The sequence below is a fragment of the Notamacropus eugenii genome, chromosome 3, assembly GCF_028372415.1.
Source record: "Notamacropus eugenii isolate mMacEug1 chromosome 3, mMacEug1.pri_v2, whole genome shotgun sequence".
Lineage (NCBI taxonomy): Eukaryota > Metazoa > Chordata > Mammalia > Diprotodontia > Macropodidae > Notamacropus > Notamacropus eugenii.
Genome location: NC_092874.1, coordinates 394,929,887 through 395,153,082, shown reverse-complemented (window position 1 = coordinate 395,153,082; position 223,196 = coordinate 394,929,887). Strand labels below are relative to the sequence as shown.

At 37.9% G+C, this 223,196-nt stretch overlaps 2 protein-coding genes across 2 annotated transcripts; one reads left to right on the top strand and one right to left on the bottom strand.

Moving 5' to 3' along the window:
• The first annotated feature begins 37,128 nt into the window (after positions 1 to 37,128).
• Positions 37,129 to 71,301, top strand: BRI3 (brain protein I3). The gene is made up of 3 exons (XM_072597820.1): positions 37,129 to 37,701; positions 40,258 to 40,357; positions 70,811 to 71,301. Exons 1-3 carry the CDS (start codon positions 37,506 to 37,508, stop codon positions 70,941 to 70,943), a joined length of 429 nt encoding a protein of 142 aa, XP_072453921.1. The 5' UTR covers positions 37,129 to 37,505; the 3' UTR covers positions 70,944 to 71,301.
• Positions 71,302 to 71,880: 579 nt separating this feature from the next.
• BAIAP2L1 (BAR/IMD domain containing adaptor protein 2 like 1) lies at positions 71,881 to 209,907 on the bottom strand. Its single transcript, XM_072597819.1, has 14 exons — positions 209,200 to 209,907; positions 176,222 to 176,297; positions 161,254 to 161,340; positions 114,232 to 114,293; positions 114,052 to 114,123; positions 110,653 to 110,790; positions 110,007 to 110,159; positions 108,691 to 108,858; positions 106,980 to 107,127; positions 104,784 to 104,991; positions 102,304 to 102,378; positions 101,341 to 101,521; positions 76,556 to 76,596; positions 71,881 to 74,377 (listed from the first exon to the last, which is right to left on the bottom strand). Exons 1-14 carry the CDS (start codon positions 209,248 to 209,250, stop codon positions 74,302 to 74,304), a joined length of 1,536 nt encoding a protein of 511 aa, XP_072453920.1. The 5' UTR covers positions 209,251 to 209,907; the 3' UTR covers positions 71,881 to 74,301.
• Positions 209,908 to 223,196: the final 13,289 nt, after the last annotated feature.

Sequence of the window (223,196 nt, the reverse complement as noted above, 5' to 3'; positions counted from 1 at the left end):
TGAGGAAGCGGGACCGAGCACAGGAGGAGGGGGAGGGGGAGGGGGAGGGGGAGGGGGGAGGAGGGGGAGGGGGAGGAGGGGGAGGAGGAGGGGGAGACTAGAGCTTGGAAAAGCGGAGACGAGGGAGAGGAGGAGAGCTGGGAAAGGAGTGTGAGGGCAAGAAAAGGTGAATCCATCCCAGTCCATTCTCTGATGATTTCACCAGATTTAGTATTGCTTTCTTTTTAAAAAATTTATTTTTTTTCAATTTACAAGCATTTATTTTCCCTCTGTTCCAGTTCCTCCAATGAGAAGAAAAAACATGAAAAAAGAAACCCTGGTAATCAAACAAATACGCATTGCCAAACAAAACAAAATCCGCGTTCACCAAGTGTAAAAAAATAAAAATAAAAACAGAAAACCACTCTGTCTGTTGAGTCCATCACCTCTCTGTGGGGAGACTTGGTAAAAGTGCTGCTTTCTTAATCCAACGTCCCCCTCTTTGCACTGAGGAGAGGTGGTCCTGCCTCACTCAGAACAATGCATTCAGGAAAAGGGAGGGAGGAGGGAAATAACCACATTCAGAAACTGCAGAGCCTGGAAGCATCATGGGGTCCACTGACAAGTAAAACTCCTGGATGTAGCACTTAGGATGGCCATCAGAGGATCCCAGACTCCTTAACTGGAAAAGACCTCAATCATCCAAGTTAGGGAATTCTTAGCCTTTTGTGTGTCATGGACCTCTTGGGCAGTCTGGTGAAACCTGTGAAGCCCTTACCAAAGTAATGTTTTTTAATACATAAACTATGTAGGATTGCAAAGAAAAATAATCATTGAAATATAGAGATCAAAATATTTAAAAATATACTTACGTATCCCAGGTTAAGAACCCCTGATCTAATATGATTCCCCTCATTTTATAAGGAAGAAAGAAACAAGCGTTTATGTGCCAGCCACTGTACTAAGTATTATCTCATTTCATCCTCACAACAACCCTGGAATGTGGGTGCTATTATTATCCCCATTTTACAGTTGAGGGAACTGAGGAGGACATTCATTTGCCCACAGTCGTGCTGCTAGTATATGTCTCAAGCTAGATTTTGAACTTAGGTTTTCCTGACTCCAGACCCAGAATTCTATCTGCTGTGCCACCTAGCTTCATAAGGCAAGAAGAGGAAACTGAGTCTTGATGCTAGACTTTTCTGTAGTGTCATGTTGTAACCCTCTTGTTCTGGGTCTGAGGTTTCTTTAGAGCTCTAGAATTAACTGGCTCCTTTTTCGTTTAAGGAGACACCTTCTCTCCTGAAATATCCCAGAGGTGAGAAGGAATGGAGAGCTGGATGCTGGTCTGCGTGCCTGTTATCTCTCTTTTTAATTTTTTTTCTGTTTTTGCAGATTTGCTCTTTGTTTTTTACTATCTTTTTTTCTGAAGGCACAGACATTTTGTTAGCTGAGAGAGTCTTGGGAAAGTTGGACTATTGCTAGAATCCCAGATTCCCAAAACAGAAATAGACTTTTGTCCATCCTTTTTGTTTTTATCTCATAAACTGTCATTGGCTAATGTGAGTCGTGAGTCAAAGAGTTCTCTGGGAATGTAAAATGCCTGCTCCTTAAGGACCTCTGATGGATGCTCTCAGATGTTTAAAGAAATTAGTATGTGCAGAAGTTGTCTGTGTTCTTTGCAAATAAAGAGGCTCTATAAACTCAGGGAAAGAAAAGGGGTTAATCCAAAGGATGTGGAAGAAGCAGGATTTGTATAGTTTTGAAAGAGAGAAGGGAAAAGAGGGGAGAGGGAAGAATTTTTTCAAAAAACAACAACTAAATAACTTAAAAATTGTGAGCCCAGGGGAATAGAAGAATTATAGCACCAGGGGAAGGTCCACAATATTTTTTAGATTGGGCAGGAATTCAATTCAGTTCTATTTTCAACATAGATATATATCAGAGTCACAAACTGAGATGGAAACATAGACATCATCTATTGCTTTATGCTCTTAAAAATAAATTAGGACCTCCTCCCCCAAAGAGCTTTTATTTTGTTGATAAATGTTTAACAACTTGTTTCCCCCCCAAAAAAGAACATACACTCCAACACACTTTAAGTTTAATCTGCTGATAAATATTTAACAACCTGCTTCCCCCAAAAAAAGAATGTATGCTCAACATACTTTAGATTTGAATCTTAATTTTCTTTATAACTTTCTTACTTCTAAACATTCAACAAAACAATAAAGAAGCCCCAATTTGTAGCGTTTGCCAATTTCCAAAGTGTAAATGCTAGCACTGAAAATTTAACAATCAACTCCAGTTCAAACTGATTCCAGCACACCCTTGATTATAGCTCTTAATACATTATAGCATTTAACACTTTCGAAATTAAAATATCTTAGTATTATTGTGAAAACAGTTTTGGACTAAAGGACCCTCTGAAAGAGTATTGAGGTCTATCTGTTCTCAGATCACACTGACAACCAGTGTACTAACTGACCTCCAAAGTCTGTTCCAGCTTTATAACTGTGATCTTAGGTCAATCCCTTTATTTTGTAAATGAGAAAACGTCCCTTGCTTGAAATCGGGTGTCTGTAATCCCAGTCTCATCTTTTTTCACCCCATTCTCTGCTTCTTTGACACATGTTAAGTTTTAAATTACTTTTATGGTTGTAGAGACATAGTGAGAGACCAGACCTGCATGTGTAGATTTTAGGGAAGAACAGTTTTTAAAAAGTCAGTTCAGCTTTTGACAGCTTATCTAATAAGGTAAATCATCAGTTTTATTAGAGCATCCATTTAGTTTTTGAATGGGCCCATCTTTGACTTTTATTTTGACCTTCTTGTATATAAGTTCCACTGGTTACAAAGATGACTAGGTGAAAGGAAGTTGCTATATCAGCACAGTTCATCAGTGGGAGGAAAAAGCTTCATCTTGTTTAAAATAGAAAGTACATTATTTTTGTATTAAATAACTCCGCCTAACAGGGTTATTGTTGTTGTATCTAATGTCTCTCCACACTATATTTAGCTAGCCCTGGGTCATGTTTCACATTCCATTTAGCCATCCATCAGGAAACCAGGGCCTACCCAATGTGGGCTTGCTGTCTATCCTACTTCTGTTCCACTTCTCCACTCACCAGAAACTGGTACCCTCCAGAGCCGTCCAAGACCTACTAAACTGAGGAATTCATCCACTCAGCTTTAGTATTCAAATCTTGAGGCTGAGCTCTCTTGATTGGTAGGGTAAGTGAGTGAAAACTGACTTAATCCTCTGTATTTAGCTGGCTTCAGGCTATGCTTCACATCCCATCCAGCAGTTCTCCAGCAAAGCAGAGCTTACTCCATTCCTGCATTTTAACAATTTTCCTTTCTTCCCCTCTCTCACCTCTAACCCCTTTCCACTTCTGGCTTTTACTCTGGAAATAAAAGAAAGAGTGTAACACTTGATTCACAATCCCTGTGATTTCTCAGATCAAAATTCTTTTTACATGCGCACACATATCATAGTATCCATATCACCTCATAAATGTATATATTTGGTATACATATCATTATATGTAAGCGTATATGTATATGTATATAATACGTGTGTGTATACATATATATGTCACCTCCATTCAAAGGTAAATTTCCTTTTTGGCAAGAACTGTCTCACTTTTTTTGGTATTTGTATTTGTATCTCTAGCACTTAATACAGTACCTGGCATATAGTAGGTGTTTAATAAATGCTTATCCATTGACTCTTAAGAGTTGTTAAAAAATCCATCATATTACCCTGTTCAAAGAAAAAGGTGAACAGTTTAGTAACCTGATCTGAAGATGGGGTCAGCTTACCATGGGGTTACTCCTACCCTTAACAGGAAACCATAAATACAAGATGAATCATTTAAAATTAGAAATTAAAAACTCATTTCTAAATTTTTATTCAAGAATTGCTATATGAAAGTTGAGCTAGGTAAGTGGAGTTAACATAATGAACTTCTCTTGGCAACCAAAGTACTGCACTTCTTTCCCTTTGCAGAAGCTGGAAAAACAGTTGAGTATCTCATTAACTTTATCAAGAAGATTAAAAATTTTGTCCAAAAAGCTCTTCAGAAAGGGAAAAGTTCATATTAAAAAAAAACAACAACAAACAAGTCTCAAGAACATTCTAAAATTCTGAAAAAAATTAGAAGCTCTCTGAGGAAAGATAGCTCAAGAATCTACCTGACTGGTCTAGCTGAAGTGGGACATTGTCGAAGACTGATCCAATGAAACTTTCTATGATTTACTCAATCGTAATTTCCAACCACAATTTCCTTACCTAGGCGGTGACCTCTTTGAGGGCATAGACCTCATATAGATTCCTTTGTGTTTTCCCTCAGTGAATACCACAAGGGTTGATGTTCCTCCCTCACCCCTGCCTTACTCCCATATCTAATTCTGTGTTGTATTATTTAATCTACCTCTATATTCTTCACATGCTTCTTCTCTCCTAGAAACAAGGCCTTCATTACTTCTCACCTGGACTACTGGAATTGTTCTGCCTTCTCCCTCTGCATCAAATCTAACCTACACACAATGAACAAAGTAATATCCAGTCCTAAAGCATGTCTATCATTCCACTGATCAATAAACTCCAGTGGTTCCCTCTTACTTCCAGGATTAAATACAAACTCCTCTGTTTGGAATTTTAAATCATTTACAACCTGGTTTCACTAGCCCAGTTATATAGAATGTCCCAAAAGTCTTGATGCAATTTTAAGCTTTAATAGCTTAATAACCACTCCAGTGTCTTGGCCAAGAAAACCCCATGGACATGACTAACATGATACATGAGATAACATCAGAACATGACCCCTTCAGATCAGAAGGTATTCAATACACTATTGGGGAAGAATGGAGGACAACTACAGGTAGCTCCAGTACTAATGGTAGGGACTTAACAGAAGCAGAAGAGATTGAGAAAAAGTGGGAGGAATACACGAAATACACATACATGGTGTGGTTACTGGTCTAAAGTCAGACATCCTGGAGAATGAAATTAAGTGGCTTTTAGGAAGCATTGCTAATGATAAGGGTAATGGAGGTATTGGAATTCCAATTGAGTTATTTAAAATACTAAAAGATAATGCTATTAGTATTGCACTCATGCCAACAAATTTGAAAAATTCAATAGTGACTATTGAATTGGAAAAGATGTCTACATCCTGTGAAAAATATGTTCACCTTAAACTAAAAACAATACTTGAGAAATCAATAAAGCTTCTATTAATTTTTACATTCATTTACCCCTCTGAATGAAAGGGGAGCTCCCAAGTAAGGTTACAGGAAGACTACAATTTTTTCAGAGCAATGCAAGCCCTTTTATACTGTTCTAGGTTTGACCTTCCCACCACACCATCTATTGGCCAGGTGACTTCATTCTCTCTGATAGGCTTTCCCTCAGACAACTCATCAAGCCTTCGAACAAGTTTCTGACCTTTTACCTGAACATGCTAGGTCACAATTCTGATTAACTGCTATCACTTAAAGCTGAAAGGAGTTTTAACCCTGTGGAAACAGACCTCCTTCATTTCCCACAATCCCAATCCTAAGGAAGGGCAATGGCAAGGAATGTTCAAATTGTGCTTATTTCATTCACCAGCAAGGTTATGCTTAAGATTCTGCAAGGTAGGTTACAGCAATATGTGAACCAAGGATTATTAGAAGAGCAGGCTGGTTATCAAAGACATAGAGGACCTACAGACAAAATTGCCAATGTTCACTGGATTATGGAGAAGCAAGAGAGTTCCAGAAACTCATCTACTTCTGCTTCATTGACTACATTAAAGCTTTTGATTGTGTGCATCACAACAAAATGTGGCAAATCTTAAAGAGATAGGAGTCCTGGATCATCTTACTTGTCTCCTGAAGAACTTGTATATGGGTCAAGAAGCAACTGATGAGGAATAGACTCTGGGCACTCCTTTGAACTCTCCTTCCCACTAGATCTGGTGTTTGCCTGAGGTCATAAGCCTTTCATTATTGCTTTGTCCAAATGCCTGCTTAAGGGGGCTGCTTCCCCTCCTTAACCTAGCCTAGCCCTCTGTTACTTCCTCAAGGCTTTCAGCTGCTTCCCACCCTTGATCATATCAGAATCCCATTCTCTTGGTTCTGTCCTCTAGTCACCCCAGTCCCTTTAAGATCCTCCTTACACTTCTCCTTAAGACTCTCCCTAAACACCCCTCTCATAACCCCAGACTACATGGCCACCCCTAGATCCCTCCCACAGTCCTTCTGTATTTAAATTCCATCTTACCTCCATGAAGGTGCTCAGCTTCTATCTGGAGGTGCTTTTCATGCCTGACCTCTCAGGTCCCATTAATTCAGACAGCTAGGAGGCCTGTTTTCCCCTGATGCTCTCAGGTTCTCAGACCAATGGTTATTTTTGACACCATGGACCTGGGCACATTTTCTGAAGCATGAAGGACAGGGACAGATGCCCTATTCAGAAGTGTATGCTTCTTTCAATTCTTTCAGTGTTAGGGAATTGGGAAAATTTCAGGTACCTTTTTGTGTTGTTGTTTGTTTGTTTTTTGTCTAGTCTTGTTTTGTTTTGTTTGTTTTTCAAGGCTTACTCCCAGATCCTCCTTTATGGAGGAAGGGACTTCCAATCCCCAAGCCTATAATGGGTCAATCCTTTTTATTTCCCAGAAATTCACCTTTGGGTTATTTTTTACAAAATTGGGAAGGAGAGTTCAAGAGGGTTCCTAGAACCTATAACTCATCGCAATAGTTAGAACTGAACATAGAACAACTGATTGGTTTAAGTTTGGGAAAGTAGGACAAGGCTGTATAATTGTCATCTTATTTGTTTTACTCATATGCAGAATATGTCATGTGAAATGCCAGGCTGGATGAATCAAAAACTGAAATTAAGGTTAGGTGATACCACTCTGATTGCAGAAAATGAAGAGGAAGTAAGACTCTTGATGAGGGTAAAAGAAGCAAATGTCCAGCTTGAAGCTTAACATTAAAAAAAAAAAAAAACAACCTAAGTTTTTTGAAACTGGTCCCATTATTTCCAGGCACATAGAGGGAGAAGAAATGGAAGCAGTGTCAGATTTTATATTCTTGAACTTTAAGATCACTGCAGATGGCAACTGTAACCATGAATATAAAAGACACTCGATCCTTGGAGAGGAAAGCTATGACAAATCTGGACAGCATACTTAAAAGCAGAGACGTCACCTTGCTGACAAAAGTGCCTATAGTCAAAGCTATGGTTTTTTCCCAGTAGCAATGTATGACTGTGAGAGTTGGGCTATAAAGAAAGCTGAGTGCAGCACAGTCCATGCTTTCAAATTGTGGTACTAGAGAAGACATTTGAGAGGCCTTTGGACATCAAGGAGATCCAATCACTTAATATTGAAAGAAATTAATTCAGGTTATTCATAGGAAGGTCAAATACTGAAGCTGAAGCTTAAATACTTTGGCCACATAATGAGAAGATGGAACTCATTGGAAAAGACCCTAATGTTGGGAAAGATTGAAAGGCAAAAGGAAAAGGGAATGGCAGAGGATGAGATGGTTAGTTAGTGTCATGGAAACAAAGACATGGTAGAGAATAGAAGGACCTCACATCTCATGGTTCATGGGGTCATGAAGAGTTGAACCTGACTGAATGACTAAACAACAACAAAGACAACGATGAGACACCCTGTATTTTACTCCAGTTCAGAATTTGTATGTTCCAGACAATCTGATCTGGCCTTCTTGCCTTTCCTTATACCATCTCCTGTCTCCATGCCTTTGCAAAGGTTGCCTTCCAATGCCATTGAGTGGGATAGACTTAGTGAAGACTCCTCAGATTGTAATTTTTCTCCCAGGGGTGAGGTAAGGCCTAAAGGCTCAAGGTTACAATATTTTTAGAATAGAATAGTTCCATATAAGAATATAAAACTGTGTAGTGTATTAGGGTCTCAATGATTGGACAAAACTTACATAATTCCTCGATGTCTTCATTTCAAAAGGGATTGGTTAGATTTCGTGTCTAGAATGTAAGACCATATTCTCAGCTAATGAGGATAATGGTCAGTGGGGGGAGGAGGGACTTGCTTTAGGGTCTATATAAATCACTGTCCTGTTCTTTGGCTTTGGCTTTCCTACTCCTACAGGTAAGCCCCGCTTCTCAAGAATTGAATAAATCACTTTTCTGTCATCACTTTGAGAGGCCTCTGAGTAATTGATTTACGTAGGGACCTGAGCCATCCCACACACCTGCAATGCATTCCTTCATCAAAGGAAGGAAAGGAGGAAGTGAGAAAATGAGCATGTATTAAGTCCATCCTATGTGTGAAACATTGTGCTAAGTGCTTAAGATATAAGCAAAAAGAAAAATAGTTCCTGCTCTCAAGGAGAGCGTACATGAGACTTTTCCTGATTCCCCCAGCTACTAGTTCACTCCACCAAAAAACACCTTGTATTTATTAGGTACATATTTATACAGAGTGTCCCAAAGCAGTACAGTTTTCTGTTACTAAAAGCTTAAAACACTGACTTTGGAGACATTCTATATGTGTACATGTTTCACTTCAATAGGTCTTTGAAAACAGGAACTATTTCATTTTAGTCTTTATATCCCTGACTCAATAAAGTGGCTTATACATAGTAAGTAGTTAATAAATGCTTGTTGGTTGATTGATTATACCTCTACCTTATGATTGGTAAATATGATTATGAATAGTTTAAAAGAAGCCATAGACATATCATTCCAGAATATAAAATTCAGCAATTCAGGTGATTCATTCCCTAGAGTAATGACACAAATCCACCCAGGGCTATAGACCAAGTCTTCATGGGTATAATCTACAACATGGTCCTTTATATGTAAGGACAGCATCAGTAGAATGTACCATTTGAATTTTTCCATTTGTGGTCACAGATTTTCACTGACCTCTCTCAGTATCTGTAAATAGATGCCTTTTCACATCCATTAACTGATTTAATCTTCACAACAAACCTTTGAGTTAAATCAATACCATCCCCATTCTGCAAGGTAGTGAGAAAAAGTGAGGGTCAGAGACTTTAGCCATTTCCTATGGGTAATACAACCAGGAAGTGGAGAAACTAACATTATAACCCAGGTCTCCTGATGCTGTCAAGCACGTACATTGAACGCTGAGTTCACCTAGAGTAAACTAGGTGAGATGTGGTCTGTGGTCATGAAACAGAGTATTCAGCCCTAACCTCAGGAAATAACTTAATCAGCCAATGAAAAGGATCAGATCATTAGTCTTTTAAACAACCAGCAGACTAACAAATATGTCTATTCAGCTGTTGATTCAGTGAACAGATATTTATTGAGATATCTGCGAGGCGATTAAGAGATACCCAGAATAACAAGACATACTTCCTAGCCACTGAGACATCTTGTTGAGGAAACATAACCTATGCATGTGAAAATAATATAAAATAACAATGTACGATGTGTCCAATATATTCAAATAAACACAGAGAAGATTTTTCAGCTGAATAAAGAGGGCTCTGGCAATTTTCTTTCCTGGATAACAGAACATTGGATGAGGAGTTGGGAGGTTGAAGCCAATTTCAGGACTGCCATTAATTCACTTTGAGTTGCCCTGAGAGGTTTTAACTCTTAAACTCAGGGCTTCCTTATCTGGAAAACAGGATTAAACTACTATTACCTCTAAAGTCCCTCCCAAATTTAAAGTTCTATAAATCTAAATATTAAATATGTATGAGACTTTTAGAGAGGGTAGTTAGCTAACTGCTACTCATGCTGTTAAGAGTTTAAAATGCACCAATAAGACTAGCTAGTTAGCATTTAACTAGCACCTGCTATGTGCCGGGGACTGTGCTAGTCATGCTTTACAAATATCCATTTTGATTCTCACAACAGCCCTGTGATGTAGGTGTTCTTATTAACTCCATGTTACAGTTGAGAAAACTGAGGAAAACAGAGGTTAAATGACTCGCCACGATGAACCCCAAATGGAGTCACAAAAAGTCAGACATGACCAAGCCACAAGAAAACACTTATAAATGTAAACTTACTTTTTTCTTATTCTCTCCACGCAGGCACTCAGGCACACAATCCCTTTCCAGCAGGGCTAATGGCTGCCTGTAGGGCCCCTGACAGATAATACAAGATTAGAATGTTATTTCCTAGCTAATCTGCCATGACAGGAACATGTATCATTATATAATGTCCTGACTTCCTTTATGCTTTTTGCCAGTGTTTGAATGGAAGGTGAACTATGGTGATGGTTTACAAGGGAGGAGGAAAAAAGGATAACTGGCATACATATATGTGATAGTACAACATTTTTAATTATTCTGTGCCATCAGTGAATTAACCAGATTTTTCATGTAACTGAAATTTAACACTTTACCAGCCCTTTCCATTTTTAACTTTTTTGGGAGAAAAAAATCAGACTAAAATATATTCCCTTCTATCTTCTTAAGCTGTACATATTGACCATAATTCAACTTTTTGTTGATGACTCAGGGTCATTTTGAGCATCAATTTTAATAATTTTCATTTGGAAAGCATTATTAAATTTTTGTCTGACATTTAGGAAACAATAAAAACACATATAAGCAAAAAAAAATGAGATTATATGTAAAGCTATGTTTCAGTTTAGTTTATTTACAAAACGTCTATATTCAGTTTTGCTAAATAACAAAATGTATCCATGTGGCTTTTTTGTTATTCTTTAGGTATAGTCTATGTTCTGATTCTTTCTTAATCTGTATTGCTTCACATAAGTCATTAATATTTATTTTTTCCTTCATATTTGTCATTTCCTTTAATGCAATGATATTTCTTAATGTGAATTTTTCAGAATTTATTCAGCTGTTTTCCACCTTTTGAACATGTAGGTTGTTTTTAGATTTTTACTATTACAAATAAATCTGCTTTTGTTCACAAAGCTCTCTTATTTTGCTTTTTTTATAACAATCTTAGGGAATATCTTGACTAGAACAGGACTTCTTGACCTTTTTTTGCATCACAAATTCCTTGGGCAGTGCTGGAACCTATGGACCACTTATATAAAGAATGCTTTTAAGTGCATAAAATAAAATACATAGGATTACAAAGGAAGCCAATTAAGTTGAAATACAGTTACTAAAATACATATATATTTAAAAAGTCTGTGGATTCCATATTAAGAACCTCTGCACTAGAGGGATTAGAGTGGTCTAAGGATGGGGGGAGGGAACTTTCCGCCTCAAGGCCACATGTGACTTCAGGTGTGGTCTTTTGACTGAGTCCAAGTTTTATAGAACAAATTCTTTTATTAAGGGGATTTGTTCAGTGACATTTAGATTTAGTCAAAGGGCTGCACTTGAGGATAGGGCCATATGTAATCTCAAGGCCGCTGGTTTCCCACTCCTGGTCTAAGGGATCAGTTTTATAATTCTTAATATTTATTAAAATAAGAGATTGTAATAATTCATAATTCCAGCAGCAATGTAATAGTATGTCTATTTCTCTATAGTCCCATTAACTTTGAATTTTATGCTTTTCAACTACCTTGCCAATTAAACTGGTGGACCAAATTTGCATCTCTGATTATTGAGTGAATAGTATTCAAGGTAATTATTGACAATTTGTGTTTCCTCATATCTTTATCCTTTAGGGAATGGAATTTATCTTAATAAACTTGTTTAAATTTCTTATAGATTTTGGATGTCAGATCTTTGTTAAATATATTTGTTACAAAGTCTTTTTCTGTTTCTTTACTGGGCTATGAAGGTAATCCTAGGTTAGAGCTGTGACTAGAATTGTTTTCAGCTGGAGTGAAAACAGTAAAGGGCCAGAGTGCTCAAAGCAGCTCAGAGAACAGTTCTCTGAGAAGTGTAGTCACATCAGAAGAGGGGAACAATCTGGTTCTCACCCTTGTGGAGTTCAGGTTTTGAAGGTGAACCAGAGAGAGCAATGCTACCGTGTCAAGATCCTGGAAGAACCCTATGATTGTCATGACAGCAAAGACTAGTGGAGAATTATCTGGGACAGTAGTCAGCATTGGAAAGAAGGGCACCTCCTGAGGAGAGAGTGTCACCCTCTCATCCCCCTTAACAACAAAAGGGGTATAATCCCAGTAGCCTTAAGTAATGGTTTTACCCTGAGTTTTCAAAGGAAGTGCCTATGGAGTATAAGCTGTCTTATGTCCTTCTTAGCTGGAAAATTCTGAATACAAATCCAAGGACTGGCTATACATCTCTTTAGACAGTCAATGTCAATCCATACTCTAGAGTCCCTTTCGTGCTATTATGAAGCACGGTAATATAATGTTCTTCCCATAAATCACAGAGAAGTTATTGTTGTTCAGTTTTTTTCAGTTGTTTCCAACTCTTTGTGATTCCATTTGGGGTTTTCTTGGCAAAGATACTGGAGTGGTTTGCCATTTTCTTCTCCAGTTCAGTTTTACAGATGAGGAAACTGAGGCAAACAGTACTAAGTGACTTGCCCAGGCTCATTGGTTGTGTGGTTTGTCCTTCATTCTTGAAGAGGACAATGACATCAGGAAGATTCTGCCATGACTTGCAAATGAACTGCATTACAGTGAGGGAGGGCTGTGCAAAGTCACCAGTCTCACTTTCTCCTCTAGAGTCGTCTGGGTCCAGTGGCACAATATAGAGCAGGACGACTAGAGATGACCCAGGATGCAGTAGGAAAGTTTAGCCTTTTTTAACTAAGGTCTTTTCAAGTTCTCACTTTGACTGGGAAATGCCTATTTGGTGATAAGGGCTGTTTAAGAAGTGAGCCAAGAAATGGCTCCTTTAATAAAAAAAAAAAATCAAACTGGGAGGGGTACACCCTCAGGATTGTTTCTGGCCAAAAGAAAGACAATTATTATGTTGGTAAGCATCCAAGACCTGATTTGAACTCAGGAAGAGTCCTCCTGACTCCAGGCCTGGAACTCTGTCCAGTGCACCACCTAGCTGCCTCAGAGAGGTTATAGCTTTCATCTTCTCCACTGTGCCTCCCATCTAAGCTCAGCCCCCCTCCTCCCTTTTTTGCTACTGTTTCCTTCTTTCCTCATTTTTTTCTTACTCCTCTTCTCTTTGCTTGTCACTGTCTCCCATCCTTCCTTTCCATGCACAGTAGATTAAGTTTTGCAACCTTAACTGGTCAGCGAGAGTATTTCTTGTTCTGATGGCTGTTGTGTACTGACCTGTAGGACATTCCCCTTCTTTCCTCAATGAATTCCATGCCAGGTTCACTCACACTCTTTCTGTCCTCCCCAACTACTGCCCTCATACTAGGAGGCTTCAGTCAGTCAGCCAGTAAACATTTGTTAAGCACCTCCTATGTGCCAGGCACTGTACTATGTACTAATATGGACATTCCCTCAAACGCCCTAACCTCACAGTTCCTCAACTAATTCATTTCACATGACCTATTCTTCCATCCAACCTCAACCACACACAAAGATGTTCACACTCTTGATCTTGCCATCACCCACAAATCCACCACTTCCACATTCATGAATTTCCTGTGTCTTATCGCAGTATGTTGTCTTTCTACCTCTGTTTCTGCCTTGTGATCTCAAACTTTGTTCTTTGTCCACACTGGGACACTGTGTCCCTTAACCCTTCCTTCTTTCCCAGGCCAACACTCCTGCACTAGTTAACACTATCCTCCTTTCCCCATCTTGACTCTTTGGTAAGCCAGTTCAACTCTACACTGTCCTCTTCTTCTTTGCCCTCATCATTGTTGCTGATTTTGCCCTGTAAAGTCTCAGCTTGGATCATTCTCACCATCTGCTGCCTTTGCCATTACACACATGTTGCTGAATGGATCTGGAGAAAGTTACAGTCAGGCTGACTAGGCCCATTACAAATTTATGTTACATAACCTAAATTGGACCCTCACTATATTGTAAATCAATTCTTTCACATCTCTTTAACTACTATGGACAAACCTTTTCATCCCTCCTCCGACTTATTTTATGTTTCCCCCCTCCCATTCTCTCCCTAAGAACCTTGCCTCATGTTTTACTTAAAAAAAACCAAACAAACAGGCTATTTGCCATGAACTCTCTCTTCTCCCCTCCTTCTCATCTCATATCACCAAGATGCCTCCTGCTAACGGCTCTTCTTTTAGTCCTGTCTCACACGAAGAGGTGGCCCTGTAGTCTTTACAAAGACAGGTATAACTATAGTTATATAAGGGCAGCTAGGTGGTACAGGGGATAGAGTGCCAGACCCAACATCAGATGACCCATCTCTCTGAGTTCAAATCGGTCTCACACACTTACTAGCTATGTAACTCTGGGTAAGGCACTTAACCCTGTTTGTCTCATTTTTCTCATCTGTAAAATGAGCTAGAGAAGGAAATGGCAAATCACTCCAGTATCTTTGCCAAGAAAACTCCAAATGGACACGTGAAGAGTTGGACATACCTGAAACAACTGAGCAATAATAGTAGATAAATAGATTTATATGTTATGTATATGTATATCTATATCCGTGTGTATAATGTAGGTATGTGTATGTGTGTCAATATGCATATACATATACGTGTGTGAGTGTGTGTACATATATACACATACAGAGTCAGATGCTCAACCTCAGCATAGGTTAAGTCCCAGCAATGTCAGTGCCTGGCACAGAGACAGTATAAACCCCTGTGGTAGCCATGTTCATGCACAGGGTATGCGACTCAGACACCAGAGGCAGCAGAATGGTTCCTTATAGCTGTGGCTGCAGGTGGAGATGCAGATACCAGTAAGAGCGGGCATTGGCATAGCACTTTACTTATTAGAATCTGGAACTGATGGGTATCTCCATATTACTACCAGTGGCCATTGGATATCTCACTAAGGATACTTAAAGGAACATTAGGTTGGTATTTCTAGGTCATAGATTACTTTCCAGTAACAGAAGGGAGGGGAAATGATCTACTCAGCCTGTGTAGAAAAAAGGGGCATTGTCTTAGCAGGGGCCTCTAAAGGATCAAGGATTTGATATTAAGGTACTAGCTGGTGGACTAGGGAACACTAAATGAGTGGTCATAGAAAGTGATAACTGGAACAAGCCTCATACAAGTGGATAATGATTTTTCAGCTACCATACTACAGATGACTTTCATTCATGATGATGAGTGGTGACTTTGCATAAGTGTCATCATGTGAGCTATATTTTTGATATAGTAGCTTTGCTTCTGCTCATCATTTCTTTACATTGAGAAACTCACTGTTAATTGCAAAGTTTGACACTAGTCACACCACGGCCAGATTGTTAAGATTCAAGACTCTAGCCTTTCAAAAGAGGGAGGTTAAGCCTGGGATCTCTGGTCTTTATTCCTCTATTTTTGGTCATTCCCTCTTCAAAGGCTTATGATTTGTTTTGGTTATTAGTCTATTTTAGCTCTTCTTTTCCTTCTTCAGTGCTGCCTATGTTAGGTTTCTTGCATTTCCAAGGTCAAATTTGTCCAGTAACACCTTTAGAGCTATTTATGTGGTAGAACATCCTCTAGAAGACGTTTAAGACCTTCCCACCTAGGAGTGGGATGTGATGGGAACAATATACTATGGCCCCACTCCACGCAGATTAGTCTAGTTTTTCCTTAAAAGATACTGAAACTGTCCTCAAGATTTAATTGGCTCCAGGGACTAAAACTCAGGCTGGTGATGTACCTTCCGGGTCATCTGAGTACAAAAACATCTAGGAGGGGCTGGAGCTCCTCCCTTAGGGTTCTAACCACATACCATCAGAATGACCAGTAACTCCAGAACTAGATGGATCAAGGCTATATTCTTAGTGACTATCCTTCCCTGTTCTGCAAGTCTTTCCTCTGCTAAGGCTAAGTAAACCTTCTTTTGTTAATTGTTGAATGACTTAGGAGCATCTCATTTCATTCCAGTTTTGGAATTGAACCACCAGACTTGCCTGGATAGCTCTGGCTTATTATATTTCTCACTGTTTATTAAGGCATTTTAAAGCATAACTTTCCATCTGGTCAAATTTTTTTTTCATTTACCATTTTGAAAATTTTTTCCACTTTTTGTTTTTTTTTCTGTGTGAATTATTTAAACCCAGATTGGTTATCATGTCATTGCCCTGGGAGCAAACACATGCTGATAAATGATTCATGACATTTTCATTTTCATATTCCTTATGGTTACCACCCTCCTGATAAGTTACAAAGAGTACTGTGTAATACTAAGGAGCCTTTTCTATGTGCCAAGGCTGAACCTAGTAGCTTGTAACATGATTATGTTATGATTCTGGGCTTGTAACATGATTATTTACACTATTTCTTATCACCCTTCTACTTTCCCCCAACTAGCCTCCATACTATGTGCCCAGGAGCACTTAACACATACACAACTCTGTAATGTACACTCATTGCCCATTATGCAGTGTTGACTAATTCAGTCAAACAATTTCACTTTTTTTTTCTAGTATAGTACCTCAAATGCTGATTCAAATGACTGAAAAAAGTTTTCCTACAGGGAAGAAAAAAATACTTGCTCAGTGTAGAAACTTGCAAATCACTCAAGGATTGAAAAGTCTACATAGCTCTTGTATCAGGATTCATATATTTCAATACAGCTAATAGTTCGATGCAAGAAAATAATTCACTTTGTTTCTAAGGAAGAAAAATGAAGTCACAAACCTCAATATTGTGTTTATATTTAACAAATTCTGAGCTAGACCTGGAAGTTAAGACCAGAAATACATGTATGGAAAGATTCCAGGTGTTTAAGCCTGGGATCCAGGCACCAAAATTCTATCAACAAAAGGATTTATGCTGGGTATCTGGCAAAATGAGACTCCATTCATTCATTTATTCATTCAAAATGTTTGTAAGTACCTACACAGTGATAGGCACTTTGTGTGTGTGTGTGTGTGTGTGTGTGTGTGTGTGTGTGTGCATGCGCTGGTAGGGGAATTACAAAGAAGAATGATATTACCTGCCCTCAAAAAGCTTATGATCAGTTTAATGCAGGGGTCAGGAGATGGAGAGACGTAGAAATAGCTATAAGATAAGGCAAGAAGGGATATGAATGATGTGAATAAGGAATATTAACCAACAGTTAACCACATAAAACAATGATATCAATCAGAAAGTGTTTTGAGGAGAGGGTCAAAGTCCATGCAAATGTGTCCCTTATATTTCCCTATAAAATTCCCCTTATGTCAATACTTGCGCATAACGTGAGCATACTTTAATTCGCACATTTATTATTTGTAGACTTATAGGCATGCTGAGATAGTCTTTATGTTCCACATACATTAGTGTTAGCTAAAACAGTGAGCTTCTGGCTAGAGAGTATAGTGTCGATTTTATCTGTTTCATGTATTGTCTGGCACAACTCTATGTAACTATGCTTTCTTAATAAATGTTTTTTGAAGCTTGTTATGTTAAGAACATTCAGAAAGCATTCCAAGTCCTGCTTGACCTTTGAGTATTGTGTTGAATAGATAATGTCATTGGTTATTTCTTAGGCATAGTTACAGAGATTCAGTTTGTCAGAGAAACAAATTGTAGCAATAACACCTCACGTGATGTATTGGCATACATCATTTTGGGCACATCATTTAAGGGTTTGTATATGTCAGTTGTATTCAATATTCAATAACATTATCCTACTGCAGAAGAGTATACCATCTCTTTTCTTGAAGAAACTCTATGTAGGCAACAATAATGATGAGGATACAGATGCACACTAAGAAGCTGGTCTTCTACATTTGCAAGAATTAGAAGTGACCAAGAAGTGTTAATAAGTTCTGTAGCAATGGAATATTTACATGAAAGAGTATAGAGAACTGACCTAGTCAGGAAGATCTAGCTTCAAGATCTGTTCCTCACACATATTTTGTGACCATAGTCAAGTCACTCAACTTCCAAGAGGTCCAGGTAACTACTGTTAAGACTATTGACTTCTAGTTGTTGTTGAACTGTATTGGAGGAGGGAGTTTCTATGTCTGAGTTCCATCTCCACCTCTGACCCTGAACTCAAGTTCCCACCCCATGAAATTCCAGACTTCTGATTGGTGAGCATCCACTTTTTCTTGTTGGGATCTAGTCCCACAACACTACTTCTGGGCTATTTTCTATGCCATGGTTGTGTATGTAGCACACTTCTCACTCCTGCTTTAATCAGAACATCTCTGTGGTGTAACGAATAGAGCACTAGGACGGGGTCCAGAAGGCATGAACTGAAATCTTGCCTCAGATACTAACTAGTGACCCTGGACAAGTCACTTAATGTCTTTCTGCCTTAGTTTCCTCAAAGGGTTGTTGTGAGGGTCAAAAGAGAAAATCTGAGCATTAATAGCAAAGCTAAGACTTTTTGGGACACCCTGTATATCAGAGCTTTGCAAACTTTAAAGTGATGCACACACACACACACACACACACACACACACACACACGGTATTATTTATTGAATCAAAAATGCTATTTCCCTAAAAGGACCCATCAATCAGTTGTCTTATGACTCTACTCACCATTTTCTCTAACTTTTTTACCCAAAATACTCTTTAGGGGACAATTCTACCCTATAGGCACTATCTTTACCTACTAGAATGTAAGCTCCTTGAATTCAGGGACTTTATTGCTTGCTTGTATTTATATTCCCACTGTGTCTTTCTCAGTGACTGGCACATAGTACACGCTTAATAAATACATTTTCATTCTCTCATTAATTGAACAAGTCCAATGTTGTAGATGAATGACTCTTTAGAGAGCAATCTCTATGGTCTAATGACTCATTAATTTTTTGATTGTTATTTGTATAACTTGTTGAAGTTTTAAAAAATCTTCACCATTAGCCCTTAAGTATTGAGGGCAGCCACATTAGATGCCTTCTTTTCCTTTTTACTCTCATGATGCTGTATTTCAAGAAGAAATGAAAGGGACCATTTAAAAATTACTTGTTATTTTTATTATAATTACTAAAAATAATATTTCAATAGATCAGCGATCTTATTCATGTTGGTATTTTCTTCACTTATAAAAATTACAACCCATACATATCTTTTTATCCTGAGCTATGATTGTATATATCTTCCCATATATGTTCCATATGATAACTTCACAGTATGCTACAGATCTTCCTCTATAATGTGCATTGTATGTTACATGTCTCTCAGTGTAGCCCCTGGGGCAATTTTTCAAAACGTCATCAAGGCACTTACTTGAGAGAGTAGCTACATTTGGTTAGGTTCTCCCACACTTAGGCATCTCTTTGTTGCCAACCTATTAAGAATGTCTACTATAAGTTCTCTACCCAACAAATCAAAGAAGGAGGAAAAGGTTCTGATGGGTGAGCATCCACTTTTTCTTATTTGAACCTTATTTGTACAAAAAACGTATAGTAGCTCTTTTTGTGGTAGCTAAAAATGGAAATCAGAGGGGCTCATCTACCTGTTGAGTAATGACTAAACAAATTACAGAACATAATGGAATAATGTCACACAATAAGAAATTATGAAATGTACAATTTCAGAGGAAACTGGGAAAACCTTTATGAATTGATGCTGAGCAAAGTGAACAATTTATACAATGATTATATTATAGAGAAAGGGCAGTTATATGGCACAGTGGAAAGAGTACCGGGTCTAGAATCAAGAAGACTCATCTTTCTGAATTCAAATCTGGCCCCAGACGCTTACTAGCTATGTGACCCTGAGCAAGTCACTTAACCCTGTTTGCCTCATCTATAGAATGAAGTGGAGAAACAAATGGTAAATCACTACAGTATCTTTACCAAGAAAACCCAAATGGGATCACAACTAAACAACAACACCATGTTATAGAGAAAAAATTTTGAAAGACTTTTATAGTCTGAGTAATGTGATGATAAACCACTAGTCAAAAAAATGAGGATGAAACAGGAAATTGACCTTCTACTAGAGAGGAGATGAACTTAAAATGCAGAGACAGGCATACATTTTTGAACTTTGCTAAATGTGGGAATTTGTTTTGCCAGTGCATATGTAATGAGGTATTTGTTTTTTAGTGTGAGTGCTTTTTTTCCCTTAATGGGTAAAGTGGGAGGAGATAAATTAATAAAAAAAACTTATCACTTGAAAAATAAAAATAATAAACTATTATTTTTGAAAAAAAATGCCTAATGTAGAAACTGTGAGTCTGAGTTTCATTACAAGCCAGCACTTACATAAGAACATAGGAAATGACACACTGTGTCAAGCCCTTGGTCCCTCCATCCCAGTATTTCTTTGTCGGTGATACCAAGGATTGCTTTATGGGAAAGCAAAAGGATTGTCTTACACAATCAAAAAATATCAGAGGGGAAAAAAATCTTTCTGATGTTCCTTCTCCCTTTAAGTTGTTTATTCTTGTGCTAAGATAAGAGGAGATAATACAAACAACAGTAGTTTCCACACCCCTCGATTTGTTAGTGAAGCTAATGTCTTATTACACAGAAACCACTTCCTTTGGTTACCTGATCCTTCTTTCTGCTTAACCCCTTGAGGCTCTAAGGCTAAACACCTAGATTTACGGAGGTTACCTCAAGTGAATATAAAACAGAAAAGCAGTTGTGGAAAAAATATCAGGTGGTTGAAATTATGGCCAAAGTATAGCAGCTGTGTATCTTGACTTCATTTCAGTTCACACAGAGAGCCTTTCTCATGCTCCTAAATATGGACAAATATATTTACTTGTATTTAGGGGTGAAGTAGTCCAAGAAATGCCTCCAATTCCCAATTTATGCTGTGAATTTATTGTCACTGCCATTTTTCTCTAGATAGCAAAAGTTAGTAAATACAAAGATGGGCTTTAGAAATGTGAACATAATGCCAGTGACATTCACCACACTCAGCTGGCTTTTACGTAGTGAATACAATAAATATTTGTAGAAAGAGTAACTATTGAATGTATAATCAATTAATTATTAACTTATGAAATTATGAAATGGGGGCAGGTACTCCCAGTTCTTTGGATACTTGTTGGGAAAGACCACAACTGGCAGTGGGAAACAGGGTAACAAGCAGTTAAACAGGAAATATGAAGCCAAAAACCTCATAAAGACAGAGACAAGCAACAAATGGTGGTATAGAGGTGGACAGCAACATGGGGACTGGATAGTGAAGGAAGGCAAGCAGCATAGGGAAAGAGAAGCAGAGCATATTGCTCATAGTTACCATGGATTAGAGTTGAGAGTACTTGTAATAGAGCTATTGGAGATGTATTAGTGCTAGAGAGCAGGAGTTTGAAGTCACAGTTTTTATAGGGTTGGTTTTTTTTGGTGGGGGAACAAGCCAACTTCTATCTGTGCACACCTTGGGGTTATTTCAAATGTACATCCAAACCATCTCTCAAATTTATCAGTAAAACTTTGTCATCCCCAAATTATCATCACCTTTTGGATGTTCTGCTGGTCTGGAACTGTGAGGTCTGGATTACATATCACAGGACCAGAACCTTGACAAGCAGCACCTAGGTAGTTTACTCCGATTCAGCACATATTGTGAATTTTAGTTAATATATGATACAATTTATAAATTATGTTGCTTTGATCTTTGGAACAGTTTGTATATGATGTCAAGTTTCCAATCTTATTTCTAGCTATTACCCCTTTATGCCAGCTACTTATAAACTTTTTATATTGACTAGAAGGGGAGAGGGTGGCAAGGAGGACCAGAAAAGATGTAATTTTAACACAATTATCCATGGGATTGGGGACAAGGACGAAGAAAAAAAGTCATCTGTTTAGAGCAGAGAGCAACAAACTATGCTCTGCAGGCCAAATCTGCTTTGGTACTACCTGATCCTGGGTTTAGAGAAAATAGGGAAGGAGGGAGAGAAAGAGAGAGAGGGAGGCAGATAGACAGACACAGACACAGAAACACAGAGAGACATAGAGAGAGAGATGATTGGATCCAGAGTGGGAATTGCTGTCAGGCACAGTTAGAAAGGAATACATTACCTGACCAAAGACAAGTTCATTTAGGGAAAAGCTGAAGACTGGGAGCAGGTGCCTAGTGGAATTTTTGAAGAGATGTTCCAGGGTGAGAAGGCAGCTGAGTCATGGTGGTATAGTCCAGAGTCAGAAACACTCTCAAAAGCATCTACGAAGGAACGCATACTTATAACTTACCTACATGTACATTTGTTTCCTGTGACATTTCCTTATATTGTAGGAATGTCATTTTGTTCTTTATATGAACTGTTGTTTGTCCTTCATTTTCAAAAACCAATGACATCATGAGGGTGATGTTGTCTTGACTTTTGGGTGAACTGAATTTAAGTAATCTGGAGGAGAGAATAAGGCTGAAAACTTTGCGAAACATGAGCTGTAGCACCACTATGGAGGAGGGCTGCTGGAGAAAAGGAGAAGAGGAAGGCTTTGATTTTAGGATGTGGTCTAAAAAGAAAGGTGGCCTTTGATCACATGAATGGTGTTGAGTTAAAAGTTACCATGACCAGAACTGTCTATGACCAAAATTATGAGGGGGAAGAAATGTGTCTTTGGTGACCCTGGGTTCCTGTTTCTGTGCACTCACAGCATTTCATGATTTCCCTTCCCCTTCTTCAGCTGTCCAATACTGTTAGCACTATTATTTTCCTTCTTCCAACCCAACAGCCAGTCAAAAGCTGTTTTCAATAAATGAGAATCAGTCCCACCTTCATGTGAACTATTGTTATTTTTATAGTACCTTATATTTATAAAACACTTTTATGAAAGCATTTTATAAAGCAGGTAGTACAAGTATCATTAGGCAGCAGGCTTAGGGACTAGAGTGACAGACTTTGAATCAGGCAAGTTCTAAGTTCAAATATTCCCTCAGACACTAGCTGTGTGACTCTGGGCAAGTCATTTAACTTATCTGCCTGTTTCCTTACCTGCGACATAGGACTAATGGCAGCATCTACCTAACAGGGTAGTTGTGAGGATCAAAGGACATCACATAAGCACAGCCCAGCATTTTGCAAACTTTAAAAGTGATATACACGCTACTGTTATTGTTATTATCATTATTAATATTAATATTACAGTGTTACAGGTGAGCCTCCACTGAAATTTTTCTCTGATAGAATGTTGTGGTGTGGAGATGACTTTGCCTTCTCAATGCTGGTGGAACTCCAGTCTCTGGCAGGTCCTAACAAACTGCAAAGACTTTGAATATATATATCTGGGATGGATTTCATTCACCCTGTCATTCTCAGTCCAGCTTATGTTCAGAGATTTGGCTACCAGGGGATAAATATTTTTTGGCCACAATAACTCATGAAGATCTCTACAAAGGCATAAAACAGGTTTCAGTCTTCACTGGTGGAGAAAGTATTCATACAAATAAAAGCCTTGAATAATTGATATGAGTTTGATGTAAAGAAACTGGTTGAAGTCAAAATACCAACTTTCCTAACAGTATTTGCATTGTTAAGCCTTGCCTCAATTTTACTCTCTGTAAAGTAGTAGCTCTTAACCTTTGCTTTAATGTCATAGGTCCTTTTGGCAGTTTGGGTAAGCCTATGGACTCAGAATAATATTTTTAAATGTACAAAACACATGGGACTACAGAGGAAACTGGAGGTTAGTGAAAATAAAGATGTAATTGTTATTATTATTTACTATCCAAGTTCATTGTCACCCTGAAATGGACTACATCTTAAGACCACCTACTTCGAAGGAATTTTAGGTATCTTCAGTTGAGGTATGGGAAATATTTTTTAAGGGGTTAGGGAACATTGTAGTTACACCTGAAATCATATTATGTGGTGGTCATATTACATGGGTGGTCAACTACTCTGTGCGTAAAAGTTAGCCCTGTTTGGGGACCCTCTAATTTGGGGGTGCCCTGGATTTTTTGACTCATATTCTGCCCTTTTAAACCTTATCCTTCTATTGCCAAACTATAGAGAGGAAGAAATGTCATTGATTGGTGCCCTCTTCTTGTGTTCCTCTGATGCTCTATGTCCCCTAGCTCTCTTTTGTCCTTCTCATCCTCTGGGAATGCCCAGGTGTCCTAGTTCTCTTCTCTCCTCCTTTGTGGAATGGAACAGGCTTATCTTCACTTGGGTTTATCTTCACTTGACTTTTCCTAGTCCCTTGGAGATTACAGATGTTCTATAGTAGTTCATTATTATTTGACCTAAAATGTTTCCTAGTCTGTTTCATTATTCTTTGTATACATATGTATGAAACAGGGAAAACAACATTTTATTGGCCCCAACCGCCCCTTTGCCTCAACAATCATGAAATTCATAAATTAATAATTGTGGCATATGGTTGACAAAAGTCCTAATTATAGGTTATGTTCTAGCATCAGGGATCACAGTACAAAGCCCTAGAGCTTCCCAAGAATAATCTATTTTCAGTTAAGCACAATTTCTAGGAACTACTCATTCAACAAATATTTATTGAACATCCACTATGAGCAAGATACTGTGTCAGGTGTCGCTTCAGGGGATAGAAAGAAATCCAAGACAATCTCTAACTCCAGGACCTTATAATCTAGTTGGGAGATAAGACAAGTACACAGTGACCTGGACAGGGTGGTAAATAAGTGTCACATGAGTGGTACAGATAATAAGTACTGTAAGAGTTCAGAGAAAGTAGATTGTTTCTAACTGAGAAAAGAAAGGTTTCTTTGAGTAGGAGAAGAGGGAAGGAAAAGGAATAAGCATATACACAGACAAACATATATTATAAAATCTCATTTGAAGGAAATAAGTATACATATGTGTGTGTATAAAACATCATACATTGATATAGTATATCAAATGAAATTATATATGTATACACAGATATATTATTTCATTTGATATAACAAACCTGTTGATAGCAAGATAGGTGCTATTATTACCCCCATTTTACAGTTGAGGAAACTGAGACAAGCAGAGGGTAAGTGACTTCCCCAGGGTCACACAGCTGGTAAGTATCTGAGGCCAGAATTGACTTCAGGTCTTCCTGATTCTAGGCCCAGCCCTTTATCCACTATGCCACCTAGGGAGACAGTAAAGGGCCCCTGACTATGTTTGAGCATGGTAATGACAGGACTAGATTTAGGCATGAGAAGTATAGCTCTAGTAGCAGGATGGAGGATAAGTTTTAGAGAAGCAAAGAGTAGAATTTGGATACCTTGTTAGCAATACATTGCAGTGGGGTGGGGGTGAGGGCAGGCGATGGCTCAATGAAGGCCTAAAGATGGATGGTATTAGTGGGAATTGAGAGAAGGGGGAGAATTTAGAAAATGTTACAGAAATTAAAACAGCAGTTTGGGATACTGGCTGGACATCCAGGTGGTAATGTCCTGTAGGCAGTTGAATATTAGGATCTGGATCTTAGGACGAAGATGAAGACAGAAGTCATCTGCCCGGAGTTGGCATTTGAGGCATGGGAATGAAAAGGGCTCTCAAGACAGAAAGTGTGGAAAAATAGCAGGCCAAGGACAGATCCTTGGTAAGTACTCACTTTTTTGATGGTGGAAAGAAGATGAGAAAAGTCAGTGAAAGAAGAAACACACAAGATGTTGAGGTAGTACAGCTTAGACTAAACCAAGCAGCATCCTTTACAAGGAAAAGCTGAGGGAAATGTTTAGAAGTGTTGCAGTCTGGAATGAATTTATTGGTTGGTTGACTACATGCTCCATAGTGAATCTGAAGTTTACAATTAAAGGAGATCCACATAATGGAAAGACCTCTGGATTTGGCATCAGAAAAGATGGATCCAAACTCTAAGTGATCTTATTTAAGGTGGTTTCATCTCTTCTTGCCTCAGTTTCCTCTACTATATAAAATGAGGGAATTGGATTAGATGATCTTTGAAGTCCTGTCCAGCTCTAAACATTCTTAAGTTATGAGATATAAACAGGTGAAGTTTTGACAAATTTAAGGCTCTCTAAAACATTTTTTCTCTATCATGACAATTTCAATTTCTTGAAATTTTGGCTTCACAGTTTCAAAATAGCAGGTCTGAAAAGTTGTCTCATTCATTTTTAGGGAGAAAATCTAGTAACTTCCCGGGGATGAGGAGAACAGTGAAGATTTGTCTGAATTTCAGAATACACTTGAAAAGATTCAATGTTCTGAACTGATTTGTGAGAACTTTTGTGGTATACTCTCTACTTTTTTTTAAATATAAAATAGTCTGCTGGAGAGAGTATAAATAAGTAGGAATGAGTCAGATGGAGTCAAAAGGGCAGTTGCCTAAGAAGAAGCAGAAATATGCAAGAGGGGAAGGGAAATTAATTGATGGGCCTTCATGCCTATCTTGACTGATCTCTAAGGATCATTTCCTAGGGAACCATGAAGTACTGATAAGTCAGTTACACTCAACAGCTGATTGTTGTTATTCAGTCCTGTCTGACTCTTTGTGACCCTATTTGGGATTTTCTTGGCAAACATATTGGAGGGGTTTGTTATTTCCTTCTCCAGCTCATTTGAGAGATGAGGAAACTGAGGCAAACAAGACTAAATGACATAGTTAGTGAGTGTCTGAGACTGAATTTGAATTCAGGTCTTCCTGGCTCCAGGCCTGGTGATCTATCAACTGTGCCACCTACCTGCTCACACTGATGATAATAGATGAAGGAGGAGGAGGAGGAAAAGAATGAAGGGAAGGAGTAGGAGAAGAAGAATCAGAGGAATAAAAGATGTTAGTAGAACAGGGTGCAGAGGGAGTAATTTTGATGGTGTTGTCTGCTTGTGTTTGTGAGCATTTATATACACTGGTGAAGTCCAAAGTCCTACTATGCTTCTCTTAGGTAATAGTTATTATCCTTTATCCTACTCATTTGCCAAAAACACTCTATCCTCAAGAGGCAAAAACCATGTACATGTGAATATTTCTTCATATGAGTCAGTGGTTGGACTGAGGAGGTAATCCCTATATATGTCCAAGTTCACCCAGGTTATTTTCAGAATAGGGACTTTTAGCTTTCTCTATTTTACTGCTAGTTCCCAAGAATCCTCAGGTTGACAACAAAGAATTTTCAGGTTCCATTAGATTATGAGGTAGCATTCTATGCACTGTAGTCCTTGCTGGCCCCTCTCCTTAGTTCCTCATCTATCATGGGCTCATTAGTCCTCTAATTTATTGCTTTCTCCTCTGATCTTCATATATGTCACAGCCTGCTTTCTGATGAATCTGGAGGAAGCTTTCCCCAGTAGCATCCTTTTTGCTGCTTTCCACAGTGGATGAGAGTCATGTCTGAAGTTACAAATGTCCACAGTTCAAGCAGCAGGTAAACTGGGAAAGAGAGAAGAGAAGGAGAGAAGGGGATTGAGGGTCAAAAAAAGTTGTTATTGTTATTGTTTTTGATTTACTACTGTATTTATTGGGAAAGGTTCAAACAATATACAAACATTTATTTTTCTTTTTTTTCATTTTTAAATTAAATTATTTTGTTTTCAGTGTTCTACAATCATTTCCATATATTTTAGATTTTTATTTCTTCTCTCCCTCTCCTTCCCCCTCACTCCCCACCCTCTCCCTGAGATGGCATGCAATCTTATATGGGTTCTCCACATACATTCTTATTAAATACATTTTCACCTCAGTCATGTTGCATAGAAGAATTAAAATGAATGGGAGAAATCATAAAACAAAACAGAACAAAACATAATACAAAAGAAAATGGTCTGCTTCATTCTGCGATCAAATTCCATAGTTATTTCTCTGGATGTGGAACAAAAAATGTTTTTAAGGAACTTGGAATAGGAGAAAGGAATTAGGAAAGGAGAAAATTAGAGCTGATGATGACCATTCTGGGAGGGTAGAGCAGTATAGACAAGAGTCAATTTGGAGATTTCTGGTGTCCTACTTATTTAATTCTCTAGTCCTTTCAATCCCTTGCTTTCTATGTTCTCCTGTTTCCCTTCTTTTTTCAGGTTATTTTCCCTGAAGGCTCTCTCCACATTTCTACTCCAACCCTAATTCCAAGTTTTTTGAACTCTTTGTAAAATAAAGGTGTGATAAGATCATATGGTTGTTCATTTTTCAATGTTGGGGGGTCAAAGTACAGTGTTCCACTGTGGTTGAGCAGTCCAAAATGAGCTAGGAAGACTCTAATAGGCCGGGCACAAATAGTCTGTTTGAACATTTGGGATGGAGATGTCTCTAGATTTGCACATCTCACTTTTCCTTTGTGTTACAGCAATTCTGCTTTGCCCAGAGAGCACTGAGCCTTCTTTGATGTTAGCATGCCATTCTGGGTGGTGCTGTGTTATCGTCCCATGTCTTACAATCAACATTAAAGTTCTTCATCGAGACTTTGAGAGTGTCTTTGTACTTCTTCTGCTCTCGTGTGAGTTTTTGCCTTGTGCAAGTTCTCCTAAAGTAGTCTTGTAGTTAAATGTACATTTGGCATTCCAGGTTCATGGCCAGTCCATTGGAGTTGTGCTCTCTCTGCAGTACAGTATGAATGCTTTGCAATTCAGCTCAAGAGGACCTCAGTGTCTAGTATCTTATCTTGCCAGGTGATCTTCAGAATCTTCCTAAGACAATTCAAATGAAAGCAGTTCCGTTTTCTGGTGTGGCACTGGTAGGGTGTCCAGGTTTCACAGGCATATAACAATAAAGTTGGGCATGACCAGGAGCTAGCTGGTAGAAAATCTCTATTTTCTTGGTGTTAATGGTCTGGCCAAAATTAGCACAAGTGGCAGAACATTGATCCATATTCTATTATACCTCAGCCTCTGTGGCTTTATTGAGTGAATGTTTGAATAAAAAGCTGCACACCAGTTCTCCTTCCACTTTAGTCTTGGCATGTAGCCTTTTTCAAGTTAAATAATTTACCATCAGTGCAGTAGCTGACTTTGATGTCATTTTCATCCTCATTGAAGGCATAGAACAACACTGCAAAAAACATTGTTCTAAAAAGCATGGGAGTAAGCACATAGCTCTGCTTCACTCCACTGGTGACTGGAAAAGCACGACAGCATCATCCATTATCCAGAACTCATGCAAGCATGTCATTATGGAGCTGGCATATAATACTTATGAACTACTCTGTGCAACCAAATTTTGCCATAATCTTTCACAAGCTCTCAGGGTTGACAGTATCAAAGGCTTTAGTCATGTCCACAAAAGCTATATATACAGACCTCTGTTCTGCTTCTGGTGCTTCTCCTGGAGTTGTGAAACAGCAAACATCATGTTGACATGTTCCATGAAGTCACACTGGCTCTCTTGTAGATGACCCTCTTCCAGTTGAAGGATCAACCTATTAAGGAGGACTCTAGCCAGAATCTTACCAGCAATAAGTAAGAGAGAGGCCCCCATCTCCTGTTTCCTTTATAGAAATAGACAATGGAGGCATTCTTGATAACCTCCTTTTGCTTTATAACCTGTAGTGAACCATCTGCCTGGTAGATCTCACTTGGGATGGAATCAGTTCCAGTTCATAGATAAAGAGCTAGAAAGGACCTTTGAGATCATCTAATCCACCCTTCCCATTTTTTTTTAACCTATAAGAAAACTAAGGCCCAAAGTAAGATGCCTAAGAAAAGCCTCCATGAAATAATTTAATCCAAAAAGCTCAGTTTCTGTTGTCTCACATTGCTACATGAAATGCTTGAGGGAAGGCAAGCATTTACTGTTACAAATGAACACCCTGAAAAGAAAGGAAATAAGAAGGATGGGATACAAAAGGGCACGTTGCATTGTTTAACAAAATTACAAAAGTGCTTTATTAAACCAAAGGGAGTGAAGTCTCTTTCCTTTTGGCATTTTACTTTGGTCTGGCTCTCCCTGAAAATTCCAAGCTTTGGAAGCTCACTCATTTTGATGCTACTGGAAAGTAAGGTACATGTCAGTTTTGATTTGTGCTTAGCCTGCCCATTTTGGGACAGGTGGAGACTGATAAAAGGTTTTAAATTAATGTATCTTCTGCAATTTTAAATAAATCTCAATGAAATTCCATCCATGGGTAGGGTTTACAGAGCTATAAGAGGTATTAATGATGCCTTTAGTTCATACACCCATTAGGTGAATCTGTGGACCTTCCTTCCCAAGTACAGAGATTTAGCTTTCCTTTCAATTTTACATAAAGCCTTAGACACATACATAGATTATATTGATTTCATCAGGAGTTTTTTTTCCTCCTCTGATAGTTTAGGGGTATTTTAAACCCAAAGACAGAAGTATATATTATGTGATCACTTTAAGTTCCAATTCCATGAGTCTTTGATTCTAGGACTGGGTGGTGGATGAGGGGATAAAGGGAGAGAGAAGGGATGTGTTGTCTCCAAAAGAAAAGTTATTTTAGAGTTTCCTGTCCATTTCCATTTCCTTCTTTATAATTTTCTGAATCTAGAGAATATATACTCTTATGATGGGAGGTCCTTCTGAGATAACAAGACCAAGGTATTTAGAAATGAGAAGCATAGATAAGATGCATTATTTTAATTCTAATCACAATTACCACAAAGCCCACTTATTCCCCTGGTTCACCTTACTGAGTTGAGGGAAATTGGTACATCTATACTATCACTGGAGTAAGCTTTTTAAGATGGAGACAGTGCAGCTGCTTGAAAGTATATTTGGTCAGAAACTTAGTATTCAAAGATTTTATTCTTTTGATAATTGCTGTGTATTGGAAAATGTTGGCTGGTTGTCCTGTAGTATAGGTAAATACTTCGTAGCTTAATGAGCAGAAGTCGTTGGGTTCATGTTATGGATATTGACAATGTGGCATTTTGGATGATAAGGATAAAAAAAGAAAGCTATAAAGCAAAGCACAAGACATGATTGATAAGGTTTATCATGTATCTATTTCACTTGGCATACAAATTTTTCCTTTGTATGTATACGAATAATTCACAAAATTTCTCCGTAACAGATGCCTAATAAATACATTGTTCAGTCATTTCAGTTATGTCCAACTCTTCATGACCCCATTTGGGGTTTTCTTGGAAAAGATGCTAGGTTTGCCATTTCCTTCTCCAGATCATTTTACAGATGATGAAACTGAGGCAAACAGGGTTGTGACTTGCCCAGGATCACATAGCTTGTAAATGTCTGAGGTCATATTTGAACTTACAAAGATGTCTTCCTGACATCAGATCCTGGTACTCTATCCATTGGGTTAGTACAGAAGTCAGTAGTATAAAAAATGAACAAAAACTAGATTACGCTTGATATGTGCAAAGCAGAGTCTGAGGGAGCTCTTGTGTCCTTTGGAATGATGCAAATACCTCTATCTCATAAACCAAAAGTGCCTTGTGTAATAATCATAATTTAGTCATAGCCCTAGATTTTGATACAGTGGAAATAGCACTGATTTGACAGTCAGAGGACTTGAGTTCAAATTCAATTTCTGTTATTATTTTGTGTGAGCTGAGACAAATCATTTACCTTCTCTGGGCTTCAGTTTTCTCATCTATAAAAGGAGGGAGGTTAGACCATACATGACCTCCAAACTCTAGATCCTGTGATCCTAGATTGCATTTCCCCTGTAGGAAATACAATCACAATCATGTGATGTTAACTTCTTGATTTGTGCCCAAGAAACTCACATGATGGATCACCAGCAATTCACAGAAGTAGGTAAAAGAAGAAATGATCCATTTTACTTTCCCCTAGCTGAACCTGAGAAGATTCAAAACCAGTTAATACTGTCTGGGGCTTGAGAATAATGTTAAACCATTTCCCCATAGTTTTCATAGCTTGAATGCACATTGGTTAAATTTGACCAATATCAAAAGTCACTTAATACTTTTATCAGCCTCTCTATTGCTGGGACTTATGTATAAGTGGTTTTTACACTCCTTCCTCTCCTCTCTACCCCTTGAAGCTCATACTTATGGTTTTGAGAGCCAGCTAAAGTATTAGGACAACAATGTAGATAAAGAAATGCTAGTTTTCTAAAAAGGGAACATTTAGTAAGAAATACAAAGTCTGCAAAACTTAGAATGGTGATAGATCTATGATTAAAAATATTTGGGTATCACAGGAAAGTAGGAAAAAAAAGAGCTTCTCAAAGTGGGAGAAGATAAGATGTGTTGTATTTTGTCAGAGAATGATGACATGACTTGCAGTTGACTTGGATTTGAGAGAGGGAGGGTTGTACAAGGTCACTGGCCTGCCTTTCTTCTCCAGAGTCATCTGGGTCCAGTGGCCTGATAAATTCATCAGGATGACTGGAGATGGCCCAGGATGCAATGGGAGACCATAGCCCTTTTAGGGCGAAGTATTTCCAAGTTTTCACTTTGAATGAGGTAATACTCATTCTGTGAATGAAGTGAGTCAAGGGATGGTCCCTTTAATTAAAAGGAAAAAAAAATCAAACTGGAAGGGGAAGACATTCAGGGTTGCTGGCCAAAACAGAAAGTTACTACTCTGTGTTAGCAGGGCAGGGACCTATTGTCCAATCTGTGAGCTCCAGAATGAATTGGGTTTAAGGCTTGGTCTTTGAGAAAGAAATCTAGGCATTAGACCCCAAGTTAATGAGGCAGCTTTCAGCCAACAAAATGTATCATCTTTTGGCAGAGCATCCTCTGGTAAAGGGAGACAAGATAGATCTTTGGCCCTAACTTCTTAGCTCATCAGTGAAGTGGAACTCTGAACAGTGTGTCCCACTCTGTTATCCCACCCTTTGAATTCTTACATTGTTAGTTCACGATATTACATAGATTTAGACCTAGAAGGGACCTTAGAGTTCATCTAGTTTAACTCATTCATTTTACAAATGAGAAAATGAAGCCCAGAGAAGTTCAGTAAATTGCCTTAAAAGAGTAAGTTGTAGACCTGGAATTGGAAGGAGGAAGTGTATGTGCACTGAGTTCAAATGCCACATTCTTTCCATTATACCATCCACCAATGATCAAGTGTCAATCATTTATCACCTAGTAGGTGCCAGACACTGTGCTAGGTGCTGGAGATAGAAAGATTCAAATGAAATAGTTCAGACTCAAAAAACTTCTGCTAACAGAGAAGACAATATATACATATATGTGTGTATGTATGTGTATATGTATGTGTGTGTGTGTGTATAATATGTGGTGGTGGTGAGGATGGCACTAAAACTTGGGGAAGAACAGGAATTGCACTCTAGCAGAGTTTAGAAGGAATAATAATATGCTTAGAGGGAGAAGAGAGGTGGGAATGCAAGCATGGCCAATGTAAAATGCGAGCAATAGGAAGAAGGCTGGTTTAGTTGGACTATACAGTTTGAGAAGAAGAATGATGAATAATGAAATTGGAAAGGTATGTTGGAGTGAGGTGGTGGAGGGCTTTATAAGCCAAAACAGAGAAATTGATATTTGATTCTAGAGGCAATTTAATGAGCAGAGGAGAAAGTCAAATTTGTACTTTAGGAAAACCATTGGCAGATTTCTGTAGACTGGATTGGAGAGGGGAGGGACCTGAGGCAGAGAGACTGATTAAGAGCTTGTTGCAATGGTTCAGACAGGTGTGGGGAATCTGTGATCTCAGTCACATGTGGCCTTCTAGGTCCTTGGGTATCCTTCTAGGTCCTTGGGTGTGGCCTTTTGACTGAGTCCAAGTTTTACAGAATAAATCCTTTTATTGAGGGGATTTGTTCAGTGAAGTTTGGATTCAGTCAACTGTTCTTTTTGACAACTGCTGAGATATGTAAAGGAGAGGGAAGAGTCAAGGATAATGCTAAGGTCATGAACCTAGGTTTAGAGGGATGGTAGTGCTCTTTTATACTAAAGTCCTTAGTGTCCCAGGTTTTAGCTCTGGCTCTTCCATCCATAATTCTGGGCATTTTGTAAAAGGCCTCAAAATGCCAGGGAAGAAACTTTGGTACAGCAGAAATTACACTAGCTCTGGATTCAGAAAAACTGAGTTCCAGTCATTCCTCTTGATACTATTTGTGTGACCCTGGGCAAGTCACTTAACTTCTTTGAGTCTTACTCCTCTCATCTGTAAAATGAAGGAGTTAGACTCTATAACCTTAGCAAAAATCAACATGCAACAAAAGGGAAGGTGGCTGGCATAGGAGCTGAGATTTAGTGCCAGAGGGAACACTACAGTTCATCCAGTCTAGCTTCCTCATTTTATAGAGAAGTAAATAGGAGAGGTTAAATTACAATTTCCCATTTAGGGTTGGAAATGCTAGGTGACAGACAACTGCCTTGCAAAGGGACAGACCCGTCTCCATGAGAAAGACGATGAATTTTCTTTATAGCTTACATCTGTTTCCCTCACATCAGCCTAAGACTCTTTTGGGGGACAGCTTCAGAATCAAGTTCCTTCCATACCCAGCAGTAAGTCATTGTTCAATCATTTTAGTGGTGTTTGAATCTTTGTAACCCCATTTGAGATTTTCTTGGCAGATACTGGAGTGGCTTGTCTTTCTCCAGCTTATTCTACAGATAAGGAACTGAAGCAAACCTGGTTAAGTGACTTGACCAAAGTCACATAGCAGGTAACTGTGGGAGGCCACATTGGAACTCAGGTCTTCCTGACACCAGGCCTGACACTCTATCCATTGTACCACCTAACAGCCCAGTGTCACTGGAGCTACTGGTGCACAAATCAATCAATCAGTAAGCATTTATTAGGTACCCCCACTATGTGCTTAATAAATGTGCTAGGTCTTGGGCAGATCAATAACAAAAAAAAAAAAGTCTCTCTTCTCCAGCAGATTATGTTCTAACTGGGATGTCAACAAGGACATATATAAGCATATACAGAATAAATAGAGACTAAATACAAAATAGTTAAACGCAAAGTCCTTTGGGAGAGAGAGCACTCGAATTTGGGAGGGATCTGGGAAGGCTTCCAGTAGAAAGTAGTGTTCAAGCTGCCTCTTGTGAGAAACACCGAACAGGACAGTTTGGAGTGAGGGACAGTGCGTAGGATTCAGCAATGTTCCAAAGATAGGCTGGGGCCAGGTTATGAAAGGCTTGAAAAACTAAACAGAAGATAAGCCCTGAGGGCAGGACAGGGTGGGGGTGGAGGGAAAGAGGGGGACTGGAGGGAAGGAAACTCACTTAGTGTCCAGCATCAGCAACTTTTCACCCAGCTGCTTGTCTCCCTGTTTAGGGCCTCAGTACAGGGAGAGTATGCCAATTCTTGAAGGTGGGGGAAGAGTGCTGCCCCCACCTCCAATCTGGAAACTAGAGACCTCCCTTCCCTCCTCTCAGCTAGAGTTTAACTTTGCTTTCGGACTAGGAGGGGTTGTTTCTTGCAAAGCCTTGGAGCCCTGGGGCTCACAGTCAGTGGGTCCAGTTCTTTCAGGTTTATTGCCACCATCTACAAAGAGCTGTCCTCATCTATTTATCCCTATCCCAGGGATGAGGACGATTGTGTGTTCATGTTTGAGTTTGAATGGAAGAGTGGAGACCCTAAGAAATCTTGACCCAGTCTATGGGGTGGGATGTGTGCTTCAGTATGGATGCATGGGTATTGAATTGTGTGTACCTGTTTACATGTGGCCCTGGGTATTATTGTTCATGGAGTGTGTGTGTGTGTGTGTGTGTGTGTGTGTGTGTGTGTGTGTGTGTGTGTGTGTGTGTGTGTGTGTGGGATACTTAGTTTTGTATGAATCATAGATTTAGAGTTGGAAGAGATCTCAGCACCCATCTCATGCAGCTCCTTCATTTTTACAGATTATGCACTTAAGGTCCCAGACAGGTGAAATTATTTGCCCAAAGTCACACATTTAAGGGTATCTAGGGGGATCTGAACCAAGATCCTTTGAGTAGAGCTACACTGTATAAGATGTGAGATGGAGTATCCTAGAGAAGGTAGACTTGATGCAAGTCTAGGTTGGTGGCTAGGTTGGGGTGTGGGGTGTACAGGAACGGAGACCCTGAGGAGTCAGCCTCACCACAAATCAGGGGCTGTGATGTTTGTTGGGTGTGTATTATGTGTGTGTGAGTTTCTCTGGAAGCCAGCCTCCCCACTGGGTGGGTTTGTGGGTGCAGCCAGAATGGAGACCCTTTGAAAGGTAGCCACCACAGGAGTTGTGTATGGGTTTAGGTTTCAAGCTTGCCACATTTCTGGGGTGGTGTGTGTGGGTGTGGTATTGCAATGCGTGTGTACGGTGTTAGGGGTGGAATTCTATAGGAATGAGAGGCAGAAGGTGTGTTTTGAAGTATATGTACCTGGGAAGGAGGACCTTCTAGGAGTCAGCCTCAACACTGCCCTATTTGTGCTAGCACATGTGTGGGGTGAACGAAAATGTGAAACTCCAGAGGCTTTGGGCACATTATGTGTGGGGTGGATGGGGATGGAGATTGGGGGAGAGGTGGCCCTAAAGTTTAATTGTGGGGGTAATGTGGAGACACAGGGGAGGCAATGGTGTTTGGGAGTCAGCCACCAACCGGTTTGGTTTTTTGCGTGTGCACTTGTAAGGTGTAAGGAGGAGGGCTCTATTGAAGGCTGTAGGGTCTGTGGGGGACCTTCGGGAAGCTTCACCCGGGTGTAGGACTGTGGTTGTACTTGGGGAGGGAGTGGAAGCCCACCTGGCGCCGGCCACCACGTGGGATGTTTGCACGTGCTATGTGCATGGGGGAGGAGTGGGGGCTCCTCAGCCTCTGCATTGGCCCGGGAATGTGACTCTGGGTGTGTGTCCAGGTCGGGTGGGGTGCGTGGATGGGGCCCCCCGAGGGAGGTCTGGGGATGTCATTGTGTAGGTGTGGGGGGAGATCAGAATGGAGCCCCTCTCGGGGGTGGGGCTCCACGTGGGAGGTGTGGGGACCAGAATGGGGAGACTGCCCCTCCTGGGGGTGTCCCGGGCCCTGCGCAGTGCTTGATACCGGTATAGACACCCCCCAGCCCACCCCAGACCAAGGATCACTCAAGAAGGAAAAGGGGGTACGGGTCGGTAATCTGGGGTTTGAACTCTGGGTTCCGCGAGAGAAGGTTTGGGTCAGGAGGGAAGGGTAGGGAGAAGACCATCCCTACCCCCGCCCCTCCCCCGCCATCCCAGGCCGACCCAACAGGTGCAGAGAAGGAAGAGCCAAGGGGCTGGCCGAGGGCGCGGCTCCTTTAAGGCTCTTCTCCTTTGCTCCCGCCCCCTTTCCCCCTCCCCCCGCTCGGGCGGGCTAGCCTCCGCGTCGGGGAGCAGCGCCACGTGACCCCCAGTCTTGTGACCCGCCTGGGAAGCGGGAGCTGTAGAGGCGGCCCGGGCACTTGGGCTCGGGGGTGGGAGGGGTGGGAGCCAGCACCTCGCGCGCGCTCCAGCTCTGCCCAGCCCCGCCCGCGGGAGGGAGAGCACGCGCTCGCTCGCGCCACTCCCCCTCCTCTCCTCCCCCCTCCCCCCGCTTCTGGAGTCCGGAGGGCTCGGGTCCTCGCGGGCCGCCCCTCCCGGCCCCCGGCCCCCGCGCCACGCCTGCCCTTGCGCGCGTGCCTGCCTGGCCGCCCCCTTCGCCTCCGGCTGCGCCGCTTCGCCGCGGGGAGGGCGACTGAGGAGCGGGAGGAGGGAATCCCCCTCCTGGCCCGGGGGCAGGGGGCGGGGTGGTGGCGTCCGGGCTTTCCCTGGGCTGCCGCCTCCGGCCGCCGCGAAGTTGGGAGGTTCGAAGCCGGGAGGAGGAAGAGGAGGCGGAGGCAGCGGCGGCGCCGGAGGGGCTCGCTCTCGGCTCCGGCACTTTCTGGGCTCCCACCCCCTCTTCGCTCTCCTTCCGCACCCCCTCCCCTTGCACCGCCATGGATAACAAGCCTCTGCTGCAGGAGCGACCACCTGCCTACAACCTGGAGGCCGGCCAGGGCGACTACGCTTACGGGCGGCACAACTACGGGGCCATCCCGGTGGCCCCAGCCCAGCCCGGGCTCCAGCCGGGCTACCAGCCGGGCTTCCAGCCCGGCTTCCAGCCCCCGCCGCCCTACCCTTACGGCGTTGCAGGTGGGTCCCAGCCCCGGGCTCTGGGGGCGGGGCAGCGAAGTTTGCGATCCACGAAGCCCCTCCCTGCCCCCACTTCTCTGGAGTGGGTGGGGTCCCCCGTGGGGTGTCGGGGAGGAGTGCGGAGGGGGCCTTGGGAGAACGATGTGGCTTATTTTACCCCGGGGTTGGGAGGCGTCCGCCGAGACCCGCGAGGAAGCAGGAAAAGTCGGAAATTGGGTGTTTTGTTTTCAGGCTAACTTCAGCCTCTCCCTCCTTCCTTCGGAGGTACTCAGGCTTCCGAGTTTCCTCTCGTGATGCCCCTGGAGTGGCTAGTCCTCTCCGTCTCCGGGCTGCATTTATCCCTTCTGGTGCCTGAGGCCACAACTCCTTGACTGGAAGCTTTCCAGCACGCCTGGGGGACAGGCTGTTGAGGGAAGAAACTTTGAAAGCTTTTGGGGATGGTCCTAACCCTTGGAATTCTGACCTTTATTACTGGGTAGTCAGCTGCTGCCCAGTCGCCAGTGCCTAGAATGCACTCCAGTCTCACCAGAGCTATCGTATTTTTGGTTTGTAGCGTGTCCGCTCCTTTATTACGAGGTGGCAAGACAGTTTAAGTTGATCAAAGATTGCAGACCTCATTCTGGGATAGTAACAAGATTTCTGGGTTGCTGAAGTCACTTGTTTCAAGTGGTAATTATTTATTAGGAAGTGTGAATAACACTACTGGCTTGTACTATCTGCTTCTGTTGCCAGTAAAGGAATTATTCATAACCGTTCTAAAGAAATATTGAGAAACCAATCTGGGTCCTTGGGCCTAGGGTGAGGTGTTTCACTTTTGAAACATTTGGAGTAAGATTAGAGTTAATATGTATCTCCTTAGTGTGGCTTTGGCCTGCCTGTGCCTTCTGTTTTCCTTCCCTCTTTGTCTCGGGGACTGGGAGCTAATATTCTTCGGAGCTCTTGGAAGAAAGAACTCCTTTAAGGGATAGATCCAGGTTGTGGTTTATTCCTATTTGTTCTCGCTGCTACCAATTTACTCCCATTTTACTCCTTGGAAAAGGAAAGCCTCAGTTATTTCTTTGCAACTCAACTTCCTTTCCTTTTCTGTTCGGTGGAGAGGAGGATGAAATTGTTTGGATTCAGTTTTACTGGCTTCTGTGGATTTTAGTTAGTATTTTGTATTGTTTTTGACTTGGGTGGTTCACTGAGAGCTGGCATTCGTCAAGTACAAGGATCCCTAATATTTTTCGTGTGGGTACTTGCTCCATTAACAGCAGATTTCATCCTTATCCCCTCTTATAGTTGATAGCCTTTATGAGTTGCTGTGGCTGGAAAAAAAGATTCACCTGGTGGCCAACCTTCTGGTGACAAGTCTTTCCAAACTTAGCTGGGCTGTTCCTTCGAGGACAGCCTGTTAACCCAGCCTTTCCAGCTTGGAAGGACCTGCCAGACAGAACTTGTGCTCTCCTGGCAGCCTTAGAAAACCCAAGGTCACTACCCATGCCACACTCAGAGTAGGGCTTTAGCAGAAGCTTTGCTTTATATGGTAACTATATTAAAAGATTAGGAAGCATGCTATCCTTACTTGAGTACTGGGTTTGTAATTTCAACCTAGTTGTATCATTGAATCCAGGGTTTCTAAATTTTGGTTCTGTCTCTTTGTTTGGTGATGGGGAAATAAATACTTCTGCTTTTCTGGCATATACTGTCTATAAGAATATTTAACTTTCTATCTCTCTTTACTCTGCCAGGAGATTTTAGTTGTATTTTTGGTTCCCTTTCAAGTCCTCTAAGGATCGAGCTAGATAGTGAAATTATTAGTGTTGTCTCAACCCATGATTTGAAAGAGTACTCTCTTCAAGGTGGCTGTCTTCCTCTTTCTTCACCTTGTTTTTACTACTCAGGTTACTGTTTAACTAGAAAAGTGAACCTGAAGTCAGACTGGTAAGCTCTACTGACACATCCTGTCACCATTTGAATGCAAATGTAAGATAAACATTAGGCTACTGGTTAAAATTGTGATAAATGGTCTTTGAATTTAGCTAAAGTGAACCTTTTAAAAGTAGTTCCTAGGGAATCTGTTGTGCTGCTGCCTAACGTGGATACACTTTAAAAAGTGAGTTAGCCAGCTCAAATGAAGTCTGTTACTGGCTGGCACCTGAAACTTAGGTAATACTTTTTAAAAATTTTTGTGCCATCTCCCCAGAATTGTGAGGAAAACTGCTTTGTATATCTTAAAGTAAGTAAATGATTACCATCATATTTTAAGTGCTTCACCTTGAAATTAAATGTTGATTTTCACAGACTTAAACTTATCTATCTTTAGGCATTGTGATCAATATTATACAAAACTAAGTGATTTCCTCCTATTGTTTTATTTTTTGTTATTAATGGGATACTGTACAATATGCATATTGTGAGACATCTTTAGAAACTACCATTTTTACTTTTTTCCCCCCCTCAAATAAGGGTGAGTGGATTTATGGTTTTGGTCCTTTACGATTGAGTTTTATGAAATATTCATTTTTCTTTCCTTTCCTCTTCCGTTTCCTTGGATGTGATACTTGTTCCGGACAGAACGGTCTCCATATGTACCTGGATCCTACAGTATTCCATCACAAGCTGTGTTCCATCCCTCCAGTGCCATAGTAGTTGTTGGAGGTTGTCCAGCCTGCAGGTATGGTAGTTCCATCTACACTGATTGTTATTATTTTTTAAGAGAGTGACTTCTTATTTTACATAAATCTGACCCCTTCCTACCATTCCAGTTTTCTTACTTCTGTCTATGTACTCTAGTGATCCAGTGACATTGGTTGCCTTCTTATTTGAAAATGATGCCCCATCTCCAGATTCTAGGGTGTCTTCCATGCCTAAAATGCTTTTTCTGCTTACCTCCACCTCTCTGTTTCTTTCAGAACCCACCTTCTTCAGGAGACATATGCCACTGTTGTTTTCCCACTTTTCCTCCATCCTCTCAAGTGCCTTTTCTCTGAAATTTCCTACCGTATATGCTATATGTATCTTCATTTAGTGTGTTTGTTTTATCTTTCCTTCCACCTGCTCCAATTGTGAGCTCCCTGAGGGCAAAGACCATGATTTTGCCTTTATATTCTCAGTGTTTGGTATAGTGCCTGGCAGATAGTTAACAGTTAATAAATGTTTATTAATTGACTGTTGACTAAAATCAAAACACATTCACACAAAACCTAACAGACTAAATTATTTGGAGCATAGGGAGACAAAGGTATAACTGCAAACAGATATGTCTTAATTTTTTGGGAAATTATTAGTAGGAGAGGTTGATACAAGTGATTTGTAGTAAAATAGGAATAGTTGACAGAGTTAGTTTCCTCCACACCTAGCCCTATTCTCTTAATTTCAGTCGATGGATGATTTGGCTTCCTGTTTTGAGAAGATGCAGAAAATCTGATATGAGCTCCTTCAACTTCTTTCTCTTCATTTCAACATTACATTTTCTCTGGGGCAGCTAGGTGGTACAGTGCATAGAGCACCAGTGCAGGTGTCAGGAGGACCTGAGTTCAAATCTCACCTCAGATACTTCACACTCACTAGCTGTGTAATCTTGGGCAAGTCACTTAACCCCAATTACCTCATCCTGGGTCATCTCCAGTCATCCTGATGAATATCTGGTTGCTGGAGGAGAAGTGAGGCTGGTGACCTGCACAGCCCTCCCTTACTCAAAACAAAGTCAAGTGCAAGTCATGTCATTATTTCTCTTATGGCATGGTCTTCGCAGTGAAGGACAAACACACACATTTTCTCCACCTGTCTTCTTAGTGTTACTCTACCTTTGCAAGGTTTACTTTATCTGCATGTGGTTGTAAATCTGTCTTTTCCCCTCTCCTATGGAACTTCAGTACATTAATTTATCTCTCATCTTTCTTGCAAAATAACTCTCTCACTGACTTCTCTGCCTAAATAATCTTTATTTTCTTCCTTCTCCAAACCTTCTTCTTGACTCTCATTTATTGCTTAGCTTATGTACACTTCCTGCTCTTGTGTCCTCAGCACCCACTCCTTCCACTATTCCTATTCTTTCTTCTGCCTTCATCAAATCTACTGGAATAGTTCTTTCAGAAATAGCCATGACTATCCCTATCATCAAAGCTAATGGGACTTTCTCAGGCTTCATTCTTTTTGATTTCCTTGCAACGTGTGATATTTAATACCCCTTTGAATTTTCATCCCTTGACTTCCGTGACACACGTTGGATTTTTCTCCTTTTGCTTTTCTGACAATTACTTTAGGTCTTTCTTCCAGGATTCCTCTTGCACTCCCTTTATTTCTGTCCTTGACCTTTTTGTCTCATTACTTAATCCTCCCAGACAAATTCATCTCCTCAGCTATTGATTATAGACTTGACTCTTACATTGATAGCTCTAAGTATTAATCCTTCATCTTGATGTTCACATTTGCATTTCTGATGGTTAGTAAAACAACTTGGTAGAAATAGCCAGGGGGCATCTCCGTATTATTCAAAGGGAGATTATCTTCTTTCCTTGCTTCTTTAAAGCTGTCCTGAATTCCTCCATTTGTTAATGGCACCACCACTTTTCCATCTCATTTTGCCAATGAAATATCTTTCCTTCTTTCCATTCTCATTGCTGTCTTAATTGAGTCTTATGCTAATTTGTTGTAATTGTATCATTATCTTAACTGGTCTTTACCCCATAATCTATCCTACTTGGTAACTTTTTAAAGCATGATTCCGATTATGTTATTCCTTTGGTCAAAAACTTTCACTTACTTCCCTTCCTTATAGAATCAAGTCCAAACTCTTTAAGGTATTGCATTCTAGGCTCTCTACCAGCCTTCTCTTGTTCACATTGACAGCTTTATCTTCCATTATTTTCTTAAACACATATAACTTGTATGCTAGTCAAATGATGCTTACTCTTTCTTGAACACATTTTCATTGTTCTGTGTTTATTCATTTATGTGTGCTTTTGCGTCTGTCTGAATTGTCTTTTTTCCTCTACTCTGATGTTGTCTCAACCAAGTATCTATCTGCCTTTTTAGTTTGGATACTACTTCCTCAATAAAGCCTTTTATGCACTAGCTGGAGATTAAGCCATGCCTTCTCTCAACACTTTTTTTTCTCTTTTAAAATGTTTTTCAGTTAATAAAGCATTTATTTTTTCAATTCTCTCATCCCCACCTCCGACAGGGGAAAAAAAGAAAACAAAATCCTTATAGCAAATATTCATATTTAAGCAAAACAAATTCTCATATTGGCCACAAATAAAAATAGATGTTTCTGCATCTAAGAGTCCCGTTTCCTCTCTCTCAGGAGATGGAAAAGAGGTATTACCTATCATTAGTTCATTGGACCAATATTGGGTCATTGCATTCATCAGAATTATTGAGTTTTTAAAAGTGGTTTGTCTTCGCCATGTTGTTTTTATATAAATTGTTTATTTGGTTTTGCTTTACTCTGCATCAATTTATACAGGTCTTTTCCAGTTTTCTCTGAGACTCTTTCATGATTTCTTATGCTTCAATAGTATTTGATTATAGTCTTATATCATAATTTGTTCAGCCATTTCCCAAATGATAGACAACCTATTAGTTTTCAATTCTTTGCTACTATAGCCTGGAGTCAGGAAGACCTGAGTTCAAATTCAGCTTGACACTTATTAGCTTGTTACCCTAGGCAAGTTACTTAAACCTCAGTTTCCTCAGGCTCACAACCTAGGTGTTCTCAACTCCCTATCTCCCTCCCACCCTCCAATAGTCAATCTGTTGCTAAAGTCTGTTAATTTCACCTTTGCAACATCTCTCCTATTGTCCCCCGTATCCCCCACACTGATACCATTCTGGTATAGGCCCTTGTCACTTCATAGCCGGGCTGTCACAGTACTCTGCAGGTGGGTCTGCTTGCCTCAAGTCTTTCCCCACTCCACTCCCATCCTTCATTCAGCCACCAGAGTGATTTTCCTAAAATGTAAGTGCAACCATGTTGTCTATCCTACTAAATAAACTTCATTGGCTTCCTTTCAACTCCAGGATCAAATATAAAATCTTCTGTATGGCTTTTAAAACCTTTCATAACCTCCATACCTTTCCAGTCTTATGCTCTCTTATACCCTCCATTTCCCCCCAATATTTTCTTCAGAGCTGTGACTCTGACCTCCTTGCCATGAACGAGACCTTTATGTCTCTCAGTTCTGGACATTTTCTCTGGCTGTCTGACATTCTTATAATGCTCCTTATTTTTGCTTACTGGCTTCCTTTATTTATTGTTCAGTTGTTTCAGTTGTGTCTGACTCTTCTCATTTGGGGTTTTCTTGGCAAAAATACTGGGGTGGTTTGTCATTGTCCTTCAGCTCATTTGACAGATGAGGAAACTGAGGCAAACAGGGTTAAATGACTTGTCCAGGGTCACACAGCTAGTGAGTGTCTGAGGCCAGATTTGAACTCAGGAAGATGAGTCTTCCTGACTCCAGGTCTGGTGCTCTATCCACTTAAGTCTCAGTTAAAATCACATCTTTTATAGGAAGTCTTTCCAACCCTTCTTAATTCTATTGCATTCCTCTTCTTAATTATTTCCTGTTTTTCTTTTAGTTTGTATATGCAGTATTTATCTGTTTGTTGTCTCCTCCATTAGACTGTGGAGGGCAGGGACTGACATTTGCCTCTATATTGTATCCCTCGCACTTAGCATTCTGCCTAGTACATAGTAGGCATATAATAAATATTAATTGACTGATAGCTATTCTCAGGGTTGTGAGGATCAGATGAGATGCTTAAAACAGTGCCTGGCACATAGTTTAACAGTAATTTAACAAAATAATTAATAATAATGGTTTAATAAATGATTGTTCCTTTTCTCATATAATTCTTTCAGAAAGGACCTGCCTAATGCTCTAGAAATCATTCTCTAGGATTTTTAATATGTGGAGGCCAGTGTAGCAGTCAGTCTGTCCACCTGTTCACTACAAGATTGTGCTACCTCCTTTTCTAAACCTACATTTCTAGTATTATATCTCATATGAGTGAGTATAATTGGGAACTATACCTTTACGTTATCTAGTTACAAGTTAGTTCTGATGGTTCTTCTATTGAGACTTTAGAAAAGTTTGAAATTAATGTCAACGGGAAGAGAAATTCCCAGGTGAATGGATAGTAACTGGGGAAATGGCATCTCTTGTTGTGGGAAGCTTTCTGGGCAATGTTACTGAATGCTTTTAGGACATATAACCTTGAATGAATTGAGGGTTTATGTTGAAGACCTAGCATTTTCCCTAAGGAGGAGTACATTCTAATATAAAGTACGATAAAGTTGATTGATGTACAGTGAGTATGCATATGTGTGATTACATAGTGATAATCAGATAGTGGAGGCAGTCTGAGATGAGGATAATTTGAAATTGCATAATCCAATTAAATTCTTGTTTGGCTTTGAAATACAGTTAGAGACCTTCAAGGACTCACCCATTTTTTAATTTAGACATTGCCTGAGGTTAGTGCTGGTGAGGAGTCTAGGGATAGCTGAGATGGGGGGTTGGTGATAACCTTCCTTTGTAAGTTTGGAAAGTTAAGAAGAGAGGATGGGGAACATAATGAATTGTTTTGGATACATTGAATTTGAGATATCTATGGTACATTCAGTTCAAGAGATCTACTAGGCAGTTAGTTATATGAGATTGTAGCTCAGGGAGAGAACCTAAGGCTGGAGGTATAGATCTGGGAATCATCTGCAAGAGATGATAATTGAATCCAAGGGAGCTGATGAGGTAACCAAGTGTCATAGTGTAAGGTGAAAGGAGAATTGGGCCCAGGATGGAGTTGGGGAGGGGAGCGGGATAGGGGAACCACTGTTAACGGGACTGATCTAGATGAAGAACTGGGGGAGGAGGCTTGCTAGAGAACTCAGGAAGAACTGGGGTCAAATTCAGCTTTGACATACACTGCTTTTGTAATCCTGGGCAAGTCGCTTTTGTGGAAACTAAAATTAAAACTCTTTTATGTGCTTGAACAAAAGCACGTTTTATTTATATAAATTTATTTTATATATTTATAAAAATATTTATACATAAATTTATTAATTTATGTAAAAATATATTTATATAAATAAATATTTCTCTGTCCTAAAGTCCTTTACTGATTTTTCCCTTTAGAAGGAAGTAAATCAGAGGTCAAGAGCCAAAGCTGAGGTCTCTGAATAACCAGTTGCTTGCTTAGTTAAGAACATGAGAATTCTGACTCGCCTAAGCTTGTATAGTCACTAACTAAACCTTTTTTCCTCATTCTGTAGGAATTAGTGTATTGATCACTGGGAAGTCTGACTTTTACTCCTGAAACTTGTTGGGAATGTGGTCTGAGAAGGAATTCTTAGTGCTTTAAGAGATTTTCTATTAAGAGTTGAACGTCAACCCAGAACTTTATTTTTAATTTATTTTGACCTTTTCCTTGTTTAAGATTCCTGGAGTTAAAACTGTTGCTTTCAAAGTTGCCCTGCTTGTCTCTGTTTCTTTCTGGCCCTCCTGTTCTCTTTTCTTCATGAAAAAAAAAAAGATGCCTTAATTGCCCCCCCCCCACCCTCTTTTTGTATCCTCATCTTCTTACCCTCTTCCCTCATTAGAGAGAAAAGAAAAGGAACACCCTTGAAACAGATATGTCCAGCCTACCAGAACAGATCCCCACATTGGCTGTGACCAAAAGTGTATCTTGTTCTGCATCTTGAGTCTGTTACGTAGCTCTCTGTCTAGAGGTGACATAGCGTGTTTCTTCTTTAGCCCTCTGGTGTAGGTGGTCATTTCAGTGACCAGAGTTCTGAAGTCTTTCAAAGTTGTCTTTCTTTATACTGTTCTTATTGTACAAAGTATTTTCTTGGTTCTGCTCACTCTGCATCAGTTCATATGTCTTCCCATGTTTCTTTGAAATGGTCCCTTTCTTATGATGCTGTTATATTGCATTATGTTCATATACCACGATTAGTTTAGCCGTTTGTCAGTTGATGGACACCCCTCTTAGCTTCCCAGTCTTTGCTAATATGAGAAGAGCTGCTGTAAATGTTTTTGTACATATGGGTTCTTTTCCTCTTTGATCTCTTTTGGGACACAAACCTAATAATGGTATAGCTGGGTTAAAGGTTATGCATAGCTTAGTAACTTTTGGGGCTTAGTTCCAAATTGCTTTTAGAATGACTGGAGCATTTTACAACTTCACCAATGGTGGTTTAGTGTTCCTGTTTTCCCAAAACCTATCTAAAAGTTCTGATTTTCCTGTTTTGATCAGCTCTGCCAATCTGATGTGTGTGAAGTGGAATCTCAGTTCCTGTAATTTGCATTTCTCTAATTGTTAGTGATTTGGAGCACTTTTTAAAGATATGATTGATGGAATGGATCTGAAACTGTCCGTTTATATCCTTTTCCTATGTATTCCTGGAGAATGATTCATATTCTTATAAATTTTATTCATTTCCTTCCTTGGATATGAGAATGTTATGAAAGAAATTTGTTGCAAATATATATATAAAATTTACCTCTGTTACCTGTTTTTCCCTTCAAATTTTAACTGCTCTAATTTGAATAGCTTCTTAAAGAATTTTGAAAGCTTTGGTGGGAGGTTTGTATTGGTTAGGTCCTATATTGTTGGAGAAGGAAGGCACTTCTTGTACTTTTCCTCCAGATGCATGAGATTATGTAATTTTAGAATATGAGGATTTATTAAGGACCTAGTTTTACTTGATGAGTGTATAAGTTCAGTAGTTCTGTAGATTTTGAGGCAAGGCAGAATCCATGCATGCACTTTAGGATGATATCTTCTAAGGAGGTATCTTGAATTCTTATACAGGTCTTATACAACTCATGGGATGTATGCTCTTTTTTTAAAAAATTACTGTATTTGTTTTCAGTGTTCGACAATCACTTCCATACATCTTAGATTTTTTCCCCTGCCTCTCTCTCATTCCCCCCTCCCTCTCTGCTCCCTCCATGAGATGGTGTACAATCTCATGTAGGTTGTACACGTACATTCCTATTAAATATGTTGCATAGAAGAATTAAAATGAATGGGAGAAACCATGAAACAAAGCAAAGCAAAATATAATACAAAAGAAAATGGTCTGTTTCTATCTGTAATCCAGTTCCATAGTTCTTTGGATGTGGAAGGCATTTTGCCTCAAGAATCCACTGGAAATTTTTTAAGTCCATGCATTTCAATGAAGTACTAAGTCTACCAGAAAAATTCCTCACACACTGTGGTTGTTGCTGTGTACAAAGTTCTCCTAGTTCTGTTCCTTTCACCCAGCATCAATTCGTATAAGTCCTTCCAGGCCTCTCTTGATGAATCTTCCTGACTTCAGGCCCAGTAGTGTATACCTTGTGTCGTCTAGCTGCCCTAATAGTATTTTATATGGGGCTTTACTATAAAACTATAAAAACATCTGTTTTTGGACTTCCTGTCACTTGGAAAGTTTGCTTGGGGGAGGGGAGGGTCTGTGAGAGCAATGTTGGATTCTAACCTAATAATAAGCAGTATTAATTTTGGTTCATGTCCAGCCACAAGTTTCCTCAGAGCTCTCCTGGCTGAACATTTTTTTAATCACCAGCTGCTATTCAGCCTTTTTTCTTCTGACAGAATGCATAGAGAGGATAATTGGGTGTTGCCAACCCTGCCTTGCCAACTTCTGAAACTAGCAGGACCAGTAGAATCTTTGCAGTTGAGAGGCATTACAGGGACAAGTTGCTCATTCTAGAACTCTGAATCTGTAAGTTAGATCTGGCATTGCTTTCAGCTCTGCTTTCTCTCTCTCTCTAGGTTGTAGCCTGGAAACAAAGCACTTGGGTCCCTTTTGGGGTCATAGCACCATTGACTCTTAAAATGTCAGCTGGCCTAGTATTTGTGTGAACCTGGGCTGTAGGTCTTTTATTTGGGTTGGGTATGGTATACACATAAATTAATACTGAATTATTTGTGTTTGAGGTTTGAGGCCATCCCCTGTACTTGACTGCTCTTAATCTAGTTGTTCTGTCTGAGCCTACTTCTTCTATTACTTTGCTGGAATTCAATGCATTCTCTTTGGGACCACACCTTGACTGTTACATCCTAAGCAAGACCTTGTTTCTATCCCTCTGAGCCTTGTTTTTATTAAGGTATTGCTATACTAAAAAGAGCTTATTGATTTAAGTCCAAATGATTTGATTTGTACACAGATTCATATAGTGTTTTGTTTTGTTTTTTTAAGTAAAAATTTTGAAATAAATAGCATAATCCAGCATCTTTTTTATTTGTTAAGGGAAATATGTATGTATATGTACATATAGATGTATGTATATATGAGTATGTATAGAAAATATACATATATACACATATATGATGCATAGGTATTAAGAAGTATTTCTTCATGAACTTCATTTTACTTTAGTGCTTTTTAGCACACATATCTGAACTGTGTACTTTATAATGTTTTTAAGTTATAAAGTGCTTTATAAACTAAGGTTTTAATATAATTAAAACATTTCACTAATTTGGACATTATTTCTACTTTTACCCTTTCCAAACTGAGTGATGGCTTTTAATGTAACTTTAGTTGTAGGTTCTTTCTGACATTCACGAAAACAGAATGGTACTGTGTTATGAATAGCATAGAATTCTTATCTTTGTGTATAGGATATAGACTTTATAACTTCAGGTGTTGGTGGACAGGAAAGATTTCAAATTTTTTTTCTTCAGATATTTTATTTTATCTTTAACCCAGTTTGCATAAAAGAGATTTTTTTCCTCTGGTTTTGTTAAATAAAACAAGTAAAGAACGTAATATGCAATAAGGTAATACATTTAGTGCTGGAAGGTAACTCAGAGGTCATCTAGTTAGTCTGCCTCTCTTCTCCATTTTACAGTTGAGAAAATTAAGATCCAAAGATTAAGTTAAGATTAAGATTAAGGTCTAAGTTACTTTTGCCTATGTTTTGACCCAGCTAGTAAATGCCAAATGGGGGATTCCAACCCATTTTTAATGACTCCCAAGTCAGTCTGTGTTCACTACATTGTGTAGTTTTCCAATTTGTATTTGACCACTTGTTAACAGAAAGGAGGGAAGTATATTTTAGCTTTAATTATTTGATTTCAGTGTTGTTGGAATACTGAAATCAAACTTAAATACTGAACAAAAATATATGTATAAGCCCTTTTCTCAGGTTTGAGATTTTATTAGTACATAGATGTATTTGTTTGGTAATTAAGTTAGTTTCCTTTTTAAGGCTCATAGGAAGTAGCAGAATAAGCCCTCAGTCCTTATCACTACCCTAGGAAGTAGGTACATTGGTGAGAAGTCTCAGAGACTCTTCTCTCTTCCATATCTCTTTCTTTCTGCTCTCTTTCTCACCTCCCTTCTCCTTTCCCTATTCCCTTTCCTTCTTCCCTCCCCCTTAACTGAGTAAAAGTACCTTGGTTTTCACTTGTGGTTTTGAGGGTATTTGATGATATCCTCAAAAGGTATACTTAGAGCAAACCTTTTGGGATCAGTTTGTACTGTTCAAGTCTCAAGCAAACATTGGTCTTTTCTTTTGCCAGATGTTTTTGAGTTTGGGATACTTGGAGATTGTACCTGTATCTACACACCTTGGTAGCCTTCATATCTCTTTGGGGGTAAACAAAGGATATTTTACTGGGGCTTAACCATCATCTAAGCCACTGGATTTGTGAAAATGTAGCTCTTGTGGCTACAATATAATGTCTTTAACCTAAACAGCCTTACTTGCAAACTCATTGTATTGTAGTTATATATCATCAATATATGTATCTATTTTACTTTCTCTTTGCAGTGATTCATTTGTAAATGTGTCTGCAGATGGCTCTGTCTGTTCTGCCCCAAAGTGGGAGAAAAAGCTTCTTACTTGAATATATTTTCTGCAGATAGATAGAGCAGACCTACCTGTAGGTCAACTCACTGCTGTTGTCTCCCTCTGACCCATTCAACTCAAGTCCAGGTTAAAAAGTTTTATACTCTGCTAATAAATTAGCCCATTTCTTATTTTTTCCACATACCATTATCACAAGTTCATTTGACTGCTGCTGTGCATTGAGAAAGTGAGAAGCAGAAATTTGTCTTGTTCTTTAATAAGATTCTGATATTTGAAGTCTCTTAGGGATGTTTTAGTTCTAAGGTTTAAATTATATTTTATTTTATGTTCATGGAAGATCTACCTTCTTACCCTCCATCTCCCTTCCCTCCCTTCTCACTTTCCTAATCTGTAAAATGCGGATAATAATAGCACCTACCTAACAAGCTTGTTCTGAGGATCAGATGAGATATTTGTAATGTGTTTAGCAGAGAATCTGGCATATGGAGTTGCTTAAATCCTTCCTTCCTTCCTTCCTTCCTTCCTTCCTTCCTTCCTTCCTTCCTTCCTTCCTTCCTTCCTTCCTCCCTTCCTTCCTTCCTTCCTCTCTTCCTCCCTCCCTCCCCCTCCCTTCCTCTCCCATTCCTACACCTTTCTTTCCCCTCCCCCAGAAGCCTTTTCTCTAGTGGTTGTTCTTGGACCTCATTTTATATATCCTAAAAGAAGAATTTTTGGGGTATTGGTTGTGGTGATGAAATAGATCTCTGACTCTACCAGTTTTAAAATTTTAAGATTTGTGATTTATCATTTGGATGTACTGTGTGCACATGTGTTTCCCTGAGAAGTATAGATAAAAAATGATTTCTCCTCTGAGAACAAGCTTTGAACTTGGAAAACTTAGACCTAATAGAGGTGTAGTCCATCACTGGAACAGCTGTCAAATTATTGTCTTGAGTCATACCACAACTTTCCCTTTATTTCAGAGACCACCTTAAAAATGATCCAACCTATTACTTGAAGGAAAACAAACTTTTTGAAACTAATTTAATAACACAAACACTCTTACATTGTCCTTTTCATTCAGTGACTCCCTAGTTTGAAATGACAAAATAACAAAAATACCACATTCCAAAAAAGCAAAATTTAATAAGTTGAAAAGGAATCCTTTTTTTCTGTAGCTCCTGCTTCAATATGTTCATGATAAAACTGCTGATTGGAAGACCAGTGAACAGTTTGCTTTTCGCAGGTCTGTCATAGCTGTTTCAAAATAGGCATGCCCCCAAATATGATCAAAATAATGGTTTTCAATTCTGGGGTAGCTTGTGGGTCCATTTGCTCACTGGACATTTCTTTCTAAATAGATAGTGGAGTAAAGGGGAAGGAAAAAGAGTTTATGTTTGTGAATAATAACTTCCCCAGACTTTTATGGCCCTAATGGATCCCCCTTTTCTTCAGTCCTCTTGACAAATACTCTCTCAAGTTCAAGCATGGTTTGATGGGGTAGCTTGCTCTGTTACCTAATCAGTTGGACTCTCAACCTCCTCCTCTTCCTAACAAGGCCATAGACTGAAAACCAAAGCAAAAAATGGAATCCTTCACTGTTGGCTATGGCAAACTTGGCCCTTTGCCTCCTAGGATTTAAGGAGGTCAGAGACTTGAAGGACTTTGAAAGGGAGATTAGAGAGAGGAGAAGGATGATGGAGACATTTTGTCCTTGATAGTTGCTTACATAATTGTCCACTTGTGACTAATAATGGGGGGGCAAGGGGCCAATGGTGCCTGTGGCTTTCCTCAGGAACAAAAACCTCAGACTGATTCTCAAAAAACTTGGCCCCATAAAGGCCCTAAAGACAGTTACTGCTTTGTGGAGATACAAAGTTTGGCCCATCCATCTTCCAGATATGTTCTGTTCCTGAAGATGGTAGATAAGCCTTTCGTTATGAAGTAGTTCTTACCTTTGGCTGCTTGGCTACTCTTTTGAAAGCTGCCTTGACTGCTCTACCTGTTAATTCCAGGCAGAGTAAAAGACTTACTATAATATTAAGGATAGGGCTAGACTGGTGATTTCATTGCCCTAGGGGACTCCTGGGAAACTCTCCTCTCTACCAATGTGCCTAGAACTCTACAAGTCTTTGAGAATTGACTATAATAACATAATGTATTTCAAAGATCTATAAAAAAGAATATCAAAATTCAGATGACTGCAAGAATGAAGTATTTCAGAATGGTTGGCTTTAGGATTATAGACTAAAATTTCTAAATTTGATCTTGGAGTGAGGAAAGCATTGATTTATATTAAACCAATAGAGGCTGCACTCTTGTTAATGAAGAACAACCAGTAATGTATCTCTGGAGTGGGGGGTGAGTTCCTTTGTAGTGTGACACCATTTGTCAAATACCTGTCTCCCCTCAGCCTGTGCTCTATTTACTTTCAGAATGAATGTAAACCCTGCCCTCCTGCTGTGTCCTGCCTCCTGGCACATAAATCATTCCTGGTATTCTTTCTAGGGAAGTTCAGCCAAGAAACTCAATAGGAAAATAAAAATTTCTGAGTAGATCCAAGCAGACAATTGTATTCTAAAATGACTCCTGGGGAATGAAGGGATGATTTTTGTATTTGGTCATCCCATGAACCTTTCTGCTACTTAATATTTTTACATTATTTTAGCTGTTGCCCACAGTCTCCCACTAAAGTTTGGGTTGAGGGTCTTAGACAGAATCACAAGCTTAGGTTAGGGAGAAAGTAGCTTTTGACTCCTACCTACCTGCCTGCCTCTGTGAGTTGGTTGACCACAGTGAAAATGTCCTGATATGTGATACTTTGTGTTGGTGCTGGATCTAGGAAGAAAAGAACCCTAGAAATGAGCCTGGCTCTCAATAAACTTTTAAGTTAGATTTGGAAGGAGATAGATCCAAGTCAGTTAGGTTTCAGTAGCAAAGCCTATCGATTTTAAAGCTTTGCCAGGGGAATCCTGTGATTAATTGGTTGAATTCAGAAGAATTGGGTAATGAACTTAGAACTGTAATATTTTTTGGAAAAAATTGACTAAATTACTAATTGGGCATATATGTTTATATGAAAATAGCTATGTTTGTTTGGAAGAAATTGATAGTGCAAAAGGCAAAGTGTTTTGGAGGGAAGGGGAAAAAATGTAATGCTTTTGTATAGCTGGGTGCTCCATAAACATTACAAAAAGAACTATATCTTATGGGAAATAGAATTTTATTTTTAATGTGAGATGTGATTTATTTTGATGTTTGGGGTGAGGGAATGACCCAAACTCAAATAGAAGCTGCTTCACCAGGGCCAAGTATTGACTTAGAAGAACAAATGAACATTATTTATATTACGTTATATTTTTATTTATTTTGTTAAACATTTCCCAGCTTCATTTTAATCTGGTGGTGGGGAATCTGTACAATTTGACACCTCTGACCTAAAGGACTTGAGCCTTTCCTAGGCCCTTATGGCCCCTTAGCATGAGACCTGGGTGTGTTTTTACTTAAGTGCTTCTAGTGGGCTCTAAAATCAGGTGATTCTTAACATTTTTTACATCTTGGACTCTTGGCAGTCTGGTGAAGTCCACAAATCCCTTCTCAGAAGAATGTTTTAAATGTACAAAATAAAAAATTACAAAGGAAGCCAATTATATTGAAATCCAGTTGTTAAAATATTGAGGGCGGAGAACCAAGTTCATAGATTCCAGATTAAGAACCTTTGCTCCAAGGAAAAGTTAACAGTTAATGTGATAATTCTTCCTTTTGTGTTCTGACTCAGGGAAAGAGAGGGGTAGACTAGGGATGTGTTCTTTGTGTGGGAGAACCCTATTTTTAGCATTTCTCTTGGGGAATAGTAGCAGCAGCATAGACTTGGTGGGAAGACTGTAAAGTAATAGCAATGCTGTCTTATTCTCAAAATGTTTACAGAGTATTGGGTAAGACAGGACAGACCCAGATTGAGGAAGCTCACTATAGCGGAAAGAACGCTTTCTTCCTTTCTGCCTGTTGAAATTCTCTCCAGTGCAAAATTCAAAAGTCAACTTTATGAAGCTTTCTGTGATCCAGTTAGAAGTTGTGTACTTCCTGTAATCTCTTTACATGTGCTATTTTAATATCTGAACTCATTCATTTCTTAATTGTGTGTATTCTATTGATTTCCCTAGATGCCACTTCCATTTTAAAAAATTTGGATTAGTCAGTATTTTGTTAGTTTCATTTGAATTTTTTCTCCCTGTTATTATAAGCATTAAACAAACTGGAATATTTCATGAAAAGGCATGGACATTTCATTTTTTTTTTATTAATTTTTTTATTTTTTTAATGTTTAACAATCACTGCCATACAATTGCGATTTTATCCCTCCCCACCCACCCCCCACTACCTCCCTCCCTCCCCACGACTGCATACAATTCTGTATAGATTCTACATATACTTTCCTATTGAGTATATTTTCACTATAGTCATGCTATGTAGTCTGACTAAGATAAATGAAAGAATCCGTATAACAAATCAGAACATGATACACAAACAGATACACATACACAAACATGATCTGCTACATTATGTGAGTGACTTCCATATTTCTCTCTCTGAGTGTGGAAGGCATTTTGCCTTGAGATGGACATTTCATTTTACAAAAGAGGATTGTCTATAAAATAAGTTTTGTTACGTACAGTTCCTGAGAATCTCTTGGGTTTCCCCAGGAGGCTTTTTTTTCCATCCTCAGTCTGTAGCACATTATTAGTTTATTAAAAAGAAAAAAGTGCATGTTAAAATTGACACGTTAGTAACAACATGGGCAGCTAGGTGGTGCAGTGGATAGAGTGCCGGGCCTCAAGTCAGGAAGACTCATCTTCCTGAGTTCAAATGTGACCTCAGACACTTAGTATCCCTGTTTGCCTCTGTTTTCTTATCTGCAAAATGAGCTGGAGAAGGAAATGGCAAACCACTCCGGATCTTTCCCAAGAAAATCCCAAATGGGATCATAAAGAGTTGGACATGACTAAAAACACTAAACAGCAGCAGTAACAATGTTGCTCTGCATCACTTTATCTTCCCCTGAACTTTCTTTTACCTTTTTTGTTGTATTTTTAATGTTTCATTGTTGTTCTTCTCTCTTTTTTTTTTGGCATCACTGTTATTTCCTACTAACTAGATAGAAGCCCTCCTTAGTAACAAATAAAAATCAACCCATTAGCTATAAATGTTTCCTTCTGGTTTATCATCTCTGCCAAGAGGAGGGGGCCATGCTTCATCATCAGCCTTCTGAAGTCATGGTGGATCACTGCGTTCATCAGTTTTAAAATCTTTCACTAGGTTCTCTTTAGAGTGGCCATTTTATAAATTGTTCTCGTACTTGCTTCCTGTACTTTGTATCATCAGTTTGTACGTACCCTCCCCCCCAGGTTTCTTTGATTCTGTTTACATTGAATAATTTCTTACAGTATGATAATAATATATTTGTGTACTATGACTTGTGTGCAACCCTTCCCCAATTTTAGTTCCCACTTTCCATGGCAACCACTTTGTTGTTCTTTGTTATAATAAAAGTTCTGTTATATTTTTGTACATCCAAATCCTTTCTTTCTATCTTTGACATCTTTGGATAGATGGACATCTTTATGAATATCACTTGGGTCAAGGGGGCAGGTAGGTGGGACTTATATATATATGTATATATAAAAATATAACTTTATATATATGTGTGTGTGTGTATATATATATATATAACTTTGGATCTAGAGTCAGTAATGCATGAGTTTAAATCCTGTCTCAGACATTTAATATCAATGTGACTTCAGGCAAGCCTCTGTTTGCCTCAGTTTTCTCATCTGTAAAATGGGGATAATAATAGCACCTATTTCCTAAGATTGTTGTGCGAATCAACTGAGGAAATATTTTTAAAGCTCTTTGCAAACCTTAAAGCTATATACAAATACTAGCTCATCTTCATCAAGGAGTATTATAACAGTTGAGTGAATTTTTGGATAATTTTTGACTGTTTAGTCTCAAGCCACATGATCATGCCTAACTTTTCTCTGAACTTTTCGAAATTAGAATTTCCTAAAGTCTCAGGTAGACTAAGACATTGGATCAGAAATGTCCTCCTTACTTATCAAAAACCCTAGTATGATATTGCCATTTTCCCCTAAGATTCTGTGTGACTTAAATTCTACCAACGGGCTCTTCCTTATTGACTGGAATCCGATCCAAAGGAGCACTTCCCCTGATCACTTCCTTTTCTTTCTGAGAGTTAAATATGTCAGATTTTCCACTTGTAGCAGAATGAGACTTGTAGCAGTTGTTCCTCATCATTTATATATTTTGCTGCTTTCAATTTTTGATCTCTGAGCTATTTTCTCCACTAGGGCAGGTAATTTGTAATACATTCTCACACTGTATCAGTTTGGTTTCTTTCTTAGAATCTCATCCAGAAGGTCTCCACATACATTTTCTTCTCAAGTTCATGAATTTTCACCCAGGTATATATAACTCCTTAGTTTTTTTTATTATGAATGAGAAAATTATCAGCAAACATGGAATTGCCATACATAGAAAGGTCAGAAAATGGAGATTGCACATGAAACTGTGAGTCAGCTATATACAATTTAGTCCTTTTAGTATACATTAACATGATTGGTACAGATATCATCTTGCTTCATGACCCTTTCTGAATCCCATTGTGGTTTCCTTTGTATTTTAAAGATATTTCATTGATGCTCTTTGCTTTCTTAATTTGGCGTCACTATCACCACCTCTTCCACTCTTCCCTCAGTTTCTCCTTTTTACCTTCCTGACTCCCCCAAGCTTTCCATTGTAATGAAAGTTTAGTCAAGCAGAACATTTGGGTTGTGATTCTGTGAGGGAATGTATGTCTTACTCTGCACCTGCACCCCATCACTTCTAGACCACGAAGTGGGAGGGATGTTTCATCATCAGCCTTCTGCAGCTGTGATTACTTGTTTTCCTTTACATTGTTAATGTAAAAAAAAATAGTTCTCCTGGTTCTGGTCATTTTACTCAGCATCAGTGCATTCATATCTTTGAATTTGTTCATTTTGTCATTTATATATCTCCTTGATATAGACTTACAGAATGTTAGTGTTGGTCAAGTATAATCCCTGTATTTTACAGATGAGGAAATTAAAGTGTTTTTTCCTTTTATCAGCTCAGTTTCTTTTGTAATTAAAAAAACTTTTTTTTAAAAAAGTTTTTTGTTTTTGATTTTTGGACTGGATCTGTGATTTAACTGGTTTTTGTTTGTTTTGTTTTTTGTATTGGACCTTGATTTCACTGGTATAAGGAGTTCCTTGTGAAAAAAATAACCATCTCTGCAGATGAGTACCTATTCTAATTTATAGCCTCCATTGGATCACTGAGAGATTTTGACTTGCTGTGAGTCACAAATACTGTGGGGGTTGAGATGAGATTAGATCAAACAGGACTTTGGATACTACTAGTAGTAGCTTTATGGAAAAGGTGGAACTGGAGAAGGGGAGATTTTAACGTGGGAAAAAAGGTGCTGTAGTAGTAGATAGCCTTAGAAAAGTTTTAATGTTTAAAACTTAAAACACTACGTGTACATGAGTATGGTGTGTATGGACATTGAGATGACCTCCTATAGCAAAAAGATTTTTGTTGGAGAGTCAATTTAGATAGTTTGGAATTGAATTGTAAAGCTAACAATAAGGCCCCTGGCATGCTTTCGTCTACGATGGTCTATTATGCGGTGATGGTATTATTCTAGTCAAGTTTTTGGAATAGTCTTATTGGAATGTTGGTCGTTGTTTTAAGATAGTTGGACAGCATCCTGGAGGGAGTGGGGAAGGGGTTAGTTCTTTGAGGAAAGCCTTCCTAATTGCATATTCTTGTTGACTGCAAGTGCATAGTGTGTTATGCCCTGCTTTTCATCCTGCTGAATCTTACAAGTTCATAATCATGAGTCTTTAGTTCAGAGAATTAATTTGACTAAATTTTATTTGTGAAGCAGCTAATATTTGTAGGGGGTTAGCCAGTCCTTTGGCTCATCTTCCAGGGCAGATTTATTTGTGCACCTCTTTTAGCTGACTGTGCAATAGACCCTCAAATGTTTATTGAATGTATGCTGGTCATGTCATTGCTGACAAGTAGGGACAGATGGTGAAATTAAAGTGACATTTGGGTGTCCTATTGTCTTCACTTAACCCTAACTATTTTGCCCCTTTAGAAGTAGTTTATGCTCTAATTGAACCTTCACCTTTTACTCACATCTATATCAAGCATGTGAAATACTTGCCAAACATTTTTAGTTAATAAGTATCAATTCCTTGTTATTTATTGAAAGTACTTTATTAAATAAAGTATACAAAAATTAGTTAATATCTTCACTTCCCTTTCCCCCTCAACACACCTTTGACTTTGGGGAAAAAATTTTTAAGAAAAGGGAAAAAGTACAGAGCAGATTCTTAAGAAAGCTTTTAAAAGAAAAACTGCATGTTAAGAATGTCTTCTTAGTCAAGGGATAAATAGCTAGAACTTGCCCTGTCTTGACTTAGACCTTGTCTCCTTGCATTTGTGGGGGACAAAGAAGTAAGGCATGTAAGAACAGGTTGAGATTGAGCTGAGTAGTTGCTTCTTCAGGGCAAAGGGATTCTTCATGCCCTGATACTTTTGAATCCATGCTCCTGTGGTTTATAGTTAAAGAGTTGGTAATAATAGAAGGGGATGGACTAAATTGTTTCCAAGTTCCATTCCAGCTTTAAAATTCTGATTATCTAGAGAGAGCACTATTCAAAATTCAAATTTATTTGAGTGAGGGCAAAGGGATTCTGTTCTTTGCTTTCAAAAGAATTTTGTTGTCTAGATGCTGAATGGCAAAATTCATATTCTTTTAGTTGTCTACTTTTCCACTTGTTTACTAGTACCATTATAGAATTTGTTTTAATTTATAATAGTATCGGACCTGAGAGCTCAAAACACTTAACTTTTTGCTTTAGGACTTACATATCTTGGGCACATTTGTTCCCATCTTTCTCTTTGGTTTCTGAAGTTATGTTGTTGAGTCATTTCAGTCCATGACCCCACTTGGGGTTTTCTTGGCAAATGTACAGGATTGGTTTGCCATTTTTCCAGCTCATTTTACAGATGATGAAACTGAAGCAAACAGGGTGAAGTGATTTGCCCAGGTTCACACAGCTAGTGCCTGAGGTCACATTTGAACTCAGGTCCTCCTGACTCCACCAGGGCTGGTATTGTGTCCTCTACACCATCTAGCAGCCTTTTCTGAAGTTATGGGGGATTAGGAAATTTTTTTTTTCGAAGATGGTCTCTCAGGTTTATTTCAACTTTAAAATTCTGTGATGCTATTATCAGTCCTCAAGTTAAAAAAATGTTGATGTTATAGGGGATTATTAATTTTTTTGACTTGAGGATTGATAATAGCATCATAGAATTTAAAAGTTGAAATGAACCTGAGAGATCATCTGATTCAACCTCTTTTAATATTTAATGAGCTAAGGCCAGGAGGGCTCAAGTGACTTGTGCACGGTGGTAGAAGAACCTGGAACTCTGAGTAGAACTCAGTGTCTTTTGACCTCTCAGTCCATTGCACTTTTTGTAACAGATTTGGCTTTTAACAAAACCGGTTAAATTTTTCCCTGAATACAGCTTCCATACTCTTAGAAATATCATTTCAGAATGATTTGTGTGATTAGTGATGCATCTCACTAAAAGTGGGAAAATGATGTTAAGATCCATTTCACAGATTTAGAGCTAGAAGGGACCTTAGAGGCTGTCTAACCCTCCCATTGTACAGATGAGGAAGGTGAGGCCCAAGGAGTTTATATGATTTATCCCCACAAGTAGTGACAAGGGCAGATTTGAACCCAGGTCCTATGAATCCAAATCTCTTTTTGATGTCCTGTACTGCTTTCAGTTCTAGCATTGTGTTTGGTGCTAGGGATACACAGAAGAAAAAAAAAGAGAGTCCTTTCCTTCCAGGAACTCACATTCTGTGGTAAAGACTGCAGAGGAAATGCTTGAGTCAGTGTTACGTGTTTTCAGATGTTGTCAGAGAAATCCTGCTGGATTACATGGCTAGTGTCCCAATCAACCTGTGGAAAACCCCAAATCTGAGTTTGTGTGGGTGGTATAACGACTTGCTTCTTTGGGGAATTTTAGGTATATGGGGCACGGTGGACAGGATGCTGGGCCTGGAGTCAGGTAGACTCATCTTCCTGAGCTCAAATCTGGCCTCAGACACTTTCTAGTTGTGTGACCCTGGGCAAGTCACTTAATCCTATTCGCCTCAGTTTCTTCATTTGTAAAATGAACTGAAGATGAAATGGCAAACCACTCTAGTATCTTTGCCAAAAAAACTCCGAATGGTCTCATGACCAGACATGATTGAAAAATGACTGAAGAAGTAGTATATGTGCCAGTTAGTAGTAAGACTAGTAAGTAGTAAGTTTAGGTGTAGTTTGAGTTTTATGTGTGATTACTTCAAATAATCCCAAAACATGTTGGGAAAACAAAAGTAGGCCATCTAATTTATAAGCCTGTTTTTGGGTTAGGATTGGACCACGGTGTTGGTTGGTTTTTTTTCCCCCATAAATGTGGGTTAATTTTTAAAAATGCAAGTTATAAACCTACTTCAGGGAGAACTTAAAACAAAGGAGCCAGATTTAGCATCCTCCCATCCTTTTTTTGGTTAGTTTGTGCCCTGATTTTTGGTGGCCTCTTTTAGGTAAAGAACTGGAATGGCTGACATTAATTGAAATTAGTCATGATGGACTCCTAAGTTTGTGGGGAAGTATCCTTGTAGTTTTAACTTGAAGTGATTAGTCTTAAGCAGTTTTTTTTTTTTTAAAGACAACCTGGGGTATTTTCCAGGGAGGCCTTTGTGAATCATTGTATCTTAGCTAAGACAGTTTGCATAATCACACTTCTTCATTAAACTGAGACTTTTTGCTGGAGGAGGCTTGGGAAAAGGCAGCTTCTCTCAATGGGAACAACATAGAGAGGGATTATACTCTTCTGGTGGAATTTTTATTTTTGTATTTCTAGTGCCTTGAACAGTGCATTGCAGACAGTGGGTACTTGATAAATGTTTGCTGTGGAAAAAAGCTTATATTTCTGTAGGTAGAGCTCATTATTTTATTTGATCCTCACAACAGTTTTACAAAATATGTGCTGCTGTTATCCCCACTTTACAAATGGAGAAATTGAGGCTCATAGGTTAAATGATTTGCCCAGGTTTGCACAGCTATTAAGTATCTGAGGAAAGATTCAGCTCCCCGTTCTATGGATTGCCCCACATAGCTTCTATCTAGTGAGGAGAGAATCCTGATTTAGAGTCAGGAGGTATAGGCTTGGAATTCCGGCTTTTATCCTTAGGAGCTTTGTAACTGTAGAAGTGACTTAACATTAGTCTTACATCTCCCCATCTGTAAAATTGGGCTATTACTTGGCCATTTGTATTATTGTAAACCTTAAAACGATAGAAAAGTGAGTCTCCTCTATCCCAGCAGGTTTCATCCTCCATCTCATATTGGCTAGTTATAAATATTGTCATTTTGTTAAAACTTGCTCGTAGGGCAAGGGCAAGGAGTACTTAATGCAGAGGATGCCTTTCCTGGATTGAGTGTTGAAGGGAGGGAGGGTGGACCTTTTGGTTTGCTTGGATCTTTGCTAAATAAATATGTACTTTGAACTTCTGTTCTGAAGAGGTACTGCATTGATGTGAATTGATGATGTTGAAATTTAACATCATTAAACCAGAATGTAATTCCTGTGTCTGTTAGCGTAAAACTGATTTTTTTTTTTTAAATAAGCTATTGTAATTTGAGACCCAACTCATGATACTAAGTTTTTAAGGCTCTTGTCAGGTCATGGCTGAATTTGTTTTCATAATGTTGAATAATCACAGGATGAGTCAATTAGTAAGTGTTATTGAGTGTTTACCATATGCCAGGCCCTGTGCTAAGTGCTGAGGATACAAAAAGAGGCAAAAGACAGTCTCTGTTATCAAGGAGCTCATGATGTGATGGTTTGTTACATAGATTGTATTGTAGGGGATATTACTGAGTCATCATTTGTAGAATGTGCTCTTTGCATTATTTTCCCTGATGGGATGGTGAGAGGGGGCTAGATTTGTACTGTCACATTCTTCTCAAAAGCACCCCTTACATCTCTTCCCCCAAACCATGGGCCATTTGAAAGATGTCTTTTGCTCTGAGACAGATTCTAAAGATGATTGACCTCTTTGAGGATCGAGCCCATAAAACCTTCGTTGGCCTTATCAATTTAGTGCTTGGACCAGTAGGTCTGTTACTGGACAGTCAGATGTATAGCTTCCTTTATGAAATCTGTAGAATAGTACATAGAGAAAATCTGAGTCACTAACCTTGTTGTCATGTGGTTTTCATAATAGTTCTGAAGAGGAAGATTACACATCCTTCTCTTCCCTATTACCCAGCTGAATGACTGGTTTTTGTAGGCAATGGTAGACGGTCAGAGATTGTACTTAGGCAATATTTCACAACTGAAATTAGGGAGTTGTCAGAAGTGCTTTTTTGCTCTTGGGCTTATCTAACCAAACTCTCCCTCCCCACCCAAGGAAGAGTTTGACCTTTGAAGTTGCCTTATTGCACTGTTTTACTTGAAACCCAGCGTTGATACTCTTGAGTTTTCATTTGTAAGTTATTCCTTTCAAAGTCTTAAATCACAGTAACTTGGGGAAAAGTTGAATGGAGGTGTTAAATGCAAACATTGTACTTTGGATCAGCAGGCATGGGTTGAGTTTTGCTTCTGCCACAAACTATATTTTCTTAGGCTAGTTGTTTGGCCTCACAGATAGGGAAACTGAGACTAGTAGTGTTAGTGACTTGCTTATGACTTCATAGCTGGTTAGTGTGATAGCCAAAACTAGAACACAGATTTCCACCAACAGAGTCTAATCCATGCATACTTTAATATGCATGGTAAACTATCATATATGTAATCCCTAGGTAGACCGACTCTGTGAATTGTAGCAGACAAAAAAATAAAACAAATTGCCATCTAGATCAGGGACTTTTCACCTGGGATCCACAGACTTCTAAGTGTTCTGTGGATAGATTTTTTTTGGGAGGGCATCTGTGAACTTGCATGGGAAAAAACATTTATTTCAATATAATTGATTTCTTCTGAAATCTTGGTATTGTAATTTTATGCGGCATTGTTCTGGGAAGGTCTTTTGGCTTCACCAGACCAACCAAGAAGGGACCCACAATACACAGAAGATTAGGAACCTCTGATTTTGAACCACCTTTGGAGGGTAAGACTTGAGCATAACCTCTAATGGCAGACCTGAAGCTTTTTCAGCTAGGAAGGGACCTGCCCATACTCAATTCTAGAATGGGACATCAGAATATCACTCCCCCCTTCTCTTTTTTGGAGAAGAAACTGAGGTTTAGCATATAAAAGAACTTGTTAGTGGTCACTTGAAATCCAGTGTTCTTTTCCTTTTCGCTGTTGATAATTAAAAATCCATTTGGAACAGTCAAGTCAATCTTCTGTACAGGAAAAATGTTTGAAAAGAAATCCAAGGCTCTCAGCTCTTCTCCCAAGTTTGGTGCCAGCATCCACTGCTGCAGTCAAATCCCTGAGACAAGATGGTGAAAGTTGGCGTCAATGGACTAGGCTGTATTGTGTGCCTGGCGATCAGGTGAAGACATTGTGGCCATTCGTGACCCCTTTATTGACCTTAATCTCAAGTATAATGGTTCATATGGTCCATTATGATTCCACCCATAGCAAGTTTTAAGTTCAAGCACTGTCAAGGCTTAGAATGGAAGGCTTGGTGATCAATGGAAAAGCCATTACCATCTTCTAGGAACAGAATTCCACCAGTATTAAATGGGGAGATGTTGGAACTGAGTATGTTGTAGAGTCCACTGGTGTCTTTATCACCATGGAAAAAACCAGGGCTCATTTGAAGGGTGGAGCCAAGAGGGCCATCATCTCTGCTCATTATGTTGATGCCCCATGTAAGTGATGGGAGTGAACCATGAGAAATAAGATAATTTCCTTAAGATTGGCAGTAATGCATTCTGTACTACCCACTACTTGGCTTCTTTGACCAACTTTGGCATTGTGGAAAGATTCATGCATGACCACAGTCCATGCCATTATTGCTACCCAGAAGACAGTAGATGGCCCCTCTGGAAAGCTGTGGTGTAGGCATGATACTTCCAAAACATCATTCTTGCTTCCACTGGTGCTGCTAAGGCAAGGTCATACCAAAGCTGAATGGGAAGCTCACAGGTATGACTGTGTTCTCTCTCCGTATCTGCTGTGGATCTGTTCTGATGCCTGGAGAAACCTGCCATATATGATGGTAGTAACAAGAAAGTGAAGAAGCAAACATCAGAAGGACTCTTGAAGAGCATCTTGGGCTACACAGAAGACCAGGTTGTTTCCTATGACTTTAAAATTCTTCTGCCTTTGATGCTGGCCTTGGTATTGCTCTCAACGACCATTTTATCAAGCTCCTTTCCTGGTATATCAATGAGTATGGTGATAGCATTCATGTAGTAGACCTCATAGTCTACATGGTATTCAAGGAGTAAAGTGGAAAGCCTTGGATCATCATTCCCAGACAGAAAAGGAATTCCACTACTGGGAAGCCCATATCTCTAAATCTCTCTATGATGGGGATCCCATACTCCATTCGCATCCTTGCCCCAAATCAACCTTGTAGTAGGGAAGAGAAGCCTAGAGTCCCATATTGGACACCATCAAAATCACCATATTCAAATAGTGCAAAAAAAAAAAAAGACAGAAAGCAAAAAACTATCAACATGAATGTAAAACCATCCATTCTGTCTTTCTGTCACTCTCCCTTTTTCTTCTTTACACAGTCTTAAGTATTAAGGAACTTTAAAATAATCCAAAAGGGAGGTGGGGAGGGGGAAAACAGCAAGGAGATGATGTAAAAGGCTTATATAATTGATAATAAATTGGTACTCTAAATCTTTGTTCCCTAGAGGACCTTGATCAAAAAGATTTCTAAAGGATTGGAAATCCATCTTTAGTATAGGTGTTCAAAACATTAACTGTTAAATAGCTATCTAGTAGTAGATAAATGTGTGGGACTTTGCCTAAAACCATTCACTTTCTCAATCACATGAAAATCTTAAGAGCGGAATGAACAGTTTTCCCACACCTCTTTTAGAGAGGACAATGTGGAGGTAGCATATTTGTCTTCAAGTAGATAGTGACATGTTGAGTTTTTAACATGGACTTTTGAGGTAAAATAAGGAAGTCTGGCTTCCTAGCCCCTTAAATTATGTATGTGCTTAACCATAAAGATTTTGTAAAGACTACTTCAGGTGTGACTAGACCCTGGATTTTACCTTCAGTTTCTTCTGGTTTCTCAGACCTCTCTTTTAAATTATCTGGGTCATGTATACATATAACACAATGGAATTTTAGAGTTTATCTTGTCATTTTACAGATGAGAAGACTGAGACCCAGTGACTTTTCCATATTGATCATCTCAGAGAAATGCTCTGAGATGTGTGTGTAGTGAAGGAGGCAGGAAAGCAGGTTCCAACCCTGCCTCTCATTAACTAGCCTAAAGGTTTGGTTCTCTATAAAATGAAGAGTTTGAACTAGATGCTTTCTAAGATTTCTTTCCAGCTGTTTTGTTTTGATTCTTTTTTTTGATGGTGACTTTCATGTTGCTTTTATAGCTGTTAATGTTTCAAAAAATGAATGAGTTGGAAGTTTCCAGATTGAGGTATTACTGTTAGGAGAGGTTTATGGTAGAAAGATGTAAGTGAATATCATCCTCAGTAGTTCACTATCCTCCAGGGCTTGAGAAAACACTAGTAATTATCCTTATCAAGTTGGCAGGCTACTCAGCTTGGCATTATTGTAGGCTGGATCACTAATTAAATCCAGTAGGAAAGCTCCTTGAGGGCAGGAACAGTTCATTTTTTGTATTCCCTGCACCATAGGCATTATGCCTTGTACATAATTTGGGTTAAATAAATAAATGCTTGTTGAATGAAATCCAAATTGAGTTTTACTATTGGGTGTGAAGGTAGAAGCTATGAAGCTATTTATGGACAAACTTGGCTGGTTTGAGCACTTTAAATCACTAGAGAATTAGAATGACATTTTATATTCTCTTCAGTATTACAAATTATTTTTTCTTTATCCACTAGACATATGACCATGGAAGAGAACTGGCTTTATAGTAATTGTCCCTCAGATATGCATAGCATTTTTTTCTTCACTCTGTCATTCCTTTTTATTTTATTGGAATGTTTAATCCATTATTAAAGTTTTCAAAGCTAGGTTTATATTTTGCTCAATCTCTTTTTCTCAACTTTGTTTTTTTAACATTCTAAGTTCCAAATTCTCTCCCTTCTTCTCCCTTCTACCCTCTTTGAGAAGATAAGCAATTAAAAAAATGAATGTTTTTCTTTTTCATATTTTATTTTTTCCAGTGACATGTAAAAACAATTTTTAACATTTGTTTTTAAAGGAAGGATTGAAGAAGGCTTCCTGTAGAAGCTGGGAAGTCAGGAGACAGAGATATTTGTGGTGGGGGGCAGGTGTATGGAGGGGGAAAAAAGCATTCTGTGTGTGAGAGACAGCCAATGAAAATACCCTTAGGCAAGAGATTCAGGTGCTTGTCTCCCTGGGTGGAAGAGTCCTAGAAAGGTTGGGGCTAGGGGGCCAGGCAGTGAAGCTAGCTTAGGAAAGGGTTTTATATTTGACCCTGGATTCACTGAAAATTATTGAGTTAGGGGTGTGTTTGTGAGTGACATGGTCAGAACTTTAGGAAGATCATTTTGACAGATGAGTGAGGATAGATTGGAGTGAGGAGAGACTTGGGGGCAATGAGAACTAACCAGAAGGCTGCTGTATTGGTTCAGGTGTGAGGTAATCAGGGCTTGCACCAGGGTGGTGGCAGTTTCACAGTAGACGAGGGATGTTAGAAAAGTAAAGTAGTATTTTGCAACATATAATATATGATAGATTGAGAGTTAGGAGTTAAGGATGACATCCAGGTTTCAAGCGTGGGTGACTGGGAGGATGATGGTGTTCCCAGTGGTAACAGAGAAGTTTGGAAAGGGAGAGGGTTTGGAGGGAAAGATTATGAATTCCATTTTGGACATGCTGAATTTAAGATACATATAGGACATTCAGTTTGAAATGTCTAATAGGCAGTTGGAGATGTGAGACCAGAGGTCTGCAGAGAGATTAGGTCTGGATAAGTAGATTTGAGAATTAGCAGAGAGATAATTAAATCCTTGGAGGCTGATGAGCTCATCTAGTGAAATAGTATAGAGGGAAAAGAGGAGGCCCTAGGACAGAACCTTATTGAACATGAATACCCACGATTAGTGATGAAAAAGCAATAAAGCTGCCCCTCAGCTCCAACATTCTAACTTCCTTATGGGCCTCACTGAACAGCAGGCGTGTCCTGATTTAACCAATCTACTTTAAGCACACCTTAGGCCCCAGACAGTACAGCCACCGCCTCTAGATCCAATTCACATATTTGAACAGGTGTGTCCTTGTATTCAACCACAATCACATCATCCGTTTTAGCCCAAGGCAGGACCACAGTCCTAACTATCCATCTTGATCAAACAGGACCACATAGCTAGCCAATCAGAAAGCAGCACAACCAGGATATTTGACCACCAAAGCATAGAAGGGACCCCTCCCCTATTACCTAATCCCTTAACAAACTCCTCCTACCTCTTTAATATTCATAATTTCTTTTCTCGGCATCATTACATTATAAATTTGCCTATGTTGTCTTACTAAGTTGCTGGTTCCTCTTAGAACCTTGCCAGCTCCTGAGGGGCGTCAGTCCTCAATAAACACCTATACTTGGATTAGAGGTGGTCTGACTCTAAATTCTTTGAGATGACCCCACAATACACCATGAAACTGCAACAGTTAGCAGGCATGATCTGGATGAAGAATCTGGAGAAGGAGACTGAGGAGAGGTCAGATAAGTAAGAGAACTAGGATAGAGAATAGGGCCCTAAAAACCTGGAGAGAAGAGATATCAAGGAGAGAGTGATCAACAGTGTCAAAGACTGCAAAGAAGGATGAGGATAGAGAAGGAGCCATCAGAGATTGAGATCATTGGTAACTTTTGAGAGAGCAATTTCAGTTGAATTATGAGGTTGGAAACCAGATGGTAGAGCATTATGAAGAGAGTGAAAGTAGAGGAAGTGACGGCACCTACAAGGAATTTAGCCATAAAAGGGAGGAGAGATATGTAACTCTAGATGGGGATGGATGGATGGATGAATTGAGGGTTTTTTGAGGAAGGGGAGAGCTAGGCACATTTGACATTTAAGTTAGAACAGAAGTAATCTGGGGAATGTAGAAATCGACAGCAGCATACATTATTCTTACTAAGTGCTCAAAAAAAATTACACCTGTTCCTTCTGGGATAAAAAGGCTTAAAAAAAAAATTTTTTTTAAAAAAAATTTTCCTTTAAGAGAAAGGCTGCATATACTGCTGAACAAAAGGGAGAGGAGACCAAGGCTAAATGACATGTTTCTGAAAGCCTGTGATGTGCATATGATCTGTTTCTCTGGCTCAAGGACAAGATTTATTATACCCAAGAATCAGGGGAATATAATAATGCATTTTTTAAACTCTTGTAAGGTTCCATCCAGGCTAAGTGGATTAGAATGAGGTTGCTTTTCTGCCCTTTCTGAGTGGGGTCCCTGCAATAGCCCTTGAAGCTGTCACCATTATCTTGTTTTGACCCAGATTAGGGAGATTTCTTTTGCAAAATTATGGCATTTTAACACTGGAAGGGCCACTATCATGAAGATAGTCAAGGTCTGACCTGGGACAAGAACCCTGGTTTCCTGACTCCGTCAGGAATTTCAGATAAACTGGGGACCAGGTAAAGATGTGAGTAATAATAGTTTTAAATTAGGAAAGGGCAGGGGAAAGATGAACATGAAGTAAAATTGTAGTCAAAGCATTTATTTATTCAGAGATTTAATGTTGATTTTTATTTACAGTTTTTTGCTTTCTTGTTTATTAATTCACAACTAATTCTTCCTCTTGCAGCAGATTCTCATAGTAAAAGTCATAGTGGTTTGTTCAGGGACTGAGGATGTCAGTTAATTTTGTTTTCTTCTTAGCTCCTTGTCTTGTTGGAGGGAGAAAACCTTGTCTACCTTTTGTGTTGCCTCGTCCAGAAAGTCTGGTTGGCCACTACTGGATAGTAATTAACTTGGAACTCACTTAAACAATTGTTTTTAAGCTTGACTCTGTCCAGAAGCTGTTTGGAGAACAGCTGCAATGTTAGTGGCATTCACCTACTCATCCTACAGGAAGATGTGACTCTTTTGAGTATATAACTCCGTCACTTCACAAGCAGTTGCTCATTATGTAGATGAAACTCTTGCAGGAAGTTTCAGGGTACCACGTTCATTAAAAACGGAGGTAAGCATTCTTGTGAAGCTGGCCTTCCAGATGTAGTGATTGCAGCCTTAACATTTGACTATGGGAAACAGTAAAATTCTTCACAAGAAACCACATGGCTTACAGTTATAGATGACTCAGCACTGCATCTTTGTTTTGAAGGAAAGATTCTTTTAAAAGTCTCTTCACTTTCCCTTCCCAGGAAGATTGTTTTTGTATGTAGAACTTGGGGGTGATCTATGTGGAATACTGAGTGTGTTTCATTTTGATTTTAATGGGTAGTCCGTAGGTTTTGCAAAAGGGTCAGCTTTATTTTAGTACTGAATACTTTAGTACTGAAGTACATAGAATATAGTAACTGATCCTTATGTCCAAGTTCTTGCCTTTTCCCTATTCTTATGGGTCTTGGTTTATGCAGAGCAATGAGATGAATTTTATGGCCAGTGAATAAGAACATTTGTGGGTCCTCACCCTAAACCCACCTCCCTCCATTATGAAGTCACTGTTACCTTTTCAGGTGGTTTTCCTTTTGATTGAAACATAGCTATTATGTAGATATTGTTTTTATGGTCTATGGTATGGTTACAGTAACATGAAATTCTGTCTTAGGACTAAATGAACTATCCTTATGGATAAAGACTCCTTTAGTTAAATGTTTTTTACTTCGCTTCTTTTGAATATGTGGTAGCTATTACATTGTAAACCATATGTCCACTTACTGTGACAGATAAGAGAAGTAGATGAAGTAGTCAAACCTGAGCCTTAGTTTCTCCATCTGTAAAATGATTTTTATCTAGGAAGAAGTTATAGCAAGTTCCCAATGATACTCTTAAATCGAACTGTCTTACAATGTCTTACAACTTTTTTTTTCTCTCAACAGAGTTGGTGTTTTGGAAGAATCCTTCACCTGCCTAGGCATCCTCTTGGCCATTCTCTTGTTTCCCATTGGATTTATCTGCTGTTTTGCTTTGAGAAGGCAAAAATGTCCTAACTGTGGAGTAGTTTATTTTTAAATGGAACAACCAAACCCAGCTTTCCTATCCCCACTTTTCTTTTTCTAATGTAAATGTCTTGTATAATAGCTTTATTTGATCAAGTATCAGAACTGTTTTGTAAAGTGTGATGGGATAGCCAATGTTTCATGGGCTTGTGATTTGAAGAATATGGAGAAAAAGCAAACTTGCTTTCACGGTTAATGAAAACTCTGATTTAAGACATGGGCTTCTTTTTTTGCAGTTTTCACTTTGTGCAAATTGAGAAATGCTGTTTTTATAAATGAGGTTCATACTGTTTTAACTGGTTCTGCTTAATTTGATGTTTGCACATTGTCACTTCTGTATATTTTTTAAAAATAAAGTTAACTCACCTCAACTCTTTGACTTCAATCATTGTTGTGAAATCAGGCGCGGTACTCTATGGTAAAACTGAATATAGCCTGAATGCTGGACATGTTTTGTTATGAAAAGTGAATTTCAATTCCTTTATCTTTGAAATACGTGTAACATATATAAAAGTACAAGAGAAGTACTTTGGTTACTTAGCTTGGTTTTCTAAAGACAAAAACTATCTTTCAGTAAGTTATTCCAGTTATCTAAAACAGCCTACTGGCTTAATAGTATTTAATAACACAGGTGTATCTTCTGGAACACATTGATTACATTGTACAATGTGCATTGGTTTTAAAAATATATGTAACTGGCTAGACATTTTATTTCACAGACTATATCATTGATGTAGAACAAGAAGAAACCTTAAAAGTCATATATAGTTCACTCTCACTGTGCAGATGAGAAAATTGAAGCTCAGAGAGGTGGTTTCTATTAGTGTGACACTGGGCAAGTAAATGGCAGACAGGATTTGAACCCATTCCCAATTTCCAAGCACAGCTTCTATAACATGCATTCAGAATTGTTTTTTAAAGTAACTCAGAAAATCAGCTGAACAAAAATGAATGTTTGAATTGGGTTTTTTATTAAATTGAAGTATCTTGAAATTTATGTGGCATATAACCTCACACAGAACATAATTTTTACAGATTTTTAAAATCCAGAACGAGCAAATTCCTCACAACATCCTTGTGAGGTAGGTAAAAGGTGACAGGCAGGCATAGGTATTCCTCTAAACTATATAGCAAAGATAGGAGACTGGGAAGCAGTAAGTTCACTACCTCATTATGCTATACTTTTAAGATTGATTGTAGGCATAGGGGAGAAACAAAATGATCCATGTTGTTATTCCATCCTATCTCCTCCCCCCAACTTTTCAGTTCTCTTTTGTGTACGTGCTTGGCAGGTCAACTTCTAGATATTTTTACAGGTAGATCTGCTTCTTTAAATGCACTTGGATTTCCTTCCATCTTGTACAGAATGGATGTCTTCCAGAGACTTGGAAGCCATGAAGCCCCAATCCACGGTATCACTTATTCATGTGACAGTTAACTGCTCAGCTAAGAACCAAAGCTTCCATTCCAGGGTAACAGAAGTCCTAAGGCTATGTCTTAACTTAAATGTGAAGTTCTTCTGTTTGGATTCGGCAGTACCAGGGGAGCTGTTCTTTGAGAAGAGCTATGGGCTTAACTGTCCAGAAGCTGCTTTTATGTATATAAGCTTTTCTGTAGTTAGCCAGGTTGCCAGAGCTACAGGATCTTAACAGCTGTTGAGAGGAGGATGACTTTTCATAAACACATATAAGACATGGGATAGCTGATCTACAGACTGAAATTTTTTACGTATATTTGACCTCTAATAATTGAACTTATGAAAAGGAAGGTTACATTGTGTTTTCTAAATTTGTGTTTCTGCAACCTGGAAAAAATAAGAACAGGGACACAGCTTGGCTTAAATGTGAGTAGCAATACATGCAGGCAGTAGGTTAGGTTTAAATAGTTTTACTCCTGATGCTGACTGGCTGTCTGTGTCTCCCTTCCTCTATTTCCCCCCTCTCCCTACTCACTCATAAGGGGAGACTGTCATTCCACAATAGTACCCAGAGACTTGGTTGGCTTTGGGAAACTAGGGAAGAAAAAAATGGACTTTGGCTACTTACATTAGTTCTGTCGAATCCAAATGGTAATGAGTATAATAGTAATTAAACCCATACGTGTCCTGTACATAAGGATCCCTATGGACCATGATGACATACTGACTTATTTTTATTTACTTTGTTAAATATTTCCCAATTAAATTTTAATCTGGTTTGGACCATACCCAGGAGTGTTGTGGGCTGCATGGGGGGGGGGGGGGGGGATACCTGTTTATCTTTTTGAGTTTCAGATGAAACTAACTGAAGGTACAGAATTCTGAAGGTTCTAATGATTATCTCAGATGAAACATAGTAATACCCAACACAAGATAATCTCATTATTGAAGACTGACTAAAGCAGTAATCTATTCTTAATAAAAGTTATCTGGGGCAAACATATTCCTCCCTTTTAAAATGTTCAAACCTCTGAGTATATTCATGGTGGGAGACCCGGTCGAATAGATAGATTAATGAATGTCTCTATGTAGAAGTCTTAAACTTTGGGAGGTTTTGTTTTTGGTTTTTTTTTTGGTGCACCATTGTAGGTTTATTTGACATGGTATAGTACAAGAATCCCAACATGCTTTCTACATTGTATTTTGAAATTTTATTTGTGAATCTGGAGTACAACCCAATATTCAATAGTTTTTACAAGTCATTTTTTAGGAAGAATGGTTCAAAAAATTATGTGTGACAAAGATGATTTCTCCCAAGATTGAGTGTGACTATTAGGGAAGGGAGGTGAATTCCCCTTTATAGGGTATTTAGGGTTTGTATGCTTTGATTTTAAAAAATAAAAATTTAAATTAAAAAAACCTAACACACTTTACAATTTGAAATGGTATCTTAATCTAAGTCAGCACAAATAACTTATCTTTGCATGATGCAAATCCATGAAATAGTACAGTGCTATTGTTCATATAGCACTTGTTTATTAACCTTAAAGTAAAAGAACAATTTCTGCACCTGAATGCAGAGATAGCATGAAAGCAGACAATTGTTTATTTCTATAAAATTATGCATTTAAAAAACAGAATGCTACAACCCCCAAAGAGAATCAATGGAACAGTCTATTGGTTGGCCAAACAAATGAACAAGACAATATTTAAGTTATTAATTGTGGTGGTTATTACAATATATTATGTTCACTTAAAGACAGAAGTGAGCTCACTCTCGAATCTTAAGAGCAATTATGATTTCCTTAATTTAACAGATTCATTGAAAACTGGAAAAACTTGTTATATTCCATTCCTATACAATGAAAGCAAATGTTAAACAAGATAATCATAATATTGAACATGTAGTTACACGAGAAATAGTGATGGGCATTAACTTCCTTGACGAATTCGTTCATCGAATTATTGGGGCTGACCTGTCATTTGTCACTGTTGGTCGGAGTTTCACGGTAGCAAAAGGATTTTCTCCACTGTGGATCAAGAAAAAAAACCAGACAACCAGTTACCAAAGAAAAGTTACAGAGATGTTTGATTGTTAGCTCTGCCAATTGGAACTAATATTTCACTTTTAAGAAATAACATTTCTAACTCTTGCACTTAAATGTGAATTCTGCATGTATAGTAATGGAAACTGAAATGGTACATCTTATCACATCTAGTGATGCACTTAAGTTTAACCTTCCCAAAGAAACCACAGTTTACATCAATATTAAGATTAAATTATTTTGAGACAAATGAAACAAAAGTATATCTTGCTCTTTTTCTGTGGGTTTCCCATGAAGATGCCATCTTGGAGGATACTTGGGATAGATTCACTAAGTGGCAAATTGTGGTAGAGCAAGACCAGGAAAGCTCTCATAAACAGTGATAGAGAGTGGTGGGTATCAAAGTCTATCTTAGTACAAGGAATAACAAAGAAATAGCTAGTTAATTTTAGCTCACCCTCAGATTTTTTTTGGTGTGTGAGGCAATTGGGGTTAAGTGACTTGCCTAGGATCACACAGCTAGTGTCAAGTGTCTTGAGGCTGGATTTGAACTCTGGTCCTCCTGACTCTAGGGCCAGTGCTCTATCCACTGCACCACCCAGCTGTCTCTTCTTTGTTTCTTTCTTACATAAGAATCTTCTATTGTATGCTGCTGTGCCAGCAGTGTAATGAAACTATACACATACTTTCAGCCATGATGAAAATAGCTGCCAGTATTGTATATAGCACTTTACTAGGATTTATAAAGCACATTTAATGGCACTTTAATTTTTTTAAAGCAAAAAGTATCTCTCCCATCTCTTTCCATTAAAAACAAAACCAAAGCTTTGTAACATGTATAGTCAAGCAAAATCCCTTCATTGGCTATGTCCAAAAGATAAGTCTCCTTCTGTACTTTGAGTCCATTAATTATGAGAAACTTAAAAAAATACTCATTCCTGATCTGTGATGTAATAATTCTATAAAATTATATGTGGAAACTCCAAACACCAATATAAATCAGTAACTGTAAATAAGGGGTTCTTAACTTTTTTTGTGTTATGGACCCCTTTCTCAGAATGTTTTTAAATACCTAAAATAAAATACATAGGAATAAAAAGGGCAACAATTCTACTGAAATTCAGTTATCAGTATTTTAAAAATAAGTTCATAGACAATAGGTTAAGAACTTCTGCTGCAAATTAACAACTGCAATGAGATTAAGCCCAAAGTTAATCAGCAGATGTCAGAGGCAAGACTTGAATCTGAGTCTTCATAACTCCAAAGTCAACCCTACCATTATACCATGCTGCTTTGGGATAGGCACAGCAGTATGATTTGCCTGAAGTCTCTAGCAGTAAAATCTATACTATAGATATTTTGATAATAAAATAGATTTAGTAAAGTTAAATTACTTCTTTACAGTTAAATATCAAAGTGTCCAAGGTGGGACTGGAAATTATATTTTTCCTGACTCTAAATCCAGAACTGTCCATTGTATTCTTAGAATTCAGAGTACCTTCATTTAACATTAACCCTGGACCATTCCTAGGTTCCTACCATATAGGTAGAATTTCCCTATAACAATCCTTTTAGTAGCCCTGCTTTGAAGAGGTTGTAAGATGCAATTTCATACGAAATTCTCTCTAGAAAATATTATTGATGTTGTTTGTTCTTCATTTTCAAAGAAGACCAATGGTATCACAGGGTGATGTCTTGACTTGGATTAGAAGTGAGGCAGAGTTGCATAACGTCCTCAGCCCCACTCTCTCTTCCTGAGTCATTGTAGTCCAGTGGTAGGCCAAAAGTCAAGATGACTGATGGTGGTAAGATACCATTGTCCTTTGATGTTACACCAGTTAGAAAACATTTGTAGTGTATTACCATGTGAAGTACAAAAGCAAAACAATTCCTGTGTTGAAGGAGTTTTCATTCATCCTACTGGGGGATGCAACACAACACTGATAGTGGGATAAAGCTACTAATTCACTGGTATGGCATGAATGGCTTTAGAGTTTTTCCAGTAGCAAGGATAGCTTTGGATTGAACCATCCATACGCTTATGTATGTCTCCTGGTAAGTAATAATTGCAGGGCTAGGGGTATAAGTTTGTAACCACTAAATAAAGCACCTGTGTGCACAGTGGAAAATAGCAGACTAGAGTGTTGAGATGACATTAAATACCTTAGGAAAGGAGGCTTGGCTATTCCATTTGTATCTGGCTTCTGCAAAGAAAGAAGATGAAAGTTATTAATATAACAATTAAAAATTTATTCTGAATTTCACACACAACATTCTCATATATAAAATAGAACAGAAAATGGATTACATATGGAACCATGAATCTCTAGAATATGTAGTTTGCTTTAAAAAAATTTAGCACATTAGTTTCGGAACTGTTTGAAACTTGTCCTTGAATTTCCTTCTGTTCTGTTCTATGCATTTTTAAAGATGTTTCAGTGACACCCCTTTTGGTGGCCACTATCACTAATACCTCTCATTCCCCCAATAAAAAGGGAAAATATGATCCTTCTAACAAGTATAGTTCAGCAAAACAAACCTACACATTTGCCATGCCTAAAAAATGTTTGTCTCATTCAAGCATAACAATTTTAAGAGTTGAAAAAAGAGAAATATTGTAATTATTTTCCTTAAATGCAAATAAACATATACATTTTAGAAGCTTTAGATGTTTTAAAACATATCCCTTTCTACTGAGGTGCAAACATTCAGAGCAAGATATATTTGCAATTTTTAAATTAAGATAATAATTGACATACAAAACTTGAGAGTTGGCAAGGTGATTTATATACAGTATTTTATTTGAGCCTCAAAACAAACCTTTAAGCAAGTACTAGAGGTACTAGTCCCATTTCTGACTAGTTTACATAGTGTCAGAGGTGGAATCTGAGCTCAAGTCTCTCTGACTTGAAATTCCTCTGGCCACTCAAATCAGTTAAATAGCATTTTTTTCCAATAGGGTGATGAGGCGTGGGGTCTCAATTGTAGAAAAGCCATAAAATAAAGTAATTAAGTGAAAAACCATAAGAAACTTAAAAGGTGGAAGGTTGGACATGGTGACCTGTTACTAAACTGTAACTTAGACACTGATTCATAACTGAAGATGCTATGATCTATGAAAGCCAAAATAAGAATATTGTGATCGATATGTGACTGGGATGTGATCAATACACAAACTTGTGTTTGGGTATAACACTGGCTGAACTCCCAAGCTCTTTACTAAGCAGAAAACCAAAACCAAAAATATCCACCAATCAGTAGGGGTACACTCTCTAGCTCCTCCTGCCTTTGTTTTCTATAAATACCATTGAATTTTTGGGGTTCTTTGCAGGAATCCACTAAACTGTCTGACCACAGCTCCAGACTGAAGACTGCTGTGTTTATAATGACTAATTAAAGGTAGGTGGTTCAGTGGATAGAGCACCAGTGCAGGAGGACCTGAGTTCAATTCTCACCTCAGACAAGTCACTTAACCCCAATTGCCTCATCCTGGGTCATCTCCAGTCATCCTGAGGAGTATCAGGTCACTGGATTCAGATGGCTCTGGAGGAGAAGTGAGGCTGGTGACCTGCACAGCCCTCCCTCACCCAAAACAAAGTCAAGTGCAAGTCATGTCATCATTTCTCTGATGGCATGGTCTTCTTTGGCAACGAAGGATGAACACACACACTAAAAAAACCTATAATCAATATGGAGATACTTGGCTTCTTCCTTTGATATCAAAAGAACACCTCATAGTCATGGGTAGGTACAGGGTTCCCCAGCCAGGGGAATGCCAGACCTTCATGAGGTGGTTTTCCTTCCTTCCATAGATTCTGATGAACATTTTATTCTATATGGGCCATAGAATTTGGGGACAACTGATCTATTTTCTTCATGGACTCTTCCGGTGCAGAAAAGATTCAGTGATTGCAGATGTACGTTGAAATTCTGTGGCCTAAAAAAGATCCTTATCAAAGTAAAAAGCTAACAAAAATGGTGACTTTTCAAGAACTTGCAGCAGCAGTTGGAATGACTGAGGTTCAGGAATAGTTTGATAAGATGTTAGGAAGGTAGAAAAAAAAACTAAATTTCCTGTTTTGAAAAGACATCAACAGAGTGGAAAGGATTTGTGTTAATTCCACAGCAGGTGGGTCCTGGGTACATTTTCAAGTCTTAGCTAATTGGCCTTATGCAATTTTCTTCATTTCTCTGGACCTGAATTTTCTTATCTACAAAATAAGGGGATTATATATGAATCTAGTGGAATATTATGGAAGTGATGCAAGAAATCAGAGAAAAACAAGATTGACATGAAATGATACAAGGTGAATATTGCAAAACCAAGAGAATGTAAAGAATGACTACAAAAATAACTGAAAGCATCCCTAAAAAGCATCTGAATGCAGATAAACTGCAATGAATAATCTGAGCATGTAACACACATTCCTAGTTTTCAGTCTCTTTCTCTCTGGCTGTGCCATTTTGGGGACACCTGCTCCCTAAATCTGGGGCTCTTTGTCAGTTTTTGGTCTCTCCAGATCTACAAACTTTTTTAAGGTTTACATCCTTGCATTTACTTATTACACCTTGTAAAAGGTAAAGAGGGGGGGAAATAGTGCCCTAGGCCTTAAGAGTTTTGGCTTGTTTATCTTCATGATCTAATGTGGCAGAAGGGCAGAAAGGGAGGGGATGCAGCCAGTCGCTGGTGCCCAAGTTGGACATGACTTCCTGGAAATTTCTCAGCCCTTCTCATCACCTAGGCCTTTTTTCTTTCCCAGGATTAGCCTTTGCAATCTGCATAAACTTTCCCTGAGTGTGGGGAAAGATGGAGTGAAAAACCTAGAGGAGAAAATCTTGTTTAGCTGCAAGTCTTAGACCAGGGGCTATAGTTCTGAATTCCAGAAAACAGAAATGAGAGATAAGAAGGTTTTCTTGAATGTAATATGCAAAGAAACAGAAGAAAACAGCAGAATGGGAAAGACAAGAGGACTCTTAAAAAATTAGAGATAATTAAGGAAAATTTCATGCAAAAATGGGCATGATAAAAGACAAAAATTGGTAGGGACAGAAACAAGAGTAAGAAGAGGTGGCGGTAATACACAAAAGAGTTATAGAAGAAAGAACTTAACATCTCTGATAATCAAGAGGTTGTGGTTACTGATCTAGAGCCAGATATCCTAGAAGTCAAATGGGCCTTAGGAAGCACTGCTAACAATAAGGCGCATGATGGAATTCCAGCTGAACTATTTAAAATCCTGAACGATGATGTTGTTAAAGTGCTACATGCAATATGCCAGGAAACTTGGAAAACTCAACAGTGGCCACTGGGTTGGAAAGACCAGTTTATGTCCCAATCTTAAAGAAGGACAAAGCCAAGGAATGTTCAAATTACTGAACAACTGCACTCATTTCACACGTCAGCAAGATTATGCTTAAGATTCTGCAAGCTAGGCTTCAGCAACATACGAACGGAGAATGTCCAGAAGAGCAGGTTGGTTTTCAAAGATGCAGAGGAACTAGAGGTGAAATTGACCACATTAGAACTAGAGATGAAATTGACTACATTGGAACTAGAGGTGAAATTGACCACATTAGAACTAGAGATGACATTGACCACATTGGAACTAGAGATGAAACTGACCACATTCACTGGATTATGGAGAAAGCAAAGAAGTTCCAGGAAAACATCTACTTCTGCTTCACTGACTACACTAAAGCCTTTAATTATATGGATCACAACTAAATATGGCAAATTCTTGAAGAGATGGGAGTATCAGATCATATTACTTGTTTCCTGAGGAACCTGTATGCAGACCAAGAAGCAACAGGTAAAACCAAACATGAAACAATTGATTGGTTTAAGATTGGAAAAGAAGTCATATACTGTCACCTTATTTATTTAACTTATATGTAGATTACATCATGTGAAACGCCAGGCTGGATGAATCAAAAGCCACAATTAAGGTTGCCAGGAGAAATATCAAAACTCTCAGGTATGCAGATGATACTACTCTGATGGCAGAAAGTGAAAAGGAATTAAGATGCTTCTAAATGAGGGTGAAAAAAGAGTATAAAAGCTGGCTTAAAGGTTAACATCAAAAACACTAAGCTCTTATCAACTGGTCCATCACCACCCAGCAAATAGAGTGGAAAGAAATGGAAGCAGCATCAGATCTTATACTCTTGGGCCCAAAGATCATTGTAGACAACGACTACAGCCATGAAATTAAAAGACACTTGCTCCTTGGAAGAAAAGCTATGGCAAATCTGGATAGCGTACTAAAAAGCAGAGACATCACCTTGCTGACAAAGGTACCTATGGTTTTTTTTTAGTAGCAAAATATAGCTGAGAGTTGGACTATAAGAAAAGCTGGAGTACAATGCAAACCACCTTGAGGAAATAGATTTCTTTGGAAAATATCACAAGTCTGGAATTAAAGAGTATTGATAGGGGGAAGGGGGCAGAGCCTTCAATTATCCAAGAACTGTTCAGAGTTCTCTCTCTGCTAAAAGCAAAATGGCTTATAATGCTTTGCCTTGATGAGAGGAAAGTCAGTTCTGGATTTGCTTGCCACTAAAAGGGAAGAACTGATTATTGGGGTTGAAATGATGTGGAGGAAGTGGTCACGCTCTTCATGCTTGTGATAGAGGGAAAGAAATCTGAGCATACTGAACCTGCAACCTTGACATTGGGAAATCAGATTTTTTGACCCAACTAAATACTAATAGGCCTATACTCAAAAGAGGGAAAAAGTCTTTTATGTAAAAAAATATAGTAGCTTTTTGTGGCTGCAAAAGGATGTCCAACAATTGAGGAGTGGCTAAATAAATTGTGGCTATATGAATGTGGAGTACTATTGTGCTACAAGAAATGATGAAATAGATGATGTCAGAAAGACTTACATGAATTGATGCAGAGTGAAGGAGAAACAAGAATAATTTAGAACACGTGACAGAAAAGAACAATTTTGAGGACTTTTATGAACGAATGAATAATGAAATTAGAGGAACCAAGAGGACAACATATATAATAATAATACTAAAAACAAACAACTTTCAGAACTTTAAGAACTATGGCCAGTACAATGATTCTAGAAATAACTTCATGATTCTAGAAAATTGATATGCTATCTGTTAGAGAGAGGTAATGGATTTAGGGTTTGGAATGAGACATATTTTTACGTACACCTGTTGGGGGAAACTGTTTTGCTTGACCATGCGTATTTGTTACAAGAAATCTACTTTTTCTCCCTTTTCGTCTCCTCTCCCCCATGGGGTGGAAGATAGGAGGAAAATAGTTTTCTGTTAATTTTTAAAAAATTGGTGAGGGGGAGGAGCAGTAAGTATGAAATGTTGCTTTAACCTTTTAGATAAATCATTGTTTTATCAATCTTACTTAACTGTTTTGCTTTATTACACTAGATTGGTCATGAAGCAGGAATAATCTGTATATATTTGTAACATAACTGACAGAGAGGACCAAGTTCTGGCCCTGGGGGTGGCAGTACAGCAGATGCTTCTGAAGTTCTTGGCCCACAGATGGTGAGGGGATTGAGTGGCTGATCACAGTGGGGATTGAAGGGACCTCCTTGCTGGTGCTGAGGCAGGACTCTTTTGCTTTGCCTGTGCTTGGATCTGTTTTGCAGTCCTGGGGCCAAGAGGAACACTGGAGTGAGGGATCTTTTGGCAGTGATGGAGAGGGAATCCTCCTCACAGTTTCAAGGCAAAAAAGAGGGCTTGTGATCAAGCACAGGCCAGAAGAGGAGTAAACACCTCTACTTTGATCATACCACCTTGGAAAAACTGAAAATTTACAGGACCCTGGAAATATCTCTGAAAACAGCTGCACATAACCCTGAAAGCTTGGGACAGTACACCTTCCACACTGGAAGCAGAGTCCAACTTTAACAAAGACTTAAAAGGGCAAGTATTGGCTGGGAAAATGAACAAACAATGGGGAAAATATCACACTATAGATTCTTACTTTGGTGACAAAGAAGATAAAAAAATGTACAACCCAGAAGTAAATAATAAAATCAAAGCTCCTACACCCAGAGTCTCCAAGAAAAATATGAGTTGGTCACAGGCCATGGTAGAACTCAAAAAGGATTTTGAAAATCAAGTAAGTCAATAGCCTGCTAAAGGAGACCACAAAAATACTGAAGAAAATAACACCTTAAAAGTAGACTAACCAAAATGGCAAAAGAGATCCAAAAAGCCAATGAGGAGAATTCCTTAAAAAGAAGAATTGACCAGATGGAAAAGGAGGTCCAAAATTAGGCTTCAAACCAAGGCTTCAAAATTAGAATGGAGCAAATAGAAGCTAATGACTTTTTGAGAAATCAAGAAATTATAAAACAGAACCTAAAGAATGGAACAAATGGAAGACAATGTAAAATATCTCACTGGAAAAAACCACTGTCCTGGAAAATAGATCCAGGAGAGATAATTTTAAAATTATTGAAGTAACTGAAAGCCGTGATAAAAGAAAAGAGCCTGGACATCATCTTTCCAGAAATTATTGATATTCTAGAACCAGAGGGTAAAATAGAAATGGAAAGAGTCTACCAATCATCTTCTGAAAGAGATCCCAAAAGGAAAACTCCTTGTAATACTGTAGCCAAATTCCAGAGTTCCAAGATCAAGGAGAAAATATTGGAAGCAGCCAGAAAGAAACAGTTCAAGTACTGTGGGAGCATAATCAGGATAACATAAGATTTAGCAGCTTCTACATTAAGGGATCAGAGGGCTTGGAATATGATATTCCAGAGAGCAGAGGAGCTAGGATTAAAACCAAGAATCACCTACCCAGCAAAACTGAGTATAATCCTTCAGAGGAAAAAAATTAATATTCAATGAAATAGAGGACTTTCAAGTCAAAAGACCAAAACTGAATAGAAAATTTGACTTTCAAATATAAGACTCAAGAAAAGCATGAAAAAGGTCAACAGGAAAGAGAAATCATAAGGGATTTATTAAAGTTGAACTGTTTACATTCCTACATGGAAAGATGATACTCATAACTTGAGACCTTTCTCAATATTAGGGTAGCTGGAGCAAATATATATATATGGCACAAGGTAAATTGAATATGAAAGGATGATATCTAAAAAATAAAAATAAGGGGAGAGAGAGAGAGGAATGTACTGGGAGAAAGAGAAATGGAGAGGTAGAATGTACAGAGAAGAGGCAAGAAAAGGCTTTTGTAGTGGAGGGGAAGAAGGGGGAGGTGAGAGGTGAGTGAACCTTACTCTCACTGGATTTGGCTTAAGGAGGGAATAACATACACACTCAATTGGGTATGGAAATCCATCTTTTACCCTACAGGAAAGTAGGGGGTAAGGGAATAAGAGAAGGGGGGAATGATAGAAGGAAGGGCAAATGGGAGGAGGGGTGACTCAGAAACAAACACTTTTGAGGAGGGACAGGGTCAAAGGAGAAAACAAAGTAGATGTGGGGGTGGGATAAGATGGAGGGAAATACAGTTAGTCGTTCACAACATGACTATTATGGAAATGTTTTGCCTGACTACACATGTATCAATATATCAAATTGCTTGCATTCTCAACAAGGGTGGATGGGAGGGAGGAGGGGAGAGAATATGGGACTCAAAGTTTTAAAAACCAATGTTAAAAATTGCTTTTACGTGTAACTGGGAAATAAGCTATCTAGGCAATGGGGTATAGAAATCTTGCCCTATAGGAAAAGAGAAGGGAAAGGGGATTGGGGGAAGGGGAATAGAAAGGAGGACAAATTGGGGGAAGGGGTAATCAGAAAGCACATAATCTTGGGGTGGGGAGAGAGATAGGAAGACAATTTGGAACTCAAAATCTTATGGAAATGAATGTTGGAAAAATTAAGTAAGGAGATTGTTAAGAAAACACTTCCTCCTTGCTCTTAATGAATTCAAGTTGTTATATCATCTGGAATCAACTGGCAGATGAGCCACTGCTGGTCACATATGAAAGATTATGGAACATGAGACAGGTATCACAAGATTGGGAAGAACAAACGTCCTGCTTTTCAAAGAAGGGAAGAGAACATTTGGCAAAGTAGAGGCCAGTGAGCTTGACTTAGATCCCTGGAAAAAATTTTTTTAAACAGATTATTAAAAAGATGGTGAATACCTAGAAAACAAGCAGTGATTACAGAGACATAGCATGGCTTTCATCAAGAACAGATCATGCCAGAATAACCTCATTTTCTTTTTTGGTGGGATTATTGAATCTGCTGATGAAGGAAATGCCATGGATGCAGTTGACCTAGATTTTTAGCAAGGCTTTTAATAAAATATCCCATATATTCTTGTGGAACAGATTGAGAGATGTGGATTTGATGATAGTACAATTAGATGGACACAGAAAGGATTGGATAGCTGGGCTCACAGAGAAGTCAATGATGGAGCATTCCAGGGAACTCTGCTTGATCTTGTGCTGCTTAACATTTTTGTTAATGACCTGGATACAAATAGAAGCAGTGATATAGAGTGGGTGGAAAGTTGGCCTTAGAGCCTGGAAGACCTGGGTTCAAGTTTTGCTTCTGATACATACTGACTGTGTGATAATCCAGTTAATGATAAGGTAACAATAAAGATAATTTTAAAATATCATAATTGACAATAGAGGTAATATAATATAATATTTTGCAAGTCACTTAACCTCTCAGTGCTTTAGAGGGAATTTCCTTATCTGGTAATGACTTGGATAAAGATATAGATATTAGTTCATGAATTTTTTTAGATGACACTGCTGGGAGGGACAGCCAAGTCAGGATCTCTAAAGTTCTTGAAAGCCTGAAAGTTGAATTATTACTTGCTGGCCATATTACAGAGGAGAGTCCTTCTGAGTATGGGTTGGACTAAATAGCTGTGGAAATCCATTCTAACTCAAACTCTCTCTCTCTTTTACACACACACACACACACACACACACACACACACACACATACACACTAAGCTTTTTTTTTTAATTACTTGTGGTGGGGAGTATAAGTTTAGCTTATGCTCAAGCTCCATAGAGGCCAAATTTCTGTGAAGAGACAGCTAGATGGATTATTTTAATGGCTTGCTCTGGTATCTTGGTCTTTTCTTCCCCAATCCATCCCTTACACACTGCCAAAATAATCATCCCAAGGTATAAATTTACCCTATTGGTATTTCCCTATTCCAGATTATTACATGAAAAAAGGTAATATGAATACCAAAAGTATACAGCTTTAGTTCCTAAGTCACAAATCATTCTCTGACTTAAAAATCTTTGGTAGCTCCCTATTGTCTTTATGATAAAATAGAACCTTCTCATAAAAAGAGAAGCTAATATTTAAAGTTCTTCACAATTTATTCTTTATAACTAAGTGCCAAGCTAAAGTTGTCTTAAACAGAAAGCTACCAAATGATGTGTGTGTGTGAGAAAGAGTGGTTTCTCCAGCTGTAACCTTAGCCTTAGTACTATGCTGGTATCTCTGTTTCCCTCTCTAGGATGATGTTGGGGTTTCATCTACATCCCACTTTCAACTAAAGGTTCTTTCTATGTCAGTTTCTATGTCAGGTATAAAATTCCTAGTTATAACCCTGCTGTAATATTAAAAAAAAAACCAACCCCAAAACCAAACACCAAGAGACATCATTTTAAAAAAAAGGTACTAAACAAGATGAGTGATTTAGCTTTGATGATCTTTTAAATTCTAATTATGTATCTATGCTAACACACAATATTTTTTAAAAAATCAATTTTAATTTGCTTTCCAAATTCTTTCCCTTCTACCACCCAAGAAAGCTAGATAGCCAAAGCCCATTACCAATGTATTATCAAGCAAAACAAATTTCTGCATTTTATGTATACACACATATGTATGTATGTGTGTGTTTGTATATGTAGTAAATATCACATTTTTTGTCCGATTTTTTTTCTTTTTCCTAAACATTTACTCAGGATTCTTCATGCTATTTAGATAACTGTCCAAAAGATGGCAGTGTTGCACTGTGACACAGGAACTCTCAGACTATATTTGTGGACAGGTTATACTTTTAAGGAACCAGAAAGTGACTCTAACACCACGTAAATCACTTAACTTGGAGGTTCCTATGACTTTGTACAGTATAATTAACCAAAGAAATAATCACTTCTTTAGACTTTAGAATAGCAGGTTACTGTGGCAGGACTCAATTAAGAAATTTCCCTTCTCTTTCTTTATTTTGAAACCAGTAAAATGAAAGCAAGTTTAAATGAATCCAAACACTAACCCTTCCATTATAAGCATATGCTACTTTGATGAGCAAAACATGAAAATTGTGAGATCAGTAACCTTCAGACACTGAACCCAGGGACATTAACTGTCTTACCCAAAAAGGGACTGGGACTGGGCATGCAGAGCAGTTTCACAACCAGGGACTTGGATTATTCCTTTTTACCAAATTTTTACCAAATTTACCATATTTTGAATATAGTAACCTAAAGAGAGTTGGGCAATGTTTTAACCAAAGACCCAATGCATCTGTTTATTCATTCAAAAATTTATTGCATACTTTTGTCTCTTTTCCTCTAAGATAGCCATTCCCCTGGTTTAGGCTCTGATCTCTCACTCAGACTATTGTAATAACTTCCTATTTGGTGTCTTGATGGCTAGGTTCTTTCCTCTCCAATCCATCCTTTACATCGTTGCCAAAATAATCATCCAAAGGAATAAATTTATCCTATTGTTATTCCCTATTCATAATTTTTGCATGAAAAGTATAAATGAATACTAAAAAGTACACAGATTTAATTCCTAAGGCACCCATCATTCTCCTATTAAAAATCTGTAGTGGATCCCTATTGTCTTTGATAAAATACAGACCTCTCATAGAAACTAAAGCTTAAAGCTCTTCACAAGTTAGCTACAATACATAGTCCAGATATTTCATATTACTTCTCATGTAATAACTAAATAGTAATTGTTTCTCTTTTGCCCAGGAACCCTGAGGGTCTTCCCCTCCCAGTTTGATTTTTTTTTTTTTTTGATTAAAGAGGCCATCCCTTGAGTAACTACTTAAAGAAGCTTATTCATTGAATGGGTGTTATCTCACTTAAAGTAAGATTGTGATTAAGACCTAAGTCTGAAAGGGCCAGGGTCTCACATTGCCTCCTGGGCCATTTCCAGTCATCCTGATGAATATCAGGCCACTGGACCCAGATGGCTCAAGAGGAGAAAGTGAGGTTGGTGACCTTGCACAGCCTCCCTCACTCAAATCAAAGTCACCTGCAAGTCATGTCATCATCTTGATGTCATAGTCCTCTCTGAGAATGAAGGACAAACACAGTTACTTCTCATGTACCCTATATATTCCAGCCAAATAGGCCTATTGGTTGTCCCCCAAAATTGACATTCTATTTTTCACCTTTGTTTCTGCACAGCTGTCACCCCACCCCAGTATCTGAAATATACTTCCTTTTCACCTCAGTATCTTATATGTCAACAAGTCTTTACTAAGTGCACATAATAATGCACCAGGCAATGTGCTAAGGGCTAGAAAGGCAAAGAAAGGCAAAAATGGTCCTTGCCCTCAAGAAGCTCACAATCGAACAGGAGAGAAAACATGTACCAAAAATTACAAACAAACAAGACATATGCAGGATGAACTGGAGGTAACCTCAGAGGGAAGGATCTAGCATTAAGGAGAATGTTTCTGCAGGGTTTAGCTCAAGGGATGCCTCCTAGAGAAGCCTTTCCTTATGCTCCTATTTGTTAATTCTCTCTGTATTCCTCCTCAAATTATTGTATACTTAGTTATTCTTTGACACTTTGACCCTTAAAAGTAGTGAGACCTTAGGCATCTAACCCTTTGGAGCCTCAGTTTCCTCATGGATAAAAGGGAAATATTATTGAGCATGTACTCACTCATAGGATTGTTGTGAGGATTAAACGAGAACCCATGGAAGGCATTTTAATGATCTTCAAAGTACTATACAAATTTTAGCAATCATTATTATGCTTACTATATGCTGCATCTTGATTACATGGGCCATTTTCTTTTTGTCTTCAGCACCTTGAGCAAAGCACGTGGTTAAATGTTTGCTGAGCTAAGGCAGGTGAGAAAAGCTAAGGACAACAAAGAGTTTTTTATATTTAAAAGTTACATTTGGGCCAAGATGGCGGAGTAAAAGCTTGAGATCTCCAAAAGCCTCCAAATACCTGTAAAAATGAGTCTAAACAAATTCTAGAGCAGCAGAACCCACAAAAGAACAGAATGAAACAAATGTCCAGCCCGGGACAACTTGAAAGGTCAACAGGAATGGTCTGTTGCACAGGGCTGGGAGAGGAGTGTAGTTCCATGTAGGCTGCATTAGCACAGACTGGGCCCTAGCAAACCTGGAGCAGGGGCCTGAATCATTGGCAGACTTCTCAACCCACAAACACCAAAGACAACTTAGACGATCAGTAGGAAAGGTCTGTCAGAACCGGCTGAGAGAGGAGCGAGTTCTGGCCCTGGTGGGGTGGTGGTGCAGCAGCTGCAGACGGAAATTACTGATATTACTTTTAGTGGTGGAGATCAGAGAAGGCAAGAGGGCACAATTTTAGCTGGGTTTTGACTAACTGGTAAATTAGTTCATTTTCACAAATGAAATGTGGGCAAAAGTTCAAAGATGGGGGAAGTTTAGGACATTTCTACTATACTCAGAACTATTTTACTTTGGTTAAGGTCTAAAGTATGGAGTATGAGACAAAGCTGCAGAGTGTAGCTAGATATGGGGGGTGGAACTCCAGGTCCTTAAGTGCAACCCTTTGCCTGAATCCAATCTTTCATAGATCAAATTCCCTTAAAAGAATTTGTTCTATAAAACTTGGACTCAGTCAAAAAGCCCCACCCAAGGACCTAGAAGGCCACATGAAGCCTTAAGCCTTAAGGCTGCAGGTTTCTCACTGCTGGCCCTGGAATAACAATGATAAGATTACATTTTATTGGGTTGGAAGTAGAAAACCACCTGAAATTAAAGAGGACCTGACTAGGGTGGTTGTGATAGAGGGGATGAATGTAAGACATACTGATGATGAGTAATAAAGAGATAAAGACCTGGGTTATAGACAGTGTGGGAATTCGCCCTTCACCAACACAAATCGTAACCAACTTACATAAATGCTAAGTAGTTGTCTCAGGAACAGGAAGATTAAATGACTTATAGGATCCCATGGTTATTAAATATTGCAAGTGGCATCTGAACTCAGGTTTTCCTAATAAGTCCAGCACTCAGTTCAGTTCAGCTGTTAATACTTTCAGGGGTTCCTATATTTTTTAATTCATCCCTCTCAAAGTAGGGAGAGGAGAGGAAAAGTACTTCACTCACTTAACTGAATAAAATTTAGATAACCAATAAAGCAAATGAAGGAAGGCTGAAGGCCCACAACAGATCATATTTTCTGTGAGTCACCTTATAGTTAAATTCCTTAAGAAACTTCCTTCATTTCAGTCCCTCAGATCAGTAGGAAGTTTGCTATTGTACCCCAAGGTCTGAAAAAGTATACTCTGGGCCAAGTTAAACTTTTAAAGAGCAAAGAGATTTCAAGAAGGTATGTGGTTCAGGTCATGGCATATTTTACATCATGCCCAGTCCTTCAAATAAATAATGCATTTATTTCTGTTTGCTCTACTTTTTATGAGGAATCAAATTCATTTGTTTTTGGAAGCCATTCAACTTAAAAAAATTTGTTAGGCACTATTTCTATCCCCACGTATTTACCTCGAGTTTAAAGAAAGCTCTTGCCCAGGCTAGAAGTGCAAGGGACATTTGTGCGCCTTATCTCAGATGCTGATAGGCACTGAGGTTTTACTGAACCATCTCCATTTTTGTGACATGGGCTGGTCTTGTTTCACTTTAGGCAGCTTGGTAAGGGGCTAATCATGATACTGCTGGGCTTACTGTAGACACGTGATTAAGGTTATTCCTTCCCTAGCTCAGAACTCCAGAGCGCAACAAATCAATCAATCAATCTCAGCCCTCTTCCTTATCGAAAACATCATTTATCAAGAAGATAGCTGAAAAGTAGGAGGGGAAAAAAGCAAAAAGGGCCTCCAAGTAGCCAAACACATATTGTATAAGATCCAGAGTTCTCTGTGCCCTCACTTGGAGTCAGTTTACTCAGTCCGTGGCTTATAAAAGTAACAAGTTTGAAGAGGTGGAGTATATGTTAAGAAATACTTGAAGGCAGGGAGAAATGAAGACTGCAAGTGGCCCTTGACTAAAAATTTGTAAATTTATAAAGCACAGCAGGATGGGGCCACTTATTGAGTACAAGGGCAAATATACCTTGACAGTCACATGTCAAAAACATCATTACAGATGGCACAGTGGATAGAGCACCAGTCCTGGAGTCGGGAGGACCTGAATTCAAATCCTACCTCAGACACTAGACACTAGCTGTGTGACAATGGGCAAGTCACTTAATCCCAATTGCTTTGAAAAAAGGAACAACAAAAAACCTCAAAACATGGTTACAGCACAGTAAACTAATAATACTTATCATGATATATGTGGTTCAACTATATAACTGAAGTCTATAATGAGCACATTTAAAGAATTATTTTGTATACAAATGGCTTAAAATAAAAAAAATTTCTGTGTTTAAGAAGATAGACTTCAGTTATCTGGAAAATCTTATTTCCTATATCAGGTACTACAGTACAATCTCTCCTACACATCATTCTCTTACATTCTACAATAGATTTTTATCACAGAACTTGAGAATTGGAAGGGGCTTCAGTGGCCATCTTCAGAGGTAGCTAGGTGGCATAGTGGGTAGCCTGAAGTCAGGACGATCTGAATTCAAATCCTAATACTTACTAGCCATCATTTAACCTCTGCCTCAGTTTCCTCAAGTGTAAAATGGAAATAATAATAGCACCTATAATATAATATATATTATGTTATATTATATATCATATAATATATATGATAATAATAGCATCTCACAAGGTTGTGAGGATCAAATGAGATAATTTTTGTAAAGTGCTAAGTGCAGTACCTGGCATGTAGGAAGGCATTTGATAAATGTTTATTCCATTTCCTGTCTAGTCCAACCTATACATGAAAAAACCCCCCACTATAAGTTTTTATCCAGCCTCTGCTCGAAGACCTCCAAGGGGGTGGGGGTGGAAGCACCCCCTCTTACAGCTGCCCCTTCCACTTTAGGACAGATCTGATTCCACCTGCTGCTCCTCATTTGGCCCTCTGAAGCCAAACTGAACAAATCTAAAATCCCTCCTCTCACAGAGAGCCCTTCAAATACTTGTAGAGAGCTATCACCTTCTCTCTGCAGCTCCAAAGTCTTCTTTTCTTTGGACCAAGCACCTTCAGTTTCTCCAACAAAACCCCATAATACATGGGCTTAAGGTCCATTACCACCTTGGTACCCTCCTCTGGGCATTCTCCAGATGATCAATATCCTTCTTAAACTGTGGCACCCAAAACTGAACACAGTACTCCAGATGAGGTCTGATGGGCAGTCTACAATGGAATATCATCAGCAGAGGTCTTCCCTCAATGAAGCTTCATCTCTCTCCCCCCATTCAGCTCCCCTTTGCTTCTAATCTTCCCTTCTTAAAAGGTAATCTCCTGCCCCCTTTTTTTTTTGCTTGCATTTGTATTCTCAGCATTTAGCTCAGTGCCTGGTACTTAGTAAGCACTTAATAAATGCTTGTTTCCTGCCTTTCTTCCATCACCTATCCCATGCTACATCACCAGACCTCCTTAAACTAATAATTAATAATAACAGTTTGCATTTATGGAGTGTCTTTCATCTGGGCAGTCTCAAAGTACTTCACACACATTCTCACCAAATCACCATCGGAAGGTTATCATTATGTCTAAGTCTCTGAGGCAAGCCTACAAGAAGACTTGGTGATTTGCCCACATCTGCCTAGTCAGTCCCTGGAAACCATTTCTGTGCTTCATGCCAGTCGCTTGCCCTTTCTGTTCTGAAGTTACTAGTACGTCATCCTGGGCCATCTCCAGTCATCCTGATGAATATCAGGCCACCGGACCCAGCTGGCTCAGGAGGAGAAAGTGAGGCTGCTGACCTGCACAGCCCTCCCTCACTCAAAACAAAGTCAAGTGCAAGTCATGTCATCATTTCTCTGATGCCATGGTCTTTGAAAATGAAGGACAAACACAACAACAGTACTAGCATGTATAAAAAACCTTGTGTTGAGCTCCAAAAGGAGCTCAATAGTAAAAAAAAAAACAAAACGTCCTATGTACCAAAATATTTCTAGCAGTGCTTTTTCTAGTAGCAAAGAACAAAGCAAGTGCCTGTAACTGATTGGAGAATGATGAAAAAATATGGTACATGAATGCTATAAAGAAAGACAATATCATGCTATAAAGAAAAATAAATACGAAGAATATGGTGAAGCATGGGAACAATTATATGAATTGATGAAAATGAAATAAGCAGAACCAGGAAAACAATACACACTATAACTACAACAATGTGAATGGGAAAGAAAACACCAACAAAACAAGTGCAACGCAAAGCCATGACCCCAAAGAATAGATAAAAGAAAGCACTTCCCCTTTTCTATCTTCACGTAGGTGGGGACCATGGGTGTGGATCCCTGCATATAATGCTGGACTTGGATGATATGTGTTTTAGTTTTCTTGAACAATTCCCCCTAGGCTCCCTTTTTACTTTAAATGATAGGGATGGCTTTCTGGGAAGGAGAGGAATAGATTAAGATATGTAGGTGATGTAAAAACAATAATTTTTTAAAAGTCTTATGCTTGCCTCCATACTTCATAAAAGTGCTATTTTGAGGCAGTATTTGCTAGGGCCATAAAAACTGGGTGACTCAAACAAGTACTGTTTTTCATGGCATTAAGTTGTGAACATGGACTAACTGCCATGTGCTGGCTATGTGTATGGCGCCAACTGATACTTAAAAAAAAAACCCCAAAGTCATTCACAGTCAAAGCAAACATGTCCTTTGAAATACTGACCTTTCCTAGGAGTGGTGTCAGGATAGTTTTTTAAAGGGGAAAAAAACCCCACAAGGGGTACTAAGATGGTTGTGTAGGACCTATATAAAGAGTACTAACTACAGAGGCAGAAGACCTGGGTTCTGATGACATTGGACAAGTCACTTAAACTTCCCTGGGTTGTTTCCTTATCTGTAAAACAAGGGAGTCAGAACGGAGGGTTCCTGGAGTCTCTTGTTGCTCTAGAGTTATGATCTTATGAACAAGTTTTTTTTTTTGTTTTTTTGTTGCAATTACTAGGGAAAAAACAGTTACCTGCCTACTTCCTCACCTCCGTTCTACTTCCTTGATTGATCTGGATGTCGCTAGTTTCATTCCTTATACTCAATTAAAAAAGAGAGAATTTCTTCTCAGAATTTCTAAGACTGAGTGAGATGTTAGCCTTGGCATCCCAACTACCCTTAGGGCAGGTGACAATATTTTCCAGGTGAGCAGGTTCAAGAACAAACACTCTAACAGATGCAGTGGAAAGAATGCTAGATTGGAGCTGGAAGACACTGGCCCTGCCACTTTTTAACTGTGTGACCTTGGGTAGGTCTCTTAATCTTTCTGGGTCTCAGTTTCCTCAACTATAACACAAGGGGGTTGGGCTAAATGCCTTCTAAGGCGCCTTCCAGTTCTATACTGGTAATAGAGACTTCTAATTCACTGAGGATTTGTTTTTGTGATTCCTTCCATATTGTAGCATTTTCTCTGAATTTAAGAATTTGGATTGTTGCCTGTGTATGCTGGGAGAAGTAAATTTGATAGATTTTTGGAGGATACAAGGCTTTGGAAGTTTTCTAGAGAATGGTAAACTAACTGTATGCTCCAATGCTCAGGCTGAGTTCTGACCTATCTTTCCAACATCCTCAGTTGATCCACAGGCTATGGCATAGGAAGGGGGAGATCATTATCTTCTGGGTAAATAAATGTTAGAAGAACTTTTTTTTTTTTAAATTATTTTGGCATTTCCCTGCTCCCCACCTCCACAAAGCTGGACATTTCCTCTCTCCAACTCTACTGGCTTTGGAGAGTGTTTCCCAGGTAATTTATGTTTTGTCTTTAGCTGTAATGTGTTCTTTGACCATTAAATTCTGTATCAAACATTTGAATGGCTCATTGTTCTACTTTGTATGATCTGTACTTTCCCTGCTTTCATTTCTTTAAGCACATCCCATTCTTCCCCAGGCTTCCAGAGGCAAAGATAGTTAGATCATGGGCCTCCTGTTGTCTTTGCCAGAGGCTGATTATTATAAATAGGAGCAATTTTCCCTGTTAGAGTTATTTCCTTTGGAGCAACTCTTGTTTTCTCTCTGTCCTCACTGCTGATGACCTATTTGTTGTTGACAACTACATCCTTAGAATATATCATTTGACTGGAGAGCAGTGAAATGCTGTATTAAGATTTACTTCCTGCATGAATTTAACAAATGAATAAGTAACAAACGTATTCTGATTCATAGCTGGTTGCATTTCACAAATTTTTTTTTTCCAATGGATGGGTTTGGTTTTCTTTTCAGGACAAGAAAGATCTAAAACTTTGCATCAGATGTACAGATCACTTTCTGCCTTAGCGATGGAAGTTAGCTCCAAGTAATTTTTAAAACAGAAGGAATACTTTAATCACAATGGCAAAATACTTTCAGTTTTATACAGTTGTTTTCCATTTTTAAACACAAATATTACTCTCCCCACCTCAGCGACAGACTAGTTATTTTCATTCTTCTGTAGAAGGAGAACAAGAGCATAGAAAAAAAGGTGAGATCATATACTAAGCAGCACGTAAGAAACAGGTGTCAGCATTCAGACATCATGAAGTCTTGGAATACTTCCTTGGTCCTTCTGGGAAGAAAAGGGACTGATTGGCCATAGGCATCTAGAAAGCAAAGAAAGGCAGGAGGAGCACAAAGAGGTTCACCCTTTAATATTAAGATTTAAAAATTGTACATATTTTAAATGGCCCAAATTCTACTTTCTACGCTACATTTATGTTTTTGTGAAAAAAATGGTGACTCAGATTTATAGATAGCTTTAAGGTTTGCTAAGGGCTTTACAGTTTTTCTCTTATTTGAGGCTCAGAATAACTCTGCAAGGTGGATACTTATTTTACAGATGAAGAAAGTGAGGCTCAAAGATTTAAGTCACTTGGCCGGGATCAACAGTTAATAAGTTAACTGAGGTGAGATTTGGCCCCAGGTCTTTCTGACTTTCAAGTCCAGTGTTCTATCCACCAGGCCATTTTGCCTTATACTTCCTTATATTACAGTGAAGGCCCAATTTTCAAGCTTGCTAAAGACACACAAATGCCTTGTCCTGTCTCTGTTTCTATGTCTCTAGGTTATATCTCTAGCCTGAAGGACCCCATGTTTAGTCACTTGGAACATGAAGTATTTCCTTCCTCTCCATTAACTTCCAGATCAGAAAAACAATAATTTTCCAATTTATGAATATGTACAAAAATAGCACATTTTCTGCCTGTCACTAGAAGAGCTAAATGAGTTTCATTAAAATATAAAAAAATTAAAATGAAATAATGTCTCTATAATAGACAGTATTTTGACTTTATGCAACTTATTAACTGTGTTGCATAACCCATGGCATTTATTTTGATTCATACAGGTACAGAAATAGCACATCAATTATATGTTAAAAATTTAAGCCTCTTAAAGATGCTACTGAAATTTTTTCCGAATGATGGATGTGCTATATAAATTTCAGGAGAGATACTTCTTTTTACTGGTATGATAAAAAGAGTTTGCATTTATTCTGAAATATCAAGAAATGTTTTTAAAAACAAGGGGTCAAACGCAATACTAAAATTAACACAAAAATAACAAAAAAAAAAGTAACATAAAACCAATACTTCTAATATTCAGCACAATCCAGTAAACATCTACCAAGCAGCCAGTGCCAAGGGTGAGAGTGAACATGAAATGGAACTCAGTTCTCAAGAAGAATACTTTCCTTGGGAGACATAAATACAAAAAAATTTGAGGAGGAGAAGATGTCTGACAGAAGAGGAGATCCATGTTGACCCTTAAAGGAAATCTAGGGACTTGAAGAGGCAGAGATGAGGACAGTGTGCATTCTAGGCACAATAAACAGGCCAGTGTGGCTGGAATACATCACACCTATGGGGGAGCAAAGTGAAATAAATTTGGAAATGTAGGCTAAAGCCAAAGTGTGAAAGGTTTTAAAGGTCAAACTGAGGAGTTTGTATTTTTATTCTAGAGTAAAGAGGGAGCCACTGAAGATTCTTGAAGGTCAGGTTTTCACTTGAGAAAGATGATTTTGTTTGGTTTTGTGGAGGATGGATAGAAGATGATAATGGAAACTGGGATTCCAGCAAAGAGAATGTTACAATAGTACAAGTGAAAGGTGATAGACAAGGGCCTCAACTAGTGTGGCTGCTATGTGAGTGGTGAGAAAGGAATAAGTGTAACTGCTGTTGTGGAGGTAGAATTCATCAGATTTGACAACTCATTAGATAGACTCCCTCATCTGAGGGAGAGGGAAGAGTCAAGGTCGACTCTGGGCTTGGGAATTCATATGGCCCACTGGCCAGACTTTAAGCCAAATTTCCATTAATGATGGCAATAATAATAGTTAACATTTGTGTAATACCTATTTATTATGTGCCAGAAAATGTGCTAAGCACTGCAAATATTATCTCATCTGGTCCTCAATACAACCCTGTAAGATAGGTACAACATTCTCTCTCTTTTACAGATGAGGAAACTGAAGCAGAAAGAGGGTAGGACTTTGCCCAGGGTCACACAGCTACTAAGTGTCTGAGGCTGGATTGGAACCCAAGCAACAGCTTGAAATCTCAATGAAATATCAGGACTAGGAAAGTAAGTTTGGGATTCATCTCTTCAAAGATGATAGCTGGAGCTGTGAGAAAAGGGATGAGCTCACTAAGGGAGTCCATGCAGGGAGACAAAAGAAAATCAGAGAGCTCACGATTAGGAGGTGAGAGAAGGTGGGAGAAGAAAACACACCTTAACTTTTCCCTTCCCTTCCCTTTCACCTACACACCCTTCTTGGTGAACCTTGCGCTAAAGTACACATTTCTTTTCCTTGTTAGAACTTCTCCATTCAAAATACTCAGACACAAGGAAGTACAGAGGAAAAAAAAGGAGACTGATTTTTTTACAGGTCTCAGTTCACTGGCTTGGTATGTAATCTTAGCACCTTTCATGGTATCTTCCTTATCTACATGGACTCTCAGAAATTAAGGTACAAATTTAGATCTCAGATACTAAATGATGAATTTGCAATCCTTGATATATACATATCTACACGTGTATGTGAATACATCTATATATGTGTGTGCGCTCATTTGTATGTATATACAGGGAGGTGGTATAACACATCCCAAACATTTATTAGTTATGTGTCCCTGGGAAAGCCACTTAGCCTCTCTCAGTTTCGTTTTCCTCAGATAATAACATCTACCTCATAGGGCTGTTGTGAGGAAGAATGAGACAATATAGTAAACTTCAAAGTGTTATAGAAATGCTGGCTATCATTATGTATTTTTCAATTGATCAAACTCACTGAGATAAAAGAATTACACAAGAGATTTTCTTAACCATCATTTTAAACAAGAAGTAAAAATATAAGAAGGAATAAAAATTCTTGATTTTAAAACTTGACACCAGCTTCTCTTTTAGCAGGATAGTCAAGTGTTGCCTGGAATATTCTCCCATTTCATGGAGTCCCTTGCTCCTTTCAAGGATCAGCTCACTGTCCTCCACCTATTGAAGACCTCTTTCTGGTCCTCCCAGTTGCCAGTGCACCTCCTCCCCTATTGGAAATTTCTTTGTGTTTTGTATTTGTAGAAAGTTTATGTTTACTCATCTGAGTACAGATTTCTTCTCAACAGAATGTAAGCGGAAGTGTCCAATCATAATCCAGATCGATCTGAAACCATCTTATTCTAGGATTCATGAGAGGTTGTGTGGTAGAGTTGTTGAAGGGTTAGGCAGAAAGTCAGGAAAAACTAGGTTCACACAGCATCTCTAACACTTACTGGCTGTGTGGCTATGGGTACGTTAGTTTATTTTACCTCTCTGGACTGTAGTTTCCTCCTCTTTGAAATGAGAGGTCTGCACTAAGAGGACCTCTAAGGTTTGGTCCAACTTTAGATCTGCAATCCTTGAAGGCAGAGACTGTGTTTGTTTTTTTGTATCCCCAGTGTCTACAGCAGGTGCTTAAAAATGCTTGTTGAATGAATGTTTACCTTCTTGTTGAGATTTTTTTTTTACTTTAAAAGGCACTGTTAGATTGGCTAGCTTTTCCTGAAAAGGAATATGCCTTTTCTAACCCTACCTTGAGTAGGAAAACTATAACTGAACTATAACTAAAATAAAATAAAGAGAAGTTCTTTCATCATTTGAAAAAGTATTTTTGTGCCCCAGGAAATACGTTGAGATTAGTCTCAAATTTGACACCTGGTTACTTAATAGGACTAAAATAATTTCCTTTTTCACCCCTCTTCCCCAGTCCAGAGGAATGATAATTCTGTTTACAGCAATGGAATCTGAATTACAACTTAGATTCTTGATGGAATAAATGTATGACTAAAATAATTTCAATTTGTTGAAAACCACATTCATACATACATACACCATACATACATGTATGATGTATGCACACACCATACATACATGTATGTATGATGTATGTATAGAAAAATAATCGGTATATGCCCATATGTCAGGCCTTATCAGGAAGACCTGAGTTCAAATCTGGTTTCAGACACTTGCTAGTTGTGTGACCCTGGGCAAGTTACTTAACCCTGTTTGCCTCAATTTCCTCATCTATAAAAATAAATTGGAGAAGGAAATAGCTAACTACTCCAGTATCTCTGTCAAGAAAACCCCAAATGGGATCAAGAAAAGTCAGACATGACTGGAAATGACTAAACAACAAATATACCTTTAACTTTTCCCCCCTAACAAATAACTTTTTAGTATACTGCCATATGCATAGGAAATGGGAAAGTCCTCCTTTTTATCTTTTAAAGGTCTACTTTCAATACTGCATTAAGTTCTTATTGGAGAGTTGCTTTTAAAATTAGCTTTATACAGCGTAGGTATCCAAAATGTCTAGTCATCCAAAGAAAAATATGTAAGAGAAATATGTTCCTCAATGTGAATCTAAGAGCTTAAAAACATATAGGGAATGAAATATGCTACAGTATGGCTTGGTGCTTAGGCAGTCTACTTGTTTTGCCAACACTCCTCACTGCTAACTCTAAATGAAAGACAACCTATTTAGGATCAGGAGATTTAAAACTGGGAAGGGCTCCAGAGATCATTTAAGTAGAACCTCATCATTTTTACAGATGAAGAAAATGAGGTCTGGTCAGGCTCCAGTTTGTACAAGTAGTAAGTATGAGACTGAGCTTCAAATTTAGGTCTTTGGACTGTGAGAATCTGTTGTTCTTTCCATCACATCAGTTACTTCCTCCATTTGGGCAGCTAGGTGGTGCAGTGGATAGAGCACCAGTGCAGGAGTCAGGAGGACCTGAGTTCAAATCTCCCCTCAGACACTTTACACTCACTAGCTGTGTAACCTTGGGCAAGCCACTTAACCCCAATTGTGCCTCATCCTGGGTCATCTCCAGTCATCTTAATGAATATCTGGTCACTGGATTCAGATGGCTCTGGAGGAGAAGTGAGGCTGGTGACTTGCACAGCCCTCCCTCACTCAAAACAAAGTCAGGTGCAAGTCATGTCATTATTTCTCTGATGGGTGGTCTTCTTGGGCAAGGAAGGATGAACACACCTTCCCCATTTAACATAATTAACAGAATCAGCCTCCTAAAAAGAGAAAAGGCTGCAAGCAGCAGCAGAGTAGACTTGTGAAGAGATCTACTCTTTCACCCAAAAACGCCTAACCAGCACAGAGATTTCTCATGTCCCCAGGACAGGAAGGAATCAATAGGTAGTACTCATTCTTTTGAAAATTTTGTTGCTTTTTAGTCAAATAAGGATAATAAAGATGCTTTAAAGGGCATGAAGAACAATAAAAATGACTTGTATGTATAAGTAACAAGGGCAGTTAGATGGTGCAGTGAAGACAGCACCTGGCCTAGAATCAAGATCTTTGTGGATTCAAATCTGGCCTCAGGACACATACTAGCTGTGTGACCCTGGGCAAGTCACTTAACCCTCCTTGCCTCAACTACCTCATCTGTAAAATGGGCTGGAGAAGGAAATGGTAAACCACTCCAGCGTCTTTGCCAAGAAAACCCCAAATGGGGGTAACGGAGATTCAGCTATTACTAAAAATGACTAAACAAGTGATATAGGTAACCTAAATTTTAACAAGATGTACAAATAAAGTAGCTCTACAGAAAAACAAAATTGGTAAATTAATAAAAGTCAAAGAAAGCTAACTAGACAAAGGATTAGTGTTCATGCATGGCTTAAACTGAGAAGAGAAGAGTTTGATATGCTGATGTGTATATATCTTGATGATATATATCTGAAGAAAAATCTGGCAAGCAGGAGAGTATTGGTGTGTAAACAATTGAAAGATAACACAAGAACAAAACAATTATTTAAGTTAAGAAGGACCTGACACTGAAACACTATTTAAAGTTCTTCAATAGAATAAATGTCCGGGTAGGAATGACTTCAGGTTAGCTAGATGACACAGTGGATGGAGTGCTGGGGCTGAAGTTAGGAAGATCTGAGATCAAATCCTCCCTTAGGCACTTACTAGCTTTGTGACCTTGAGTAAGTCACTTAACCCTGTCTGGCTCAGTTTTCTCATCTGTAAAATAAGCTGGAGAAGAAAATGGTAAACCACTCCAGTATCTCTGCCAAGTCACAAAGAGTCAGACCCAACTGAAATAACTGAAGAACAACAGTGAATGACCTCATTGTGTCAAGAGGTGAGATATTTCTGCTTTAGGGAATAAGATTTTGCTGTTCAAGTTGACTATCAGTTGGTTTTACTCACAGGAGTTGTGATTTCTGGTTTGGGTGCAGGTGGCTTAAATGTAGAACTTTTCAAAGAAGCATCTATTCTTCTGTCTGCAGCAGCAACTCCAGACAAACATTCTAGATAATCAGGAGGCGGGATGACAACATTACTTTTTTCTGCTAAGTTCACTGTACTGATGCTTCTAACAGGTGCAGGGCTATAAAAACCAAAAAATGAAGGGATGGGGGGAGAAATGTATTAGATCAAATCTCACAGTCTAAACAAAACTTTCTGACATCTAGTGATCAGAATCTGCACTAAATTTATACGCAATGTAAAAAGAAAAGGCTATATACTGAGAGAACTTATAACAAGACATTTGAGAAATCCTGAAAAAGGATTACAAATGAGGGAGAAAAATTTATCACATCTGTGGGATTTCTAGATACACTGAACTTTAAAGCAGCTGACAAATAATTAATGTCAGCTGTGTTCAGTACTGCTGGTATCAAACTGCCCTAATTTGTTTGTTTTTAAACCAGTACACTGTCCCTTGTAGTCTAGTAGTTCTATTATGCCTGTTATTCTTCTCATTTGTTTTTTATGAGCATCTCAGAACACATTAGGTACTGAAGAAATATGTGAAGGTCAATAATTAAGATGAATTTTTAAATTTTTCATAGGTATTATGCATTACCATGTACCTTCCTCTTCATCTCTCAATCTGTTATTGACTTCCTCTCCTATTTAGGGAATCTGGGCTTAAAATACTATTTTCATGTTGTGGAAGATTTAAGGAAAAGAATTATGTAAATACAGGGTAAACAAAAATGCAGAATACTAATAACAACTTAGAAGGTGCTTTTTATTATTATTCAACATGCAATGAGTCTCTAGTATGTTAATGAATAATGAATATACCTGGAGAAGTGGAGAATAAAGCTTTCAGGCAAAGAGTGTATTTGCATAGAGAAATACAATTCACAACTCAGATATTACCTGGGAGTTGGCACATTTAGTGTTTCTTCATTTTCTTCTAGTGACTTTGTATATGATAATGGAAACCAGCCCCTTCTATAGTGAAGAAAAAAAAACAACTTATTTTCATTTGAATTTTATTTTACCTATAATGAAATAATTTACCATAAGCCTTGACTAGTAAGAAAAAACAAAACCAAACCTGAAGGTCTGAAGTGAAAAATAATGGATACCATTTCTCTTTGGTACGTAAGTACAACAGTAACAGATTTTTATGTAGCTTTAAGGTTTGCAAAGCACTTTACATACGTTATCTTGTTTCGTCCTTATAATATCTGTATGAATCAAGTATTATAGTTGCTTAACCCCTTTTACAGATGAGGAAAACTGAGCTTGAGAGAGGCAATCTGAGGTAGAATTTGAACATTTCTTCCTAAATTCAAGTCTAACGTTGTAGTAAAATTTTTATCTCAAAAGATGAGCACGGTACTGTAGCTCTTGTTGAAATGCTAGTCATCTGTTAGACAGATACATATATCTGATCATGCTCTACTCAAAAACTGGGCTGCTTACCTAATGAAATCCAAATTTCTCAGTTTGGCATTGAAGAGCTTCCACAGAACGGCCCAATTAATTCTTTCAATTTTTATCTGTCACTGCTTCCCTGGTCTCATCTATTTTCTGGGACAACTTCAACTGTACTCAATATGCACCGTCTTCTCCTACCATTTTGCCTCTTCCTGTGAAGTTTCTTTGTTTGTTTGCAATGCCTTCCTCCTGCATCCCTATCAGAAATCTATCTGCGTGTCTTTCAAGGCACATTTGAAATGTCACTTCCTCCATGAAACTCTTTTTGATTCCCCTAACAGTGTGCTAATTCTCCCTTTTCTTAACCCTCATAATATCTTGTGTTACTTTTTCTGGAACTTAACATATTTTTGCCTTGTACTATACTTAGAAGGTAAAATTAAACATGTAATTTTATCTATGTATGTACACATGCATGTATCTATGTATAAAATGCTTTGTTAACCTTAAAGTGGTAATCTATGTCAGCTATTATTATTTTCCATCATTGTAAACTTTCAGTGGATAGAGTGCCCAGCCTGGAGTAAGGAAGACTCCATCTTCTTGAGTTCAATCCCCACCTCAGACACTGTATGACCCTGGGCAAGTCACTTAACTCTCTTTGCCTCAGTTTCTCATTTGTAAAATGAGCTGGAGAAGGAAATGGCAAACCACTCCAGTATGCTTGCCAAGTAAATCCCAAATGGGGTCACAAAGAGTCAGACACGACCGAAATGACTGAACCACAAATTTGTCTTACTCCAAAAATAGATTGTGAACTTTTCAAAGAAAGGCACTGTCTCTTTCTCATTAATGTTGTGCTTATCCTGGTGTCCTGAACATAGTAGGCCTCAATAAGTATAATCAATATCAATTAAGTTCAGGTAGTACTTTGCATACTGAACAAGGCAAAAAATACATTGATTTCATAATAAGATACTGAGAGAAGCATGAAAGACAGAGTAAGAAGAACTGGGAGTATCAGTTGCACATATTCAAATTCCTTTATTTTACGGATGATGTCTGGCCTAGAGAGGTTAAGTGATTTGCCCAAGATCACAAAGGCAGTAAATAACAAAGCGGGCATTTGAATTCAGGACTCTCAGACTCCCAAACCAGCATACTTCCCATTGACCACACAGACTCCTAACCTGAATGTGAGTTCATTCATTTGTAAAATGAGGATGATAATATTACCACCACCTAGGAGGATCACGTCCCTGACCTGACGTGATGACTCTCATGAACAAAGCTATTAAACTGCCACTGTTGGCTATAAATGCTGTCTTTGTTACACCAGGGCTTCAGATGACACAATGACATTAGGATAAATAATTGTTGGTATGGTTGTATTCTCATGAAGAAAAAAGAAAGCACTTCAGAATTTAGAGTCGTCTCAAAGCAACTGCTTTTTTTTTTTTTTAAACTCTTTAGCTTCTTAGATTAAAATTGGGGGACTGCTTCTGGAGTTTACAGGGAACTGTTTACCTTGCTATGATTAGAACCACTTCTTGAACCATATGGCTTCTTAGTCAGTCAGTAAGTATTTATTAAGTGCTTATTAGGTGGACAGCTAGGTGGTAAAGTGGATAGAGTGCTGGGCCTGGAATTAGGAAAACTCATCTTCCTGAATTCAAATCTAGTCTCAAATACTGGCTATATGACCTTGTTTTGCCTTAGTTTTCTCCTCTGTAAAAATGAACTGGAGAAGGAAATGCCAAACCACTCCAGCACCTTGGAGAGGATCCCAAATGGCATCATGAAGGGTTGGACACAACTAAAATGACTCAACAGCAACACATTTTACTTTTGATCACTAAATTTTTTTTTTTTTAGCAATAATCTAATAGGACTTTTTCAAACCCCACAATTACTTTGGGTTACATTCATTCTAATTCCTGTGTAACCACAGTGCACACAACTCATTGACTTACGCTTTGGTTTGGTCATGTTCTCCATAGAGCCAGCCATCTTTTTCCTCTGGAATGAGCAATGTGATGATGTCTCCCTGTGCAAAGCTAAGCAATGTCTTGTTATTTCCAGCGGTATGTGGGAAGATTGTTTTTACTTTCTGCCTTTTAATCATGTTTAATCCTGTTGCCACAGAAATAGATCGCTGTAAACTGGGATCATCTGAATTGTCTGTTAAAATGAATGCAACATTGATGGCTAATCAATACAATAAAACATTAAATTGTTTTAAACAAAATACAAGCCAGGTTCAAATCAGTAGAATCCCCAAGTTACTGACTGGCTTTTCACAATAGTTCTGATCAATATCAGAATAAGGACATGGGGAAAAGAAAGAAATATGGCCAGAGGAATGTTATTTCCAAACCACAAACATTTTCCCCCAGATCATTAAAGCAAACCAAAACCTTCTTGTTCAGTTTGCCAATCTGATTCTGTTCATGGTCATTCTTTTTGTAACTGTAAAACTACTTTATTCCCAGATGGCAAGAAAGTATTTTCCCATCCCATGTTCTCTACATTTTAATCATATTCAAAGGACATACATGCCAAATTTTAAAACTACAATACCAATCCCAGTGACAGATTGTACTGTTCTCCTCTCCCTCCAAAAAAAAAAAAAAATTGAGGGGAGGGGGAAATTTTTGATCAAAGAATCTTGCCTTCCTTAGTCTGGATGGAAAAATCTACAAGTATGAAAGTTTCCCCAACTTCATCCAATGAGCTTACCCCCAAAACAAGAATATGGAAACAGGAATAAAGAAAATACTAGAAACATTCCATTGAAGATACATTATACCACTTTGAAAAGCAAATATGAAGAGATGGAGAAATTTGCTTCTTTCCAGACATAGAGTTGTTATTCCAACTTTTAAATCTGAGATGCATATTGGTATATTTCTTTTTTTTTTAAATGTTGTTTTTGTTCCGAGTATTTGTATATTTGGTAATACTCAAATTTTTAAACAAAGCAATCTTTCCAAACTCTAATTAACTAGGTAGTATTGAAACAACTAGAAGTTTTCATTGAGCTTTCCAGTGATACTTGCCAAAACCACAAAATCAAAATCACATGAATGTGAATCCTATATACAATTTTTTAATAATACCTTTTAAACTACTACTGTTTGTAGCATTTCCCAAAGGCAAAAGACTACAGAATATTCTTGCCATATAGATATCTGTTAATCAAAAGTCATTCTAAAGATTTCCTATGCTCATCTTTGTTTCAACTACTTCAAAGACCAAATCTATTTTTTACACACAGTTGATTCTTGTCAGTTTTATCTGAAGTGGGACTCAAAACGTGGACTGAGGGCAGAGGAAAGGAATCATGACCTCCTAGAGAGTTTAGTAATCTTCATGCAATAATTAATCCTTCTATGCTCAGGCGGAAAAAGCAAGTTTACATTTTGGTTTTTAATTTTCATAACTGTTTATTAGTCTTGGCTGCATGAAGAATTTAATCATTTAGGAAAGTCACCCAATATTATCGATTCTACCCCTAAAGCACACATAATTCTTTGCTAGAAAAGATGAAAAATGCTTATTTGGATTCTGAGCCTATTGGCAAGGAGGAGTTAGAGTCTAGAATCTATAATCTGAAATATGTCTTAGAATGTTTCACTGAAAACACAATTTCATGATAATGGCTATAGCTTCTATCCCCAGGATGTGAGCCCCTCCAGTAAAATGTAAGTTCCTTGAGAGCAGGGACCTGTTTTGTCTTTGCTTTTGTCTTCCCAGACTGTATCATAGTGCTCTGCACGTGGTAGCTGCTTCATGAATGTTTGTTCAATGAAGATTTTGAAAATATGGTTATTGAATACAAGAGATACAGGGTGGAACATCGTACAGCACGCTATGGTGCTTGGCACATAAGTATTTATTAAAATGCTTGTTTCTTCCTTCCCAGGCATCTCTCAGGGCATAAATTCAGCATGTATCACAAAACAACCAGCATGTCACTAATCAGGATGGTCTTCTAAGAGTACTGGACCTTTGTTTTGAAGGATTAATTTCTTTAAATCTAATTTTCACTGTTGGCACTAGATATATTTCTATTTTTCACTGCAACTGCTACGTTTTATTGAAAGTATTCAAAGTATAATTACAAATTAAGTATTGGTTAAAAAAAAAACTACAATCAGATTCCTTACCAGAGTGATTATTTAACCTTTCTGGAGTTTTTGGGATGGTTGCTGGGTTATTAAACATATCAGCCAGAGGACTGGCATATGCTCTGGCTGAAGAAACTGGGGGCATCTTCGGCGAATACTTAGGAAGAGTGTCATAATCTTTCCCAACCTGTGAATAATAATTAATTATTACATTAACAAGAGTAATGATATTGAATTAATTGCCTTAAATTATAGCCTGCATGCCACTTCTGTGTTATCATTAAAATTCTATCAAATTTAGACATCACCAAGCTACTTAAGGGGTGATCAGGTGTCACAGTGGAGACGGTGCCAGGTGTGGAAGCAGGAAGACTCATCTTCTGAGTTCCAATCTGTCCTTAGACACTTACTAGCTGTGTGATTCTGGGCAAGTCACATCACTCTTTTTGCTCCAGATTCCTTATCTGTAAAATGAGCAGGAGAAGGAAATGGCAAACCACCCCAGTATCTTTGCCAAGAAAACACCAAATGGGGCCATGAAGAGTCACACATGACTGAAACGACTGAACAAAAAACAATAAAGCTGCTCAAGGTGAAGCTGCAATACTCCTACAGGGAATCCCCAAACCTAGGACATGACCCATATCTCCTGACTCTCAATGTTCTTATTCTAGGTGAGGATGTTACTGTGTGAGCCATACATTCAAATTACTGCCAGAATCATAAATCCTTGGGAGTGTAACACAAGTAACTTGACAGTGTAAATAATAGCACGAATAGTGACTGTTTCTTTCTTTGTATCTTCAGCACCTGGCGTACAGCAGAGATTTAATACATGCTTGTTGATGGATTAAATACTTTAAGGTCTTTATTGCAAAGCCCAGCCTGAACCCAGAGCATTATTATTACTATTTTGATTTGGATTAGACAATTGTGATTTCACTGGTACAGGAAATTCAGTGAGGAAGCTCCCTTTATCAAGGAAGAGACTGGCAATTTATAACCCTAGCACATTACTCAAAAGCCTGGGATGTTAACAGACTTGCCCTGGGTCCCACAGTGTGTGTAAGAGGCAGGACCTGAACCTATGGGTTGCAGATAGGAAGGATGGATCTCTACCCACTATACCTCACCGACTATTAGTATTACTCATTTTTTTTTAATGATCTTTGCATCATAATGTTGTACACACTCATTATCCTAAGAGATGTTAGAAGCATGTAACATAATTTTTCACATCTCTAGTTCCAGATACTTGCAAATTCCCAATGGGAATAAATGTTTCAACCTTGGAATCTCTAAAGAATTAGAAACAGAAATAAAATTGTCTACAGTACCCAGAATGTTGTTTAAGGGTGATGCTGCAAACCTCCCACAGGTAATTTCAAAATCTAGGTTGGGGGAAGGGTAGAAGAAAGAAATGAAAGGATCTTTTCAGAAAGAGTGGCTTCTTCTTGAAAGTCTGCTGCATCTCCACCACCCGGCAGAGAAGAAGATTTAGAGTTGGAAAGGACTTGAGATGCCATCAAGTTCAACCCCCTCATCTTACAGGTGAGGAAACTGAGGTTAAGTGACTGCCCAGCATTGCAGAGCTAGTGTGTATCAGAAGCAGAATCTGAACCCAGGTCTTTCTGATTCCAAGCTCAGTGCTCTATTCATTATACTAGGACACCTCTTGGGTTAGACTGGCTTCTTGAAAAAGCTGTGCCTAAACACACAGTAATATAGAAATGGAAAGAAAAGTACTCACCATATTGCTTCTTTCTATCATTGGTGAAGGTTGAGGAGTGCCTGATACTGGGGTGGAACTCGGGGTCTTTATTTCTTCTATCATATTCATGATCTTCTCTGGCACTTTGGTGGCATCACCACAAGTTTCTTGCCATTTAGGTAGTTTAGAATTGAGTAATTCTGCAGACTGCAAAACCAAAAGAAAGAAAGAATTTAAGAGGAACTTGGTGAAACATAAGACATCTCCTACAATGAGCTATAGAGCTGGAAGGGACTTTGGAAACTGTTCAGTCCAAACCTCTCATTTTATAGACAGAGACACTGAAGTTCAGGGAAGGAGATTTGACCATCATTGCGCAGCTAGTCTTGACAGACTAAATGCCAGCCTTCTAGCTTCTGGCTCAGTATTCTTCCCCTCTCCACCCTGCCACCCCATGCCCAGATGATGCCTTTGTCACACGTGACAATACCATGACAATACAATTACTCAAGAAGACATAGGCTTTGAATTCAATTCAATTCAACAATATTTGAAGTGGATAGAATGCTGGGCTTGGACTCAGGAAGACCTGAGTTCAAATCTAACCTCAGACTCTTACTAGTTGTGTGATTCTAGGCAAGTCACTTAACTACGTTTGCCTCAGTTTTCTTGTCTGTAAAATGAGCTGGAGAAGGAAATGGTAGACCAATGTAGATCTTTGCCAACAAAACCTCAGATGGAGTCATGAAGAGTCAGATACAAGACACAACTAAAATGACTGAACAACAAATCTACTGTGTGCTCAGTGCTGTACCATAGGAAATATAAAAAGAAAAATATCTTCGAAAATTGTGTAAGTTACCAAAATACATATTAAGGGGAAAAAAAGGCCAAACCAGTTTCATACCGTGTGTGTATATGTACACATACACACATACATGGTAAGCAAAATATATATATATATTATATATCTCTTATGAACATATATACCACATACACTACTATATCACCACATTGCCCTCTGCAAAAACATATGCATATAGTTTACATACTATACGAGTATATGCAGAACACAACGTGTTGATAGAGTAGAAAGAGCACTGGTTCTTGAGTTGGACGACCGAGTTCAAATTCTACTTCTGCTGTCTGTTTCCTGCATGACCCTTGATAAAGTCACTCAGCCTCCCTAGGTCTTATTTCCTTAATCATAAAAAGAAGAGTTGGATTAGGTGGTCTGGCTTCTGAGGTCCCTTCCAACTCTGAATCTATGATGTTATAATCCTATGTAAGTGAGAATTACATTTGGAAGGAAATTGGAAACAAGACCGCTAGGACCCTTATGGCTTTATCCTTACCTGTAAGTGATAGTAATTTATGTGGTTAGCAAAAGAGCAGTGTTTGTCAACCAGAAAGCAGAACCGTCTTTTCTCTTCAAGGAGAGCTTCTTTGCAGCCATCTGCGATAAATTTTTGGATGTCGCTCTGACGAGAGGTGACAGTTTCCACATACTAAGGAAAAAAATGGTAATTATATAAGTGTAACAATGTTAATAATCAAGATATCCAGATCATAGAATTGAAGTCCACAGAACAAGCTCAACATTGACACAGTTTGACATTGGGTAATGTTGGCTCATTTTTTTTTAAAGTTTGAAAATAGTGAATAGTAAGCATATTTTAAGATGATTCATTGTCAAACTGGGCAATTGGGTGTCATAGATCTTCAGTTTGACTCAGGAGAGAAATGCTAATGTTTTTAGGGTTTATTTATGAACTGTCCTAAACTATAGAAAACCTAACAGCCTGTAGGCTTTTGGTTACTAACTGCTTTAAATTATGTCAAATTAGAACATCCTTCATCTTATCAGGTAGAATATTAATAGATAAAGATTAAGATGGGCAAGCCTAATATTTATTAGGAATCTTTTACAGGCAAAAAAACCCAAATCAAATCAACCCTTAAAAATGAAATTGGAAAATAAGATAGAAAGCTTCTATTTACCTCAATTTCTTTGTGTTCATACTTCAGGGCATTTCTTCCACCTTGACTTTTCCTTCTAATCTTTTTCAACTCGGCCTGAGATTTCTCCAAAGAATCTAATTTACTTCTGTGTTCTGTTTGGTATCTCTTTAGAGTAGCCTGTAATTAAAACATTATGCCAAAAACACCATATAAATGGTTATCCAATTATCACTCTCAATTAGCATGTAATGAAGGGTCAGGTCCTCTACTCTGCATCTCTGAAGCACCTTATAATTATACTGCAGAGGTAAAGAGTTGCCTGTTGGATTGGAAAAACTCTGCTTTGAGGAGACTTGGGCTCTGGCTCCACCACCTGTTAGATGACCATGAGCAAGTTAATTAACCCTTGTAAACCTCAACCTTCTCATACATAAAAAAGGTTGGGAAAAATATCTGTATACTCCCCTGCAGAATTGTTGGGAGAATACATTCTGTATATTATAAAGTGCTACATAAATATTGTATGTAAGTAACTAAAGAATTATGTTTGTATATTTTAAAACCCCAGCTAGATAGGAAACTTTTATGAAAGTAAAAATATCATCTTTTTCATTTTTAATACCACCCTTAACACACAGACACAGACAGTTTTAACACAAAAAGAGGATTGCATGTGAAATGGTAAATCTCCGTTTTACACTGCTTTACTTTTTTTAAAAAGTATGCAATATGTTCCACATATTATTTTCAAAATTGTCTTGTTTGTGGTTGCTTCTTTCTATTCTCTAATGTACTTTTTTTTAAAAAAAGTTTCAAATAGCCCTCTTTTTTTTGGGGGGGGGGGGCATCTATAGCTAACTGTTCTCTCTATTTTACCCCCAATTAAAAACCAAGAAAAAGAATTGAGTTTATATTTTTAAGAAACAACAGGACCTAGTTATAATTCTGACTTTATGTGTAGATTTAGGTATGTGTTTCGTATTTGTGTACATCCTTGGTTTAATGGAGCTGATGGAAGGTAATAGTTTTCAATACTGAGTAGCTCTACCATTATTTTGAATGGGAAGGGAAAGTGACTTTCACAGTTTTCTTTACAGAAAAAAAATTAAAAGATTCCTTAAATACATAAGAGGGAAATGTCAAGTCAAGACAAGTTAAATAGACAGTTGTGTATCAATCACATATACATTCCAGGTACTAAGCTAGGTGCTGGAAATAAGTAAAAAAGAAAAAAGAAAAGTAAAAAAGCAAGTAAGTGAGCACAGAAAACCCCTGCCCTCAAAGAGCTTACTTGCATTTTAATGTAATGATATTAATATAATGAGACAATATGTAAACAATCTAGATAGATATAAGGAATATGTAGAGGAGATGGGAAGCACTGTATGAGGGGAAGGCATTAGCAGGTAGGGGAAATGGGAATGGACTGGAGTAGGGGGGATTTGAGCTGAATCTTGAAGAGAGTTAGGGAAATTACGAGCATGAGTTGAGGAGTGAGAACATTCCAGTTAATTCAAAGGCACAGAGATGGGAGATAGGGTATTATGTTTGAGAAACTGTAAATAGGTCAATGTTGCTGAAACATAGAGTGTATGGAGGAGAGTAAGATATAAAAAGCCTGGAAATGTAGGAAGGAGTCAATTTAAGAACAGTTTTATATGCCAAAGACATTTATATTAGATCCTGAAGTTAACAAGAAACCACTAGAGCCCAATGAGCAGGGGGTAACAATGGTCAGATGTACATTTTAGAAAAATCACCTGAGTGGAAGATGGATTGGAGTCAGGAGAGACATAAGGCAAGGAGACCAATTAGAACTGAAGAATGGAGGGAACAAAGGTCACAGTGAACAGAAAGAATAGCCGTCAAAGCAATAAGGCACAGAGAAAGATGGAATGATAAAAGATGTAATCAGATAAAAGAATTTCAGAGTTTATAAACATGGAAGTGGAACACTTGTGGATGAGAACCAAGGGTATGACCGTGTGTGTAACTGATGTGGAGTGGAGGAACAAGTCATGGGAAGTAAATAGATGGGGGAAACATCATTATAGAGGTTGAGGTCTTCTAGTATGAGTACAGGTTGGAGGAGGGGGGGAGATAGAGTGAGAGATAGAGACAGAGAGAAACCAAAACTGGAAAGGGTGGTGAAGGAAGGGACATTAGGAGGGACTCAGGTTTCAGTATGGACCAGAAGATGGAAGTAAGAAAGCAACAGATTCAGTGAAAGTAATTTAGAAAACAAAAGGACTGCAAAAGATCTTGAGCAAGATAATTGAATTGGATTAAAAAAGCCTGGTCGGTAGATTAGGTGGCTACTGGGAAAGGGAATGTAAGGGCAATGCTAGGAAGAGCTCTGATAAGGTGATTGGGAGGAAAATGGTAGTAGCTAACTATTGGGAGCTTTGCTTGGCTGTAATTGTATAATTATAGGAACATAAAGCACAGAGGTAGGGATGGAATGGAAATTCTAGGAATACTGAAGAAAACTCTTATTGAAAGGATGGACATGTGACCAAAGATAAAAGGTTAAATATGTTTATTTAGATTGGTAAAAGAGAAGGGGAAAAAAGAAGGGAATAAGTATCTATAAAATATCTAAGGGATTAACACAGTGTTAAGCATTTAAAAAAATACCAAACAAATATCTCATTTGATCCTAACAATAATATTACTCTCTATTTTATAGTTGAGGAAAGTGAAGCAAACATAAGTTGAGTGATTTGCCCAGGGCCATGAAACCAGATGGTGAACCCTGATCTTTCTGATTTCAGGTTTTTATCATTATCATTATTTATTTATCCTCATGACACCCTGTGAGATAGGTACTATTATCCCCATGTTTTAGATGAGGAAATTGAGGCAAACAGATTAATTGACTTGCCCAGAATCACCTGGCTAGGGAGTGCTGACCAGGTCTGCCTCATTCCAGGTCCAGCACTCTACCCATGGTGTCAGCTGCCTAAACTGAATATTTAAATAAATCAAATTAATTGATTAAATGAGATAACATCTATAAAAAGTGCTTAGCACAGTGCTTAGTGGGCCCTGTATAAATGTTAGCTATTAAATTTTCAAAAAGCTTTAATGATTTCTTACAATATTTCTTCTATCCATTTTAAGTAAGGAGCTGAGTATCCTTTAAAAACAAACCCAGAAGAAAGGAAGGAGAGAAGGAAGGGAGGGAGGAAGATAGGAAGAAAGATGACAGGGTAAGAAAGTCAGAATGCAAGAAAAAATGAAAGGAAGAAACCCCATCCAAGCTTTAGGGCTGGGGAAACTGGGAAGCTACTAGTGAACTAGCAACAGGACTCAGGTTTCAGGCTAAGTTGAAAAACTGACCCAGGACTGAAAGCAGTCAGGAAGGTTACTTCCTTGGTGGCATTCACCAGTAGAAATCTGGGGCTTCTTATGACTGAAATAAACCAGTATACTCACATTCATGTATTTGACGTCAAGTTCTGTTTTCTTCTCTAGTTCATGTATAATTTCTTTGTGGAATTTTTTGAACTACCGGGAGGAAAAATAACACACAGTATATTTAAAAATAGTTGTTGAAAATTCTAAAACAAAGTTGAATGAATTTCAAAAAGGTGAATATGAAAAAAGTTCACTTACATTTTCATCAAGACTGTCATTGAGTTTCTTGTGCGTATTTGAAATCTCTATAAGGACATGTCCTGCAAATAAAATAAAATATATTGAAGAAAGCAAGCATCTCCATCTCAGAATCTGATATAAAACTGCCATAATTATATATCAAAACTTTACTGTCATTGTAAAAGACTCCCTTTGGGGATCTTCATAGCTAATCTCCCCAGGATGGTAGTGGGGGGCACTTTCAAACCAACTCTTGCTTTACCAAACGTAGCAGAATTGAGACATTACAAGGACATGTAACATAAAGTGACTTCTTCAAATGTACATTGTCCTTTATCTTTTAACACAACCTCACTATACTGTGCTCCAGATGTTGTGACTGATAATTACCTGGATTATTACAATAACTAATTATAGGAGCAGATTATGGTTTTTTTTAAAAGTATAATCCTTAAAGATAATCTGATTATTTGTCAGGGTTAAAGGAAGAGATTACTTCCTGTAACATTTGCAACTTCCTCATCTCAGAACAAAGTAGGGTTGCTGTTGTTAGAAGCACGAACACTATTACAATGTACATTTCATAGGACTAAGGGTAACTAACCATTGTACTGAAACACCTGCAAAAATTGTCAGGGGCCATTCACACAGAAAGAAGAGAATGTTTACAAACCAAGCACAGGGAGGTCCAGATAAGTATAACTAATGAATCCCATGAAGTGTATTTGAATTAGAACTATTTGAAGGTGTGAGTACCTAAAATATTGATTCTAGTCCACAGAATAGAAACATGCAGCACAAATTCAAACAATGTGCCCATTTCTCAGGATTCATTATTTTCACTGTTTGGGGAATGTTGAAGCTGCAAGGAACTATAGATATTTTGCTGTTATCCTTTCTCCAAAGACCTGGCTATAAGTTTCTGACATTATATTAAAGATATTTTGGTTTGCCTGGCTCATATATATCTATTCTGTCACTGGTATGTATATCTTTTTTGCTGTGCTATTCTAGCCTGGGTAAATATGACCAACTTTCCATGAAATGTCTTCAGCAGAAGACAGTGATGTGATGTTAGAAAAATATAATAGGAGATTAAAAAAAAAAGCCAAAAGTAATTGAACTTACAGAATACAAAAGCAAACATATATGCATGACATATAACTGAAATAAAATAGAGGAGACAATAGAGGTTTCATTGATTTCCAACTACCCTTAACAGAATGTTGACCTAGTTCATTTAGCAAATGAGCAGAATCAAGAGAACACTGTATGACAGTAACAGCAAAATTGTTTTAAGAATGACTTCAAGTGAATAAGTCGTTTTGACTATTATAAATACATGAATTAAAAATAAAGGACATATGAAGAAAAATGTTCTCTGCATCCAGAGAAAGAACTGATAAATAGAAGAATGTACAGAATAATTTTACATATTATATATATATGTATATATGTCTGTGTGTGTACCAATTTGTGTCTAATGGTAGCCATCTCTAGGGCAGGAGGTAGGTAAGGAAGAAAAGGAAAAAACTGAACTTTACACAACAACTTTATTATATATTTAAAAGGAATAGCGAGTTAGTCACAATAGATCTGCAGTTTCATGTGCAATCATCTTTTTTTAAAAAATTGTACTATGTTATGGAAATGCTTGTTTTATCCCACAGATTAAAAATAAAACAAATTTTTAAAAAAGGGAAGCAAGAAAAGAGTGATAAAAGAACAAAGAGGAAAAATGACAAACCTAAGGATAAAAAAAAAAGGTAGTAAGTGGCAGAGTCTAGATATAGACCCATGTCCCTTGATTTTTGAGCCAGTACGTTCCTCATTGATTGCAATCACAGTGAACATGCAGCCTAGATGTTTACTAGGTGCTCTCAGAAAGTTTCTAGCTCCATGCTTGTGATGTGATCCCAGAAGCTGAGAGTTAGAAAGGACCTCAGTGACCATCTCGTCCAAACCATACACCAAAGGAACCCTCTCTATTACAAAGCCAAGAAATGGTTGCCCAGATTAGGAATCCAATCTTGAGACAGCCTATTGCACTTTCTGATAATCCTAACTGCTAGGAAGTTTTTCCCCTTCACATTAAGCCTAAATTTACCACCTTGAAATTTCTACTCATTGTTCCTGGCATCTCTGGAGTCCCACAGAACAAGTCTAATAGTTCCTACACATGATAGATCTTCAACTACTTTGAAGACAGCAGTCAGTATTCCTAGGTGTTCTCTTTTCCAAACCAAAATGCCCAGTTTCTTTAACTGATTCTCATGATGTAGACTCAAGACCCTTCATGATACTGGCTAGACTGATATCACAAAAAATTTAAAGTATAAAAAAAGGTTGAAGGCATGTCACATACAGATGAAAAGTCACAAGTCATTAAAATTTCAGTAAATTTTTACTAAAGTAGTAATTTAACTTTGAAGTATGGCATAGATCATATGGCACTGGATTTGGAGTGAGAAAGACCCAGGTCCAAAATCTGCCTCAGACACTTATTAGCTGTGTAACCCTAGGCAAGTCCTTAAGATGTCTGCGCTTGCTTCAGGTTTCCTCATCTGGAAAATAAAGAAGTATGTGTTTAACTATTAGAGAGAGCATGACATAATGGGAAAAGAGCTAGACAGATGGAAATAGGTTGAAATCTTATTTCTGACAGATGTGACAAAGGATAAGTCACATAACCTCTCTGAAACTGCAAGTTCCTAAGATGCATCAAAAATCTATCTGCTAAGTTACAGAAGGGTTGTTATGTGCATTGGTGCCAAAATCACAGATCCTTGATGTATGCCAGATACAGTGTATATATGTATGTATGTTATATGCAGAACGGATATGCTATACATAGTTCTGGGACCATTTGATGTGTGGGATCCTTGAAATATGCTAAATATAGCAGATGCTTGTTATATTCGGAATGTATGTGCTATACAAAGTCGGGAATATTCCTTAGACCATTTGGAGGGTTTTCCTTCAACTAAGTCTGGATTAGAAAAGAATAACAGTCATAAAAGCATAACATCTTAAAAGGATTATTTTGTAGCTCATATTTTGATTCTTAATGTTGTTCAAGATCTTATATCTCCATCAGAAAATGTCTTTGCATTTTCACAATTATATGAATTTTCACACCAAGGAACCAAACGTTAAAATTTTTTTCCAGTCCTGTGATTTTCCAAAATTTTTTTAATTCATGCCTTTTTTTTTCACTTTAAAATATAACTTCACTGATGACTTCTGTTTTTTTACATTCTCATAGTTATTCTCAGTATCCCTCCCCCTCTTCTTCCCAGAGAACCATTCTATATGACAAATAGTAATTTTTAAAGACAAAAACAAAAAGCAGAAGAAAAGTCAGCACAGTTTATGAATAAATTGAAAAAGTCTAAAAACATGTGCAATGTGTAATTTGTAGCTCCCATCTCTATGAAGGGGTAGGTTAGAGGTGTCTTCTCATATCTCTTCATTTGAGTTATCACATTTATTTTTGAATATATTTCTTTCCCCTTTCTACCCAGAGAGCTAGTCCTAGTAGCAAAGAATAAAAAGAGAAAAGAAAAAGAAGAAAAAAACAGCAGTTCAGCAAAACTAACCAAATATATCAACTGCAGGTGCCACAATTAAAGAATCCGATCTAGAACTAGGATCTGTGATCAAGGCAAATGGCATGAAATCATCAGATATATAAACAGAAGCACTATGTCATAGTCTGCTCATGGTATCTATTGGTTCTTTAGCCTTAGCCACAACACACAAACACACACACACACACACGCACACGTCCGTCCATCCATCCATCCATCCATCCATCCATCCATCCATCCATCCATCCACTTATAGGTGCAAAATGGTACCTACCAGAATCTTTTGATTCATTCAACTGATTCCAAACAGCAGTAGCTTATTTACATAATGGTTATGTACATATGTACATAAGTATATATTACGTACTCATTTACATAATGGTTAGCAGTGGAAAGAGGATTTAAACAAGCTGTTTTCATACTGAGCTCGCTAGGTGATTTGGGAGGCAGCTAAGAGGCACTGTGGATGGAGCCCTGGACTTGGATTCAGGAAGATCTGAATTCAAAATCTGGCCTCAAGACACTCACTGTGTGACTCCGGGCAAGTCACTTTAACTCTATGACCTTCTTGTTATTTAGTCGTTTCAGTTGTGTCCAATTCTTTGTGACCCCATTTGGGGTTTTCTTGGCAGAGATACTAGAGTGGTTTGCCATTTCCTTTTCCAGCTCATTTTACAGATAAAGAAGTCGAATGAAGCAAACAGGATTAAGAGATTTATTTAGGATCACACAGCTAGTTTCTGAGGCTGGATTTGAACTCAGGAAGATGAGTCTTCCTGATTCCAGGCCTAACACTCTATCCCCGGTGGCACCTAGCTGCCCATTTATTATCTGCAAATGTCTATTTCTTCTTCTCACACTTTGAACTACAATCTTTGGCAAAAATAGTCAGAACACCTAGACTATCAAAACCTTTGATAAAATTTTCTTCATTATAGATGAAGTTTCTTCTACAGAAACAGGTTTCTTACCTAATGGTTGACAGAACTTAGAAAGCATTTAATACACCCTATCCTTTAACAGAAGCTCTTCCACAACATTCTACATGGTGCAACGGAAACCACATTGGCTGGGATCTCAGAGGACTTTGGTTTAAACCCCAACCCTTGGTTTAAACACTTTGCATGACCCTGGCAAATCATTTAAGTCCCGCCAGCACTCAGTTTCATCTAAAAAAAAAAAAAAAGCAGATCTGGTCTAGATGGCTTCTTAGGTTCCTTCTAGATCTCAATTTACGATCCTTGACAAATGTTCAGTCTCCATTTGAGGAGCTACTCCTGTGGCTCCCTATCACTTCCAGAATCAAATATAAAACCGCCTGGTGTTCAAAGTCCTTCATAACCTGTCCCCCGTTCCTGCCTTACCTGACTTCTTATTCCTTATTCACCTTCATGTACTCTGTGATCTTTGCTGTCACTGTGGGCAGTGACACACCATTCCTGACTCTGGGCGTTTTCAGTGGCTATCCCTCATATCTGGAATTCTTTCTGTCCTCCCTGGCTTCCTGCAAGTCCCATCTAAAAACCCACTTTCTACAAGAAGCCTTTCTTAACCACCCTCTGTTAATTATCTTCAATTGATCAAAACATCTTTTTTGTATGTGGTTATTTGCATGCTATCTTCCCTACCAGACTGAGTTCCTTGAGAACAGAGACTGCATTTGACTTTTCTTTGTATCCCTCACATCATAGTTGGCACCTAGCTGGTGCCTAATGAATGCTTGTTGATTGCCTGTGGAGCTCCACTACCTCCTTTTACTTTTGGATAAACAATTTTAATGATTAGGAAGTTTTTCTCCACAGCAAGTCTGTCTCCCTGCAGCTTTCATCCACGGCTCCAAGACTTAGGCCCTATGAGATCAAGTAGAACAAATATAATCCCTCTAAATGTCAATCTTTAACTCTCTCCCATAAGTTTTCCCTTTCCTTCTCCAGGATAAAAACCTCTAATTCCATCAAATGATCCTCACATGACAAGATCCCCTCATACTGGTTGCATTCCTTTGGATGCTCAGTGGTACGTCCTAAATATAGTAGCCAGAATTAAAAAACACAATATTCCATATGTGTTATACCTTAGGACTTTTCTAGGCTTTTCAATCTGCCTAGCAGTTTAACTTCCTTTTATTTGTTGACCCCTCAATTAGAGTCTTTGATAGCTGGGATTGCCTGGCTTTTTATATTTGTAATCCCAGCACTTAGCACAGTGCTTAGAACATGAAAAAAGTTTAGTAAATGCTTTTTCATTCACATGTGTGTGTGTGTGTGTGTGTGTGTATGTATGTTGGTTGGTTATTGTCCTTTGTTCTTGAAGAGGACCAAAATGACATCACTTTATTTCAATGTGTACGACTGTGGATGATCAGACCAATACAAGCTCAGAATGCTCTACCACAGATTGGGCACAGATAGTCCATGTGAATGTTTGGGGTGGATACTTCAAATTTGTGTATTCTATATTTCCTTTGTGCTGTTTCAATTCTGCTTTGCTCATAGAGCAAAGCATCCCTTCTGATGTGAGCATGCCATGCTGAGCGGTCCTGTGCCAGTGTCTCCCATGTTGCACAATCAAATCCAGAGTCCTTGAGAATGTCATTGTATTGCTTCTTCTGACCCCCATGTGAGTTCTCCATAAAATAGTATTTTTGGCAAGCATGCATTTTACATTCAAACAACATGGTCAGTCTATTGGAGCTGTGCTCTCTGAAGCATAGTTTGGATGCTTGGTAGTTTAGTTCAAGCAAGGACTTCAGTGTCTGGTATCTCATCCTGCCAGGTGATCCTCAGAATCTGCCTAAGATAGATCAAGTGGAAGTGATTCAGTTTTCTGGCATGATGTTGGTAGACTGTTTATATTTTGCCGGCATACAACAATGAAGTCAGCACAACGGCTCTGTAGACCTTCCGTTTGGTAATCGGTCTAATATCTCTTCTCTCCTAAACTTTTCAACAGAGACCCCCAAACACTGAGCTAGCTCTGACAATATGTGGGTCAACCTCATTTTCAGTGTGTACATCCCTGGAAAGTACACTACGAAGGTAAGTGAACTTATCCACAGCGTTCAAAACTTCTACATTTGTTGCAATAGATGGTTCCACGTATGGATGGTGTAGTGGTGACTGATGGAGCACTTGTGTTTTCTTGGTGTTAATTATTAGGACAAAATTAGCACAGGCAGCAGAGAATTGATCCATACTTTGCTGCATCTCAGCTTCAGAGGCTGTATTGAGTGCACAATCATTGGCAAACAGAAAATCATGCACCAGCACTACCTCTACTTTGGTCTTGGTTTGTAGCCTTTTCAAATAGAAGAACTTACCATCAGTATGGTAGATGACCTTGATGCTGTGTTCATCCTCAATGAAAGCATTTGACAACATGGCTGAAAACATCATGCTAAAAAGCTTGAGAACAAGCACACAGCCCTGTTTCATTCCATTGGTGACTGAGAAGGCATGAGAGCATTGTCCACTATCCAGAACCTGGGCAAACATGCCATCATGAAACTGATGTACAATGCTGATGAACTCTGGGCAACCAAATTTTGACATAATTTTTCATAAGCCCTCATGACTAACAGTGTCAAAGGCCTTGGTCAGATCTACAAATATTGTGTACGGACCTCTATTCTTCTCCTGGCATTTCTCCTGGAGTTGTCAGGCAGCAAAGAGCATATCAACTGTTCCTTGACTCTTTCTGAAGCCACACTGGCTCTCAGGTAGATGACCATCTTCCAGGTGAAGGATCAGCCTGTTAAGGAGGACTTTAGCAAGAATCTTGCCAGCAATGACTAAGAGAGAGACCCTACTGTGACTGCGGCAGGACAGTCTATTCTCTTTACCTTTATAGGGATGGACAATGGAGGCATCCTTGAACTCCTAGGGGATAACCTCCTCTGGCCATATAACCTTACCATAATAAAATTTCAGTCAGCTTTTGTATGAGCAGTGGACCCCCTACCTTGTAATTCTCTGCTGGAATAGAATCAGCACTAGGTGCTTTGCCACATGAAAGGACCCTAATGGCCCTCAAAACCTCTTCTTCAGTTGGAAGTTCAACTAAGGAGGGATTAACTTCAACCTGAGGTAAATGGTCAATGGCCTCAGCATTGACTGATGATGGTCTGTTGAGAACACTATGGAAGTGTTCAGCCCATCTCTGTAGGATCATGTCCTTATCTCTAATCAATGTAGCTCCATCAGCCCTGAGTAGTTGTGATGCACCATAGGTTTTTGGTCCATAAATAGCTTTCAGGGAATCATAAAAGCACTTTGGATTGTTACCATCAGCATAAAACTGAATTTCATCTTCCTTCTTACTGAATCAGAAATCCTGCATCTCTCTAAACTTTGCTTGTACTTTACTTTCAATGGAATTAAATGCTGCCTTCTTAGAGATGGATGAACAGGATTTACTGCTGGTAAATCCTGTAGAGTTCTCGTTTTTCATTTAGCAGCTTCTGAATTTCCTCATCATTTTCATCAAACCAGTCTTGGTGTTTTGTGAGTATTCTGACCCTGATGAGCAAATGCAGTGCTGTACACCAAATCTCTGAAAGCTGCCCACTCCTTTTCTGCTCTACTGTTGCCAGCTGTGTGTTGGCTCAACTTTCCCTCCAAGTCAGCAGCAAACTGTTCACACTTAGAGACGAGCTCTAATTTGTTGATATTAATTCTTCTGGCAGTCATTTTGCCTTGGGGGTGGCGTTTTTGTGTCTGTATATCTGTACACATATACAGACACACACATGCATGCCTACATTCCTTCCATCCTTCCTAACAATATTAGTTGAATAATGGTCATAAATCTGGAGTAGAGTAATTTTTGTTATATAGTATACAAATTAGGTGGAAATCCCTGTACTTAATTTATGGGAATACAGACAAGAATTCACAGGACATCCAGGTATGAATGGATAGTGATGACAATACTAATATAATATTTAGAATTTATATAATGTTTTAAGGTTTGCAAAACATTTTTCAGATATTATCTCACTTAATTCTGTATCGCTGCAAAGTTGCATTTTTGCCTTGAGCTTTGCTTAAAAACATGAGCAATCAACAGATAGTTAACAAATAATAAATAGCAGGATTTTACATTTTCAGTATCTTTTAGTCAACTACATTACTGAAAAGATATGGTCTGCTATAGAAAACCATTTGCAAAAGCCTGACTGTTACTTTGTCATATTTGCATCAAGAATACCTCAAGTGTAAGTTGTTTTCAAAGGTTTAATAAAAATGATGAAAATGTCCCTTCTGTGAGTAAATTAAATATACATTATGAGTCCATGGGCAACAGCTTGGCAGAGACTGCAAAGAGAGACTCTTCAAATACCTAAAAATTAAACATCTTGTTTTTGGTAAAGTAAGTTTAGTTTTAAAAAATTGCTTAAATTACAATATTTATACTTAAGTAGCAATATATGCTAGGGATATGCCATTCACATGCTTTTTAAAAATTAAATATATTTCTCCAATTTTATATCTGTCTTTCTGAAAATATGCCAAGAAAATTACCTGCTAATGCTGGAAAGCAACGAGGCACAAGACAGAAGAGAATATAGTTGTGTCTTTGAACTCTCTCATCACTAACACACCCTTCTTATGGTTTCTTGTTCACACCCTGGTGCAAAAGCTTCATAAAATAAGCCATTCACCCTGTGGGCCAGGAATGGAAAACTTAACCTAACACAGCTTGTTATTCTTGTCCTTCACAGTGCATGGAATTTAAAAAGTAGACCTCAAAGCACCAGACACTAAATCCTTGGTTAGAGGGATTTAGTAAGCCAACAACAAAAAACCCCTCATCTTTACTAGGATGCTGCCAAAGGTTTATCTTGAAATAGAAAATGAAAATATCTTGCATGTTATTTTAAGCATTTAGAGTCGCTTAATATTAGTATCAAATGTTACCTTATGTTTGAAATGTTCACACTGCATGCCTCTGTTTATTTTTATTGCTGTGACCTCTTCTTGTATAAATTGTTTTGAAAAGGGAAAGAAAAAAACTTGGAAAAAGAGAAAAAGACTAGCCCCAGATCATAAGAGGAGATCTAAAGGCATGTCCAAGCTCGAATTAACTTGATGCTATCAGAACCTGAGAGGCACCATATGTAAAGGCTTAATCATGTCTCCTCTTTTAGATTTGGAGTCAGTATTTAGAGAATAAATCCAGAGTACCTAAACCTACTGTGATTTGGTAAGAATGAGTTATATTGTTGGATGGGTGTACTAAGGACATGGGATTACGTACATTTAAGGAATTAAATAGAATTTAACAATAATATCTCCCATCAATTTCCCACTTAAATTCATAAAAATGAAGTAGAGATATTGGTGTAACTTTAAAGTGGGGCTTTCAAGCAACAATTTGCAGAAGAGTTTTCTTCACTCTTTCACTAAAAGAGTCTTACCATGTACCCTAGGGACCTCTAGGACTCCACAGATTCTCCACCACTTCAGGGATTATTTGGGCAGTGATTACACCTAAGTTGTGAAGTAAATTGTATAGAATAACAAAACTTAATAATAACTCAATTAGTTTTTGGGACAACCTGCATAACAAAAAATTCTTACTACATGTGTTCACACATTTGGCTTTTCACAGCTTAAAAAATAGTTAACCAAACACCCAAGAATCTATTTTAATATAATGTCTCCTAACATGTAAACAAGGTTTGACTTCACTATTTAAATGGACCTTTAGCTCTTTGAAATAGAGCAGCAACTCTAACTATCACTTCAAAAGAGAAATAACAGGACCAAGATGGTGGAGTATAGGCAGCAACCCAGTTCAACCCTCCAAACATTCTCCTTCAAATAACTTTAAAATAACTCCACAAATCAAATTTTGGAGAGGCAAAGCAAATAAGAGGTCAGAGTAAGAAATTTTTTTTCCAGCCAAAGACAACTGAAAGGAGGTTAGCAGGAGAGATCTGTGAGGCTTGTCTGTGCAACAGCAACAGTAGTGGTGGGCTTTGGAGGTGGCCACGGTGACAGCTGTAGCAGCCCAGAGACAGTAAGGGGGTCAGACAACTGGTCAGAAAGAGACTACAGGGAACCCTTTGCTGGCTCTGGGTGCAGATGGCATTGATTGGCAGATGATAAAAGGGAGGGTGAATTAAGGAAGGCAGCAGCCAGAAGCAAAAAACACTTTTCATGAAGGACAGGATAAAAAGAGAGAGAAGGATAAGCAGAAGAAAACAGAAAGGAGGGAAATACACAGTAATCATAACTGTGAATGTGAATGGGATGAGTTCACTCATAAAAGAGAAGTAGATAGCAGACTAGATTAGAAATCAGAATCCAACAATATGTTGTTTATAAGACACACATGAAACACATACACACAGTTAAAATGAAGGGCTGAAGCAGAATCCATTATAATTCAGCTGAAATAAAAAAGGCAGGGGTAGCAATCATGATATCAGATAAAGCAAAAGCAAAAAATGACCTACTTATCAAAGATAATCAGGGAAACTATGCTTTGCTAAAAGTAACCAGATACAATGAAGCAATACCAAAAAAATTTTATGGCAAGTTTCTCTGATAAAGGTTTCATTTCTCAAATATATAGAGAACTGAGTCAAATTTATAAAAATAAGAGCCATTCCCTAATTGATAAATGGTCAAAGAATATGAATAGGCAGTTTTTAGGAGAAGAATCAAAGCTATCTATAATCATATGAAAAAATGCCCTAACTCACTACTGATTAGAGAAATACAAATTAAAATAACTCTGAGGAACCACCTCACATTACCAGAAATGACAAATGCAGAGGGGATGAAGGAAAATAGGTATGCTAGCTGTTGTTGTTGGTAGAAGGAGATGTGAACTGGTCCAAACATTCTAGAAAATAATTTGGAACTCTGTATGCCCAGAGGGCTATAAAACTGTGAATACATACCCTTTGCTCTAGCAATACCATTACTAGGTATGTACTCCAAAGAAATTAAAAGAAAGGGACCTATATGCACAAAAATATTTGTAGTAGCTCTTTTTGTCATGGCAAAAAATTTGAAATTGAGGAGATGCTCATCAACTAGGGAATGACTAAACAAGCTGTAGCGTATGATTGTGATGGGAGTACTATTATGCTATAAGAAATGACAAAGGGAGTGGTTTCAGAAAAACAAGGCAAGAACTATAAGAAATGATACGAAATGAAATGAGAAGAACTGGGATATCACTGTGCATAGGAACAGTAACGTTGTAATGATGATCAATTGTGAAAGACTTGGCTATTCTGATCAATACAATGATCCAAGACAATTACAAAGCACTCATGATGAAAAAATGTTATCCACCTTCAGAGAGAGAATTGATGAACTCTGAATGCAAATTGAAGTATAACTTTCTCTATTTACTTATTGCTTTCTTTGTCTTTTATGATTTGGCTGATATGGAAGTAGTATGTTTTGCACGATTTTACACGTATAATTGATATCATATTGCTTGCCTTCTCAGTGGTAAGGGAGGAGTAAGAAGGAGGGAGAGAATTTGGAATTCAAAACTTAAAAAGAACCCTAAAAATAAATAATAAAATTTAAAAAGGGGGAAATAACAAGATAAGAAAAGAATCTGTCATCACGTTTGCTCACTGAAATGTCTTCAATGTGGTTGTGGTTTGTTCTTCATTCTTGAAGAGGATCATGACATCAGGAAGATGATGCCATGCCTTACAAGTGAATTGGATTTAAGTGAGTGCAAAGTTGCCAGCCTCATTTTCTCCTCCAGAGTCATCTGGGTCTAGTAGCCAGATAAAGAGCAGAACATGACCCCCATCAGTGTGGTACAGCAGAAAGGGCACTGGACTGGAATCCAAAGGATTCAAATGCCACATTTACTACGTACCAGCTGTGTCATCTTGGGTCACTCAGTTAACCTTTTTTTAGGCCTCAGTTTCTCATCAGTAAAGTGAGGGGAGTTTGCTCTAATGTCTCTATGTTGATCTATTTTACTCCTTTTGCTTCTATCCAATGTGATAACTGTGGAATATGATGGCGCTAGAATTCTAAGTATAAAAACCACATTTTTAAAAGTTAGCACTAGTATTACCAAACAGGTTAGGTCTGACCTAACCATTATCCTAATTGTTGGAAGGAACTTCAGAGGTCATCTGGTACAACTTTCAATGTACTGGTTAGGACGCTGAAGCCTGCAGAAGTTAAATGATTTGTCCAGTCATACAGCTAGTATGTGGCAAAGGTGAGATATGAACTTAGAGAGCAAGTCGTCGTGATCACACTCTAACCCAGGTCTTCTAACTCAAATTTAGTGCTTTTTCAAATACACTATGATGAGTCCTTTGTTTTAAGTGGAAAACTTTTTGGAATCCCATTAAAGTATTTCAGTTTGAAATTTTTCATCGACTCACAAAGTTTACAAATAGAATTACAGAGTAAATAATTATAATGAATATTTAAAAGATATAGGTAAGGGTTGAAAGGAGGGGTATTTATTACTCTTGATAATGGAAGTGAGACACATATACTAAAAATATAAGCAGAAATATATCTCTATGAATAATTTTTCTGTTTTATAGTACATAAACAACTGCATACTTAATAGCTCCAAAAACAACTAAATTACTACCTACATCTTCCTCCATTTAAAAGTGAGCAGTAAGACCTCCTTCCCCAACCCTCAAAATAACAGCAAGAAAGGGAGCAGAAATATAGAAATATATTTCTGTTGAAAAGAAGTCCCACAGGAAGTCATGAGGTATGGAATATTTCATGTATTTTTCATAATTTTTTTTATGTATTTATTGGTTTTCTCTTTCTCTTAATTTTTTTTTTTAATATGTAATGGCTCTCTGGAAGAGTTAGGTAATAGATATTGAGGGCATGGAGGGAATTTACAAAGAAGATCAAAAGATAAATATTTATTTAAAAAAAAAGAAAGAAAACAAGCTACTAGATATAACCAAGTGTGAAAATAATAGTAAGAAAAAAACCCTGTTAATTAAGAAAAGTATGTTCTACTTGACTGACAAATAACAATGTTACATTGCCCTCCCTCAAAAACTCCCAAAGGACCTAGAAGAAGAAATTTAGGGAAGTCATTGAGAAAGTCAGTCCAAGAGAGCTGAAATGACTCACCCAGAATAGCCCAAGGAATAAGTAGGTAGTAGAGCCTCTGACTCCATGCTTTCCTCAACACAAAGCTACCTTTTTTATACTATCTAACTTACTGGAAGTCAACATGGGGTAGTGGATAGAGTGCCAGCATGGGCACCAAGAGGACTGACAAATACTGTGTGACCACAGGCAAGTTCCTTAACCTCTCTGTAAATTTTCATTTTTGGAACTGTATATGATCTGGCATTGGTACAGGGTAGTCCCTTACAGAAATGAAGAGACAGGTCTGGACCAGCATCGCTCCTCACCTTGACACCCACTCCTCTGAATTCATGCTAAATATTTCCTGGGCAGGAAATTTTTTGAATTCTTAGCTCTTTTAAACAGATAAAAAGACTGTTGCCATATAAATGGCAGAAGAGCCAAACTGTTAAGCAGTAACATGGACTCAGCCCTCAGGGGAAGTGGAGGGGGACAAGGCATCAGGAAGACCAAGGGGGCCACATTGCCTAGTTCTAATTCTTAATTTTAATTAATGTTAAGTAACACTTCTGGGGCAGGGACATAACAGTGATGTCCTGAAGTTTCTTCAGTTCTCCACATTAGGGTAATATTTAGAATAGGTTTGATCTAAAATCTGATTCCAAATCAATTGAGCGAGTTAAGGGGCTCCCGGGACTCCCTGAACTTGTATTTTTGAGTTGCCATATTTTCCAGAAACAGTGGACCCAGAATATGCAGGAGGTCTTGAATATGCCAAGGATGAAGCCCCCCCCCCCCCCCCCCCCGCCCCGCCTTTGACCACCTGCCCCTAGTCTATATCTCATTCTTTTTCCTCAACAACATGGGCTTTATTAAGTATAAACTTCTTACTAGAGAGTATAAGAATGTACTTTGACACATTTTACTCATTTATTTATGAGACAGAGAAAATAAAATGAAAAATTAACAGAAGGGATTTATAAATATATAAAATGCAGAATAATTTATTTTAAAATATAAACACAAAAATTCAATTAAATCTACTTAGAAAGGAAATAAATATATAAGCGTATGACTCCACAAATGCTGGATGATTATTGTTAATTTAGTATTCTTTAAGGTTTGCAAAGTGTTTTACATAGATAAATCATCTCATTTGAGTCTCACAACAACCTGTCAGGCAGGTGCTATTATCATCCCCATTTTATAGATGAGGAACCTGAGGACAACAGAAGTTAAATGATTTGAAGTCCAGCACCCTATCCATTATACCACCTAGATGCTTCGAAGAGAAAATGGAAAGAAACTGATAAATGATAAAACTAGAAAGAAAAACAATATTCTAAGCTACACTTGCCTCAGTTAGAACTCTCCTAGCACCAGATCTGTATTCCATTTATTTGTAGATATGTCTTTCCTCCTCTGCCTTTCCATATTAGAATGTAAGCCCTTGAGGGCAGAATCTGCATTTATTTAATCTATCTATCCATAGCCCCAGGCATAGGGCTTTGAATATATTGGGGCAGCTAGGTGGTGCAGGGGATAGAGCACCAGTGTAGGAGTCAGCAGGACCTAAATTCAAATCTCACCTCAGACACTTGACACTCACTAGCTGTGTGACCTTGGGCAAGTCACTTAACCCCAATTACCTCATCCTGGGTCATCTCCAGTCATTCCGATGAATACCTGGTCACTGGATCCAGATGGCTCTGGAAGAGAAGTGAGGCTGGTGACCTGCACAGCCCTCCCTCACTCAAAACAAAGTCAAGTGCAAGTCATGTCATTATTTCTCTGATGGCATGGTCTTCTTCAGCAATGAAGGATGAACACACACATGTGTATGTGTGTATGTATGTGTGTCTATACTATGCACTGAACAAATGTTTGCTAAATCAAATCAGCATCTATGTAAACCTCCATATGTTCAGTGATATATCCGAATTTGGTTTTTTAAAAAATGGCAAACTTTGTTAGGTCTATATGGTATTAATATTGTACATGTAATAAGGGAAAATTGATATATCAAAAATTAAAACCAAGTATCAAATGCAGCAAAGCAACACCATTAAATATTTTTATAACATAAGGGATAAAGATATTTTTACACATAGGAACACACCCTATGTATGCCAGATTGACAGCTGGTAGTGGTTCATCTGGGAGCAGAGCAGGTAAAGTAGGTTTTATGATCTTGCCAGGTTTTAAATGCTTAAATTGCCAGATAAACTAGCCCTGTTAATGTTCCTCGCAACAACTTTTGCATGGGCTGTGCTTGTATCTGGAACAAGTTTCCTCCTCACCTCTGCCTCTTAGAATCCCTAACTTCGTTCAGTGCGAAGCTCTCAAGCTACCTCTTGCCAGTTGGCACAGTGGATAGAACATTGGACTTGGAGTCAGAAGACCTGAATTCAAATTTTTCCCCAAACATTAACTAACTGTCTGGCCCTGGTGGGGGTGGGGGGGAGGAGGGATGATGATAATAATAGCACCTATCTCACAGAGTTATTGCAAAGGATAAAATGAGATATGTGTAAAGCGCTTTGTAAATTTCAAAGTATACACACATTACTGTTGACGTTGCTGTTATCCACTCAGCTGCTAGTGTTGTTCACTCATTTCAGTCATGCCTGACTCTTCATAACCCCTTTTGGCATTGTCTTGGTAAAGATCCTGGGGTGGTTTACCATTTGCTTCTCCAGCTCATTTTACAAACAAAGAAACTGAGGCAAACAGGGTTAAGGGGGTTGCCCAGGGTCATACAACTAGTAAGTGTCTGAGACGAGATTCAAATTCAGGAAGAAGAATCTATTGTGCTCCCTAGCTGCCCTTTCTCCAAATTACTCTGTATTTACTTCAAACATGTTTTGTACGTATTCATATGTTTACAAGCGTTGTTTCTCTCATAGAATGTAAGTTTCTGAAGGCAGGGTCTTCCATTTTTGTTTTTGAATCCTCATTTGTACAGTAGCTGGCACAAAGTACAGGCTTAATAAAACCTTGTTAGATGACTGAATTATATTTAAAAAAATAAACTTAACAACTATTGACAGAAATTACTGAATACACATACAAAATGAGAAAAACCTTACTCCCAATCCTATATTTTAAAACCAAGAAGAACCAAACAAATGATCAAATAGCAAGTTAGCAAAAAAAAAAAAAAAAAAAAAGTACATTTGCTCTGTGTCCCCTTTCAGGATCCCAGTTCTACACTTCTGGCATTATTTTCTTGCCTAACCTTTAAAAAAAACTACCACTACTACCAGAACCAACATAATTACTGTTAGTGGCTATATAGTTCTAGTTTCACTGATCTGCTTTTTTTTTGTTGCATTACCTAAAGTTTAGGGACTGTAGAAGTCATCTAGTCAACAAACGTAGTTTTAGACCATCTAGAAACATTAATTTAACTTTGATTACTCATGGTGGGAGCTTTTGTTCAACCAATTTAACTTTTGGAGGTCCTGGACATACTGTGATTCTTGACATAAGTGAAGACAGTCTCTAGAAAGATTCCTAATTCAGACCCACATTACTTTTTACTTGTATTGCTGCAATCGCCTCCTAACTGACTTCTGGTTTTCAGCCTCCATTCTCCAACTCGTCTTTACGTAACTGAGAAATTAGCATTTCTATAGAATAGGTCTGACTGTATCACTTTCCTGCTCAAGAAGACTCAGTGACTCCCTATTGCTTCTGTTTGACACATCCTTCACTCTGACTCTCTTTCTAGACTGCTTTCACCTTAATCTTCCTCCTACCCTCTGTATTGCAGGCAAACTAATCCATCTGCTGCTCCCTCTGCATGATATGTTATCATTTGCTTTATGACTTGACAAAGTCTGTCCCTCTTGCTTAGAAAGCTCTCCTTTCCTCATTTTTACCCCTGGCCAATCCTTAGTTTCCTCAAGGCTTATTTCAATTGTTACCTCCTACAAGAACTTTTTGTGCTATTAGTTCCCTCTTCCCCCTTCACTTTTTACTTATTATGTATGTGTGTAATATTTATCTATGTATGAGGTACTCCCCCCACAGTAGAATGTGAGTTTGTTGTATTTTTATACCCTCACTGATGCTCAATGTGCCTTGCATATTAATTCTGTAATAAATGCCTACCGAATTTAATAGAATAAGGTGGTTTCTAGGTTCTTTGGGTCTCCTTGCTCTGTTCTATAATTAGCTAATCTTCTGTAAGAAGTTCACTGTTCATTTCTAATTTGGAGGAATCTCTGTGTTTATTTGCCCATTTTGTATTGTTTTGAGTAGCAACAACTTATTTAAATAGGTCAGACTGAGTGTATTTCTTACTATATACAGTGTCTTCCCCACTCCCAATTTGGTGTTGACTTTAACTAATTGATGGCTCGACTGCACACAGACAGCTGATTGTAAAATAATTTCTTTGTTGGTAGTCAAGTGTCTTTGGTCAGCTAAGTTCTAACCATAATGTCCGGTGCCTTCCAACTGTGTTCTTGAAGAAATGAGGTACAGGCACTAGGCTTCTGAGTGATCTACAAATCTTTGTTTATATACACACACACACACACACACACACACACACACACACACACACACATATATACACATATATATATTTATATATTTTCCAACTTTCTTTCACTGCCCTCCTCTTTGCCTATTTTTACATTGAACACATTTGGTATCAAGACAGATGCTTGACTTGGTTTTGAGCATCTTGTCAATTTCTTGATAGAATATTTACTTCATGTTCCTTACCATGGTAGTACTTAAGCTTCAGTTATCTTTTCACTGGCATTTTCACTCACGAATGTTCTAAGACAAAAACAACCAAGTGTCCTGCAAAATAATGTTTCTTATTGCCTTTGGGCCTATGATAAAACCAATTTTGTCAACTCTTTTATTTGCCTCTGCTAGAACTTTTGAATCATCCTTCCATTCAGTTGTATCTCTATGTCTTTTGGTTTCATTTCTAGCAAGTATGCCAATCTAGATGTGCTTCACCTCTTCATATAGTATATCAATTTGCCGGTCATTGAACAAGGACTGTACACTTAGATAACTAAGAGTTAAATTAATATTTACAGGTCATCTAAAAGCCTGTGTGATTCTTAAGCAACCTCTTCTCTATTTTCCACCACTATGTACCACAAAAATCCTGCTACAAACCTCATTGTGGTGTAGAGGTGGTCCTGGATTCTTGGAGGTTATGCCAATGGAGAACAAGCTCTGGTGGTTTCTATCAAATTAGAAGAATTTTGACCACAATCCCAGCAATACTGTCTTCTATCCAAGGACCAGTCTTAAGTACAGTGAAGTTCATCACCAATAGGGTGGCCAGTAGCTAACAGATTCTTAGCTCAGAGTAACTCATAAAATAAAAATATAAAATGGCTCTTGGTCCTGTGTAATCTTTCTGTTTTTCCACTTTCTTGGGAAGCAGTATACTGTATTAGAAAGATTAGTAGACTTGGAGCTAGAGGACCTAGGTTCTAATTCTAGCTTTGCTGCTTATTACTTCTATGCATTTTATCACACTAGGTATTGATTTCCTCATCTATAAGGAAGAATATTGTACTGAAAGTTCTCTAAGATCCCTTGCAGCTTTAAATCTATGGTCCTATGATCCTAAAATTCTAGGCCAGTTTTTTCAAATTATAGGACTGAATTTCTCTAAGTAATATCTAACAAACAAAACACAATTATTCTACTACTGATTATTGATATCTTTCCTCCATTTTTAAAGGAAAATATTGAAGATGACAATTATTCACAGAACATAGTATTCATTGATGTACCATCAGATTTGGTAGACAAGAATTATCTGTGGGCCAAACTCGACAGTCTTATTATGGATTCTGATCCAGCAATGGCTCTTTACAGTGTTTCTTCAGAGTGTAAGAAAGCGTCCCTTTCTTATATGAATAGTTTGGTTGCTGAAAGAAGAAAAAGGACTTTTGTGTAAGGAAAAAAGGATGCAATCAGCTTGTGAAGAAACATAGTCTCTCCGATAAAAAATGTGAGGAAGAGACAGAGAGACAGAGAGAGAGAGAAGTGCCCCTCACATAAATGTACAGAATGAACAGGACTTATTTGAAGGAAATGACTGAGGTAATAATGGCCGCAGGGCATTTTGTTTCATCAGATCATTTGCATGTGATTATGTTTTAGAGTTTTAACCATTATAAGTATAGGTCAATAACTGTTTTGAGACTGTGGAAAGATGCCATATAAACTCTTAGGTTCATACTGGTAGAAATGTGGATTTTGTGAGTTTTACCTTATAAGATAAAAATAAGTCACTGACCACAGGAGGCTCTGCTTTTTCGCACAGCATGTGGTGTTAAAAAAAATAAAACAAACACCCCAAAGCAAGCCAACAGAGAGTAAGGTGCTAAAAAGGCTTTAGCTACTTTGCTAGGAGCTCACTATTGGGAAAAGAAGTATTGCTTTTCTGATTGGCTGAAAAAGAGGCTTGGAAGCTTATTTGGAAGTTCAATGGAAGCTAGCTGAATTATGGTGCTCTTTAAGGCTATTGACCTCCTGTGCCCTTCACAGCTTGAAAAAGGGGAAACCTCTCAGAAGGTTCCTGGTTGCTCAGTACTAAGAGAGAGTAAAAGAGAGGAGAAATGTAGGCTTTGCATCTGCTTTACTCTAAAATGAAGCTGGACTGGCTAAGAGCTGATTGGACGAAGTAGAATTCTCTTGAGTAAAGAGCCGGCTAGGTTTGTCTGCATAGCCTAAAGAGCCAATCTCAGAAGCTTGGTAGTTCTATGGATTAGAGGGAACTGCTTGTCACTATAATAGCATAACTCTTTCTTAGCAGTCTGTAAGGGGTGGTTGTTAATTAAAAGAGCTTCTCATGGCTTCATTTCACGATCAGGACTGGATTTGTCCAGCAGGGGAGCAGTGGGGACAAGAAGGGGAAGAGCTAGCTTCATGTGGTATCTAGTCTTTCTTCCATGTGACATTCTTTCAAATAAGTGAAGACAGAGTACTTTATTGTCTACCTTTTGACCACTTCTCCCCACAAACAAAAACAAATTATAACTTTTTCCAGGTTAAACATTACTAGTTTAAAAAAAGCTAATTCCCATACTGCACACACTGTCAAATATAAAGCAATGTACTTTTACTTACATTTCTGGCAAAATTCTAGAGTGCAATAATACTCATTAAGAGTCAGTCAGCAAAGTTTTACTGATAACAGATTTTGATAGATCAACTTTATTTCCTTTTTTAAAAAAAATGTTACTAACCTAAGAAAAGTTAAAGATATCATATACCTAGATTTTAGTAAAACATCTGATAAAATAGTTAATGCTATTCTTATATACAAGTTGGAAAGATAGGGACTATAAGAATGTGGAGTTAAATAGTTTCATAACTAGAACAAAAGAATAGTCATTGGGAAAGAGAAGAATTGCCACTAAAACATGTATAAGAAGATTTTCACTTCTAACATTTTCATTTGATATGACATAATTGTAATAAGACAGAAAATTAGAGGGATTAATAATGGAAATTAAGAAATAAAAATATCCTTTGTAGCAGTATTTAGAAAATCCAATTCCCTCAGTCAAAAAGGCAATAAAATTTAAAAACTCAGCAGGAGTATGGAATAGAAATATTTGATGCAAAAAACCATCTGCATTCTTACTTAATGTCAATTAATCAAGCATTTATTAAGTATCCACTATGTTAGGTACTGTAGTAGGCACTGGGCACACAAATACCTTAGAAACAGTATAGAATCCCAGAACCAGCCCAGATCATCCCTCTAAAAGTATACAGATTTGGGCCCTAATATCAAGTCCAAAATAGGGCAGAAAGCACAACTATGAATAAACAACAACAAAATTTCCACCAAGCTATTACCAAGACAGGGATGCTTAAGACAAACCTAGAAAAAGAATAATTCCAAAATATCTATAAACAAAAAGCCTCAAAGAAAAACATGAGTCAGGCACAAATTCAACTGGAATTCTTGGAAGAGACAAAGAATAATTACAAAAACAGTCTAAAATATTTTTATAAATTAAATGAGAGTGCTAAAGAAAAAAATTCAAAAGAAATGAGTTATGAAAGAATTAGAAAGTGAATTAACAGTTTGACACAAGAGGCATAAAACCTGAAACCAATGACTCCATGATGCAACAAGAAATATTTAAACAAAATCAAAAGATTAAAAAAAATATGTCATAGCAAAACAACTGATTATGAAAACAGATCAAAGAGAAAAAAATTAAGAATTATTGAACTAGCTAAAAGCTATGACCAAAAAAGGAGACTAACCATCATATCTTAAGAAATCTTGAAAGAAAACTGCTTACATATCTTAGAGGGCAAAATTGAAATGGAAGGAATCCACTGGTTACCTCCTGAAACCCCCAAATGAAAACTCCTAGGAACATTATAGTCAAAATCTATAGTTTGTAGGTCAAAGAAAAAAAAATACTGCCAGCAGCCACAACTGTGAAGGAGCAGAGAACTCGGAATAAGAAAAGGAAATTTTGCAAAATCACCAAGAACAAGCATGGCCCCAAAGAAGAGATAGGATAAAACATCCTGACTCTACTTCTTTGCAGTGTGGACCACCACATAAGTTTCACACATTTTTTTTTGGACATATTAATTAGGTCTGCTGGTTTTTCTCTTCTTTTTTTTCCCCTTCTAAAAATATTACTTGTTCAGGATGGTTCTCTGGGAGGGGGGTAGGAAGAGGGATATTAGAAGAAAGTTTGGTAAAAATAAGGTATCAATGACTATTTTTTAAGTGTAAGAAATCTTAGCTGTGAAATATTTCCTTTCAGATCTCTAATCACATGTCAGTTGTGGGTGAAGATTGATCGAGAGGGGTAGGAAGAGGGACCTCAGAATTCACAACTTGAGGTTGCTACTGAGGGCAGGTTGAAGTCAGAACTTACTTCTAGACAACTTAACTAATTATGCTAACTAGATGCTAAGTTCTGCTGCTTTTAAATTGAAGGACCCAAAGTTCTTATGGTGTTCGTTATATTCAGCAATCAGATGAACAGTTGTTCTTCCATCTGAGTAATGGCTTTATTCATTTAACCCTATAAAAGTCAACCGTCTTGGTGTGCTCATTTACCTGAATTACCAACAGGAGGCACTTTGAATATTTTTTTTAAGGAACTATTATTGATATAAGGTAAGTACAAAATTATGATATGAATAATATATTCTTTTTAAAAACCAATCACACCTTTAATGGAGAAATCATTTAAACAAATTATGGAACATGGCTATGTTGATGAGATAATACAAGGGTCATGGACCTGGATTACTCTGCACATTATTATTTTATGTCCTATAAATTGATTCCAGAAGCAAATTAAAGTATATTTTTATTCTTCACTCCTACTTCTAGGAAGCCTACCCATTGTGTTACATATGTTGACAAATTAACCAATAAATGTAGTATGTGTTAAGAAAAAAGAATATATTTTATGTTTGATTTGGGTGCATAATTCTTGTCTTTAAAATTTCAATGAAAAATGTTCATTTGTATAAAATGTTTGTTCAAGTATATTAATTATGTATATCAAAGAAATAATTTACTAATTTGAATCCATATACTAAACAAAGACTGTTTTTTCAGGTATGAAAATTAAAAAAAACACCTCACCATTAAAAGATCAAGACTTGAATAAAGGCTTATTCTAACAAGCAAGGCAAACTAACATTAAAAATTAACCTTGCTTTTTAAGCAATTGGTAAATTAAGGCGCGTTCAAGAATTCCCATTTAAGGTTAACAACAATAAAAAAACTTAAACAGGTGTACTATAAATAATGAATGAGGATGACAAAGCTTATCTTTTTCATTTCACAACAGTAACAAACTTTAGGAGATGTGTAGACATGTTGGTCAAGACTAAGAAATATAAACTTTAAAAGGAAAACTGTCTCTTCATATATGAAGAAATGGCTTTCAATCTAAATATTAGTCAAGCAAAGAAAGCATTGTGAGAGAAATGCAGATCTCAACATATCAACAATTGAAATTATCCTTAAAGTTTAAAGAGAGGGCTATAATCCAAATGTGAGTATAAATTTAACTACTGCTAGTCAGGAAAGCTTAAAGAAATTCCAAGAGCTTCCAGGACCCTTCAGATCATAGATTTGGATCTATCTAGAAAGGATCCTCCAGGCCTCCTTCCTCATTTTACATATTAGGAAGATGAAGCACTGAGAAGTAACTGACTTGCCCAGTCACAGAAACAATAAAGACTCTGGAATTTGAACACAGGTCCTTTGTTATATCACGTTGCTTGTTTTATTATCAGCTCACCCATTCCTGTGTCATAAACCATATCATTGCTATTGACTGATCTTGTTCTTACAGGCCCAGGTGCTACTACTATCCCAGTTTTATAGATGAGAAGATCAAGGCTTAAATGTGAAATGACTTTCCCACGACAACTGTCAGAACCAGGATTCAAACACAGGTTTCCTGACTCCCGAAATTTGGTACTTGTTCTATCACACCATGTTGTCAATAATATACAATGGTAACTCATCTTCCCTTCACATCATACATACCTACTCTCTCTTCCTCTATTTCTACCCTTGCTTCCCAAAAATGGCCCCAAAAGGAACTGCTGACAATTTTGGGGTAGGGATACCATGTTCTTGAACTCCCAAGTTAGCTAACAGACCTAATTTTCTTATAGAATCAACATCACAAGATGTCTTAAGTTACAGATGTACCAGAATTATTTTGTTGTTGTTGTGTAGTTGTTTCAGTTGTGTTTAACTCTTTGTGACTCCATTTGTAGTTTTCTTGGCAAAGATCCTGGAGTGGTTTGCCATTTCCTTTTCCTACAGATGAGGAAACTGAGGCAAACAGGGTCAAGTGACCTATCTAACATCACATAGCTAGTAAGTGTCTGAGGCTAGATTTGAACTTGGAAAGATGAGCCTTCCTGATTCCTGAGCCCAGCATTCTATACAATGTACTACCCAGCTGCCCCTAGAATTATGAGTACAGTAATATATTTCCAACAAATTACTAGTTAAATAGATTTTATGGTTAACTTAAAAATCTCACCAACACCTATAACATTTTTATGGAAAAAATGTATTCCAATTTCCATACAACAGAATTAATAACAAATTTTTGCAACTGAACCCATTCATAAGTTGGAGACTAATCATATTTTTAAAATTAAACAAAGAAAACCATTAAGAAAAGAGTGAATTATTAAATCTAAGCAATGATATTATGTTACTCATGGCATGGAGAAATTTTGTCTACATTAATAAAAGTAGACAAGGTGCTGCTATCGAGAAGTTTCAAATCCAGTGAAAAGTGCTGCCAGTTAAAACACTGCCAGTGTCGCTGGGTGCCTAGAATTCTTTTGATCACTCATCTTTCCTGTCATAACTCAGATTAATTAAAAGTTAGGTGGCACAGTGGATAAAGTGCTTGGCCTAGACTCTGGAAGACTCATCTCAGATACCTACTAGCTCTGTGACCCTGGACAATTCACTTAACCCAGTTTGCCTCAGTTTCCTCATCTGTAAAATGAGCTGGAGAAGAAAACAGCCAACCACTCCAAGATCTTTGTCAAGAAAATGCTAAATGGGGTCATGAAGAATCAGATACAACTAAATAACTGAGCAACAGGGCAGGTTAGGTATCACTGTTAGCAAAGGAAAAAGTTCTCTGGCTCCTCTACAGTGATGGATAATTTAGATTTTCTTTAATACCAATGAACAGTAACGGAATGACCAAAACCCTATGTGCTACGAAATATCACAATTAAGAGACTATTTATGTCAGTTTCCAGGGAGCCGGGTGGTGCAGTAGACTGAGCTGGCCTGAGGTCAGAAAGACCTGAATTCAAATCTTGATTCAGACACTTACTAGCTGTGTGATCCTAGGCAAATCACTTAAACTCTGCTTTAATTTTCTCATCTGTAAGATGGAGATAATAACAGCACCTGCTTCAGAGGGTTAAGGTGAGGATCAAAAGACATAAGGGTTATATAGATGTTAGCTACTGCTATTAATTATTATTACCATTTTCATGAGTTGCTGTGCCTAGGAAAAAAATAACCCAGTGGTCAAATTCCTTGATAATGAGCCTCTCTAGTATTTCATTAGCCTGGTCTTTCAACAAACATCTGTATAGTTGTTGCAGGGTGGTCATCAAAACATTTCTAACTTGATTAAACTCTCCAGAGCTTATGTCCTCTGAAACAGACTCTGAGAAGCCAGTTCACCTGCACACTATCATGGGACATTAATTTTAATGGAGATACAGGAGTAAAATTATCCTTTCTTTAGCTTTACAGACTAGTGGTTAAAAAGCTATTCTCATTATCTCTTTGGAAAAAGAAAAACAATGACACATATTTATAGAGCTTCCTTCTTTTGTTTGTTTTAAAGTCTTATTCATTTCTGAATGCAGCCCTGCCTTCAAGGGTAGCCATGGAGGCTTCCCTTTTTAACAAAGATTAAAAAAGAAAAAAACAGTTCAGCAAAACCAGTTGATGGACTGGATCATAGGATATCATATGCAACATTACACAACCACAGAACACCTCCCCAACCTCTCCAGTGAAAGGAGGGAAGTACATTTGATAGAGAGCTTTCTTTACAACAACCTGGAGAGGTAAGTAGTATAGATTGTATTTCCATTTTACAGATAAGGAAACTGAAATTAACGCTTGAGTGATTTTTGAAAGTACCTGCTGCTAATATTTGGAGTTGGGTTTGGAAGCTAGGTCTTCTATCCCAGGTCCAATGCTCTTTCTAAGCCACCTAGCCACTGTTAGCAACACACTGATAAAGAAGGAAGAAAGGAAACGGGTATTTCAGCGCCTGCTATGTGCCAGGTACTGTGCTATGCACTTTACAAATATCTTAGCTGATGCTTATAACAACCCTGAGAGGCCTTGGTTATCTCCATTTTACGGTTGGAGGAAACTGAGGCTACCAGAGATTGGTTGACTTGCCCAGATTTCACACACCTAGTGATGTCTGAGGTTGCATTTGAACTCAGGTCTTCCTGATTCCAGGTCCAGTGATTGATCTACTCTGCCACAAAGCTGTCTTCTGCAAAAAGTTACACTCCAAGATTAGAGTATTAATAGGCAACCTCTGAATATTACGGCAGTACTCAGTAGGAGAGCCATAACCTGTTCTTAAAACATGGTGCTTCGGCAGAAGCCCTTTACCTAGTAACTTGAGACTGCTATTTTAACAAAGAATCTTTATAGTTCCTTTACAGAAGGTTAGCAGGAAGCGCCAAGGCTCTGTAAAACACAGCATCCACGTAGGATGCTTATTTGAACTTAACCCCCGAAACTTATTTAAGATACCTTTCTGAAGATGATCATTTAGTGTTGAGAGTGAAGTATTTTATTCTATTTCATTTACTTAGTTTGCATCAAGAGAATGCAAAAAAAATCATAAAATTTAGAGTGGGAAGTGACTTTAGATGTCACCTATTCCAATTCCCTTATTTTTCAAATGAAGAAACTGAATCCCTAAGAAGTTAGGTGATATGCCCAAAGTCATCTAGGTAGTAAGTGACTGAGCCAGGATTCAAACACAGATCTTGGCATCTTCTGGCCAAATCCTTTGCCTCTCAAGATTAGTCTGAAATTATCATATACTTATGGCAATTCTTTCAACTTAATTGTATTAAAGAAAACCTAAAACCAATCATATTTTTATGGGGGGAAATGCCACTGAAAATTAATAGTTTGTCAAATATGCAGCTATTACAATTATCGAAATAGCACAAATTATAAAAAAATTCCAATTACAGTTTAAAGGAAGTACTTGGTACAACGCATGCAGTTAAGAATGACTTATGGCAATTACAATATTTATCTACTCCTGGATTCAAATAAACTAATTTGCTAGTGTTATTTTGTAACTATGGCTACAGCAGGTTAACAAACATCAGATAAAAGAGGTTTTCTTTTTAAAGAGCACCTTCATGTTCACTGTGATAGGAATGAAAGTGGGATGTATATGTTGTCATGAATGACTGTTAAAATTATAAAACATCAATAGGTTTTTTAGGGTCACAAAATTTCAAGTTATTATAGAAAAGGACTATGAAGAATGTCTTTGTATGGTCTACCTAGCCAGGGTATGTATTATGGTCTAATGAGAGTCAAGATTTTTAGGAATAAGTTGATACATATATTTAACTGTGCTAGATACGCTATCATAAATGGCAGGATATTTGGTTTAATTTGCCCTTAATGATTATTTACTTTATAAAGTGTTTCTAAAATACTAGTCAGTTTTTTGGGGGGAGGGGAAAAGTTCTTTTTATTCTAAGTATATTCTCAAAGTTTTGAGAAGCCATTTTTTTTTTCAGTTTTCCCCAATGAGAAACAATATGACATGTTAAATTTACAGGTCAATCAGTTATAAGCAATCTTCAATTCACAAACAGCAGGTACAGGAGGCAGACAGGTGAGACATTTGCAGTCAAAACATATGGGTTTAAGCCCTGCCTCATGTGAGACCCCTGGGCAAGTCACAATCAGCTTTCTTATCTGTAAAATAGTGTTGGACTTGATGGTCTCTAAGGCCCCTCCCAGTATTAAATCTATGCTTCTCGAGTCAACATCTATGAAAGGCAGTATCATACAGCTGATCAACCATCATTTACTGAGCTCTTACTATATGCCAAGCACCTTAGTTAGGTACTGAAGATAAAAAGGCAAAAAGAAAAAATCTCCACCCTCAATGAGCTTACATTTTAATGGGTAAGACAATGTACAAATAACTAGATACATATGGAATTAGATGGAAAATAGTATAAGAAGAGAAAGCATCATTTTTTTTAATCATCAGAAACACTTTTATTAGTTATATAGGAGATGCCCAAGAGTCCAGAATGGTTTGAAGTCAGTTTGACTAGAGGGCTCAATTGAAGTCCACCATTTTGAACTTGAAGTCTATCAGCTCCTTAGTTTCTCTGGCTTACTTCAAAACTCAGCTCAAAGCCCACCTTCTACAACAGCCTTTTCCTAGTTCCCCTAACTGCTGTATGGTGGACGGTCAGTGGAAGTCATGGACATGGGATGTCATGTTTGAGGAACAGAAAGCAAGCCAGTATAGCTGCTGGATCTTGGAGTTTTTGATGAGCAACAAGGTGTAAAAAGACTTGAAATATAGGAAAAGACCAGATTGTAAGGACTTTTAAACATCCAATAGAGATTATATGATACTCCAGGCAATAATGAGTCAGTGGAATTTGTTGGGGGTGGTGGTGACAAGATCAGACCTATGCATTAGATGAATTATTCTGGCAGCTATGTGGAAGATATAGTGAAGAGAGGAGAGACTTGAGGCAGAGGAACTAAACAGGAGGCTATTGCAGTAGTCCAGCTGAGGGGTGATTAGGGCTTGGACTATGGTTAAGGATGGCACCAAGGTTGGGAACCTTCAATGGCAATAGGAAGTTAGGAAGAGAGCAGAGTTTGAGGTTTCCCTCCATAACAAATTCTTAGGTGGAGGGCAGCAAGGGAAGGGGTGAAGCTGTTTTTGTAGTTGCTGTTTTAAAGATGGGTTTGGATTGAATGTATGCCCTGCTTCCATGACCTTTTGCCACTCCTTATGACCAGACTATTTGGGGTATAGTTAGGGGCTGGTTTCTGGGCAGAATCCTACCTGAATAGCACCGAGCCTTAGCCATGAGTATTCACTGCCAGACCACTGTACAGGCCTGGGCAAGTCAATTTTGAGCAGGAGATTGGGCCAGCTCCAGCAGGTCTGGACAAATTGATTTTGTGTGGATGATGTGAGGAGGCATAATGCCTACTGCCATGTTATGTGGGCAGAAGGTGATGATACTCTTACCTATAATGAGCTTTAGAATGGCTTTTTAATACCTGAGATAGATAGGATGATCGGTGGCCAGTCTATGGTGCTATTAGTAAATTTGTGTTGTAAAATCTGGAACAAGAGTAGTGAGGTACTTCTGTCCCACTAAATTATAGGATATGCTTAAAACCATATCTGGTTGGTCATTCTTCCTTGATGTTCAAAACCACCCAAGTCTTTGTATCTAGATTTGAGGGACAATTGGCATAAGTTGCCTTAGGGTGAGGGCTGAGGTTCCCTTAGAACCCAGGCTGTTTTAACTGCAGGACAACTGAGAGGGAGAATGGAAAGTCATCCATCAGTGGTTCTTATCCTTTTTTGTGTGTGTCACGGATCCTTTTTTGGCACTCTGGTAAAGTCTAGGGACTCCTCAGAACAATGTTTTTAAATGCATAAAACAAAATACATAGGATTACCAAGGAAACCAGTTATATTGGGATACAATTATTACGTTCACACACACAAGTTCATGGACTCCAGGTTAAGAATTAAGAACCTTATAATAACCCTTTGCGGTCATTGATGAAGCTGGATAATACCTGGTCTTGTACTTGGAAGACATTCAGTATACTTTTACTATTCCCTCCCCCTCTCTCTCAAAAACCCTCCAACTTTTCTAGCTCTCCTTTACGTGTAGTCTTCTTCCATTAAATAAATCTATGCTCTTTGAGGTCATAGTCTTTCTTGTTTGTTTGTATTTACACCCCCAATACTTTGTGCAATGTCTAGCACAAAGTAAATGTTTAATAAATGCCTTATCTCAGAGAGGGAGAAAGACTGAATTCTGCTTTGGGCAATACAATGGCTGGAGATTTGGGCATTTTTTAAAAGGCTGAAGTAAAGAAGCCATTAGAGAAGGAATAATTTGATGGAGCAAGGTCAGGGAAATGATAAGTTATCTACTGAATGGAGGGGATAGCTTTGGAAAGAGGATAAGTACAGTTTCCTTAAGAATGGAAGGAAGGTAACTGATATGTAAAAAAGATCATAGCTGGAAGGGAACTAGCTGGAAGGGTCATCTAGTCCCACCTAGATGAGGAAACTAATCCTCAGAGAAATTAAGTGACTTGTCCAAGGAAATAAGTAATAGAACTGGGGTTTGAACTCAGGTTCTCTTACTTTAAAATCCAACACACTTTCTACTGTACCACAAACTGTTTTCAAAAGAAGTTTTTCAAACTATAAATGGCCAAACAAAAACATCCTTTATGTCATGAAGGAAAACATAAATCAAAATAATCCTGATATTTTACCTTGCTCCATGCAAGTTAGCAGAAATGATCAAAGATGGTAACAGTTCAGTTTGAGGTGTTTTGGGAAGGCATTGATACCTTGTCGGTAGGTCTGGGATTATGTAAGATTTGGGATTATGCAAGAAAAGTGACTAAATAATCCATTCCCTTTAAGATCCAGCAATTCCCAAGGAACCCAAAAACAGAAACAAAAGTCCAATACGAACCAAAATATCCACTACAGGACTATGGTAGCAAAGAGTTTGAAATGAATGTCCATTGACTGTGGAATGGTTGAAAAACTATGGCATATGGAAACCTACAGCATATGACAAATATGAGGAATTTTGTGAAACTTAGGAAGATAAGTATGAGCTGATATAGAGTAAAATAAGTAGAACCAAGAGGTCAATATTCATGATATGAATAAAAAAAATCTCCCAAAAGAAGCTGAATTCTGATTAATGGAAAAACTGCTTTTAAATTGAAAGACTATAAGGGCTGAAGGTGTTCTTTATATTCAGCATGCTGAGGAAAAGTTCTTCTTAGCCCATGGTAGTAATGGCTTTATTCATTTAACACAATAAAAGCCAACTATCTTGATGTGTCCATTTACTTGAACTGCCAACAGGAAGCACTTTGACACAGAGTAAATACAGAAACATGACTGGACTTTGGTGACTCTGGAAGAAAAAAGTGAGACTGATGACTTTGTGCAACTGTGCCTCACTTAAATCCAATTCACCTAGGAGTCAAGACATTGCCCTGAGATGTTACTGGTTCTCTTCGAAAATGAGGAGAAATGAGGAACACCACCGCCACCGCTGCCACCACCACCACTGCTGCCACCACCAGAAAAACTAACGATGACCTCAAGGAAGAGATATGGGCACATGTCTTCCCCCTTACAATATGGTAGGAGTAGAGCACTAATATGATAGTGTGTCAGATATTTTTGCTTAAAGACAGAGAAGACAGAAAAGATCAGTGGGGATATTCTGAAATTTAAAAGAAGAATTGAGGGAGTTCACATCACACGGTCAATCTCATTGAAGGAAGAAATTAGATTATGTAAGAGGGGAGGAGTAGTAAAGGGGTTTATCATATAACAGATCCACATTTAGAAAATACATCAAAGCTCATTCAGTTCCAACTTTTACTAAAATCGTGGATCCCATCTCCGAAATCTTCAACAAGGAGTCTTTTAATTGAAGACCTCTAGTCCCAGGCAACTAAATACCTTTTAAGACAACGTATCCCATAGTTGGACAGCTCTAATTCTTGAGCCAAGCTGTCCTGCAGCTTCTATACCACCAGGTCAAGAAGAATAATTTTCCATAATTCATGTTATAAATGATAGTTAAACATCTGTAGGCTAGACTGGGAACCTATTTATCTCATAAGTATAAAAGTAGCTAAACTACAGTTTATTCCAAGAATTCTTACATACAACCACCATTCATTTTGAAGACAGTTGTCATATCAGTCAGCCAACAGTATTTATTAAGTACCTACCAAGGAGAACAAATTTAATAACCTTCATATATCTGAAGACTATCACATCCTTCCCAAGTCTTCTTTTCTCCAGGCTAAACACTCCCCAATTCTCTTATGGCAGCATCCTGGTCCCCTTATTTTAGATGAGCTATCAATATCCCTTCTAAATCTTCCTAATCTCCACAATCCTCCTCCCTGAAACAAAACCTCATAGAATAGGAAGAAAAAAATTACTCTTGATACAACAATAACGAATTTTTAAAAATCAAGTCAGAAATAGCAAGTATTAAGCTGACCTTATATAGTTTAAAGTTATCTAAAGTACTATGAATAATATTATCATTGCTTTGATATTTAGGAGATAAATCGGTTTCCAGGCTAGCCCACAGAAGCTAAGCTATTACTTATAACACTGTTTCTTTGGAAAAAACCATTCCCAGTGAGGGAAAGAATAAAACTTCTTATATGCTGCCTATTATTCGCTGGGGACAACTTCCAGTAAATAATAAAGCGCAACCTTGACCTGGACTAATTAAGATCTAGATATGTAGGAACTCACAATTCAGAGCTTTCTCCTTTTGCTTAGAATCAGATAGGTGCTGCAGTGGAGAGATATTGTGACTGTGTAAATTGACACAGTGAATAATGTATAAATCTCAAGGTGATTGGTATTCTAGCATGGAGAAAGGGCTTAAGCAATTTGCTGACAAAACAATCTGGATGATTAAGAGCTATGAAAGAACATGAGTTAGATGAGTTTGTACTGAATAATATATAGTCTCTAAAGGAGGTTTGGATTTATCAAGATTAGTCCAAGCATTGAATCCTCCCTCTTTCTTCTTAAACAGCTAAAAAAAAAAAAGTAATGTAACTAGATGATAATAATTATAGCTGGCATTCATATGGAACTTTTGGGTTCATAAAGCTTACATACATTATTTCATTTGGTTTTTTAAAATTTCATTTGATTCTAACGACAACCTTGTGAGTTACTATTATTATCCTTATTTTTACAGATGAGGAAACAGAGAGGTGACTTGCTCAGAATCACAAAGCTATTAAGTGTTTGATGCAGGAGTCAGGTCTCCCCGACTCCAAGTCCAAACCTCTACCACTGCACCACCTTGCTGCCTCATAAAAGGTATCATTGCCAAGGTAGTAATCAGGCATGCATTTTTTTGTGAAGGGGTCATCAAAATATGGTCCGAAATTAGTCTGGCACAATATTATTGCTAATAAATACTTGTAAATATTGCCAAAGAGAGGTTCACAAGTTTGAAAAACATGTAAATATTTATGAAGGTATTCATTTTAGAAAGTAAGTGGATAGAAGTTCAAAGTACTGAAACATTTGCTTCTCCTTTTGCATTAGAAAAACTGTCAAATGTCAATGGGAAAAACATGAAAAAAATCTGGAACAAAGTATAAACTACATGCTGTTGATGTTCTATAGAGTATATAGTCCCCTTAATATCCTGGAAAAATGTCACCTATAAGAGACTACTAAAATTTTAAAGATAATTTAGAACCAGTTCTCAGAGACCTCAGACTCTCCAATTACTTTATAAAATCACCTATCTTATTGAATCAGAAAAGGGATGAGAGAGCCTTGTCTGCTGGTAGCATATTTACTGGTATCTCGCTGTATTTGGAAGAGGACCTGGGTTTGAATCCTACTACTACTTAGTAGATATGTGTTAACTCTCTGAGGTCCCAGTTTCCTCATATGTAAAATGGGAAGGTGAAATAAATGACCTGTTTTAGACCAGAAGTTCTTAACATAGGGCTTGTGGATTAAAAAAAAAACAACAAAACTAAAACTATTTTTGTTATATTTCAACATAATTGGTTTCCTTTGTAGTTCTATTTTTTTTTTAAATTTTATACATTCAAAAACATTCCTCTGAGAAGGAATCCTGCACTATTTTTTTGGGGGAAAGATTTTAATCTCTCCAAAGCACATGCAATTGTGTTTGCCAAATTACTCCTTGAACTCAAAGTATTTTGGTTAATGAGAGAGAAGTGGGTAGTTTTAGACTTGGAATCAAGAAGACCTGAATTCAAAACCTGCCTCTGACATTAGCTGTGTGTCCATGGGGAAGTCACTTAACCCCCAATCTCAGTTTCCTTACCTGGAAAATGAGGATAATAATACTACCAACCTTACTGGCTTGGTGTGAGGATTAAATCAGAAAATATTTGCAAACCTTAACTGCTATATGAATGCTATTATTAACCACGTTTGGTTATAATCTGGGGTCAAAATAATTTATGAGGCCTTAGAGATCTATTCCTATGATGAGGGAACTGGGGCTATAAGAAATAAATCTAATCCAATCAAAGGTTAGATAACCAGAAAGTGGTATTGTAGAGATTTGAATCCAGCGTCCTGAACTCCAAATATAGTGCACTGTCTCCATTATAGCACTCTTGCTGACTTCAGCATAAAAGCCTTTTCTATTTTATTCAAATATTGTATAATGTATGACCTGAAAGTAATTCTGAAGTTTTTTCATTACTGAGTAACCTTTCTCAGAAAGTTTATCTTATAAAAATGTCCATTCTCATTTTCTTCATGAAAGAAAGGGATTTTTTAAAGACTGGCTTTGAGTACTACAAAATATACATACAAGTATACAGAAAATCATTGAAAAAGCTCATTAGTTAAAAAGTTTAAGTGACCAACTCTTCCACTTTTAAAAATTGTAGATGTATGGTATCTACTAAGCTTATTTATTCTTAAAAGAAGTTTGTTATTTAAATGTCTCCTTGTTGATAGAAGGATAAAATTTTTGATCTGTGTGACCACATTTCAAATCACACAGTTAATGAATTATGTTTAACAAAACAGGTAATTCTAACATAGATAAATTTTTTATAATCTGCAAGTATCTCAAAGCAATTAATAGATTATCTGAAGAAATTACTATCCTTGTGAATTTGGTGAAAGCAGGAATTATTTCTCTGGTTTCCTAGGTAGAAAAAAATGACATTCAGAGATATTCTTCTTTGGAGAAAATGATTTTTAAAAAAGCTGTACTTTTCTCTTTAGTTTTTACACAATTACTTCTTTCAAAGGGAGGGTATGGCCCCAATTAATCTTTCCTCATAGCAAAGAATGACATAAGTAAAGTCAACAGATAAAGTAGTTGAATCCGATGATACTTTCACTTAGTGTGTATCATATCGTGCTTTGAGATATTAACTAATGATAACATGAAGACATGAGAATTAACAAGAATTTTTAAAGTGAACATTTTGTTGCTAAACTGATGTTACCTACAAAGATGGTCACATTTATATGCTTTAGAAACTTAGAAAGAAAATTCTGTAACCAGTTTAAAAATATTCCAAATGAATAATTTTAGTGGGGTTTGAATCCATTTGTTAAAATTACATTTAAAAATATAAGTCCTTTTAATGAGTTTGTAAGAACTGATTGGCATTAGGCAAAATGAAAATTTACTAGCCATATTTCAACAAAACCTTTGCATAAATTGTAGATGATATTTTAAAATGAGTACTATAATTTAGGAAATGAAGTCAATGATGCAATTCTTTCTTTTGGATCTATTTCAAAAGTCTTGGTGCAGTTTTAGGGAAAGGGAATAATTATTTTTATAGTGACAACTTTGTGCAGGTACTGTCCTAAGTGCTTTACAAATATTATCTTATTGGACCCTCACAACTATCCTGCAAAGTAGGTGCTATTATTATTCCCATTTTACAGATGAGGAAACTGAAAAAGACAGATTAAATACCTTGCCCAAGGCTACATAGCTAGGAAATATTTGAGTTTGCATATGAATTTGGGTCTTCTTGACTCCAGGTCCCGTGTTCTATCCACTGCACCATCTAGTTGCCTGGTGAAGTATCCTTTTCAGGTATTAGAGCCACTGAATCCAAGTACTTAAATAAACGGAACTCAGAACTAGAACCTTAATTCTGTACCACAAAATGTTAAACCAAAATTTTAAAAAGTAATGACAAAATGATATTGCTTTTGCTAAACTAGAGAACTAATAATGATACTTTTAGTGAGAAAAATAGGCTTTTTGTACCACTAATAAAAAAGAATTTAAGATATTTCATCTTCATCTGATGATGATGGCATCTGAAATAGAATCTGAATTTCTAGAACCAGAGCTTAAAATATATAGGGATGTAATGAATATGAAATAAAAACTTTTCTGGGACCTTGAAAATACAGGAGACTTTTAAACTGAAAAAGGAGAAAACTATATATCTATATGTTTCTACTTTATACCTACTGCTCTGCCTGGTTTCAACTCCTTGAAACATGCTGCCCTTCCCAGAATAAACTTATCTTGTCTAAACTCACTATCATGTGGATAACTCAAGCCTTAAGTGACTCTACCTCCCTCATCCTCTTCTCCTTTTTGACTGAAGGCCTGGAGAGTAGAGTACCAAATTCCTCCCAATACCTTCCTTTATAGAGGGCAGAAACTAGATTCTCAGCTTATTCCACCCTGTACCTGCTGCTCTGTGGGTTTCAACTCCACAGAACAAGATGTCCCCTGGAACTCTTTAGTGTGCCCCCCACTTCCTGCTTTTCTACTTCCTTGTGTGTTGTCTCCCCCTTTAGTCTGCAAGCTCCCTGAGGGCAAGGATTGTCTTTTTTTTTTTTTATTAATTATATCCCCAGCACTTAGCACAGTGCCTGGCACACTGTTGTAAAGTCAATTAGTTGTGTCTGACTCTTTGTGACCCCGTAGCATGCTAATAGTGTCTGTGGGGTTTTCTTAGTACAGATACTGGAGTAGTTTGCTATTTTCTTCTCCAGTGGATTAAGGCAAACAGAGGTTAGGTACTTAATACATGTTTATTGGATTAGACTTATTGGATATATCCACACACATGCATATATGCAAGTATGTATATACATATATGTATGTATATATGTATGTACACACACGTAGATAGGTCACAGAAAGTTCCAGTCAGAAAACAGGAATACTCAGTAATTCATATTCAAGAAAGGAGTGAGCAAAAAGCCAACCAAACAAAAAAACCCAAACCCTGTCCTTTCAGATATCTATACACAAATACAGAAAGTGTGGATAACAAGAATGATGAGAATTAAAGGAGGAAATGCTAACCTCAAGTATCAAGTGAGATTTGGTAGGATAAGACTCATGACTACAAAATGGCTCTAAAAGAATATACTTTGTTCAAAAGGAGTGGAATACAGAAAGGAGTGGGAAGGGTGTGTGAGATAATAGTAGTACTGTAATATTAAGAAGACATTCTAATGTGAGGAAATGAAGGAACTAGAATGGGGAATCATTCTGGGGAATGCTAGGGGAACAAAACAAGTGATATTGATATAAGAATATACCATAGACCAATTGTATAGAAGAAGGAAGTAGATAAGGAAATAGAAATCCTAAGAATAAGAGGAAGTAAAGAACATTCCAACTCAAAATTTGTGAGACAAGAATGGAAAAGTAGGCATAGTCTTGACTGTTAGAGCACCTTTAGAGAAAGATTTCAAAGGGTTCTGAGAAAAAACAGATAGGATTCTATGGCCTGAGATTCTATATAGGGTCAGGCCAGGGCTGTAGACATACTATTAACTTTCAGTGGATTTGAAGATGAGCTTAAACATTCTGGAAAACAATTAAGAATCATGTGAGATGCTCATATTCTTTGTCCAAAGTTCTTACCATTGGTCATACCTGGAGGAGGTGAAAAGGAAGATCCCAAACATACCAAAATATTCATAGCAGCATTTATTTTAGAGGTAGGAAGGAACTTAAAATGGTTGCCCATTCATTGGGTTATGATTGAGCAAACTGTAGTATATGAATGTGATGGAATATTATTATGGAATTCAGAGAAATTTGGGAAGACTTGTATGAAACAGTAGAGAATGAAGTAGGCAGAACCAGGAAAATAATACACAATGACAATGAAAAGAATGTTAATATGAAACCAAATGTTATATAATTGTAGTGACCAACTTTGGTCTTGGAGAAGAAATGAGAAAATGTATTTCTCCCCTTTCTACTGGAAAGGTAGGGGGATATAGGGGTGTAATATTGCAGATGCTATCACATTTGGTCAGTTGATAGGTAGACTGCTTGCTTCCCCTCCTTGTTATAATGAAATACTCATGAGAGAGGCTGAAAGGAGTAAATACAGCAATGATTTTGATGTAAAAACAAAAGTCATTGATATAACATAAAAGAAAAAAAGAAAAGGAAGTCATTCTCCAAAGGATGTGAAAATTCTTAGTACTCAAATAGATATGATTCAGGAAAAAAGTCTGGAGTGAGACTATCAGGAAAAAAGGGTTAAACTAAGTTTTAAAACAATACATACAGAAAATGGAAGAAGCAAGGTCAAACACCCAAGGATGGAGTCAAAAACAGTATTGTTCATAAGAAGAGTGTCGACAAACAGTAAGGACAGCAAAATGGTGGTTTTATTTTAGTCATGCACTGGGAAAAGAGAATGATCATAAAAGGGAAGAGAAAGGATGGTAATGATGGGGGGGAACAGATCTTAATCTAATTTTGCTCTTTCTTTTCTCTTTAAGGGGAAGGAGCTTTAGATAGAAAAGGACAGAATAAAAATGACTATAAGAAGTTAAAACCCAAGCTAAGAAAGGAGGTAGTAAGAGAACACCACCACACTTGATAAATTTAAAATCACCAGGTCCAGATTAACTATATCTTAGTGTCTTGGAAATAGGCAGGAGTGATCGTGGAACAATGAAATCTAGGTTGGCATAGGACTGGAGAAGGGCAAATATTATCTTGATTAAAAAAAAGAAGGTGTGAAAAGGTAAATAGGCAAGGAAAGAAAAATCATAAAAGACTCTCTAAAGCTGAACTGTTTATATTACTACATGGAAAGAAAATATTTATAACTCATATCTTTTCTCAGTATTTGGGTAGATGGAGAGATTGTACACACACACACACATACACATATATAGACAGGGTGTGTTGAATCAGAAGAGATGATATCTATACAAAATAAAAATAAAATAAAATAAAAATTAAGGGATGAGGGAGGAAAATACCAGGAAGAGAAAGGGAGAAATGAAACAGGGCAGGCTATAACTCATAAAAGAGATAAGAAAAATCTTGTTCAATGGAGGAGAAAAGGGAGAAGGGGAGAGGGGAAAAATGAAGCTATTCTCTCCATATGTGGCTGAAGGAGGGAAAAACATGCTCACTAAATTGAATATGAAAATTTATATACACCACAGGAAAGTAGGGGAGGAGGCGACAAGTGGAGTGAGGGGAATGTTAGAAGGAAGGGCAAATGGAAGAAGGGAGTTACTAGAAACAAACACTTTCAAGAAGGGACAAGGTCAATTGTGGGGGGAGAAAGAGGGGGATAGAGTAGGACAGAGGGAAATATAATTAGTATTACACAACATCATTATGGAAGTCTTTTGCAAAATGACACATATTTAGTCTGTATTGAATTGCTTGCCTTCTCAGTGGGGTTGGGGAGGGACGGGGGGAGGGAGAGAAGTTGGAATTCAAACTATTAGTAACAAATGTTGAGAATTTTTATTACATATAATCGGGAAATAAGAAATACAGGGAATGGGGTGTGGAAATTTATCTTGCCCTACAAGAAAAGAGAGAAGATGGGGATAAGGAAAGGGTGGGGTGTGATAGAAGGGAGGATACAATGAGGGAAGGAGTAATTAGAATGCAAGGTATTAGGAAGTGGGGGGAGGGGAGTGATGGGGAGAAAAATTGGACATGTTACAAAGTGAGGTAAAAGCAATTAGTATTAAAATAATTGACTGAATTAATTACTGAGAATAAATCAATGACATCTTTAGTTTGGGAAAAAGAATTTTAGCCTAAATTTCCTAGAGGAAACCTTGGGTAAAATTTGCATCGATGGAAAAGTTAAGGTTTTAATGGTAAATTTGATTTTATGATGGCTATTCAGTCAGGAACTAGAACACGTATAGAAAGGCATGTAAGCCACTTAGGACTTGCCTCAAAAGATGTTCCTTAGCCAAAGTGAAATTATAATCATATTTGAAACCTGGTTATTGGAATTTGTCATTTTTAGATGCTATGGAACTATTAAGTGACTGTTCTTCTGAGTCTAACTCCAGGTATGGGTAGCAAGAAAGGCGGTCTGAGCCTCCAATCCATGATGCCAGTAAGCCTGTGAGATGCTGGTATGAACTGAAAAAAGTGATCTCATGGGAAGGGTGGGAGAGCCACTGTTCAGCCTGGGCCGAGGTAGGATTCTCCTGACTCAATTTCCCCACTGACACCTGGCAGACTTCAAGCCTGACTGAATGCAAGTGGACAATCTAATCCTGCCTGGAATTGACATGAATTTGAGGAGATATTGCATCCCTGTAATGTCCCTACTCTGGGTGGCAATTTCCTATAGTCAAAAGGTTTGCAAGCTTAATACCAGATCTATTCAATTATAGATTGTTGGTAGGGGAACATCTGAGGTTAAGTCTAAAATTAAGCTATTAAGCATAGGACTTTAGACCAACAATAAGTTAGGGTCCTTTAATTCTTAGTAATACTGTGGCGACAATTAGGTCAAGAGCTTGTGAAGTTAGCAATGTAAATATTATTTGTGTCTCAGTTGGTTAATGTTTAAAAAAAATTCTTTTATGGTCTATATATATTGTAAATGCTTTAAAAAGAAGTATCACCTGACCAAAAGTTTGAATTGTTTTATCTGTTATGAACTGTGTTAGAAATGAAAAGAAAAAATTAAAGAAAAAAGGTGGGGGCGGAAGGAAGAGAGTAAAATTTACAAATCACTTGCCATTAAAATTTGACTTTAATTCCTGGTAAAAACAAAACTACCCTACCTTTTAAATTTACAAGCAATCAGTCAATTGGATTACTTCCTGTTAACAATAAATTCTTTTTTAGTATCTTAAGTTTTTATTTTTTGCAATTCCCTGGCTATACTCCAGAAGAATAAGGGTAACAGTGGGTTCATATGTGTAACTCCCCATTGAACAGTAGAATACTAACTGATTCTCAAACCCAAAATGCTGAAAGAGGAGTCCAAGGACTGATAGAGGGGGCTGGCATAACCGGAAAATAGGAACAATAATTTTTTTTTTTTTTGGTAATAATTTTAACCACCTTCTAGAAAACCATCTAGGAAATTTCAGGAGGAAACCTCTTCCCAGCAGACAAATTCAAATCACCAGAAGTCCCTTAGTTTTTATTATTTGGGGACACAATGGAATTGGTTTTTTTCTTTATCATTACTGAGAAAATACTCACAATGAATGTAGTTCACCTAGTTTCCAAAGCTAAAATTTCATTCCAAACTTCTGTTAAAGAAAAGTTTCCTTCAGAGAACACTTTCTCTACTCCCAAATTACAAACAATTCAATAAAAATACTATAAGGAATTCTAACACGAAATATGAAACAAAATGAAGATACAGTAACAAATGAATTACACTGAAATCAACTTGAAAAAAATGTCACAAAGAATTACGTAAATGAAAATAACTTCAGTTTTTGACCCAAGGTCTACATGACTTATGGACACTGGCTCTTTTCAATACAACTCACAGTAAAAAGTTCTGTCAAAAAAAGAGATTTCCCCCCCCGGGAGAAATCCCAAAACACAATCTTCTCACACAATATTTTTTAGTTTTTCATTGAAGATTCACTTTCACTGGGAGAGATTTAATTGCACGTTCCAAAAAATCACAGAAAGCTAGTCAACATATTAAAAACAATTTATTTCTAGACACACATATACACAAAAAAGCAAAGACAATAACTAGACCAAACACCCACAAAGCAGGAAAATACAGACTTTTCAATTGTTTGCTCTTTTTGTTTACTGTTCTTTCCATAGGGACAGAGAATGTGAAAAGTCACATGACAAGTTCAAAAAACCCACGTAAGTAAAAGGGAATAAACATTAATCTTTCAGGGACAACTCCTATTTGGATATTATTCCCCTATAAAAGTTGTTCTAGACCCTTATAGGACATGAGTTATTTTTCTGCTTTAGCCAATATTGCATTCAGGGACTGTTACATGAAAGGGCAAGCCTGAAGGGAAAAAAAAATCAATACTGCTATATTACTATTTATATCATTTGTATCGATATAGAAGTAGAAAAGAAAGACTTCACCTTCCTAACACATTTTTTTCTTAGGGGAGCTGAAGTTTTAATCCAGTGTTTATAATAACATTGTTGCTATGGAAATAGTTGATTCAGTATTATGAACTCACTGTTGTATCAAGTTAAGGTGTGGAAGAGAAAGTCTTATTCAAACAGTGGCAAGAACTATAAAATGTAAAAATAGCAAACTGATGACTGATGTTTAAGCATAAAACCATATGTTTCAACAGCAAGATATTTCCTTTCTTCAGATGCCAAAGAAATAGACTTTTTCTTCCAATTTAGTCATATTTTGGGAACATTATCCACTCAGCTACTCCAATCCCCCAACACTTTTACTGGTGCCTCAAACTGTTACCCGCTTCCTCCTCCTTGTACTTATATATTAGCATGATAATGTTTAAAATATTATAATTCAGACACTGTGAAAAAACATGGAAAAACCCTGCTAAAGACAGCCAAAGGGAACACAGCATTTTGAATAACTTCTCATAATGATTAACTTTATTAAATATGGTAATATTTATTCCACTCTGATCTACACTTGAATTCTATCTAATTCATTTAGTTCAAGATTTCTTATAAGCTATTAAATTACAAAAGTTGATACTGATTATAATACACTGTCTTACAGACACATCTAGTCCTTTTCTCAGGCTTGTTTGAACTGTGCAGGCCATTTCAATTATCACGCTTGATAAACCATAAAATAACTTACTTTGATGTTTTAAAATTTTTTACACCTTAAATTTAACATATTGTGATTCCCTCTCTATTGTTTTCTCTTCCTTATCCCTCAAAAACTTTTTCTTAAAAATGATTTTGCTTTCTCTAAGCTATGGTTCTTTCAGCTTTGGAGAAGATAGCACAGGTTTCTCTCTTTGAAATATTTGTCAATTATCATTTTCATCCAATTTACATTAAATCACATTGACCAAGTTTTCTTAACAAAGTAAATATGGGGTGAGAAAATTCTTTTCAAAAGGAAAACAGAAATAAATTTGTCTAAATAGAAATGGAAAAAAAAAAATTAAACTTTGGAGAGAACCAAATTTCCCTTACTATATGGTGACTTGAAATTACTTGTTACTATGAATCTATATTATTAAAAAGGTTGTTTTCTTTATGGATGACTGTAAGGTAGATCAATGTGTACAAAACTGATACTATGCAATCTAAAAGTAACCTTGCAAAAATGGGAGGGTCACAGAAATTAACATAAATGAGTCTGATTTTCAACTAGGTGAGTCACAGGAAATGTTCATACCACAGGGTAAAATTTGAAGACCCAGTTAGCCCATCCCTTTCAGATAAAATATAGGTCAGAGCTCCACTAACTTCTGTTAGATGAATCAGGAGTTGTAAATCTGATGTGAAAATTCTGTCTATACTATAAAAGTATCCCTCACCAAATGGTAGGTGGAAATAAGGGACATTTTTAATGCAGAGTCCTAACAACCCAATCAGACTTAGTTATATAGCCTTCTTCTTTGGACCCTAAGCCAGGTCTACTGGTGAATCTTGTCCATTTTTTCCTGTTAAGCAATTGTTCTCTATTAGTTTGTCTTAATCACCACTTCCTCTTTAACCAGTCTCACTGATTTAGAGCTGGAATGAATCTCAGAAATTATCTAGTCCAATTTATTTTATTTTTTTATTTTTAAAAGAAGCAATCAATTAACAAGGAAGGAAAGAAACATATCAAGAGCCTATTATATGATAGGCACTGGGTCTAAGAGATTTACAGTATGATATTTGATGCACACAACCACTCTGGGAAGAAGATGCTATCCCCATTTTACAGGAAACTGAGGCAAACAAGTTAAATAATTTGCTCAGGGTTACACAGCTAGTAAGTGTCTCGGAATGGATTTGAACTTAGGTCTTCCTGACTCCAGGACCAGCACTAAATCTCCTAATTAACAAGCATTTATTAAGCAATAATAATAATAGTTAACATTTATATGAAACTTATTATGTACCAGGCATTGTGCTAATAAGCACATTACAATTCTGTTCTCATTTCCTCATGAAAATCTTGGGAAGCAGATGGAATTATTATCCCCATTTTGCAGTAGGGATAAACATCTGTAAAGATGAAGAAACTTGAGGCAACAGGTTAAGTGACTTGCCCAGGGTGATATAGCTAGGAAGCGTCTGAGGCTGGATTTGAACTTAGGTCTTCCTTACTCCAGGCCTGGTGCTTTTATCCACTGAACCATAAGTGCTTGCTATGTGCTAAGCACTGTTCTAGCACTCACAAAGAAAAAGCAAAAGTAGTCCCTACTTTCAAGGATCTTGAGTTCCCATGGAAAAGCCAACAAGTACATACAATAGATTAAAAAAAAGAGATAAATACAGAGTAGATGAATTTAGAGGAAACTTAGAAGTTATTTATTCCAGAGGTGTTGAATTCCTGGCCTATAAAACTCCTCAGGGCTTCCTGAACCAGATAAAAATGTAAATGGGAAATGTTTAACAAAACATATAAAAATACAATTTAGATACTGTTAATTTGCAGTTTTCTAAGTCACTATCATGTACCAGCAGAGATCTATTTTTACTTGAGTTTGACACAAGTGATCTTGTCCACATACCTCTACTTCTCTCTCTCTGCCTGTCTCTCTCTGTGTCTCTTTTTCAGACTGGTCTTCCCACCTGGAAGAGCAGTGACCATTGACTGGGTCAATCCCGCTCTTGATTGACACAGTAAGCTCTGACTGGCTCTGTTTTTGACCTGTACCAAATCACCTCTCCTTGCCAGGCCAGTGTCTCCCCACCCCTGGGGACTCACCATATGGTGCCAGCTCTAGTGGCTACACCTGAATGGTTTATCCTACTGCAACTCAGAAATTCCAAGCTCAATTGATCCACCACTCTCTTACAACAGGAATTGCTGGTGTGCATCACCACAGCTGGCACAGACTTCATTTTTAAAATAAGAAACCAGAGGTCCAGAGAAGTTAAGTAGCCCAAGGTCATACAGATAGTAAACAAGTCCATCATTTTACAGATGAAGAAACTAAGGCCTGGAATGATGAACTCATTTGCCCAAGGTCTAATAGGTAATTAGTGAGAGAGCCAGGATTTGAACTTAGGACCTCTGACTACCAGTTCTTGGGCCAGGGCTTCCTGGCTTCCCTGAGCAGTCATTCTGTCATGCTCAGGGCATCCTCTCCAGCCACCTACATCTCCCCACCAGGGACCACCTCATTCCCTTCCAGCTGTACTTGCCTGGTACCCTGGGACAACTCCACCCCCAGGCTGAACCCTTTTGGACAAAGATAACCTACTTAGGGGCAGCTAGTTAGTGCAATGGATAGAGCACTGGGCCCAGAGTCAGGAAGGCCTAAGTTCAAATCCAACCTTAAATACTTACTAGCTGTGTGAGCCTGGGCAAGTCACTTAACCCTATTTGCCTTAGTTCCTCATTTGTAAACCATTTTCTATCACTCTCTCTCTATTCCAGTGATTCTGAAATCTCTGCTCCCTGGTTCAAAACTCTATTCTCAGTCCCTACTGACTACTACCTTATTCCCATCAGGCTTAACCCAACCCTACCAAATGTCCCACTCTTAAGTTACTCAGCCCTTTTCTCTGTGCTCTCTAGAATTTTTACTCCATAGGTAACAAAACAGCTTTCACCTTAAACCTTTGCTTTTCATCTAACCTTTCATCTTCTGTACTCACTGAGACCTAGCTTCCCACTGATAGCACAGCTTCTGTAGCCACCCTTTCCAACACTGGTGGCCATGATGGGGGAGTTGGAATACTCCTTGCTCCCCAATATCACTCCCAGTTTCTCCCTCTACTATGATCACCGGTAACTCTGCCTCCATTGAGGCTCATTCAATCCATATTATCACCCAATCAAGATCCTGTTAGTTTACTGACAGGATCCACTGCCTCAAGTCTCCCCCCAATCCAGACCATCCTCCACTAAGCTGTCAAAATGATCCTTCTAAAATGTAAGCCTGATCATGTCACCTTCTCTCTTTAATCAATTCTAGTGGCTCCCTTTTGCCTCCAGAAACAAATGCAAAATCCACTGTTTGTCTTTTGAGAACCTTCATAATCTGGTACCTTTCTTTCCTTCACCCCCATGTACTGTAATCCAGTGATACTGTCCTCTTCTACTTCTCATGCAAGACACCGTCTTCCAACTCTAGACATTTTCACTAGCTATTTCCTCCCTCATCTCTGCCTCCTGGTTTCCCTGGTTTTCTTCAATTTTTGTCTAAAATCTCCACCATTTAAAGAAGCCTTTCCCGATCCTCCTCAATGCCAGTGTCTTCCCTTGTTTATTACTGATTATCCTATACATATATTGTTTGTACATAATTGTTTATATGTTATCTCCCCATTTTTTTGTCTTTCTTTGAATCCCCCCTGTCCTTGAATAGTGCCTGGTACATAGAAAGTGCTTAATAATTACTCGACTTTTTTACACTGTACCATGTTGCCTCTCAAAATGAACTTAGTACTTTCTCAAGTGGGCTAAAAGAAGATGAGGTGTCATTACTGCTCTCCTTTTTGGCAGTATGACAATGCTGTCACACGTTTCATTTGGGGGAGTTAGAAATCAAAAGGGGAGATCAAAGGCAGAAAATTCCTGAGGACTCCTGCTACGTATGTAATTGATGATTTGCGGTTCAACTTACCCAACTCTGTGGACACAGGAGAACCAGTAGCTATTTCTCCAATCTTTGCTACACCATCATAGTAGGCTCTTCCTGCCACTATCATAGCTAGAAGGGGAATAAAAACATATTCAAAATAATAGAAAGATGGAAAAAACCAACAACGAAGATTTAAAAACATACATCCACTCCTTTTAGCTCTGAATAAATCAACCACCCTTTCAAGAATAGATAATGAAATGAATGCTGATTTGTTCACAGTTCACTTGACAGGCAGTCTCTGACTTCCCAGTGTCTGACTTAGGCACCATCCACATGTGTGAATACCTCTGTGGAGGGGAACTCCTGTTACTGAAGCAAGTAGTTTTGAAGATTTCTTGGAGCTGTGGCTATTAAAACCTTAGAGGCCTTGAGTCACAAAAAAAGTGTAATGTAAAGAACTGGTTAGTATAGCACCATGGTTCAGTTATTTTATGGGTCAAAATAAACTTTTGTGGGTAGACTGGGAAAGTGAGCCACTACTGGCTCACCATCAGTGAGTCACTGCTTCTATAAGGAAATAGATTCTAATTTCCAAACAATCACTTCATAAATCAAATTCGTGGCAGCTGCCTGTGCCTTTACACTAGTCTTGCCTCTGAATTGGTGGGTAAACCATGCTCAGTTGCCACATGAAAAACTTAAGAAAGCTCTGAAAGAGTTTATCATTCTAAAAAAAGAGACCTGAACAATCAAACATCTTCTATTCAGAAAGCGAAGACAACATCAATTATGTGGCTTATATTCAAATTTCTTCAAAATAAAATTACCTCTATTCTCATTCCAAAGTTTTGAGTCCAGAGACTTGTTTTTAAAGATTTAATTCTGAGAGGTGGAAATTGGAGGGTTTTACATAGAGAGCCTTTCATTTGAATTTCCTTTCCTTGCAAGTAAAGCTCACTTTAAGGACTTTAAGAGTGAATTACAGGTATTTTTTCTTTTGGGTTGCTTGTTTGCATATGGTGATATGGCTATGATATTTTACTGCATTTATATTTTTGATGTATATGTGTCCCCAAATTAAAAAAAACTGAAATAAGTTTATCTTGAAGCTTTGGGGATAAATTTATACTAGATGTTATACATGTATCTGAGACATTTTAGGTATGAATAATAGGCACAGTAAGAACTTTGTGTAGGGGCAGCAATGAAGAAATTTACAGGATACCTTTTGTATTTTCCATTATGTAAATATTTTAGCATTATTTGTTTTATATGATAGAATATAGATTAATATGTGATTGTAACCCTGTCAAAAGGGGTTATGTTAACTCTTCAAGGTTACTACAACACAGAGATACATCTTTGAGAAATGCAACGCTCTCAAAACAGTGCTACACAATTGTAGCCCTCTGGTAATAACTTTAAAGTGCAGTTATAAGAGGAACATGATGCTTTGGGCTTATTAGCCAATTAATTTACCCATCAGTCTTGTCAATATCATTCGTATTTTACTAATGGGCAAAGAGTTAGGAGAGAAGTGGTAGATGGAGAATTGACCTTGTTGTGAGGAAGACCTGGGTTCAAGTTCTGCTTTGAACATGTACTGACCCTGGGCAAATCCCTTAACATCTCCAAACCCCTAGACAACTCTCTGAAACTAGGAAGTTGCAAAAGAGTTGATTGCTAGAGCTCACTAATTGGGGGTTCTTTATGGCATGGGAATCCCATGTCTAAACTAAGAAAGGAGGCAGACAGTTTAAGTGACCAAAGTCATATGGTGGGTAAATGGGGCAGAACAATTACCAAGTAACTCATTGATGACCTAAGGTTACTTCCAGTTTTAAAATGCTATGACACTTTTGATTTCTGGGCTGTAAACATTAAAAAGAGTCAATTGTTAAATTTTCAGTGTGAGCATTTATGTCTCGGAAATGGACAAATACTTCAAATCAGGGTTTCATTTATTGTTTTGGTGATTGTCTAGACTTAAGAAAACAGTGGGGAAAATTAATAATACAAAAGAAATTTAAAAGTGTATGCATTTTCCTGGAGAGCTAGTTGTTAAACCCTTACCAATATATCCCCCTCCATATAAGTATATATACATTTTAAGGTACATACATGTTTACATACATACTCTATACACACATATAGTCGTGTTTATTAAACTGTCAAGATAAAGTAATATTGTACTGTGAGGATTAAATATTGATAGCTACCAATTAGCTGAAAGGCAATATGTGGGATAAAATATTATACTGAAGATAAATTATACAAACTATACCACAATAGGTATTGATATCTATAATTGTCGTTCTGTCATGTCCAACTCTTTTTGACCCCATTTGGATTTTTTTTTTCTTTTTTGGCAAAGACACTTGAGTGGTTTGCCATTTCCTTCTCCACCTCATTTTACAGATGAGGAAACTGAGGGAAACAGGTTTAAGTGACTTGCCCAGGATCACACATCTAGTAAGTGACTGAGGCTGGATTTGAACTCAGAAGATGAGTCTTCCTGACTACAAGCCTGGCACTCTATCCACTGTTTCACCTAGCTGCCCTTTTATACCTGTATTCTCTAGTTATAAAAATTGGGTTTCTGGAACATTAGCTTGGTTTATCTACTTACTCTCACTATATAAATTCCATTGAAAATTTCATTAACTATTCATTTTACCTTTATTTTGTTTTTAAAATATTTTATTTTCCTTCCAATTACATGTTAAAAACAATTTTTTAACATTTTTAAAAAAGTTTTGAATTCCAAATTCTATCCCTCCCCTCCCTGAGATGGTAAGCAATCTGCTATAAGTAACACATGTGCAATCATTTTATCTTGATTTTAAAACACTTATGTTTTGCTTTTTATATTAACTTCATTTTCAAATCCCTCTCTGTCTCCCATCCAGGAAGTCCTCCCTTCAAGCAAACAAGTATTTGCTAATCTTTTACTCCAGGTAAAACACAGTGTACTAAGCAATAGGTATACAGAGATAAAAATGAATAGCCCTCATCCTCAAGGCTTGTATTCTAATGGAGCAGACAGTGTGTGCATATCTGAATGTATGCAGAACACATGCAAAATGAATACAAGGCAGTTTTGGGAGATGTATTAGCAGCCTGGGGTGGTAGTACTAGAAATGCTTCGTGGAGAAAGGGGTGCTAGAGCTGAGACTTGAGGGAAACTGGGGATTCCAAAAGGCAGATAAGGAGGGTGTGAATTCCAGAAAGGGAGTGGTGTGTAAGTGTGTAGGTCATTGTGGTTGGACTACAAAGTGCAAGGACAGGAGTGAAATGAAAGAAAAGCAGAAATGTAGATAGGGGCCAAGTTGTGGAAAGATTTAAATATCAAACAAAATAATTTATAGGTGATCTTCCAGGCAACAGGGAGGCACTGGAGTTTGCTGAGTGGATCATTGGGTGGGGGGAGGAGTGGCATGATTAGACTTGTACTTTAGGAAGTGATGTTTTGGGGCAGCTGGTGCTACAATGGATAGAGAGTGGGACCTGGAGTCAGAAAGACTTATCTTTCTGGGTTCAAATCCAGACTCAGACACTAGCTGTGTGACCCTGGGTAAGTCACTTAACCTTGTTTGCTCCTCTGTAAAATGAGCTAGAGAAGGAAATGGCCAATTCCTCCAGTATCTTTGCCAAGAAAACCCCAAATAGTCACAAAGAGTTGGACATGACTCAAATGATTAACAACAAGCAAATGACTAGATATGTGGAGTGAAACTGAGGAGTTAAGGATGACATTGAGGTTGAGAATCTGGGTGACTGCAAGGATGGTGTGGTACAGTAATAGTGTAGTTTAGAAGAAGGATGGTTTTGAGGGAAATATAATTATTTCTATTTTTAGAGATCCTCTGTGTCAGATGGGAAGCTAGGTGGTGCAGTGGATAGAGTGCCAGACCTGGAGTCAGTAAGACCCATCTTTCTATGTTCAAATCCAGTTTCAGACACTTACTAGCTGTGTGATCCCGGGCAAATCTCAACTCTATTTGCCTCAGTTTCCTCATCTGTAAAATGATTTGGGGAAGGCAATGGTAAACCATTCCAGTATCTTTGCCAAGAAAACCACAAGGGTTGGACATGAATGAAATGACTGGACAACAACAACATGTGTGAGATGCCTCCAGGTACCTCTAGTTTGTAATACTCAATAGGCAATTGGTGAGGTATGACTGGAGCTCAGAAGAAAGACTCCATACATAGATTTGGGAGTCATCTGCAAAGAGATGATAATTGAACCCATGACATCTGATGAGGTCACCAGATGAGAGGACAGAACCCAGAACTTCTACCTTAGAAAGTACACCCACAGTCAGTGGGAGTAACACGGTGCTGATGAATCAGTAAAGGAAACTGAGAAGTGGTTGAGTAGGTAGATAGGAGGATCAGGAGAGAGTAATGTCTCAGATAGGGGAAAATATTCAGGAAGAGAATGGTTGACTGTGTCAAATGCAGTATCAAGGTCAAGGAGGATTAGGACTGAGAAGGAACCATTAGATTTGATGATAATGAGACCATGGATGACTTCAGAGGAAGCACTTCCAGTTCAGTGATGAGGCTGGAAAGCAGGCTTTTGGAAATAAAGAGACTGAGAGGAGAGGAAGAGGATGTAATGAGTATAGATAATTTTTTTCAAGGCATTTGGCTGAGAGGGAAGAAATGTAGGATGATAGCATGGTAGTATCTACTGAGGGTTTCTGAGGATGGAGGCTTGGCTGTTAGGGGATAGCCTCATTTTGTTGTTAATAATGATGATAATAACAACTAACGCTGTTTATGTAGCATTATGTAAGGTTTGCAAAGCATTATCTTACTTGATCCTCACAACAACCCTGGGAGGGAGATGCTTTTATTATCTCCACTTTATAGATGAAGAAACTGAGGCAGAAATTGGTTAAGTGGTTTGTCTAGGGTTGCACAGTTATTAAGTGTTTGAGGCAGGACTCCAGCTCAGGTTTTCTTACATTAAGTGCAGTTTTCTATACATTTTGCTATGTAGCTGTCTCATTATTGCCTAAATATAGGGTAAAGGTATCACGTGAGAGGGCAAATCAACTCATGTATGCCTTCCTATATTTCTCTGAATTATTTGTATTCACTGTTTTTTAAAGTGCAGTAAAATTCCATTATATCTACATACTACAATTTGTTTATTTGTTCCCAATTCTTTGTTACCACGAAAAGAGATACAAGTGATATTTTAGTATACAAGGAACCTATATTTATGTCTTTGACTTTCTTGGAGTCTGACTTGAGTCTTGCAGTGGGAGCCCTAAGCCAAAGAATATGGACATTTCAGCATTATTTTTTAAAAGCATGATTCCACATTACTTTTTAGGATGCGTGCACCTACTCCACCAACAGCATATTAGTGTGCCTGTCTTCCTGCAGCCCCTCCAGCACTGACTAATGCCATTTGTATTTTATCTTTAAAGTTGACCTTGCACTTCTTGATCTCCAGAAAAATACCAAAGAATTACACAGCACCATTCACATTCACTGCCTAGCACTTAATCCTTCCCTGCCATTCATGTCATGTCTCCCCAATTAGACTGTAAGTACCTAGAGTCAGACCACATCTTGAAATATCCTTTGTATATAGTCAGTGCTAAGCACAGTACTAGAACACTACCTCCTCTGACAACAATGCATTTTTAAAACCCCTGACAGACCAAATGTTCTGTTCAGATTTAGATACAGTAATTTTCTACTAAAATCTTTTAGTGGAATCCTCCTGTTGACAAAGCAGATTTCAAATTCCTTTGCCTGTCATTTGGGGACCCCTCATAATCTGTTGCCATCTTACCTCATACTATTACCTTCTCATCTTTTACTCACTCTTTGTTCATACTGGTCACTTAGTCTGAAATTAGGGATTTTCACTGTGCCTGAAATTAGGGATTTTCCTTAATTTCCCTTTTATCCCCCACCCCCTTCTGTCTGAATTCCAAACCATCCTTTAAGACTAAAGTCAAATGCCACAATCTTCATTAAACTACTCCAAGCTGCCATTGGCAATGATGCTAAGGGAGTCAAGAAATGTCAGACTAACAAAAGGAGAAAGACAAAGATCCATAGAAGCTGAATTACATTTTACTTGGGGACTATGTATGAAAACTCTCTGTATACCTCAGTAAATGACCTTATACTGTTTTCTTCCCACTTAGTGAAGCAGTTTAGCTGTAAAGACAAAACAAAAAGAAAAGAAAGAAAAAAAAACTTGGTAGGACACTGTGACTTTTCAGCAGGGGGATTTCTGAAATAATGACTTTAAGGTTAAATGATCTGGAAGGAAAGAATAACTTTATAAGACTTTTAAATGGAGACTCCTGAAGACAGGGAAAACCCTGGATATGGATTCTGAAGAGCTATATCTCTGCCTGTCACTACTTGTGGGCCACTGGACATTTATTTAATTTGTCTGAGTTTTAGTTTCCTTATTTGTAAAATGTACTATTCCAAACTACCTATCTTACAAGATTGTGAGAATGGAATGAGGACAACATGTAAAATCTCTTTGCAAACCGTAAAATATGTTCTCTCTTCTCTCTGCTATATGTAAACTATGCTACATAGCTAGGCTATATACAAAATATACCAATGTAGATATTTAGATATAGCACATTTCATAGTTTGCTCCATCTGTAAAATTAGGGTTTTGGACTAAATGATCTTTTAAAGTCCCTTTTGACTATTAAATTCAATGGTCATAAGATTTCTACCAGGGTCACTCTTTGTATAATAGCTGGTAAAATGGTCCTGGTAGAAGTCATAGAACCATTAACATAGAACCATTAACTTAATAGCTGAAAGAAACCTGCAGAGATCTTCTCCCAATTCCCTAATTTTACAGATGGAACAAACTGCAACTCAGCTGAAATGGAAATAGAACCCAAATTTCTTGATACTTTTAGTGGATGTTGTGGACAAAGATGTCCACAACACAACCTTGCTGGTTTTGTGACAGCCAGCTGGGGCATTAAAAATTTCTGGCAAAGAACAACAGAAACCCAGAAGAAAAATTCAACTCAATTTAACAAGCATTTGCCAAGTTACTTTTTAGTATGAACCAGGCATAGTAATATGTTAAACAATGGAGACAATGCTACAAAAATATAACAGAGATTGTCTTCAAAGATCTTTCATTCTACACAGGGAGGAGGGGAGAATTTATAGCATGTGCAAAATATGCACAAAGTTGGGTCTCTAGCATTAAATATAAACCATTTGGATTTTAAAGCACTTTATAATTTGGTCCCAACCTTAGCCTTAATATACATTACTCTCTTCTCTTCTACGGTCCAGCCAATCTGAACTTCTACTATGTTCCTTACACCATTTCTTCTCCCATCTGTGTGCCTTAGCACTAATCATCCTCCATGCCTAGAATGTACTCCTGCCTCACCTGTACATCAGAGAATCCTTGATTTCCTTTGGGAAACAGCATCAATATCAACGTGCATACAATGTCCTTTTCCTAATGCCCAATTGCTAGGGTCCTCCCTCACTTTGTTGAGCTTGGCTGCCTTATATTTATTCTGCATACTTAGAAAGCAGGGCTTTAAGGTTGATCACATTCATGTAGCTTAGGTAGGGTGCTCATTCATTATCTCTCTCTCCCCATGCTCCCACCAGCTTATTTTGCTTATTCATTCTTATCTTAAACTTTAAGGTAATAAAGGGGCATGTTCTACTGTCCATGTTAATTACTAAATTGTAACATCTTTCTTATTACACAGCTAGCTCTGAGTCTCCAAATCATAAGAGAGTAGCTTCTTTTCCTATAAACATTTGCTTATCTCTGTCTATCAAACCCTCTAATTGCCTTGGCTTAAATAAACATCAAGATTACTGACTATATTATTTATTAACAGTGCTAGATACAATTAAAACAAAGACATAAATAATTATTTATAATGTCAGCTGTGAGAAAGATCACAGGCAAAGTTATCTTTAACCACGACTACAATTGCTGACTTCTCGATTCTGGGCACATTGTCCCAACATTTGGTTCTCTCAGAATACAAATTAAAGTCTTTTTTCAACAGTTCTAACCCAGTTCTCTCAGGAAATGAATCATCTTGGTCTTTTCCCCTCTATTCTCCAATCATTACAGCTAATAATCTCTTCAGAACGACATTTAAACTCTCAGTTGCCTCATAGACTCCATATAGAATGATGGCAAAATTATTCTTGTCCAAGATTTTAAAGCTTCTTAATGATGTAGGAGTATTATCTATAGTCTCTGTGGGAGAGGAGATTGAGGTTGATGTTGCACATTTATATATGTTCATCTCCTCCAACCGAATGTAAGAACAGAGATTGTTTCATTTTTCATCTTTGTCTAGTATGTAGAACAGGTTTGGCATACAGAAGGCACTTAATAAATGCTCTTTGATTAATTATGATTAATTAGGCATGGAGTATAGCTTGACCAAAGATGGAATGTCTCTTGTAGGGAACAGTAAATAGACCAGTTTGGTTGCAACACAGAATGTGTTAAAAGGAATAATGTGAAATATGTCTGGAAACATAACTTGGAATTAGTCAGGAAAGGGATTCAAATGCCACATGGCAGAGTTTATATTTTAGCCTGTAGGCTACAATCCAACTTCCTCATATGACAGACAAGAAAACTGAGGCCAAGGGAGGTTAAGTGACTTGCCCAGGATCATTAAGTACGCATCAGAGACAATATTTGAAATGAGATCTTCTGATTCCAGAGCCAGTATTCTTTCTCCACTGAAGCTTCCTGAGTGACGCAGTCAAATACATCATTTAGGAATATCACTTCGTCAACTGTCTGGAGGTTGTGTTAGAAAGGGGAGAGATGGGAGGGAAGGAGAACAATGAAGAGACTATTACAATAATGATGATAAGGCTCTGAGATAATGTAATAGCTGTGTGAGTGGAGAGCAGGGGATGGATGTTGTAGAAGCAGATTAGACTAGGATTAGCAACTGAATAGATACAAGTATAGGAGAGTAAAGAGAGGAGAATGAGTGCAACTGGTTGATGATACACTCCACAGAAATTTGTCTGTGTTTGTCCTATTTTCTAAGAAGACCATGCCATCAGAGAAATGATGACACGACTTGTACTTGACTTTATTTTGAGTGAGGGAGGGCTATGCAGGTCACCAGCCTCACTTCTTCTCCTGGGCCATCTGGATCCAGTGACCAGATATTCATCAGGATGACTGGAGATGGCTCAGGATGCCATGGGAATCCTTGGCCTATTCAGGTACTCACTTAGAGTGAGGTAATGCCCATTCAATGAATAGGTCTCTTTACGAATTAAACAAGGAATGGCCCCTTTAATGAGAGAAAGAAAGAAAGAAAGAAAATAAGTAAATGGAGCTGGGAGGGAAAGAGTAACAGTTACTACTGATAATCATTCTGAAGCCAGGAGTATCCTGAAAAGAGCCCTCAAGTGGAGTTTGGGTAGGGACCTATAGTTGTGCAATGTATGGGCTTCAGAGTGCACTGGATGTAAGGTTTTGGCAAAGAGAAGGAAGGAAGGAAGGAAGGAAGGAAGGAAGGAAGGAAGGAAGGAAGGGAGGGAGGAAGGAAGGGAGGGAGGGAGGGAGGTAAGAAGGGAGGGAAGGATGGGTCTGCTTCATAAACCTTAAGTTAATTGGGCATCCTCTGGCCATCCAAATTTACCTTCTTTTGGAAGGAGAAGAAGGGAGGGGTGGGACAGAAGGGAGAGGAGGAGCTGAGTTACCTGGCAGGGCCACTCCGTCTAAGTGAAGAGGAAGGGTGTGTTTGAGGGGAGAGTCAATGGCTTTTGTTTTGGATATGTTGAATTTGACATACTAATGGGATGTCCAGGTAGAGAAGCCAGGCAGGAAACTGGAGATGTGGGCCTGGAGCTTAGGAGAAGAATAAGGACAAGGATATGTAGATTGAGGAGATGTCTGCATAGACATGACTGAATTGAAGGTAACTGATGACATCCCTTAAAGCAAAGAGAGCCCAGGACAGAGTAGAACACACATGACAATCCAGTAAAGGAGACTGAGAAGAACTAGTAGAGATCAGCGTCATAAAAACCATAGAAAGAGAGAGTATCGAGGAAGTGTGTCAACAGTACCAAATCCTGCTGAGAAGTTAAGAAAAATTAGAACGGAGAAAAGGTTATTAGAACTAGTAGTTAAGAGATTATTAATAACCTTGGAGACAACAGTTTTATTCAAGTGGTGAGGTCAGAAGTCAGGTTACAATGGATTGAGAAGTGATTGGTAAGTAAAGATGTAGAGATAACAAGGGTAGATAGTTTTTCTAAGGGTTTGGCTGTGAAAGGGAAAAGATATAGGATGATGACTAGAAGGATAGAAGGGTTAAGTAAAGGTTTTTTAAGGATGGGGAAGATCTAGATATATTTGTAGGTAGGAGGGAAGGAGTCAGTGGATAAAAAAAAATTGAACATTGGAGGAGAGTATTTGAAGAGATCAGTCTCTTTGGGGAGTCAAGGACAGATGGGATCAAGGGCACAAGTAGAAACCTTGACCTTAATGAGGAGAAAAAAACACTTTTTCTTAGGGAGTAGGACAAAGGAAAAGAGAATGAAGGAAAATTTTGAGGCAATGTGAGGTTTAGAACTGAGAAGAGAGTACCTTTAATGGCCAGAAAAATTATTTTTTTTTAGCAAAATATGAGGTGAACTCCTTTGATGGCGGTGGAAGGGTATGCATGAATGGGGAACCTGTTGCCTTGAGGCCACATGTGACCCTCTAGGCCCTCAGACTGAATCTACACTTCAAAGAATAAATTGATTCAGTCAAAAGAATGCACTTGAGGACCTAGAGGGCTTTGAGGCCACAGGTTCCCCATCCCTAGAGGAGAAATAATACAGGTTAGGGTTGAGGAAAGAAGAGAAGATTTGGAAGAATAAAGATTGCAGTGCAGTCAACAGAGAAGGCCCAATAGGGATAGAAGAACACAAGTTTGTAATGATTCCAATTGGCATGGTTCTACCTAAGACTTCTTTTAGTAGCATTCAACAATATACCAGTGGAAGTAGAAAAAACAGGGTGAGGGAAGGTCAGGGTTGAGGTTCAATAAGGCATAGGATCAAGGGATTCTAGGATAGAGAATTGTACAAACTTGAACTGGTTGCCCATAGGGTCAAGATTTTAAATAGAGCAAAGTGAGGTTTGAGTAGGATTGATAATGTGAGAAAAAAGAGAAGGGTGACGTGACTGCAGGTTAGGCAAAGGGCTAAGAACAGCTATAGGAGTGAAGCAGGGAGAGATAGGGAAGAATGAGAGGCAATAGTCTGAGAAGTGAATTGCAAAGATGGAGGCCACACAATTATGGGTGACAGTGAGATCAAGGGTATGACTATTCCTATGTATGACTGAGATAGTTTGTGAGGAAGTAGGAGGCCAAGGTGTGTGAGGGGACATCAAAATGCGCAATTTAATTTCCCAAGTATGAGGACTATGACTGAATTGGAGAAGAAAATGGAGCCAGTTGATGAATTTCTTGAGAAAAGGGGGAGGGAATTTTTGGGTCATATGATCAGCTGGAGAGAGGATTAGATACTTTCTTTGATCTTCACAATCAGAGGTCTCCAAAACAGAAATTATGCACCAAAGGTAAGGCAACGTTAGCTATTTGCATGGTCTAGGCTACTAGAAATGGGGAAGAAGGTTAAAAAAAAACCTACTCCATGATCCAATAATGCCTCACTCAGTGCTCCTTCCCCTATCTCTTACCATGCTACTGGCAGCAAAGCTGCACTAGGTGATCTGATATACAGACTTGCAGCAAAACCTAATCACATATTCTGTTCCTTCTCCCTCTTCATAATGCCTTGGAAAACCAGACTCCAGGCTGTGAAAATTTGCTGGGACTTCAGTGTGTTCATTCTATGTTGCCAAAGAAGACCATGACATCAGAGAAATGATGATATGACTTGCACTTGACTTTGTTTTGAGTGAGTGAGGGCTGTGCAGGTCACCAGCCTCACTTCTCCTCCAGTGACCAGATATTCATCAAGATGACTGGATATGACCCAGGATGAGGCAGTGTCTGAGGTGACATTTGAACTCAGGTCCTCCTGACTCCTGCACTGGTGCTCTATCCACTACACCACCTAGCTGCCCCTAGGTTACTGGTTACTGGGTTTCAGTAACCAGATCACTGGAAGCAATCTGTCCAGCAAAAGATAGCTGCATGAGATTAGAGGAACAGAGGAAATGCGGTAGATCAAATGTCAAATAAAACTCAACCCTATCTCCTGATTCCCTCTTCATCCCCCAACTTCCTCCCAGAGCCTTAAAGATCCAAAGTCCAAGTGACTGAAATGATTTCAAGATGCAAAAGTGTTCAAGGGATAGCACTCTGATTATACGGACCAGAAAACTGGGGAAAAGAGGAAATGAGATAGGATACCATGTATGGATTGCATGGAACTCTACCTTAAGCCTGAGGAAGAGAGTTCAATGCTTATCTGAGACCAGTTCTGTCTCCAGCCTAGGTCTGGTAAATTGGGAATTACCTATTATGGCAGGAGTCTGAGATGCTTTAAGGGCCAGTACCCAGGGAAATCATCTCAGAGGGGAGGGAGTCAGAAAATGAGCAATAGGGGAAAATAATGAAAAAATGGATTGAAATTACCAAAGAGCTGAGAAGGAAGAAAACCCAACCTTGAGCAGAAAAATCAACAAGGGAAAACATTAACATCAGAAGGTAACATGACCTTCAGTAAATAAGTTCAGTAAATATGAATAAATATGGTTTTAAAACTAAGGAAAATGTCAACACTTGATGAGACAGAGGACCCTGTGGAATCTGAGAACATGGAACCAATACATACTTTTCCCGAAAGGATTAAAAGCAATGTGAATTATGAGAGCAGAATTTATGGTCTGAACAGGACAGCAATTGGTAGAATAGAAAAACTTGAATCTGAGATAGCAAGTCTCATCAAAGAAACAAACAAAGGACAACTGATTTGGAATGCAAATACATGGTAGTGAAGGACAATCTAAAAGAAGAAAAGGAAAAAGTAGTAACATTAAAAGAAAACATGCTCTCAAATTCAAGCAAAACATACTGACTGAAGACAGGATGTATAGAAACAAACCAAAAAGTATAGGTCTCCCAAAAGAACATGATAAGAAGTGAAAAAAACCTAAACTCCATAATCCAAGAAAACAGTAGCAGAAAACTTCCCAGAACTTCTGAACAGAGAGAAGGAAAGACAAATAGAAAGAATGCCTCCAGAAAAAAAAAATCAAGGCCACAAATTCCAAGACACATAGAGGTAATATTTAACAATTTACTCCAGAAACAACAAATTCTGTAAGTGACCAGGAGAAAGACTTTCAAATGCAAAGGAAAGGAAGTTTGAATAACACAAGACTGATACCAACCAGAAAACTCAAGAGAGAACAGGATAATGTATTCTGAAGAGCAAAGATATTGAGGATGCAGCTCAGGTGACCTAGAAATCTGAGTTTACCCATAAAAGGAAAAAGATGGATGTTTAGTAATAAAAAGGCATTCAAAACATTAACAGAAAACTCGACCCAAAGAGATTATTTGCTTCTTGATTAACCCAGGCAACAGAAATTGACGTATCCATAGTCATTGTCTTGGAGTCAGAGCTTGAACCCAGTTTTCCTGACTCCAAAGTTGGTCTTTGCCATCCAGGCTAAATAACCAATAGTAAATCATGCAGAAAAGAAAGAAATCAGAAATTTTATGTAAAAGATGATAACACAAAAAAATTTCAAATCTTATACCATATGAAGATGTGTCTTCTAGTTATCATTATATGTTTTCTTATAAAACTTATGGGGGGAGGGGAAGAAGGGGAAAAAGTGGGTTCTAGATAGTTTGGGGGATACATTTTCCAGGAAAGGAGAACTGGTTTGATCATATCTTAATTCAACAGTTTATTTCAAGTTAAAGGCTCCTTTGCTAATTTCTGATCAGAAGAATGTAATTTTTTAAAAAGTCATAGTAATTTTTAAAAGAAAGAATACAACTGTTTAGAAAGTTGTTGAATTCCTCAGTAAAACCTCTTTAGGGTAAGGGATTCAAATGTATCAAAATACTTTGTTTCACACAGATAAACACATGTCATGAAACTCAGATTTATTTAAAATTAAACTTGCTTTGTTTTGATATGAAAACCTAGATGCCACTAAGTTTAGGAAATAATTTCAAGATAATGACATGAAAATAACTTGTTTTGATTCAGGCTAAAAATAAAACTCACATGGGGTTATTTCTAAAGATAAGAACTTGCTTATATAATAATAAGAATAACATGTTGTAGTTGAAAGACCACTAACTGAGAGTCAGAGAACTTGAGTCTTAATCCCAATTCTGACACTAAATAGCTGTTTGAACAAGATATATAACCTCTCTTGGTCTCAGTTTCCTCATATGTAAAATAAGGTGAATGAGCTAGATGTCCACTAAGTTCTCTTCCAGGTCCCTATGATCCTACAATTTTTATTCTCCAGATATAACATAAGTTCTTTAAGGGGCAAAAGCTATTTTTGTATTTATCTTTGCATCTCTAATGTCTAAAACAGGGCTTTGCATACAGTTGGGATTTAATAAATGTTATTGAATTGAAAAACGTTTTCCAGCTCTAAGAATGTGAAAAATCGAATAATTTCCCAAGTGGGAAATTTTGGGAATATGTAAAGATTTAAAGTGGAAAAAAAAATCTTTGGAGGCTAACATAATTCTGCTAGGAGCTAATATGAAAGGTAAAGATGATTTTCATGCCAAAGATATGAAAACTTATTATTATAGAACTTATTTCCAAAGAAATTAGCTTCCTGTAATACAAAATTTAGCAGAAATCAACCTTTTTTTTAGCAGTTGTTACCAATTAAAAGATGAGATTTTTAAAAATATTAAATATAAACAAGCTACCATAATTAAATAACAAATATCTGTTGCTCGCCTACTATGTGCAAGGCATTGTATCTTAAATATAAAGTCAGAAAGTAATAAACACTTACCACTAACAGCCTTCTCATAGTTTTTTCCTAGGTTTATTAAGTTCCGTAGCCCGGGATTGAATTGCTCCACTACATTCTGATAAACAAAGAAATAAAAATCAGTTAAAAAGTAAACTAAGTACACCCGACCCTAGACACACAAGTGTAACTACTACCAATTAAACAGCAAAGGGTGTTTGTTTAAAAATAACTAATAGCATTTATTTCTTCACCTGGTTGAATAAGGGCACTTCCATTCGTCATGCTGTATGTAGCACTGGCACATTTCCAGGGACCTAAGGGCTGGGTATGACCTACTACTATAAATGGTGTGCTTTGCAGACACTCAAGTCATTTATGTGAAGGTGCAACTCATACGGAGTACAGGTCCCTAAGGTTAAGGCTCTGTCTTGGTGTCTTGGTGTGTAAGCAAGTCAGGGGCTATAGTTCCACTTAAAAAAAAAAAAGACCAATCATTAGCTAACTTATTTGTTTGGCTGTGTTTAGTTCCACTGTCATAGAAACTGTTAAATCCTTTGGCTTTTATTAGAATGGAAAAGCTTAAAAAAAATTCCAAAAACCTACGTCCTGTTTTACCCTTTAAAACATATACCATCATGAAATGGTACCATTTCCCCCCCCCAGGCTGTCAATGGTATTTTTTGCCCTGTTCTAACACAGCCAATCCAGGTGTTATAATTTCAAAAATGTCCACATCTATAACACAAATGGAAGCAGTGATAATAAGAGATGTATAATGCTGATATTTTCTTAAATATAATCCTAAAATGACAATATGAGGTATCAGAAGTATAGAAAATAAGAGATTTTAAATGACTATTGTTTTGTACTCTAGTTTCTTGATCAAAAACATTTAGTGTTTTTGTGACACTATTTTCCACAGGATTTGCCTATTTATGTAGATTTCAGAGACTTTATCTGTAATTACTACACATGCATACCCAGAGTAACCAACTTTTGCCACAGTAAGGTAGAAACATTTCTTAAGGTATTTTCAAGATCACCTTCTTGACTATCCTTTGTATATTTTCTCCTAACAACTCTGAGTGATTAAGAATACAGGTAAATATATATTAGAAATTCCAAATTAAGTCATTTGATACTGTTTATTACTCTAGTCTGGATGTATTTAATCTTTCTAGATGTCCACACAAGGAGAAGAAATGCAGAAATGAGTGACAAAAAGTAGCCTATACTCATCTTTTATACATTTTCTTTTCAGGATAAGCTGAATCCTTCAGTAGAAGTTTGAATAAGAGAGGCAATACAATATATATTTTCATTTATTATTCTAAAATAACATATCAGTATTCTCACAAGTGACTCAAATTTCCTCAGAGGTAGTATTTAATCTTATAATATTCTTTTTTTTAATAAATGTGCTTATTATTTATAGCAGCTTTCTTTGTGGTGGCCAAAAACTGGAAATAGAGGGGAGTGCCCATCAATTGAACTGAACTGAACTGAACAAGTTGTGGTATATAAATGTAATGGAATACTATTGTGCTATAGGAAATGATGAACAGGCAGACTTCAGAGAGGCCTGGACTTATATGAACTGATGCTGAGTGAAAGGAGCAGAACCAGCAGAACGTTGTACACAGCAACAACCACAGTATGTGAGGAATTTTTCTGGTAGACTTAGAACTTCCTTGCAATGCAAGAACTTAAAAAATTTCCAATAGACTCTTGAGGCCAAACACCTTCCACATCCAGAGAAAGAACTATGGAACTGGATCGCAGATAGAAACAGACCGTTTTCTTTTATATTATATTTTCTCCCATTTGTTTTAATTTTTCTATGCAACATACATTTAATAGAAATGTATGTGTAGAACCTATATAAGATTGTATGCTGTTTGGGAGGGAGTAGAGAGGGAGGGGGGAATGAGGGAGAGGGAAGGGAAAAAATCTAAGTGGATTGTCAAAGACTGAAAATTAAATTAAATTTAAAAAATTCAATTAAAAAAAATCTATTTATTTTTAGTTTTCAACATTCACTTCCATAAGTTTTAAATTTTCTCTACTCCCTCCCTTCCCCAAGATGGTATGCAATCCAATATAGGCTCTCTCTATATAAATATTAAACATATTTTCACATTAGTTATGCAGTATAGAAGAATTAGAATGAATGGAAGAAACCATGAGGAAGAAAAACCAAAATTTAACGAAACTAAACAAAAGAAGAGAGTATGCTTCGATCTGCATTCAGACTCCTTGTAATATTCTTAATAGGCATCTAGGTGACTCAGTGGATAGGCCTGGAGTCAGGAAGACTTGAGTTCAAATCTAACCTCAGACTGGCAGTATGACGCTGGGCAAATCACTTAACCTGTTTGCTTAATCCACTGGAGAAGGAAATGGCAAACTACTCCAGCATCTTTACCAAGAAACCCCTAGAGACAGTATGGTCTATGGGGTCCCAAAGAGTTGGACACAGCTGAACAAAAACAATAATATTCTTGCTAGGCAGGTAGCTGGAACAAGGATTTTCCTCAGTTTTTTTTTTTATAACTATGGAAACTGAGGTTCAGTTTAAGAAATATGTACATCATATAATTAGAAACAGAAACTCCTTGAGGGCAGGGACCATGCCTTAATAAAACTTCAGCTAGGAGTGGTAGAACACGCCAATAATCCCTGCAGCTGCAGAGGCTGAGGCTGGGGGACTGCTTAAGCTTGGCAATTTGGAGCTGCAGTGGGCTAAGGCAATGGGATATCTGCATAAGTACAGCACCAACATGGTGAATTTCCAGGAGCAGCAGGGCTCCCAGGCTGCCTAAGGAGGGTCAAACAAGTCAAGGTAAGAAAACAGAGCAGGGCAAGTCTATATTTCTATGCCAGTCAATAGTGGAATTGGCCAGTGAATAGTCCTGGGAAACATAGCCTCAAAGAAAAGCAGCAGCAGCAGCACCACCACCACCTCACTTTGAATCTCCCCTAGCTCATAGCTCAGTGTTCTGCAGAGTGCTTATTATATTACAGAAGTCCAATTCATACTTTTATCATTACATGATATAATCAGACTGCTCTTCAAATGACTTTCCAAATAAGGGAAAGGCTGTTATTCAAAGCTTTTATATTCTTGTGAAAATGGTTCTTTGGGGCAGATTGCTGCAGTGGAAGAAGCATTAGCTAGATTGGGGGCCGGCTCTATTGCTAACTTAGCATCCTAGGCATCCTGATCTTGGGCAAGAAATGATTCATTCTAGTACTAAGAGTCTCTAGTTCGGTGAAATTTTGAGCTCAAGCTCAATTATTGAAAAGTTGTTCAAGTAAAACAACTCAATTCAGATCAGATGATTTTTTTCAATAAAATTAATTTAAACATAATTTTTCAGAATAGTAATGCAATGGACTTGAAAGAAAGCAGTTCAGAAGGGCCTGAAAGTTTAATGTGTATACTTTAGGTTTTCACTATTTAAGCTCGTTATAGAATCAAATTCAAAAGAAACTCAGTAACCCTGGCCTCTTTGAGAGTGGAAAATCCATTTCTCCAGCTACTCTTGGCTATTAATCCAATTATTTTGGCTGCAGCACATGCAGTTTGAAACGTAGCAACAAACAAGTGCTTCCACCCTCCTCTGGTAACCCATAGAACTCTACAGTCGTAATATACTTATGAACTGTATAGATCCCCAAGTTGGAAGAGAAATAAATACAAATAAAAACAGTAAAGAGTAGAACAGGCGCTCGTATTTCAGTAGTTCAGAACCTAGGTAGTATTGGCAATGGTGGCTTACAAAGTTTAAATTGTTGAAATTTTACAGTTCAGAGGTATATTAGTCACAGAGAACAAACTGATTTCAGGAAAGGAATTTGTCTCAAAGATTAAAGCGACTGTAAAATACTGGGTAAATTTATTATTTTAAAACAGAGGATGCCCACATCATCATTTGGCTTCAACAATAACTAATGGCTATATGTGCTACCATCCATTGCTGGGTGAGGAATTCCATTTGCTGTGCCAGTTTAAACCAGAAGAGGTTACACACCCTCTTAGAGGAGAACATAGGCACAGTGTAGTCATGGTTACAAAACAACAAATTTAAAGGCTGGTTGATGGTGGGGAAAAGCAGGATATTCATGTGCCTCACCTGGAACTTCTCCCTCTACTCAAAGGATGTTTACCCCACCCCTCAAAACTTAAAGAGGATTTTTTAAAAAAGGGGTGGCAGTGGAGAAACTATTTCATTGCCTGAAATGATTCCTTCCTTTTTTTGATTTCCACCTTATATTTTAAGCTTTAACTTTTCCACATCATACTTGATTTGCTCCAGAATAGTAGAGAATTAATGGCAATCTCTTTTTTCTCTTATTATTTTCAAAATAAATACTGATAAATGAAGACTACTAGGAAACAGTATTTCTGCTAAGTTTTTGGGCTGGTCATATGCAGCAATAAATTTTATACTATTCTCCGTAGAGCTTGTCTTTACAAACAAAAAAAGATGCAGCCTTTTGATTTTACATAGCTTAATTTTTCTTTTAGAGTAAAAGCTTTTTGCTATCACAACGTGAAATTACTGAAATATAAAATACATAATTTACCACTTGAAACTATGCTTGAGAGAGTTAAACTTGGTAAGCATAGGGCTTACTTCATATGCCCTGTGGTAAGACTAACAATATACTAAAGTCCCTGGTGGACTAGTTTTTCCCTTAAAAAAAAAGTGGGGAAAGGTACTAAAATTGTCCTTGAAAGTTAATTGGTCCAGGAGACTAAGGCTGTGTCCACTGATGTTCCTTCTGGTGGTCTACGTAAACAAGCCATCCCAAGAGGAGGCTGGAGCTCCTCCTTCAGCTTTACCAGTGTGCCAGAATGGGAAGCTGTGACCAACTGATGCGATTCTGTATCCTAGATGAATATGCTCTCTGTACTATAGAGTAGTAAACTTCCTTTTGTTAACTGCTGAATGGGCTCTGAATACCTTGCTATGTTATTTTCAGTCTTGTCTAACTCTCTTCATGAACCCATTTGGGTGTCCTACTGTAAGCAGAGATACTGGAGTGGTTTGCCATTTCCTTCTCCAGTTCATTTTACAGATGAGAAAACTAAGGCAAACACGACTAAGTGACTTGCCCAGGGTCATACAGGTAGTGTGATTTGGCAAATGTGAACTCAGGTCTTCCTGACTCCAAGACTAGTACTCTATCCATGTTACCTAGCTGCCCTCTATGAATATATTGCTTCATTTCAATCCTGAATATAAACCTTCAGACTAACCTCTGTCAGTCTTGATCTACATTTTCAATATTTGAGTTCTCTTTCTTTTTCTAATACTAACTCTTCATGACTAACATTTTACTTGATCTGTCAGTATTTTCCCTTATGAAAAACAGGTGAAATACAGTCATATTTGAATAAAGCTATTAAAGTGATTTGGAACATTTATAATAGATTTCCAACTTCTGAACATGATTTGCCAGCTTTGTTTTTTTCTTCAATTTTTTTATGTTTATAGCTCTAATTTGCTATTCATTTAGAGTTGAGGTAATCTCCTTGAGTTATTTTACACTAAAGCTAATTTCAGATAAAGAATCCAGGAGAAGTAGTCTTTCATTCTTTTGTCCATTTGTAATCATTTATTAAGAACCTACTATATGCTAGAAGCTGGAGATACAGACAGAAAGAAAATAATCCCTGTCCTCAAGAAGCTTACTAGTGAGAAATAACACACTTATATAAGTAAATATAAAATATATGTACAAAGTAATTTTTCAGGATGGGGCAGGGTGGTGGTATGGATTTAGGATACTCTTTTTCAACAATACAAAAGTTAATTCTACACATGGACATCAACAGATGGTCAATATAAAAATCTGACTGATTATATCCTTTGCAGCAAAAGGTGGAAAAAACTCAATTAAATTAGTCAATGAAAACAAGACCTGAAGCTGACTGTGGCTCAGATCATGAGCTTCTTATTGCAAAATTTAGACTTAAACTGAAGAAAGTAAGGAAAACCATCAGACTGTATAGGTAATACCTAAATAACATCCCTTACAAATATAAAATGGATGAATAGATTTAAGGGATTAGATTTGGTAGATTGGTAGATAGAATGTCTGAAGAACTGTGGGCAGAGGTTTGAAATACTGCACAGCAAGCAGCAACAAATAACATCTTCAAGAGAAAGAAGAGCAAAAAGCAAAATGGTTGTCAGATGAATTTTTACAAATAGCAGAGGAAAGAAGGAAAGTAAAAGGGGAAGGAGAAAGGGAAATTTGTACCCAATTGAAAGCAGAATTCCACAGAATGCTAATGAGAAATGAAAAGGTTTTCTTAAATGAGCAATGCAAAGAAATGGAAGAAAATAATAAAATGGTAAAGAAAAGTGATATCTTCAAGAAAATTAGAGATATCAAGACGAAGTTTCATGCAAAATGGCCATAATAAAAGAGAAAAATGGTATGGACTTAACAGAAGCAGAAAAGATTAAAAAGAAGTGGCAAGAATATACAAAAGAACTACACACGAAAGATCTTAACATTACTGAGAAACACGATGGAGCCAGAGCCAGACATCCCAGAGAATGAAGTCAAATGGGACTTAGGAAGCATTGATGACAATAAGGTTAGTGGAGGTGATGGAATTCCACCTGAGGTATTTAAAATCCTAAAAGATGATGCTGTTAAAGTGCTTTTCTTAATATGCCAGCAAATTAGGAAAACTCAACAGTGGCCATTGGTTTGGAAAAGATCAGTCTACACCCCAGTCCTAAAGAAGAGCAATGCCAAGGAATGTTCAAATTATTGAACAACTGCACTCATTTCATATGCCATCAAGGTTATCTTTAAGATTCTGCAAGGTAGATTTCAGGAACATGCAAACCAAGAAGTACCAGAAGAGTAGGCTGGTTTTCAAAGAAGCAGAGGAACTAGAGATGAAACTGATAACATTCACTGGATTATGGAGAAAGCAAGGGAATTTTTCTGTTTCACTGACTACAGTAGGGAGTACCAGATCATCTTACTAGTTTCCTGAGGAACCTGTATGTGGGTCAAGAAGCAACAGAACCAAACATGGAAGAACTGATTAGTTAAAGATTGGGAAAGGAATATGGCAAAGCTGTATATTTTTACCTTATTTAACTTATATGCAGAGTACATCATGTGAAATACCAGGCTGAATGAATTAAAAGCCAGAATTAAGAAATACCAAAAATTTCAGATATGCAGATGATACCACTCTGATGGCAGAAAGTCAAGAAGACTTAAGAAGCCTCTTGATGAGGGTAAAAAAGGAGAGTATAAAGGTCGGCTTAAAGCTTCACACACACACACAAAACCCCACAACTAAGATCATGGCATTCTACCACTTCCTGGCAAATAGAGGGGAAAAGAAATTGAAGCAGTGTCAGATTTTATATTGTTGGGCTCAAAGATTATTGTAGATAGCCACTGCAGCCATGAAATTAAAAACAAAACAAAACCAAACCAAACCTCTTGCTCCTTGGAAGGAAAACTATGGCAAATCTGAATAGCAGACCAAAAAGTAGAGACATCACCTTGCTGACAAAGGTCCTTATAATCAAAGCTATGTTTTATTTTTCCAGAAGCAATGTTTGGATGTGAGAACTGGATTATAGACTCAGCTCCTCCTCTCCTGTCTATCTCCCCTTCCCCTTCTTTCTCCTCTCTAAAGGAAGGTAAATTTGGATGACCAAAAGATGCCCAACTGACTTGGATTTTACTGGCTAGTTTCTGTTTCCCCTTCCCTTCCCTTTCCCTTAAACCTACTGCACTGTGAAGTATAGACATCATGGGGTCTCTGCCTCCTGCCTAAAGGCTCTCTTCTGGCTTCAGAGTGATTATCGATAGTAATTGTTGCTGTTTCCCTCCCAGCTCGATGTCTTTCTTTTCTTGGCCTTATTAAAGGGGCCATGCCCTAGCTACTTCTTAAATAGGCCCAGTCAGTGAAAAGGTCACCCTAAGTGAATACCTGCATAGACCTTGGCCTAAAGGAGTCAAGGTCTCCCAGTGCATCCTGGGTCATCTCCAGTGATCCTGATGAATTCCTGGTCACTGGATTCAGATGGCTCTGGAGGAGAAGAGAGTCTGGTGACCTTGCACAGCCCTCCCTCACTCAAAACAAAGTCAAGTGCAAGTCATGTCATCATTTCTCTGATGTCATGGTCTTCTTTGGCAACGAAGGATGAACACAACAATAAGGAATGCTGAGCACTACAGAATCAATACTTTTGAATTGTGGTGCTAGAGAAAACTTTTGAGAGTCCCTTGGACAGCAAGTAGATCAAATCAATCAATACTTAAAGAAATTAATTCAGACTATTCATTGGAAGAACAAATACTAAATACTTTGGCTACATAATGAAAAGATGGGACTCACTAGAAAAGACTTTGACAATGGGAAAGACTGAAGGCAAAAGGGAAGGAGAAGCAAAAGATGAGATGGATAGATGGTATTATGGAAGCAACAAATATGAGCTTAGAAAGACCCTGGAGATAGTGGATAGAAGGGCCTAGCATGCTATGTTTCATGGCATCACAAAGAGTCAGACATAACTGAAAAATTGAACAACAATTTTTCTGAGCACAGGAAGCTAGGGATTTTAAGAGGTAGAAAGGAGAGAGAACATGTCAAGCATGGAAAAACAACCTGTGCACAAGTGTGGAAACGGATGACAGAGTGTCGCATACAGGAAATAAAAAAATATGCTGGTTTGGCTAGAATGTAGAGCATCTAGGGTAATAGAAGAGTGATGTGAAATCAGTCTGTAGAGATTGGGTAGCTTTCAGTGCTGAACAGGATTCTGTACCTTATTCTAGAAGCAATAAACAGGCAGTATGGGCAATGGAAAGTGCACTGGATTTGGGGTCAAAAGGCAAAAGGTTTTAATCTAAGTTCTACCATTTACTTACTTGTGTTATCTTGGTCAAGTTATTTAATTTCTTTTCGTCTCACTTTCCCCATTTGTAAAATGAAGGGGTTGGACTACATGACCTCTAACGTACCTTGAAACACTGTATCTATGATTTTATAAAAATGTACATTACTCAGATTTCACAGAGTCGTTCTCAATTCATGGATCTTATTGTGTATGAGACAGTAATCAGTTGATTTCTTAGCAATAGAGAGCTACTGAAGTTTCTTGAACAAAAGACTGACAAAGTCAAACCTCTCTTTTAGGAATATCAGTCTGGCAGCTGTGTGGAAGATGTAGCTAAGGGGAGAGAGATTTGAGGCAAGAAGACCACAATAGGAGGCAATGACAAAGATGATGGTCCAGTAAAGGGAGTCAGAAGGGTGGACAATCTTTTGTGGTAGTAAAGAACTGGAAGCAAAGTAGAAGCTCATTATTTGAGGAATGGCTACTGAATCCAGGGCCATCTCTAGTCATCTGGATCTATATCTTGCCACTGGACCCAGATGGTTCTGGAGGAGAAAACGACGCTGATGACATTGTACAGCCCTCTCCCTTAAATCCAATTCACTTGCACGTCATAGCAGAACTCTGATGTCATGGTCCTCTTTGAGAATGAAGGACAGAGAAGAACAACACATATGTGGCACCTGACTAGTTTGCAATATGAGTCAGATAGGAGGAGAACCAGAAGCAGGTAGTGTCAGAAGCTTAGAATCAGAAAGACTGAAGTTCAAGCCCTACTTCTGACTCATACCAAGACTGAGTTCCTTGAGGGCAGAGGCTGGTCTTTTTCCTCTTTCTATATTCCCTACATTTAGCACAGTTCCTGGCATGGAGCAGGTACTTAATAAACTTATTAACTGACTTACTGGCTATGTGAATGGGTGTAAATTCTTCTACTTCTAAGACTATATAGAAGAGTTACTATAACTGTACCAGGGGGAGAAGTATCCACACTGAGAATTCTCTATGCCAATGACATCACAAGCCAAAGAAATCTATTTTAAAATGACTATTAAGAATACTAGACATTTTAAAAGTTGTTCTTTAGCCAACTAGCAATATGGCTACTTTTCTAAACAAATTTTGCTCCCATATTTTTACAAGTCAAATGTTTACTAAGTGCCTACTCTATAAAAGGTGTTGTGCTAGTTGCTACTGTATTGGTGGGTCAAAGTGTACGTATAATTTTCTAGTCCTTTGGGAAAAGTTCCAAATTTTTCTTCAGAATGGTTAGACTAGTTCACATTTGCACCAACAGTTATCAGCGTGCTTATTTTCTCATGACCCCGCCAGCATTTGTCATTTTTTTTGTCATCTTAACCAATCTCTAGGGTGTAAGGTGATATCTCAGAGCTGTTTTAATTGATATTTCTCCAATTACTGATGTAGAGCATTTTTTCATATGACTATTGATAACTTTGATTTCTTCCTCTAAAAACTGCCAGTTTATATTTTTTGACCATTTATCAATTGGGGAATGGCTCCTATTTTTATAAATTTGGCTTTTTTCTCTGTGTATTTGAGAAATGATACCTTTTTTCAGAGAAACTAGCTGCATCCTCCCTTTCCAGTTTCCTCCTTTTTCTTTCTAATTTAGGCTGCATTGGCTTTGTTTGTGGAAAACCTTTTTAATTTTATGTAATCTAAATTACATGATATTCAGAGCTGAAAGAGCCCTCAGAGATAATCTACTTTGGACTAGGCCCCTCATTTTACAGGGTAGCAACAGATCTTCTCCCACTCTTCCTTATTCACCCACTAACTTAAAAAAGATTAGTTTTGATTAATTGTTTTGGGGTAAATGAAGGCATTTCACAATCTCCCCTCCCCCCACTATGCTTTAAAGAGAACATTCTGGGAAACAATTAGAAATTCTGCAAAAAAAGTGACTAAAATGTCATATTCTTTGATTTGGAGATTCTGTTAGGCATGTGCCCTATGGAGATTGCTGACAAAAACAAAGGCACTATACACACCAAAATGGTATGTAGACCACTTTTTGTGGTAACAAAGTACTGGAGGCAAGGTAGATATCCATTGATAGGTGAATAACTAAGCTACAATCCTTAAATATAAAGGAATAGACTGTTTAAAAAAAAGATGACCATGATGAATACTGAGAAGCATACAAAGACTTGTATGAAATAGTGCAAAATAGAGGTAAACAGTCAAACTTGAAAGTTGTAAAATTATATAGAACAAGCTTAGCTTTAAAGAAGAAACAGGAGAGATCTTCCCCTCTCCCTCAACTTTGCAGAGGTACATTTACCATCAGATTTTTCAATTTGTTGATTTTGCTATATCACCTTTTATTTTCTTCTTCTCTTGGTTACAGGGATCATTCTTTGGGATACAGTGTAGATGATGCAAAAACAACAAATAACAAAAATCCATGTTTATAAAGAAAGGTAAGTGAAAAAAGTGTCTAGCCAATTAAGGATAAAATATACATTTAAAAGACTGGGGATCATCTAGCAAAAATTGGATGACTATTTGTTACATATCTTGTAGACTAAACATTCATTCCAATACAAATCGGATAAAAGGGCTTCTGAGGTCTCATCAGATCTGTGAGATTTTGATCTAAGGGACACTCATGTTATTAGAAACACATGACTTGGAGTAGAAAGGGATCTCAGATTATCTATATTAATCTCTCCCTTTTTTTTTTTTTAAACAGATGAGGAAACTCACCTGTACAGAGGAGTAAATCAACTTGGTCAAGGTCACAAAGGCAGTAAGATGCAAGGCATCTTAAGATTAAAAACCAGATCCCTTTGACTTCAAATCCAACATACTTTTCCTCCTTTGCTGCTTGTTGATATCATTACTCTGTTTATACCACTTTCCTCTAATTAATAAATAAATTTAGGAAAAGGGAAGCTCTGCTTGTAAACAGATGTTTCCTCTGAAATGTGATCTCTGCAGCATGGAATGGGAAACATGGAAAATTAGAATAAGATGGAAAAGCTGGGCAAAATAATTTTATCTAAAGTTTTTTGAATTTTAAAATTAGAAATGTCCAAATAAATATGTAAATGCTAAAACATATTCTGAAACAAAATATGATTTTCTGATTATCTACCAATCTAGACAATTTTATATCTTTTGATGGATGATATTAATTTTTATGTTACATATTACTTTAAGATTAAAAAACTAAGATAATGAAATATCTCTAATTTATATGTTTTTCCATTGATATCGTAGGATCCAGAGTCAGGAGGCATTTCTCTGAGATTAGTTTAATCCCTTAATTATCTAGATAGGAATTAAGACTCTTCCATTTATAAAATTAGACCTCTACCACCTATTCTACCTACCTCAAAGAATCCTAATAACCATCAAATGAGATAATGTGACAAGTTTATGACATGCACAAAATTTAACAAGATTGAAACACATCCAATACATGCAATAAAATTTTACAAATACTCAAATTGATTCAGAAGAGAACACAGAATAAGTTATTACTGTTAAAACATGATATTTGATCATTTGTATTTACTGATAAGTTTGTAAATTTATGCCAATATAATTAACTCCACCCCCAATGTAATATGGTAGAATCTACTTAATAGACTCACTATTCAGATAAGATGAGATACTACAGAAGTGCTTTGAAAAGCTGAAAGCATTATATACATGAAAGACAAATGTTACAGAGAAAAGAGTCATGGACTGACTTACCAATTATGTATGGACAAGTTAACTTTTCTGAGCCTCAGTTTCCTCATGCATACAATGGAAATAATATTATACGAACTACCTGTACTTCATAGAGTTACTATGGAGAACAAGCACTTGGTAAATTCTCAAGAGCCATATAAATAGAAATTATTACTACTGACTTGCTTGAAATGTTTCTTTTTCATTTGGAAGGTTTTTTTCAATTGACATTTTTACATTTTTACTTCCATATAATTTAATTTCTTATTTTGATAGAGAACATTTTTATTTCTTTTTTAAAACAATATCACAAGAAATTCAGGGACGGATTTTGTTGAAGAGCAAAGGGAATTTTCCTTTACTTTCAGACAAGGCCATTCTTATTTAGGTAGAGATAGTAGAAAAAACTTTTTAAAAAACTCTGATCAGCTATTTTTGTATGTCAGCTTTTAAAAATGCATTTGATAATCTGAAAAAATTTAGTCTTTTCAAGAACTAAATTGATGATTTCATCTTTAGTGTTCATTTCCACCACAGATTAATGTTATCATGGGTGATTTTTCATCATTTAAGTAAGAGAAGTGTGGTCAAGATTTATGCTTATTGCACAACGTTATATGACACTAAATATCGGTAACACTTTAAAATAATGTGTCTGGATCATCTTAGAGATATATGTCTTCACAGGTAAGTCAGCTATATTTGGCTGCTCTCTATCTTAGTTTAACACATTTGAAAGCACTGCTGAAGCATCCTATGGCCCAGTGGGCCAATTAGGTAAGAAAACTGAGTGTGTGGCAACAAGGCTACTGCCTCGAGCTTCATTAGATCATGTTAATAACTGTCTAACCCATAATCACTACGCTTGGCTTCTAACTAGTGAACCATAATAGGCCTTCAGAAAGAGAAATATCAGAGCTCTCCCTAAAGATTATGGATCGACAGACCTGTTTTTTCCATGAGGTCACTTTCTTAGATCCCACCTTATGTATTAGATTAGACATCTCCCCTTTCCACAAAAAATTCCAAGTATGGATCCCTTTCACTTCCTGGGCCCCTGGGGAATATGAAGTACATATTTACAGAAATTAAAAAAAAACAAAACAAAAACCCCACCTACAGAAGAATTTAATCACCCAGAGAAATTAGTGATTTATTTCCCTTTCTGAACACTGGAATCAGCTTGGAAAATTCAAGAAAGCCTCCTTACTCATCATTTTGGTGATTTTTCCTACATTAATTAGAACTCAATTAAAATGTACAAGTGTTATAGATTTTGAAAATAGGCCATTTGTAAACCAGCAAATCCAATAGCTATACTGCCTAGTTTGAAGCTCTCTTAACAGCTGTATAAGGAAAAAGAAAACTTGGTTTCAAGGTTAAAAATATAGGGCCACTTGCTTAGGAAGCTTTCATCAAAAATCCCCATCTGCAAACAAAGAGTAGAGCTTTCTTACTGGCTTGAACATCCTCTTGAATTCTTCCTCTTTTCATCTTTTTCTACTACTTATGGGGGTTTCTGATTGGTAAGAAATGATTCCAGCAAAAGCTTCTCCCTGCTTCAGTGTAGGAAGGTCACAGTGGGGAAGAAACATTGGTGGCAAATAATGTAAAGGGAAACGACGTCAGACATGGCTGGCCAGTGTGTTGGCTTGCTTTGTTAAAGTAGACTTCTTTGGTGTAACTGAGGATTCTATTGCTGGATGGTGGAGGCAGGGCTGGTGATAAGGACTGTGAGGATACACTACTGTAACAAAAATACCAGTAAGTTTGGTGACATCAGACTTATGAAACTCTTATCAGACTCTGTTGCTTTGATATCTCTCAGTAGCACGACACTGGAAGGTGTATCTGTGCAGCACCTAAGAGGAGACGTTGTACGCAAACTGCACAATTGCTTCTACGCCCAATTGAGACCCAAGGTCTCTTTGCCATGAGTGTGTCATCTGGATTGGTTCAAGACAGTCCTGGAAGGATTTCTGTGATTTAGAGCTTCTTTGGAATATGTAGTTAGTCGATAAATATTTATTAAGCTTCTATGTGCCAGACACTGTGCTACATTCTAGGGGCACAAGTATGAGAACAAGATAGTCTTTGCCCCCAAAGGGCTCACAACGTAACTGGGGAAGATACTGCACAAAAGAAAGTTGAAAAGTTGGTGAAGGGCACAGAGGGATGAGTCAGGGGTACCTGACTCCAGGGCCTGGTGGGAAAGTCAGAGAAGTCCCAAAGTAGTGCAACCAGGTGAGAAATGAGCTTTGGTATATTCCATGACAGATAAGGTCCTTTTACAAAAAATTGCTAAGCCACACTAATCTAGACCTTTTAGGGAGCCTGGGTCAAGGAAAGAGGTGGCCTTACTAGTCTGTGCTGTTATATCAATTCACGATAAAATATCTCCCTATATGTCTTAAGAATAAATAGATTTTTTAAAAATTTAAATGATTTAGCACCAATGTTGCAAATTCCCCACTTCTTACTGTCAAGGTAACTGGAGATGTTCTGAGATTTGGAATACGCAGTTGAATGCAACAGAATATGCTAAACATCCTATTTGCCAACCATTCAGGATAGCTATATCTTATCCAGTTTGAACATAAATGGGCAGCTAGAGTACTGTGCCTGGAATCAGGAAGACTCATCTTCCTGAGTTCAAATCTGGCCTCAGACACTGACTAGCTGTGTGACCCTGGGCAAGCCACTTAACCCTGTCTATTTCAGTTTCCCCATCTGTAAAATGAGGTGGAGAAGGAAATGGCAAACGGCTCCAGTATCTTTGCCAAGAAAATCCCAAAGGGGGTCAAGAAGAGTGAGACTTGATTGAACAACAATGAGGATAAATAACGTAGGTGCTTAATTGTTACAAAAGAATTGTGTTCTAGTTCTGCTAACTCTAGAGTTAATGAATACTTGATAAAAATAACAGAAGTTACTCAGTTCAATGCAGTATCTAGTCTTGATTTTATAATACTGACAAACAAGTTGGCAAACATTTATTAATCACTTATTATGTGCCAGGAACTGTACTAAACTCTAGTGTTACAAAGAAAAGCCTCAAACCAAATAACAGGTAACCCAGCCCTCTCCTAGGGGTTTCTAGACTTCTTAGACCTTACTCATTCTAATGAACTCTTCAATTTAGTGACAATGGTCTCCCTGCTGCCCCCATCGCACAAGACAATGCATCTCTAGTAGTTCACATTCCATTGTAGAAGACAACGTGTAATCAATGATGTACACAGGATAAATTGGAGAGTCTCAGAGGAAGGACACGAAGATTAAGAAAGGTGCAGAAAGATTCTTGTAGAAGGTAAGAATGTAGCTGAGGCTTGCAGGAAGTCAGCAAAAGCAGGAGACAGAGGTGAAGGCAAAGAAGAATTCCAAATATGGGAAACACACAGTCAGGGAAAAACATCCAGAATGGGGAGATGGAGTGCTGTGTTTGAGGAACAACAAGTAAGACAGTGTCATTGAAGAAGGTGGGTGGTGAGTAAGATAGGAGAGGACTTGGAAAATAGGAAGGGGGCAGATTAGGAGAGACTTTGAATGTCAAATAGAAGATTTTATATTTGATCCAAGAGTAGACTATTGGTGTAGAATGAAGCATCTTCTGTCAGATATGGTCAATGTGCCAATTTATTTTTACTTAATTGTACTTATTTGTTACAAAGGAGGGTTCTGTGGTATGGGGAGGGGAGAAGAAAGGAGGAAAGGGGTTATGGGGAAGTGACACTGATGGAAAAAAGCATCAATAAAACATTAAAAATAAAGTAACTGAATCAAAGAAAATGCAATGGCAGTTGAAGGGATCCAATTTCACTACTGGGTTGCAAAATGTGATTCTATTTTAAATACTAGAAAAAGGTTTCACATTTGGTTATAGGGTAAGATCATTAAAATTTTTTTTACCTAGAGCTTTAAGGCAGAAAATTACACTGGTTCAAGGTCCATAGGGTGCTATAGCTATGGGCCAATGCCAAAAAAGCTTTCAAGTGGTAGAAATGGGCATTTTTGCTCTTGGCAGTTAGCAGGTTTTAGACTTTATAAGGATTTCAGACCTATGCTAGTTCCTTACTTAGGCAATGATTTGGATGAATCATTTCTTTTAGATCTTGGACTCCAATTGAGGAGGACTAGCTATCTATAAATGATAAATGTTCTTCACTCAATTTCCCATATTGAAAAAAAAGTTTAAAAAATCCTTGTAATTTGTTTTTGTTTTAATTGACCTTTTTATATTTATGCTTCGATAGCCTTAACTAATATTAGCAAACAAAAGGCAATAAGTTAAACATAAAATAACCATAACAGAAATTAGGATATAAATGAGATGGAAAGGCAAAATAAAATGTGATGAGATTGAAAATGGGAAAAATCACTTCCAGTTTTGAATGGAAGAGGAAGATTAGAGACAGCTTCATTAAGAAGTAATATCTGAGTTGAGCCTTAAAGAATAAATGATACTTCAACAGAGATTGGTGGGAATGTTAGAGATAGTGGTAATGGTGATGGGGGTGGGAAATATGGTAATAGAAATTCTAGGTAAACGGGATGGTATGAATTCAGACACAAAATAGAGTAAGAGGAATTTGAGCAATCATGAAGAGTCCTTGTAGGAACCTTGACTATGAGGCAAAGGATTCCATACTGCATTTAAGAGTTGACAGAGAGGCTGGAGGGGTGGTATGGTGGTCGAGCAGGGAAAAAATAATTGGACCTGTGCATTAAGAATATTAGTCTAACATGGCTGCATAGGAAATAATGGAATCTGGAGATCTTTGAGAATGTAGGCTATGTAGGCTACTATGTAGTGGTGGTGGTATTAGTAGTAGTAGTTGTAGTGGTGTAGACTAGTAGTTGTTGTTGTGGTATTAGTAGCAGTAGTAGGCAGCTAAACATCTAGAGTTTATTAATTGGCTGGATATAAATGGTGAGAGAGTGAGGAGTCTAAGATGATTCCAAGGTTTTGACCCTGGATGACAAAAGGAAAGGCAGTGTGGTACTGTGGAGACAGAACTGGCTTTAGGGTCAGGAGGACCTGCCTCTGACACATACTGGCTGCCTGGTCCTGGGCAAGTTATTTAATCCCTAATTACACCAACCAACTCTCTAAGCATGTAAGTTCCAGAGTGGGTTTTGACCTGCATTACTAGAGAAAATTAGCTCACTAGGAATTATTTAAACTAGCGAAATCACAGGTCTACACCATCATCTTCCCCAAACAAAAATAAAAAGTACTGTACAACGAACTGACCTAAGACAATCTGCTAGTGCATAGTCTTGCAGAACCAATATAAAATAATGTGTGGAAAATGTTACCAGTTCCATTATTAACTGTTTTTAAACATGAAGGTGGCATTTGGTGTTCAAAACAGATTTAAAACTATAAGTCCTTCACACTTAGAACAGACACATCAGGAGGCCTATTTTGCTGATTCAATTCAATTAGTGCAAAGTTCCAAAATCTTTTCAATATACTTATTAGATTAGCCTTGAAAATGCCCACCATGGTCATATTTATCCAGTTATTGCAGAATAATCTCCATGTTTATTTTACTAAAGCTGCAATATTATTATAGAAAAATGACATTATAGATTTGAAAGTGACAAAGGCCAAACCATTAAAAAAAAAAATCCTATTCCTTATGTCCCTTTTAGTGTCATATTCTTTATTCTTAGCAATACACATGAAATTATAATGACGAATTTATCCATCAGCTGAAGAAGCCTTAAACTTAGCAGGCAGCATTAATGCAGCATAATGAACAAGTGCAAATGAACTTAAGAGACTCTTAAAAAAAGGATATGGCAGCAAGAGTGACAGCTTGTCCAAAATAAATAGAAATAGTCACAGAAAATTGGATTAAAAACTCACGCATTAAAGTCAACCAATATGTATGAAGTCCAGTTCACTAAGTACCATGTTTAATGTTAGGAGAGACTTAAAGTTTAGATAAGAGGTGGCCCATGAGCTTACAGGAGTGGGGAATCTGCAGCCTAGAGGCCATATGTGGCCTTCTGGGTCCTCAAGTGCAGTCCTTTGACTGAATCTAAACTTCACAGAACAAATTCCCTGAATAAAAGGATTCTAGAAGAATAAAATAGCAAGAGGTATTTTATTATTCACACCTTACATAGCACTTATTTTGCAGTTCTCTAGCTAATCGTGTGTGTGTGTGTGTGTGTGTGTGTGTGTGTGTGTGTGTGTGTGTGTGTGTGTTAGCAGGACTCAGGGAAGGCTTCATAGAAGAGGTAGTAGGTGAGTTGGGCCTTAAAGGATTGGTAAGAATGCAACAGGTAAAGAGGGAGAAGGGAAGGCCTCTCAGATACAGAGATCAACCATAGGACATCAGAGCTAAGGACACGTTCAGGGGCAGTGAACTGTCTACTTTGTCTGAAGCATAGAGTACATGAAAGGATAAGGAATAGCCCCTATTTATTTAGCATTTAAAGTCCCCTACCCCCATCATTATGAAGATTAAATGAGATATTTGCAAAAGCACTTAGCACAATGGCTGGTACATATTATTATATATTATATATTTAATAAATGCTTGGCCTGGCACCTTAGTGATTGTCTAGTGACTAGAAGGTCTTCATCTGGAGTTCATTAACTTAAAAATGTTTTATAATTTTACTTTGATATAATTTCCTTTGTAATCCTATATATTTTGTATTTTATACATTTAAAAACATTCTTCTAATCAGGAACCTATAGATTTCTCCAGACTACCAAGGGGGTGCACAACACACAAAAAAGATCAGGAATCCTGGATCTAATTTAATTTCCTTATTCTGGAGATGAGCAAACTGAGGGCTAGACCTGAGATAACACATATCGGGTGCTTTGCTTAATATAGTTTTTATATATAGTTATATACCTATTTACATGTATAATATAGCTTACAGCACTATATAAACGCTAGCTATTACTATCAAAGTGACTTGTCCAAGGCCACTGACGTAGGATTTGTTGGGTCATGTAAACCTAAGTCCTCTAACACTAAGCTGCCCAGCAGGGTTACTGTGGAGATAAAATAAAAGATTGTTTGTAAAAGTCCTCAGCAATCCTGTGCAAATAGTAGGTGTAACATAAATGCTTATCCCCTCCCTTCTCTCTAGCCTCTATACCATCAACAAAATGTAATAAACATTTGTTGAATGGAACTGAAGAAACATAGGTGGGGAGGAAGCGACTGTAGGCGTCCCAGAAAACCAAGCAAAAGAATTTGAAATTTACTTGAGGCCAAAAGGAACTACTACATATCTCAGAGGAGGAGTGAGTCAATCAGAGCTATGTGTAATCAACATTATTCTGGCAGCAATATGAAGAGGAGATTTCAAAGGAAGAATGAGGAAGTAGAAAGATCTTTTAGAAGGTTATTTTAGGAATAGTTCAAGTACTAAGGGTCTTTATTTTCTTTTTAATTCAATTCATAAGAATTCATATTTTTCTCCCTCCTATCCTCCCATTTGAGAGTAAAGAAAGACAAAAAAAATCTTCTAACAACATACCTAGTAAGCAAACAAATCCCCACATTGGCCATGTCCAAAACTATGTCTTATTCTGCATAATAAGTGTCTTACCCCTCTATCAGAGAAGGGTAGCACGCATCATCAATCTTCTGGAATTGTGGCTGGCCATTGCATTGGTCCTAAGTATTTTAAAATTATTTGTCTTTATAATATTATTATTGTATAAATTATTCTCCTGGTTCTCCTCACTTCACTCTGTACCACTGTGCCTTGCTAGGTTCTCTGAAACCATTTTCTTCTTTATTTCTTACAGCAGAATAGCATTCCTTTACATTCACATACCATAATTTGTTCAGTCATTGCCCAATCGATGGGCACCTCTTTTAATATCTAGTTCTTTGCTACTACAGAAAGAGTTGCTATAAATAATGGACTTTTAATTAAGGTAGAGATAGTGAGACCTGAAAGGAGGGAACAGATCATCAAGGTTTCAGATGTGGCAACAACTGGTTATGAGAGAAATGGGACATGAGAGAGCCAAAGATAATCTCAGGGTTTCAAACATAAGAGACTGAGTGAATGTGATTCCAGACAGAAACAGTGAAGTCAGAAGGACAAACAGGATAGGGGTCAAAGAGAAAGATAATCAGCCTGGGCTTCTGTGATGAGTCTGAGATACTGGGAGGGACCAACCGAGTGGAAATAACTGGTAGGCAGTAGCAGCTCAGAGAAGACATCAGAATTGGAGATAAGATTTGGGAGTGATCTCCATGGTAATGAATATGACTGGCAGAGGAAGGGTATATAGAGAGTTAAGAAGTGGAATAAGGACAGAAATTTAGGAACTATCTCATTAAGGAAATCATGGCATAAAAGTAAAAAACAGATAAATCAGAGAAGAATCAGGAAAGTGGGGTGGCTCTGAAACCAAGGAGGCAAGAATACCCAACTGGAAAGGAAGCAGGTTGTGTCAAAAAAGTGGAAGGGAGTTCAAGGAGGAAGAGTTCTGATTTCTTGATTATGAGGGCACAGTGACTTTGGGAGTCTCAGTAGAGTGGTAAGGTAGGTGTGTGACTGCAAGGAACTAAAGAAAGAATTGACAGTGAGGAAGTTGGAGGCAGCTCCTACAAGAACTTTAGAAGTGGTAGGAAAAAAAAGATAGGTTGATATCTGGATGGGGTAAATGCTTTATTAGGACTGGAGAGATCTGAGTATGTTTATAGGTAAATGAAAAGAAGCTCAGGAGTAAGAGGGGATGATTGCTAGATCAAGGTCCAAGAGGACTTGGAATGAATGGGATCAAGGGGAGAAGGTAGAAGGATTAGCTTGAATGAAAAGTAGTAATATCTCTTCTGTGACTGGAGGGAAGGGTGAGTCAACTACCATTGATAAAGTTCCTACTATGAGTCAGGCAGATACTAAGAAGATAAAAAAGTAAGAGCAAAAATAACAACAAAAAAAGTTCCTCTTCTCAAGGAGCTCATGGTCTAATGGGGGAGATGACATGCAAGCAACTACATAAGACAAGCTATTTACAGGATAAATTGGGGCAGTCTAAGATTAAGCACCAAGATTAAGGAGGACTGTGACAGGCTTCTTGCAGAAGGTGGAATATTAGCTGAGATTTGAAGGAAACCAGGGAATCCAGGAATCAGAGATGAATGAAGGAGGGAGAACATTCCAGGATGGTGAAGAAGATTCCAAGTATGGGGGGAACAGCCAGTGAGCTGGGAGATAGGAGTGTCATGTGAGGAACAAGGTCAGTGTCATGGAAGGGAGGGATATGGTAAGACCAACACTTTAGGAAGATCAATTTGACAGCAGAGTGGATAACAGATTGGAGTGGGAAAGGGATCTGAGATGGGAATCAACTAGCAGGCAATTTCAATGATCTAGCTATGAGATGATGAAGACTTGCACTATGGTAGGTGCAGTGTCAAAACAAAGAATGGGGGTGTATATGAGAAATATTTCAAAGATAGAAATGACAGAACTTAGAAACTGATTGAACAGTTGAGAGTGAGGAATCAAGGGTGACATCTAGGTGCAAGCCTGGGAGACTAAGAGAATCAGGGTGTCCTCAAAAGTAATACAGAAGAAAAAGAGGAGGTTTTAAGAAACCTCTTGAATATGCCTCCTTCTGTCCTCTGACACTGTTAACACTCTGGTGCTGACTCTCATCATTTAATGTTTAGTCTGTTGCAATGGTCTGCTGGTTAATCTTCCTGCCTTAAATCACTCCCCAAGCCAATTCGTCCTCTACTTTTATGACAATTTTATCTCCTTGTTCTTTTTCTATTTGTCTGATAGTTACTTTTCAGTTGATGGAACCTTGATCCCCCTAATTACCCAAGTTTAAAATCCAAGTTACCTTAGATTCTCCCTTGCCTCCTACTCCAATATCAGACTAGATGCCAAGTCTTGCTGTTTCCCTCCCAGTCCAATGCTGGTTTTTTTTTTTCTATGCCTCACTAAAGGGGCCATCCTCTGGCTACTTCTTAAAGAGGTCTGTTCACTGAATGGGCATTACCTCACCCTAAGCGAGTTCCTGAACAGACCTTGGGTTAAAGGGGCTAAGGTCTCCTATTGTATCCTGGGTCATCTCCAGTCATACTGATGAATATCTGGTCACTGGATTCAGATGGCTCTGGAGGAAAAGTGAGGCTGCTGACCTGCACAGCTCTTCCTCACTCAAAACAAGGTCAAGTGCAAGTCATATCATCATTTCTCTGATGGCATGGTTTTCTTTGGCAACGAAGGACAAACACAACATCTGTGAGATGCCCAGTCCTAATGATTTTAACCTTTTAATGTCCAGCATCTCTCTTTTCTCCATTCCCATTGTCAATTACTATTGTTCAGGTTTTTATCCCCCATTTCCTGAACTATCAAAATAACTTTCTATTTGGTCTCTTCTTTCTATTCTGTCCTTCATAAGTGAAGTTATCTAGAGTAAAATAACCTTCTCAAGGCACAGAGATCTCCTGTTTAAACTTTCTTACCTATTGGATAAAATAGCAATTCCTTAGCTTGGAATTCAAGGCCTTCCACAATCTGGCTTCAGCTTTCTTTTCCATGTCTTATTTCACATTATTCCCCTTCGTGTAGTCTTGCTCTGGGTAAATAGGCCTACTGCTGAGTAGTGCTCCAAAAATAATTGAGGGCCTTCTGAGGTAGCAAACAAAATCATGTTGTTCTGTTTTTTTCTCTCTTCTCTTTTCTCATTTCTATCTTTCAGAAGTTTTCTCCTCTTTCCTGGGGATGCAGTGAAAAGAGTCATAGACTCGAGTTAGAATCCTGGCTTTGCCACTTACTAGCTGTGTAAACTTTGATAAGTCACTTACCAGTAAGGGATCTTTTAGCTCGAGCTCTATCCATGATCCTATCATGGCATTTCCTTCATGAAATTTTCACTTAAGTACCCACTTGAAAAGGTTCTCTTGGTTTATCTAATAGCTCTTGGCTTCTTTCAAGTCTCAGATAAAAATCTCACCTTTGGCAAGAAGTGTTTCACAGTTCCCCTTGATGCCAGTGCCTTCCCTCTGAGATTATCTCCAATTTACCTTGTATTGTTTATACACAGTTGTTTGCATACTGTTTCCCCCATTAGATGGAGAGCTCCTTGAGAGGAGTTATTTGCCTTTATATTTCCAGTATTTAGCACAATGGTTGGCACACAGTTGATATATTTAATAAATGCTTATTGACTCTTGATCTTAAATATTCCTAGAGAATATTGTCTGGATGGATCGCTACCTTTCTTATAACTCTACCTTGTATCATATCTGAGTTATACCATAGTCTTCCTAAAAGATTGTAATCACCTAAAGGTGTCATTTTTCATCTTGGTATATTAGCACCTAATGGTGCCTTGTATGCAGTTGTCACTTAATAAATGGGAGAAAATATAATTTAGATTAAATATCATGTTCTGCAACCATGGAACTGAGAAGTCAGATGGTGAGGGCTTGTAGATTAGGTATAGCAGAAGGTCTGGGGTGGAGGAAACACAAATGATTCTGGGCTGGTAGTCCGTCAGTCAATACACATTTATTAAGCACCTACTATGTGTCAGGAACTGTGGTAAGAGCTGGAGATGTGAATGTTAAAAAAAAAAAAAAAGACAACAAAAGAAGGCTGAATAGAGGGGGGAAGAAAAAGTGGGGAAGGGATGGATATGATGAAATACAGCCAAGTGGGAAATAAAGAGTTGCCTGGCCTGGAGGGGCCTTCTTAAATGCCACTTCGTGAAGGAGTACTAGTTCCAACCTCTAATCAGAGAGGCCCCAGGCGCAGAGGTATACCAAAGAGACAGGAATCAGAGCTCAGGAGATCTTGCAAGATGAAGATGTCCCCACACATGATGAAGTCCAAAGTACATAAATAGGGAAGCATTAAGGAGGCAAACTAAGGGGTAGCTATGGAGGTAAGTGAAGCCAAAGTGGGGGCATCATCTGGATCAAGGAATTCCATAATAATGACTAGAATTTATATGTCCTTTAAGTTTTGTAAAGCACTTTATATATATTCTGTTATTCAAGCCTCACAACCTTAGGAGGTAAACATTATTTTTGTTGTTCAGTTGTTTCAGTTATGTCCAATGTTTCCTGAATCCATTTGGGGTTTTCTTGGCAAAGAAACTGGAGCGGTCTGTCATTTCCTTCTCTAACTTATTTTACAGATGAATAAAATGAGGTAAACAGGGTTAAGTGACTTGGCCCAGGTTCACATAGCTAATAATTATCTGAGGCTGGATTTGAACTCAAGTTTTCCTGACTCCAGGCAGGATGCTTTATCTGTTGTGCCTCATGGCTGCCTGTAAATATTATTAATATCCCCATATTACAGATTAGGAAAATGAATTGATTTTCAAAAGGGCAGAAAGCAGATTTTGGTGGAGAATGGAGATGAGGTTATAGTTGGAGATAATTGTAAAGTTCTGCACCTCAGGAGTGGTGTATGTCCAAGAGATGATGAAATGTAAGATGCAAATCATGGGAGGAGGCAAACAAGCACAAAGGCATAGAGGGCAACAATTAAATAGACCTACAGTCTACTCCTCAATCTGCCCAAAGCTATCCCTCCCACTGAGAGGTTGGATGTGCCTCTGAGCAGAAAGAAGGGAAGCTTTTTTTTCCCCTCTCACCTCTTTAAGGCAGGTAATAGTAATAAGGGCGGAGAGTAATTGTGGATATGGACTCATGTGTTTGCCATTCTATTCCTTTGAATAAATGCCTAGAAAAAAAGAGTACATGCATCAATGTGTAACTGAGCACATTAAACGAAAAACTGTGAAAGGCCAAAAATTTACAACCATGAACATGAAAAAGAGAAGCAGTATAGTCTCAGAGTGTGGAAGACCAGGGATGTGTGTTCTGCCTCGGCCACAAACTGGCTGTGTAGCTCTGGGCAAGTTTTTCTACCTTTCAGGGCTCCAGGCACTAAGACCATAAGTTTCATAACAAGTGTTGACCAGCACTGATACAGAACTTCCTCATCAGAAACTCCCTGTACATACATGAAGCTATGATGAGAGAGTAGAATTTCGAAGTTCTAAATTTCAAAAGTAACTCTAAAGGTATTCACATCTATTATAAAATTGTTAACAAAGACTGGATAGTGTTTTACTCATTCTGTAAAGATTATGCTCAGGAATAATATAACCCTGAAAGCCACCCAGGTTATAGGCATATCTTTCTTCTAAACAGACTTATATTCCTGCATTAAGCTTAGCAAAAACTGCCTTTTACCCCATTTAAATAAAAGCAATGTTAAAAAAAACTTAAAAGAAGAATTTTTAACACAGAATGCATACTGTGACATGCTTTAGCAGTAATGAAAACTGAAAGGTAAAAAAGAAAATCAAATGAAAGGATCACATCAGACACTTTTAAAATGCAAAGTATTGAAAGGAAATATAATGCTATCCACACAAGGTTTACACACAAAAAAAAATACATGAGAATTATTCCAGAAATGATTATGAACAGTAGCATTTGTGAAGAACTACTGAACTCAGAAGAAACGTAGTTCATACGAAATCACTGTCCTTTCATCAGTTAAAGCTCTTCTCCAGTTCCTGTTACCTGTTAAGTAGTTTCAGGCTTCCAAATGAATGAGGCCCATTTCAGGAAAAAAGTACTTTCCTGTAAACTCCCTTGATTTTTATTTCATGACACACCTTTTCAAAACAATAGACAAGGCAGGCACGATCACCTAACCAAACAATATGTAAGTTCACGTTGGCTTCAGGTTTTATGTCCTTCCAGCAGTTATTTTTAACCCAATAACTGAGAATATTATGCACTTTAAAGTAGTAACTTATGATTAACTGTGAAGCTTAACATTTTAAAAAATGAACAGTAGCATAAAATTAAAGACATTCCCATTTCTAATTTTCATTAAGTCATGCTGGGGAGTACAATATTTCAAGTTATTAAGTTAGTTTTATAGTTTATGTTTTATGTCCAAGGCTACAAATGTGAAAGGAACTTCTACGTGATATATTTAACTACACTTATTGTCTCCTAAAGGTCATAACTTCTGGCACAAACGTAGAAAACCTCTAAGGAGGAACATTTTTCAAATATTGGTTAAAACATTATATAATAATATAAAATATCATTTAAGAATACTGCAGGTTAACATTGAATATTTGTTACTAAAACATTACATATTAGCAGTAAACACTGGCCATTAAGAATATCACATGCTAATATTAAATTTTGGTTATTTAAAAAAAAATTCCTTATTGAATAGTGATTTAATGAATGGTACACTAAACCTGGAGGTAGAAGGCATAGGTTCTAATGTCATGTAACATTTTGGGTCATCAGTAGCTCCATAGCTGTTTTTCCTCTTGCCAAATAGATAGTATTTGTCCCCTATAAACCTCACAAAAAGTTATAAAAATTAATTCAGCATTATCTATAAGGTATTATAAAGCTAGAACTGGAAGTCAGGATACTTGGGTTCCAGTATAATGTCATGTAACATTTTGGGTCATCAGTAGCTCCATAGCTGTTTTTCCTCTTGCCAAATAGATAGTATTTGTCCCCTATAAACCTCACAAAAAGTTATAAAAATTAATTCAGCATTATCTATAAGGTATTATAAAGCTAGAACTGGAAGTCAGGATACTTGGGTTCCAGTATTTATCGACTTTGTTCCAAACTATGTCCCTTCCAGTTCTAAATCATGAAAACACCCTGAAAAGGTTTATTCAACCTTCTGCACCTGAGTTTCCTCAGCTGTCAAATAAGGGGGTTGAACTAGCTTTAATAGAGAATTTAAAAAAATTGAATGTCTTTGTAAAAAAAGAAAAAAAGGCCTTTCTGGCTGATAATGAATTAACTAGTAAATTCCCAAATTTTACGATTAAAATAACTCTTGTAATAAAGTTAAACAAAGATGTTTCTCCTAAAAAACAAAACAACCCAAAACTCTTCAATATTAAACAAATTTGATTCTAAAAGTCTACTTTGCTTTTAGATACTGATGAAGTATCTGGGCAACCATTCTACAAAAACCTTGAGAATTAGGGGAAGGCTCCCAATACAGGTGGGCTGCTGTGTGGAGAATTTATAGAAGAATATGGACAGAAGTTACAAAGGGCAGCCATGTATGGGAATGTATCACTGGAGTAATACCCACATTGAGGAAATCATGGATCCATTGAAGCAAAATAATTATATTTATCTTAGTGCCCCTAACAGAAGGCTGTGGTCTTAAATTTTTTCATGATTCATTGCCAGGAACCTACCTAGCTTTTCTTCTGATTTATTTAGGGCCATTAGAGATATGGAAGCAGGGCTATTGATACAAGTAACCACTCTCTAAAGCTTTTCCTCCTTTCCCTTTACAGTCTCCATGGGGCCCTCGAATGGGGGTGCCTTGGACTGGTAAGTCCTCTTTTATCTTATGACCCAAATCCCTTTGAGCAAACTTGATGAAAGCACGTATTTTTGGGAAAAACTGACTAGCTTTTAAAAAAAGAGAGAGGAATGTCAAATATTTTTTAGTCAGAGTAATAAGCACTGCTAGTAATAGGGGAAGGAGGCAGAGACAATTTGAAACTTCAAATACCTAACTTGCACCTGTATATTACAGTACGTGATGTGTTCCACAATTAATGGAAATTGGGCATTGGCTTTCACTTAAATCACAGAATAAGCTGCAAGGGAGAAAAGGAATCATAATAAGAAAAAAATATGCCTGTTTTCCCTCATTTGGGTTATAAGATAGCAAAAAACAAAACAAAACAAAAACAAACCTATATAGGTAGGTGCAAAAAATGCAGTGAAAAGACTTAAAGGTATGGATATGACACAAAATGTTGTCTTCATAAATCACCATAATGCCACTAGTAGTTCATTGCGTCATTACATTAGTTAGGAGGGAGAAGTTAAATAACAACTCACAGGTAAAAGTTTGCTCCTTTAAAGTTTTCTACAGCAGGAATAGTTGGTAGTTTTTCTCCTTCACTGTCACCATAAATACATTTTAATGCCTGTATCCACACAGTAAGAATTTGGAAAGAAAAATAGCATTCCCGGGCTCTTGGTCAAATTCCTTAGTGTAGGGGAGGGACAGCATTAAAAAAGTGGCTTGATGATGTCACACCCATGAATTATCAAAGACTTCCTCAACATCTAACTTCCAGGAAGGTTATATAGGTGTTTAATTACATGCTACTTCACCCTCAAGCTTTGTTTCCTATAAGTGTCACTAAGGGATGTATATTCATCAGGAAACCATGCAATAGAGCAAGTGTGTGAGGGCAAATTCAGGATATAGTAGAGAATTTAATCCATTAAACTCCCCAAGCACTTGACCTGCAAAATACTTGCATTTATTTCTAACAATCCAATTCTTTAACATTTTGGTGTGTTTATTAGTTTCCATTTGTTTTTAAAGTATTATCATATAAATTCCTCTGAGATTGAACATGCAGCAAGGTGTAGTGATTAAGTGCTAGACTGGAGGACCTACCTTCCAATCCTTCCTCTGAAACTTATTACATATATGGCCCTAGTCTGGACAGCTAGGTGGCACAGTGGATAGAGTGAGGGGCCTGCAGTCAGAAAGACTTCATCTTCCTAAGTTTAAATCTACCTTCAAACACTAGTTGTGTGACCTTGGGTAAGTCACTTAACTGTTTGCCTCAGTTTCCTCATCTGTAAAATGAGCTAGAGAAGAAAATGGCAAACTACTCCAATATCTTTACCAAGAAAACCCTAAAATGGGGTCATAAAAAGTCAGACACGACCTAAGCAAGTCAACAACAAAATGGCCAAAGTCAAGTCACTTCGTTTCCTCATCTGCAAAAAGAGAGAATTGGAATAGATGGTCTTTAAGAGCCCTTCTAACCCGTTTGTGAAAATGTCATCTTAAATATTCGCACAGTCACATAAAAAACAACAAATAAATATTTAAAGATATCTGATAGCTAGGCAAAGAAGGGTCATTTTAATCTTTCTCTTCCTCTAGAGCATTTGTTCCTTCAAAGTTACAGAAATTAAAACCCACTTCTGCAAACCACATACTCTTCTCCAGAGCTGGCTTTTGTAAATGTACCAGGATATGCTGTGTTTTGCATTATAAAGATGAAAGAATTATAATAAGCACTTCAGCTGATGCCATGCCATACGAATTTTCATTTCAATAGGGGTAAGCTTCTGATTTGTTTATAGGGAATACAGGGGATGAGTAATGGAGGTTTTCAAGGCTTCCAATCTGTACATGCAAAAAAAAGGAGGCACAGTCATGGTTTAATAAAACCATCCATGATCAGCTTTAGTTTTATATTGCACAGATGATATAGTTTTGACTTTTTACATGGCAAATTTAGACTCACTCCCAAACACTAGATAAAAATGTAGAACCAAAATATTGAGGAAAAAATGACTAAAATTCACCATCATCAAACATTTCTTGAGCTTAAATATGTGCGAAGCTTTAGAGAGATACAGCAATATTAAAGGGACTGCATTGGATAGAGTGCTGGGCCAGGAGTCAGAAAGACCTCGGTTTAAATCTTGCCTCACATACCAGTTGTGTGACTTTAACCCCCACCTCAGTTTCCTCAACTGTAAGATGGGAATAATAACAGCACTTACCTCACAGTATTGTTGTAAGGATTTATAAAATGCTTAGCATAGTGCATGGCACAGAGTAAACACTGCACAAGTGCTTATTCTTGTCCTTTCTTTTCTGTACCTTTAGGGAGGCTTACAATTTTCAATAAAAGCATTTAAAGCAGGATTTGAACTCAGATCTTCCTGACTTCAGACCCAGTGCCATTGTATGACAATGACAGAATGTCACAGAATGAGGACATGGTAAATTTTAAAATATACTCCATTGATATCTTTTGCTTTTTATACATCATCTGGATTTCCCTGTGAATGAATAAAAACCCCCAGTTAAGTGCTTAGTTGAAGGAAAGCACAGGGGATACAATGTATCCCTTACCTTCCCAGAGGACTATTTCTTATAACAAAGAATCAAAAAAAAGAGGGGAAAAAAACCAACACATAGAAAAAATTTGACATATGTAAATTCATAATCATACTTCCCTCCCAATTTGTGCATGGAGGCAGTGTGTGAAAACTTTTCCTTCTTGACAATCAGTCATCAACTGGGCTGAGTGGCAACTATTCCCTGCCTTTAGAAGGATAGGCATTTATTTCAAAGAATCAAAATCACATTCTGAAAGCTGGAAGGAAAGTTAGAGGTCACCTAATCTAACTCATTTTACCAACTGAGGAAACTTATGCCCAAAGTGCTTGTGACTTGTTGTGGCATTTGAACTCAAGAGCTTTCTGATGCCAGGTCCAGCACTCTATCCACTGTACCAAATATATATGGCACACAGTCACACCCATGTTCATATGTATCTATAGAATCATTGATATATTGACCTAACACAAAATATTTTTTTGATTTAAGTCTAAAATATTAACATTCAAGTCTCTGGAAATTTAAAAACCTGCCAACTATGAAAGGGAACACAAATATAAGGGAAGCAATCTGGTCAAGGTTAATGGGTCCCAAGGCATGACCTTGTTAAATCCATCAGTCACAGGTATTTGTCTCATTCTCTCTCTCTCTCTCTCTCTCTCTCTCTCTCTCTCTCTCTCTCTCACTCTCTCTCTCACTCTCTCTCTCTCTCACACACACACACACACACACACACACACACACACACACACACACACACACACACACACTATTCTGAAACAAGTCCTTTCATTTAATACCAACAGTAGCTCAGGGACAGTACTATACAGAATCAATGTGTGCTAAAGGTATGTTAAAAAAAATAAACAATTTAAAATTAACTGTAGGTACATTTCGTACACACATGTAAAAAAGCAGTTTAGTCTTCGGGATCCATGGGGTTAAATTATGGAAACATTTTTAGTCTCTCTCATTACCCCAGAAAAAAGACTAAAGGTCCTCCTCATTTTGAGAATACAGTTAGGTAACACAAACTAAATCTTGGGGTCAAAGAAAAAAAGTTACATAGGCCTCAAAAAAAATCTATGGAGTTTAGGGAATTCATATGTCTGAGTCTAATAGATATTAAAAAGTTGTTATATTTATACCCTGAACTAAAACAAAAGTTGCTTTGCAGTCTATAAATAATTAAGTATATATCTTATTTCAAAAGGAATTCATTTACAAATAAACTTAAAAGTATCTAATTACTGAATAGATCACTAATCATAAGTCTGTTTCTGGAAAAAAATGCTCTTACAAATGTAAAATACACTACTGAATATTTTAAAATCCTTAAGAAACATAAATGTTAGTCATGAGCAAAAAAGGAACATTTACTTTATTAAAACTTTGAGTTTTTGTTGACTCCAAATGTTTCACAATCATGATCGGCACGTATCAAAGACCAGTCTAACATGAGAGAAGGTATAAAAAGAAAAGGGTGTTTCAAGATCCCTGAAAAGTAGACTAACTGCCACTTTGGTAAAATCCAACAAGATGAGTGTATTACAATAAAGCCTTTTCAGCTGCAGGAACGACAAATGAGCTGTTGCTCACCTGGCAATTCTTAATTAAATGGGGAGTTTCTCTTTTCACATTCTTGCGAGTATTATTTTCTTAAGACTAGACACTGGATGCCTTTTTCGGCTTCTGAAAAACATGTAATAGTAATACCACGGCGACTTTTATGTGTCTTAACTATAATTTTGGATGCAGTTTGCTTAAAAATGGGAAAATTTTCAAGGGAAGCTCCTTTTTCCAGGGTTTAAGTTTCATACAGCAAATTCATTGTTATTAATTTTAAAAAAGAGACTGGCTTTATGTCCCTAAAATCCAAAGAGTTTTTATAAATGTTTACGTAGAAGAAAAATCTTGTTGGAACGCGCCATCCTTGCCTTGATCAATATTTGCCTCTTGGGACGATAAATCTAGCTATTTACCTCAATCCAAGTCAACCTCTGACTACTCCGACTACTGTAAGGGAGTTTGATTCTCTTGGATCGCTTCCCTTCTGTAGTAGCGGTGGGAGAAATTTCTGCCACAAAACCCAGCTGTGGGGATGAAAGACTGGAGTTTTTCCTAGCAGAGCCTCCAGGAGATAGGTAAAGGCTGTTTTCTGCACCGCCCAGCAACTGCTCTCCCCTCCGCCCCATTTCTTCCCTTTCAGTCCCTATTACCCCAGCCCAGACTCGAGAGAACCAGCAGCTCCGGGCTGGGAGGAGCTGTTTCTTCCTCCACTGACCAGGGACACAAAAGGTGGTCTTGCATCAGTCCACAGATCCCTGAAGATTCCCCGCCTTCTGCCCCGAGCTCCCCAGCAAACTTTTCAGGGCACCCCTCGAGGGCTCCAGGGTCTCTCTTCGACCCTCTAGAAGACCCCCCCAACAGTTTGCCCCCCTCCTTAGCCCGGGCACTGCGGGGCCCCCAGTCCCTTACTCTGTAGGTGTTTTCGGTGAGCTTGCTCACTTCCTCCGAACCCCGAGACATGGTGCCGGTGTCTCCGCGACTCAGCCTCTGGGACAGCGAGGAGGAAGGAGGCGCACGGTGCCGCCCCCTGGTCCGGGGCCACGCCGCCTTCCCGGGCAGCTGGAGCGGAGGCCGAGGGCGCAAGGACGCTCCCGTCTCCCGGGGACTGCGTGCCTCCCGGAGGGGAGCCGCCGGCAGGGGACTGTGTGAGGGTGCGGGCGAGGAGCAGGAGGAGCGAGGCTGGGTCCGCGCCGTCCGCCGTCCGCTGCTCGGCCCGGAGCGCCCCTCCCTCCCTCCGGAGCCCCCAGTGAAACTGTCAAAACTTGGGGAGCTGCAGCTACTGCCGCCGACAGCAGGGGGGAGGAGGGGGAGGAGGAGGAGGAGAAGGAGGAGGGAGAGGAGGAGGAGGAGCAGGAGCAGGACCCGGAGCCGGACCGGGAGGAGGGGGAGGGCAGAGCAGCCTGACGCGACGGCCCGAGCCCCGGAGGGGCGGGGCGGGGCGGGGCGGGGCCGGCCTGGCCCTACCTGCGCCGGGGGTGGGGGCCGAGCCGAGCACAGCCCGGGCGCCTCGGGCCGGGGAGGGGCGGCGGGCTCCGCCGAGCGCCGGACGCCCTCTCCCGGGACTGCACCCCGACCCCCGGCGCAGGCCCGGGCTCCCCTAGCCCGGTCCCGTCGGCCTCAGGCCCCTCGGGATCCCGAGGAGCACCTGGGGCAGGACGGCCGAGGGGCGGGGCCCCGGAGGGCGGGAGCGAAGGCGGCTGGCTCGTCCCTGGTTTCCCGCGCCAACTCTGCCTGGAGGGAAGCAGCTTGGAGCCTGGCGGTGCCAGGGTTTCTCCAGGTTTCCCAAAGTGCGGCATGCGCTTTCGCGGACTCCTGCCCTGGGGCAGCCGTCCTCGGGGCACTGAGCAAGTTTTTGGTTTTTATGTTTTGGGGGGGGGGAGGAGTGCCGTGGAAGCATCCCGAGCTCCTCTCCTAGGGGTTCGATGTGGCTGGTGAGAGGGTGCTGACTCACCCTTCCAGCTCCCTGCTACTCACTCCTCGAGCTGGAAATCAAAATGCGCGGGGGTGGGGGCAGGCACGTAGAGGTGTCTTTATATGTGCCGAAGCCATAAAGGAAAAGTTTTAAAAATACGAATGCAGTGAGGTGTGACAGTGTCAGCCAGAGAGCTAGACTCCCGACCAGGGAATTGAACACGCTTTTTTTGTTTTGGTTTGTTGGCTACAGTATCTCTGCAAGATTGTGAACTAAGGCAGAGAGGGACGGTAATCCGCATGGGCGGAGGGTGTACCCACACCAATGATGTCACTTCTGTCTGGGAAGGTTGCGTGATACATTGTAAAGAACTGGGTGTAGAGTCAGAGGACCTGGGCTCAAACTTCACTCTGTTTGAGACTTGTGTGACAAAAGGCAAATTAGTTGATTTCTGGGCCTCAGTTTCCTTCTCTGTAAAACGAAGGGATTGGATTAGGTGATCTCTAAGGTTCCTATGATCTTCGAAGTGAGCTTGTGACAGGACACTCTCACTAGGTGTATTTCTCTTATTTTCAGTACTTATTTGTGTGTGTGTGTGTGTGTGTGTGTGTGTGTGTGTGTGTGTGGGGTATGGCCTTTACCAGCTAGATGAAGTTAGGCTCAATATTTTTCTCTTTTTGGTGACTAGTTGGACATTGAATGCAGTAGGGTTAAGGGTGATGAGCCTTTTCGCATCTTCTTCCCAGGGTAAAATTGAAGGGAGAGGCATTTGTGAACAACTTAACTTTGGCTTTAGATTCGGGTAGAAACGTTTGGAAGTGGAGGGAAGAACTAAGGGGAGGGATGGCTAGGATAGATAGATAATCAGTCAGTCATTCAATAAATTTGTGCAACGATCTGTTTTAAGTGATGGGGTTAAAAAAGAGACCCTGTCTCCAAGGAACTCAAAATCTCTCAGGGGAGACATCACGAAGAAATGAGCTATATACAAGATAAATAGGAAATAAGGAAGGGAAAACACTAGAATGAAGAGGGTTCTGTAAAGGCTTCTGGTAGATGTTGGGATATTAGTTGGGGTAAAGAAAGTCAGGGGAATCAGTAGGCAGCAATAAGGAAGAAGAGGGTTGCAGACATAGCCAGAGAAAATGCCTAGAATTGGGAGGTTGTTAGTGGAACAGCAAGGAGGCCAATGTTACTGGATTGAAGAGTAATTGGGAAGTAAGGTGTAAAAAGATTGGGAAGTAGGAGGGGGCTAGGTTCTTAGGGGACTTTGAACGCTTTTGTATTTGATCTTGGAGGTCCTAGGAAGATACTCCTCTTTCTTTCCCCTCTTCCCAATTAACAAAACAAACAAAATCCAACCTGGTAAATAAAAATAGAACATTTAAAAGGAAGCCAAAGAATGGTAGAAGCTCTTATTGGAAAGATTTATTCCTAAAAAATTTCTGATTATAGCAAGTCTTGAAGTTACACCTAGTATTTACAGGTCACTAGGGAGAGTCACACAATGAAATCTCTGTTATTTGCTATGCTGACGTCACAATTTGAAAGGTGTCAGACACTGGACTTAGAACAGAAACACAAATTGGACTCTTGCATAGGAAGGACTCTGTTATCAGGTTCTGGCAGCTATAAAATGAATTGAGCTTGGAATGGAAAGGTGTACTTGGCACCTAGAAACAGCACTTAAGTCTGTTAAGTAAAACACGTTATGCCTTAATGGAAAGGTGGTTTTAAGCTGTTGAAGCTACTTTTTCCCTCGTCGCCAGATTTATAGTATTAAAAAAACTCTGGTTATAAGTATATGCTATAGAATGTAGTGGTTTAGATGTATTATATACCCAGCAAGAGAAGCAGTATAGCATACTAGATGGTTGGTCTTGGAATCAGGAAGGTTGGGTTCAAGTCATACCTCTAACACATACTAGGTCTGTGTACCATTGACAAATCATTGAACCTTTCATTTTCCCAGGCAACTTTCTAAGACTACGCAGTACAAATTTTCATATCACTGTTGGTGCACTATCTTTTCCCTACACCAGTGAAATCACAGGTCCATACATTAATAGATACAGGGTGTCCCAAAAGTCTTAGCCTTAGTTCAGTTTCAATCAAACGTCTCTCTTTTTCTATCATCTATACATATACAGGTATCATATAGTATAATGCCATATAATAAATGAAATATTTTAAATAGTAAATCTCTTTAGTTAACATCTTAGTTGCATTTTCAATATGAGTTATACTTATGACTTTAGAATTACTACCACCACTACAACTAATGATTATAAAAATGACATTCACTATACATAAGTATTTAATGCGCTCTCTCTCTCTCTTTCTCTTTCTCTCTCTTTCTCTGTCTCTCTCACCCTCTCTCACCTTTCATCTTGGAACATCCTACAATGCCTTATAATGAATGGGAATCATTTCATGCACCACTGAAATGCAGCCAACTGAGTGGTGGAATAAGTATTAGAAATTTAACCTTTAACAATTCACTCTACAGCAATATTATTTAAATCCAGAATTGATAAAGATAACACTCCAATGAAAAACTATATTTGAGTTTCTTGGATAGTTTCTTAGATAATTACCCTAGTTGGAATTTGATTGAAGGGTGAGGTTAACAGAAAAGCTTTGTGCAGATTCGTTTTTAGTAGTATTTTGTCATTGTAAACCAGAAAGAGTTTTTGTATTTAACTATGAATATTGTTCTGGGAATTTGTAGTACTTATTATAATAAAATCACACCGTTGAGTTAGAGAATTGTCAGTTCTCCTTTGTTCAACATCCCTAATTCAGACCCTTACCACCTCTTACCTGGACAAAGCAGTAGTTTTCTCACTGGTCTTATTGTATACAGTTCCCACCCCCTTTCAATCCAGCCTGGGATTCATATTGCTAAAACTAAGGTGTAACAAGATTGCTCTTGTGCTCAGCAAGTTTCTGTGGTTCCCTATTGCTGTTAGGACAAAATACAAACTTATCAGCTTGGCATTTAAAGCCCTGCAAAATCTGGCTCCAAACAGTCTTTCCAGATTCGGTTATAGATTACTGCCCCTAACCCAGTTTGCTCTAACCAAAAGGGCCTAATTGCCAGTTCCCCATAAAGCAGATTCCATCTCTTGGTTAAGTCTTTTCCCAGGCCATAATTCACTCCTGATAGACCTGCTTCTGTTTCTTAGAACAGGTAGCTTCCTTCCAGTCTCAAGTGCTAACTCCTTCAAGAGCCCTTTCCTTATTCATGGCCTCTCTTCCCCCATAGGAGCTCATTCTCCTACTTCCCCTCCTTTTCTATAAATGTCATAGTATTTGTTGTATCTTCTGATAAAATTTGAACTCTGTGAAGGCAAAGACTATTTCTGTTTTTTTCTTTATGATCCCAATGTCTATCAGATTACCTTGTACCTAGTAGTTGTTTCATATGTGCTTATTTTATTTATTGATTAATTTTATATATATCCACAGCACTCACTTGTCTATTTACATGTTCTCTTTCCTGGTACAATGAGGGAGGGCTGTGCAGGTCACCAGCCTCACTTCTCCTCCAGAGCCATTTGAATCCAGTGATCAGATATTCATCAAGATGACTAGAGATGACCCAGGATGAGGCAATTGGGGTTAAGTGACCTGCCCAAGGTCACACAGCTAGTGAGTGCAAAGTGTCTGAGGTGAAATTGAATTCAAGTCCTCCTGACTCCTGCACTGGTGCTCTATCCGCTGCCCCAGCACTTGATATACATACTTAGTAAATGACTGATTTCCTTTACCTCTATGCTGGGAACAGGCTGTGTCACCTCTTAAAAGTAAAATATAAATCTAAAATGAAAGGAATCTGGCTTCTTTTCTACAGTTTACCTAGGGCAAGTTGGAAAGTTTCAGTTTTTGAGTCATGTCCACTCTTTGTGACCCCATTTGGGGTTTTCTTGGCAGAGATACTGGAGGGGTTTGCCATTTCCTTGTCCAGCTCATTTAAGGATGTTGAAACTGAGGAAAATGAGTTTAAGTGACTTGCTCAGTGTCACACAGCTAGTAAGTGTCTGAAATTAGATTTGAATTCAGAAAAGATGAGTCTCCCTACTTCAGGCCCTTGCTCTACCACTTAGCTGTCTGGAGACAATAAGACATGAGTTCAAACACAGCTTTTCAGACATTCTACTAGATACATGACCCCGGGTAAGTCACTTACCCCTATTTACTTCAGTTTCCTTATCTTTAAAATGGAGATACTAATAGTGCCTTCCTTCCAGGGTTGTTGTGAAGATCAAATGAGATCCGGCGCATAGTCACTTAACAATACTTGTTTCTTTCCCTTCCTTCTAGATTTCTTAAGCACGTGCACTTTGTGTTATGGCAAATAATATCCATTTTCTCTGCTCTCATTTATTCATAACAAAAATAGAAATCTTTGACATCTCTTCCTCTTCCATTAAACATTTACTAGCTGTGTTATCCTGGGTAAATAATTTCCCCTCTTTGTGTCTCAGGTTCTTGGTTCTTTCTAGCTTTAAATCTGGGATCCTATGAACCTAAGAAATGTTATTCAATCAATTAAGCATTTATTAATCACCTACTATATGTCAGGATCTTTGCTAGGTGCTGGGGAAATGACAAAAATCAGATGGTTCCTGCTCTTTAGGAGTTTATATTCCACCAGGGGATAAATATGTACACATAACTGTACAAGGATGTACTGGTAAGTGTTTAGCAACCCCACCTCCTCCCCCCCACAAATGTTCACGTGACATACTTTTAAGTTTATTTTGTATTAACTTTTTCTCCATCATTTTCCTAAGTGTAGAAATCAATAAAACAATAAATCAAGCCAAGGTGTAAATGCTCACACTGAAAAATGAATGATCAACCCTGGCCACCTGTTAGACTGGCTCCAGCACACTCTTTCCCCTACACATAGAATATAAGCAAAATAAATACAAGAAACCTTTTTGGTGTTGTCACTAGCCATTTGCTGGAGAGATCGCTTTACTCTTATATTGCAACTTTTTCTAAAATTAAAATTTTAATTTGCGTCCAAAGAGATACTTAAGTTTGTCCTGAGAATATAACCAAAGACGATGAAACATGTCACTATTTTCATTCCAGGCAGTTTGGTGTAGTAAAAGGTAGGTTGGTATAGTGGAATCAGGAAGGGAATGAATTCTGCCAAAAGTACTTATTGTGTGACCCAGGGCAAAGCACTTAAACTCTGTGGACCTCAGTTTCTTCACCTGTAAAAAGAGGGAATTGGATTCAATGACCTTTAAGGTTCCTTTCAGCTCTCAATGGTAAGGAGACTACAACAGTATTAATTCACTGGATGTTATACCTCAGTTTCCTATTCTTTAAAACAGTAAATTGAATTAGATAATCTGTAATCTTTCTAGGTACTTGCCAATTCTTTTTCAAAGTTAAGGTTCTTTCAACTTAGTAACAGCTTATTTTTAAGCTTTCCTTTATGTTGGTTTCTGTAATTACAGCACTGGCCTGATGGCTCTTTACCAATGGCTCCAGTGGAGACAGGTGCCAGGGAATTCCTAGGTAAAGAAGTTCCTTCTACCAACTCAAGTTGGCACTTTCACTTATTTAGGATCACAAAGCCAGTATGTGGCAGTGTCAAAACTTGAACCCGATTTTCCCTGGCTTTAAGGCCAACCTTCTGTGGATTAAGATGTGTCAGCAATGGGTTCTCTAGAATTTACCAAGCTGCCTCTTAATGACTCATTTTTACAGAGAGTAGACATATAGAAATAATGGTCTACTACTCTAGAAACCCAGTTCTTTATTCTAGATTGATGGACATTTGTTTAACCTGCTTTCTGATGGTTGTCCAGTCATTCCTATTACATTCATTTGTGTCAGGATTAAATAACAACAACAAAATTGTCTTTGGAGTGGAGAAATAAATAAATTAATAAATTAAATATATTAATAAATAAATTAATTTTCTTTTCTTTCCAAATAACTAAACTATTATCATGTCTGCAAAACTCTTTTCTCACCAAGATTTTGTTCTTTAGACCCAATACTTTTCTTTTTTAGGTGAAGTTAGTTAAGATGGGAAAAAATATTTGTCTTTGTTTGGCATTGGTCTGAAACTGAAAGAGCTGGGAGGAGAGGTATGTGTTTCTTTTATGTTCATCCTGAACTTACTTTGCAGAGATGCATTGTTTTTGCTGACCACATCTTAAATTCCTTCTTCTAGCTGAAAATATTGCTGTCACTGAAACTGAAAACTCTCTGGATTTCTTACCTCTTTCCCACAGTGAACAGTATGGAAAGGTGGTCAAACAGAATATAGCAGGGCATTCCTTGGCCCTAGGAAGATTCATGTCTCAATGCTTTAGCTCTTTTTCAATGTGACCCCTTCCTACCTTTTCAGTATTCTAATACCTTCCTCCCATCTACATATTCTGAGGTCCAGTGACACTGGCTTCCTTCCTGTCCTCACACAAGACACTCCCATCTCCCAACTCCGAACATTTTCACTGGTTGTCCCCTCATGCCTGGACCTCTCTTCCTCCTCATTTCCAACCCCTGGTTTCCCTAACTTCTTTCAAATCTTAGCTAAAATCCCATCCTTTGCTAGAAGTTTTTTCCATTCCTTTTTAATCTTAATGACTTCCCTTGGAGATTATCTCTAATTTATCTTGAATATATCTTGTTTATGTATGGTTGTTTGCTTGTTGACTCTGCCATTAGACTGTAAATTCCTCGAGGGGAATTTCCCCCTTCCCCCCCTTTTTTTTGCATTCTCAGTTCCTGGTACTGTGGTTAGCATATAGTATGTACTATAATACTTGTTAACTGAGAGCCAGAATCACGACTCTGATTAACCCTTTTGCCCTTCAGCTATTACGCACACACCCCAAACTCTTAATATTAAGTCACTGAATTGGTCTCTTTAATATTCTTTGCTAGTATTTTTTAAAGTGAATGTCATTGTCTCATTTGTTACTAGTACAGATGTTGTTTGGACATATAAGAATCTTGCCATCACCACTCATCACTGTTTCTAGTTCTCATTTTTAATTTTCATGTATTTATGAGTGTAATGAGTTTTCAGAGAGGGAAAGTATTAGTCCTATGGATTTAAAAAATCAGCATAAAAGGAAAAATTCCATTAAGGAAATGCATAAAATTATAAATAGCTGATCAATAACTTCTGTTTATCAATAGCAATTTATGTATTTCCTTAAAAGTGTCCCCAACATATTGACTTTGATCAATAAGCAGAGGTCTGCTTAAGAATCAATGGGAGCTTTGCTGAGTAAGGAGGCCTGACTTTGCCTATTAAGCTTGTTGTAATGCCCCATTACTTTCTGATCACTATAAAACTTTTAGCATGTGTTTTACCAAGCCAAATTGTTCTGTTGGCAATTTAAGTTGCTCTTAAGCAGTGATAAATTCACCATAGAGCTGGCCTTGCTATTTAAAGTGAGTTTATCAATTAAAAACATGTATTCTGTGCATTATTTGACATAACTATTCAGGGATATTTGAAGTCTGTGTTTACTTAAGCAGAACTTTCTTTGATTTGGCAATACAGCCAAATAGAACGTTGATAAGGAAGTCAGGAGATTATGAACTTTATCACCATCTTGCTGTGTGACCTTGGGCAATCACCATTTCAGTACTCAGTTTCTTCCTGCGTAAAATGAAGCTATTGGACTAGATGATCTCTGAGGTCCCTTCCAAATCTAAGATTCTACAAGTTCGTAACAGGATTAAAATGTTGGACAAAATGATATTGAGTTTTTAAATCAAGATGTGTAAACAAGAAAAAAAGTACCAGAGTGGGGGAGATGCATGCTTTGATAATTTTATTTCTGTGTTGTTACTGGATTATATTGTTAATGTGCCCACATCTTTCTGCTACTTTCAAAATGAAGTTACATTTCAAAATTCCAACTTTGACTGTAAAACATAATTATATGGTCCCTCATGTTGGGGTATAGGGTAGAGGTTGGGGGGCTCTCTGGCCAGCTGTCAGTCCTTTATTTATTTATTTATGTGTGTATGTATGTATGCATGTATTTATTTATCCATCCTTTACTGCTAGCCCACTTCATTCTGGAGGAGTAGAGATCAGATGCCTTGGAGGACTTAACCCTTTCGTTTCTGGTACTCCTGCCCTGGGCCCCCAGTGTCCAGATTGGTGAGTCTCACATAGCCCATTTAATCTAAACTGGCCATAGCCATGTTTCATTTTAACCCTCCAGCTACCTTCTTGCCATCTGCCCCCCACAACTTGAATATGATCCATCTATCTCTCTCCCCATTGCTTTCTAGTTCTGCCATTTCTGCTAGAAAGGATGTCTCAACTTGCTCTCCCATAGCTCCACTCATCATTTCTGTAACTTTCCAACCAAAATATCACTCCAGGGACATCATTCCCTTGTATGTGTTGTCTCTCCCTATTAGAATGGAAGTTCCTTGAAGGGTGTACTGCATTAGATTTTGTATTTATATCTCCAGGGCTTAGCATAATACTTGTCACATAGTAGACACTTAAAAATGCTTTTTTTCCCCACTCATTCAGTCGAATAGCTTTTTCCCAAGATATAACTGTTTCTGAATCATTTTTCAGAGTTGGGAAAATAGTTTAAATAAATAATTCATCAAGCGTTTAAATCATTAATAATTATTTATATAACACAATGGACACAAGAATGGGACTAACAAAAATATCCTTTGACTAGAATGAGCCCTTAAAGGAAAAAACAAAATGTAATTTATGCATACATTTTGAAAACTGTTTAATAACTCTACACACTTGAAAATGTATACAATTCCTTGTATATAAGTCTGCAGAGAAATAGATTTTTCTATAACAGAGAAGGATATTTTGGCACAATTCACAAAATTTAGTTAATTATTCTGATGTTTAGAAATTTGAATATTTGACATGAATGCAAACAAAATAGCTGTATGAATGTGGATTGTTTTTTACTTTTAACTGAGCATTATAGCATTTCATGGAGTTTTGACTCAATAGATTTTCCTTCCATTTTGGTATATAATTCAATTCTTAGTGCCTTTAAATCATTCTAGAATGAAGTAATTTTGTAGTTATTTTCTGTGCAGTGAATCTCCTTATCTGAAGCAAACTTTGAGCTTTTTGCACAAGTTTACAAGTATAAAGAGCATAAAAAAGTATTTTTACATAAGTATAAAAACTATAAATGAGCTATAATTTTTTCCTGGTTCCAAGACAACATTTTTAAAAATAAATTTTTATTTTTTGTCTTTTATTGGTTTTTCCCCCCATAATTATAATTTCCTCCATTATCTTTTCTTCTCCTCTTCTAGAAAGCCATCCCATTTAAGGTTTATTGTTTTTAAAGACAAAAATTTAAAAAGAGGAAAAAAATCAACTGATCAACACATCAAAAAAGGCTGAAAATATGTCCAGTATATATAATACTTGTGGACCTCTTGCTTCTGCCAAGGGGTGAGGTGAAGGTCTCTTCTCATATCTCTTCTTCTGAGTCATTTTTGTTCTTTATAATTTTCCAGTGAGACATTACTGCTCCTCCGGAGATCCCTTCATTTACTTACAAGCATTGATTAAGCACATAATATATGTAAGACAAGATGCTACATACTGGAGATACAAAGCAAATAAAAAACCCTCTTCCTCAAGAAGTATGCGTTTTACTTGTGGGGATTACACAATATTTATACAGAGAAGTAAGTGTAAAATAATTTGAGGAGGGAGAAAACATAATAACTTTGATGTTCCACAAAGGCTTCTACATGAGATGGCACCTGATTTAGGCCTTGCAGGAACCCAGGAATTCTAAGAGGCAAAGGAAAGGGGGAAGTACATTCCAGGAATAGGATACAAAGGCACTGAAGGCAGGATTTAGGAAATAATAAAATAACAAAATGGCTGGTTTGCACATGACGGTGTGTGGTGTGAAGCAAGTATGAAAAGGCAAATGGAAACCAGTCTGTAAAGGGCTTTAAATGCCAAGCTGAGGAGTTTGTGATTTATCCTACAAGAGATTCTCAGTCAGACATGTGCTTTTTGGGGCAGTTATATGGATCATGAATTGCAGAAGGAATATAGTAGAAGCAGGAAGACCTAACAATTATAATGCCAATAATAATAATAGCTAGCATAAGGTCTGCAAAGTACTTTACAAAAACTATCTCATTTTAACTTCATAGTTACCCTGGGAATTTGTTGCTATTGTTACCTCTATTTTATAGGTGAGGAAATTGAGGCAGAGAGAGGTTTTTGCAATAGCTTGGATATTTATCCCTTTAATCTCTAAGCTACTGCCCTAGTTCCAGTATGCCCTGCTAGAATTTTACTAAGGGACATATTAAAACATAGGCAGTAGTTAGACCCAGTGCCTTCTTATAATACAGCAGTTTTCCTGACTCCAACTCCCCAGACTCCCATGGAGCTATGCGTCTGGATAATGAGGAAACATTGAAGTGGTTAAGGTTTCCTTTTTTCCTGTGTATCCCTCATATTCATTTTAACTTTTTTTTTTTGCACCAGCATAACAATATTGAAGACAGGAAGACTTTAAGGGGAATGGAGAGTATAATTTGCTCATGGTTTGCATCTCCCTAGGGATTTTGGTTTACAGACCTAGGTATGTATTTACAAATAATTTGTATAAACATATATAATGAGCACATAGTGAATACTTAATAAATGCTTTTAAATTCATTCAGTCGTTTGTTCATTTATCCATTATAGGCTGTATAGTCAGTTTTCAGGGAAATATAAGATACAGTATTAATTTGATTTAAGGTATAATTTTGGGATTTTCCCCTTCGTTATTTTATTTCTTAAATATTATATTGGTTCAAATCTTCTAGATTAGAAGTATTGGCAGGGAAGGATCAGATGGTCTCTGAAGACTCTTTGAAATCTTTTAGTCAATACATTTTCACCTTAGTGTAGAATTTGGTATAAAATAGGCCTTGTTTAAGGCCCAAAAGGACTTCATTTCATCATGTGGCATCACCTATATTGTAGCCTAAACATATTGCCTATGCCATATAGCACTTACCTATAGAAAGCACTTAATAAATGCTTTTGACTGAGTGTTGACTGCCTGCCTGCCAAATAAACATACTGTTTTGTCAAATAGGATAAACTGGCATTGTTTAAGAATATCTGTGTAGTGATATGTGTTGCAGTGGATAGAACACAAGATCTGGAGTCAGGAAGACCTACCTTCAAATGTGACCTCAGATACTTACTAGCGGTATGACTGGGCAAGTCACTTAACCTTGTTTGCTTCAGTTTCCTCATCTGTAAAATGAGCTGGAGAAGAAAGTGGCAAACCACTGCAGTATCTCTGCCAAGAAAACTCCAAATGGGGTCATGAAGAGTCTGATGAAACTTAAATGACTGAACAACAATGATAATCTCTGAAATGAGTTGGAGGATGTAGTCAGTAATCAACATCTTGTATGGCCAAATGTGCCTCTAAAAGCAGTACCAACTGGTAGAACTAGATGAAGTGCTAATGGCTATCTAGACCCAGAAGTCATTGCTTCTTGACCTTTGAGGCATGGTGCTGGGGATTCTGAGAAAAGTTCATTTTGGGATTATTCAACCCCTTTTTATAGTAGAATAGTTATAAAATTTTGTTCTTTTAAGTTGTCACTTCAGCTTTTTTTTTCTTTTCTCTCTTTTTTTTTGTTTACAAAGGACTAGGTTCTTTCTCTTGCACCATTTACTTTTTTTCTTTTGTCTTACTGGATCATAAGAATGGTTGAGTCTCAGATTCCCTTAACTTTAGTTAGAATGGGAAGTTGAGTATAATAATTCCTCATATTTATATGTCAGTTTAAAGCTTGCAAAGCACTTTATTTTTGACCAGTGACTCATAAGACATAAGGAAGGGGAAAGAATACTGACTCTGAAGTCAGAGAACCTGGGTTCAAATCTCACCTGTAATGCTTACTACCTGTGTGACTGTGAGTAAATCATTTCATCTCCCTGGGCCTCAAGGGTTCCTCACCTGTAACAAGAGGTGATTGGACTAGAACATGAGTGGGGAACCTGCGGCCACGTGTGGCCTCGAGGCTGCAGGTTCCCCACCCCTGGACTAGATGGTAGCAGAGGTCCCTTCCAGTTGTGGTTTATGATCCTGTGAGGTTTGAGACTTGTGCATGGTCTCACAGCTAGAAAATGTTGGAAGCAGGTTTCAGATCAAGGTCTCTCTTGAGTCCAAATCCACGGTTCTTTTTCCTCTCTCAGAATGCTGCTTCTACCATTAACAAATGCAAAAAGTAAGAAGCATTTAAGTAACGAATGCTTAAATACCTATACTCACTTTATAAGGCAAAGTTTCTTTATTCTGAGTACTTTTGGTGTATGAGGTGGGAACGTAAGGAGGTTGTTGCTACATCTTGATATTTACTTAGGTGCGGTGTGGTTTAATGGGAAAAGTGCTGTACTTGGAGTCAGGGGAACGGGTTTAAATTCTGCTTCTGATACTAGCTCTATGCCTTAGGGTAGTTGATTAATCTCTTAGGTTTTTAATTGCCTCCTCTTTTTCCATATGGGGAAAAACTATCTGTAGTAACTACCATGGGATCAAATGAGCTAACATATACAAAATGCTTTGCAAACCTTGAAATGCTATACAAGGTGTTCCAAAAGTCTTAGTGCAGTTTAGAATTCCAGTAGCTTTAAACTGCCTTTAAACTGCACTGATTTGGGGGCACTGTGTATGTATCCTTATTATCATTACTTCATAAGACTTTTGTGAATCTCAAATAGAATGTTTGTAAAGTGTGTTGTAAACCTTAAAATACTGTATAAATTTCTCCTCCTCAGAGACCAAACTTATCAAACCTTATCAAGAGTGGAGAAGATGTTCTACTTGTTCTGAAACAAGATTAAAAAAATGCTTATTTCCCTCTGGAAAGAATGGAATATTATGATTTGTTTATTCATTTCAGTCACTCTCTGTGACCCCATTTGGGGTTTTCTTGGCAAAGATACTGGCGTGGT

Excerpts from the sequence above, each read along its gene's own strand:
- BRI3 (XM_072597820.1), top strand. The coding sequence starts at position 37,506 with ATGGATAACAAGCCTCTGCTGCAGGAGCGACCACCTGCCTACAACCTG. Across the intron at positions 37,702-40,257 it reads CTACCCTTACGGCGTTGCAG|AACGGTCTCCATATGTACCT; the intron begins GTGGGTCCCAGC and ends TGTTCCGGACAG. Across the intron at positions 40,358-70,810 it reads GGAGGTTGTCCAGCCTGCAG|AGTTGGTGTTTTGGAAGAAT; the intron begins GTATGGTAGTTC and ends TTCTCTCAACAG.
- BAIAP2L1 (XM_072597819.1), bottom strand. The coding sequence starts at position 209,250 with ATGTCTCGGGGTTCGGAGGAAGTGAGCAAGCTCACCGAAAACACCTAC. Across the intron at positions 110,160-110,652 it reads ATGAACACAAAGAAATTGAG|TATGTGGAAACTGTCACCTC; the intron begins GTAAATAGAAGC and ends TTTTTTCCTTAG. Across the intron at positions 74,378-76,555 it reads GCCAAGCCTCCTTTCCTAAG|TGGAGAAAATCCTTTTGCTA; the intron begins GTATTTAATGTC and ends CTTGATCCACAG.